Source organism: Boleophthalmus pectinirostris, unplaced genomic scaffold, assembly GCF_026225935.1.
Source record: "Boleophthalmus pectinirostris isolate CB_2022bp ecotype Guang Dong unplaced genomic scaffold, ASM2622593v1 HiC_scaffold_9, whole genome shotgun sequence".
Lineage (NCBI taxonomy): Eukaryota > Metazoa > Chordata > Actinopteri > Gobiiformes > Gobiidae > Boleophthalmus > Boleophthalmus pectinirostris.
In genome coordinates, this window is record NW_026571541.1 from 20,546,701 (window position 1) to 20,772,458 (window position 225,758).

At 38.7% G+C, this 225,758-nt stretch overlaps 13 protein-coding genes and 2 long non-coding RNA genes across 26 annotated transcripts; 6 read left to right on the forward strand and 9 right to left on the reverse strand.

Annotated features, from left to right (window-relative positions):
• The first annotated feature begins 2,770 nt into the window (after positions 1-2,770).
• prkd2 (protein kinase D2) lies at positions 2,771-9,129 on the forward strand. 2 transcript variants are annotated; one of them, XM_055147720.1, is made up of 18 exons: positions 2,796-2,930; positions 3,011-3,142; positions 3,271-3,470; positions 3,614-3,797; positions 3,875-3,943; positions 4,123-4,140; positions 4,553-4,712; positions 4,786-4,897; positions 5,308-5,385; positions 5,476-5,794; positions 5,885-5,937; positions 6,011-6,083; positions 6,155-6,261; positions 6,533-6,694; positions 6,911-7,009; positions 7,088-7,355; positions 7,437-7,522; positions 8,116-9,129. In XM_055147720.1, the coding sequence occupies exons 2-18, from the start codon at positions 3,103-3,105 to the stop codon at positions 8,338-8,340; spliced, it is 2,253 nt and encodes a 750-aa protein (XP_055003695.1). In that variant the 5' UTR covers positions 2,796-2,930; positions 3,011-3,102; the 3' UTR covers positions 8,341-9,129. The 2 variants fall into 2 exon arrangements, with proteins under 2 accessions (XP_055003696.1, XP_055003695.1); XM_055147721.1 differs by lacking the exon at positions 4,123-4,140 and having other exon boundaries at positions 2,771-2,930.
• Positions 9,130-14,706: 5,577 nt separating this feature from the next.
• Positions 14,707-19,180, forward strand: gpr184 (G protein-coupled receptor 184). 2 transcript variants are annotated; one of them, XM_020918049.2, is made up of 3 exons: positions 14,707-14,858; positions 15,024-15,141; positions 17,051-19,180. In XM_020918049.2, the coding sequence occupies exon 3, from the start codon at positions 17,077-17,079 to the stop codon at positions 18,106-18,108; it is 1,032 nt and encodes a 343-aa protein (XP_020773708.1). In that variant the 5' UTR covers positions 14,707-14,858; positions 15,024-15,141; positions 17,051-17,076; the 3' UTR covers positions 18,109-19,180. The 2 variants fall into 2 exon arrangements, with proteins under 2 accessions (XP_020773708.1, XP_020773709.1); XM_020918050.2 differs by lacking the exon at positions 14,707-14,858 and having other exon boundaries at positions 14,865-15,141.
• A 2,285-nt stretch (positions 19,181-21,465) lies between these two features.
• si:dkey-202l22.3 (7 transmembrane receptor domain-containing protein) lies at positions 21,466-28,056 on the reverse strand. Its single transcript, XM_020918023.2, has 5 exons — positions 27,954-28,056; positions 26,841-26,937; positions 24,104-24,573; positions 21,997-22,394; positions 21,466-21,705 (listed from the first exon to the last, which is right to left on the reverse strand). The coding sequence occupies exons 1-5, from the start codon at positions 28,054-28,056 to the stop codon at positions 21,478-21,480; spliced, it is 1,296 nt and encodes a 431-aa protein (XP_020773682.2). The 3' UTR covers positions 21,466-21,477.
• An 18,080-nt stretch (positions 28,057-46,136) lies between these two features.
• On the forward strand, positions 46,137-47,421 carry LOC129412585 (uncharacterized). The gene is made up of 3 exons (XM_055166580.1): positions 46,137-46,220; positions 46,937-46,979; positions 47,202-47,421. Exons 1-3 carry the CDS (start codon positions 46,149-46,151, stop codon positions 47,336-47,338), a joined length of 252 nt encoding a protein of 83 aa, XP_055022555.1. The 5' UTR covers positions 46,137-46,148; the 3' UTR covers positions 47,339-47,421.
• A 4,158-nt stretch (positions 47,422-51,579) lies between these two features.
• On the reverse strand, positions 51,580-111,881 carry LOC110154108 (cell adhesion molecule DSCAML1). Its single transcript, XM_055166976.1, is given in 37 exon segments — positions 51,580-51,611; positions 51,684-52,060; positions 52,062-52,152; positions 52,339-52,647; positions 52,732-52,926; positions 53,090-53,242; positions 53,357-53,478; positions 53,561-53,591; positions 53,720-53,875; positions 54,463-54,621; positions 54,693-54,821; positions 54,891-55,079; positions 55,730-55,828; positions 55,908-56,071; positions 56,158-56,275; positions 57,312-57,465; positions 59,770-59,909; positions 61,421-61,576; positions 61,644-61,799; positions 63,349-63,589; positions 63,666-63,736; positions 63,836-64,003; positions 64,108-64,236; positions 64,329-64,425; positions 64,745-64,950; positions 66,509-66,679; positions 66,784-66,912; positions 67,299-67,577; positions 68,873-69,002; positions 69,120-69,262; positions 70,896-71,195; positions 71,266-71,541; positions 72,298-72,576; positions 72,818-72,964; positions 100,580-100,726; positions 106,576-106,896; positions 111,824-111,881. Coding segments are annotated over 37 exon segments (6,207 nt in total). The 5' UTR covers positions 111,867-111,881.
• Positions 111,882-114,171: 2,290 nt separating this feature from the next.
• Positions 114,172-116,814, reverse strand: LOC129412583 (uncharacterized). Its single transcript, XR_008633758.1, has 3 exons — positions 116,728-116,814; positions 116,235-116,353; positions 114,172-114,303 (listed from the first exon to the last, which is right to left on the reverse strand). It is a non-coding gene; the product is annotated as an uncharacterized LOC129412583 (long non-coding RNA).
• A 4,042-nt stretch (positions 116,815-120,856) lies between these two features.
• On the reverse strand, positions 120,857-125,447 carry fxyd6 (FXYD domain containing ion transport regulator 6). The gene is made up of 8 exons (XM_020918088.2): positions 125,032-125,447; positions 122,731-122,784; positions 122,499-122,522; positions 122,233-122,268; positions 122,061-122,135; positions 121,949-121,985; positions 121,785-121,834; positions 120,857-121,161 (listed from the first exon to the last, which is right to left on the reverse strand). The coding sequence occupies exons 2-8, from the start codon at positions 122,777-122,779 to the stop codon at positions 121,127-121,129; spliced, it is 306 nt and encodes a 101-aa protein (XP_020773747.1). The 5' UTR covers positions 122,780-122,784; positions 125,032-125,447; the 3' UTR covers positions 120,857-121,126.
• A 136-nt stretch (positions 125,448-125,583) lies between these two features.
• On the reverse strand, positions 125,584-130,236 carry tmprss13a (transmembrane serine protease 13a). Its single transcript, XM_020918041.2, is given in 14 exon segments — positions 125,584-126,145; positions 126,225-126,377; positions 126,450-126,592; positions 126,697-126,795; positions 126,919-127,097; positions 127,188-127,350; positions 127,431-127,474; positions 127,563-127,661; positions 127,747-127,873; positions 128,001-128,180; positions 128,522-128,629; positions 128,701-128,705; positions 128,707-128,843; positions 130,045-130,236. Coding segments are annotated over 14 exon segments (1,470 nt in total). The 5' UTR covers positions 130,063-130,236; the 3' UTR covers positions 125,584-126,130.
• Positions 130,237-132,501: 2,265 nt separating this feature from the next.
• Positions 132,502-135,815, forward strand: il10ra (interleukin 10 receptor, alpha). 2 transcript variants are annotated; one of them, XM_055167006.1, is made up of 8 exons: positions 132,525-132,607; positions 132,721-132,798; positions 133,187-133,307; positions 133,403-133,575; positions 133,774-133,916; positions 134,076-134,241; positions 134,317-134,435; positions 134,550-135,815. In XM_055167006.1, exons 1-8 carry the CDS (start codon positions 132,592-132,594, stop codon positions 135,372-135,374), a joined length of 1,641 nt encoding a protein of 546 aa, XP_055022981.1. In that variant the 5' UTR covers positions 132,525-132,591; the 3' UTR covers positions 135,375-135,815. The 2 variants fall into 2 exon arrangements, with proteins under 2 accessions (XP_055022982.1, XP_055022981.1); XM_055167007.1 differs by having other exon boundaries at positions 132,502-132,798.
• A 131-nt stretch (positions 135,816-135,946) lies between these two features.
• LOC129412667 (uncharacterized) lies at positions 135,947-139,610 on the reverse strand. Its single transcript, XR_008633791.1, has 4 exons — positions 137,508-139,610; positions 136,941-137,075; positions 136,829-136,856; positions 135,947-136,741 (listed from the first exon to the last, which is right to left on the reverse strand). It is a non-coding gene; the product is annotated as an uncharacterized LOC129412667 (long non-coding RNA).
• An 18-nt stretch (positions 139,611-139,628) lies between these two features.
• Positions 139,629-147,965, forward strand: tmprss4a (transmembrane serine protease 4a). Of its 3 annotated transcripts, XM_020918054.2 has the most exons (13): positions 141,526-141,750; positions 143,319-143,376; positions 143,698-143,841; positions 143,959-144,111; positions 144,191-144,317; positions 144,405-144,524; positions 145,162-145,208; positions 145,912-146,074; positions 146,150-146,316; positions 146,606-146,701; positions 146,784-146,926; positions 147,007-147,159; positions 147,232-147,965. In XM_020918054.2, exons 1-13 carry the CDS (start codon positions 141,745-141,747, stop codon positions 147,241-147,243), a joined length of 1,389 nt encoding a protein of 462 aa, XP_020773713.2. In that variant the 5' UTR covers positions 141,526-141,744; the 3' UTR covers positions 147,244-147,965. The 3 variants fall into 3 exon arrangements, with proteins under 3 accessions (XP_020773714.2, XP_020773712.2, XP_020773713.2); XM_020918055.2 differs by lacking the exon at positions 141,526-141,750 and adding an exon at positions 139,629-139,744 and having other exon boundaries at positions 145,912-146,316; XM_020918053.2 differs by having other exon boundaries at positions 141,523-141,750; positions 145,912-146,316.
• On the reverse strand, positions 147,956-152,876 carry mre11a (MRE11 homolog A, double strand break repair nuclease). Of its 3 annotated transcripts, none has more exons than XM_020918036.2 (20): positions 152,814-152,876; positions 152,422-152,473; positions 152,212-152,344; positions 151,981-152,141; positions 151,761-151,848; positions 151,548-151,689; positions 151,366-151,480; positions 151,041-151,226; positions 150,799-150,970; positions 150,653-150,733; positions 150,455-150,584; positions 150,289-150,389; positions 150,037-150,207; positions 149,906-149,965; positions 149,643-149,817; positions 149,457-149,531; positions 148,557-148,612; positions 148,414-148,475; positions 148,228-148,321; positions 147,956-148,143 (listed from the first exon to the last, which is right to left on the reverse strand). In XM_020918036.2, exons 2-20 carry the CDS (start codon positions 152,439-152,441, stop codon positions 148,102-148,104), a joined length of 2,064 nt encoding a protein of 687 aa, XP_020773695.2. In that variant the 5' UTR covers positions 152,442-152,473; positions 152,814-152,876; the 3' UTR covers positions 147,956-148,101. The 3 variants fall into 3 exon arrangements, with proteins under 3 accessions (XP_020773695.2, XP_020773696.2, XP_055022980.1); XM_020918037.2 differs by having other exon boundaries at positions 152,709-152,833; XM_055167005.1 differs by lacking the exons at positions 152,422-152,473; positions 152,814-152,876 and having other exon boundaries at positions 151,981-152,158.
• A 199-nt stretch (positions 152,877-153,075) lies between these two features.
• cep57 (centrosomal protein 57) lies at positions 153,076-156,002 on the forward strand. The gene is made up of 11 exons (XM_055167008.1): positions 153,076-153,324; positions 153,510-153,690; positions 153,977-154,126; positions 154,218-154,336; positions 154,422-154,547; positions 154,638-154,715; positions 154,805-154,891; positions 154,984-155,061; positions 155,161-155,387; positions 155,463-155,607; positions 155,673-156,002. The coding sequence occupies exons 1-11, from the start codon at positions 153,277-153,279 to the stop codon at positions 155,853-155,855; spliced, it is 1,422 nt and encodes a 473-aa protein (XP_055022983.1). The 5' UTR covers positions 153,076-153,276; the 3' UTR covers positions 155,856-156,002.
• LOC129412666 (uncharacterized) lies at positions 155,958-158,322 on the reverse strand. Its single transcript, XM_055167009.1, has 3 exons — positions 158,014-158,322; positions 157,640-157,859; positions 155,958-157,559 (listed from the first exon to the last, which is right to left on the reverse strand). Exons 1-3 carry the CDS (start codon positions 158,312-158,314, stop codon positions 157,430-157,432), a joined length of 651 nt encoding a protein of 216 aa, XP_055022984.1. The 5' UTR covers positions 158,315-158,322; the 3' UTR covers positions 155,958-157,429.
• A 735-nt stretch (positions 158,323-159,057) lies between these two features.
• On the reverse strand, positions 159,058-191,964 carry dock10 (dedicator of cytokinesis 10). 5 transcript variants are annotated; one of them, XR_008633790.1, is made up of 56 exons: positions 191,756-191,964; positions 178,681-178,800; positions 178,479-178,568; positions 177,883-177,965; positions 176,555-176,627; positions 176,176-176,307; positions 175,851-175,985; positions 175,591-175,777; positions 175,360-175,445; positions 175,040-175,123; positions 174,792-174,947; positions 174,464-174,700; positions 174,262-174,384; positions 173,839-173,921; positions 173,629-173,751; positions 173,425-173,504; positions 173,163-173,350; positions 172,977-173,042; positions 172,799-172,891; positions 172,573-172,696; positions 172,232-172,353; positions 172,014-172,097; positions 171,844-171,936; positions 171,635-171,753; positions 171,447-171,516; positions 170,814-170,927; positions 170,649-170,720; positions 170,405-170,551; positions 170,165-170,248; positions 169,998-170,094; positions 169,844-169,876; positions 169,548-169,726; positions 169,207-169,323; positions 168,988-169,105; positions 168,756-168,877; positions 168,547-168,661; positions 168,400-168,466; positions 168,034-168,081; positions 166,702-166,812; positions 166,031-166,313; positions 165,174-165,311; positions 164,919-165,101; positions 164,324-164,434; positions 164,005-164,220; positions 163,874-163,931; positions 163,334-163,435; positions 162,634-162,740; positions 162,437-162,559; positions 162,242-162,355; positions 161,549-161,695; positions 161,260-161,470; positions 160,991-161,181; positions 160,817-160,917; positions 160,591-160,729; positions 160,121-160,279; positions 159,058-159,197 (listed from the first exon to the last, which is right to left on the reverse strand). XR_008633790.1 is itself a non-coding variant. In XM_055167004.1 (56 exons), exons 1-56 carry the CDS (start codon positions 191,861-191,863, stop codon positions 160,232-160,234), a joined length of 6,474 nt encoding a protein of 2,157 aa, XP_055022979.1. In that variant the 5' UTR covers positions 191,864-191,963; the 3' UTR covers positions 159,330-160,231. The 5 variants fall into 5 exon arrangements, 4 of the variants coding, with proteins under 4 accessions (XP_055022979.1, XP_055022978.1, XP_055022976.1 ...); XM_055167004.1 differs by lacking the exon at positions 159,058-159,197 and having other exon boundaries at positions 159,330-160,279; positions 166,031-166,143; positions 166,207-166,313; positions 168,756-168,859; positions 191,756-191,963; XM_055167003.1 differs by lacking the exon at positions 159,058-159,197 and having other exon boundaries at positions 159,330-160,279; positions 166,031-166,143; positions 166,207-166,313; positions 191,756-191,963.
• Between the last annotated feature and the right edge of the window lie 33,794 nt (positions 191,965-225,758).

Genomic DNA, 225,758 nt, shown 5'->3' on the forward strand with positions numbered 1-225,758 from the left:
TATCAAAAACTTTAGTGGGGCCAAATTAAAACAGGTCAAGGAACAGATGCAGCCCACAGGCCTCAAATTGCCCTGGTCTGATTTAAATGTACCTTTGTGGTATAGAAAACTGTTGACATTAACATTGTTATTTGTTTTACTTTGTTAGTTCTTTTTTATATTGTCATGTGATGTTATACTAGTTTTGACGTATAATAAGATAAAGTTTTTAATCTAGTCTTAGTATCTTGTTTGAATAAAATGTAAACAGTAATTAGTCATTTATATGTGGGTATTGTACTGCTAACAAAAACAAGAAATGGAGTTGACATTGGCCCCTACGTTTGGCATGTTTCTGACCCAATAGTGGATACTGAGTGCTGGGTTTATGATGAATGGAAAAGATGTGCTTGTGTGCTGCTCTCTTTGATGGTGGCGTGTACAGTTAGTACAGCGCCTCACTTGTAAGGCGGGTTGGACTGTGCAGGCTGGCAGCCGTACAGGATAGGCTCAGATGTGACGATGGCTGTTGGAAAAGCCAGGGAGAGAAAATAAGGGAAAGGGAAAAAGAGAGGCCTGTATTTTGCAACGAGGGTGTGACTGTTTGTAAGTGAGGGGGTGTGTTATTGTGCTGGTCCATGGTCTTTCCTCTAAGTCAGGGGATGTCCACAGACTCGTGGCCAATACCGTGGCTCATTCAGTACTTTAACACAGCTTTGACAAACTCACTGTACCTTAGGCCTGTATCACAATGGAAGGTGATGTTATTCAGGTTATCGAGGTAGAATGAGTAATAAAAACTGGTCTGAAGGACGTCTTTTGCCCTCGGGCCATAGTTTGGGCACCACATTTAATGTTTAGAGCTCGGAAAGGTTTAGTTTCTGAAAATGTTAAAAATAGATAAACAGTTTGTATTATTTGCTTGATTGTCAGTCCCATTGTGTCTGTATAGCCACCTCAAACCTGCAAAGTGATTGTTATTTTTAAGACAGTTTCCTGTTCTTCAGCTCTGTGTGTCTCAGTGTAGCAGTGGTGTCTTGTGTGGTGTGATCACTGAAGTGAACCAGACAGTATTAACTATTTAGCAGACCAGGGTTTCCCTATGGCAGCCTCATTTGCTTGGCTACTCCCTGAGTGACAAGTTAATCATTCTGATCTCTTGAAGTACTTAATGTGTACCTGTGTGTGTACATCTGTGTGTGTGTGTGTATGTACCTGTGTATGTACCTGTGTGTGTACCTGTGTGTGTACCTGTGTATGTACCTGTGTGTGTACCTGTGTGTGTAACTGTGTGTGTAACTGTGTGTGTACCTGTGTGTGTACCTGTGTGTACCTGGGTGTGTACCTGTGTGGGTGTGTGTGTGTGTACCTGTGTGTTAGGGCTGGGCGATATGGATCAAAAAATATATCTCGATATATTTTGCTATATCTTGATATACGATATATATCTCGATATATGTTCAAGAAAAAATAACCCCCTAAAATTGAAAACTGCAAAAACAAATCTGCCAAATTCCACAAGGTCCTTTTTTTTTTTATTGAAGTGTAAGAGGTCGGCAGTTCATATAGGAACATTTAAGATTACAAAAAACCCTAATTACATAAATAATAATTTAACTGTAAAATAAAAGAAATAATACATATTTCCTTCTTTTCATTCATAAATAAAACAACTCAACACAAGCTCATCTTTGTATTAACTCTGTTATCCAAACCAGAACCATAACCATGAGCTCATTTCGCAGAAGAAGCTCAGGATGTTCCTTATTTCAATAGATCCATGTTATTATCCAGCAGTAAGGAGCTCTGAGGTTTCCCACAATCCACTGCAGATCAAACCCAATGTTTCCAAACACTATTGTACAAGTGACACTGCAGCAGATTATTAATTAAAATCTTCTGCATAAATAAACTTTACATTGCTAAACTTTACAATATATAAAGCATAACGACTCTAGAGCCACATCAGCCCGTTTGCGATAATAATGTGTTTAATGCAGTTTTGCGCACGTGTGTTTACATTTTACAGAAACGAAACTTAAGCGCGTGGCTCATTTGCATAAACAGCGCACTTCTCATGCAGCTCAGCTCGTTTAGCTTCTTTCCGGCTAAAGGACGCGACTCGGTGGAATATGAGGATGTGCTGCTGATGGTTTTGTCTGTAAATGGTGGAAAAGGTTCGTGGTGCTTGAAGCTTTTCACTGGCACCAACTTTCGGCGTTCAGGGGAGTGAAGGAGACACGAGCGAACAAAATAAGGGAGGCGGGGCGCGTGGAGGCGACAAGAGAGATGGTAAACAAGCGAAGCGGCGAAATCAGAATTGAATATAAGCATTATATTGATATATACGATATGTCAGAATTCATATCGAGTTTAAAAACGATCTCGATATATTTAAAATATCGATATATCGCCCACCCCTACTGTGTGTGTACCTGTGTGTACCTGTGTGTGCGTACCTGTGTGTATGCGTGTGTTTTCATAAGGCTCATTGAAGAATAGGATAAAGTTTCCCCTTTGTCTACCATGGCACAATGTAAACTGTGTGTCTCAGATATCAGTTGTTGACTTGTTGCATCATGAGCATGTGAGGTCAGTGCAGTATTGTCAGAAAGTTAATTTTTTTTGTCAGTATTTGAATTAATTATAATAATATTTAACCTGTTTGGCTTTTATGTGGGCTTTATGTGCACAGCATAATAACATTCTTATAACATCTGAATCTCATATTTTTAGCTGTATTTCATACATTGTTATATGTGTGCATAAAGTATAATGCCTTTCATCTAAAATAGTTGTTTGTTTTTGCCAGTTCCCAGAGTGTGGCTTCTATGGCATTTATGACAAGATTCTTCTCTTCAAACATGACACAACCACCAACAACATTTTGCAGCTGGTTAAAAGTGCAAGTGACATTCAAGAAGGGGACCTGGTGGAGGTGGTGCTCTCTGGTATGCAGACCACATTCTCCCATTTAAATTGACTATTTATTTAAACACAGGATACTGATGTATCATAATCTGTCTTACAGCGGCAGCCACATTTGAAGATTTTCAGATCCGGCCCCATGCACTAAATGTCCACTCGTACCGGGCGCCTGCTTTCTGTGATCACTGTGGAGAGATGTTGTTTGGTCTTGTAAGACAGGGGCTCAAGTGTGATGGTGAGATAAAATACTTGTATATTAAAAATATTTGAGCTACACATAATAAATACAATAGTATAGGGCTCAAACTTTCCTCAGTTACATGAATCTTGATACTATTCTTGGATTTGTGGCTCCACCTACAGGATGTGGACTAAACTACCACAAGCGCTGTGCATTCAGCATTCCTAATAATTGCAGTGGGGCTCGCAAACGGCGCCTGTCCACGACGTCCCTGAACAGCAGTCAGTCCCTGCGTCTGTCCATTACTGACTCTCTGCAGAGTGTGGGGACCACCTCCTCCTCCACAGAAGAGACCAGCCTCATCCGCTCACACACACAAATGGTACTTACTGGACAAAGGGAAACTTTAAAATCTATTTATGTTCTGAAATAAGATACATTAAACAAGTCTTTAAATATTGTTTGCATTAATTATTTTGTATTTTGTCTTTTTTTCATTGTTTTATTACTTTTCTCATTTATTAGCCACGCACAGCAAGTGATGCCCGGCGTTTATACATCGGTCGGCCTGTTCATTTGGACAAGATCTATATGACCAAAGTGAAGGTGCCACACACATTTGCCATCCACTCCTACACCCGGCCCACAGTCTGCCAGTACTGTAAAAGACTTCTCCGAGGTCTCTTTAGACAAGGCCTGCAGTGTAAAGGTAAGGAAGTAATGTTATATTCATTCATTATTTCATAGAGTCACATGTTGAATGATAAACGTTATTCTTTTATACAGACTGCAAGTTTAACTGCCATAAACGCTGTGCTTACAAAGTTCCCCATGACTGCCTTGGGGAGACCATTGGTAAGAAAAAGACCAGTCAGCCCTCTGTTATAGCCTAGTACTCTGTATGTTAGCCCAGTGCAAAAAGGCAAAGCATCTCATTTAGGAAATTGTTAGGTTATCATTTTCTTTTAGTTTATACAAGGTCACATTCACTGAGTTGTTGTTTTGTTTTTTGTTTTTTTTCCCATTTTTCTTAGACAGCAGAACTAACTCTGGTAAGTGCTGAGCATGTGATGTGGATGCATGTCTCTGCATAGTAAATACTGTTGAAAGTTGTGGAATTCTCTGTGTGGTATTTTGTATATAATGCTTTTTAGATACATAATTGTCTCATTAGCATGGTATAGCTAGATTCCAGGAAATTAATGTAGTCATTTTTTTTTTTAAACTGTGACTTGTTTACTATGCATTTTTAAGTAGAAAATGCAAAATTGTTTGAACTAACTCAACTAACATCTAATGTGTGATTTGAAATGATCTTATATGACATGTTTTTTCTCATAGTGTACTTCCCATACAGTCACATTAGTCATCTGCCTGGCTTTACAGTTAGCAGTAGACTGTTAACCACTGTTCTGGTACATTAATATGGGGTCAAACACTAATGCGCCCACTGTGTGTTTGCAGATGTCACGAGTCCTAGTGTGGATCCAGAGGTGCCGATGGACTACAGCAGTGAGTATGATGCTTCAGATAAGTCGTCTATGGATGACTCTGACGAGGCCTGCAGCATCCCAGGGTCCTTCTCTCCAGACAACAACCAGGGCGGGTCTAATGGAGACCAGAGGTGTAGTCCAAATTAGCTCATAATAAAAGGAACCTGGTGCATATTTGTACTAATGCATGTTTTTATCTTCAAGTGCAAACATCCCATTAATGAGGGTTGTACAGTCTATACGGCAGACAACCCGTCGTTCCAGTACTGCTATTAAGGAAGGATGGATGGTTCACTACAGCAACAAAGATACACTGGTATGACCCACTAATGCATTTATGTCTTTTTAATGGTTCAGATAGGTCGATTTGTTCTTTTCTTCCCCAACACAGTCCATTTTAGTGCAGATAGTGTTTATCTTGAGAGCTTGAATAAAGTCTGTCTCTCAGAAAGCATCTTTGTTTTTCTCTCTTGCGTAAATTGAAGCTAAAAGCCACTCTTCCTTTGTGTTCTGCACTTACTCCATCTAAGATGCTCAAACTCTTACCTTTATCCTTGTCTCTTCTCTCTTTTATTTTCCCATCATGCAGTTTGCCTTTCTACGTATTTTTCTGTATATCATCAAGGCTTCACTCCTTCCTTTGCCGCTCAGCTCAGAATGTTATTGCCCTGCTGTCAAACCCCTACACTCATGCCCTGCTGTACCTTTGTTACTCCACTCCATCAGAGAAAAAGGCACTATTGGCGTCTCGACTGCAAGTGCATCATCTTATTCCAGAACAACACCTCCAATAAGTACTACAAGGTATGCAGTTATACAAAATGTTAATGGTCAAGTTCCGGGCACTGTTATTGAATCCCCTGATCATGTGGTTTCTTTCACTTGGACATGTAGGAGATCCCCCTTTCTGAAATCCTTGAGGTGCGTCCGGCTGGTAACTTCAACCTGGTTCCATCTGGCACAAACCCTCACTGCTTTGAACTCATCACTGGCACTATGTGCTACTTTGTGGGAGAAGACCCCAACACTGCCCCCTCTTTGCCCTCCAGTGACCCCCAGTCTGCTCCCCAAACACCCCCCTCACCCAGCCAAGTGGCCCCCAACAGCGGCATAGGCCGTGAAGTGGCAAAGGCATGGGAGAGTGCCATTCGCCAGGCACTGATGCCTGTGATCTTTCAGGATGCTCCACCTGCTGAGGGGAACACACCACACAGTAAGGACACTTTGAACTGTGTAGCGTTTATTTAATTTGAAGAACAGTATGTTCACATGGCTGACCTGTATGCTGCCTCTGTGTTTACAGGACAAGCTTCTGTTAGCATTTCTGTCTCAAACAGTCAAATTCAAGAGAATGTGGTACGCATTATGCATTATGATACAGTATCTATCTTAGAGTCATCATATTAGTGATGTATGTTTTTCTCCAAAGGATATTGGCACAGTGTACCAGATATTTGCTGATGAAGTACTTGGATCTGGACAGTTTGGAGTGGTGTATGGAGGTACGTAATGAAAATATGAAGTATAACATTACATTTTTGTTTTGCAATTCTTATGTATTTTGTGTTTTTAGGAAAACACAGAAAAACAGGAAGAGATGTAGCTGTCAAAGTCATTGACAAGCTGCGTTTTCCCACCAAACAAGAGAGCCAGCTTAGAAATGAGGTGGCCATACTGCAGGTGAAGAGCAGATTACTTTTTTCCTTTCAAATTTATGATTTAGTTACATGCTTTTCATGTAATTGTGAGGAACAATCATCACCATAACTTCTGTAATTTATATAAGTGTATGAGCACTTCTGGATTTTTATAATGACCATTAGATACAGACAGAAGCAGTCAGTAACACAGTAGAGAAGTTGTTGCTCTTTCTTGTACTTCGTAACAATGGCCAGCAGGGGGAGATAGTTTCTTTAGTGTGCAGCAGCAACTAATCTTTTCTCTTCTGTAGAGTTTGCGGCATCTTGGCATTGTGAACCTGGAGTGCATGTTTGAAACCCCAGAGAAGGTCTTTGTGGTGATGGAGAAGCTGCATGGTGACATGTTAGAAATGATCCTCTCCAGTGAGAAGGGCCGATTGCCAGAGAGACTCACCAAGTTCCTCATTACTCAGGTATTTACTGATTAAATGGGAGTGTCAAACTAATTAAAAGACAGCCACTCTAGGTATCTACTTTCATTAAATCTTATTTAGTTGCCACTTAAATTCAAGCTAATTGGTACAAATCAGTGTACACTATATGCTGGGCCCAAACTGAGTTGTTGATGTTGTTTAAGACTCTTAAACAACTAGTAAACTATATACTGTTGTGGTTTCCTGCCTGTGCAGATTCTTGCAGCTCTGAGACACCTGCACTTTAAGAACATTGTTCACTGTGATCTGAAGCCTGAGAATGTGCTTCTGGCATCTGCAGATCCCTTTCCCCAGGTAACCACTTTAAGCACCCGCATGGTTCATTGAGCTTCTTCTTAAAGAATGCTCTCACTCAACTGCCATTATGTCTAGGTGAAATTATGCGACTTTGGATTCGCCCGAATCATAGGCGAGAAGTCGTTCCGTCGATCTGTTGTTGGGACACCTGCCTACCTAGCTCCAGAGGTGCTCTTAAACCAGGGCTACAACCGCTCCCTGGACATGTGGTCAGTGGGGGTCATTATGTATGTTAGCTTGAGCGGAACGTTTCCTTTTAATGAGGATGAAGACATCAATGATCAGATTCACAATGCAGCCTTCATGTACCCCCCTAACCCATGGAAACAGATCTCCAGTGATGGTAAAATAACATTAGAAGGCATGGCGCATAAGGTAAATGTTCAAAACGGGTAAATCAATTTTTTATGAAAATGTTTTTCAGCTATTGATCTAATCAACAATCTACTGCAAGTCAAAATGAGGAAGCGCTACAGTGTCGACAAGAGTCTCAGCCACGTATACCTACAGGTACACACACTGTCTAGCAGTAAAATTTTGTAGGCTCATATACCAAACAAATTAAAATAGATTTACATTTTCACACCTTCTGAAATCATTATATTTCCACTGTGTAAACACAGACTAGAGTCAAAGACACATATTGTGCTTCGTTGATTAGTTATAAATTATGGCTGCTTATTTTGCTATTAAAGTTTTATCTGATGTTCAGTCAATTTAAATGCCCTGCAAATGTTGTTAAAACAACTAGAGTAAAGACAGACCTTTTTATTAAGGGTCTTTCATAAATAAATGTATTCCTTCCAGGCTTTACTATGAATTTAAAATTACTGTTTTGTTGTTGTCCAGGTAGAGCATCAACCTGGCTTTAATTATGTTGTGAATAATTAATGACACTTTCTGCGCTTGGGTTTAAGTGCCATTTAAAATGTCCGGTCAGCGGCTCTAAACAGTGGGACGTCGCTCAGTCTGGGTCACTTGAGCTCTAATAGCACAAACAAGCTAACTTGATTACTTGAAGATGTTTTATGAACATAAAAAGCTTGATCTAATTCTAATGCTTTTAGATTTGAAACTGATCCACCCGCATGTGCTTTTCTCAGGACTATCAAACATGGTTGGACTTGAGAGAGCTGGAGACCAAACTGGGCGAGCGTTACATCACCCATGAGAGTGATGACAGCCGCTGGCAGGCTTATGCTCGTGACCATACACTAGCCTACCCCTCTCACCTGGTGCCCCCTCCCCCAGCTCCTGCCTCTGATGATGAGGGCACTATTGAGGACGCAGATGTGCAGTGTCTGACCGAGAGGGTCAGCATCCTCTGACACACTCCACTAGAAGGAAAAACTGTTTCAAATGGAGTGCAGCTGTTTGAACACTCACAGCAGACATTGGCTCTGTGTCAGCACTCAATTCAGCAATAAGTTACATTTCTCCACAGCCTGAAGTCATCAAAACCTCTCTGTAGAGATTCACTTGTTGGTCCTCTTTCATCTCAACATGTAGGCATACTGAATACTGCTCTCCTTATTTCAGATCCTGTGTATTCGCCAGTAAACCTTCGCCTTTCCATTTAATATTATATGATTCCCCTGAAAATGCCACTCATCCAGACATAAAATCATTTGGCAAATCAATTTAGTTCACCAAGGTTTCTAAACTTGCTGTCCTTATTCCTTAATATAATTAACATTGATCTACGGATGACAAAATCCTCTGTTAATAATCATAATTTCTGAAACACAAGTTGTGAAAGTATCTTGTGGTTTTACTTTCTAGAGCACAGCTAAAAGTTACAAGTGAAATGCTTTTTCCTGTAACTCACAGACATACTGTAAATCCCACAAGTCCCACAAGTTGGCACCAGCTGTAGTGTAGACATCATACAGAGCAGGTAATGAACAGCAGTTCTTGGCTAGATTGAGTTGTTTGACTGTTGATTATTTGATATGTTAGAATGTTGCATGCTCCTGTGAGTGATGTAGGTTTATCATAGAATGTAAACACAGTGTAGTCATAGGCATGTCTATCTCAAAGTATATTTTACCTGTAGAATGTACAACATGTCTTAGAATACTTCATAACAGAAAAAATAAACTTTGAATGACTCCAAAGTGTGTTTGGTTGTGATTTGCCTCTAACTGATACAGATTTAATTTAAGTATCTTGTTAAAATACATACTGTTTGTACAGTGTGGAATTTGGAGATGATAGTTTTTCAACTGAGTAACCAGTCCCTTTTTTAACCACTGAAGTGTGTAATTACAAACTCAAAACTGTCAGTTTGCAGCTGCGACTTGCTTTGAGTAATCTGTCTAAAGAATAAAATCCCCATTCACTGGTCCCATCAATAACTGACTTTTAAACATAAAGGCTTTGTGTTTGTATGAAGGAAAGCTACATGATAGACACATACAAATATGTATGTACATTTTCTTAAACTCCAGCACAGTTTTTGAACATACCACATACATTTTTGTGAAAACCTTCTTAACTTTAATCCCAACCTTGTAAATGGCTCACTCCAGTTCTATTTGTTTCTTTTTCACACATATGTACATGAAAAATAACTTAATCTGTATAGCACACTTTGAGATCAAATCCAGCTAAGATGTGTATGTTTAAGTGCAACTGGCAAAATGGAGGTAAGGCTGGTGAAGTGTCCAGACCTAAAATAGTTGTTTATCAACAGTTTCTAACGTTCTGCAAATGAGCCATCTCCTTAGATATTAAAGCCAGGGGTCAATCCCAGGACCCCTTTTGTTTAATCTCTGCATGCTTTCTCCTATAACTGTGCAGATGACACTCAGGCAGGTGGCAGGTGAATATGGACCAGTGAATTCACTCTGCCATTGCATCCAACAGATCAGTATGTGGATATAAAACAACTTTCTTTAGCTAAACTCAGACAAAACTGATGTAATCAAAAATGATCTAAATGATGGAGCTGTGAATTAATGACAGAACAGTGAGGCTGAGGCTATAACCAGGAATTATTCAAATTCAGGATGTGTGTGTGTGTGTATATATATCTATATATATATATATGTCCTATATATATCTATATCTATATCTATATACAGTGTTGGGGAGTAACGGATTACATGTACCGCCGTTACGTAATCAGAGTACAAATTATGAGTAACTGTATTCCGTTACAGTTACTGTTTCAATGAGTGGTAATTGGATTACAGTTACTTTGCTGAAATAAGTGGATTACAAAGCGGTATTTTCCTGTTTTCACATTTTGTGCTACATCCCATTTATTTATTTTTTTATTTCGGTAATTTCACTCATTGCCTGAAGCCCAAACAGAACGCGCGCAATAAGAGCGACGTAAACGTCATGTTAAAGTTGGAGGTGTCAGTCACACAGTGGAAGCAGCAGTGCATTGGTAAAAACGCATTTGTGTCTTGGAAATTCTTCTCCCGATGTGAGATATATATATAAAAAAACAAATATAAAATCGCCTACAACTTAAATGTGAAACCGGAGCTACTGGCACTGGTGAAAACAACCTGCATAGACTCATAATATCTACACTACTGTCCTATAGTGACCTGCCACATGAGGGGACACACACACACAAACACACACAAACACAAACACACACAAACACACACAAACACCTTCATCATCGTCATCAACCTGAGAACCCGCGGACCACGTCTCCTTCCGTAGTTACAGCGCGGACACCGCCGTCTCGTGCGCCGCGTGTGGACCGTGTTTTCTCGCGTAAATCGCACTTCCTCCTGTGCGCCTCTAAATCAGAGCTAACACCAGGACTAAATCAGGACTAACCCAGGACTAAACCAGGACTAAAGCAGGACTGAACCAGGTTTAAACTAGGACTAAACCACGACTAAACCAGAACTAAAGACCTGGTCTAGACCAGGTCTAAAAATCAGGACTAAACCAGGACTAAACCAGGTCTAAACAACATGACACCTAACAGTAGGTTGACATAATTTAAGGTGATCTCATATAATTTCTCTATCAATAATATTTTTTAATCTGGTGAAGGAAAGGCTGATCTTGTTACTGTCTTTTAACAGACAAAACCTCTTATATTAAGATATCGTGGTCTTTGTTTCTCTACAGCAAACAGTTTCTTATTCATGGAGACTTGGGCTCAGACAAATTGAAGACAACAAACACGAATTTTGAGGATGTGGTTGCTACATTCATGTCGTTTAAAAAAACATGACAATATCAAGTAATCCAAAGTAATCAGATTACGTTACTCACTTTAAGTAATTTAATGGATTACGTTACAAATTACATTTTGGGGTGTGTAATCTGTAATCTGTAGGGGATTACATTATAATATAAATATAAGTAGGACCTAATAATGACATTCAGTGCCACACCTAAAATAATTTAATTTACCAAATTTTACCTTCACACCACGTGAAGCTCAGTGAGAGGCTCTCTGTACAGAGGGCCTGCCTATGAGTCTACCACGCCACTGATGTGAATAGATGTACATTGAGCAATGAGTGCTCTTTACTCTGCTCCCTCTGTACCGAGAGCTCACTTGTTCCACCCACAAAACATCTATCGTTGGTCTGTATAACTCCTCTGTTGCCCTTCTGCCTTCTCAAGTGTAGCCAGGTTTGCCACTATCCTATCACCTAATCAGCAAAATGGAAGTACTGTTTTTTTTTATTATGCGGCAAATCAAGCACAAATTTAATAAAAGAGTAAAACGCATGGACATTTTAAGAAGCTGCTGATCAGGACTAAATATATTTGAATAATAGCAGACACAATGCATTATTTTAGAAAAGGAGTTGATCATATCAGAGAGAGAAAGTTCATTCATGTTGGGCTAAATAGTCTGTTCATTTAAGATAAGATAAGATAATCCTTTATTGTCTCCCATGGGAGAAATTTGTCTTGGGACAGGGGGTAACATGCTTTATCAAAAAACAGGACAACACAACACAAAGCACATAAACAAACACCATAAAACAAAGTAAATATGAGACCAAGTATGACCACGAGTGATTCACCAACAGGACCCTTAAATTATCCTTAACAGGCAAGCCCTTGCATTCTTCTGTTCTATTAATTATTGCACATTCCCTAAGCCTATGTGCAGTTTTGATTGCACATTCCCTAAGCCTGTGTGCAGTTTTAGTTATAATTATTGCACATTCCCTAAGCCTATGTGCAGTTTTAATTGCACATTCCCTTAGCCTATGTGCAGATTTAATTATTGCACATTCCTTAAGCCTATGTGTAGTTTTAATTGCACATTCCCTAAGCCTTTTATAATTATTTTTTAACTGCACTATCTGAGTTTAGCAGATTAACAGCTAGTGGCACAAAAGAATGTTTGAATCTGTTCAGTTTACAGTTTGGGACTCTGTACCTTCTGCCTGATGGCATCAACTCAAACTGACTGTGAAGAACATGGGTTGGGTCATTGATCACCTTCCTGTCAAGCTTCCTAACAGTCTCCTCAAAAATTAGCTAAAGTGAGCTTGGGGCCACACCCATTATTTTACCTGCTCTTTTAGTCAAGGTAAAAATCTGTGCTTTAAGTTTGACGGAGAGGTTACCAAACCATGTTGACATGCCATTTGTCCAAATGTGTTAAATTAACCATCACAATATATGTAATTTAATTAAGTCTAGAGGGGGAAAAAAGTTAAACATGTTAAAATTTGATTTAAAATAGGTAACTTGTGTGTATCTCAAAATACGCCAAATTGTAATTGTTTTGGAACAGTGATAAAAGCACTAAGACTGATTGTATAGCTATTTATTCAAACTCACCCATGTCAGACAATAGACTTATTTCTTTCAGCCAATTGCAACAGTGTCTTCTGTTTGTCCTCTACAAACATGTTGACAATGAAAGTAGACCAAGGACACTTCTGATGCATTTTCAAATGGTCTTTGCACAGTCAGAGCTGGTCTTTATAGCCTGTGGGACCTCCCAGAGATCCTCTCCTCCACAGTCATTGAGCTCAAAAGGTTTAGTTTGATAATCAAGCCAAGCAATACTAGCAACCCACCCAGCCATAGTGATTCAATTCCCCCCAAAGGATGACAGCATGCTGTACTGCATCTATACTTTCAGTTTGAATAGGCTAAACTTACTTAGATTGGTTGAGTAAGGACCAACAAGATATAACATGAAAAGGCTGGAGGTAGAGGTAGGAGTATACTGGAAATGGGGCATAATCATTGGAAAGTAAGAAGCTTAAAGGCACATTGTTTTGTAACTCATTATACATTCTTTGTCTAATTTTCACATGCTCTGTTTTCTTTTCTTCCAAATACTAGTATACAGAGAACTCAAGTCTGTTATCAGATCACAATTTATCTAAGCTGCTGGTAAGTAATGTCTGTTGAGATCTGTGGTAAAATATATACTTAAACTTATACTTCCTATATTACACAAAATTGATTCTTGAGAGCTTTAAGTCATGTTAGAATGTTGTTACCTACCTGTTGTATTATTTTATTTCATTCGTTTGAGTAACCCTTTACTATTAGTCCATCTGTGTGTGTGTGTGTGTGTGCGCGTGTGTGTGTGTGCGTGTGTGTGTGTGGGTGTGGGTGTGGGTGTGTGTGTGTGTGAATGAAACAAAAGACAACTCCAGGTATGTTTGTGAAATAATCAGTTTGTAACATAAATCAGAAAATAGTGTATATGGGCCATTTAAACACAGAAACACTGAAAGGCTTATGAGAGTTTATGTCAAGAGTTGTATGACGTCCAGCAGATCTGTAGTAGGCCTACTAGCCACAGATGACTTCCACATGGCTGCAAGTGCATTAAAAGGGTATGTCTGCAGGAGAGCTTGCCTTCGCACTTAGGCAGATTGTGTTTGCAAAGGAAATAACCCAGAGTAAACACATTTTCTAAATGACTCTAAATTGCAGAGCTGTGCCATGTTTAGACAGAAATCCACAGTTTATTTCTTCAGAACTTCTGAAATGGGATGTGATAATTGCATACAACAAGACCTGTGTTGTTTGCGCTCCCAAAATCACATTCAGCACTATGGTGTAGCTTTACGATTACTAAAAATATACTCAGCGAGACCAAAGTATGCTTGGGCTTTTGTTCAAGGTTTGTTCTAGTTCAAGGACATCTGCTAATTAATTTATAACATTAGGCAAGTGTGGAAATATGTTTGCAACAGTGATTTGAAAGGCTATAATGTAAATATGTAAGTAAATAAGTGGCAAATGTGTGTAGCAAAATATTGTTCCTTGTATAAACCTGCCGAATCTCTGAAATAAAATTGAAACTAAAGGTTAAAATTTCAAACTATATCTAACACAGGCTATAAGAAGAATTATGACATTGGTTGCATTACAGTAATAAGGACATATTGATTCAGTTTTATTCCGATCAAGACAGCTATGGTTTACTGAAATCAATATATTTTGAATTATACCAAAGAGCTCTTTAGTATATTAAACATGGAACATCAGAAGACCATATACTTGGCAGAGATGACTGGACTATTTTTAAGGTAATCCACAGACCAAACAAACATCGGTTATACAAACAGTTAAAATTATCTTTAACCTACAGCTGTGCACATTTATAACTGAATAACTGATGATTGAGATATGTAGGTGGTACGTAGTCTGCAATCTCACTTCCTATTTCATTCGTATTAAAGAGGAAGAAGTCTGGCCCCCTCTCATTTGGGAGTCTGTAACCACAAAGTTGTCATTTCCTGATTTATGTTTTTGCAGTGACTTCAGACCAGCCCACAAATGTATCACTTGTGTTCCATTACAGTGTTCACATTCACCCCTCCCAGCAGTCTACTTCTCCGTGTACGTAAGAACAGAACTCTCCTCCCAACATGTGAGTAGTCTTTGCTTTTTCGGTCTGCTCGCTCGTCCTGACATAGCACACTTAACTGACCTCCTTCAACTTACATTTTTCCTGTTCTTCAGTGGAGAGACACAGGTCCAGACTGATCTAATATGCTGTAATACCTATATGACATTTTGAATTGTTTGTGTGCAGTTGTGAAGTCTCTGGAGTTGACCTAACAGAAAGACAAATGTGAAACAGACATAGAATGTGGATGAGTCGTCCAGCAAGATTCAACTAACCTTCACCAAACTAGGACACAGTAAAAGAGGTAAGGATTTTTAATATCTTTTTTTTTTTTTTTTTTTTTTTTTCCAGCAGTAGTACCACTATAGGGTAATTGCGTAATATAGCTATTGCACTGTAGCGGACAGCAAAGCCTCTTGTCAACAAGATTTAGTTGCAGAGATTTACAGGAATGCAGCCTGGACTCTAACAACCCAGGTGTCCAGGAGAGAGACTATAAACAACATCTTTCACCATAAAATATTTTCTATCTGCTTCCTTAAGAGGTATGCAGTATCTGGTTGATTAAATGTAATGAATCATTTTCAAACAGACCATAGAGTCATGTGTATTTGTAATAAGGTGGGGGGTTGTATAATGTAGGTCTTATTCCAAAAAGAAAAATACATTAACAGCAAGGCCTTGGTGGCAACCTTCCTATATCTGATAACTGTATAATTAGTACATATTGTGTATGGCCATTTATTAAATTATATTTATTGTGGGTATCCTGGCATAACCTTTTCTGATATTTTTGAGGTACTTAAAAACAGTTTTAAAAGTGAATATGAAAACAAGGTACAAACTTGTCTGTAACTATATATACTCTCATAGCCATTATGAGTATTATTATTTTCCAAAGATGGCCCGCTCTAAATGATGTCTCCATTATTGGGTTAAGATGGAATGGCTGATCGCAGTCTTGGCGGTAATGCCATTAGATGTTTCCGTAGATCATAAACACAGTGGGACTGGGGCCAACAGAAACTGAAATAACTGCATAAAGTTCATAATGATGAAATAGAGGGACTTCCTAATCTGCTTCTCACACATTTGCGAGTTCTTATGTTGTTCTATCTTTAGTGGCTTTCACTCTCAGCAAAGGAAGAGTGATAAAAGAGATTTAAGAAAATACACCCACAACCTCTTGTTGAAATCAGAACCAATACCTCAAATTAACATCTTTACCGGACAGTAGTATTATTGGGGTTTTGTGTCTTCAATGGAAAATTGCTCTTAAGTTTAATTAAGCAAAAATGACTGCCAATTGCCAATGATTTGTGTGTTGACTGTGCTTAGATTGTTTTTAATTCATATCAAGGTTATGCAGTGCAACTAGAATACTGTGCAAAGAGTTTTTTTTTCCTTATAAGTAAAGTATAGTGATAAATCAAATGATGATTCAACCAGACTATTCAAATCATAATCCATAGTTTAAAACTGAGCTGGGGCCGGGCCATGTAATTTTTCTGTTGAAGGGTCCTGCTTGTTTCCACGGAGATGTAATAGCTCTGCCTTAAATGTTTTTCAGTGTGTTTAGCAATGAAAACACTTGTAATTGAATAAATGTAAAATAGATAAGTTTAATGCCAAACTACAGAACATTCCCGGAAAAGCAACGGTATCTCCTTGGTAATGGACCCTCACCAGTGAAGTTACATAGACATAATAGCTTCAAACAGTGACATACAACACATAATCTGGTTTTACTTGTGGATTTTCAGTTTGGCCATTTCATTCAAAACCTGTGAATCAGACATAGGTACCCTTCATATACTCCTTCTGCCCCTTAGCTTCGTGTCACAAACCTTGTGTCCCCCATACTCACCGCAGCAGCAGTATAAGCAGCCACCTCAGCTTCTCTACCTCTTTAACATCCACTAAAGGGGAAGAGAATCTATTTTCTGATTAATGGCAACCAAAGGGAAATTCTGGCAGCCTTAATTCTGTTATAGCTCTGAGTGGGTGCAATGAGTTAGCTGCAGAAACTATGACTAAGCCTGTTTGTCTTCTAGGGGGAAAAAACACAAATCAAAACTATTATCAGTCACAAAGGCTACAGAGTTAACTCAACCTTGAATATAACGTGAAACAGAAAATGTCCATTCTAAAAACAGCTATGAGGAAATTTTGGCTTGCTGTTTTGACTCATTCAGTCTTTTTTTGTCTTGCAGGTGAATTTACAACCTTTCAAGAAACGATGAACGTAACAATGCAAACCACCACAGCAAACTCGTCTAAAGACGTCTGTGTTCAAATCGGCGAGAGCCTTATCAGTGACGTTTTGATGTCCGTATACATTTTGGCTTTTATATTTGGTTTGGCTTTTAATTTATTAACTTTGGGCCCTATCATCCAACAAGTACGCCGACAGAACGTGCTTGGGATCTTCTTGTTAAGCCTGTCTTTCTCTGATTTGCTTTTTATCTTCACCATGCCCCTTTGGATCAACTACTATAAACAAGACCACCAATGGAAGCTGGGTGTGCTCTCGTGTAGTATCGTGGGGTTCTTCTACTATTCCAACATGTACATTAGTATCTTTTTGCTCTGCTGCATCTCTGTGGATCGCTGCCTCGTGGTCACATACCCCCTTCACTCCAAAACCCATCGGACTTCCATTTACGCCTGGCTTCAGTGTTTGGGAGTATATGCCATAGTGGTGTTACTGCATGCTCTGGTGCTGTACAATGATGACTTAAAGGACGCACACGATGACGTCAACGGCAATGACAGGTGCTACGAAACATTCCCGCTAACCGATAAAATTGTTTTGTTCAACTTGATCAGAGTAGGACTTGGATTTGTACTCCCACTGCTGATCTTGGCATTTAGCTACTGGAAAATACTAGCCACAGTGGGGCAGAGTCCTGGTTTAAGCGCCCAAGCAAAAAGGAAAGTAAGATTGCTGTCGTTTGGTGTGATAGGTATCTTCTCCTTTTGCTTTGCACCCTACCACATCCTCCTCCTCGTGCGTTCTCTAGTTTTCTATACTAGCACAAACACAGATTTCAATAGTAGTTACTGCCAGTTCGAGCAGAAAATGCACTTTTTCTTTTCATGCACACTGGCTCTGTCTAGTCTCAACTGTGTGGTGGACCCAGTGCTGTATGTGCTGGTCAGTAATGGGGTTCAGAACGATGTGAAGTCCTGCTGTAGCAGACAAACAAGGTCACAGACTGAGGACTGTGTGTTGACAGCACAAAGAGACATAAAAAATAATCTAATATAAAACTGAAAATAGATTTGGTTTACATGTCCTTCATGTGTGGGAGAGCTTCTTGAGAAAGTTATTACTATCTGCATGTTATATCCTCACTGACAGATTGCAGTGGCATTTAATTATCGGTCACAAACAACAAAGATTTCCTTTCTAATTTGCAATTTTTCTCCAAATGCTACCCTCTCTCTCTCTCTCTTTGTCTGAGCGTGGGACAGGTTCCAAGCTGTATTTATAAACAACATTATATGTTGAAATCATAGCCTGATAAGAGTTGCTCTGTCAGACACTTATTTGTATATTCAAAGTGTTGCTATGAATTATGTATGACAAACCTCAATCTAGAAGTTAATGAAGGAGATGCAGGACTGTTTGCGGAACACAAAGCCTTTATGCAGAGACAATCAGCCTCCTGAGAGACACAACATGGCTGCCAGTGGCTCCATCAGATTGTGCTTGGAGCTGAAGAGATGTTTGAATAACATGCATCTGTATAATTGGATTGCAGTCCCAGGTTTGGTGGTCCCAAGTGTTGTTCAATGGCAGTACTTGCACTTGTGGATGGACACAGCGATAGTTGAAGAGCTCTTGTGTTTTTCCTTCCAATCTGGACTACAATATTCTGTCTGTGATTGTGTGACCCTGTTGCATTTAAGAGCTACATAAAAGCATGCGCTTCAGAAGCACTTCACATCTCAGTGACTGTGAAACAAATAAACTACTGTTAAGTATGTTTAACCCTAGTAGTATAAATAAACTGAAATATTGTAAACTAATTATTGGTTTGATTTACATAAGATCACTGTGTTTGTGTGTAATGTATCTTATTCAAATGTATTCTTTCATGCCATTACTGATAAGCGTTTTCTTCCTCACTCAGATACAGGCACCCCGGGTGTTAAAGAGGCTTCTTGTTATAGAGTTATTTTTTTTAAAATGGTCCATTCTCCATCTGTGGTGTAGGCATCAATAATATTGGTTTCTTCTATCAGTGCCTCTGTCATTTAAAACCATTCAAAATAAACAGGAAAAGAACTGTACAGAATGTAGTAGTCTATCTTCAAATAAATATTTATTAAATGTATCTATGTCTGTATTTTTTAATTATTTAATTATTAGAATTTCCATAAGAAGAGTATAAGACTGTTGACTTGTGTTAAATGCTGTAGACTATTACACTGTGTCATGAAGGTTAAATCAATGGTTTAATCCCCTATGCCTGCTGCAGCCTGATAGCACTTTTCGCAAGGTTGTCAATACTGCATTAGCACAAGGCTGGCTACTATACAATATAAACTCAAATTTTCATTGCACTGTTTTGCCTTGATGTCTTTAAAATGATAAAAAATGTCTCAAAGGTTCAATTTCCAGTCTATATTCTACCACTTGCGAATGATAAAGCGTTGCCAAAGTAAATACATGCCATTTGAAAAAGTCTTTAGGGCCCCAGATCACAAATGGACATGGTTATTATGTGCTAATTTATGTTTTTGCTGATTAAGAGAAGAAAGAGCCAAAACATACATAAAGAGTCATTACAATGGGTGAATATTAGAGCTCAACTAAAATCTAATTTACATAAAGAATCTACATTAAAAGATGGCTTAGTGGCACCCTCTGGAACATCAGTAGTGGAAGGGGCATAGGCAGATAGACCCAACTTGACAACTACAGAGAACATCTCAAGATACACAAGCAAAAGTACTTACATTTGTATTTGAAAATCTTTAGAAAATTTTCTTCTGACCAAGCTTTTAATTGGCCAACATGAATGCTGCTAGACCCACTCACAAGATCAATATTGCCTTATTGATTATGTGGTTCACCTTATACACTCACAACTCCCTCATCTCCCCCTCTATTAGGGACGGGAAATATGGCAATAAACAATTGAATGGTGATCCATCGCTGTGACAATATGCTATTTTGAAGAGATTGTCATACCACCCCACAGTCAGCCTCATTCTGAGTGATAGAACGAGGCATGTGCTTATCTATTTAAACAACAAAATTGATAAACAACATCTCTGAAATAAAGCATTTATTTTTTTTATTAGGTCAAAATATAAGAACAATCAACAATCAACGTACAACTGTTTAAACTAATTCTGTGAACATGCATAACGTAATAGCTGTTTTGTTTTTTGCAGCTTGTCTCATAAACGTTTTACCATAAATTCTCTTTCAGACCCTCACTGTTGTTTAGTGTCAGTTTTTATTGGGTTAAGCGCTGCTTCATTTAAGGTCACAGTGGTCTATAGTCCCCTGTGGTTCTTAGCACAGTGCCACAGGCTGTGTAAAGTATAGGGCATACTTTTATGTTTAGACAACCCCATTTGGTGACATGTTTGTGTTTCCTATTATTTCCTATAGACAGATTTTTTATTTTTTAGGTCCTCTTTTAAAAAATACATCACGTCAAACACTAAAATTTATTGAACCAAATACCTTCTCAAGGCTCAATCAGACAAAAAAAAAAATGAATGAGCATGTGCAATACAGAGAAAACCTTATTAAGTGGTGTTTTCCACTCTGCCAGACTCATGGTCATCTGCAGGTTTAAAGGAGCACCTGTGTGCTTGCTGATAAATGCTACTGAATGTTACAGTGCTTTCAGAAGCATACGCAGTGTGTAAACATTTGAATCAGAATGAGGAACATTAACAATGTTATTTAAATCCTTGAACCCTGTTTATTCTGAACAAAAGCAAGACACATGCATCAAAGATGAAGCAGAATTATTTGTGCATTGACATTCAGGCCTTGTCCCTGAGGGACTCTCTAAATTTGTACTGAGTTAAAGCCAAGAGTGTGAAAGTGATCTCACTGTGACCGGATTTCCCATTAATGAATATCAATAGTAATATCACTTGTAAATAAATGAGTGTTTCATAACGCAGACGAGTAATACGCAGACATCACATCAGAGTGAGACACAAAGCAGGTAAAACTGACATTTAGGTACAAAGATGGCCATTTGTAACAGTGTTCTTCTGTGGTGTAGTGAGGACGGTTCAAGGTCCGGTCAGCTCTCTGATGTGAGATGTTTCTGTTTTAGTGTGACATGCTCCTAAATGTGCCTGAGCCTCCACCAGTGCCCTGGGCCCCACCCTGAGAGTCCCAACAACCTTTAAGCTGTCCAATCTGCTCTCAGAGTCTGAAAGCCTGCTGGAGCTGAAAAAAAAGAAACTCTGCTCTGTGACGATGGATATCAGCACAGGTGCCATAGTGCAGCCTGCTTTGTGTTTGTTTACTTCTGCTGCCTTAAACACCATGATTTTTGAAGAAGACACAAAAAAGGCATAAATATGGAGATGTGATGTTCAAAAAACAGACAATCATTTTGTCTCAGCCTTTGATAGTGCCTACAGCTTGAGGAGTTCAGGTCCGAGAGGATCCCCGCTCCGTGATCCGGGCCTGTTTGTGGCCACATGGGCACAGGTATCCCCTCAGGTGCATGCGCACCTTACTGTGCAGAGAGGCGTAGATAAAGGGGTTATAACAGGCAGAGCTCATGGCCACTAAATGGCAGCACACCTGGAGGATGTTTATGTAGCGCTTTCCTATGATCTGAAAGTCTGGGTCCAGGTCCAGTAAGAGGTTCAGCACCTACAGAGAGAAGCAGAGAATGTTAAGTACAAAAGATATGGCGAGGTGCTATGTGATGGTGCCACATAAGTTATGTATACAAGTGTTTACAAGTTACAATACAAGTTCAGTGTTAACTTTATAGCAATGTCACCATGTCTTTGGACATCACTGTGACAATCATGCTTTCATTTACCTTAGTTCAAAAGCAGCTAGAGGTCACAGTGGAGAGTGTAATGGTTATACTTAATAACTTAATGAAGAGCTCCTGTACATTATCCAATCCCAAACCCTCTGATACCCAAATCTGACCTGCAGAGGCAGCCAGCACAGAGCAAAGGCCAGCACTGAGGCCACCAGCAGAGAGAAGGTCTTCTTCCTCCTCTGGCTCCACATCTGCTGGCTGTGTGCGGGCTCGCCGGGCACCGCGTAACGCTTCAGGCTAACGGTGATGGCACAGTAGGACACACTCACAGACAGCAGTGGAATCATGTAAGAGGCAATGAGGATGAAGCAGGAATAGAGGAGTCGTAGATTGCCACTTTTTGGCCAGAATTCTTCACACACCACTAGATCGATCCCATCAGGCCTCCAATCCAGATAGCGAGTGAAGAAAGATGGAGGTGCAGCCAAAATAAGAGATAAAAGCCAAATGCCCAGTGTGACTGCTCCACAGCCACATGCAGAGATCCTCTTACGCACTGGGTGAGCTAGAGGGCAACAACAAAGAAAGTCAGATATACGTATATTCAGGAGATTGGGATTATTTTCAGTTTATTTTGATGTGAACCATGTTTAACCAGTCTATGGCATCAAGTAATGCTGTCTTTTATGGTATACACAATTAAAATGGAAAATACTCTTTATTCTATATTATGATGAGTAAAACCTAATTGATTACTTTCTTATTTTCTTTAGCGTTAAGAGACTAAATTTAAGTTGAAAGAGGTTTCTCAAAGGTGGAGCTGGATGTTTACTCCAGCTGAAGAAAGTACAAGATTTCTAAAACACATGTTATATACATGTGAGATCAAAGTTATAATTGGTCCCACTTGGGGATGAAGCATCTTTAAACAGCCATAACAAAAAAGGTTTCAACTCATTTATTATAAAATTATCATACAAAATGGTCCTTCTACCATCTTAATTCAAGTGTGTTTTGTGTATGTTGAACTTTTTTTTAACATGCTTTGGCATAGATTTTACACCAGATACCCCACCCACCTTTTAGGGTTAGACTTGGAGAAAAATGTACACATATTAAAAATAATCTACATCTACCATTTGTAATTGGTATTTTGGGTGGCCCTGCATCTGAATAAACATATGACGAATAGTCATGTTATTTTTTTCTTGAGGATGAACAGATGTGGACCAAGTGAATAAGTGACAGCTGTTAGGTTATTAAGGTAAATAGATTAGTGGTATCAATAATTCAATAATTAAGTTGAACAAAGTAGCCCCAAGCAACATCTTTGTTGTTTCAATAAGAGATAAAATTTTTTTCTTGATTAATGTCAATTCCATTTTACATTCAATCAAAGCTATATTATACTAACTCTCTCTGATTCATAGCTGAGATGTTGAGGAGTTGAGCCTAGCAAGTGAGATGTTAGAACGGATTAACTGTGACCTCTGACAGAAATGTCTATGGAGTGATCACCTGAGTCTGGCCACCAGTCAGTCTAGATTCTCTAGAACATATGTGGACTTGCCTTGCATTAACGACTCCTCCTATGGATGCACTGATACAATGTTTTCACTTATGATATTGATACTTGAGATACTGGATTTGAGTATCAATATCCATACCGATATCAACTTTACTTCAAACTACTCAAAAAGATGTTCTTAAAAAGGCAATTATTATATACCCTTTATTGTAACTTTGCAACGGTAAACCACTAAAAATAAAACTAAAAGCACCAATCAGTCACCAATCATAATTCATCCTGAATGTAACCTATTTTGGTGTAACCTCTGAACTTTGACCCAGGCTGCATCTGATGCTAATGATCCCAGATTGTGAAAATTAAACTGATGTTTTCTGTCTTCATCTAATTACAAGTATATTATACTCTGTGAAACAGGCAGCACAGTGCAGTGCTGGTGTTGGTTAGCGCTGTGTGACAGTTAATTCTGCTTTGGCCTCTGAAAGTTGTCAAAAAACTCATAGTAGTGAATAAACACTGAGAGCACATTATGTAAGTGAATTTGGTTTAAAATGAACAGTTTAAAATGAAGTAGTTCTGTTTTCCATCGAGAGCTTACTCAAGATATATTTGCTGAGTTGAAATTGGCTAAAAATGTGTTTGTGTCCCCACTGAATATCTCTGCTGAGGTTTGACAAGCTGTTTTTTTCAGACAGAACAGTTTTTTTTTTTTTTTTGATAATTAAGACACACTTTTCCTTCCTTACCTACAACAACATAGCGATCCACAGCAATAGCAGTGAGTGACAGCACTGATGCAAAGACTGTGGCGCACTGTAGCAGGGGCACCAGGTGACACAGAGCTCTTCCAAAGGCCCAGCCGTGACTGTCGAAGGCGTACGAAGCAGTGAGAGGGACACAACTCAGACACATCAGCAGATCCCCCGCCGCCAAGTTACCAATGAAAAAGTTTGTGGCATTGTGTAGCTTCTTGTCAGTCAGAATACATGCTAATAAAAAGGAATTACCCACTCCAGCCACTACCACCACCAGGCAGTAGAGGGGAAGGAACAGTGGCTTGAAGTGTAGAAGAAGCTCCATGCCAATAAACATGTCCAAGGGGTCGCTGTGGTTAAGGCCATGACTGTTGGTGTTTTCTGGTTTAAGATGTCCAGGGCTAGCGTTTCCATTAACGCCGTAGTCTTCTTCCATCACTATATCCATGTCTTTGGAGAACCTAAGACAAATAAAAGCACAGTCTATGAATCCCAATAGAGGCCATGCTCATATCATCTCTGCCAGTATCCAGGCCTTTTTAATCAAATATCAGTCAATGCAGTCCTTTGGGGACTCTTTAAACCAGGCGTGTCTGGAGTTCTTTAGCTGGATTTGAGAGATTTAAAAAGCTGGGCGGCTACTGACAATGTTCCTCAGATAAATCTTAAGTAGATGATTTCAGTGCTGTAATCAATGTAAAGAATTTTTTTATTCCAGTAATGGCAGTTATTTCAACATGTTCGTCAGAATAGCATAAATCTAAATATTACTCCTGGTATGCTTTTGAGACATAACTGTAATACTGATCTGTAAATGTAGATTACAAGGACTGGGCACTATATAGCCTACCACTGCAAAATAGGATTAAGCCTAATGCGTTGGCAGATGTCTCCAGGTGCTTCAATAAACTCCTTTTATAGCTCGTGTAAGCATGACAAGTGCAATTGAATAAGACTTTGGCACAGCCCTGTATGTCTATATGTCTGTGACGTAACATGCAGCGCAGAACATTATGTGGCTCTATCCAATTAGCTTCTAAATACTGTAATTGGCAGCAGTTCTACCGTAATAAATGGCATAATGAGGAGGTCTATAAAAGTATGGTGTAAAAAGAGGGGACAGGCCAATACAATAAACAGTGTGTGGCTATTAGTTCTCATTAATTGTGTCAGGTGAATTGCTGGGTGTTAAGAGTGTACCAAGCCTCTTAAGATGGCAGATTTGATTACAAGATAATTTAAGATTTGTTGAAGCATGGCGTGAAAGTGCTTGTGGGACATTGACATTCTAAACATGCACAATGCCCATTTACCATGCACATTATTGTAGTCTATATAAAGAAACAGCTTTCCAGTGTGTTCAGTTCATAATGTTCCATATTAACACAGAAGCTTTAAGGCTGAATTTAGAAAGATGGCAGTGTCGTTTTATTCAAGGAAGTTGGATTTTCAGAAGCATTGTTTGGATAGTTCAAAGGTTTTGAATGTTTTTTGAAAGAATCTGTAGCTACAATAAAATAATAGTTAGGGCTGGACGACCTGACCAAAAAAAAAAAAAAAAAAAAATCACAAATAAAAATGGTTTCAGTATTACTTTCAAGACTTTTAATCAGATCAGTTTAACACACACCCACACACACACACACACACACACACACACACACACACACACACACACACACACACACACACACACACACACACACACACACACACACACACACACACACACACACACACACACACACACACACACACACACACACACACACACACACACACACACACACACACACACACACACACACACACACACACACACAAAACAACAACCTCAGAATTCTTCTCCAAACCACATGCTACAAAGGGGACTGGCTGTGGACTCCTCAATTAAGAAGACCCAAGGTGATCAATAATGATTAGAAATTACTGAATCTTTATTAAAATGTGATTATTTGTACAGGCCTATAAAAGTATTTAAAAAAGTACTTTGGTTCGTGAAAATTAATTTGAGGCCTATAAGTAAATGCATCAACTATAACCAACTACACAAACTATAGATAAATCATATAGATTAGTTGTTTAGTGAGATGGAGCAGATTGCTCTACCGTCATGTAGTCTTTCTTTGCCCTTTTGCTATTGGCTTCTAATCCACAACACTGCCTTCCAAATCTCACTGCTGTAAGGCACTGTGGTGGAAATCCAAAAATGTTTCAGTTAATGTCATTTTTTTTCTTTCTCTCTGTGACATTTCTCCACAATGAATTTTATTAAGCTCCAAGTTTTTATTTGCAGTTATGTTTAGCTCAGTGCAGGACAAATATCAGACTGAAAACCACATTGACCTCTTGACCTTTATTTTGATGATACTCCTCTGTCTCAGATGTAGACAAGTAAAACATGGCGGCACATGGATTTTTTTTCTCTGTGTTTTGATGATGGGTGCATTACTTTTATCCAACAGAAATCAAACAAGCTCTATAAGACTATCAAGCTACCTTCAGGAGCTGATCCAACACAGTTTACAACAGTAGATAAGTGTAAGTGATTTTTGTTTTGTTGTTGCTGCAGGATCCAAGAATAAATCTCTAACAAGGCACTTTAACAAGAGGACCTGCAGCGTTTAGTGTCCAACTTTAAGCCTGATTATTTGAACACTTCTAGGTTTTGATAGTTGCATTTGAAATGGTAATTCTAAAGCTACCAAAGCTAAAGTTTATACCATACTTGTTTGTTTGATTTTGAACAGCATATGGTAAAACCTGGCCTTTGCCCGGGATAACCTGTGGTCTCTGGTCTTCTTCTGACAAACTCAGCTGGCACACTATCAAACAGCAGTAAAACAGGGCTGGATCAGTCAATGTAAAATGGTAGCCTTAAATTTTGTGGTAACTGAGCTTTAGTTAATAGCTTAGGTGTACTTTAGATACTGCTGCTTTGTATCAAAATGTTTATATATTTTCAAACTTGTACTCTCTTAATGAGATTTGCATGTGTGCAATATTGGCCTCCTACTCGTTTTTACTTTTACCTACATTGTCAGTTCCTCAGACTTGTGAGAGTTGTGCTTTGTTTTGTTTCCCTTTTTCATTTTTATGGTTGTGTCTTTGCTGGAAGCTAGAAATTAGACAGCTGATGTGGTCTGGAAATGATCCACAAGTCAGTTTGAAATCATTACAAAAAATTATATGAGAAAAGTATGTGACTAGGTTCCATCAGAAAGACTTAGAAACAGAACATCTCCCTCATTCAATGAGTAGTAATTTGGTAAAATACCTTTTTAGGTAACTAGTCCTCATAGTCTTACCATGTAAATAGCCATATGCTAATTATATCAAATATAAACCAGACATGATGATAGCTATTATATTTTTGCTCTTTGTTATTATAATATATTATGATGTGTGACCTACTGTGTCCTAATAATTTCCTTTGTGGATTAATAAATTTTGTCTAAATCAGGACCTGCTACTCATATGGCAGAGATGTTACCAGCTTTTAACTGATAAAAAAACATTCTTTAGGAACAAACTTTACCACAGAGAATATTTCCATATCGACGCACCATTGAAAACTTCTTTTGAAACCTAAAATCATTCCTAGACACTGCTCACTGATCATGTACCTCCAGTCCCCAATTTGGCTGGGAAACACTGTTAAAGGCTATCATGTGGGCGGACATTTCTAGCCTATAAAAAGCCAACAAGATATTCAGAGCAACACATCTTGCTCTAGGCACTACGTCAGTCCAGCATCTTTAATTCCTGATTCATTCCCTAATCGAAAGCAAAAATATGTCGTCTGATTCCATTTGGTCTCACACTGTCCACCTTATCTGACAGCTTGGAAGGAAACTCATCCTCTGCCTAGTAACGCCGTTGCCATGGCCTTTGTGGAAGCCATCCAGACCCTGGGTGGCTAATTTGTGAGGCGTGATGAACATGGAGAACCCTCAAAATACAAAACACATAATATGGCCCCTAATTGTTATTTAGTGTACTTTACATTTGCATTCACGTGTCTGCTGTGAGTGCTTTATTTCTTTCTCCTTGTAATTGCTTTTTCGAATCACAGACATCAAAAGATAATTCAAACCATTATGGGACAAAGCACAAGTCAGAGATAATAGCTTTTAGTCTAATAACTGTGAAAACAGAAATGCATAATGTAAGGCCAATGAGCAGTTGATCCTGTAGATTTAAAGATTGTAAATTGGTTATAATTATTTAGTATTATACTGTCTAGATGCTGAACTGCTAAAAGAGAGAGGTACTATATTGTTGACTAAGAATTCTTGAAGAGTGCTCCCCCATCTCCATGTTTTAATCATCTGTTTAATATTTGTCATTATATAGTAAATTTGCTTCATACAAAAGTTCAAGTGAAAAGTTTTCTTCTATGTTCAACTACAAGATGAAAACGGGACAAAGAAAAGATGAAGGTTTAAGATCTGGGTGCTTGTCATTTGTCCTTCACTGCCACATGATCAGCATTACCAGTTTCCAGTGCTGAGGTGGAGAATAGATTTTATTTTGATCCCTTTTTTGACCAGCACCAGATAAATCTTTCCACAAGTCAGATTTTTAAACAAACAATTGACACTGTGAGACTTGAGCACAGATTTGTAACCAGACGTAAGAGACAAATAGATTCCCTGTATTCAAAAGGGGGTACTGGTAAGTTTCCTGGTGCCCTTGCTTCCTCAAGCTAATGATGTGCAGCTGCTGGACATTATTATGTCTGCTGACCCGGCTGTTATAGAGGTCAAACAGCAGCACCTCCGCCTGGACTGTTTAAATGACCCAAACACATAGTGACAAAGGGCTCAGACATGACCAGAGTTCTGTTAGCACAATCAAAGGGGCAGCCGCCAATACAGCGTCCTCACACACACTAACAGGAAAAGTAAAGGTCAAGGGTCATGCTGAAATCTTTATACCTGCTGGAGAATATTTAATAAATGATTATCTGTGTTAATGAGTGGGATAGTGTTAACCTCTGCCAAAGCATTTTTCCTATCTCACAATCATTTAGAATCCTAAAGTGCCCAGACCAAGGCTTCGACTGCACAAATATATAGAATCTGAATACCTGCATCCAATGATGAGAAACATATTAAACTATCTTTTGAGTTTATTGAGTTGCAGTAATCCAGCCTTCAAACAAGTACATCTACACTGGTGTCATAAAAGGATCTTGCCTGGCAAATCCAGACTGATATCTCTGTGCATTTTTATACAAACTGAGGTCAGTCTGGTCCCCACACCATCCATCACATCTTGAGCCAGAACCACATGCATTTTTTCAGTAACGCATGTGAAACGAAGGAGCTCATTAGTCACCTATCATTTTGAAATAAAATGCCATTTCTGTCACCTCAGTTTATCAGAGTTTTGGTCCTCACTCTTTGATTCTACAGAAATCTGCAATGTTTTTTGGTCCCTTGTGATATTTTTTTCTTTCTTTTTTTCATATAAGCTGCCATATGTGTTTTTGATACAGATGGTATATCCCTGATTGGCTAATTCACCTGTCAATCATGCCCATGTGAAAACTTTCAAAGATTCTCAGACGACCAAACTCACATCTACATAACGAATTGAAGATGTGTGTATTTTGGATCCCAGGAAAAACAAAACAAAACAAAACAAAACTTTATGAACTTTATGAATGAGCTGTGTAATTAAGCACATTTTTAAATTTACAGAGGGAAGATTTGCTAGTATTTAACAAAATAAACAGTTAAGGAATTTTTGTGATCAGGGGAGGGGATATGTCATAAATGGAATTAAAGAATCCAAAAAGCTAAATAAAACACATTATTGGATGTGCCTTTATCTATATCTAGTTCAGGGGTAAATGTTTTTTCATTAATTTTAAAAGGCTCTGCTGATTCTTTTAGTTTACATAAATGGCCTTTATTTATGCAGTGCAATGCAGTGCAAATGTTGAACCTGAAAGACTTAACCTATGTGCTTTGCAAAATAGTCTTATGAGTAATGACCAGTGGGGAACCTACTGCAGGGACTCCAGCTTTTATCCAATCACCCACATTGTTCTCAGTTTAGCCCTACAGGACACCCACACCTCCATGACATGACATCATCGCAGACAGCTGATTCGCTGTCATGCATTGTCAAGAATGATAACCACATGGGAATTGCAGTTGGGCAGAGTGGCAGAAAGGACTAAGTGAGTGGGGGAAACATGTCCCTGACTCATAGTTCTAAATTAGATACAAGACCTTTAATTCAGCTAATCATATATTCCAGACTTTTGACAAACAGCGGCCTATATTCCTGCCAAAATTAGTAATTAAGTTTAAAGGTCCCATATTACTCTATTTTCTGATCGGTGCTATAATGTTACAAATCACAAACATACCTGGAGTTGTGCTTTGTTTCCTTCACAAATGATTAACACACAAACCCTGCAGAGTCCTCTCTCACACTCTGTTCCACCTTGTGACGTCATGCAATAGTACAGGAAGTGCTCCACTGTGTTTTTAAACTCCATGCTTCACTAGAATCATTGAGATTATTTCAGCTCTTCCACTGAACAGGTAAATGGTAAAGGTAGCTGTTGACTTGAAGGTGGAACAGAGCATTTTCATCTTTGGAGATGTAGACAGACTAATAAACCAGGATTACTCAAACATATGTGAATGAAACAAATCACAACTTCAGGTCTCTTTTTCAATAATGTTACAACATTCTAACATGACTTAAAGCTCACAAGAATCAATTTTGTGCAATATAAAGCTTTTAAGACATTGCATTGTTACGAAAGTATCTTGTTCACAGCTGTTTACAACTTTGAAACAGTATCATCTTCCCTCCATCTAGTTCTGTGTTTGGCTCTTTTGTGCCTCAGGCTCTCACTCCTGTTCTATTTTCATGGATATTTCAGCCGAGATATAACCCATCATGAAATACGAGAGTGTGGCCGATGAAAATGCCGGTAGCTATTGGACAACAGAGGGAATTCTTTGGTCCCATGTCTGTATCCCATTATGTCTCCCTGTTTGAAAGTCCCAGTGTTTGGGGGTTTGTGCTGTCCCCTGACTCTTGGGCTTGTCTGGATAGGATCAATAAAGCAGCAGACATTCAGTTTTGATGCTATTACAGTGACATTTTGTGATGAAAGTGTGCACCTCAGGAGCAGGAGCTGGTAAGCGCACTTGTCATTCACACAGAGTGCTGCATTTCATTCACTGCTGACAGGAGGAGCACAGATGTTGCATTGACAGGTTTTGTTATGGATTTTTCGATTCCTCTTCTTTTTCTTCTTCTTCTTCTCTTTTTTTGTTTTTTTAACATGTACCTCCAGTGATTTGCATAATAATTGTCTATGAATTTTATACCAGACATCCTGATGCAACTCCATTTTGTGTCCTTTTTTTGACAGCCCAGTCTAGCCCTTCATTGTGTCACTACAACAAAAGGTATAAGTATCATTTTTATATCATGAAAAAATCAAATTCCAAAATAGAAGTTATTGTAATGTTTTATAGAAATAGTTCTATACTGAAATTAGAATATATATTGAATAATTTTACACCTCTTGATCCTTGATTCCACTGAAAGAAATATGACATGACATGCATATATTTTGCACCACTTTTACACAAAAACAAATCCTTTTTTTTATCCATGCTTGGGACTGGCTCACAAAAGAAAACATGAATTCATATATTTAAATGAGCTTAGCCAATGTTCTTTAATAGCACCACTTTTTATATAAACCATCAAAACACCAGAGCTATAGTATGTGAAAAATCTATAGCACAAAATAGCATGAGCCAAGAAAATTACCCATGATTACACAGCCACATGCAAGACAACAGCGTATATTTTACACTGCATGATAGTGGACCGCTGCTGTTTTCACCTTAAAATGTCCCATCACAAAGAAATGATTGGCGGTGGAAGAAAGGCTACTGATTGGCATCCGGTGTAATTTGGCCTGAACAGATGATTAACTTACAAGTCTCTTTTTTCACACGACATTATACCGGATGGCTCTTGAATACAGGGCAAAGCATAAAAAAATGTTTAATTAAGCCCTCCATCAATCAGAGAGCTTAATTCCAATGTGATGACTAATGTGAGTGTGTGTGTGTGTGTGTGTGCGCGTGCGTGGGTGTGTGTGTGTGTGTGGGCATGTTGTGCAGTCTTACCTGTTTGAACCTGCTCTTGTCCTTCCTGGTAAGTCCTATATACTTGTATCCCTTGTAGTATCGCTTGCAATATGTTGTGTTCTTTTCTATTTACTTTCTCATCTTCTCTGACTTTCTAAATAGCCGCTTCTGCCTTCGACTCCCAGTGATGATGTGGAGTGAGCCGGAGCGTGTGCGTGTGTTTTTTTTCCTGAGAGAGAATGAAGGGAGGAGAGAGAGAGAGAGCGAGAGAAAGGGATGCAAGTAAGAGTGTAACCTCTCTCTCCTGCAAATGCTTAAAATTGCCCCCTCCCACCTTAACCGCAATGTGTATCTATAGCAACGTCTGTGATGCCGTCTTTTCTCTTTTGCTCGGGTGTCTTATTTGCCCCATCAAGAAAGGGCAGCTTTTTGACATCTTTAAAATTGTATGATCCCTTGTAGAAGATGAGAAGAGATCACAACTGATTGAGATGAATAAACAATTTTGGGTGTTCACTGAAAATAACAGTTTTTACTCCACTCAAAAAAGCACTTTGAACCTGCTGGATTGGAAAAGGACAGCTCCAAAGACAGCTTAATGAATTAACAACTGCTGTTTTTGGTTGTGTCCGGGCACACTCTGGAAAATGCCCACTCTGGTTGGGCACAGTCTGCTGCCAATTTGTCTTTTGTATTGCCCTTTGTAGTAACCTCTAGCACTAACCCCACAGTACATCGACCACAGCTTCACAAAAAGTTGTTTTCAAGCTCCTTTCTTTCCTTTTTTCTTTTTCAAGTCGTTTCTGGTCGCTGTAGAAACACTTGTATTCCATCAGCATATCACAGTCACTGATTCAATACTAGACGGGTGGACACAGAGGAAGTGAGCAAACAAAAGCAAAAAGAAAAGAGATTTTCTAATGCATTTTTACACCCGCTGGCCTATTGTGTTGAGACATTTTTCTGAGTGATATATGGATTTCTTAATACGTGGTCTTGAATAACAATACCGCTTTGCTCTGCTGCCAGCCGCCTTTTGATGACACTATTAGCATGCGTGTTTTGACATTATTGGTGTGGCACAGCTATCTGGGTAATTGACTAGAGCTGTTTCCTCTGTTAATGAGGTGTGAGGGGGGAGAGAGGAAATGTGTGTACTGTGATTAATTTGTGTGAAGATTCAAAGTGTCCAGAGGTTGCCTGAGAAAATTTAACTATGACCTGAGCTATACTAAGATCTTTAAGTGTGTATGAACGTATCAGGCTAAATTGATGTCAGGAATAAAAGGGTCATTCAACAAGGTAACTTACAAAGCACTTTATTTTATCTATAACTGTTAAAGAAGATGTATTAGGCTTTTTGAGTATGCTATTTAGTATTAAAGGGCCCATATTACACTATTTTCTGATCAAGTTTATAATGTTTCTTCATGTTTCATCACACGTTTAACACACATACCCTGCATGTTTAGAACGAGTTCTTCTCTCAAACTGAACACACGCTCTTCCACCTTGTGATGTCATGACTTACAGGAAGTGCTCCACTGTGTTTTTAAACTCCATTAACATTGAATAATTTGGATAATTTAAGAGCTGGAATTGCCAATCTCTACTGAGCACTGTAAATGTGGAACAAGGCGGAACGTAGAATTTTGTACTTTGGAGATGTAGACAGACCAACAATAAAGGGTTACTCAAACATCTGTGAATGAAAAGGTATGTTTTTAAAAATATATATATATTATAACATGGTTTAAAGCTTTCAAGCGGTCAATTTTGAGTAATATAGGACCTCTAAAGAAGACATATTAGGCTTTTAAAATAGGCTTTTGGTATTAAATAATAAAATACATAGATCATTATTTAACATTTTGTGGGTGCTGTGGGAGGAGATAGGGGATTTTCTGAACACTTGTGTGCAGGACAACACCAGATTAGTCAAACACACATGAATCAATCAAAATACAACTTAGAGTGAAGTAATGACGAAGGACCGCCATTATAACATGGAAGAAAGCTCATAAAAGTCCATTTTGCATAAGAAGTCCCCTTTAAAGGAGATGGCAAAGACAAGTCAGATCTGATGTGTGTGCCCGTTTTTACGATGAGCTCTGTCACCCCTCTGATGTTCCCACAGCACCACCAGAAGCGCCGAGTGAAAAGGCACAGTGAATCATAGACTGAATGCACTTTCCTCAGAGGAACTACAATCCCCTTGAGCTGCCCTTTAACCCATAGTGTTGTCTGATGCTGTCGAAGTGGCTGAGTGGAGGAGTAGCCGTGATTTTGTATTAGAGCAAAAGATAATGGTGTTTTCCAAACCTAAAACATAGTCCAGATGTAAAATGATACGATGGCGTTATCTTAAAGGTGCACTGTGTAACTTTTCTGGTAGACAGTCTACTGCCTCCTTGACTCCATGTTGTTTTTTTCTGAAATGTTCACAGTATGGCATTTAATTTAACTATCTCCATGGAGACAGGCAGGTCACATTGTCAGGCCAAGTTTCCTGTCAGAACTGTGGACAAGTGGACCTTCTCACAGAAATAATGTACTAGTTTTGAGAAATAAAAACACCTGTAATTGAATAGGTATATAGGTACAGGTATATGTATTTTGTTTAATGCCATATTGTGCAGATCCCAAGTAAAGCAATAACATCACTATGGAGAAAAGCAGATGGCGAACCCTCCACCAGAAAAGTTACACAGTGCAACTTTAAAGGTCTTATATTATGACCTTAGAAATTACTCTTGTGACTTTTAAGTCATGTTATAATGTTGTTGCCTCATCAAAAACATACCGGGAGTGAAAGGGAGAGTGTTTTGTTTCATTCACACTTTGCATTATTTGTCTACATCTCAAAAGTTCAAAATGCTCTGTTCCACCTTGTGATGTCATGAAGTGGTAGTTTTCAAGTTAACAGCTACCTTTTAACTTTTGTTCAGTAGAGATGGCCATTCCAGGTCTGAAATCATCCAAATGATTTTAGTTTAGTTTAGTTAGTAGAGTTTAAAAAACAGTGGAACACTTCCTGTATTACTACATGACATCACAACTTGGAACAGAGTGTTTTCCGTTTGAGGGAAGAACTCAGCCTAAATATGTAGGATTTGTGTGTTATAAAATGTGTGATTGAAACAAAACGCAACTCCAGGCATGTTATTGGTGAGGAAACAACATTAAAACATAGATTAAAAAATTGCGTAATATGGACTCTTTAATGAGGGATATTCAGTAGGTTTCTCTGCAACTGTGATTGTTTGGATTGAATTAAACCTCTGTGATATCAGTCAGAATACAATTTTAGTAGCTCTGACTTAACTGATGCCTCTTGGGTCTATTGTAAATGTCATTCTATGCTTTATACATCTCACCATTTTAACAGCCAAGTAGGATCTGAACTAAACTATGACCCATCCTTCAGTACATTTTATCCAATTAGTCTAAAACATTGTCATTGCAGTGTCACGACCTTCTCAGACTCAGAATGATTTTCTCCATCTCATTATCTCATCCACAGTCACCAGTCTAACAACATTCAGTTCTTCTGCCCTTCAAGCTGTCCAGTTAAATTTACAACTCTGTATGGCTTTGACATAGGTCCCAGTATCATAAATAAAACCACTTATTCTTAGTAAAATGCTGACAGTCAAAGCATTTCCCTCCTGAGATGAAAGCATAATGTTTTTTATTGTTAATATTATATGTATATTATATATTATACAGTATTTGTGCTGCAGTGGAAGAATACTACATCTGCTGACAGGAAAGCCTCTATAGTAATATTGTTGAGTTGCCTCATTTCCCTTTTTTGTTTTAAAGAAACTATGGGACCATGTTTTCTCAGTCAGTGTTGTTGTCACTGGCCATGATCTCTGTCGTAAAGCTTCAGTACCTTAGAGTCAGAACAGACAAAATCAGATACTACTAAATATGGATCTTTATAAACTTCTGCAATGTTGCTGTTATGAAAACAAAAAAGAAGAACAGAAAATTGTAGGCTTTTATTTTGCACTAAAGACTGTCATTATGTTGCACAGAGATATACTGTGCATTTAGGTGACTGACAAAAACAAGATAATATAAAGAATGTCTCATTCTTGAGTTCAGTTCTCTGCTTTTGACCAGAAGTAGGCATCTGATGATGAAGATATGAGCTGAGCCAGTCACAACAACATGGCTCGTGGAGTCTCAGTCCATTTGGCCCCTGCATTCACACTTGTTCAGTCCTGACACTGTCCAGAATTAATTCCAGGTTTAGTCACAGTTTATTCACAGTTTTGATGTGATGTGCATACCCAGTGTGTTTTCTGTAAATTTTCTGTTAATTTAGTAGAATTGTACAATTACTAATGTGATTTTCACTGGTAAATTGTCTGAGTGCTCCACTCTCTAATCTTCAAAGATAAAGTTGAACAAATCAGCAAACAAGATTGGACATGCCTAAATACACTGTAATATTATTTTTGACTGTCAGAGTAGCGCTGCCTTAACAAATTGTGATGGGCATGAGCCCATAGAGTGATAAAGACCATGAAACAGAATGCTGGTTTAGAGGTGGCTGGTACAATGATCAGTCTCTGTGATGATGGTGTCCTCGTTCTCTTGACACTTGACTCCCCGGGTAATCAGGAAGCACAGACAGTGCTGAACAGACAAAACCACTACACAATACCACAATACAGATGAAAGATTCACATGCGCACATTTCACACAAAAAGTGCATTTGCCTAAATAATGATTTACCATTAAAAATCACTTACATAACCACAAAGTTACTTGACTTTTGATGTTTGTTTTTCGACCATGCCCTCTGCCTCTGACACCTGGCAATACCAAATGCCTGTTTGCTTGTTATTATGTTCTCTCATAATGTATAGTATTGGCTCATTGCAGTGCACAGATCCAGGGCTGCAGCCAGCTGGCCACTGGGGAGTGATTACATGGCAGACTAAATGTGTAGTAAACTGTCGTCCTTTCTAATGCTTCATGGAGATATATGTTATGTGTATTGCTGTGGTGCGCTACTAAAATGTTATTGTCAATCTTTAATGTGATGAGGGAAAAACACATACTGGAAATTGAGAGAGCAAAAATCTGTTTTTCATCCATGAAAAAGTAGTAATTAAGATTTTGAAACAAAGTATTATATCTTGATCAAAAATGAATGATCAAAAGTCCTCAATTTGTTGCACAATGTGCGACAAAAACCTATCTACTGGGGCTGAAGTGAGTGCTGAAGTATGTTGCCCATCAATCAATCAATTCAACTCTACCATGAGACCATCCTAAGAGAGTACTGGGAGACCTCACACACCGTCTGCCAATTCCATGTGTGGAGCTCCTCGAGGAGTTAGAGCACCTGCACTACCCATGTGGGCTCCAGGTGCCTAAAATCATTTGTGGACCATTCAGTGTTCTATATGTGCTCATTTCATGAACATCAAAGCTGCCAATACTCTCAGTGCTATTTAACTGACCACAGGTTTAAATGACTTGATGCTTTAGGTATTGACTTGATGCTAAAACTATTCTTTGACATGTTTTGAGCAGACTGTTAGCAGAAACAAGCTAAGCTTAGAGTCTCCAGCCAAGAGTTTCACAACTAATCTGACTGATGGGCCTGCAGTTTTATTATTTTTGCCTGTCATTTTGAAGTGCCATTAAGGCATTTTCATTTTACTTGGATCTCCCTCAGTGAATTGGTGATTTGAAAGGCAATTGGAAGTTTGAGAAAGTAGAACAATTATATTTTATAATGAAAATATAAAAAAGTAAATGTTTGACATGATGGGCCCTAAAATGTAATATTCTTAGCAGCCCCAAATGCGTATGACATCAAGTAATTTCAGTATGGTAGTAGAAGGATTAATGCAATACCTGGTACTGTTTCCTGTTGTATAACTGTCTGTTGGCTCCCGCTCTGGAGACTAAAAATGTTTAAGAAGTGTGTCACCAGCAGCTCGATGTGACACTTTTCCTCCATATTCACATTTGTCAGGGGTGCCAGTCCTGAGATATGACCTCTGTAAAATAAGCACTGTGCAATATCTATGTCATTTCCAACCAATTTTAGGTGTCACAATGATACATTGCACACCAATACTGCCTGATGCATTGTATTGACTGCATTCGAAGCAAAATCATTATTGGTCATAGAACAGTATTAGGAGGCAGCAAAGTCAGTCATCCATTAAAAATATAAAAAGAGTTTAATAGCCTGTAGTTCAAATGTCTCTATAAGTCTTGTTCCCATTTGTACAGGCACACGGAGATAAAGGAGAGAACAGAACAGAAGTTGTGTGTCTCCTCATCACTGCTTCTATTTTTCATTTTTGTTCTGCTTTATAATCATGTCTTGATTGCTGGCCTGATGCTAGCCAAAGACCATAGTTGTGTGAGCTCTTACTAATATAGCATAAACTTTCACAAATGAAAAGAGTGATAAAATGAATAAATAACTTAATGTATGTAACAGGGGTAAAAAGTACATCTTAGATTTCAGCCATTCACTGGTGTAAGACTTTACCATAATATTGCAAAAGAGCCTAGAATACACAATGGATTCTTGGGAGTTTTAATCCATGTAATAATGTTGTTGCCTCATCAACCACAGAGATGTATTTTGTTACATACACAAGTAACCCTTTATTATTATTCCGTCTCCACAAAAATGCTCTGTTCCATCTTATGTAGAGGTAGTTTTTAAGTTTGCAGTTTTGTTTAGTAGAGATTGGCAATTCCAGTACTCTAATGATGCAAATGATTCTAGTGAAGGTGTATGGAGTTTTAAACCACAGTAGAGCACTTCTTGTATGACCACATGACATCACAAAGTGTAACCGATTGTTTTCCATTTGAGAGAAGAACTCACAGAGTTTGTGTTTTAAATGTGAGATTGAAACAAAACCCAACTCCTGGCATGTTTTTGATGAGGAAACAGATCAGAATATAGCATAATACGGGCCTTTAAGTGTATTAAGTGTAGAAAACCATAATTACACAATATATATTAAAAGAGCTAAACATGGCGCCTTCCTCCCTGCTATTTTTGAAAGTAAACTTCATTTCATTTATCACATTGTAAATCAGTTGTGTTTGCATTTGTAGATTGAAATTCTGGTATGTGTCTTCATGTGGCTCTTTTGCACTAAATGCATTATGAGTAGCATTGTTTTCTCCATCTGTCTGACGCACACTGTTGGCTCATTGTTTATGTAGTCATTAAAATCACATTCACACACTCAATAGATACGTGTTGGCAAGTTGGCACTGGAGTTGTTTTGCATTTTGATTTCAAAAGTCAATTTGGTTTGCAGTTTGGTTTTGTCATTTGACAATTCTTCAAGTAAGGTTGGTGAAGGCAAGAGGCAACTGATGCTGTAGATGTTTACTTTGAATCTCTGCCACAATCTTCATTCCCAGTGGTATTTAAATGTAGGTCAGGACTACAGGTTTAATGACCTGTGAGGTTAATGCACGAGACACCTTTTGGTCTCTTGTTCTAAAGTGGTACATGAACTTGGCCAAGGAGGCACTCTTTGTTGCATTGATACTAAAAGGTTTTTGTATTGGTGCAAGTATCATACAACTTTACATGTAGCTCTACATTTAACATTCAGACCCAGTTCCAGTGCCGTGACAAGTCTCAATGAAACCTGGATTTCTCTGCTTTACTTAATGGCTATAGTGATCAATGATGTAACACATTACGGATTATGTCTGTGATCTTTGAACATATGCTTCAGTTTGGTGTTTTTATCACAAACACTTAAACACTTGTGATGGCTTTTGTCCATGTTTTTCTTCATAGTAGTTGCAAAGATTTTTTGATTGAATCCATAAGCCATCTTTTCATGTGCTGCTCTAATGTACTCTCCACTGGGAGAGCTCGATGCACAGTATGGAGAAGGAGAGGGCGATGTCAGTATTCAGCAAAAACAGGGAATCGTTGGCTCTCACTGCATCTCCAACAGCACCAAATGGAAATAAACAGCAGTAGACATATGGCTTATAAAATCAATGCCAGAAGATTATTTTCTTCTTTCTTTATTGATCTAGTTATTCTTCAGGGGTATGACACAGTATGTCCATATTAAGGACTATCTGTTCCATGGTTATCTGTTTCCAATGTAGGTTTTTCATTATGAGGCACAGTTTGACAAATAGGCCTTCATCAGAACAGTGACACTGATGTCAAACTTTGAGCTTGGATTTAATGAGATATTTTCAATAAACGTCTGTTAATCCTGTTGCTATATACAAAATTCATATAGATATGGATAAATTCCCTTGTGCATTTTCTTTTTGCTTCTTCATAACATCTCACTTATAATTAAATATTGCTAACAATATCTTAGCGTTTGTCACACTGTGAGGTCACATAGACATGATTTCAAGTGGAACTCCTCAGAGCAACAGTTCTATGGATAAACATGACAGTTTCAGGCTCATCGCCTGGTTTGACTGAAAAATTATTTCCTTCTCTCTTATAAAGTGCTGATCTGCAGTTAGACCTTGGGTAGATGGACCATGGACATGGCATTAGTTGCTATTGTAAATGTAAGTTCCTATTTCGTGCCATTGCAGATTTTGCTGTTTGTGTAACAACGTTTGTGGCTACATCCAGCTTACTCATCAACAGTTTCAACAGAAAAGATGATTCAGTGCAGACGCTGTCCTTCCTGTCATCAGATATTCTATTTTCTGATTCAGCGGCTTGTTCAGGTGTGCTGTTTATAGTTTGCAGGGTGCGACACATCTTCTGGACCATACCGACCTGGAATAAGAGTAAGATTTAATTTCATCCAGTTGAGGAAAAGGGTTCTTTCAATTTTATCATTTGTGAAGAGGACATCATTGGAAGGAGTCATTTTGGAACAACAAAGCTGCAACAAAATCCCTTTCTTTTTGTTTAGAGAGCCCAGGGTGGTGTCTATGTGTTTTCTGTCGTCTATTTCAATTTCAGCCAACTTTCTCCTTAAGGGCCCTAGGAGTGGTAACTGTTTCTTTTGAAACTGAGCAGACCCCTTGTAAATCCTCCAATAGACTTGTTCTGCCAGTGCCACAGTTTTTCTGCAGGCGGGCCCTTTGTCCACACTTAGGTCAATCTTTGATTCTAGCTGTGCCATAGATAACAGTGTTACATGTGTTGCAGCAATCATACATTACAATTTGATACATAGTCAATAAGCTAAGTCTTCTACACTTCGATCTTTAGCTAGCCTAGCAGCAAAGATAGGGTAACCAGATTTTCAAAATCAAAAAATGAGACACCCCAGTTTGGGGTAGTTGGTAATAATAAAATTGTGGAATGAGTGCGTAATTAAGGAAAATTGTTCTGCACTTGGTCCATTCATAACGAACACGTGAGTCAGTATAGTCACATTTTCTTCATGTTTTGGTCATTTTTAAGCAACTTCTCTGTATTTTACCTGAACAAGTGAAAATGTATGCCTCTCTTTACTATTGGCGGGGATCAAATTGGTAAAAAATAGGGACACCTGAGACATTTTTGTATAAAACTGGGACAAATCAATGGTTTTGGATAAATCTGCTGGGACGGGACACAGGGCTCAAAACTGGGACTGTCCCAGGTAAATAGAAATGTCTGGTCACCCTAAGCAAATAATTATTTCACAGTTGCTTTGTTCAGTACATTTTACAGTGCTGCTCTCTATTTCTGCAGATGCCAACTATTATTTTTTTGCTGTGTTTTTGCAAAAGCTAACAAGATGTTTTTCTTTCTCCTGGAGATTTCCACAAAAATAACAACCACTGAGGATGCTTGACACAGTAGTTTTGTTTATGTACAAATTCACACACAGGAACACGAAACATGTCTATGATAGTACTACTACCACACAATCTCCACCACGCCATTAGCTAGCTTATCTATGTGGTATCTAATGCTTCAGTTTGCATATAATATAAGAATGTTTGATTTAGAAATTATAAACCAACATGAGATGATAAAGAAGGCGTTTTAGGACATATAAACAGCACTTACAAAGTCTAGAGGAGTTAGTTTACAGACGTACTTATCCCCTCCTGCCTCATTCATTATCAAGTCTGTCGATTTCAAGACATTTTTCACATAAACAGATGGAGATGAGATGGAACGGCTCCTGGCATCTGGGCCCAATAACCAGAGGCGATGTAGAAATTCTTAGGGGAGATCTGAAAGTTTGACAGAATTATGGTTCTCTAAAACCCAAGTGCTAATATCAAGCATGGCTGTCGGGTCCAAAGGTGACGTCCTGAAGGCCTCCAAACCAAGGCTGCACACAAAATCAGTTTGAGCACTGCAATTTGGAAGAACAATGTCTATTTAGACTAAGACAAAATTTATTGATCCACAATGGGATTATTTAGGCATTCTATTAAACCTCATAATCTTGTTTTGAGTTACCGAAATAAGATAACAGTTTCTGCACAAGAACGTAGTTTCTTGCATATATTTTGAAGTATTTTTGTGTTTAAAATTGCCAATATTACATTATATTCTGATCTATGTTATAATGTTGTTTCTCCATCAAAAACATACCTGGAGTTGTGTTATGTTTCATTCACACATGTTTAACACAAAAACATAATATATTTAGGCTGAGTTCTTCTCTCAAACAGAAAACACTCTGTTCCACCTTGTGATGTCACATACAGGAAGTGCTTAACATACAGGCCTGCACTGCTCACTGAGGTTAGCAGTTGCTGGCATAGGTCGCATAACATTTTTTTCATAAACAAACCGTTTAGGATGTTACAAATGTTTATAACTTTAAAAAACACAACATTACATTCAAATTTGGTGATGTGTCCCTTTACGTCATTTGCATATTAATGCTCAATAAAAGAAATATTGGTTGGTTAAAATGTATTACAATATGAATTTACTGCAATGTTTTCAAAGGCAGTAACTATGGCTTAGATAGTTTATAACAGTATCCTTTTCAAAGCCATACACCTGTACAAAAAGGTGCAAGAATGCATTTGTTTCATTCACAGAAGATCATACCCTGCGTTTCATTTTGCTCAAGCACTTCTGAAGTTTGATTGACATGATTTTCTCTGATGCCGTGTATCACAGCAGAGGAAAATGAGCAAATCTGAAATTCAATGAGACTTCAAATCAGTGGCTACCGATCAAAAAGAAGTGGATTATTGTAACAGTGTCCTAACAAAGCACTGTAGACAAAGACATATCACAATAAAGAATCAAGGGCTGACTTATTGTGGAAAGGAGCAGGTGTACTGCCTTGTTCTGATCTCTATCTGTGTCATACGCTTTACTGAAGACTCTTCTCTGCTCATCGCTTTGTCCATAACATGATGCTGTAATATGCTAGAAATAACACACTAACATAAAGGTGTCTCTGATCTGAGGACTGGAAAATGATGGGTTATCCCCACAAGAGATCAGCCTCTAGTGACACTTGTTTTTACAGCTGAACATTAGAGAGCACCTCTGCTTTCTCCATACACAGTCTGCTCCTGCTTTAATGTTGAAATATGGCACAAATACTACCACACAATAACCTAACTGGTAAAGCTGAATTACATGAAACAGTGCTAAATATTAGTGCACATTTCAAACTGAGCAATAATTAAGTGTACAATATTTAGGTATAGATCCTCCTGATGCTTTTACATACATAGCATAATGTAAGTAAAAAGAAATGTGTTTCTTTAAGACTTTCTCTTGTTACTACTAACTATTTGTTAGAAATTCTTGTTAACTAATTTGTTATTTTTAATATTTTAATGTTTACTTAATGCCTTGTTACTTTCTATCTCAGTCGAAATTGAACATGCAAATAACTCCTACTTGGTCCTTGGAACCAAAAGAATCCCGAGAACACATTACCAACACTGCTCATGTGCATTTTGATTTTATAATCAGACACCCTCACATTCGTCCAAAGTTTGAGTGAGGTCAACCATACACATGCAGGCGGGCTAGATTTGATCAAATAGTTCACAAACACCGATCTCAATACAGACTGCCGTTACTGCTGCCATGCAATGCTAATGGTGCGTTGATTGTGGCCTACAGTGGATTATGTTTGCTTTGTGTGTGAGGAGTGAGTGGCTTCAGACGCTGCCAGTGACGCACAGCCCGATAATCTGTTTTATTCACTCATCTGATTACTTTAGATGCATATTGAGGAGTAAAAAAAACTTTTTACTCTTTGTGCCATGCATAAAAATCATGAAAATTATGAAAACTGTGTAAAAGGGTACATGCATTGTTATTGGGTGAACATGCAGAAATCAAGTGAAAAGAGCTAACAAGAATTATGCAGTGAGAATTTTAATTTCCATTATTTAGTGCACTTTTGTGACATTCACTTAGTACATTCCTTTATTTTCATGTTAAATCCTCCTGTCCCTCAGGTCAAGCCCTTCTCTCCCTGTTGCATACTGACTTTGTGTCCTTATGCAAGACACTTCACCACCTTGTCACCATATTCCACATAATTTTGATGGAACAATATACTTGCACTTTTAGGCTGCTCTATCCATCTCATATTAGTCATTAGAATTATCAGTCCTACTAGTCATTATTAAAAGTAAATGATTACAGTACAGTACAAGTCATTACAAGTAAATGATATGAAAATGGTGAATGGTAAAATGGTAAAATGTCTCTTATTAAATAAAGAAATGGATTAGTGTGATGGAGTTATTAATATGGCATATTCTTTTTCATTTGCATGCTTGATTAGGCTGCTGTGTGTCTGCCGCTGGATCTTAAAGCCCACTGGGGGGATAAGCGTTGTGTTGAGGAAAGGATTACTGCTCCTCTATTTCTGTCCTGTAAAGCTCTTTAAAGGCCTTGCCCTCATGTGTCTGGCTCTGTATCAAGGCGCTGTATGAGGAGCCCTGTGCACACTGATGGTTTGTCTAAAGCTTCTTGGTGTCAGCATCACCTGGGAGAAGAGGAAAGGAACATTTTTAAGAATAATTATTACAGGACAAGGGAGGAATAGTTGCCAACATGCTGGTGTCCATGCTAACTGCCATGTACATGATGGTCAAATTTGTGGAATCGGTAAGAGATCTTAGATAGTTGTGTGGTGTTAAAATGTAGCATGGAGTAAAATAGGGTTTCATAGAACTATTGTAATCAATATTTCATGACAGTGTAAAAATATTAATATGTTCATGTAAATGATCATTTAAATTTAAAAAAATCAACCTGCTTGATGTGTCATTTTAGTTCTAGTCACACATGCTGTTAAACTTCTAGCCTAATAGAATGATAATGATGATGAAATGGCAGCTATTGTTCTATGATCTTAATTAAAAATGAATAGTGAAACCTTGCATCCAATGTATGTTGATTAATAACATCCACAAACATCTCTGTCAGACCTGTTATTAGACCATGTTGATTTTAGATATTATCTACACAGAGCAGTCATTCATCTGTGAGAGTCTGTAAATCATTAATCTGTGCTATAGGTTTGATTATTTGTTCCAAACTAAATCCCACAGGCACAAATATTAGTTGTTCTAGACAACAAGGCTTGGGTAAATGAGGGTTGTAAGAGGATCTTCAACAAGAAAACCAAATTCAATCAACAGAGTGAATCATGACACACTGTAGTGTGCACAACTAGAGCAAGCAAAATAGTTTTTTTGTGAAATACCTTTATAATCAAGGGCATTAATGTGGGAGAATATATTTTGATATTTTCAGAACAGCTAATAGTGGCCTCTCCATCTCTGTCAGAAATCTTCATGTACATCCATGTGTGCTCTATTATTTAGTGATGTAAATCAATCATTGTCTGGAGTTGAAATAGCTTCATAACAGACCTCCTCTTTGTGTTTATTTTTACCTTCAGATTAGCTTGCAGTTTGAGAGAAAACCTGAGCCGCTGCCTTACATGGTCTCCCAGCCTTTGCCTTGGCAGATTCACTCAGTGTCCCACAGCCGCAAGAACAGCAGAGTAGATGAGGTAAGTGCTATGGACACAGTATGGACAGCTCCCAAAGCAACCTGTTGATTCAGTACAATTCGGAATTCATGAAAGCACACCCTTAAGTCACACAGGAAATTAAGAGTATCTGCCAAATTCTGGCTGGTGCTACATGGTTCTGACATGTGATCCAGAATACTTATTCAAAACTTTACCAAGATCTGAAAATACAGAAAGATTTCATTCTGGACTAGTGAGGCAGGATGGCACTAAAACACTGCACGTTCTATACAGAGCAGTGTAATTTTAAACAGTATCCAAAATGGGAGCCAACAGGTAAATTTAATCTTGTCCTTTCCTTCCTTTTCTACAACATAGGGTTATAGCCTAAACTACAGAAAATCACCAAGAGTACAGGTTATGCTGCTGAGGGACAAACTGTCAAATCAACAAAGTGAGCGTGCGAAGGTTTGCCTTTTGCTCGCTGCGCGCTCTGCTTGAGCTGTAATCCCAATCAAGAGATTTGTTTCTGAGGACGGTCAGTGCCCTAAACGCAACATAGTGCGCATATTGCAACAAAAGCACCAAAGGGGTTACAATTGTTGATTACGCGCTAGGACCTCACCACATTGGAGCATGCATGGCACATGCATATCAACATTAAATATCCATATTGAGGAATCTCTCTCTTGTGCTATTTCTCTCGCCCTTTTCCTCTCTCTAATAAGATGACCTTTATTTTGTTTTATTTGAAGTTTGATGGCTACAGGAGGAACAGCATAGGCGTTTACAGAAAAAGTAAGTTCAATAGATTACTGATGAAGCAGGCTATTTTTCTGCTGTCTCACATCAAATTTCCAAACGTGTGTTAAATGTGGATAAGAGACACTAGGCAGAAAGACAGCCAGCCTGATGTGTACACAATGTGTGTCTGTTTGAACTTGATTATTGCTGCAGACTATGTCTCCATGGCTATTGCCTCTACCTCTCTGGCTATCCCCTGTGTCCTGTCGTGCTCAGACTCCAATGCCAGCAATGGGACATGCACGAGCCCGGCGGCACCCCCCTTGAGCCCCGTGGAAGCCGAAAAAGCAGCGGCCACCATCCAGACGCACTTCAGGAAGTTTCAACAAAAGAAGCACAAGAATGAGAAGTAGAGGCTTGGGGCTATGTGCCAGACAAAGATACTTATCCATCTGAATCTCAGTATTAACATAGACAATGACTTATAGACCTATTTATGTAGCTTCTTAAATGCTGCTTGTAACCTTATGTGTTTCAATGAATGCTGAATGTGAGAGAAGAATAAGCAGTGCCTGAGTGATTTTTTTTTTTTCTGATGAAAATCGTACTTGTGTTCATAAAAAAGTGAATGAAAATACAAGCTGATTTTAACGCTATGTGCACACTCTTTTAATAAAACTGGACAGAATGCTATATACGTCTCTGTCTCCCTCTAGTGGTGTGAATTGATTTAATATCCAAATGGATGAGAGTGCAGTAAAATGTAAAATCTATGGTTTGTTTGGTGTCAAATTTAACAGGAGAAATTAAATAGTAGCCTAGTATCTTGAAGTAAACTCCTCAGGATTTATGTGCAGAAAAAATAATAGAAACTTAACCTTAAAGTTAATTATGAGGCAAGAGAATCAGTGATACAAGAAAATTGTATATGGTTAAGGTGAAATAATCAAATAAGATATCATACATAGATCTACTCTACTTAGTGTGCACGTGGAGGCTACTTCCAACTTTTCTATTATTACTGACACTTACATATGAATGTCATATGTAAAATTAATTAAATGTAATTACATGTTTACCAATTTCCTAGCTCTTCTCTGTCAGAGGTGGGTGTCCATACTAATGTGTATAATTTAAGTTTTATTTCAGTTTATATTTTGCATTATCACTTCACAATGTTCAGGCTGGACGAGCTGGTGGCTGCTGCAGGTGAGGTCAGGTCAGGGTTAAGTGCACTATATGAGTGCACTGGGCCCTGGACAACAATAGAGTGGCCACTTGTGGACAACAAGAACTGTCTGTCTGAGGTTCTGAGAGAGCAAAGTGAAATCATCAAAGACCAAAGAGCCAGACCTATGTTGAAAATAACCACAGCGCCATCACGTTCATAAAAAGATATCTTTATTGCACAAGGTGTTGAGTACTCTTTTTAAGTTTTTTGTTTTCATAAAAAAGAAACTGTTGAGTTAAACACAAGCAACTGCAAATTTGAAGCAACAATTCCCTCATAAAAGTTTAAGGAACAACCTTTGCATTTTAAAATATTTTATGAAGTCCCCCTTTTGATAGTTCAAATTGCCTTTTCTATGTATAACCAGCAAAATCTCCAGAACATGCAATGCAGCAGTCCTCCATAAAAATGTGATAATAAGCCAAAAATATAAGCTTCCTGTGACAAAGTAAAATGAAGTAGAAAGGGTAACAACGTAATCAAACATCCTGTAAAAGAAGAATCTTAGTTACATATGCATGGACCACTCAAATTGTTTTTTAAAAAGCTGAAAAAGCAAGATAAAGCAGTGTAACTATATTTCTATAATTCTTCATTAAGATCTGCTTTGTAACAATATCTTTAGTTGAAAGTTTACATTGTGCCCTGGTTTCTAGTGATGTCCAAAATAGTACTTGTTCTATACAAAACACTTTCTTATATGTACACAAGACCTCTTGTATGGAGCTGATGTGGGCAAGGATAAAGTGAGACAAGGGGATCTGAGCTGGACTTGAAATGTTAGCAAGGGTTTTGATGTTGGTTTTAAACACAGCAAATTTTTAAGATTTTTCAGATTAATATATATAAAAAAAAAAGAAACATGTTCCAATTTTATATTTCTGTGGTGATGGTATAGTTACAAAATGATGTGTTTATTTGATGTACAGAGAATATTAATTTGACCCAGCATAAAACCTGTTTTTCAGAGTAAAAACTACAGCTGTGTTGTGCAGAGGTAAGCTGAATGTAAAAGCATGTATTTCTCTGATCCATACAATATCCAGTTAGGTAAGAATATTCCATTATATTAAAAGGAATGTTTTGCATACATACAATAGAAATGTGAAAGGCATCTTTATTTTGTAAAAATAAAAACAAATCTGTTTCTCCCTATATTTAATTTTAATAAATTGAACTGCCATGAAGAGTAAATGCTCTGAGTTGTGTCTTGCCTGCAGTCATGGGGAGGGAGTTGCTATGACAGAACCTTTGCTGTAATGGCATTGAGCTTGTGAACACACCTTTGGAAGGTACAATACAACATATTACAATAGGCTCACTTACTGTGTAGGCTGTTCATTCATATTCAAAATGTTTATATTAAACATCACACTTTCTGCAATGAGCCATAGACCACAGCTAACCAGCGACACAATCTCACTACACTTCATCTTTACTGTGCTTGTCCTCGATAAGCCACGGCCTGCTACACAAGCGCCACCACCAAACATTTACAAAATCACAAGATCCTTGTAGAATTCTCCAAACTCATGTCTTGTCTTTGCTTTTTCCTTATATTTCTGTCCATGGTAGTAGTACCCGTTTAAGCCATGAGCTTCCCTCTGCTTCACCCCCTTCCTTCTTGCAGTTTTTATCCTAAGCGATTGTCTTGTGATCTTTTATATATATTTTCAATTAGATCGGCTTTAATATTTCTTTTTTTCAATATTCATATAGTTGCTATATATTTAAATAGAAATATATATGTACATACTTTTGAAAACAAACATATAGAACACATCTTTTTATTTTTTCTATTGCGAGAGCCCTGATGTTATGGTGTAGCATTGCAAAACATTTAGAGCAACTCAATTTTTGGAAACGATCTTTGTCATGGGATTAGCTTTGGGAGAATAAGAAATGTGGGTTAAATGTCCTCATAACTGTAACAGATACAGCACCATGTATAAAGCTTAAAACGACTCAGCTGAAGAGACTGTGTTGGAGCTTTGGGGACTACTTCCATTTAGAATAATGTTGTCTCAATATTCTTCACTCAACCACTCCAGGTCATTGCCATAAAATGATCTGATACAAATAGGATTTTTTGTATATCATAAGCATTTGTATGTGTCTATGCATATTAAACCTAACCTCTCAATCTGTTTTCTTCTTAAATGACTAGCTTGCTATCAGTAGGTCACAGTGACTCTGTATGGATATGGTGGCTAATAGTAACAATTAAAAAAAGGCAGAAAAAGAAAGAACAGGAAGAATAAAAATGATTAGGAAAAATATATATAATGTGGCACCATTATGTAACATCCAAGCTTTCTCGTGTCCTGTTCTTCCTACAACAGCAAACTGCTCTCTGTCCTATACCAGTTACAAAATAAATATAGTCAAATTATAGTCATAATGTTACATAGCTAGTATCGTCATGGGCTCTATACCCTTTCACCGGTATATAGGAGAAAAAAAGCCAAGGGTCACTTTTGACACCGAAGTGTGCTCAAAAGGCCAGCATACATACTGATTTTATAAAAGGTCCATAGTTGGTGTGTGCCTGCCACATGTATACATATATATATTTACACATATACACCCACACGCACACTCCACACACTCACACATTCACACAGGCTTGTGATTTCTGTTTGATCCATTCGATTTCTTCTGTACTGCACATAAGATTATAATTCCATCAGAAAATTAACGGAAAAGTGATTGAAAATTCATCTTTAATGAATTGAATCTTCTCCGCTTTAAGTCTATATATATATATATATATATATATATGTATATATATAAAAGCATCATTTAAGACCCCTACACTGTAATCTGTCCCTTTTGAAGAAAATTCCCTATATCATAAAACTGGGAGACAGCAGTCCTCATACTGTGAACACGTAGGTGAGTCTATGACTCATTAAGTTACTTCAAAATGACAGTACACCATAGTAGGTGGTAATGCATACAGTAAAAGCATCCTGCGATGGCACAATGCTGGGAGATGAACTTCTTCAAAAAATGTTGCATTTCAAAACCTAAAAGGTTCAACAGGTTTGTGTGAAATCTACTGTCTGGAAAGCAGAAAAGTGCTTGTGTAAAATGTACATGTCTTTATCAACAAATCAAAACGTGAAGTAAATAGATAATTAATGTTTTGGCAAGTGACTTCCAGGGCGAAGAAATAAGAGCAAGATGACTTATTAGAATGCAATCAGACAGTAAGAAAGGCAAACCCCTGTGCTGTGGAGACCCAGCAGTGAGCCCCTTCATACAGTAGTGTCGATGGGAACCAGGCAGCCACACAGTTTGGCACAGCTCAGGCACGGACAAGTGGGCTGTGCATGCATTTATCCCTCACACCACCTCCACAGTGGCTCTAGGCAAGTGCTGGCTCCACCAGCAGTTTGTCAAAGTTACAGTGATGCCAGTCTACACGAGTGTGTAGGATTTGGAGTACGCTCCTGAGCCCCCGTCCCGTCCATCGCGTTCATCACGTCTGTCTCGTTCATCACGTCTGTCCCGTCCATCTCGACCATCCCTCTGTTTCTGCAGTCTGCCCAAACCTGAAGAACTGCTCTCCAGGAGAGAGTCTCTGGATCCTCCCATCTTTGAGGAAGGTCCCCCCATGGCCCCTGCTGCCCCTCCGCCAGAGGCAGAGGCAGAGGCAGCTGCAGCAGTACTCTGGGCTGATGCTGCTGAAGAGCTAGGCATAGTGAGAGTCCTCTGAGGAAGTGTGGAGCTACTGGAGCTGGCAGACAAGCCTCCACTTGCCCCTGCACCCCCTGTGGCCCCAGAGGAAACCCCAGAGGAGGTTAGGCCAGAATGGCCCATGGTCAGGGACTGTTTTGAGTCCATAGTCATATGACGGCCCTGGAGGTACCGCTGGGCCAACCCACGAATAGAGGCTTCGTGGTGGGACCACTGGACAGGGGTCATGATGCTCCGACTGCTTTCTGAAGAAAGGATCTGACTTCATGTAGAGGGGTAAATTGCAGTAGTCACCTGTTACACAACAAATTAGATACAAGTTATAATCCCTATCATTTGTTTGTGTAGGTGCACTTCTTTTCTGATGGATGGTCTGCAATGAGCTTGTAACTTTATAAAAAGTTATTTTTTATTAAAAAAAAAAAAAAAACAGTGTACCTTTCAGTAACTAAGAATACAGGTTATGACAGGTGAACTTACTTTTTGCACGGTGTGGTATGGGCACAGCTACATTCTTGCCACGGTCGTAGTCCTGGGGTTTTGGGGGTGAGGCAGTGAAACGGCAAATACCAGGTTCTGATGGTGTGCTCATGGATGTCATACTGTCTGCATTGTCATTGGTTCCTGTTGTCATTTGGTCAGATGAGCTGTCAGAAATGAAACACTCCGTGATCTCAAATTTGGCATGCTGTAGGTGCTCTTCCAGCTTGGCATGTTCATAAGCTCGAGCCAGCTCTTCATAGGTGGAAGAGGCACTCTCTGTAGACACCATGCTGTTTCGACCCTTATCTGCCAATGACAGGAAAGACAAAGTAAACTCAATGAAATATCCAGCTTGCTGTTGGCTGGAAGTGTCTGTGTGCATGAGCCAACCTGTGTCCTGTGAGAGACTGGCGCTGTAGCTGTCACTCTCGGTCACAGTGATGCCATGCTGAGAGCCAACTGTGCGCCAGTCTGAGGTGAGAGTACGGGCTGGTGTCGAAGCCTGGCACTTGGTCAGAGTCCACTGACTCGAGTAACGATTTCTAATGCTGTGGGCTGACTTGACACTCTTTCGTGACACTGGATCTGTTGAAAAATGGAATATGTGTATATTATTAAATAAGACTAGTTAACCATTTAATCTGTAAACTAGATCGTACTAAAAATCCAATTACTGAACTAATGAATTTGCATGATTGTTCATGATTCTAAAATGAAAGGTCTAAAACAGCACTGAAAAAAGACTCACTAGTTCCAGGACGGATATCTGACATATCGATCAGGGGGCCAGTGTTCTGTATGAGAGCCTGGTGGTGCACTGACACACCTGCGCAGAAACTCTGAGGGTTCCCAGTCTGGTTGAACTCAGTGTCCGTCACAGGAATAGTGGCTTTGTCCTCACCTACCACAAAGTAGACAGTCATTTAATATGAGCCATGATTTTGTTTAATGAAGGAGCATGACAAAACAGACATATAAACACATATCATAGTGTCTCTTTCTCTCTTCCTCTCACCAATTTGCTTGATGCCCTCTTTGTCCTCGATCAGCAGCTGCACCCTGGGGATGTCAATATGTAGGCGTGGGCCTTGAGGAGGCCCCTTCACTGGTGTGTCAAAGCTGCGGTTGTTTTTACTGCTTCACACAAAAGACGCACACACAACAGTGTTTAAGAATGATGCATATGAACCAATGCACAAAGGTTGCTGAAGACACTTACCTGATCAGCATCTCTGCCAAGCTTTTGGCATCTGAGAGGACAAAACAGATTAATAGATCAACCATAAAGAATAAAAAAAATAAATATATATATATATATATATATATATATATATATATATATATATATATATATATGTATATTTGTAGCTTTTCTCACCTCTCAGTCTCTTAAGTCTCTTCTCTTTGCGTTTCTTTCTAATGATGAAGAGAAGAGCGACGCCCAGAGTTACTAAAATCACTGGACATCCAATGGAAAACAGCTTTTTGACGTCATCATTCTTTTCCAGGGGTGACTTTATTGGTGGGATTGTACCTGGGAATGTTAAAATATAAATTAACATAAAGCTGAGTGGTTCAGTCATGCTGATCAAAGAAATATGCCTTTATATAATATGAAATTTCCTGAAATGCATGGCATGTTTGGTTCACTAAAATAAATTTTCTCTTGATTTACAAAAGGCATATTATGCTGTTTTCTAACATTTTTGTCATAATAATCCCTGGCGATTATTATTTTACCATTTGTTAATGTTAAATTTCAATATTGATCTAAATGACTTAATAACAGAAACAAATCTACTGACTTCCATTTCAAAAAAAGTGGGACTCATTCTTGCCTACTATCAGCACAACAAATGTATGCTGAAAACTGCTGTGGAGATGCAATAGAATCATACATGAGCAAATTAAGTATAGAGTTATGGGCGCAGATAGGTGAAAATGTGAATTTTCAGAACAGTAACAGCTCAAATAAAAGGATAATTGTAAATCTAGTCAGTGTAAATGCTTTGTGCTACTCAAGTGCAATGTTAGACTCCACATACATGAATCATTCAAAACACATCTTTCTTAGACTTATGATGAGGGAAAATCATTATAACAATGCATGCTAAAACATACTTCCATCATAGTCCAAAGTGGCAAACTGTGAGCTTTGGTTGCCACAGCCGGCACTGTTGCAGGCTTTCATCTTCAATTCATACCAGGTGGCCTCACGCAACTCAGCCAGAAACACATCTGTGGTGGCATTGGTTCGGACGCTCTGCCAGGACCACGTACCTGCAAAGGACAAGACAACTGAGCGACTCTGATTTGTGTAAAATTTTGAGATCTATTATTGTGCTTGATACCTTTTGGTCGAAACTCTAGTGTCACTACACTGATGGGGCAGCCCCCACTAGCCCACCCCTGGAGGTTAAGGCGAGCATGACTAGAGTTTATGTGGGTAAAAACTGGTTGGTCTTTGTTGAATTGAGGTTCTGTAGAAATAAAAGTAATAATATATAATGTCACAAAAAATAAATAATCCAAGTAATTTAGTCTGTTACCTCTGCCATGAGTCTTTGCCTCTATAATCTCGCTGATGCGCCCAGCCCCTACACTGTTTTTGGCAGCGAGTTTGACTTTGTACCAGGTTCCACAGCGTAGATTGTCTAATTTGAAAGAACGCTCAGTTGAACTGATAAATACATCCTTCCATTCTTCTGTGTTGTCTACTGAGTACTGCAGCACAAAGCCTGCACAATGAGAAATACAGAAATTAACATGATATAACAAATGGCCAGTAGATGGCAGTGCTAGAGTGTGGTTTGAGCCTTGGCCCAATTAGAGAATGGTTGGGCTTCACTGGGTCTAGTATGGCTCCATTACTTACCTACAAACCTAAAGTCTGAGATGGTGCTGAGTGCGCATCTATGCAAATAGGGCTTTGCAATGTGGTGACTGTATCAGCCGCTTGAATAAACCATCTCTCCTCTGCTGAGACACTCACACACTGAATCCTCTTTCTCTGTCCACATGCTTTTCTCTATTGATGTATTTAACTTTTGTAGGAATTATTTGAGTGGAGAATAAAAACAATGCATAGTATAAAATTTGAGATGCGTATTCAGCTGAGCCCCCTTTTATGATCTACATTTAACATGTTTATTGTGTTCTTTTCTGCTCAAGAATGAGCAGATAATGTACTTGAAGTGTTATTGAATTCCTCCAAATTAAATTTAAAATGATGCAGATTATGAACAATATTTTCTTTGGAATATGTTTCATTTAAAATTACTGATGGTAAATCTCAATTAGAGTATATATGATTGATATTGTCTTATATAATATGAAAAGAGCACACCCATTACTATTAAACTATGACCATGTGTAAACACATGTATACCTCTGATAGAGCTCCCTCCATTGTCTCCTGGTATCCAGGCCAGTGTGATGGAGGAGGTGGAAGTTGTGGATACCGTTAGACGGGGTTGGTCTGGGGGAACTAAAGAATACGCAAATTATTACTTGTACTAAAGGCCTATACTGCCAATCTACATGTGAATCTGATATATGGGACTTACCTTGCACCACAAGGTTGACTAGGATAGTGTCAAATCCCAGAGTGTTGGTAGCAGTGCAGGTGTAATAGCCAGAATCCTCAGCTTTGACTGAGCGCAGCACTAAGGTGCCATTAGCTAAGATGAATCTCTGTCCATCCAGGGCGAGTGGGATGGCTGTGTCCTCACTAACACATACAGTAAAGACATTCAGTTATAGCCTGATAACTATTTTATGTGACTGCATTAGCCTTATCTGTCAAATATGTTTTACCTGTCTTTGGTCCATTTTATTGTAGGTGAGGGCTCTCCCACTGAGCTGCAGGGCAATCGCACCTCTTTCATCCAAGGAGTGGTCACTGTACCTCCAAAAGACAGGATTTTAGCTGGAGCTGTTGGAAAATAACAAATAATGGTTTTAATAGAAAAAATGAATGAGGTCAAATACAGTAAAATTATGTAGTAATTGAAGTAATTGGCACCAACTCACAGATTGAAAAAGGTTCACTAAGGAGTCTCAGTCATTTAATCTTTTGTGAATAAAACTGTTTTCAAATCCAATAAATGGCCGAGATTTGACAGAGTTTGAATCAATACAACAATGTGATGGTTGATTTGTAATGCATGTATTGATTTATTTTCCATTTAGAATTCTGTCAGTAAATAGGATTTACAAGAAGGGAAAAGCACAACATATTTCCTGTGATTCACAGTTAGTGGAACAGATATGTGAGTGTGAATTTGACACTGTCCATCAGAGAACAGAATAAAAAATAAGACTGCACAAATATGTGTAGAGATGACTTAAAAAATACCCGCTTGCTCACTATGTGAGTCCCCCACCCGCTCTCAGCAACATGCTTTTCAGGCTGGGAATCTTAATGCCAGCGCTCTAGTGCACTTATGTTAAGGTTGAATGAAGTATTGAGAGGGCAAGCCTGGAGGACACTTCCTTTTACAGCTGCTGATCAGCTGACGCATTCACCCATACAAACATATGAGAACTGCATCAGTGGTAAAGAGGAAAAAGGATGATAACATGGGAAAGTAGATTGTCCATTGCTGTCATTTAATTCTATTGATTTAACTGCCCTCTTTATCACTAAACTGCCTGCCTCTCTATTGCCTTGTGTATTATTCAAGTCTGGGGAAGTCATTTATTTTCTTTCTTCTTCTGCAATGTGCTGTCCCCCCGATGTTTCACTGGTTGACACCAGTCTATATGTTGTGCCCTCTGAACTCCCATATCAATAAGGTCTTGAGACTTGAGGTCAAAATATAGCCATGCTCACAGAGATACACAAGTAAACACAATGACACCTCTAATGAAAGTGATTTCACAGCAATCTGTATTAAATTTTATGTCAGTCTAGATACAAAATCCATGCATGAAGGAAGTCGCACAAAAGCAGCTGCTTGTATCCTCACATTTAGCAGCTGGCTCCACTGTGACCTTATCACTGAAGTTGCCTCGTCCGGCTGTGTTGACTGCTGCAGCCCAAATCAGGTACTGCTGGCGATGGTTCAGGTGTGTAATACGGTATACCAGTTGCTCTGGGTTGACCTCATATTCACTGGGAAGCTGTAAAAAAACAGCGTAATGTTAGTTAAATTATAGTGAAATCAGTGGAATAACTACACACAAATGACAATGTAATCCCTTATGCCATGTATATATCATGAGTTTGAGTTTAAAAAAATTTAGGCTTTTTATTTGATATAGCATATGTATTACATATAGAATACTACTCTTTTAGTAGTAGCAACTGCTATATATGTTACTACTCAATCCTATTGTGCCATCCAAAATTGCTTCCAAATTATGCAATATAAAATCATTTGAAGGACAGTGTGCACAGCCTTATTGTTAAAATGAAGTGAAGCTGCAAAAGTGATACAGAGTAAAGTGTTAAGAGTGTTGAAGGGATCAAGAGGCTGGAAGGTGCATTTCTTCTTCTATTTTCCCCAGGGACAACAAAACAAGAAGCAAGACACTGGTGCACAATGGAACCACTGAGTCACTCACAGATATCATGAACAGTCATGCACTCAGTGGGATCTGATCTACACATCACTGATGGCAAAGAAGAATAGAGGGGGAGGACAGATACAGATGCATGCAATTTCTGACGCGTACTGAAGAAAGCGGTCATGATCTTATTGTAGAGACACAAACAGCAACATACAGCACATGGCCAGAAGGGGAGAGTGTAATTGCAGCGTGTTTAACCCAGCCATGTGTCAACAGCCAAAACACATCAGCATCACTGTTCCTCAAGCTCAAAGATTTTAAAGGTCTAACAACTAATTCTTATTTTTAATTTCTTCTGTGCGAATCATGTTAAATAATTTTTCCACCTGTCTACAGGAACTACTAAATATCTCACAAGCACACTGTCAGAGCAAAGTATATTTCTGACAAATAAAATATCACCTCTATTATAAGTGTCAAACTTTGTTATTTGAGAGGTCAGCAAAGGTGAGGGACTGGATAGCAGAGCTAGCTCCTGTGATTCTGTTTTATTCTTATTTATACTTATATTTATAAGTCTAAGTCTGAGTCTAATTCTGTCCTGTGCTCTTGTATTCAGCTGTAGATTCTATCCCGTGCAAATAGATTCCCCTATCCATGTTGTTTTTCACATTTATAAGTGGGCCGTCAAACAGGAATCCACTGGGTTTTTTATTACTTCCTCCTCTCTGTTCATCATTCATTGCACTTGTGTATATTTTTCTCTCTCGTCTACTCTGCACTGCATCATCCTTGCTTTCTCATTCCAGCATCCCTCACCATCTCACTTCTTCAGCTGCCTATTCCCCTCCACATTCCTTGTCATGTGTGGGCCTATCCACCAATACCACCCTCCGCTTCGAATCTTCACTGTGCATATCCACGCCCCAAATCTGTTAATGCCGCTTTTCCTTCCTTCTCAGAGTATTTTTTCCTCCATTGCAGGCAGAGGTTGGTTGCAGAAAGGATAGTGGATGGATAGATGAATGGGTGGGTGACTACATGTTGGTGTGACAGAAAGTGATGTGTGCATGTGTGCATGTGTGTGTGTGTATTGCTTTAACGGATATTAAAATATTCCTCCTGTGTGGAGATAGCGGTGATCCAGGGAACGATAGAGCAAGATAATGAAAAGAGGAACAAAAGTACTCCCTGCGCGGTGTGCCCGACCCCCCCATCCCTCCTTCCTTCTCTCCAGTCGCACTCATTTACATAGTAATCATCCCCAACTCTGCATGGGGGCTTTAGCGAGGAAAGAGAGAGAAGGAGAGATAGATGGGCTGATAGATAGGTAAAGTGTCAATGATGGCGACTAAGGAGGAGAGTGCTGGTATATTTTTAGAGGTACACTAAAATGGTGCATTTGTGTCATCTAGTTTTTATGCAGTTATGCTAGTACTACACATTTCCTGTTTTTGAAAACATTCTGTCATAAAACATGAGTTGGTAAATGCATTCATAACTCTATGTATGGACTCATACATTCAGTGTGTGAGTGTACATCAGTGTTCATGTGAGCATGCATTGCAGTTGGTTTGTTTTCTCCCCTCGTTGATGAATAGATGAGGTTGTCCTGGCAACGTGATGAGACGCAGATATGCAAATGAGGCTGGAGGGTGAGCTTGCACACACACTGCGGTATGAGGAGAGCTCATTTTACACACATGTCTCGCAGAGACTGCAGCACTAGACCACACACTTCACAACCACACCAATGCAGAGCTTGTGCCAAATCACATTTACCTACAACATTTTACACACTTTACAATAATGTTTGCTGCAGAGGAAGACATTAACACTACATTTCAGGAGCCATCTTTGAACGGCCCTCCTTCCACTTAACCAATAACTCCTTACACCCCTCTCAAATCTCACCGGTTGGCCCAACCCGGGGCTGGAGCAGTAGATGGTGTACTTGCGGATGATTCCATTAGGCTTGTGAGGGGGTATCCAGGATACTACAACACTACTGGCAGATGAGGGCACAGCTTTTATACCAGCTGGAGGTCCAGGGTCTGAATAAAAAAAAATATATATAATGAGAAAAAATTTGTGTAAATTTGCAGTAATCAGTACTTTAGGTATTATCTAATCTTCAGAACCCTTTATGTGTGTGTCAGTCATAAAACAGAAAGCACCGTTCTAACAGGGCATAATATCCAAATGTGAGGTGGTAGTTTGCACTATTTAAGTACACACACTCCCATATGTTTAAGATTGAGGACAAAGTGAAGGGTGAGATAGGGAGTGTTGAACATATGTGACAAAAATGCCCCTGGACAGAATGTCAACCTGCATTAGGAAAAAGAGGCACCAAGCTCCACACAAACACTAACAGGAGGATTTCAACACAACAGTGGATAAAAATAATGCCTTACCCTACATCAAGACAACTTTAAGTTTTTTGTTTTTTTTAACAGTAAAAATGTATCATGACACCATTTACATTATTTACAGTTTGTTTATTGCATTTCTTGAGGTAAAAACAATTGTAGAGTTTGTAAGCTTTGACGTGAATTTGTGTATTTTCTTATATATATATATTTGTTTATATAGACAAATAAGCTGTGTTCTGCTCATATGAATAAGTACACATGCTCTCCTGCTTTTGGAAGCACCCTGGGTTAAACTCTTCATTGTTTGTTAATGCATTACAGCCAGTACAGCCATTCAGTAGTTTCCCAATTTTATATTTTATTCTCCAATGGAAGAACGACCCCAAACATAATCAGCTGACTGGCTTTTATACAATACCCATTTTAGTTTTTTTTTTTTTTTTTTAAGAATTGCTTTCTGGTCTGTGTACATTTTTATTCATTATATTCACTACATCTGGCTTCTGGAAACCTCCAATTTCAGATTTCAGAACTGCGCCTGCTGCAGGTCCCCTGACCGTAACGGAATAAAGGGCTTTTCTCTAATGACACTTAGAATTTCTGGCCCTCCAGCCTTTTCTCTCTCTTTCTTATATCTTTGCCATCTCCAGACACTTGCCTCCTCTGCTGCCTGGCCCCAGGGAAGCAGAGGAGAGGCGGATACGGATGTAATCCTCCTCCCGTCAGTGTAAGCACAAAATTAATTCTTTCTGAGGCACAAAGAGTTAATCCCTCTCCTTGTGTGGGGTGCCAGGCTAAATGTGTATGTAAACAATGGTTCAAAAATGTACCTCCATTCACAGATATGTGGAACACACTTAACCCTTACCTTGTTACATGCACACACACCCAGCCCCACATTCTGCCTTCTTAATTCCCATTAGTGCTGGTAATGGCACATCATTGAACAAAGAGGTTTTAATCAGCTACCTCAGCCAAATACCCCTTAAAGCCCCTGTTTTTTGTTTCCCACAATGCAACAAGACAAAGAGCAAAAGTCTTACAGGTTCAAAACATATGCTAATGCAAACTGTAGCATTTATGCCTTTATAGTTGCTATTTGGTTCTTCATACTCAAAAAGAACAGCCAGATTTAAAAAAAAAAATCCTTTAAGGGTAGAGCTGTGTTTTAGTGTATATGAAAGACTCACAGTCTTCTCGGGTTTGTATGTAAAGCACATTGCTCCGGACGCCATCACCAGCCTGAGTATAAGCCAGGACCTGGATGCTGTAATTGGTGAACTTCTCCAGACGTTTAAGCTCCACTTGCTCTTTGATGGTGGTAATATTTTGCATTTCACCCCATTCTGACGGAAAAAAGAAGCAGTTAGCACAAAGAACAGTGGTGTGAGACACATTTTAAAGTTTGATAACTTAACCAACCTCCATCTGGAAAAACAGCCCAGAAAACAACACGATACCCCTTTAGGACCCCATGCAGGGTCAGTCTGGGGGGCTCAGCCCAAGTGATGACAGCCTCGTCAGAGGTGACGGAGATGGCGCGTACATTTTGAGGGGGCTGGCTGGGAACTGTGGAGTGAAGTTTTTTATTTTAATAGTTAGTAACAACACATACTTTTACATAAAACGTGTAAACCATGTAAACCAGTTATATATAATATATATAACCCCCTTTGAAAGACTGGACCTAATTTCCATATCAAACATGAGCTAACTAAACAGGCTAGTCAGAAAAAGCGCTGTGGCCAGCCTGATCTATATAGGGTCATCTCTAAAGCACCAAATCTGTGCAGTGACAATCCCTTCTCTGTCCCAGCCGACCCAGGTGTCTCCTCTATAGCCACTGCTGACCATTCGTCTTTTAAGGCCTGAATAACACACAGTGTTGAGGTTGAACAGAAGTCAACTTGTGAGAAGTAGCGGGGCAGGAAGAGAGGAAGAGAGTGAACTGAAAGAGAGAGTAATGAAAGCGCTGGATCAGGCCAAGTCCACCAGGGATTTTCTCTGCAGCTGGTGATGGCGGAGAAGGTGGGTGGAAGGGAGGGGAGACAGGAGAGGATTAGAAATGCAACAAGGTTTTGCATGAATAGAGCTTTCGGCTTATAGCCTAAGTAATTAGACAAAACAGACCTTAGTAACACCTAAAAGACAAGGGCTTTAAAGGAGCATACAGCCTCCAACAATCCACAAATTAGGGCAGGATTATTACAATGTGGGAAATATACAAAGAGTACAAGTACATCACAATGTAAAACTCCCAAGTACACATAAAATATAGTCACTTGCATCCAAATTAGTGATTACATGCTGCAACTGGCTAAGTATAAAAATAAAATCCATCACGTCTATATGAATGTTGAATGCCATGCTTTGTGTATGATAAATGGAGAATATTTGAGATCTGATTATATATATCAGCTTTGGACCAGGACTAGAGAAAGGAGGAGAGAGATGGGCAAGGGAAGAAGGGAGGACGACAGGAAGAGAGTTAAAAGCATGGGGAGCAAGGGAAGGGCAGAAAAAGATGAAAAGAGAGAGTAGAGAGACAATGCACTCAGCTGTGGATAATTACAGCAGGAAGCTAGCAGACACAGAGACAAGCTAATTATAATTATTTTTAGTATGCTTGTTGTTATCACTATTATCATAATGGCCATCAATATCACTGTCGCCACGGTTACAGCCACAAGGAAGAACTGAAGGGCTCGGTCTGCTCTGGTCCAATGAGACTAAACCAACTGTTAACAGGGTGGACATTATCTGCAGTATAGTTAACATGTGACTTATTTAGGAGTCATCTTATTTCATATTAACACTGAACATTAAAATATGAAAGAAAAATGCTAAGAGTGTTCCTCATAGACAGTTTTATGCTCATTCTAAGGAGTATTACTTTGCATTGAACAGTATTTCATTAAAACAAAGAAGTAAATCCACATAAATGGCACAATATCTTGTACCTGCAAATGCTGACATTAATTTTGTCAGTAAACACAAGTTCTTGATTTTGTCTATCTTAACACTTGCTAAGAGTGAAATGGCCAAAAAGTCATAGGCTACACATCTGCACATTTAGTAGATTTAGTATTGCAATAAAACCTATACACAATGTTCTCACCATCTTCGAGTGTTGTTGCGTTGATCTCGGTGCTGGAGGGCCCCGTGCCAGCTCTGTTGAAAGCCTGGACCACCACACCATACTGGGCAAACTTCTTCAGGTTATCCAGAGTGTAGACCTCACTGTCCCCTGTAGCTTTCATCTCCACAATGCTGTACTGACCATTACTGCCTGGGCCGTTCTCTCTGTAACCAATCTGGTAACCCCGGATCACCCCATTCTGAAGCTCCTTTCTGGGAGCCTGACGTACATCAAAACATTATATAAATATAAAGAACTTTGTGAAAATTGAAGTAAATAATAGAATTCAGTTTAACCTTCCAGGTGACTCTGATACTTTGAGAAGTCACTGGTTGCAACATCACATCCATCGGGGGACCATCAGGTTCTATAAAGAAAATAAGCACCCAAGTTTTAGGTACATTTTTTTGCATAAACACGACATTCTTATAATTGATTAGGTCATTATGATCGTTCAGTTACTTACGTGCTTCCTCTGTGCTAATGGTGAGCTCTTTACTAGCCTCGCTTTTGCCTATAGTGTTGTATGAATACATGCGAATACTATAGACAGAGGCAGGGTGGAGATCCACAATGTTGGCTTGATTATTTGTGGGAGAGATATTTCGTGTCGCATGCTTTAGCTCCCAAGAATCTAGCAGACACACACACACACACACAAAAAGTTTAATCAAAAAGATAAAGATTAGCGAACACTGACACATCCTCTTCACATTTCCAACAAAAATAAATATTCACCTGTTTTATTTTTATACTCAATGTCATAGGAAGTAATAGGACTGTTTCCATCAAATCTCTGAGTCCAGCGAAGGTTCATGCTTCGATCCTTGACTTCTCTCACCTCTAACTCAGGAGGGTCTGGTGGTTCTGAGATTTCAAAGAAAGAAGGACAAAAGGGGAGTTTCAAGAACACAAACACCATTTGGCAAAAAGACAGATACACATCACAGACAAGTTACCTTGCACTGTTAGCTGAATGAGCCCTCGTCCTTCTCCGTAAGAATTGATGGCATGACAAGAGAAGAAGACAGAGTCCTCACGCTCTGCTGGCTTTAGCTGAGAGAAGAAAAGACCTAGTATTATGTGCGCAGGTGAATAGGAGAAATGGATATAAAAGATATTCACAGTTTTTATGTGGAAGTCAAAAGAGATGTTCAATAGCACCCAGAGGCAATCTCAACATTTTATTAGATGTGAAAAAAATTTATACAGCATGTTTGCATTACATCTGGACTCATATCTACCAGCACCTAAGGCTCAAACATTGCTCAAAAAAAAAGCAAAATAGAAAATCGAAGTCTATCTGTTTGTTAGGACTCAAATAGATACTGCTGTCTGATTTCATTAGGTGAATACTCCTGTACATGTTTCTTACCTTGAGAGTCGACAGCACCTCGTCAGTCTTCTCATTGGGGCTGGTTGTAATAGAATATCGGGGGTTGCGGTCCGGGTCAATCACGGTGTCACCCCTCTCCCAGCGAATAATGATAGGCCACTCCCCCCTGGCAGTGCAGTTTAGCTCCTTTACATGGCCCTTTTTGGCCATAGTAGTATTGGGGTGACTGGTGATCATTGCCGGTACTGCAACGAGAAGTAAAGGGGAGTACATATTAAATAGGAGAAGCTAACTTTTAAAAGGCAGTGAGGAGAAGCAGCTGGCAGTTAAAAGGGAGAGTTTGTAGTGGCCAAGTTTCGATGTAGTGGAGTAATGAAGAGCTATGGTCAATGAGAGAAAGTCAATAGACCTCCTCTCACATTCTCCAATAGTTAACAGTGAGGTTTAGGTGAATGAAGAGGCACAACGATAGACCCTCACCTTTCGTGTACACTCTATAGACATAATCACTTACATACTCAATCTTCTGCACACACACGCCTACATTTGCACACAAGCACACACACACACAATATTGATCCGAGGAGGTTCTGCTGTTTTGTTTTCATCACTTATTCATTCCACCCTCCCTCGTTCCAACCTCTCCACTATCTCCGCTGAGCAAAACAGACAGAATTGAGGGAAGCAGAAAAGAGGAACAGTTCAATCAATAACACTAACACCAGAAGGAGAGGAGCGAGACAGAGCCAGAAAGTAGGTGGTAGCTTGTTAAATCTTCACATAGTATAACGTATTCAGAAACATACATTGTACATGGCGGTTCAGCTTGTTTAAGATAAGGTTGTGAAATAGTAAAATGCTAAATTGACACGCCTATTCTGGCTGTAATCCGACCATAAAATCTGACTGACTGTGTATGTAAATGATGCTGGAAACACATGTTCTCAGTGCATTACAGGGAGGGCTGCAGTGAGAAAGGGCTAAGTGAGGACATTGATTACAGATAATAATTAAGCTCCAAGTGTTTCAATGTCAGGAGATAAATCCCAAGAGTCAAAAGATCAATTGTTCTGTTGTTGGGTTTCAGTCTATTACACAGAAAGTTCAGATTTATATCCTCACGGCCTATCGTGTAAACTGAACAAGCCCAAATAACTACAGCAAATGCATAAATACCTCAGAACACTTGATAAACATAAAGTTAGTGTGAGTCCTGTATTACACAAAACTGTCTCTTGTGAGGTTTAAGTCATGTTTGAGTAATTTATTGTTCTCCTCTGTACATCTCCAAAGCTCAAAATGCTCAGTTCTACCTTGTCATGTCATTTCATGTCATGCACTAGTTTTCAAGTTAACAGCTAAATTTTACATTTTGTAAAGCTAAAAGCTTGGCAGCTCCAGAGCGGAAATTATCCAAATTATTCTAGTGAATGTGTATGGAGTTTAAAGACACAGTGGAGCATTTCCTGTATTGCCACATGACATCACAAGGTGGAACAAAGGGTTTTTAGTTTCACAAAAGAACACAGCTTAAATATGAAGGGTTTATGTGTTTGACACAACTCCAAGCATACCTTTGATGAGGAAACAAAATTACAACAGATCAGTATAACAATATAATATGTAATACGTATAGTATAATAATATAATAATATAATGTGAGCCCTTTAATTTTCCTTTTTCCTTTTGTGGCATCCAAATGACCTGTCTCCTATTGTGCAGTAATGTATCTTTATTGTGTATTAAATGAAATAATTTTGTAAAGTTGAATTGGTATACATCACATGTGTCAATAAAACTCACTTTTGACAGTGAGGACCATGCTTTTGCTGATGTCTGAGCCCACACCGTTGGATGCCTGGCAGAGGTAGAATCCCCGGTCTTCTTCAAGCACATGTCTGATAAGCAGGGAGCCATTACTCATTAGCTGGATACGCCCCGTCAGAGGCACGGGGTGGTACTGTTGTGGGTTCCCTATGCCAGCTGAGAACAAAAAAAAAAAGAAAGAGACAATGGTGAAAAGATAATATTACAGAAATTATAACTTCGATAAGAGAAATAATATGAAATCTATGTACCTAGTGCCCCTTTGGCATGTTTCCACATAACCTTTGGAGGAGGGTATCCATCCACAGAACAATTTAAGATCCCTGCTTTCCCATAGATTCCATCCTGGTTGTTTGGCTGCACCACAAATCGAGGGGGCACTAGAAATATGTCAAAAGTGTGAACTTGATTTTCTATTGAATACTATTTCAATATTGTAAAACATTAGATTTTTCATTAAGTCAATTCACTCCAGCTGCATATTTTAAATCTCAAGGTAACATGACTATTACAACTACTACAGCCTTTGAAAAGGATGAGACAGATGCATAATACCTTCAGTAACTCGAAGGAAGAGCTTTTTCAACATTCAAAATGATGTTGAGGGCACATTCAATTACAGTCAATACATGGCCTTACTGATCAAAAGCAAAGGTTTAATTTGAAAGAAATCTGTGTGTCCATGCAAACTTTTGTGCAAAGAAAAATACGCTCTCCATGAGGTGCTTTTATAGCAAACCCTCTTTATAACTGTGTCCTTTCTTACCTGTGACTGTAAGCTGCCTTTCTGTGCTCACAGTAGCAGCATCGTTACTGGCTATGCAGGTGTAGTTGCCATTGTGTTTAAGTGACACTTTGGATATCTGGAGAGAACTCATGAACTCCTTGGTGTCAATGGTGATGCCAGAAGAGGGAACAATTTCCTGTCCATCCTTTCTCCAAGTGATCCGTATGGGCATATCTCCAGACGCTACCACACAGGCAATGTACATCAGTTTACCAATGGAGGTTGGAGGAAAGTCAAACGGCTGGATCAGAGGTGGAACTGTGAAGTGGAGACAAACAAAGTGTAAAGAGAGGAATTAGAACAAGCAAAAACATAATTTCCTCTGACAGAGACAACTTTCTCAAATATAACATTCATTCATTCAGGGTCATTTCAATTTGCTTCAAACAAGAAAATAAGGCCAGCAAAAGCAAAAGATTGCATTTACAATCTCTAATTGAAAATACCTTAAAATAACTGAAATAATGACAAATAAGACAAGTTAAAAACCCAGATACAGATAATGAGGCATGTAGGATATCACAGACAGAAGGTGATCACACATCCACATATGATATTTTAAAGAAAAAAAAAAAAGAAAAGGCATGTGGAGAATGGAAAGAGAAGTGGAGACATTTGAAAACATACAGATAGTCAAAGGACATCAGGTGTGAGAGTAAGTGAAAATAGCAGAGTGGTGCTATAAAGCCGCAGGGAAAGAAAAACAGCAAGAGTCATCTTTGTCTGACTGAATGGTAAACCAGCCTTGTATCTGTTGGTCTGCCTGGAGGTGATCTGTTTTAAGTCTTCCACCAAAGTCTGGACCCCTACAGCCTGGCCTAGCCCACTACCCACTTGGCAGCCTCCTCTGCCCCCTGCCAACCCCTCCACTCCATCCTACTATGCCCTGCGAAAGCCAGCCCATAATAGCTGCTCTAATTAGAGCCCCATCCGCAGGGGGAAGAAGAGTTGCCATGGAGACCGGTGGAGGTGATGGCGCCGGGTTGCAGTGGGGTATGAGTGAGGGTGATGTTAGGGGGGTTAAAACTGAGACATCTGGGGCACTTAATTTGGGTCTTGTTTAAATTATTCCAATAAAATCAGAGACAACATTCACACAAATACAATGGTTTAGCACATACACGTCATGTAAACATGCTCAAGTGTGCATAAAAATCTCCCAAAATAATAAAATAAAGCCAAATGTAAAAATTATATACAGTACAAGGCGATACACACTCAGTGCAGTATATGCTGAGTATAATACACACACACATTTTATACAACAGCACTTGTGCTCTATGTAATTGCTGAGTGGTTGAAAGAGCACACTGGGCTGCTCCGCCCCTTAATCAGGGGTTATTAGAGGCAATGCATACAGCTCTCTCTCTCTCTCTCTCTCTCTCTCTATTTTACCTCCTTTCTTTCTCACTTAGCAGATAGCAATCGCCATTTTATGCATTTCTGTATAAGTAATATAAGCAGACATGGGGCTGGATGATATGGCAAATAAATTACCCCTTGTATTAATCAATTAGAAGTTTTGATTCAATGTTAGCTGTGGTAAGACATACCTTTAACTGTGACATACACGGTCTGTGTGATGAAGAGCTGAGGCTGGATAAGTACACTGCATACATAAGCCCCTTCATCCATTCCTTTTTGAACATCACTTAATTTGAGAGTCCCATTTTCAAACACCACCTAGACAGATTTTTTGCAACAACCATCATAATAAGTTCAATAAAGCCATTCAGTGTAGTCATTTCAATAACTACAAGATTCCTCCATTACATATACAGCACCAGACTGTAGGCCTACCTGGCGATGGTTGTCAGGCAGAAGAAGTCCCTCTTTATACCAGTTGATTGAGTAATAGGGATAGCCAATCACTCTACAGTTTATAAAAGTGTTTCTTCCTGCTACAGCTGTAATATTCTTCATAGGCCGAATCCTTGGAGGTCCTGGTAAAGAAAAGAGACACAAAATAGACACAGTAGGAGAAGAGAGGAATGGCCAAAGAAAGGAGAAAAGAAGAATAACATTAGTGATTATTGTTAAACACACTGTTGGAAATGTAACAAATATTAGGGAGGGGGTTTAGGAGGAAGTGGAGGAAGTAAAGAAAAACATAAAGCAAAAAACAAATTTAAAATTACTTGCAAACATGCGTTGTTATCAATTATCTCTTTATATGCATGAGTATTGCTATTTCACTTTTAACATTTTTAAAGTTGTGAGTCCAAACAAGATGTGTAACTGCAAAAGTCAAATAATATGGAGGAGGAGGTTGCTCTTGCAGCACTGAGGGATGGGTTAATGCAGAAAAAGCATTTCCCACACAAGTGATTAACCTTAATAAGGAAGAAGGCCATCGTATAAACTAAAGATGGGTTTTGCTGTGCTGAAAAACACCTGGAGATCACTTGTAACGTTTTCCTTGACCTTTCCCTACTGTATGCCAATCTCTTTTTACCTTTACTTCGCACACTCTTCTTTCTTTTCTCAGAGTGAACCAAGCTTTGAAGTCACAGCTCTGACAAGTCAAAGATGTATTATTCAGTGCACCCGTAAGACAGACCCCCCCGCCCCCAACTCCAGCGTAGTATGAATGAATACCTGCGCATTTTCACAACACAAGGCAGGCATCACAACTCAAAGAGAGGATCAGCATACGATGGTGTGAAACGGTTTTATCTTGTGCAGCGATGAGTGTCACAGAACCTGCCCATTTGTGTGCCAGTTTGTTACATGTAAGGCCAAAGCTCTCAGGCAATAGTGCTCAGTCTCACTCCAGCAATCATTTTGGCAAGTCTGCTCAGAGCGGACTCACATGTCAAAGCTACACATCTCGCCAAAGTGCAGAGAAAGAGAGAGAGTTTGAATGTGAGCAAGAGAGAAGCAATAAACAGAGAGAGGGAGATTCGGTCATGTCCATGGGTGTCACTCTTCATCCTTGTCATCCTCGCTGACACTGACATCACCAGTCCTGTCACCAGGGCTCACCATCAGCCTCCAGACACACAATGGCACTCCTCCACTGTGGACCTTTGCACACTGGTTCAATTCTCATTCATCATTCAATCTGTTCTGGCCTACTGCCCCTTCTCTGGATATTTTCCCTTGTTGGTTTTTACATTACCTATAGAACAAGCTTGGCAAGTTTAATGGATTTGGAGTAATTTGTTTTGTAAATAAAATCAATCAATCAACTAGTGGCAGAGACAACAAAACTACGACAATAATTAATAAAAAAAACACAACAAAAATCCATAGTCAATTTAGTTAAAGTCAACTTAATCCTTTGAGGATTATAAAATGCTAACTGGAAAAACCTAAAGTAAAAACAAATGCAATATCTATAATGAATTGTTTTTGAAAATCTGCAATACATACTACATGAATCTCAGATAAATAGAAAGCATTAAAATCCTCAAAAAGTCGATTACAGAGAGTAAAAGAAAAAGAGAAAAAAATAAAAGGCATGAGAAATAAAAGCGCAGAGATGTAGTAAGGTATGGGACAGGATTTGGGTGAGGGTAGGGGTCCGGCTCTATCAAGCCTGTATATTACTGATATTGAAAAGTAGACAGGCACCTCTTACGTTTATGCGCGCTTGGTACTCGGCACTACCAGCCGAGTTTCGTGCGGCGCACCGATACACTCCTCCATCGCGGATCTGCGGGTTACTGACGTTCACGTGGCTCACAGTGCTGCCATCAGACAGAGTGTACTGGCTGGCCCGCACCCTCAGCATGTCCCGGGCCACTGGTTCATCGTCCAGAGTCCAGGTAATAGTTGGAGGAGGGGCTCCTTTGGCAGTGCACATTAAGGAGAAAGGTTCACCTGGGACCACCACCCGCTCACTGAAGGAGGCCACAATACGTGGGGTACCATCTAGAGGTAAAAAATGAAAGTTTATATATTATACAGTTATGGCATGCATATTCTATGTTTGTCTCCTCACCTTCCAGCAGGATAATGGAAAAGTCCTGGGCGGTTTGGCCCTTGCGAGTAGCAAAACACTGATACGCGCCTGAATGTCTTTTCTGAGCAGCAGAAATAAAGAGGGTCTCATTGTGAGCCCCCTGAATAGAAAAGTGCTGATCAGGCAGGACAGGTTCTGTGTTTCTGTACCACGAGACAGTGTAGTGAGGTGAACCCTGGACCGCACAAGAGAGGATCACTGTGCTGCTAATTCCTGTCTTCAGGTTCTTGGGGGACAAGGTGACCCGCAGTGGCTCTATAGACATAAAAAAAAGTGAAAACAGTGTACAGTGGATAAAACAGTGTGGTATGTGCAGAAGAAAACCCAGACAAGAAAGACTGAAAGGGTAGCAAATGTCAGTAAGCAATAAAGCAGCTGGTGTTAAGTGCTGGAGGCTGCTGAATGTCTGTGTGTTGTGTGTGTCTATAGTGAGCATGAGTCTGTCAGTAGCAGAATGAATAAGAGCATGTGTGTAAGTGAGAAATTCACTTCCCCTGTCTGTCAGAGGATGTTTGTAGATCCTGCTGTGTGCCACTGGACAGTCCCTCTCTGTCCTGTCATCCTTAACCTACTCCAGGTAAAACGTCTCCTCTATCAGCTCTGACTATTATGAATTACTCTGTCCCTGTTTTTGTTCATGCTCTCTGCAAACACAGTGGCTCAGTTGTATGACCAGTGTTCTGCAGTGTCACTGTAGAATCACCTTGGCACTATTTGACACAGGCTGTCCTTGGAGATCAAGCTCATGTTCACCAGAAATGACAGTGAGTTTGTGTCAGGAGAAGTCACAGTCAGCAGAGCAAAAGAAGTGTGTACATTCTTCCTGTCTAGGGTTGTGAGGTGTTACATTATATCTCTATGCCATTATTATCACAACATGTATTTAGCCTTTTTTTTTATTGAGTTTATACATATTTGTACATTACACTAGAAATTGATTTTGTCTGCTCTCTGACAACCTTCTTATAATCTCCATCACATTGTCTCTGGTCATCGTTAGGAACTACTTACCTATAACATTGAGATGACCTGTCACCTCTTTGGAGCCAAAACTGTTGGTGACCTCACAGATGTAGTTGCCACTGTCTTCCAGCCTCAAGTCTGAAATGGTGAGGCCTGTGATGCGCCGTGTCCAGCGGGAATCTGCCGGTAATGGCCGCCCATCCTTTAGCCATCGTATGGTGGGGTTTGGATATCCGGATGCGATGCAGGGAAGCTCGACACTGTGCCCAATTTGCACCTCTCCAGATTGGAAGCTGTCAAGCACGGTTGGGGTGGACTCCGTAGGGTCTGGAACGGTATAGGGTATGTTATATTGTGATAATAGTAAAGTTGAGCTAAATGCTTTATTCATGGACTTCAGATTCCTGTTGTATGCAATATTTGAGGACTTATTCCCATTTAAAAAATATTCTTCATCATTCTAAAACCCAGACATTTATATTTAGTTAAATGTTGGTCCTACATTTGGTCTATTCAGTGGTACATGTAGAACTATTTGGTATAGACTTTAACATGAGGTGTGACCTACCCATAACAGAGAGTCTGGCTCCATTGCTCTGACGAGTCTCTCCACTGTACTTGTGCTTTGTGATGCAGCGGTAGGTGGACAGAGCATCTTCCTTTTGCACTTCTGAGATATACAGAGCGCCATATGAGGTCAGGAAGAAACGGTTACCTGAGGATAGACGAGAATAGGAGGGGAAAGAGCATGTTAGTTACTATATTTGGTTAACAAAAAGGCTGTATTTGCATGATGTGTTGTTCCCAGAGTTATGTGCAAACGCAGTAACACAATGATTTCAACCCTTTGTGAGATTTGAAATGTGCTTGTGCGTGTTGTGAAGATTTATCATAGGCTGAGTTTATACTTTTACCTAAACATTCATAGCTATTGTTTTAGTTTTATTGAATATGTATTCTCTGAGGACACACACTCAGATGATACTAAAAAGGCTCTTTTTGCTATGATGTCCTTTGGTAAACAGTATATTGCGTGTGAAAACTGCTGTCAAGTGAGGCATACTAGATGTACGCCCTCAAGAGTATACCAAGCACTATATCATCTTTATAAGGCTCACCTGAGGAATCGTGATAGTTACACTGATTTTCCAGAGTGCACAAATAAGGAGCTGAACATACAGTATATCTTTAGAAAAGTCCAAGCCTTGCACTTAACTGAATACATGGAAGCTTTTAATATACTTTCCACCATCCGTCCAGACACTTACACACAATGGAAGAAGACAGAGGAGGAGAAAGAGAGTTACTGTAGGAGTTAATAATTGATGTATCTGTGTGTGTTATGATAACAGCAGATTAGTGTCATTTTCCATTCACATCAGTGGTGCTGTGGCTGCCTCTGATTTCTCCCTGTGCCAGTAAAAGGGGCAGACAAGAGCTTAATAGAGGGGTAAAGGACCCGGAGAGTGTATTTCTGTGTTTGATTCTTTCTGCTTTTCTGAATCTTTTTGTTATCTCCGACCCCAAAGGGTTATCTGACACACTGCACAATGGGTTTGCTGTTGACATTTGCAGCCTGTTTGGTTATGTGAATGCTATTGCTTCCTATTTGCTGTACATGGTGTTTCAATGACTTTTTACAATGTTGTCACCTGGTTCACAGGGCTAAGCAATACATAGGTCAGTAACAGTGCAGGTGGGTTGTGTATTCTTAAATAAAATATGACATTGTTGACTTCTCTCAAACTATTACGCATGCAACTTTGCAATACATATGATACTTTTACAGTTGATTTATGCAGTCTATTACAGATACTGACACACATGATTTTGCCTACATACCAACTGCCCATTGCTTGTCTTTGGCCATAACAGACAAATCTGTCTTATTGTTATGCAGAAATACTATGCAAATATTAGCACCACACCCCAGCAGTTTCACTCTCATTCACTCAGCTCTGACATTTTCTCTTGTTTGGGTGTGTATGGGTGACACAGCAAAACTCTAACCTGACTAAATATAGACAATTTTATGATTTTCCTGTAATTCTTATTCATTGCCATGGCCATTCTAAAAAGCCAGTAAACATCACATCAAAATACAATCATAAAACAGCCTTCTTCAATGTCCACAGTGGGATAAAATACACCTGAACTTTATAACAAATGTCATTAACATTTACTGTAGCATATAAAAATCTCCAAACATTTTCACATCATATACAAATAAGGGTGCACATGTTAAAGTTCATACGCAGATGTTGTTATGCGAGTCAGACTGTTGTGTTGAGTGCTAGGCGACGCAGGCTGTAATTTTCAAGCCTGCCCTTTGTTCCAACCTGGGTATTAAGCCTTACAGGATAATATGCACTTGGTGAGTAGAACCCTGTATAACACAGTAGTACACCCTGTCACAACATGCCTGCGGAGAGAACGACAGACCAGGGGGGGCACAGGGGGGTGCAGGCGGGGTGGAGGAAATTCAGCGGATGGTTAAGAATGGAGAGAAAACTGACACTGCAGTTACTGTGAACAAAAACAGGGAATTTTCTTTCTTACTAAATTAAACTGTAGATGTCACTTGAATCATTCCAAGTAAGTAGAGCACAAATCAAACCAACTAAATAGGAGGTGATTAAGTTTTTGATGATTTTATTTAAACTATTTTAATAGGTTCGACAATACAGAACAATAAAAGCACTCACTTTAATGTGTCTAAACTGATATTTACATTTTTGGGTAATGCTTTCTAGTGAGGCGCCTGTACACAGAAGCAGCAGTGAGGGTGCAGTGGCGAAGGAGAGGGGAGTGACCCTACAGGGAGTGGGCCGGCAGATGGAAATTGATGGAGGGAGAGCTGGGCAGATAAAGAGGAACGTGCCATTGGGAGCTGCAGAGTGAGAGGGATGAGGGGCCTGCAGGCCTGAAAAGCACACATGGGCAAAAACAATTCGTCTACATCCCTCCGTCTTGCTTTCCTTCCTCTCTCTTCCCCCCTCGCAAGCATCTCCTTGTGGGAGAGGAGATCAATTCTCGTCTAGTCTGCCTACGCCTCCAGGAGTTTGTTGTTGTTGTTGAGTGTGTGTATGTGCTCTACTGTCCGGTATCTTCCTTACTGTGGGAGGCTGCAAACATATTTTGAAGGTCTGCTCCACACCTCAGGGAGGCGCAAAATAGCCCTACTTCCTCCTGATTTCCTGACCCCTTCTTCCACTTGTTTTGCTCTTTTCTTTTGGAGCTGCATGACATCTCTTCAAGATGCCCGGCGTTTCTACCTACAGTCTCCCCTCTGCCCTCTACTTCTTTCTATCTGTCTTTTCTCTGCCTTCTCCACGGCACGGCTCTTCTATCTCTTTCAGGGGGGTCTGTAAGTAATGGAATCAGTTCAGCTGATCTGCCTGAGGCACAGAGTCAAGCCTAGTGCAAAGCCAAGCTGCTGTTGAATGTGTGCGTATGCCAGAGATCCCACAGACGGACACATACATGCAAATAACAAGCCCGCGACAGGCTAAGGGGAAGAGACACAATGAAAAGCGGATTAAGGAGCCCTGGAGCATCACTCGTCTCCCCCCAAAGGCCCCTCCTGAGAGAGGGCTCCCCATGTTTCAGAGACATACAGGGAAGGGGTGAAGGGGTGAAGGGGAGGGGCAAAGATGGAAATGAAGCCAAATGCAGGAAAATTCACTGCATATATCTTCACATAGAAGCATGTACAGATCCCACTTCTCTCACATTACCATCAAATCAAGACAGCAAGAGGAACAACACGATGAACAATAATAAAAATGGAGACTTTATACTTATACTTATTCTTGTATAGTCAAAAACAGGAAAAGACAGACAAAGAAACAGTAAAAACCTACTCATATTTTGGGAAACAACGTAACCGTAGGGGTTTGTTCTTGCTGCCATGCAAATGAAGGCGGCGCTGCAGCAATGCTAACTAACAGCAATTCACACTGTTGGACTCATCACTTATTAATGCTCTACGGCTCCCCCTCCCTCCCATCTCTCTCTCATTTCCCTCTCTCTCACCCTCACCATGATCGCTCGTTTTTGTTCGCTCTCTCGCTCGCTGTTGCTAGGGTCCGTGCACTCACGTGATAACAGCTGGGTAGGGGGCGCTGCGGCGGCATACGGCGACATGTGCGAGCAGGTGCGCGTTTCATGTGATTTTGGCACGCATGGCCATGTGTGTGCCTGCGTCAGAGTACCCTTCATTAGAGGTAAAACAGAATCAGCCATTTAAATGAAGGCGATGGAGATGTGAGGAGGGAGCAGCAGACTGCCGACGTAATTGATTTGCATAAGGCCGGGGCGAAACGGGGGCTCTAAAACATTGCAGATTGGTTCAAAAATATAGATTTTACTGTTTTTTAGGAATGTATATTTGACTGTGTTTTAGCTTGTAGTAAATGCCAAAAAAGTCGCTTTAATGCATGTTATTCACACATTTAGCATCACACATTGTGTCTCACGGTATACTGTCTCAGCATGCTTCCTCCCACTGTCTCACAATCCACGTTTGGTGAGCAGACAGTGGAGGACACCTACACTTTTACTTCAAATATTTCTGCACAATATTAAGACACTATCCACTTGTTTTGGTCTTTTATTTTTCATCACAGTGTAGATACACAATTGACAATTGAAAACAACTTCATTGATGTTTAAGTTAAAAGACTAACGGAGAGCCTCAGTTATTGCCATGAAGTGAGAGAGAGAAAAACACAAGACTTGCAGCAACATAATTATCCACCTACTTTTGTGTCGCTTTACATGTACATATAATATACTGTTATTCTCAAGGATTTGCTTAAAGAGGACATATTATGTACTCAAAGTAACTCCTATCTCTAGCCACAGCTCTGTACTTACTTATGATTATACAAACAATTCAGGCTCCAGGTCCATATGTGTAAGGTTCAAAAATGTGTCGCATTGCCCCTTTTCAAAAAAAACCCCAAAAGAAAACACGTCATTTAATATTTGCTGCTAGTTACAGTGAAAGAATCAATTCTGCGGTTTTGATGACGAAGTCAATAGACCTGTTTCTATTATTAAGCTATTTTAGATCAATATTACAGTTTACAATGAACAAAATGTAAATAATACCTGGACAGGGGCCTGATGTTCAAAGTTATACACATTTTAAGATGAATAACTGAACATTCACACTACAGATGAAATTTTAAGCACCAAGGACAGCTACTGAGTTCCCCTCTATTAATCCTGTGTACAACTGACCACCAGGTAAGAAGCCATGTAAAATTCAGCTCTACATTGCAAAATAAATAAGAGGTTACAAAAGGATCTGGTCCCTCCCCCCAAATTTGTTTAGTAATTACCATGTGCCCATTATGCTTTTCAAGGAGGACTTAGGAAATCCTATTAAAGCTATATCATTTCAACCGCTCCATATCTACCCATGCTCCTTGCGTCAAATATGTAGACACGGCTACGCGCGCATAGAGACACTTCATAAAACACCGCCGTGAGTCCATTCAAGCTCAACATGTAATTAACAGCGTCACTCCAGCTCTACGCATGCATGCGTGTGAGTGTGCGCGTGTGAGAGGGTGGGCAAAGGTGAAGGATAATAAAGATTGGATTCTAATAAAATGTCCTCATCCCCCCTAAATCCCCCCTTGCCCTCTTCGTCTACCTGCCATATTAACACCCCCATTACAAGGGCAGATGAATGAAAATGAACAGGCCTCGGGTGTGATTCCCTGAGTGTCAAATCGATACTACTCCCACCTCCACTGGCCCCTGTGCTTTCTCTCCCCTACTCCTCTCTGATGCTATCAATCCCAGGTCCTCCTCTGTTGCGGCTGACGAATTGGCATGTGTTTGACAAAGGGAAATCTACACCTTAGCCACAATAGACTTCTCTCCCCATCTGTGCACCACTCTCTAGTATGAATTGAATGACACTTGCTCCTATCTCCTCTCTATTATCATTCAAAGTAGTCTACAATAGTTAAGTGCTAGCCAGAAAAAAGACAGACGAGGAAAGAGCCACAAGGACGGCATATTACTGGCACTTCCTCTGACTCAATCGTAGACAAAAGGACTGGTGAGAAGTAATGTCAAAATAACACTAGAAGGTTAATAATGGTGACAAGGGTGAATTACAAAGGGTCTGCCTGTTTCCCTCTGAGTGAATAGAGACACATAACTAGAGGCTGTATAGTTGAAAAGGTAACATAAAAATGAATGCATTGAAGTTCACTGTAAATATTCTTAGGATTACTTCTTATTCCGTCTCCCATTTTGACCTCCTCACCTTTTATATTTTAGTGGTGACTGCTGTTTAGAGCTGTGCAAATAATCACATTATAATTGATCAGATTGTTTATAAATTACCCCCCCCCCAAAAAAAAAAAAAAATAAATAAATAAATAAATAAAAATCAAAGGGTATACAGTTAATCTTATAGCCAGATAAAGCATGTAGTTTGGGGCAGAGCTCAGACATGGGAGGAAAACATTTGATAATTGAATTTGCATGTCTAGTTTTGTTTAGGATTAGGATTATTAGGACTGAATAAACATAAACACTGACATACATAAATAGTTAACAGGGTGCATTATGGGCTGTCAATCATTGTATATAGTAAATACATATTCAAAATTAGACTAGGCCCTTCTCACCCATGGACTAACCTGTACATGTCATACTTTCTATATGTAATCACCCACGCTTTAAAGATTTTTTACAGAAGAGACTTTCACTCTCTTCTGTAAACTACTTAGACGACCTCAGACTGAAATACTGAAGCACCATTAACTGCTTTGCTTATTAAAAAGGTTTTCTTTCCAATCAGATGTCACATTTCTGAATAGATTTTTCTCTCCTGGTTTCCTTGGTTTCTCCATGACTCCTTCTGCTGTGCGTCTCTTCTTCTTCTTCTTTCTATATCTGTTGTTGGAAGGTGACACCCCAAACACCCACACACTCCTCACCCTCTGAACAGCTCATGAGACAAGAGAGACAGAGGAAGAAAAACAAATAAAATGGAATGGAAAAAGCACTCATCCAAACCTAAATGTGAAAGAAGGGTAAATCTGATAATCTGTTGGTTTTCATCATCAGCCGACCCCCATCTCATCTCCCCTCTCTCTCTATTATGGCAACTACCACACACCAGAGCAACCTTAATTTGAATAGCCATAAATATTCAAGCAGCAAGATGGAGGCTAGGATGAATATCTGGAATAAAAAATGAGGTAAAGTGGATTGAAAAAAAGCTCATTTATCATTTTCACTACTTTTTAAGATTGTCTTGTGTTTTTTTTACGCATTTTAACAAACCATAAATTGACATGCTGAAATGACCGGGCGTCCATTTGGCACTGATACAAATACACTGCTGTCTTGTCAACACAGGGTGCATTGTTTCGCTTTTTCCTTTAATTATTTAGCCTCATAGATAATACATTGATACATGCCTTCCAGACATGAGAAGGCTAACAATACATATCTAATGCATTATAAACACGCACTGTACAACAGGCACCTGCATGGGCTAAATTTCATGGCTGTTTTGTGTCATACATTATGGAAAGGACAAGGTAAATTGGGGAAAATACTGAGAATGAAAACATGATATTGTGATTTAACAAATAACTATATAACATAATGTACAATATAACATTAAAAAGAATATGGGAATAGCAAAGATAGACAGATCATGTACATTTAAAGGTCCTATATTACACAAAACTGACCCTTGCGAGCTCTTATAATGTTGTTACCTCATCAAAAACATACCTTGAGCTGTTTTGTTTCATTCACACATGTCTGAATAATCCTGTGGTATTTGTTTGTCTACATCTCCTAAGCTCAAAATACTCTGTTTCACCTTGTGATGTAATGAAGCAGTAGTTTTTAAGTTAACAGCTACTTTTACCTTTGTTCAGCAAAGATAGCCAATTCCAGGCCTGAAATTATCCAAACAATTCTAGTGAAGGTGTGTGGAGTTTACAAACACAATGGAACACTTCCTACATTACAACATGACATCTCAAGGTGGAACAGACTGTTTTCTGTTTGAGAGCGGAGCACAGTCTAAACATGCAGGGTTTGTGTGTCAAACATGTACAAATGAAACAAAACACAACTCCAGGTATGTTTTTGAAGAGGAAACTTTATAACATAGATCAGAAAACATGGGCCCTTTAAATAGAAACATGTGCAGTGGAAATATTAATAAAAAATATAATATGCATGTTTTAGTTAATTTGTGTCCACCCTCTCCATTACCCAGGCTTGGAACTGGCACAAAAGATAAGATTATACACAGAAAAGTCAAGACAAAAAAATAAAAAATAAAATAAAAACATCTGCACTATTTGCTATGTGGTAATAAAGGCTTTTCATTTTATGACCTTTTCATTATATGAACATAACAACATATATGTATACATCCAAGTAGCACTCCTGTCCGCTAAAAATTCAACTTCTGCTAATAAGATTATATAATTTGCAACCCCTGTTGAATGTGGGAGCAGAGTTCCCAGCATGTCTTTTGAGCTTGTTGTGTATATACAAAACCAAGTATGCGAGAATAGCAGCCGAGGCCAGAGCAGCCACATACAAGATAAGCTCTCACACAAATCAATAAAGTCTTGGCCCCTGTGAAGCGACGCTGCGCTCAGTCGGAATACTCCCGTGCCACGGCGTGTAAGCAGGAGCGCGGTGACACACAGAATGGGAGGGGGTCGGGGGTCACCGGGGAGTGCGGCCTGCGTGCGGATGGCTGCACCTCTCGTGGCAGGCGGACGTGAGCAGTGAGGGAGGGGGACCAGGGCCTATACGCGTCCTCTTCCCAGCTTCCCTCGTTTGCCTGTGCCACAGTGACGATGCGCCCTGTCTGCTGTTGCTGGGCATCTTGGCGACAGAGACCCAAAAGTGGATGAATAGGAGGAGCCAAACACGAGTGAAATGATGGGAAGCCAAGGAGATGCAGGGACAGATGTTGGAGATAGGAGTGGAGTAGTGGTGACATGCTAAAAGCGGGTCCCATACGATCTCCTCAGGCCTGAGGGGCCACGAGTGCCAGAGGTACAAGCTTAGGGATAGAGAGGGGCAGAGCCTTCTCTAAAGCCCTGCCTAACTGTCTGTATGTCTCTTCTGCCTCACTGCCCACTACACTCTGTCCCACTTTAGCCCAATGTCACTGGCAGAGCAAGGGGGAGGGACGGCAAAAACAGGAAACCAAGGAGAATAAGGAAGATGGAGGAAGAGAATAGACAGATTGAGGACTAAAGTATGGAGAGAAGATCCCAGGGAGAAAGACAATGATGATAATGATGATGCAGATTTACTGAAGGTATAGCAGCATTCCAACATTCTCTCCATATCCCACAATCCCCTGCCTGGGAATTCTTTTGTGTTCCAGTGACACAAACACATCACGTTCAGCATGTGTAGTTTTCCACAAGCAGCCAAGCGCACGTCTCCATTGCAGATACATGTATGTGCCAGTGAGCCGGTGCACACGGAGAGGGCCCAGTCAGCCGTGCTCTGTGCCCCTGTCAGCTGATCCCCTGTCCCATGGCACAATGAAGGGTGATTCTTGGAGATAAGCATGCTTAACGGCACAACAGTGCAACAATCAGGCTATTGCAGCTAAGCGGTTCAATAAACATCATGTTCCTTTCACATAGCTGCTTTGATTCACATAAATCTACAGGCCAACTATTTACTTTTTACAGAGAGATGCAGCGCACAATACACATGGTATTGCCATACAGTTTGGTAAAATGAAAGTAAAATAAACTAATACCCACAACTCAACTAACTTGTTCATGGCTTTCACAAAACCTCTGGCACATTGCTAGTGCCCACAGGTATGCATCTTTTGGGCCAATGCACAGTTATTTCAAAAGTGAAACAGTGTGGACCATCCTTCTACAGCCAGCCTGCTCCAGTGTAACAGTGGCTCCCTTTCTTTCAGGATTGCAATTTTAAAATGCTTTATCTTTAGATTTGTTACAAAGTGCTGCTTTTACAATATACATTATGGGGGAAGAACTAAATATTTTATATTACAAGAAAACAGTTGGGTAATATCTGGATTATGCAAACATATGATGTCACCTTTCTCACTGCGAGTTATTTCTGTGCCTTAATAACAGTTGTGCAACAGTTATTTCGAACTTATCTCAGACGGCTCTGCAAACAGGTCAGCTGAGGACATAAAATCAGATGAGACTCTAAAGAGAGGTTAAAAACATTTGATTTTAGATGGTAACATTTTAAGAAGTGGTGGAGTTCATCCACAACTATCAGATTCACTACAAGTATTGTACATGGCAAACAGATTTCTAATTACTGCTTTTAATCTGCAACTAAAGGATACAGTACATAATGTTCCCAACTTGATAAGTGCAGTAATATAAAGTGCATAATAGAGACAATATAGAGACTGTCACAGTATAGGAGCATGTTTCCTCTCTTCCAGAACCCCTGGTAAAAAAAAAAAAAAAAAAAAAATTACAGCCTGAGTCCATATAGCTGGAACTTGGCAAGGTCATTGAGTTGTGCTTGTTTGTTTGACCGGCTCAGCTCCAATGGGGTATATTTGGACAGGAGAACAGCTAAGACACGGGCCATTTTCAGTTCATGATGCGGCATGCAGAGTAAGGGCCCATGTTAGTGGGCTGCCAGGCTGTCTGTAGAGGAGAAGCCTGCTCCCACTGCTACTGCTGCTGCTTGGTTTTAATGGGGCCGGCAACTGAAGCTGAACCTCAAATCATCATAATGAGAGAGAATGAGATATCCACATACGCAACAAGGAGGATAGGGAAAACAGAGGAAGGGTGAGGAGACAGGAATTGATAAGCAGAAGGAAAAGGAGACTAGGAAACGATGCAAAGATTCTTCTGCATCTCTGATTTGCATGGGTGAGATTCATCAGAGCGACAAAGCGTAGGGAGGATGAGATAGAAGGAGGCAACAGTCGCCAGCGTACAGGCAAAACACATACAGGGTACAAGTATTCCTTTCTTTCTATAGGCCATTTGTTCTGATTAGGCTCCGCAGGCCTGTCCTTTTAGCTGTGTTCCTGCTCTCTCCTGGTTTGTATTTGTTTATGTTAGAGCCCAGCGATATGGAGTGTAAAGTACAAGAACAAAGCAATGCACTGAATATGTGTGATGACTATAAATAAGACAGAAGAAAGGTCAGAAATAGTGCACAGATACTGATGTTCAACTTGTTAATCACAAGTGGTCACAGCTTGCATTTAGAATGTGGAAAAACTGATTTGGTTAATATAATATCTTTCAATTAAATCAATAAACAAACAAAGGGACAAATTTAGTGTTGTATTTTTCTCAGAACAACAATGTCTTATCATCCAAAATGAGTAACAAATGGTTGTGGGTAGGTTTTAAAGTAAATTTGTAAATGTGCATTGGGATAATCACAACAGGTTCAACTTCAAGATTCTTGAAATCCTAGTTTATAGTTGTAGACGAAAAGGCAAAAATAATATGAGAGAATGAAGGATAGCGAGGATAGGAGGAGGGGACAGAGAAGAACTATGACAGAGTGGAGAGAAAGACAGAGAGGGAGGGAGGGAGAAGAGAGAGAGAAAGAGAGAGAGAGGTTGTGTGCTGTGTGTCAGGACTCTGTGTGTCTGTGTCCCCAGGCGGAGGCAAACATTAGCTGCATTAAGTGAGCTGACAGGTCCCTCCCCATTACCACTACTGGTGGCCCAGGGAGGAAGAGAGATGGAAGAGGCTGGTCTTACCAACTGTTTGTGCAATTCAAAGACAAGAAGAGCATTCCTTGCCAAGGCACACACATTTTCATATAAACACTGACCAGCAACACATAGTCTTAAATAGCCTATTTAAGCCTCATTTCAGTGGCAATGACAAAACAACAATTGCCACTGAAAACACAGGACCTTTGACCAGTGCAGTGCTCAAACTCTTTATATGAGCTACCTGGTAACATATTCATATCACCACCCAAAATAAGTTCAAATTTACAGCATTTCTTTTCACTTTATAAACATAATTACAAAATGTATTTATCTGGGATACAAATGTCTGTACTTTTTATGATTAAAGTATTAAGATACTAGCCAGGCTAGTGCCACCTAGCGCCTCCGCTCAATTTCATTTCTATCCAGTGACTAGGTCAGGATTCGGAACACACTAGAGGGTTTGCAAGAACCAGGGATGTTTTAGACCACACACAAGCCAATCAGTGAAGAGCTGTGAAGCCATGACTGGGTCCCTTTTGTGGTACAGCACAACAGTAAACAAAGCAGTCAAGATGGATGTAGCCATACATTCTGTGTTGGCAATGATTCCCAAGATTGAGGATTTAAAGCCGTAATAAAGAGAATGTTTGGTGAATTTTATCAAGGGGAAAAACGTTATTGCCCTTTTTCCTACAGGATTTGGGAAAAGCTTAATATACCAGTTAGCCCTGTTAGCGGCACATTACATACATCACGACCAAATAGCAGTGATTGGTTAAATAAAAAAAGTATCATAATACCATTGAGCCAATGAATCCTAATGCTGCGAGGTCAGACGGTTTCCACAAAGTGAAACCGGCTGATGATTCAGTGAATTAGATTCACTGTTCTTCTATTCCATTTTAACTCACTAGTCTGTCAGAAAAATCACAGCTGATGCACTGAGGACAAACTGGGAACCACACATGGGTACACAAAAATAAAAGATCTCAAGATATCATTGATACTGAAATAAGCACAGATATACATGTCCACACCTATAAACCACACGAAAACTAAATCCAGGATAAACTGTGTGTCAAAACAGAAGGGACATTTGGGAGTATGATTTCTTACTGCCATTGACACAAGCTCTGTTCGCAGACCACCTGTTGTTTGAACACAGTAAATGACCTTTGAACCGGTAAAACTGATAATCTTTTATGTATTTCACAAACCCTCTAAAGCAATCACTATGACACATTTACACCACGCTAACACTGACTTTGCTGTGGATTCTTGCCTCCACATCACACACCAAAAGTATTCCCACGACGTGCTGGGAAACACACACCATACATCATAATAACTGACAGCCCACTACGGCCTCTCGTAAAAGTGGGTGTAAATACAGTCTATGTTTCTATGGGGATTCATGTATCATAGGCTCACTGCTTAAATATTGATTGTTGTCTTGTCTGGGGTTCAGGGTTAAAGACCAGATGTAGTCTCGACCCTTCAATTATTCATTAACACCATGCACCGGGCCTACTACCTCCACACTCACACATGTTTTCACAAATTAGTCCTTAAGGGTCTATTTCAAATTTTACTGCATCACAACAGCCCTATAGTACACAGACGGAGAGGACTGCAGTCAGAGCCAAGGAGAGAAAGTCATGTTTAAAAGGTATTGTAAAATGTTCAAATATAATATAAAATGTTATTCCTGACCTGTAGACAAAAGTGAAAAAGAACTACCATCTAGATAGATAGCCCTTTGACAACAAACTGTTAAATACAGAGGTAGCAAAAGTTACAATGTGTGGCTCTAATAGTATGCACTCTTTTAGCCCTTTAAACGGCCTTAAATCTCCAGCATAGGCCAATATTTGTTTTGGTCTATATTAACACATTATTAAGAAAAGATAACTGCACAAAACATGACTACACAGTTCTCTTAAAGATTTGTGGTAAAAAGGGCAGTGGGTGAGTTTGTTTTAAATTTAAATCACACAATTTGGGGAAAATAATCTAAATCAGTCCCACATTATTTGCCCTGTATTCTAAACATCAGCCATGAAAAAACCCATATCAGTGGATCTCTATCCTGAACCACTGTCATTTGAAAAAAAGCATCACACAAAGCAATGCATTTTGTAAATCTGTGTGTTTTTACTTATAGACATAGTTCCCACACACATCTTTATGAAATACAGTTATGAACTCCTGCCTTACTGTCCAAACTCATAAAGCAGTCAAAGCTAAAAACATGTGTAGAAACTACATGGCCATTACTGCATGCACCACACCAGGCTCGCAGCTGCAGTAACAGGTTACAGACAGTTGCAACAGATATTCAACAAATAACAACAAATATTCATATTTGGGATTACAGACAACCACTCTAGAATAAGTAATTGGCCTTAATATTAATATAATAATATATAAGTATGAACAAAATTGTATTCTTAATGAACAAAGGTGAACTGTAATTTTTCTGGTGGAGGGCCTGTCAAATGCTTTTCTCCTTGCTTTGTTTATTGCTTTGTCTGAAATGTTTCACAGTATGGTATTAAACCTTTTAAGACCAATCCAGGTCAAGTTACAGGTCAGATCTGTGGAGTGGAAACCGTAAGAATGCCTGTTTTTCTAGGTATTTTTGAGCTATAAAACTATAAAATTAAATAAATGTAATGCAGAGCTGTTTAATGTCATACAGTGGAATATTCTAAGCAGACTAATGACATATCCATAGAAACAAGCAGGTGACAGACCTCCAACCAAAATGTATCATAGGGCCCCTTTTTAAGAATGATTCAGGCTTAATAACTTCTTAATGAAGGTACTAGGGTTAGGAGTTAGGATATTAAGTAAGTAGTTACTAAGACTGAATCACTCTTAATAAACTATTTGTTCAGTGTGAATGAAGTCTTTGTTCGTGCTTTATTGCCTTAATAAAGCACAAACAAAGACTGTGTAGTTTTTTAAAGTGTTACCTTATTCCGTTCAGCAGCATTTTGTACTGTACACTATTTTCCAAGTCTAGTGTTACCTCATATTACCCAGCCATTCATATGCTTGCTTTGTTACTTTACTTCACTCACCACCAGCCCCACACACACAAACAAACACACAACTGCGTATAGATAAGCGGTGCGAAGGTCAAGCGCACACTCTGTAAGACTAGGCCCAGTAATGATGTTAAAGTGAGTGAAGACAGTGGTGAGGAAGATGAGAGGAAGGGTTGCCCAAGCAAAAGAGTAAAAACTGTCCTTAGACCTTGTGTGTGGGAGAGATGAAGACGCAAAGCCGTGAAAGACCCAGGCAGAGGCAGGAGAGGCTGTTGACCCCTGGCTATGGCGCTTGTCGACTTGTGTAAGGGGAGGGCAGGGTGGGAAGTGGGGCAGGGGGCTGTTTGTTAGCGAAGATGTTTTTATCAAATGCAATGCCTCTGTAGTCTCTGTGTGCATGTGTGTGTGTGTGTGTATGTGTGTGTATGTAATCTCCTTGGGCAAATCCCTCTTTAGCCAAAGCAGGGAAGAATAGACAAGAAAAGGAAAAGCCATCTTTATCCAAATCCAATTGCAGCTGGAAGGAAGAGTGAAGCGAGCGGGTGAGGTGATGGAGAGAGGAGACATTGTAATTTGTCTGAGGGATTACAAGGAGCGCTGGCACTACATGACGGGTGACTGTGAGTGCGTGTGCCATGGTCCTAACCTGGTGCTTTGAGGGGGCATATAAAGATTAGTGCCCTTTTAATTCAGCTAAATATTAGACATAAAACAAGCCACTTCCATCTTCTCAGCATGTTCATAGGTTTTCATTCCTCCTTTTTTTAAAACTGGATTATTAGATATACACAGGTCTGTTGTTAAATAATTGCCTACATTTACAAAATGTGGATTAATGCCTAATCTTTGGGAATGTATAATATATTCAGAAAGTCAGACATTGTATATAATCTTTTTAATTGAATAGGCAATCAGCAAAAACTTTTATCATGTGTCTCTTCTGTAGTGAAAACAGGGTTAACTGTGTTGTATTTGTCTAATATGGGAAAAAGAAACAACATCAACTTTCTGTTTTATAGAATTAGAAACCCAGTCTTATGTATTATTGTGGCATCAGTCAGACAGAATGAGGCATAATAAACAGAAGTGGAAAAGGGCTGAAGGCCAGTGTTTGGGTCCAATGCTATTACATGATGTGGCTGAACTCACAGCAGAACACATATGTCTGCCTCAAGCAGGTTAAGAGTTAAGGACAGCAGAGTCAGACATGTCAGAGCTAAACAACATCAACGTCTCACTGGGTCTTAGTGAGTGACACTGATACGAGCCAGGCCAACCCTCTTTCACACACACACATGCACGCACACACACAGGTACCCATCAGCCCAGTGACCAAGCAGCTGCTTCAGTGACAAACGCCATACACTGCACTTCAGACATACAGCCATGCATCCCTTTGAAACACATGGGCCACTGTGATATCCAGTCGCCAGGGCCAAAACTGACACACTCAAGGAGCTTTATATTATGTCAGCTCACATTTAAAGGAGCCACCCTTCGGCACATGGCAGCGCATCCTGCTCAGAGAAGTGGATGGGATGCTACAAAGATCAAGCCTCGGAGACACATACAATTTATTATTTTTCTCCAGTGTGCCACAAAGCAGGAAAACCTTCTCATAATCAAAACCAATGGAATAACTGAAATAAAACTGTTTGTTTTACTTGATAGATGAAAGAATAACTTTACTATATTGAGTGTGTTGATATTCTGAATCTCAAAGGAACTTCCAGGTTAAATTCATGTATATAAATTTGTAATAATTTCTAAACTTTCTACATGATAAGAAAGAAAACAGAACAAAAACAAAGATGTATTACAAAGTATCAGTGTCAGGGTTGGCTTAGACATCCAGGAAACTATCCGCTCACTCATAATTATGGAGTTTATCATTCATTAGTGGAAACAAAACATGGAAAAACACAACTAATAGAAAATGCAAGGCCTACAGCTATGTTTCTAGATTGTCTTCATTGTTAATCAGGGAATAGACGATATTAACACAATTGATCAATTACAGATTAGATCAATAGTTAGATTACAGCCTAAGCATCCATTATCCTGGTGTACCATGAACCTTATATCTTTTGGTCAACCAGTGTTTCTTTAGACAAAAAGAATGAGGTCACTAAATTTACATCCCTCTAAAATATAATTTCCTCTTTAATCCTTTTTTCATCTTCAGACATCCAGACTAAGCCAAAACTGTTGATATTTTTATGCAGTAGTGTTTTTCAAGTGACAATACAGTAGGTAACAAGAAACTCATGAATGCACAATGCTAGTGTGTCTTGAAGTTAGACCAACATTCATATAGTTGCCATGGTAAGCTCCAACTGTCACCTGCTTTTGTCCTTGCCTCCAAGTACAACGCACATTTCAGATTAGGCACAACATATACCTTAAATAATGCACATTGCTCTGGATTTGTGCGCAGCTCATGTGTGAAAGTGGGTGAGCAGGAATGGCACAATTTTATGGACACGCCTATATAAGTGTGTGTGTTTGTGTGTGTGTATGTGTGTGTGGTGAGGCCGTTAGGGAATAAGCACTCAATAACAGCTGACACCGAGCTGCCCTCTGCTCCTGCTCACACAAAGGACTATGATTATATTACTGTTTGACTGGCTGTCCCTCCCTCCCCCCAACACCACGCTGCCATACCCTATACTGCCAGGCCCTGTGCACTCAATGGCACAAGATAATTACCACTATTGTATACCACACACATGCAAAGGGTGCCACATGCTTTGCCAGCTCCCCCATCTGCTGCCCCATGCTCCCACGGCCCCCTCTCTCTTTACTTCATCACTCTTCATCATGTTTTTGTATTCTTTTGACATCTACTGGTTGGCACGGACATGTTAAAACAGTGTCAAATGTCAGAACACAAATGTAATTGTTTGATTTCAACAATGAGGTGATAGTAGTTGTACAACAAAAATACGTTGCCAATAGTGACATTTATTTATGTACCTAGTGGTATAATGTCAACAAGAAATACATTAAATTTTTAAACTAACAAAATATTCGTGAAACTTCAGTAAAAAGTTATAATTTAAGGTTTAGGTATACTTTATTACGACAGTGGGGAATTTTATCCTTTTCTCCCAGGTTTGGTCAGTGGTTTGGTCAGGAGTACCTATCAAACATAAGATTGAAATTGATTTTAGAATCTTCTCGTTGTGAAGTAGCCTGATTCATCATTCGGTTTCATTTCATAAAAACCTTGCAGCATTAGGATTCATTTGCTCAACGGTAGACGGGTACTTTTTTCATTTAACCAGTCACTGCTATTTGGTTGTGACGTATGTAATGCACCGCTAACGGGGCTAACTGGTATATTAAGCTTTTCCCAAATCCTGTAGGAAGAAGGGCAATCACGTGTTTCCCCTTGATAAAATTCACCAATCATTCTCTTTGTTCCAACTTTAAATCCTTGATCTCGGGAATCGTTGCCAACACAGAATATACGGCCCTTCGCTGACTGGCTGGTGCACAAACTTGCACTTCCGGGGTTGTTACGAACCATCTAGTGTATTCCGATTCCTGACTTAGTCACTAGAGAGAAATGAAACTGAGCGAAGGCACTAGGTGGCACCAGCCTGGCTAGTTGTGAAGAGCTTGTTCTGGAAATGCTATTTTGATTGTGTCATTAAACTCTGAAACTCACAATGGAAAAATATATATATATAAATTTATGACTGTGATTGACATAATTAATGGTAAAGAAAGATTTTGTCTCAAACTGTATCTCAAAATTATTCACAATCGTCTAATATTCAAAATCCAAATAATTTCGTCAGTTCATTGCAATTAAATTATCAGATTTTTTGAAGGGTTCTAATTGGATGAATTTTACCCCTGAGAACTAGAGTAGCCTACTACAGAAGTGCGTGTATGTGTGTGTGTGCGTGTGTTTACGTGTGTGTGTGTGTGTGTGTGTGTATGTGTAGCTCTAATGTGCCCTTTTCTTATTCTTCTCATGCAGTTAAACTTTAATGCCTTTTCCCACTCAAGTACTCAGGGAAACTCCTCACAAATGGCTTTATATGTGCATGTGTGCCTGTGAATGCGTATGTGTGCGTGTGTGTGTGTGTAACAGTGTTGTCATCGGGGCAGGTTTAAGTGTATGAGGGGAGGGCGGGGTTACTACACCATGTCCCTGTGGTGTTTACACGGTACTACCAGACCACCAACACATGTAACCATTATTACTACTATTACCCCTGCACTGTTGTCCATCCTGCTAAGGGAAAATGTCAAAACATAACACACAGCTTACTCTCTAAATTGTGTTATCCCAAAAATCTACAGTACCACAGTATTATATTTTCGATACTATTCTATATGTAAAACAATATAAATGTATGAGTATGGACAAAGTAATATAGAAAGTTACTCGAGTCAAATAAATAATAAAATAACTGGTTTTACACAAAGAAGTAATGATTAAAAAAATTATAAAAGTAATTTATGAAGAAAATAATTCATCTTTATAATTCTAGATTATGAATGCTATAGTTAAGGTACTGAACAAAAATCATTAATGTATGTGTAAACCAGATATTGTGTAGTTACTGATAAAAGGAAATTGAACTTTATAGTAGTTTTCAGGCACAGCGGAAATATACTTAACGGTAAGGCCACATTCCTTCACCATTATTAGGTCCAAATCTAACAAAGAACATACACTTTCTACTCTGTGAGGGGACCACCGTGAGACTGTGTAATTGCTTAATAGCCTGAGAGCTCCGATGTCTACCCAGGGGCCTTTGCACTGGAGATCGATCAGAAGCCTTGTGCCAGTGACATTTTGGAGGTGACACACAATCATACACAAGTGCACAGGCAGTAGTGGTGAGTGAGACGGACAGTGGCAGTTAAAGAAAAGAGTGAGAGAGGAAAGAGGAGTGCCTCCCTTAGCGCCTGCCATGTGGCTTTAGCCATCTGTTGGCAGAGTCTAAATTAATTAGCTCTACTCATTACTACTTTGCAAGAGGCCTGCAGTGAAAAACCAGACACCAGCTCCTGTTTCTTACAAACTGTGCCTTTCTCAAGACACACCTTCTTAGTTCAAGGAATTGTATGCAGTCAACATGGACTTGGGTTACACTGACAAGCAAACTATCTGAAAAATCTCTAAATCTTGATAGATGCTCTGTTATATCTAGTACTACCATGTGACGATAATCAAGACACTAAATCACAAAAATGAAGTCTGTGCAATACCCATTAATATATATTGATCTCACAATGGTCAGAGCAGATAGTGAAATGTCTATATAGATCACTCCTTCTACAGCCTTGCACCTCAGCCTTCTTCTCCCACTTCCCCTGTGGTCCTCAGGAGTGCTCAGTGCCACTGTACAGACGACAGATGGGTCTCAAGATCCTCCACCGAGCGACAGAGAGAGGCCAGAGAGAGAACAGAGGAACATTGCATTCATTATTTACATCACTTGGTATTGGAATATTAATGCTAAAAGCAATCGGGCAACCCTTCATTAAATTAGCTGGAGCTGTAGTGAGAGAGAGTGTGAGAGAGAGAAAGAGAGAAAGAGAGAGAGGCAGAGACACTGGAGCACACTCTGTCAAATGGGCCCTAAAATTAGTGAAGCAAAAACACCTCCATTAAGAAAGCTTGCATCTCCCTGTCCCTCCCCTCCTCCACTCCAGCTCCTCTGTCTCTCCTGCTCTTTTAAATACCTCGTTCCTCTCTTATACACAGAAAAATCACTGCTTTGCCCACAAGTGCCAGCGCCAAACCTCTTGGAGAAATGTGCATTTCTGTGCTGTCCCTCTTAAGTGCCTGTTCAAAATTTAAACATGCTTATGGTGGCGGAACGTCTCTTTGGTCGCTGTGTGCAGCTCCCTAGAGAACACTCCTCTGTCTTTCACTATTTCTGTCACTCCCTTCTCTCCATCTTTTGTGCATTTAGGTCAACTAAACTTGACTTAAATGTTTTTAAATCATGATTTTTTGCCTTGTATCTGTAAGTGATGCATGTTATAATAGATAGAAATGTGCAAACATGAAAAGGCACATCCGCATGAATAACACACTGCTCTGCATGCATTCATGAATGCTCAAACTCATGCATGGGCACACAGACAGTCGGAGTGGTACAGTGGTGCTCTCCTGCACAGCAACACATTGCGTATATGCAGAGCCACTCTTCCTATTAGTGGAGCGCTGCTACGCACTGTTGACTTCTGGAGAGAAAAACATACATTCATGTCCATGCTTATAAAATAATCTCGCAATTACCAACTCATCTACCTTCACGAGCACATTACTCTTTTAAAGTTAGAGTTATGATTTAGGGCAAAATCTCAAACTAACTTTATCATACACAGCAGCCTACAGAGTAAATGGTAACACATAGACACATAATAACACACAAATTTCAGCCACAAATAATATTTTTAACAAAGGTCTGAAATGGGTTAAATGGTGCATATGCATGTAATTTATATGATTATTAATTAACCAATAACCAACAATTCAAAAATAGTCCAGTTAATCAGTAATCTGTACTTCTGAGTTTCTTATCATCAGCACCAGTAAAAAATATGTAAAATTCTCTAAATTACAGGTTGCAGCTCATTTTAATAAAACCTGCTTGAAATTGTTAATGACAACTAAGATATCCAGATTCTACTGTAACAGCTCATCAATTATCATAAAACATCAAGATTTTTAGAAGTTTTCTCAAATTAATCCCCTTTTATCTTATGGCATATTCATCCAGTCTTATAGTCTCATATAATGCTTAGCCTTAACTTAGTAGCTCAAAACTGCAAGTCTTTTTTTTTTGTTTTGTTTTCAATAAGAATACACAAGGCATACATGTGAGTGAACTCAAAGGAGTTAAGATTTCAGAGCAGCACCAATAAACTCTAAAAAGATCTGTTGCATCTGTGCATTTTTCAAAATACTGTAGTAATACGCATCACCTATAACAACATAAAACAAAATGTGGTTTGTTTTCTGGATATAGACAAAAGTGCATCTAAAGGTGTTAAGAGTCCCATTGTACCTGAGTTAGAAAAGCACGTGTGACTGCAACCATCACAGTATAATGTATTTTAGAGTATGGCTGCATCTGACATGCATTGTATTTTCAACTTGGCAGCTGGGATACAGTCAACAAGGATGAATGAGCTGTAGAGCGAGCACTCAACTGTCAATCTGTGCTCGTACACAAGAGCTTTGTCCATGAGAGTGGGTGGGAGAGCCCTGCTCCATGGAGAATGTATCAAGGCTACAATGACTTTCAACTGAAATGTATATGAGATTCAAATTACATTCCCTTTTTCCTCTATACTGAGTCTTCCGGCTCTCCTCTCACCCTTCCTTTGTCTTCTGGGAGCCTTAGTCAGCTAAGCTCAGATGTAGAAAGATTTTCCTCTCTCTCTCTCTGTCTCTCTTCCTCCACACACACAGGGACACACACACAAAAAGCACAAGTGCATTCTTAGTCATAGCAAAGTTGGATGGAGATTCCAATAAATTAAGTAAAGGAAAGCATGTGTTTAGAGTACACTAAATACAACAAAATATTGATCGATCCCAAAAGAATGATTCGGGCTATGACTAGATAATACAATAGTTTTAAATAAAATACCCAGCTCAAAGTGACATGATGTCTGTCTTATTGTGGCATACTTTAAGATGGCAGCTTTGTGGCTCATCCTCCTCCAGTGAACATACTGTAAATAAAATGTAAACTGCAATAAAAACAGACACATACTTTCCAGTATTGACTGTAGTTGTGTGCTACATCTAACACAAGCATTAGAACAAGTGAGGTAAGACACTGAGTCATTAGGTAGGCCAAGGTTGAAGATGAGAATTTCTTTGAAAACCCTAGACTTTTAAATATAAATCTCTAGTGAGACAGGGTGAGAGAAACAGGCAACTTGTGTTACCCAGGACATTTGTAAAACTACAGCATTGCACACAAACAGACACAAATAGAAGAACTGCACTTTCCAAATGCCAAAAGCATAGGTACAGAGAGTAAGAGCTCACTGGAAATAGCAGAAATGGAGAGAAAATAATGATGCAAAACAAAAGGTGGTCCGGTGAGATGGATAAGGATATAAAAGAAATTTAGTAGAACGTGAATCTCCCCCTCATCTGTCATGTCTCTTCAAAACAGTTAAACATAATTCAAAACCTCTGAGTAGTTAAACCTGATACTGCATAATTCATATGTAAAAGGTTTAAGGTAAATATCACATTCCTCACAAAACACTCTTTTTCTTGGTCTTGAAACATTCAGTATTATTCAAAATGTCAATTTTACTTTTTCACAACTAAGACAGTAAAAAACACAACTCAAACACATATGTATCTTTCACTGGAAAAGCAAAGGACAGATACAGCAGATATGTCATGCACTAAAATGGTATTTTCCATGTTTTAGTGTCCAAAGGTAGAAAAATATTTTTTTTGTGCTGTATGTGAAAATGTCTCAAATACTGACAACTGTATAAATGCACTATACAGAAGAAGAACCATATAACAAAGATCAAGTATAAATCACTTATTGTTAACAACTGTGTTACTGTTTAGGTTTAGGCCTAATCTATCCCTACCTATGCATTTGCATGTATGGCTTTTGCTGCTCTTTCCTCCATTTTGTTTCCTCTTCTCTCTCCCTGCCTGTACCCCTGCACCACCCTTTTCCCCTCTCACTCCGTCCTACTCGAGCATGCACATCTTCAGGTCATGGGTCATTAAGTCAGCTCCAGAGGGGATATGTTGGAACAGGATATTTCTCATATTGCCCTGCCTCCATCACACGACTATAAAACACAAACATATGCATATCACATTCACACAATGTTCTCATTCATTAATACAGGAACACACTAAAGCATCATAGCCTTGAGTCAACCTCTGATTATGCAATGCTTTGTATAATGTAATTTATATTATTGAGGACACTGTAATTGCAGAATATTTGATTGTATTTAAAATGTAATATATTATAAATGATATATATCTCTCTAAAATCAACCCAAACTTATACTTACAATTCTAAGCAAATCAATCAGTTTTTCAAACTAACAGGATATTACCGTGCTTTACTCATACATTTATTTATATTTATTGTGTCTTGGGACTGATCAAAAGAGTTTACAGATGAAATCCTATGACTGGTTTATGCTATGAATTTAAAATATATGACAAAAATGTATTAACTAGTACAAACAAGTGCATAACCAAAAACAAATTATGATGGCAATGTCTGGTGTATGGTTACTGGCACAACAAAAAAACAAAACAAAAACAATATCTTCATATTATCAGTAACCATAAAGTGTTGACATTTATGCCTTCCAGTTTTGTCAAACGTGCATGTTTCTTTAGAATAACTGTGAGCCCTATTTGTGGCTGCCATAACTAGTGTCATGTCTGTCTTTCTAATTAGCTCTCAAATCTAGGGGCAGCGCATCACTATTGGAGCATGTGAGGAAAATCATAATGGCTGATGTGTAAAATGCTGACACTTTCACATTGACAAAATGTCTGACAGCCATGGAAATTGGACTTTTATTATACAAAAAATGTTTTCCTTTTTAACTAAACTAAAATGAAACATTCGGATTGCACAGTGTGGCGGATGCAGCTGATGCACTAAACAAATTCTCTTGTATGCACTCTCACACACCTTTGCCGTGTGCTGTTAATGAATAACTAACTAGCAGCGAGGAAAGGGAGCCATCTTCTCTGAGTAAGGCCAAATGAATTCGCCAAAGCACTATGCAAATGTTCCCTGGGCTAACGAGACTGCCTGCATGATTGGAGTGCCATTGAAATTCTCCTCGTGCACCACTCTTTCTCCCTCCCTCTCGCCCTCCTTCAATCTCCACATCTCATCTGCCATTTCCATCTTTGCTCACGTATTTATATTATCTATCTATCCTTCTCACTATCGCACCATCTTTACATCTCTGTATTCAAACAAGATTACTTGAAAGCTGCATCTGTGTGTTCACATTGCTGCCTATCGTTCCAGCCCCCTGGTCTGGGGGACAGCAGTGAATGCCCCACTGTCTTCGTCCCCCTTGTTTTTTTCTAACTAACACACGCACACTCTGGTCTCAAACAGAGCCTGTTCAGAGCCGCCCTGCACCTGTTTTCTCTGTAAAACATCCAAACATGAGTGCTGAATAAATAAGCCGACCTAACACGCATCACTGCCAGGTTCGCACAAAAAAGACACACAGGGAAATACAGACCACAGCCTATAAACACAAATCAATAAGTAAACACTACCCATTTCCCCTTCACACCCGGTGCACAACCTCAGCCCTATAACTCTGTAGAGTAACTCTACCACCAAAATCATGACTATAGGACACAAAGATTTGTTAATAGTCTTTTACTAGCAATAAATAAATAAATAAAACAAGACTCAAAGATAATGGAGGAGAAAGGATGAGGGCATAAAGTGCTTATGGGATGCATCTTTAATGGCAGGACCAGCCAGTGTAAAGCTCCTGGCCCCTTCCCGGTCCCTTGGGTGCTGGGGACAGCAAAAAAACAAGGCGTCTACACCTATTGGTGTGTCCATGTCTCCTCATCGGCGTATACCTACCATCAGCTTCCATTCTATGGCACTTTTCCATCTGCATAATTCAGCATGTCATACTTTTTGTGCCACTTTTGCTGCTTGTCTTTTCTGCCTATTTTGCTATTTTTTGTTCCGATCTGTTGTTAACTTTTAAGCTTGGTGGAGTGGAAGCAAAAGATGATGCTTTGTCACTTTGGATTGAGGAAAGTGCTTCCAGAAAAAGGGAAACGATGAAGAAGAGCAGATGTACAGAGGAGTGGAGACAAGAGTGGCCACAAAATGGAGACTGGCGACACTACACATCACACAGACACAAAGCCACTGTGTGTGCTAGAGAAAGGGGATTAAACACCCTCAATCAATGGATGCAAAAACCCAGATGTCACAACATGAGCTCGCTCCCAGTGTCCTCCCTTTCAACCAAATCAACAAATCAATGGCTCCATCAAAGAATACATCAATAAGCCAATTTTTCTTTTAACATATTTGATTCTGATTAGTCCATCCAATGGCATCTTATTTTGTAAATAAAAATCTGTGAATGACAACTGACCTAGCCATGGGGATTTCACATTTACACTTTCCTTACACAACTTGAGATAAAGCTGTATAAAGATCTGAAGTAGTAGTAGTAAGAATCCATGACATCACCATAGAAATCACATAGTAAGTGAAAGTGAAAATACATTTATAGTCTGTCATGTTAACTGTTAAGTGTGCATTGAAATGCTGGAGTGTCCTCTGTGTGTGCATGTGCACGTGCGTGGCAGATCTGAGCCATGGAGATGCGCTAATAAAAATCAGGCACCAATGCATCCTCACACCTTCCTCATTCTGCACGCCAGTTTGCACCCGTTACCATGGTGACCAGATAAAACTCACACTGTTTTAAGCTCCAATTGGAGAAGGAGATGGAGACTAACTAAGTGACACATATACACAAGGAGGAGAAGTCTTCATACATATCTGTCAACAGAGCAGACTCTCTCTGTGCCCTAACTGACAAGCAAACAAATGCTAATTTTCTAACCACAAGCAACACTGACAAACCATCAATTAGAAGGCAAGACATGTCTAAAGAGATATGGGAGATATGACAACGGAGTAACACCCAAGATAGCCAGTCAACACAACCAGCCCCTTATGTTTGACTGTGTGCTTATCTGCCTGTCTCCCCTCAGCCCCACCACACCTCGCTCCATAAAACAGGCCTCAATGCAAACACATTTGGCTGTCAAATAGTGACACAACACCCCGGCAGGGTCGCCTCACAGAGAGGCCAGCTGTCAGTGAACACCATCCTGCCTCTTCATCAAAGCCCATTCAAACTAAGCTTTATTGACCAACATGGCGGTCTATATGGCATGTGTCATCCTGTCAGGCCAATACCTTGGCATAAACTGTTCCTAATAAATGGCAAAACACAGGCAAATCTTGAGTGCTGGGAAAAGAGACAAAGATGTACATGCTGCCAGGAGCTGTCCAGTGATTGACGGATGGCTTGATAGACGCATTGATGGATGATAGGTGTGTGGCAAAGTTTAATAGTGGGAAGCACACAGGCACTTGGCCTGCATGTCTGCAAGTGTCCTGAATGCTGACAAAGGCCTTTAGTAGAAAGACAGTCGAGTGATGTGAATGAGACTCCAGTCTCAGCACACGCACACAATTGTTTTGTGAAATGTAAATTAATAGTAAATTCTTCATATATACTTCATAACAGTTACATTCTGCATTGTTTTAGTCCATGCCCCCTTGCCTGTGTGTATTAACAGTATTTGCATGTTTTAATGAATAGGCCCATCAGTTGATCAATAGCCTACTCCCACTGAGCTCTTACCACACAGTCATGATACAGTGGCTTTTACAAACACACACACTGCATTTGCAGAGCTATCAGTCAAACAGACTGGCCCTGGTTTCACCACTTTCACACTGAGGGATCTGTGACAAGAGAGAGGGGAATCCAACAGCAAGCTTTATCGATCCAGACTGGAAACCCCCCTCAGGCCACACACACATAAATACACACACTACAGCTGCGCTGGATCAATGTGTGCTCCGCTGTGAAGGACAGGGCCATACAAAGAGGTACACCACTGATACACAGCATACACACAACTGAGTGAGATAAAAGAGGTGCTTGGTATCAGAGAGCCAGATAAGGGGCAGCAGGCGCACAGTGTATCATCTGACCTGAACAGTCTAATCTGACACCCTGCAATTTGCCATTGCTCTATAGATCAAGTGTTAACACTGACAGCACAATGTTGCTTACACATATTCACACAAAGTATACATGCCAATTCAAGGACTCACCGTTGCTTAAGGAAATATTTCAATAACTGTGATACAAAAGACAGAAAAGTCTAGTATAGCACAGAGCTGTGACTTAGGCAGCAGTGATGACCAGCTAACGTGGTGCCCTCTCATCAAATTAGACACACACCTACATCTTTCCCTCTCTCCCACACACACAAGTGATTTATCCCTCCAGCTATTAACCACAATGGTGTCAGTCAGTGAAGTGCAAATGATGTGGCAAGCAAAAGCCATTTCATCAAACTTATTTCTAAAATATTACACAATGTTTCACAGCCAAAATATAGACACTGACATAGAGGGACAAATTTCAATAACAAGTGTTCGACAGAGTTGCACAGTACAAAAAGGAAACATTCAATATATGAACTGTAATATCACTCATTTCAATTCAAAAGCAAGTTGTATTGCAGAAAAGGTTCCCATACCAAACCCAATACCACAGTTTTCCATTAGCTATTGCCTATACTCATATTAGATGTTTCTCTATCACTACAATCTACCAAAATTGGTCAAATATGCACTATGAAAAAGATAATTGTCACAGTCCCACCATTGGATTTCAGTAAATAAAAACTTGGATAATACACTGATTTTCAGCGGCAGGCTTGTATCTTTTCAGCTGTACAGTTTCTTACCTGGGACAATAGAGACGGTGTCCTTCTCCCAGGAAACAACACTGACATACTCCTGGACAGCTGAGGGGATGAGGCACTTGAACACGGCGACATTTCCTCGCATGGAGCGCTGGTCAGCCACACGGACTGTGTAGGGCTCCCTGAACACTGCACAAATCAGACTTATTGTTAATATCTATTACAAACAAACACTTCAAGTTGCACTATGTAACTTTTCTGGTTCATCACATTCTTGTCTCCATGAATGATGTTCTTGATTTGCCTGCGTTATTCCACAGTATGGCATTACAGTGAGTGGGGTCACTTCTTCACAGATTAAACCTGTTATTTGACATAATAGTGTCACCTGCTTGCCTCCATGGGAAGAGTTAAGTTTACTGCCATACTGTGGAACATGAATAATGATACCTTACACATGTAATGCACTTTACAGTCTTGTCAGAGCTCATATTTATTCACTCCACTCTTAATGGATTTAAGCTAGTATTGTAGTCACACCTGCCCTAGGTCAGACTGATGGAAGCATAGCTGCCCAGTCTGCACATCAGCTCCTTCAACCACCATCAGTCACACACAGACACCAGATTCATACTAGGCAATGTGACTTAGGTGTCTTGCCTAAGAACACAACATCATAACTTCCAGGTCTGAGCAAGAAATTGATTGCCTGGCAAATCCTGAATGATATCTTTGTATTTTTATACAGATGGGTATCAGTTTGATCCCCATACCCCTGTGATGACCAAAGTCCAACCAAACATGATTGTGCAATCAGATTCGTTTTTTTCAGTGATGCATATAATTTACAGACAAATGACTCCCCTCAAATCTCTTTGATTTGGTAGAAATCTGCAATGTTTTTCAATCCCCAGTGATATTTTCTTTTTTCCCTGTAAACAGCCATATTTGTTTTGGTAGGAACAGACCTTTGGATCAGTTAATCCACCTCTCAACCAGACTCACATTTTCATTAAGTATTGAAGAAGTGTGTATTCTGGATTCTAGCCAAGGAAATCGAACCTCAAACCTTTGGGTTGGGAGATGACTACTCTAACCACAGAGTGTGCCCCAAAGCAATAGCATCTCCAAGGAATTAAGCAGTTGTGGGCCTCCTATCAGAGAAGTTACATAGTGCACCTTTAGTAGATAAAGTAAAATACATGTTACGCTTACATAGATAGCAGCCAAAGAAAGGAATTGGTGAATGGAAATAGAGAATTTAAACAAAATCACCAACCAATATCAGTTCTGTGGAAACCAACTATGTTGCTGTTCATGTCTGATTTCTACTGACAGATTGTTAAACAATTTTACCAAGGCAATACCAGAAGGAGCATGGTCACCATTTTAATTATAGTTGCACAATATCTCAGTTTAGACAAAGCAGTAAAAATGTATTATAAAATAATAAAAATATGACACAGTTACACATGTTTAAAAGAACTGACCGTGTCTCAGTGCCACTACATGAAAATAAACATGAATGTTAAAAAGCCACCAGCCTGGGATTAAAGTCAGTTATTGTAAGAAGGGTTGACTTGAGGGTTGGCTGAGAGGGATACACTGTGAGAGGCCATTGGCCTTTTAAAGAACAAGGCTGCAGATGCTATGAGACAGGAAGGAGTTGAGGGCCGCTCTTGGCCAACAGACCTGTCACAAACAGGCGCAAGGCATCAAAAACATACTCCCTGCTAATGGCATGTAGTGCACTACACTCTGAATGAGTGCCAGTATCCTCAAATAATAGTAATGAATTTTACGTTCTAATGATGGAAACAGTGGCCTGTAGCTAAGCAAATTATCTCTACAGTTAATCTCATCATACTTGCATTAGTCAGAAAAGTGATATGCACATGCATTTTTATGAATTCACTGTTTAAACACATTTTGTAACAGAAGAGTTGGGTGAGTGATTTACAAATACATTTAAATATCTGTAAGAAGCAACTAAAAAGGCATAGTGTGAAATGGGTGTAATTTTACACAGACCAGTTTAGTGATGCTACTTAATAAAACACATATTAAGAATATTTCTTAACAATGTGCAAATGATATACAGTTTACATGCAATGCACATATATAGCCACTGCCTCCGTTGTATTGGCGTCTCTATCTTCTCCAACTCTTCCATGATATAATTAACACTTGGCCATAAGGCCAGCACCCTTGGTCATTAATAATGCTTTATTCCATACACCTCTGCCACTGTAATCCAATTTAACCAAACCTATTGTCCAGTACAAATGATGAAAACTTAAACCAAAAAATCAACAATGGTTGGCCAAGTTCTTGTCTGATTGTTCTGGACTCACAATAGTAAAAGAGAACTTTTCATATGTCTAACACCTGATATCAGACATTGTGTAGTGTATGTAAATTTGGCCCATGGGTCCTGAAAAACAAAAATAAAATCTGTATAGATTGATTTGGGGTTTATAAAGCTACTTTGAAAAATTGAACCAATTAACAGCAGCAGTAATATGTTCTCCAGAGACACTCAATAACATTGGCTAGCTGACACGCCCTGGAATGAGAAGTGTACAGAGTTCAATTTCTTACACACAAACCAGTCTTAAAAGGCAAATAATTCCAATGAAGTCTTCATTTTTAAATAATTTTCACTTAAAGAGTCGCATTGTACCTGCAGATCAATAACTCTCATTGATTGAGGAGGCTCCTCTCTTGTGACCAAGTCAATTCTTTCAATCATTTATTTACACTCTGACTGACCCCACTGACACTTGTCAATAGCAGGGAAAATCCCCAAAGCCCAATAAAAGTTTCATACAGTGTTTAAAATCAGCTTGACAGCTTGTAAGTGTTTGGTGCTACGACGTCAGTCACAACAAACATGCAAATTTAATCACGGTTCAAAGGCATATAAGGTCACTGCAGGTTCACTAACTCAACTTGAATAACTATGTATTGATATTTTTTATTACTCATTTATTTGATTAGAGACAATGCAGTTGGACATATAAGACATATATGACATATAAGTGCAATGTATGCAAATGATGTTCTTTTAACTTGGTCATCTCCTCTTGTTGAGCTGTTCAGTCAAGACTATATTTATATATGCATTAATATTTACGTATTTTTCAAATCTCAGAAATAAATAAATGTAGCATATAGAGAATGAATGTACAGAGTACACACCGATGTTACAGTGAAAAAAACCCAGACACTAAAACCTTATTGTCCATAATGTATTGATCAACAATATTTAACAATACTATTGTCAACTGGCACATATTTTGTCATATATTGTACTATATAGACTAAAGAACATTTTTAAATATTGTCAAATTTACATTCCCTTAAAAACATATTTTCCCTGTAAAATTTTTAACAAGATGCAAATGGTTGTGCAACTGATTTGTGTGTAAATTGCACTCCCCCATCGCATGTGCAGCAGAATCATTAGGATGTTACTGATGCCTGACTATATGCAGACTGGTTGCCTAGGAACGAGCTAAAACACGGGTCTGGTGCACTGGGCGCACTGGGAGGCAAGTCCTGTATCACTGTCACTTCAATAATTAACGACAGGGAAACCAAATACTGCATTTACTTATTCATAATATAAGCCACAAAAACACAGAGGACATAAAACATTTTCAACATTATAATTATTTATCTGATAGTAAAATAAAGTATAAATGTTGTCGATTGAGAAACCCAAATACTCTTTATTAAAACTGATATCATGAGTCAGCGTAAATCAGAAATATCAGGGAGAAGTTTTGGAGGTGAGCAGATGTCATGTTGTGTATTGGGTTTTACAGTTGCAGTATAGCAGTCAGACGATTCCTGTTGCTTTTTCTGTTTTTCTGGCTAGCTCTCTCACCTCACAGCAAGTAGGTCTTGGGTTAAATTCATGGGCATGATGTTACCTTTGGAGCTTGCTCCATGTGCCTGGGTAGATTTCTTCTGGGTACAAATTATTTATATAAAGTAATTAAAAGTGAAACCCTAACCTGACTAGTAAGAATGCCAAACACTGTAAAACCAGCCCACATAGAGCCAGCCAGACAGGTGCTGCTGCTATTACTGGAGCATAATCAGCATGCATGGAAAAGGGTGAGAACGAGGGGGGAGGATTGAGAGATGTAAAAATGTGAAGGAAAGGGAGAAACAGACGAAAGGCACCAGGGATGGGGGGAGGGGCTCAGTTTTGGGGGGAGCCACACTGTGTGCTGTCAGCTGTCATCATTCTCCCGCACCACCTGAGACAGGGCATGCCACACCCTAGCGCTCACGCCTTTGTCGCCCATGGCAACCACTCTGCGGGGGTAATGAGGTGCACCACACGTGAATCAGACATGCTTATGGAGCTGTGGAGTTGTGGTTGCCTCAGCATTTAATTGATTAATTGTTGTAATTATTTGGGAGAGAAGGTCATCCCAGCATTGAAGCTGCCTATAAGGTCACTGTGATGCTGGAGGGACCGTCCTCCTCTGAAAACCACACTGGCCAGATGAGTGTGATTGTTTTGTTGGTGTAAAGAAAAAAAGAAAGAATAATACAAGATGATGTTACAATCTGATGGGGACAGTCACATTTTTGACCTGACAGCTATGACCAACTAGTTAAAAACAAACAAATAAAAAAAAATATCTCCATATCTTTCCATGCCTGTAGCTGACTCTCCAAAATATTTCCTGCCCAACATTCTGACAAAGAGCTGGCAACTAAACACAAAGAGCAAGCCTGACTAAAATGGATGTGTGTTTGCGTGTCTGTGTGTGATTCAGTGTGTGAGCGGTTAGGGGACTTTCCAGTCCATGGACAGATGGAGAGACTGGGAGACAGGAGGCTTGCTGGCATGAGCTGTGCACAGGCTGGTGTGCATAGTGTGCTTGTTTGTGTGTAGATATATAGGTCTCTGTGTCTATACCACTCTAAGGATACAGTCATTTACATGTGAACAAACAAATGTGTGCCAATGAGGGATATTCTAGTGTTGAAGACACCTGAATAGACAATGATGTCAGTTTCCAGTTTTGACCTTGGCAGGTCACTCAAACTGTCCTACTGTGAGTGTCAATTAGACCCTCCACTGGAAGGAGATCTTTTACTAAGCTCTAGGTGTGATATGTTGCTACTAGGAGTAATTATTAATTAATTTCTGGAAGTCAACAACCAATATAATAAAGGGAATAAAGTAGAATAACACTGATAACATGAAATTATAAGATTTGAACAATTGCACTGATCACAAAATATATTGCTATAACACAATATATTCATAAAAAATTAATAAATTGTATTTGTAGACTAAATTCTTCCCATGATGGAATCAATCGCCATGTTTTGTTGCAATAATTAGGACTAGCCAATAAATTTTAAAAAGTATTAAAAGTAATAAAAAATAGACTGATCACCATAGGGCTGTATATATCGCAGATACAGTATATCACTATCACATAAAAAACATAAATAAAAAAAATAAAAACATAATTAGTTGTAGCATGACAGTTAGAAAACACAGGCCCCATAATGTGATTATAAGAGAATCGCTCGGGTCCTGAACAAGATGTAATAGTAATATAGGGATATGTTAATTTTTGACACTTACTGCCATTAAAGTATTTAACATATCTTAATAAAACATTGCCTGCAAACTGGTAACAGTTCCTGGCTCTGATGCACACCTTGGTGGCATGAACTTCATATGTGAATAATTATAATAATTATAATAATGCTATACCCGTCTCCCAGCATATCCAGCATTTATATATACAGGTGCCTTGCCCAAAGGTACACCAGAAAATCGCCCCTTTAGGCTTTTATAGCAGGAACTGTGTTGATTTGGGAAATTTTCTTTTTTGTCTTATTCTGTTAGATGTTTAGATATTTTTGTTTAATTTTGTTTATGATTTCTCACAAGCAGAAGCAATTCAGTCTAACTAACATAACAGATGTACATTTTTAAACATAATAGCTGCATAAAGAGAAATAGTCAAAAGTCAAAGACAAGTTGATTAGCTCACCTGCTTTGATGTGAATGCTGGGGCTGCGAATCTTGCCTGCCTGGTTCTCGGCAGTGCAGAAGTATTCATTGTCATGGATAATGCTGTTATAGGCAGAGGGGGAGAAGGGGTAGAGCTGGAGGGTGCCGTTGGCATGCACATGGCGGATATGGGGTACGTCGTAAATGTCGTCTCCGGCAGCCAGGTACCAACGCAGGACGGCATGGGGGGCGCCGCCCGCAGGGCAGGGCAGGGACACCCCCACCGAGCTGGAGAAGGTCACCCGCTGCAGGGAGGCGTTCACAAAGTACAGTCGCGTAGAAATAACATCCTCACTCTTGACTGTTGATAAAAAAAGAAAAGAAAGCAGGATTAATTTAGGTATGTGAAAGATATGAGGGTGATACCCAAATGTCAATTACATAAGGAGTGAGATTATTGGGTAATGAGTTCTACACATCATAAGCAACAACTTGTTTTACAGTACTCCTGCACTGCACTACATAAACAACTTTGCCTCAGTCTTCCAAACGGCTGCTATCCATCTTATTGTGTGTGCATTAACCTAATCTGTCTAATCTAATATGTGTCCAGGGAGCCCTTTGCTCTGTGCACCCACTGTAGGAGGGAGGGTCATGTGATTTGATAAAAAACACACCCTCATGTTGTGTTCATATGTATGCTTTTTAAAAGAGTCCATAAAATAGACCTTTTGCTCATTATAGCTTGTATTTCAAAATAGACTTAAATAGCCCACTGCTTTAAAACATACACTACATTGAGTGTCACTGATGGATACTTTGTCATAATAGCAACTCTGGTTCCTTTTAGAGCAGCACATTAGGGAACAGTGGGCTTGTGCATGTGTTCACTGGGGTTAAGAAGGCATGGGGGGATGTAGAGGAGTATTAAGAAGTGCTGAGCTCAGCTTGGCTGAGGGCCAAGGGAAGACACTATGCCCTGAGCTAGAGAAAAATCTTTTCAGACAATGGTACTTAATTAATCCCTTTTCCTGGATTATGTCAACAAAGCCTGAGTTAGTCCCATCTCTTTAATGCTCATGTACTTGGGAAGAGGGGTTGTCAGATAGCAAATTCATTAAGGTATAGGCAGCATTATACCACTTTGCCTCCAATTAAATAAAAAAAGATATTTGATATAATTTCTGTATCATATTGGCTATATTAACCATAATGTATTGTCCTTATTAAAATTATTGATATGTAGGGTGTCCAGATAAAGGCAAGCACACAACAGGTTATGTAACACTCCAATGTTCACTAATTGCATTTAATCTATGTTTAAATGCAAATGAATGAATGAATCTGGGACAAACTCATCCTACAACAATCAGTCGCACTTGTCTTTTACAAACAGTCAAAGTAATGGGAGTTTGTTTGCTAGTTAAACCCATATAATCTCCTTTCACATTTAACACATACATTGTTTATCCACTCTGTAATCATAGGGCTTTGTGGGGCAGATTTCGGACTTCATTGCTCCTCATGCTTGTGGTGAATGTGGAGCTATGACCAAGGGTCAAAGGGTTGACTGGAGAAAGTGCTCAGTGAGTGCTATAAGGTCATTATATACTGATAAAGTGCTATGGTGGTTCTGTCATAGTGCTATTCGGCAAGAAAAACTGGAGCTAATCTTGGTGTACAAAACATATATATTCAGGTCAAGCTCAATCCATTCCATTATTTAAATTTGTGTCAGTTATGTCACTTGCGAGTCTGAAGAATTTGCTCTTTCAGCACCATGGAGAGCGCCTCAACATGCTCCGATAAGTGTGGGGCACTAACTAGAAAAGCACTGCAATTCAATGGTTTAAAGACAGCAGTGGTGTTCCTCTGTCAATGCAGCTTTTGCCCAAAACACAATCTCCAGACTTCTGGATTTCTTACATCCCAAAGCTCAACCCTGACCCTCCTAAAATGCAGATGGAGACAACATACTGTACCCAGTCATGAAATGGACAGTAATCCTTTTACAAGTGGTGATAGGATAATCTGATTGTGAGTGAAATTTTAAAGTAATTTCTTTCTCTGTTTAGCTTGTAAGTCAAATGTTTGTTGGCTATTGTTAGCTGAAGTGAATATGAAAATTAAGTATGAATAAGTATGCTAGAGAAGGATATTGCCTATGGTGAACCACTATGCATAATGCAGTTTTTCTGTCTCAGCTACATTCATTCAGAGACTCAGATTCTCAACCTCACGTGCATAGAAACACAGAGCCAAAAGCTCTCGTCGTCTCTTTATTGCATCAGTTCACTTCCTCTATACACACAAAACTCGTATAACTTTCAAACTGAACCTTTAAACAGATATTTTTGTGTCTACATGTACAACTACAGCCAACACGCATTTCTAGCAGCCAACCAAGAACAGCAGATGATGCCTGGTAATAAATACACCATGTTTAATTACAGACAAATAGTGTGCATTATTAACTATCTGAAGGTAAGGTTTGCGGATAAGGGCTAATTTGAGTAAACAACACACACACAGAAAGAGACAGCTGCATATTCACATAGCTCTGTGCACAGGTGTCATTAATAAAGTTCCCCCATTAAAGTGATAGTTGTGGTTTTGGATCTACAGAATGTATTTCAATATGTTTTAAAATGTTTAGTTTCAAGCATAGACAAGACCTTTTCCACTATGCGTAATGAATATAAAAGCATGCAAATGTTTTGCGTAAAACCTGTGGCGGCTGAAAGCTTTCTGGGCTTCAAACCGACAAACCTCTTAATACTTCGGCCACTGAGTCACGCAGGGAGTTTTGCTTTCAAAGTTTCGCAGGAAACAAAACACTCTTAAGCAACGTAACAGTTGAATCTTAAAACAAAGCTGGACACTCTAGTGATAAAGCAGTAAAAATGACAACATCGGCCCTACTTAACGCGACTTGAGTAGCCACACTGAAGATGACAAAAGGCGGACAAACTTAAAAATCAAACTTGAAAACATTAAAAATACACACAAGTTTCGCATATCATATCTCCACTTACTATGTCGGCTAAGCACAACTCATATTGTAGATATTTCTTGAAAGTGACCAAAAACATGCATCCAGGAAGCATTTTTACTCAGTTAATGTTGAAAACATGAATCCGTGTGTTTCTTTATCAGTATGATAAACAAAATGAGAGCAACTACTTTATCTGGAAACAGAGGGTTGGGTGCAAATCATTTCAGATCAAGTCACAGTGCTGTCATTCCGATGTAAATAAGGCAGCAAGAGCACACTAGCACACCATGATCACTCCGGTGAAAAGGCCCGATGACTGAAACTGGATCAAACCAGAATTAAATTAATTGATGAAATAATTAAGACATGGTCCCACTCCACACAAATGACAAGCGCACGAGGGCTTAATTTATGTTTTATTCGTCATATTATTGGTTTGAAAACATAAGCGCGAGAGGAGGTGTGCGGCGTTGTCATTTTAACGGTTATAAAATGTAAGATTCTCCAGGCCTGTGTGTGGCCTGTGAGGCCTAAAAGATTTCATTCAGTCCTATGCAGGGTTACGTTTGCCCTCCATAAAAATGACAAGCAGACTCCCAAAGCATTAATGTCTGTGCCCCCCTCTTTCACGCGCTCATTGGGGCAGGTGTGCTCCCGCCTCCCATGAAGCCAGAGCGCAGCAACACACGCTCCCTAATCACCCAATAGCCTATAACGATTACGACTGAAAAAAATTTGTATACATTTTTGTAAAGGTCTGCAAAAGTTCAAGCGTAACAGAATCTTCCCACAAAATATTAGCCCAAGACAATATAACATTGGAAGACTCAGTCGAGTCAGAAATTGCGCAGCAACATAACATGCATGTGTCAAATAAAGTTTTTTTTTTTTTTTTTTTTTTTTACTGGTATGTTAATTAGTCACCAGTGGCCTATAAGAATGGCGATCACAAATCAGCAAGAGGAGGTTGCATTTGAAAACCGACTAAAAATATTAACTTTGTTTTCCACTGCATCTCGCCCATCCTCTCTTCATCTCACTGACTCGAACCCTCCTCTTGTTCATCCTCATAGCACAAACTGGGATAAATGTTTTTATTATTCGGTTATTATTATTTACGCGTCAAGTCAAATGTATTTCGCAAACAAAATGTGTATAATAATTCAGTTGCAAAGAACAAAACAACTGCAGACTGGCAGAGGGCACTGCCAAGGCCAAGCGCAACGATCAGGGCGTCACTGTCACATTTATACCACAGAAGTGAGAGAAAAATGTATCTTACAATACTTAATATTGATCAGACTTTGGGTGTAAAGACAATAATCCACTCTTAATATTAATAATGCTCAATAGACAGTAAAACAAGCAGAGAATATTCCAAGGCAAAAAGAGCACTTCTCCTTCTTCCGCAGTATTTAGAGCGAAGCCAATCAGTGCAATCTGGTGCCACAGAAAATGGTGGATGAATAATTAGACCGAGCAAGATAACAACTGAGTATATGCGCCACACACTTACTCTTACAACATTTAATCAGGGAAATCAGATGTAATATACGACCACGTCTTTAAATATCCAATTGGGACGTATTATCTCTAAATTAAAAGCCTTGCAGTGCTCAGTGTCCCAGACATCAATCCACGCGCCTTCCATCAATCTTTGCTTAACACATGCCTGTCCTTCTCATGTGTGCTTATATTTTAATTTGTGTTTAATGCAATATAGTGCATACCTTTAAGGATCTTTGCCAAATATAGAAAAGCAATCTGACACACATCACTGGAAAGGTGTTGATACAAGTGCCTCCTGACGTGTTAAAGTTTGCTGAAACTTATGAGTTTTTCTAGATAAACAATCGAGTTATGGTCAAAGTCAGTGCACGGGGTCGCCAGTCTTTCCGTGCGCGCCTGCAGATCCTTATCAGCCTCTCCTATTCAGCAGCCTCCATATTCACGACGTCTCCACATTCATTATGCAAAACACAAATACGATCGACTTTCCCATTTGAACCAAACCTTTTTCTCTTCTCTTCAAACAAGCGCGACTTTCACTACAGTCATACAGATCAAGTGATATTGATTTTTGATAAGAACCGACGTTCGTGATCGTTTTAGGCTAAAACACATCATTGGCAGAGCCCTGGAAGCCATATAAATAATTGTGAGAATCCATACATTTATGAATGCGTACGGCAAAATATAGTTGAAATGACAGAAAAGTTAAGGTGTAACTGAGTTACAATAACTTCAGCATCAAACAATGTCTTAATAAGATGACTGGGAAAGTTCCACCTACCTTTTTGTAAAGAATACAGCAGAAGTAAAGTTACAAGCCACATGCCATTAAAAGCAGTTATATTTCATAGGAATGTTGTGCAGTCCCCAAAAAGAGTGCACAGAGCAGGGGAGGGGGTCGGTCCAGGCGAGGCAGGACTGTGCTGGACTGGATGTGCTGATGCTCCCCGGCTGTTTCTCCAGCCCTGGTCCCGCAATCTCCAGCGCCGCGAAACGAGCCGCGGAAAAAAGTACCGCCTCTGCCTCTCTTCTCTCCTCCCCTTACCGGGACAAGCTGCCGTCGCCCCACCCCCGTTCTCCCAGTGTTACGGCGCGGTGGAGAGGTGAGCCACAGACGTTCAGGCAAAGACGAAGATACGGACCTCTCCTAGATGTACTTCTGTAACACTGACTGTAAACGCTGTGTCCCGAAAAGTTCCATTACTAACCACTAAGAAAGGAAAACGTACGAGCGCATTTTACTTGCAAATCAAACCTCAGTATTCTAATGCTCTTTTCTCAAAAGTGAAGCTCAACCAAATTCATTCTGGAGTATAATCTAAATAGACTGTGTAGAAGGAAACTACCATTTGACCTTCTGTACATTTTGCGCAGCACACCTTAAAGGTGCACCATGTAACTTTTCGCCATGGAGATGTGCAGTGTGGTATAGTACTCGCATGTCATTGAGACAATGTGGTGACAGCGCCAGGCCAGCGTACAGGTTGGATCTGCAGAGAGGTGACCACACAGAGAGATGAGTGCATGGCTTTAGTAATAACAAATGTAATTCATTAAATAAGTTAAATTAGTTTAATCCCATACTGTGGAACATTTCAGGCAAAGTTATTCAATCTCTGAAAAGCAGAAAAGCAAGTTATGTACCACCCAGTAGAAAAGTTTGACTGTGCACTTTTAATGACCCCATATCATATCAACAATCAAGTTTTTCTTCCTTAATCTGTAGATTCTCATTGCAAACCTTTACGTTTGTGTGTGATGCCCCAGCTAACTAAAATTCATACTTTAAGCATTGTGGTGTGGCAGGTATGGCAGCACCCTGTATTTGAGCTCCACGTGTAACATGTTGGACAGCAGACACCCACTATCACACAAATACACACACACTCACAATTCTTTATACAGTTTGAAAGATATATAGATGCGGAAGCTCTAATGTGGCATCTTTGTTTAGATGTCTTTAATTCATACTGTCCCCACACTCTGTACATCTTGACATTCATTTTCACACTTGACACAGTAAGGCTCTTCTCAGCACCACAGCCTTTTACAGTAACACATGAAGTGAGTGTCATGGTTTGAGCTGGTTACAGAGCTGATGTGAGTGGGCCTGACAGCACAAAGCAGGTTGTACTGTCTGTGAGCTAGTGACAGTCATGGTCCCTGACACACAGAGAGGGCCAGTACTGGGCTTCCACCATCCCAGTCCTAGAGTCCACTAGACTAGAGCTCACATCAAAAAGTCAAGCCATGTGACTTCTTCCAGCATTTGCCCCATCAGTGGTTACCTGGAGATAGAGGAGAAGATATCAGGAGGAGGAGTGTGAGTTTGTTGACTGAGGAGGAAAATGAGTGAATAAGGAAACCGCAAAATACAGAGGGAGGGGAGGGAGGGAGGGACCAGCAGCAGACAGAAAGTGAGGTAAGATAAGTTAATGTGGATGTTAATGTTAATGTGTGGACAATCAGAGCTCCCCTTAGGCTTGACTACATGCCAGGATCATATTAGAGATAATGTATCCCGTATTACACACTGCCACGACCAGTTTAAGCAACAGTATAGTCTGAATTGTGAAGAGAAAACATCTGAAAGTCAAGTTTATGTAAAATCAGAAACAAAATAACTTGTATTATAATACTATGGTTCCATATCATTAAGGTTGGCAGGGACATATTCAAAGCAACTAAGGTCTGCATGTTATAATCACAAGCGTATTAGAGTCCTGTCATGCGTATTTCGTCACATCATAAGAGAGCATGTGTTTAGTACATTTCCTCCTCTAAGGTGTGACTGGCTGCATACATGTGAATATTACATGAGCATGCACATACATAGACATTGAGCATCAGGGGGTGTTAATTTATTCAAATGAGCTGAACGGGGTATGAAGGGATGGGGCAGGAGGCAGAGGAGGTGCATGTAGGGAGGGACTCTTTTTAGTGGATGTTCAACGCTCCATTTTTACCTCTCATTTGTTTTTTTCCTGTTTGTAAATGAGCCTATTTGCATGGTTGAGAAGGCGCACCGCAGCAAGGTTGTGGAATAGACTGAAAACGAAAGCCATTGCAAAAAACAAGTGGAATTTTTATGTTATCTCAAATAAGAAGGATGCCCGCAGACAAAAACATACCATGCCAGTGCTATATCGCCATTTCCAAGATGGCTGCCACAGGAGGTGTCCTCTGTGGGACCAACCCAAAGACCCGATGTTCTTTTTTAACAGGGCGTGAGACTCAAATTCCTCTGTAAATGTCACAAGCCTGTCCAATATATAAAAAAGATGGTCAAATGTGATGGCTCTGTGCATGATTTGTGTTCATTATGCATGTTTTAATTTGAATAGAAGAAAATGGCAGAGGAGGGTACAGAGATAATGATCAGCGATATCTAGTGACACCCAGTGGTCACAATTAAAGATGTTATCATTAAAAGAGCACAATGCACCATTTGAGGGCTGCGGACACAGTTAGCACCTGTGGATCAGAGCAGTCAGCATTACCATATTCACACAATTTATAGACACACGAACACAGTAGAACACAGCAGTAGTTCATGTTACTGATAATGTTACTGAAGAAGAAGGGTCTTCATAATCACTTTTCTTATGCTTAAATACAATAGGTTGTGTTCAAGTGACATCACAATATTCTAAAATGCTCATGGGTAAAAAAGAGGGCTAGTCAGAATTTTATGGTGGTTTCTCCTGTTTAATGGCAAGTTTGCAGATTTGTTGGCCTAATTTAGGGGTAATATCTCTGTTTTTACCAGGCCTATCACTATAAATAAACTAAAGAGAAGTTCTATATTCACAATGGCTTCAGAAAGTAGTACCATTATTCAGCAGATTTTTGTCAGTTCGAAGCTATAAGATTAATACAGCAACTTTGTGGAGCCCATCCCCAATGTTGGAACTCATCTTTAATTGTAATGAATTAGAGTGACAACAGTCACATATATGGGGCTGAATAAGGTAATCACTTTCTGAAGCTAGTGTTAAGACATATTTTCACTGTTTGTGTCTGTGTAATCCCCATGTAATCTTTTGAGATGTACACTTTTGTTTACTTATGCTGAAAGCCAGTTTTTGTTTCATGTAGGTGGGCCTTGTAAGTGCAGATATATTAACCATAAAATAGGACAAGTTTTCAGCTCAATTTAAAATATTTTAGTCATCTATCAATGAGTTGCATCCACAACTTTCTATAACTTGATGTCAGAATAAAAAAAAAAAAAAAAAACTCTCTAATTTTTGACAGAGAAAGTGTTCACAAATTTGCCCTGTTAATCTTGGGTCTTAAAGTCTGAGAACAGCTGTGTTATGTATAATGCAACAAAGCATAGTTAACTTTTACACAAAGAAAGCATAAACTGTCAGGTTCTCGCTTTATGTGAATAGGCTTAATTATACAGCTATCAATATTAAACCAGGTTCAAACATCTGCATTACTGCCGTAGACTTTTGACCTGCCCTTGACGTCAGTATTAAACTATGGGCACTTGAGAATGTTGTGATGTCATCTGAATCCAACCGTCTAACTTTGTTGTTAGTAGCCTGGTTCATCATCACTTTTTCAAACTTTTATTGTCCCTGTCTCAAGCCCTTTGATGGATGTTTGACTGCTTGCTTGTGGATTGGGTTGTATTATGTGACCTCTGAAGTCCTAGACCTCGTTTAGTCCAGGTCCAGACCAGGGGTCTTATTTATGAAACCTGCGTCTGTACAAAACTATTACATATGTAACTTATAACAGAAAGTTTGTGATGAGTAACACATGTAGTGGAAATGAGGGGTCTACACTTTGTGTGTTGGTGCTTTCAAAGATAAGACAGAAGGCGATACATGTGCTGCCTGTGCCAGTTGGAGCAAGTTTGCGAATGTTGGTATTTTGTCCATGAAAGACATTTTTATGACAATTTCCGGTTAAGTTTTATAAATGAGCCCCCAGGTTTATTTCCACGTTTAAAACCAGTTAAGTGTGAGGGATCCTTTACTCTGGTCTACAAACTTTAAAGAACCGTTGTGATGGAAGACCTCTGATAAGATGTCAGGGGCTCACAAATGACTTTGAGACTTAAAATGCTTATGGGAACAGTTCTGCCCTGGCCCCTCACACCTGCCCCATGTGTTTGTGTACTACTCTGATGTTATCTGCTCAAGTGAACAGTGGAATACTTTGCTTCTCATGCTTACCTCAACAGTAACCTCTATGGAAATCGGCTGATGTGGACACTGAGGGGCCCGACCGGTAGAACTGCCTGCTTCAACTGCTGTGCGACGGTTTCAGTATTTCTCGCACAAATGTCTTGATCCTGAATGATAGAGAAAGCAAGAGGAGTGAGGGTGGGGGGTCCTTGGGAATGAGGCAGTCGACAGCTCCTGTCTCTGACTGTAACGACTTATTTATACAGGGATAATTAATCAGGCGCTGTTTTCTGGCGGTATGATTAATGCGCTTTGTCATTCTGCAGCGATGGTGCAAATACAGTGTGATGCCACGCTCAGATTTAGCTGTGTGGCTCTCACGTGATGGAGAAAGAGATCCCTAGTAAGGAGCAAAATGTAAATGTATCAAAACTATACTTTGGTTTAACATGAAAACGTCAACATATAGCCTAGAATATCATGAATAAGTAAGAAATGCACTGCTGTTTAATCAGCTAATGTAATATTCACACATTCTCACCAGTCGGGAAGTTGTATCTCCCATATGCGTCTAGCGATTGAAAACTACAGCGGAACAGGGGCCCCACATGTGGCCTATTTACCCAAGCGAACACGTGTGGGCCTCCCTTGTTCCAGCCTCTAGAGGTCTTATAGGGCTTATATTGCCATCTTGTGGAAAACGGATGTTAGTACAATTTAATTCGGGGCTGGCTCTCTGAGGTTCTTTGTGCTGAAAAAGGACTCCATAATATTTGCCGCTTGGTTAATTACATTAGGCTAATTTGAAGCCATATTTTTATTTAGCACGCTTTAGTTTGGATTCGTTTGAAGGTGCAAGAAATGTAGACGAGACAATGAACTGGACAGCACTCATACATGTTATTTTATTAATACAAAATCATCGTTTTACAAATGGTATTCGACAACATGGGATGCATCAGGTTTGGTGGGTTTGTTGCAGAAACATTTCAGTCTTCTTCGACAGGTTTTGGCTGTATGGTGACAGTAAAAAGGAAAGTTGGGTCATAAAAGATACTTTCTTATGTATTGTTGTAATAATTATAAATGACCAGTAGAGGTCATTATAAATCCATGTTTGGATCTAAATGTCACTTACTTTAGACTTGCCACAGTTGAGGAGCTTGTTTCCTTAACAAGAACATATATATGTTTATTTGTTAATACAAATAATAATACGTTAATACAAAATATTAACAAGTAAGAGAAACACAGTAGCAATAGCTACATTTAATAGTATTTTTGCTAAAATTCACAGTACTTGGTTACCTGCCAGTAAAATGATGGAAAGAAAGACTACAACTCCAGCAAACACCAGACCTCCAACTCGCAGAGTATGATAGTCTACAATAACGCACAGTATTAATACCAATATTGCACATGCTGACGTCCTTTATATGTATGTACTTGGTGTGTCTTAATGACAAAACACAACCATTCCATGAGACTGAATGAATACATCTCCAAAAACATTGACTTTATCCTAAAAGAGTCTCTTACCATACACAAAGTCTGCATCAGGGTCAATATCTGCACCTGTGAAGGCAAATATACAGTTCAAGACTTCAATAAAACCAGGGCCAAGAAGACTATAAATTTAATTTTTTATACAGTCTATGGGAAGGATAAAGAATTATGACTAATTGTGTTCTATTCATGGTAGTTTGCTGTTATAATTTTATGAACATTGTACACATGTTATAGGTCCAGCTGTTGCACACTTGACTGACCTTGAGGAGAGGACATGTTGCTCTGTTCACTGTGTTTTGGCTGTAAAACAGAAGAACAAAACCTAGTATGCAACGTCAAGAAACAAGAGTTGAGATAAATGTATATAATGTTATGTCAATGTTACTTTAAGTTGTTAATTTATATATTTTTATACTTAGCCCCAAAAAACAGATTATGAGTGCATTTGGATGCACTCATTAGGTGGCTTTTAAAGTTGTCACATTAAAAATTTAATTTGGGTCTTAAACAAAGATCAAGATCTGAAGCAGCTCAGGGTAATAGTAAAAGTCTGGGCAGTAACACTATATGCTACGTTGAGCACAAGACTTATTTTTCTCATCCTGTGACTGAGATTATGAAGTTGTATTTCTCTTTCATCTTATAATAGACCAGTATATTAAAGTATAAAACTCTATATGACTTGACATATAACTGACTGACTCTGAAATGATTTGTTTTGACATTATTAGTCCCACTGTCCACCATTCATCTTTTTTTTTTTTTTTTTCCTTTTTTTTGTGAAAACATTTTAACAGAAAAAATCTGTATGAGGTTAATTAAACATGCCATTAAAAAGTACTTTTGGGAAAATTACTTTTTAGGATTCCAATATCTTGTGAGCATAGACCATAATAGACTACAGTTACTCATTGATCATAAAACTCCAGCACTTATTAACCTTGGACCTTGAATACTCCAGAGGTTAAGTATAAGACATGGCATTTCTTTTTTTTTTTTCCTTTAAAGTGCAAGCACAAAGACTTTAATCAAGTGTTTAATCAAGAAAAGCAAATATAGAAATGGGAATTCCTTATGCTGTATGCATGGGCTTGTTGTAAGTCATATTCACATACAACTCCTCCACTATAGGAATAAATAACACAATTAAGATATTCTCTAACACTTTGATTATCTGACATGGACTGCTAATTAAAAGTGGATTTGTCCCTAGATCAGTGCAACATGCTAGAAAGGTGTTACTTTTTATTTTCCTTCAGCAGCTAAGTAATGCACTTTTTGATCAAATATTGTACTGTACATTATAGTAATACAAAAATGTATAAGCAATTTTCTGTATTTTAACACAGAAAGAAACAAATGTAACAAATTACAAGTGACCTCTAACTCCCTTTACACCATTCCATAAAAAAAAAAAAAATTTTAAAGATTGAAATTTGAGCCACAGTCAAAGCAGATATAACAACACAAATGGCTGAAAACGTAATAGTTTCAACTCACCTGGACTCCTAAAAGCTCCTGTTTCTTATAAGTGTGACTTTGCAATATGGTGAGTGTGAGTGTGCCCTGGGATCCACCCTCCCTCTCAGCCACGCTTCAGTGTCTTCAATCACTGTTGTTCTCTGTTCCTTGTTACACATTTACAGTGTCATGAAATTCCTTATAAGAGCTGACATTTTCACCTCTGGAGCAACTCTTTTGACCTTGGTCTATGTTCTCTGTCTGGATGGAAGGTCCTTTTCAAATACAGAGAGTCCATTTGTTGGTGGAGATATACTTTTGAAAGCTTGTAAGTAAAATTATGGAATGATCTGGAAGTAATGGTACAGGCCCAGATGCACAGTAAATGTCTGCTTCTCTAGTTCCAAGGAAATGCCCACCATATTTTCACATTTAGACTTTATTTATGTCAAAAGCAAAATCTCTGATACATTTTCACAAATCAAAGCAAATCTGCTGAAATCAAAAGATTTACAGTTACTCTGAAAATATTTCATACATTTTTACTTGGCTTTAATCAATCTATTTTTAATGGAACATAATGTTGACTGATGTTTTGCTTCTTAAATACATAAAAATAGTGGATAAGAGTGATGACAGATTTTGGCTCTGTTTGGAATGCTAATTACAATGTTTTCTGGACAAGCTAATCCAGAGATGGAGCAATGCTGCTGTGTGGTGAGAGGAAGGCAGTGAGACAGCTCTTTATTATAGTATTACTGAGGAGACAACTGCAAATCATCCCAGTGCTCCATCAGAGCAGTGGCAATACAGATGGTCTCATATGAGGTTGTATATGGGCCCAGAAACATCAAACAACATGTACTGTTTATTTAGAACCTTTGTGCCCCTGTTCTCTTGTGGAACCCAATTTATTCTCAATTTTGTCCCACTTGTTTTTGAATAATTATATGACTATGTGTTGACTGCAATTATGTTGTGTTAATTAAACTATTGTAATTAGCATGAAAACTACACAACTTGGAACTGAATGTCAAAAACAGCATTATCATGCAAATGTCCATAGAGAGGCATATAGCCAAAACAATATAAGAAAAGTACAGACAAGAGCCTTGGACCAACTCGCTAAACCAGGGATTTTCAACCTTTTTTTACTGAAGGCCACTGTTTATCAAAACAGTAAATTCAGATGACTGCATGTTGACATAACTTTCACAGAGCCACTGTACTTTTAATACACATTATTGTAGATCTGTTTCTTCTCCATGCAATATTTGTTATTGAAGTTTAGATAGCAGAAGTATTTAAAATCGCATTTGGCACATGGGTCAATTTTGTCAGCCCTGCCATAAGCTATTAAGTAAATACATTTACCATACAAATGAATTCAAATGAATGCTAAGTTAAAGATGCACAATGCAAACTTTCTAGGTGGAGGTCTGTCTCTTGCTTGTCTCCATGGAAATTGTATTGCTGTTTCACTGCATATGGCATTAAACTTTTTTTAATCTTGCAATTAGTTTAATAATATGATATGAAACATTTTAGGTAAACAAGGAGACAAGCTGACCCACATATGAGTCGTGACTCACAAGTACAGTATGCCATTTGAGATCCTTCTTACTGAAAACGTAACAGGAAGAGAGGTGATTGTTTTACTCTATATAATGTCTATATGCTTCTATATATCTCTCTACATAAATCTTTAATGCATATTTAATGTAACAAGTAATTCAAGTCAGTAACATGACAACATTGGCTTTTAAAGACAGATTAGACCCAAGTGTTATACAAGGCACAGACAAGGAGCACTAAGACACTGAACAGAACATAAACTAATGTTCCAGATTATAAATCAGCCCCCATGCTATATAATATCTCACAAACACAGTAATCATGTATATTGTGAGTGTGAATAGTGTCTTAATGAGTGTGGCAGGTGATCCTGAGGCTGGCCTGGTCCGAAGAGGTTAGTTCCCTTCTTCTGCTTTGGCCGCTGCTGCAGCTGGACAAACAACAACAGCATCATCATCATTAATCATTCAGCAGATAAATAATATGCAGCCTTAGTAATGTCTGGCTCTCAGTGGGCTTCAGGTAAGGACCATTGTCATGCAATTCACTTTTTCAAAATATGTTATGCTTTGAATAGGTATCAGCCCTCAGACCTCAGATCACTGAGTAGTGATGTGAAGTGGATTCAAACTACCAAATTCAGAAGTCATGATCATGGCTGTTTTTGCATTAATACAGCTGCAGCATGAAGACTGAACCCGAATGAGAACATGGAAACAAATGACACTACTTAATTAATACCCCTTAATTCAATAGTAACTAAACTAAACCTAAACAATTTGTTCATTATTCATTTATTGTTTGTTCAAGTTTTGTTAAAGGTGGCGTTCTAAGTTGATTCGCTTTTTTTGACCAGTAGATTGCAAATGTGAAACCTGTTCCCCCTTCCTTGGCCATGGACCAGACTCGTCTGTGGTACACTATCAGACAACAGCTACCGTAGATAGCATCTTGTGGTGAGAACACAACTGGGCCAGGTCAGGCCAGTCTAATTACAGATGGTAGCTTTAAGGCTAGTAAAAGTGTAGGTATTAGAAAAGCAACTTTTCTTACACTTAGAGGCAATCATGGTTTCCTCTTGTGCCTCCTCATCCCCAGATGTCCTAAATGAACAAGAACATGAAGGCCTATGAAAAATATGATCTAATGTATTTTAATGAAATTCTGAAGCTCGTCACAGTTCATTTAAATGAAGATGTTTACTACTTGAAATATACCTTGTTTTTTTGTTAGCTCCACAGCGGCACCGTCGACCTGAAAGCATGAGAGGGCATTAGTATCATACTAACTCAGGAGCATTAACATACAAGTAAAGAAAATTCATCTCACTGAGAATGAGAAGTATTCCCAATGTGAACAACACCACAGCCAGCGACAGCCCACCGATCCTCAGGGTGTAATAGTCTAGAGAACAACATTAAATCCGTACAAAAACAATAAATAATACACGCTTCTCATCTGCTGTAACTTTATGGCACAGACATTCTTATGGAACAGTTACCATAGCTAAATGGGTCTTTATCTCTTTTCTCTTCATCTGAAAATGACAACAAAAAGTCAATCAGAATTTATAACATACAATAAATTGGCATTGGGGTGAACAACACACTTATGTTTGATACTAGAGGTTCATAAAATGCATGTGATATAATTTCAGGAGGATCAGTAACAATAATAGACTAAAATTATTTTGTTTTTGAACAATACAGTGCATCACTGACACCAAACTGATAACTAATTGGATTGCAGCAGAATGTCAACACTCACCAGGGACACTGGAGTCTGAAGTGGCTGTGAAGGAAAAATGATAGATTTTTTCATAATTTAATTTTAGTGTCAAGTTTACATCATGTAAATATCATGTATGGTATTAGGAGAACTGCTGAATATGTGGCGACATGAATTTTGTGATGGGTTGTTCACAACACTGCCTCCTTGTGGATTGATGAAGTACATGTTCATGTGTTGGGACATGTTTTGTGCGTAGTGGGGTACTCACCAAATACAGACACCAATAGGGAAGACAGAAACAGCATACTCATTTCCATGGCAACTGTTAAAAAGACAGTAAATAAAAATAGATAAAACCTTTGGAAATGTTTGCTTATTTTTATATAATATCATAAAGCTGTTTGGCAGCACAGACAGCCTTGGAATCTAGCAGTGAATCCACAGGGAGCAGTCTTCATCTTGCATAACGATGTGTGTTCACCGCCTGCATGCATGTTCCCCTTTTCTTGACAAAGATTACTCCCTCCCAACGGACATCACACAACCTTGGCCCATTTTCATGTAGGCAGATTGAGCACAGCATAAACCAACTGAGTTTCTAAATAAAGATATGATATTAGAAATGCACACATTTTGCAGGTACCACTGCACAGCTTACACTTTTCTTATTATCTTAACCATGTAGCAGACTTTAAATTCTTGCTTATTTGTAATCTGATTGAGTTTAAAAAATTATGACTTTTACCATAATGTTTACTCATTTATTTGACAACACAGTTCACAGTTCAATAGATTTTAAATAGGTGAACTGATTACGATTGCAGGACACAATGCTTAAGGAAAAAACAAACTAAGGTGATGATAAGAGATGGAGGTGCCCTGAAATAACTTTTCTAGATCTAGGTCCACAATAATAAGCAGTCATCTAGGCCTAGGTATTTCAGCTCCCTACATTATGGTACTAAATACAATCTGTTTGCCAGTGCCTCCGTCCATTTGGAGGTTTTTGCAGAGATGGACCACATGAGTGCCTTAATCTGATTTGCTGCTCATCTGCCTCCATCAGTTTGAGTGATACAGAACATAAAGCTCATAATGAATCATAATGGGGAATCATCTCAAACCAGACAAATCTGATTTCACCAGAAACATCTTGTATGTTAAAAAATATTACTATTAAGATCAATTATATGATTGCAATTGCAAATTTAGGTTATTATGGAAGTACCACACTGCACTGGTTTTATTTATTTTTTCTTTTGTTTGCTTGTTTTTGTTTTACATTTGAAATTATTCACAATAAATAAGAAAGTAATTGCAGGTTCTCTGTGACACACTTACAGACCAAAATGGAAGACACAACATTGTCATTTTATAGGAAACCTTCAACTCGGCACATGTTATTTCTATCACTTTTTGGTATAAATCTTGTCATTTACGACAAATGCAGTGCTTATTTACTATGTAATTGCATATCTAATAATTTATCTCAACTAATCTGGACCGAGTTGGAGTAACTATTAAAATCAGTCAGTGCTCCAGAACAACGGATGCAGACCTACTCATCCATCTGTTAGTGTGCCTTTATTTGGAATAAAGACCGTTGTGAAAGGTCTCACTGTACTAGTATGCTTCACTATTCACAATCAGCCCAGTACCTGAGAAGATCTAGTTCACATACCACATGTCCATTTCCTTTCTAAATAAGAGAATGCAAAAGTGATTCAAGAGACCAGTGGTGATGGTAGCAAAATAGCAGGAAGGATGTTTCTACAAACAAGGAAACAATAAAAATAAACAAATAAACAAAGCATCTGAGAAAGAGAAAAAACATATAGACTTCGGTTAGTTTATCCATATTGACAAAATTGTTGACATAAAAAAAGAACAAACTTTATCTAAGCCAGAAACATAACAAACATTACAACGAAAGTAAGCTATGTCACGTAGCAAATTGAGCAGTATAAAAGTATCGTGGTTAATATTTACATGACATCAACCTCTATGGGCTAAAGGACGCTTAGTATCCACGTATTTCCATAGTAACGCACGGCCGACCAATGGCAGCTCGTGGAGGAGAGCTGGAAGCACAGCCACGAACCACAGGGGTGTGGCGCTCCCGGAAAGTCGGTCAGGATTAGCAGGAGGAAATACAGCGCTTTTCCATTTAAACAGCTCACATTGACACAAGTAAACACATCAGATAACAGTCTAATATATAATTCTATAATATATCTCGTGGAAAAACATATCTCGTCAAAAACAGTCCATTCCACGAGCACCATACATGTCACGCACGCTGTTATTGTTGTCTAAAATGTCAGTTGATGGCACCAATTGATTTTCCCATAGTGTCTAGACTGGACTACAACCTGTAGATTACTTTATCACCAGTGGTGACACAGTCCTAAATACTACTCCAAGTTTGGAAAAACAACCAACGTTACAACACGTAAACCTGGACTGAACAGATGAATATTCATCTAACTGTCGGCCTACTACATTCTATAAACTATTTAGCTACACGTTTAGAGATCTGAAGATTTGTTGTACGATTTAATAGACTTACCTCTTGTTTTGTTTTAGATGTAGACTACAAAAGATGTTCAAAAACTACCAAAAACTATTAGCGTTTTTTCTTCCAAACGGTTGTTGTAATATTTAATAATGTGTCAACATATGCACATTGTCCAGGTTCTAAAAGCAGCAGATCAAACGAATAAACTCCCCGGAGTTGAATGTTCAGTGGCTAAACCGCTCTGACGCGCGCGTACGCAACAACACCGACGTTCATAGTTGGCTGCTCCTGTTTACGCGCCCGTAGTCTTGCCCTGACTGTCTGTGATGTGATGACCCTGTAGAATAGCTTTTCTACTAAACTAGCCATTTCTGGTGTGCAGCGCCACAGCTCTTTATCACTCCAGCGTTTTCATGGGGCCACCTGTAATAATCCACGCTCTATTCACAATGTAGTGTTTTTTTCTCTCAGACTTTAAATATTAGGACTGTTGTCTGTAGATTTAAAACATAATATATTATTAAGTTCATTTCAGTTCATTACCAGTTTAATATTATTTTATGTGGTCATGACAACCACTGACTATAGCCAAAATGTGCTGACTTTTGTGTTTATGTGATCAGTTTATTGAAATACACTTAATAAAAGTGCAGATAAATAGAAAAAAAACATAAAATTACAAGACTTTCAAGAAACCATTCACAGTATGAAACATGAGGTTTAGGTGCATATATTCCCTAAAATTAGGAACAATTAACTGACTGACCTAAGGGTCACACCTCTTTATTTCACTCTGAAGTAAAATGTCCCTTTTAATGTAAAATAAAGTAGTGACGTTGGATTTGCTTGTTAACAATAGAATAGTTCCTGCCACATTTAAAGCCTGCTTTAAATTATACATTCAGAATTTAGAGTTAGGCAGAAAAAGCTCTATAATATACAATCACATGTAAAAATGTCAGTGCTTTGATGAATGTGTACTAAAAGGTACACAATCAAAGTAACACAATTAGATAAATGATAACAACTGTATGATGATATAATCTGACTTGATTTGATCTGAAACAAGAAAATTCCAAGAAGAAGTACAGTATACGCAGTTCCCATATAGTATATTGAGCTTTTAGAGCAGATGGGGCAACTCCATGGGTCATGACTTCTGTTGCTGTAATTCAAAACAAGGCAAATTAGAAAAATCACATCTCATATGTTATGTTTTAATGACATGAGTATTTGTCTCTTACCATCATCTTGCTGTAGATCCATGGAAGAGCACTGGTCACTTTTGTATAGACACCAGGTCTATTCGCTTCACCACAACCTGATCCCCAACTTGTAATTCCAGCCAAGGTCCAAAGCCCATTATTTTTGCAGACCAAAGGTCCACCACTGTCGCCCTGGGGGGGTGGACATTTCTTACAGTCTCATCACTCTATATGGTACAGCCTAAGTTAATTTGAGCTGCTTACCTGACAGGAGTCTTTGCCCCCACCCAGATGCCCAGCACACAGCATGTTCTTAGTGACACTTCCGCCATAGGAGGAAGGGGTGTTGCACACTTCAGTGTCAATGATCTTCACACTCACATCCCTTAACTTATTTGAGACAGAACCTGTTGAGATACACACATTTTGTTATAAAACATTTATGTACTAGCTACTCCTGTATATTTGTTATACTTTTTCAAACAGGCATAAAACAGGCAAACAGACATACTTGATCCTGCATCAGTAGTGCCAAACCCTGAGGTAATGCAATCAGTTCCATGGGCCCACTGTTGATCATAGGTGGGCAGACATGCCGGGTGAACTGTGTCTGCAAGATTTAGACACACAACTCACATGAACACTTTTATAATGATATAGCCAATATTCGGCATGAAGTAAATCTGGTAAATCCTTATATAAATATAATGTTAGTAAGGCAGCTGAGACTGACCACTGAATTCCACAGGAGTTGCGAGTTTGAGCAGAGCAATGTCCTGATCATTGGTGTTGCTGTCATAGTTCTCACTGAGAATAATCACTGCCACTTGATGTGGTTGTGGAAGTTTATCCAGAGTCACCACTCCAGCGTAGACTGCCCAGTTGGTAGCAATTTGACTGAACTCGTCAGTACTGCAATAATCCACAAATTAGACAAATGTTCATGTAATCAATCATAATATTATAATATAATATAAATATAAAGTATAAATGTCTCTTTACCTTGGGAAACAATGTGCAGCGGTCAACACAAAAATCTCAGAAATCAGAACTCCTCCACAAACATGTGAGCCTTTATAATGCAGCGTGACCTGCCAGGGCCACTCGCCTGATTCAGACACTTGCCCGCCTATGATCCGTGAGACTGAAGACTGCCGACCGCAGTCTAAAAACAGTCACCAAAACCCAAGAATTATTTATTAATAATAAGTATTTGGAAACTTAGCATGAGTAGGAGTCTTTTACCTTGACACTGCAGGGAGACAGCCAGTTGGTCAGGACATGAGGAACTAGTGACAGAAATGGCACAATCGGAAATGAGTACAACAAGATTCACAGTTTTGTCATAAACAGGAACATAATAATAAAAACACATACGTGACACTGGCCAGTCCCTGGATATACCCACTGGAGTCCTGTTTGGCCATTGTAAGTGCCTTTGAAGTGTATCCTGATAGTGCTGTGGTCTCATAAGAGCTGAAATAAAAACACACATTTTAATATAGGCTTTGCCAATTGTAAAATAAACAACACATGCCCAAATGCTAAAATAGGCATTTACCTTACAAAGCCAAGCTGGGCACATGTCTGATCAGAATACAATTTCTTCCAGTTACTGGCGCACACAGGCAAGAAACGGCCATCCTCTGCTGTTCTGACCTCAAGTGTGTTGCCAGAACCAAATCTCACTGAAACAATGTTAAAATAAAAACAGAGTAAGATGTGCTGAGCAAAGTATAACTTAAGTATAAGAAATGTTTAATTAAAATTGTCATAATGGTTCTTAATACCTAACCACATATTTTTTTTACTCACCACATACTGATTCATCAGTGCCAAAAACACAGTCCTTTATGCCATCACAGTGGATAGTAGTGTTGGGGCAAGTGTCATGCTTTTGTTGATAGACAGAATCATCATCATATTGATCAGAATGCCCAGAGTCATTGTCTTCTGTATGGTAGTATATTGATCCTATCCTAGTTCCATACCGTACTGCAATTGGCAAAAAGTTTAAGTTGAGACAAAAATGTAAGGCGCCATGACTACTGAGAAGCAAACCTGTGATGTCTAAAATATGAAGTTTATTTTGTCAACATGACCAGTTAGAGAAGAAGTTAGAGACATCTAGTGGTAGTGTGGTAGTATAACTGCTGCAATTTAAGACTTCAAATCAAGACTTCAAAAACAGAATCAGAATCCAACAGCAACTGCAATAATGTTTAGTGAAAGTGTCAAGTGTACAGGAACCAATGGCAACATCAACACGGCACAAAACAAGCTCTACACTTTAAATAATGGTTTGCGTATCATCTGTATGTTTATTCTAATTGTACCTCCAAGCCATATGGCTAGTGCCAGGAGACCAAGCACCAGAAGGACTCCCCCTGTTCCACCGTAACACTGTGCATTGTTCCTGCAACAACGGCTTCTTCTTTTGGGAGCTAAGCAGAAAAAAACAAGTTTAAACTATAATTGCACTTTATGGGTGTCTTTCATAAGAATAAGTACTTACGTAATGGTTGTGACTTGAGGCACAACCACGACAGATGGATACTGTGGTATGTAGCGAGGCTGAGAGGGGGGGGTCAGGCCATACACTTTGAGGGGGGGCTGGGGATACAGTGATGCAGAGTAGTAAGGAGGAGGGGGCTCATTCTGAAAGACACAAGATACAGGACAAATTCATGAAAAAATTAATATCACTTTCTTGTTCTTGCACTTTCTCTTGGAAAGAGGACACCAAGTAACACCACAGCAATTCATGTACAATACATGATTTACCAGTGGCTGGTTTTAGCTGACATTTCTGATAGTTTTTATTCCAATAATTCTGCCCGGAACAAACATGCAGACTTTTTGTCCCATTTTTACTGGAAGGTCAAGGAAGCAAAACTTCCTTATTTATAAATGACAGCAAACATTGTTAAGGGATTAAATTAGATTAGATGGTATGTTAAAACTTGATTGATCACATTGTACACTACTGAGCTAATACCTATCATTTGTAAAATTGCAGCTGAAAAGTTATGCACCCAAACTGGTTTGTGTCAACAAGCAAAAAAAGTTTTGAAAGAAATTTCCTTATAGCACTAGACCTTTTGTTCTCAGGTTTATTTTGTATTTATTAATGACCTCTGTATACTACATTAGACAACATTAGAAAGGTGTATATTATCTATTGTGAATAGTTCATTTATATTAACCTATTATTTTTGGACAGAGCTTTGGGTAATATAATTTTGGTGATAACAATAACTGACATATGACACTTTTGACCCTTCTTCAAATAAGAAAAAAAAAGTGAAGAGAAAATCCATTGTCCAAAACAAAAGGAATTTATCTGTTGGGATGGTATAGAAAAGTCTAAAGCTTTTTCACACTATCTAGATCTCCTTTCAGAATAAGCCCATAGGCAACCTCCACCCTCTGCTCTGCATTTAACATAGGTATAGTTCATATAGATCGTATTTCCCTGTAGAATGCATTTGGATTACTTTTCACAGTCTGCCTGTCAGCCACGATAATGGAAATCTACTGTAAAATTAAGAGGTTATATGACATTCGAAAGGTCAATTGGTATTGTCATATAAAATTACAATTAAAGTGGAAAAAAAAATCAAAAAGTTTCTTAATTTTTAGCTAAATATCTATTTTTTCACTGATAAAAAATGCAACTTAACATATCAACCAATATATACTTGGATGTCTGTTTAGTTAATGCTATGTATACTCTTGACTTGACAAAAATAGGTCAGTAAACATAATGGATTTTACAGCAACATAATTGATTATAGGAAGAAAAGGAAAGTAAAAGGTGATTTTGAAGGAAAAAAAATGTATCTCCGAGAAATCTTACCGGGTCATGCTTTGCCATTGGACTGGACAGCACTGGAACACAGGAGAGTGGAGTGTGGAGCAGTAGGTTTGCAGTCCAGTTTATTTAGGCCTGATCAGAAGCTGGGTCATACTGGCACCATATTTGGCACCTCACCACTCTTCTATCTCTTGCCCTCTCTGCTCACTAAGTCACCCAAGTCAAGCATCAACAGGTGAATCTTACCCCCTCCCCCTTTACCAATAAATACCTCCCCCTCCATCCCCCTTCTCTTCTCCATTCTTCATTCTTCTCCTCACAGTGACGGGTGTGTCTTGTGCACTAGTTTCCACTCTGTCTGACCGGTTCCACAACAGCCAATAAACGCTGCAGGTTAGTCGCATCTCACCACAAGGATTCAGATAACACCAGCTGGGCTCCTTGGGGCCTGGCCTAGACAAATATAGCCGACCAGAAAGAGAAACAAAAAAAATTATATTGTTCTCAAGGCGTGTATCTAAAACATTAAAACAAACAACATTAATCCCATAACCCAGTTGCAATAAAAGAAGCATCTCAAGCATATGACAGGAGTGGTTTAGATATAATTACTAAGATATTTCTTTTTGAGTTTCTAGGTTAATTGGGTTAATTATATGTTCAAGAAATTAGATCATGTCCTTAAAAAAAGTAATGCAAATGAAATACATACAATTTGATGCAAAAATCTAAGCAATTAATATGGAACAAAACTGTAAATAAATTTGCACCATGTATGATGTATAGACGTATGCACATAAATATGATGCAAATGCCTCACCTTGATTGTTGCCTAACGTTTTTAGCTCCTTACCAGCAATATTATTAGATACCTGAAATGGAAATACAAACTTTGTATTTGTCCTGAAGAAAGTGAATTAAGAGCTAAAAGAAGTTAATTGATTAATCGCAGCTAAGTGATTGTACTGTATTCTTAGTAACCAAATAATTTTTATTTGGATAATGCACAGACAGAGGTTTTATGACTCAGACAGAGCAGAATTACACCAAAATAACACTGCAAATGTGGAAAATGTTAACAAACTATTTATTTTATTTTATTTTATTTTATAATTTTTGTTTTTGGTCTGTACGTAGGCCTGTTGGTAGTTTTTCAGATTGTAGAATGTGATGATGTGATACCCTCAGATGGGGGCAAGGGCCAGATTTCCCTTTTGATTTTATTGTACTTTACCATGAAATATCCAAAAGATTAAGTCTGAACCTGAACCTGGAATTTTCAATTATAGACTAAACCCAATAATTCACTGTATTACAACATAATTCAGCATTTTGACAATATTAACTTTAACTGCCCCCATCTATATTATTTAATATTAGAATTTTATTTTAAGTCTTAAACCAAATCATATCTTTTTTCTGAATTAAATTTAGTACAAATCTCATATACATGGTTCTTTCACAATCTAACAATTAACAGTTAAGCAAAAGAATAACTATAAATAAAGCACTAAATACAACATAAAAAGTAATCAGATGGAAATTGTTTATGGACTTTTAAAAATTATGTGGCAGTTAATTGGAAATGTTAGAATATTATTTGCTATTATCTTTCAATTTCCAGAACATTTGAGTGTATAAATGCTAACTGACGCTGAGATACACAACCAATGGAAAGTTCTACACTCTCACACTCACGCTCTCACTTCCTGTATCTATTTGATCTTTAAGTCTCCGCTAGAGGGCAATGCTGTGCATATGGTTTTCATTTTTAGAAAGAAAGGTTTTCTCTGAGGACTTTCCTTCAAATGACCCAGATTACCACAGGTTAATCAGCTGTTTGTCTGAAAGACAGAAACCAAAAGCGACAGAAATGAAGTGAATTGGCCTATTTAGGGGGAACCAAAACTTTGGAGGGTCATGCATAAAATGTGACTAGACAGAAGATCTAAAACCACATGTGGGACAAAGTGTGCACTGTTGAAAGTACTGGGAGAACACATACTCATGACATGATGACAAGAAAGAAGATAACAGATAACACATGGACATAAATGGGAAATGACAAACAGTGTTTTTCACAGAAGCTCTTTCAATCTGACTTCACTCACATGAAAGGTCAGGCTAATAAAATGACCAGTATTAGTGTACTGGGTAGCACTCTAATATATATATATATATATATATATATATATATATATATATATATATATATATATATATATATATATATATATATATATATATATATATATATATATATATATATATATATATATATTAATTAGATTAGATGTACCTTATCTTTACTACTAACCAGTGAATTTTGAACTTGGAAGTTCTCTGCATTTTAGTGCAAGAGAAATGCTTTGAATGTCATGTTCCTTTTTAAATAAAAGCTACATTCCAATAGCAAGTTTTCATACGTCATGAACTTTGTGTGTGGTGACGATGGGGGGAAAACACAAAAGAGGAAGAGAGAGCTATAAGACTGAGCAACACTTAACTACACGTCACTGACAGGAAACACACCAAGGTATGGGGGAGGAGAGCAGAAGAGACAGAAAGTAATGCTGATGGGTGTAGTTTATGATATCAAAAAACAGTAAGACATGAAAGTATCTTCTTTGTGGATTAATGATACTTAGAACCATAGTCTACAAGCAGATGTAGGACTTTCTTTATGGAATAATGTTCTAACACAGTCTATCACTACAGAAAGGGGGAAAAAAATGGATAGCAACAAGACGCCCATCCAGATCTTCTTCATAGTGGTCTTTGTGAGCTGTGTTGCAGGTAGACATTTTTTTATTTGGTTGATTTTAGTACTTTTAAGGTACTTTAAACTTCTTTTTTAATGCAGTTATGTGTATTTGATATGATGTGTGCAGTAGTGGTGTATTACCCAGATTAAAATATTGTATACCGCTAATATACATGCTTGTCAACTTGTCAGTGTAAGGCCAACAGGGATTGTTGTGGCCTTTTGATGGAACTTTTTAATTATTAAAACCTGGCCTTAAATCAAGAGCATTTTCTCAACATCAGCTACTTTTCCTGACTTCCTATTTTCATGGAAAGCCTTACTGTATTGTTTCCAGTGTATGGGATGGGATACAAGATTTAAACTAAGCATTTTTTCCATAAACTAAAATATCATTCAAACAACACAATTTGTCAACAGGTCAAAGATTGCCTTCACCAGTGAACCTCCAAGTGAATATTTTGGATGGAGAGGTGATTGCACACTGGGATAAACCTACAGGCGCCCCTTCAGATGTGCGGTACAATGTTCAGTTTGGAAGGTAAGCTTGACAACACATAAAAAACAGTCATTAACAAATATAAACTAAACTATATTTGAAACCACGTAGTAATTTTCACTGATGTTGTTCTTTAGGCACGCAGGAGAATGGACAAAGGTCAACAAGTGTACAAACATAACTGAGATGTTCTGTGACCTAAGTCACCGGATAGAAGAATACACAGGGATCTACAAAGTTCGAGTGCAGCTGGAGGCCGGCGGCGCCCAGTCTGAATGGACACACAAAAAGAAAATCAATCCTACTTCAAGTAAGATTAATTTGACATTTTTATATATTTTATGAGAGTTCTAAGTATTATTAAGTATTAATAAGTATATATATATATATATATATGTATATATATATATATATATATATATATATATATATATATATATATATATATATATACACACACACACACACATATATATATTTATTTATTTATTTTTATTTTTTTTTACAGCTGAACTGCAGCCCCCCTCTTTCACTATGTGGGCTACTTCGAGCACTCTTACCATACATATTCACCAGAAGCCTATTTTAAGAAAACTTTTCCTTTATGGAATAACCTATACAATCTATCTGGTGGAGACGGAGCAAAATAAGGTAAAACAAAAAACTCACAAAACACAAGACTGCTGAATTATTATTATTATTATTTTTATTATTATTATTATTATTATTATTATTATTATTTATTTATTTTTATTATTATTATTATTTTTTTTTACAAATTTAACATTATGTCTTATCTCTTCAATACAGAATACAACTGCATATCTCAAAGACGATATCTGGGACCACCAGAGGAAAAAAGAGTTCAGCTCTTTACGGTGGGGCAAAGAATACTGTATCACTATCAAAGTAGAGGGAAATGGTGGACTGGCCAGCAGCCTGTCACATCCACAATGTGTTACATTACCAGACCAAGGTAAAACATGTTGTCTCCTCTCTCCTCATGTGAAACATTTGTGGGTGTATACTAACAGTCATTGTTATTTTACAGAATGGATTATAACTGCAATTGTTGCACTTACTATTATGGGCGCTCTGATCATAGTTGCATTTATCTCCTCATTGATTCTGTGTTATGTGAAACAGCCAGTGAAGACACCTACTGCTCTTGTGAGTACAAAGCAAAACTTGTATTGTTTAAAATTACAAAACAGAGAATCAATCACTTGTAACTGCTGAAAGCCTCTGATGCTTTATTTACAGTATGCTCTACCTCTTTTTCAGAAATCCCCTGCTTGCGGGTGGCGTCCACTGTCCATTGGAGAGTGCACTATGGAAGTTGTTACAGACAAGGGTTGGTTCCTGTCCAGTGCGGGAACAGAAGTGAAACATGGCTTCAAAAATCTGCCTAAAACTTATATCAGCGACCAGAAAAATGGTGAAGAGGACAGGAGGTCGAGCACAGACAGTGGAGTCAGCATCAAGTCCACCTCTGACAATACCACACAAGAAGACAGTGGGTGTGGCAGCATAGGGCTACAAGATACTATTTGCAATTACCCTCAAGATGAAGGAAGTGATACTCTCAGTAAGGCAGAAGACAGTGGGATGGGACTAAACTGCCACTCAGATGCCTCTTCACTAAATCTAGAAGATCAAGACAGTGGATGTCTGAACAAATCTGGAGAATATCATAAACAACACCTGTTAACTGTAAACATTCATGACTGTGACAATGAAGACATCTTTAAGGAAACACTTCCACAAACACAACTCATCAGTGTGGTGTCAGGGTACAGGAAAAACACTTCAATTTGTACCTGTTCTGGGGCCAATCTGTGTATATGGTGCCATAATCAAGACAGTTACAGAGGACAATATAAAGGATTACATAAACATAACATGGTGGAGTCATATGGACATTCCACTCCTAAAGCTCAAACGGACATAGTGGACAAAAAAAGAACAAATATGACTTTAGTACAAATGGAGGAGACTTTCCCCATGTTGACCTCTCTATCATCCTTCCCTCTATTGCAAAAGGGACGGGACTTTAACATGAATGATGTGTCAGTCTCTTTGTGTGATGTAGAGTTCAACCACCACTGATGTCACATGGAGATCTCAGGCCTGATTATCAGTATTCACTGTCTCTATGAGTACAGGCTGATTTTCCAGTGTTAATCATAAAGACTGAGTTAGTTTGTGGGGAGAGGAAGGAAGCTGAGTTTTTTTTAATACCAAAGAGGTGCGGTTGACTTCACTTTACCTTGCTGCACCTTGTATCTCTGACTTTATTCACAACTGACAGTTAACACCGGAAGTGAAACTGTTGTGGAGCAATATGCAGGGAAACTGTGTTGGGCTTACGTGCTTTAGGACATTTTAACATTTCATTCTGCCTCTCATCTGCCACCCACACAAACTGAGAACATATCATACTTTATTATGCCGTATTACTTCCTACTTGTCTGTGACTGGTTCTGTTATAAGTGATTATTTATATTTTATTTATGCCATGAACAATAAAATTATAAACATTTTGGAAAAGTTTTCATGCAAACACAAATAAGGAATTTGTTGCTGTTAGCAGGTGACAGATAAAATATCAGTATGCACACGGGAACCCCATATGCAAATACTGAACAAGAAACACAGTGTTGGTTTCATACAAAAAAGCACTTCCACTGCACAACTTCCTCATAAAAAAAACATCTCTTAATAAAAATAACTGACTTCTTATGTCAGAATTTATGCAACACTGATTACAATTTTCATAACATTAGTGCAGGAGTTTTGAGAACAGTCCGTTAAAAAGGAAAGTGATATAATGAAGCTAAACTTAGTAGATACCATGATGTGGGGGATTCCACTTTACAGATGCAAAATTATATTATTTAAGCATGATTAAAGCACAACATACACCTTATACTTTAATAGTCATATTGGTTACACAACTATTGCTGCTAGTAATACTGCTTTTGTTCTTAACACCATACAGTATCTACTGTAACTAAGGGAAATTGTAAAAATGTCACTAATTTTGTTTCTGCAACTGCTGTTTCCTGTTTGATGTGTATACCTATATTTTATGATAGGAAGTCAACAAAAATATACATGATACATAATATATCATCGTAGTATATTTATAAAATTTTTGTGTTCAAATACATATATCCAACATCCAATAATGTTACAATATTTGTTACAATATTTACAAATTGCCATCTATTTTGGGGCCATGCTTTCATGAAAATTGTATCCAAAAAGAGAATTACAATCTAATTTTGTCATTTACAATAAACAGCAGCAATGAAAAGAAACAAAGTTGTGCAAAACAAGAAATGTGTTAAGTGGGAAGGTGACAGACCAGTCTTTTCAGTTTCTATATCATGTTCACCACAGCCAGTTGCTTCTATTGTTTGATATAGCTACTGATTGAGAAAGGGGACGGAGACTTCTTTACTCCCATTTTGCTGTAAGACATCAGATTTGTGAATTAGCTTTGTTTTGCATAATAATAATAATCATAACATGACAGAATAAGTTATAGCCATACTTACGTGAGCACTCTGTCTTTTAGTGGTGGTTCTGAGAGAGAAAAGCACATTTGAATATAAAAACTGATGTAGTGAGTTCATGTTTTATTTTCTGATTACTTGGAAAAACACTTACTCTTTTTCTTGCAGCAGTTCTTACAGTTTTTGCATTTGTATTTGCAGCAGAATTGGACAATCCCAATGGTAAAAAGGATGAAGAGGATCCCAAAGCCCACTGCAACTCCAACTGCTGTGGAGTTCACTCGGCTTCCTACAAACATAAAAGGATTATTGAACTAATCCTACTTCCATAAAGAAGCATTCCCAGTAGTAAAAGGTTCGTAATATTGTTTCTGAGATTGCAAAACCCTTAATATAATAATGTATAATATATTCTACATTTTCCACATAGCTCATAATAACTAATACTACAGGTTAATCAAATGAGAGAAAAAATCAAGGTCTAACATATTTCTAGTTTCCAAAGCTGACCAACAAAAACAATACCAGTTCTAAACAGTTGTCTGTTTTAATTTAATGCAATTCTAATTAAAATGGTCATATTATAAAGGTGGATATACTATATTGTTGTGCATTTCTTGTGTAAAATAACAGAAAGATACCCAATAGCAAGAATGCCTAGCATATTATTCAGAGCTAACCTTTTCTGTGAGGACAATCTGTTCAAGTAGATGAAACTCACCATTATTCCCCATGATGATCACTGTTAGGACCCTCCCTTTACTTCTTTCGTTTTTTTTTTTTTTTTAAAGTCCTTCTAAAATTTGTCTAAAATGTAAAGAAACAAATGTGAACGCTCTCTTCTCTCTGTTGTTTGCTGTTGTGTGGCTCTCTCATGTCCCCATACCACTCATACTTTAGAACCGGTCCTTCATCTTTTACTCAACCTGTGCCTCTGCTCTGCCTTGAGCTCCATTAGCAAATGTTAAGATCTGTGATTTTCAGTCAACCATTATATATTGATAAGGGATAAGGCAACCTATTTTGATTGGTTCTCCCACAAAAGAACCGTAATAGCTCCAGATTTTCCAGAGATTCTTGGTCTCTTGTGCTCTCTGAAATTTCCCATAACCCTGAGATCTCATTGACCAGAGGATTAGGAGGACTCCTACTGGACAAGACACTTAATACACCTGTCACTATACCACAGTTTGAGTAAACATCATTGAGTGATACCACAACATTTCACATTCTGTGTGTGAGATAACCAAAATACCAGACTTTTTCTTTTAATAATTATGAACTAATATTAAAAATAATCAATCACAGTTGTAAGCAATATATAATACTGTATTCAATGTATCAGTTATGGAATTCACTTACATGTCATGTTTATAAATAAATTACTTTCACTAATTGGAATTGTTTGTAATTACTCATTAGACAAGTTTTCTTCTCATGCTGTGATTCACACTTCAACACAAGTCAGACCACAGAATGTGGTGAGCCACAAGAAATTTGAAGTGCCTGTAACAACAACTAGTTTAAAACACAATAACTCTATATAAGGTTTTACAAATCACTACAGGGGCTAACTATCCACATTTAAACCTCAAATTTTAAAACAACAAAACAAACAAGGTAGGGAGTGGGAGTGTTCTAACAGCCATCAAAGGCTCTAAATGAACATGTTAAGATCTTAGCAGCCCCAAAGCACCTCCAACCAAAAATGTCTGGTGCTACCCCTGGAGCTAAGTACAAAAAAAAGCATTAATTTGCAGACCCCAATCAGAGAGACGAACAAGATAATAAGCTGGTTTTGATCACGTGACTTTTATGTTCATAGACACACTGATAAATGTAGTGAATGATTAAACTTTCCTGTTTTATTCAAAAATCAATTGTGAAGAAAAAGACAGACATATTCCTGAACTTTAAACACAACTGTTACAATACATATAACTGACTAGTACTGACTCAAATACATTCAGGAACAGTGGGCGGTAGGCAACGATTATACAGAAAATTAAGCCCTGTGTTTGTGCATGTCAGGCACATGAGGAAGTGTCACTGATCCTGATATGGACACTGAACAGCTATCTGCGATATGTGATACACACGTCTGAATGTGGTGAACACCGGCAGTTACGGCAAATTAAGCTTTTGGTAGGAGCATATAGTCACACCTCCATGAAACCCTAATCTTGAAGTCAGGCAGAGTGGGTGGCGGCGTAAAGACAATAGAACTCAATTCCATGAAGATAAGAAGAAAAAGTTTAAGGAAGCCTAACAGTCCAAATCTTCAGAACACTGAAAAAATACAAATGTCTTAAATATTTTGACCAAAACCTTATGCTAGATTCTTCAGCAGTTTGACAAAAAACTGATCATGATCATAAAACGTCTAAGGTCATGATAGAGCCTCCTCAACAGTACACCACACAGTTAAGTGTTAAGACAACCCTGAATATAATCTGAATATGAATGACTATATAAATTGACTAACCTAAAAAGGCACACATATCAATCAAAGTATAACAAAATATGTGTTCAAAAACAGTCAGTAATAAGAATGTAACCAATAATGACATTCTAATCTACTTTTACACACTACTATTCCACAATGTCATCCACAATCGAGCCATTTGTAATATCAAACACATACAACTGTTGCTTAAGGAAAAGGCATATCTAAAGCAGAGTGGTCAAACATTGACTGCTAGGAGTTCTAGTAAATCCCAGGCTTCCTTGTTAGCTGCACTCAAACAGAATATCACATTTCACTGGCGATGCCTGGAAGTGTGCAGACAGGGGCGTGAAGGACTCGTCAGGTTAAATATGGGCCATTGGCACTGAGCACTGTTTCTGAATTGTAGTCTGAAGTCACCAGGAGTGACACGCCACAGATAAACTACCAATGTGTCAAAGGCAACAAGAGAGAAAACAAGAGGTTACACAGCTGAAGACCACCTACCTACAGTAAGTTGGATTATTTTGTATAAACATGTAATTAATAAAGAATGTGTGAGACAGTCATAACATAATATAGTTATTTAAAACATAGATGTTCAAGTAGTATAAAAATGAGTACTTCATCTCATATCTTTTTAATCATACAAATGTACCTCATTGTACAATTTTAATAAACATTTACCTCTGGATAGCTTTACTTTTCTATTAGACAGGCAAAACTTTAATTAATGATATTTCCTTAATAAAAGATGATCATAAAATATTATCAAACTGGTAAAGCTATTGATCTAAGACTCATGCTGTACAATGTGATCTGATAAACAGCAGTGTGTCAAAGTTAGTGTCATAAACATTATGCAATAAACCCATCAATAAATGTTCAAAATTTGTATACATATTTATAAATTGGAACAGTTTTTTTTTTTTTTTATGTAACATCTTCTATCTAATGTGGAAGAAGAGAACAAATGTTTGTAAAAATTACCGCCTTTGTTGTACTTGCCATCAATGTGTAACTAAGATTTGTTAATACATAACGTGAGAATTGTGGCCTGCAGTGAATTAGGGTATCTCAAGACCTAAGATTGTTCTTCATCCTGTTTAAAAACAAGCGGTTGGAAACATATTTACTGATATTCTCTGTAGGATTGTTTATTAGTATTTGGATTAGGAAGACAAATGTGACAATACATCACTATAAAACAGATTATAGTAGTAGACTTGGTCAGCGACTTTTATTGTTCTATTCACTGTTCTAAAACTTTTTAGGCATATGTTTTAGAATCTGTACAGCTGAAAGCTTAATGAGTATTAAAATACGATAACGATTATTTTAATACTCAAATCGTCACAACTATGAATCATTGAATCTACTTAATCATGATTTGGTTAATAGTTCATAATGCAACTTGTGTAATGTGATAGCGTGTGAGAGTGTAGAGACACGTTTCCCTAATAGGATAATTATTTAATTGTATTCAAAAAGTCTGTTTTGTTTACTGCAAATATTCATATCTCTTACCACCAACAGCTCAGGGGACAGTAATACATTGTCTATGGTCAGTCTCCCCTGACATGAATGGTCAGTTAATTTTAAGGAACGCCAACTTTTGACTTCTGTGACCAATGACAAAGTAATTCATCTCCTGGGGAAGTTAACGACTGCTGCTACTGGTCACAGTTATAAGGTGATACATTTATGAATAATGTACCATTACTACTACTACTACTACTACTACTACTACTACTACTACTACTACTACTACTACTACTACTACTACTACTGCTACTACTACAACTCTGTTCCACATATCAAATTTAAGACCTTTTGGGAATGTGACTAAACAACTTGAGACCACTTCAGTCATGGGATGATGTAAAATGGTGGTTTCTGGCTAACCATCTGACTATTTCCAACTAAATATTCGTTAGCTCTAAACACACCTAAGCCTTTGGGGAATATGATATGAAGTGAAAAGGTTGTAAAAGCTCTTGCCGTGTTAGATCAGTGTTTTTGCATATTCTTTCTGTCTGGCTGCATGTTCTGAAAATATTTGATAGTCAATAAGATCCACAGCAAACTAGAGACCAGCCAAAACAATGCCCTATGCTACGTTAAAGAAAATGGAATCAAATTTTTGAGGTGAGTTGGAGGGGGTGGGGCTAATGCTACAGGTAACCAAGGAGGAGGGTGTGAGAGTGTCAGGTTTCATGGAGTACTTTTGTTTTGTTAGTAAAATCAGCTTCCAATGTGCCAAACCCTACAGGAAAAACGACACAGCAGTTTTTGAAAGGCCATTTTGAAGAAGGCCATACTTTCAATTTGGGGACTGATTTTCAGCTCTAAATAGAAGAAAAGAAGATCTGTGGAATCTTTAGTCAAAGGCGGAGGAGGAGTGACAAGCAAGGAGAAACAGCAAAGATTCCAACCAAGTGCAGGGCTCTGCTTGCTGTGCTAAGTGGTTTATGAGGTGCTGCTAATTTTTTTTGAAAAAGACAACTGCATCATGTGGGTGAGTGAAAAGTAAAAGGGAACAACTCTAACCACACTAGAAATACTGGGGAAGTTATCAGACTGTCTAGTATAATATATGGTCACCGGTATGCTCAAAGACTTCCTGATAGGTGTCTTTGTTCACGTGTACTCCTTTGTATGTTGTGCTTTGCTTTCACAGTTTTGTGTGAGTTAGGGGGAAATGGGGGAAGGAAAGTTAAACTGGTTTTGACAAATATTGGAAACTGTAGCGGAAAGACAAGATCTTAAGCTCTATAAGTAATGTCTAAGTAACACTATGGAGCATGCATGGACATGTTCTTTACAAACTGGATTTTAGCCAGTGTTTTCTTAAGGCATTAAAAATAGCCTTTATATAGTGTACTATCTGTAGATAGACTCTCAGAAACAGAAGCCAAAAAGAGCAGGTGATAACAAGAGTGAACCATATTTGAACAAAGGGCTTATCTTCATAGTTGACCTAGAAATTCTAACTTGTTGAGCAGGATGCCCTCAACATGAACATAATAGACAGAAATTAAGACAACATGCTGGAGATGACTCATTAAACTTTTTACTTTGTTTACTTTTAATCTAGTCATGTCTATTCTTCAGTCTGTGTTATAAATAAAGATGAATACCTCAACCTAATACAGAATACTAATTACAGTGTATTAAAGCTCAAACAATTTGTTAGGGTGTAATTAAGTAGTGTGTAATGATCAACTTTAAATAGGTCAGAATGCGTCACAAAATGCAAAACACAAATCTCATGACTCACAGTGCATCAATGCTGTATAACAGTGTTTAGGTAAAGTGCCAAACATGTATGTTTAGACTACAGTGTTTTATATTAACAATAAAGACAATCTGCTATTTGTTTCTATTTCTGTACATCTGCTATCTGGCAATGCGAGTTTACACCTCAAAACACTATTTACTATATCAAGTTACAAGTAGATGTCCAAATGTGTGCTTCTCAAATACTTGATTTAAATTGTCTGATCTTCCAATGTACCTTAAATGTCATGTAACCTCTACTTAAAGGATTACTGCAAGTTTGTGACCACAAAGCATTTCCACTGTTCACAATATGGTTAAATACAGACCTAGACTAACCTGAAAACACATCTTTATTAAGTGCTCTGCTTGTAATACAGAACAAGCTTCAAGGAGATATTGAAATTTTAAAATATTTTTTCATTCTGTAGTACAGAATGTACAGAATTACTTATATCTCAAACTCAGTCAAAAGAACAACACAACTCAACTGTGACTTTTGGGTTAAATAGTAGAATTAAATTAATTAATTCTGGATATAGAATGAGTATAACATAATGAGCAGTGACTGAATAATTGTGCGATCCTGGAGCATGACTTATTGGATGGCATTAAGGGCGGACACCTCTTGTTCAGGTAAACACAGTCAAGTTTCTTGAACATGACGAAGTGCTGAGGACTTTCTCAATAATACATCAGTGTATCGAAGGAATTACTTTAATTTAACTATTTACTCATAATGACGCATAGTGATGATGAATAACATAATTGCTTACTTTAACCTTGTCTTTGCTGGCCTCTCATCAGACAACTGCCCATTTGCCTGAGGAGAGCACACGACCATTGAATCCCAACAGACAGCCAGGTAATTATATTCAGATTCAAACTAATTTAATCTACTGTAATGACTCTCGTGTTTTATTAATTAGGAATATTCACCTTGTCTTCTAAGTAAAATTTGATGTTTTGTATTTTATTATCATAGCAGCATTAAAAACGTCATCTAGATGTCATTTGTGGAGTTTAAAACATAGTAAAATCTGGAAATGACCATAGACTTACATTTTATTTGTAAGGTATATATTTTTTTCACTTATTATACACTTGTTGGCAGCCATTGTGTCAGATGGATCTCGCACAGTGTCAAACAAAAGCTGAATTAATCTATTCTATGTATTTGTTATAGTGGTTCCAAAGCCAGGGCGTCACAGAAGACCCATGACGGCTGTAAATCCCCAAACAGTGAAGACTTCTAAGAGAAAGAAAGTATGGCTCACCATCCTGGCCGTGGTGGTGTGTGTTGCTATACTGGTAACAGCAGGATACTTCAGTAAGCCAATAATACCTTAAGACAAGAAATATTTCAGAGCAATTTTAGAAGGCCTATCTGCACCAATTGTGGTAATTATTCTTTCTAAAACTTATACTTTCTCTTGTCTTCCCTCAGCAAAAGTTCTCATAGACAGCAAGTACTTTTTTTGCAAGCGCTCATTTAAGTTCATCCCGATTGATCAAGCCTGTGATGGGAAGAGTGACTGTGCAGGAGGGGAAGATGAAGTTCCCTGTGTGTCAACATTTACCGTCAACAGCACATTTCCAGGTGAAGCCTGGCTCCTCTGCACTTAGTCACCAGTGTAATGAAAACTCCTACTCTATTGTTGTGCCTGTATTGTGTTCAGTGAGGCTGCTGACAGCCAACAGTGTCCTGCAGGTGTATAGTCCTGGCACAGGGTGGAGAAGTGTTTGTAGCGATGGTTGGACTGCGGAGCACACACAAACTGCATGTAAACAACTGGGATACACAAAGTGAGTGATTGAGAGCTAATAAAGGTGTCTGAGTGATGGCAATTCCTAACAGCCTAGCATTATGATTATTTTATGTTTGCTGTGAAGGGAACCAAGTAGTAGTACTGTGCCAGTGACGTCGCTCCCAGTACAATTTAGAGTGGGGCCATTCACAGCAGTCAGATCTGGAACTGGAAATACCCAAGTTCATCAGGCTACAAATACCAGGTGAGAGAAACAACTATTAATATGATCCACAATGACTAATATATTTACATGACATGTTGAGTTCTGTGCATCTGGGGAGTTACAATAGTAGCTCTACATTGGGCACTGGGGCCTGGACAGACTTTGCCTCTACTTGCTCGATGACTCCTAATCATTTTGTAATCAAAATTATAAAAAATTCGTAAGATTTGTTCTTCAAGAAGAACATTTTCAGTTAAGAAGAAATTGTATTAATGCCAAAAATGTTTGTAAGAACATTAATTGTGTTTTAATGCACTAATAAATATAGTTTTTGAGATTTCAGTCACTATCAATTTATTGAGGTTTGGTATTGATCTGCCCATCACTAGTTTTATAATGATGAAAAACTGATGATGAATGATGAAAAAACTGTTGACATTAACAATTTAAATACAATAAAGTTTCAAACCAAATATGTTTGAAATAGGTTCCCAGGCTGTGAGTTTCTGTTTCAGTTCTTGTTTCCACATTTCCCCAAGAAGCAACCATTTATAATATGTACAAGTACAATCAACTTGACTATTAAGCGACTAGTGAAAAAACATGTCATCTATTTGATAAAATTGTCTATGTATTGAAATATTTTATAAATACATGTCCTTATGTCTTCTTTCAGAAACGGAGTGTGCCAAACAGGCTCTGTAGTGGCTCTGTCATGTTCAGGTAAGCCTTGACATCTGAAGTCAGTGAGAAAGAGATGACATTCATACAACAGTCTCACACTGACAGGCCCACGCATGTCCATAGATGTTTTCAGGCCAAGAATCTCAAGCAAAACTGAACCTACTGCTTTTATGAAACTTAAAAAGTTAGCATTTATTTAGGTTTAAATATCTTATTAATACACCACTGATTTTGGGCCTTATAGCAGTTTGACGTAAACTATGGCTATAAATAGGCTATTGTAAATGGTTAAATTTTGTCAGTATGGATGATTGGAAAGTAAGCCTTTTTATCTTGAATATTTCGACTTACTTAAATGGCCTATATTACCACATTTTCTTATCTATGTTATATGTTGTTTTAAAACATACCCAGAGTTGTATTTTGTTCCTTTCACACGTTTAACACACAAACGCCTGCATATTTAGGCATAGTTCTTCTCTCAACCTAGAAACATTTGGATAATTTCAGCCCTGGAATTTCCAATTTTTACTGAACAAAGGGTTAAGAAGCTGTTAACTTGGAATCTACCTCTTCAGAATATCACAAACTGGAACAGAATATTTTGAGCTTTGGAGATGTTAACAGATAAGATAAAAGGTTACTCAAACGTGTGAATGAAACAAAACATATGACATGGTTTAAAGCTCAGAAGAGTCACTTTCGTGTAATGTGGGAGCTTTAAACACGTGGTGTGTTTCAGATTGTGGGCGGGTGGACTCTAGAGAGCGGATTGTGGGAGGCACGGACACGGTGATTGAACATTGGCCATGGCAGGTGAGCCTGGTACAGGGCGGGCAGCACACGTGTGGAGGCGCACTAGTGGCACCACAGTGGGTTGTCACTGCAGCCCATTGTTTTGCTGGGTCAGTAAAATATAAAATAAGTTCAGCCTTTGCATACTCTCTGCATAGATTGACATGGCGGCCTTTTGTTTGCAGGAGTAAAAATGAGCTAAGTCGCTGGAAAGTGGTGTCAGGCAACACCTACCTGGGCTCTCTGGGGGGTTCCTCTGTGGAGAGGATCATAATCAATGGACAATACGATGAAGCTCGTAATGATTACGACATAGCCATGATGAGACTCTACAGCCCCATAACAGTAGGAGGTAAAATTTAAACAAAACGGTAAAATAAGTATCGGTGCATAGGTTAAGTGGAACTATTTAGAACCCTGGGTAAAAAAAATGCAGCCCACACAGCCCTCTTGTGGTGGTTTTGGTAACAATGACTACAGTAGCTCTACCGAGTAGCCTACCTTCTACCTAAATAATGTAAATATTTGGGGAAAAGACCGTTAAAGCACATTAATTACACGAATGAATGGCCCTTTTAAATATGTTATTTAGGTGAAACATTTGTAATGGTTATAGTGTATCAATTTTGTTCTCTTTTCAGAGTTTCGCAGGCCTGTTTGTCTACCACCAAAAGCTTTTGACCTTAGTGATGGAGCCATGATGTCTGTAACAGGTTGGGGTTACCTAGAGGAAGATGGTAGGCTGCATTTATCATTTGACTTCCTTTTTTATTTTGTAAATAAAACTGTCAAGCCAATCTTTACATTCTTTGCTTTCAGGTAAGGTTTCCTCTAGACTTCAGCAGGCTTCCATTCCACTGATTGATCGGACCAAATGCTCCAGTCCTTATGTTTATGGTAGTGCCATAACAGAGCGAATGTTGTGTGCGGGGTACCTGGAAGGGGGCGTGGATGCTTGCCAGGTACGGAACTATTTTATTATTCATCATGAGCTTTGTAATATTGAAAAATTACCTTTAATTAATTTCCTTGTTCTTCCTAGGGGGACAGTGGGGGGCCGCTGGTGCACACCAGCTCCTCTCAATACTACCTGGTAGGAGTGGTGAGCTGGGGAGTGGGCTGTGCCAGGAGGGGAAAACCAGGTGTATACTGTGATGTGGAAGAGATGATGAATTGGATCAATACAGTCATTGAGGTAAAAATGTAAATGCTGTTGAGGTACTGTTGAGATGTCTGAAAACTAACAATTTTTTCCTGTCTTTTCCAGAAAAATCCTTGAACCTTGCCCTGGTCCAATGTGAACCCATTGCAGCATTTCATTCATTCAGCAAAAAAAAACCTATTTATCACTTGCTTACAGACTATGCATATCCTGTCATACACATTTTATTTGCCATACCAACATAAATTCTCAGGGGAGATGTGTTGTTTTTGAGGCTCATCAGATGAAATTTTGAGGGATTTAGTGCCATAACATTCTACCACATTCACGTATGATCACAAACATTTCTCCACTCATGTCCAAGCAAAGCATCATTTTTGCTAAAATAACTGATGCCAATTGTGCTGTTAGGTTTCTGTGTACCTTAAAGCACAATTGACTTACATGAGCACTTTACATGAGCCATGAATTACTTGATTGTACTGCTTGTGAAGCTTTCTTAATATGCACTGAGGTTTACAGATTAAAAATATTTGCCATGTTGCAGAGTGCAATGAAAGACTTGTGTAAGAACAGGAATTCTGTGCACTGAACCTTGTAAGAGATTAGGAATATAAGTAATAATTGTTGTGTATATTTGTAAATTATTATGAATAACTTAAAGGAAATGTATTGTTTATTACAAAATGGTTGAACAAACTTTTAAGGTTTACATGTTAAATGCACTTGTAAATATTTTTTCTTAAAAAAATTTAAATACTGTACATTTGTTGTGATGGTGTTTGTTTATGTTATTTGGTTTCTGGCTTTTCTCAGAATTAAACATTAATTTATCAGAAGCACTTTATTTCTTTTAAAAATAATGTTACATAAAACATTCATTTATTAGAAGTAAATGTGGTGAACATGAGTATTTAAACACTAACCTCCAAAAGTGCCAAACTAACAACATGCATGTTATAAAAGTACTTATGTTTATCTTTTTCCACGGCGGCTTGATCCTTTGAAGGGATTATCCTGCATCAAAGAATTTACAACACATTTGTCAAGAACATAAAAATAATAATTAATAATAATAATTAATTATTAGCTGTAACTTACGTCATCATCGTCACTGTTATCAAAGAAAACCCCTTTAGAGGATTGGCTTTGGCTTTGAGACTGGCTGCTATACTTTCCAAAAGATGACGAGGCTCTGGAGAAGATATAGGTCAACATTTATTAAAATAACATTGGAGTTTTGATTAATCCAGTAAACGTAACTAAAAAAAAGGTAATAAAACTTACTTTGAAGTAGGACGTAAGTTTTTTTTGACAGGGATATCTTCATCTGAATCATCAATGCTTATCTAGAGCATGATCAAGGGTATAGCATTAAAAAGGGAATAAAAACCTTGTAGAGTTTGTGTACATGTATTTTTGTGTATTACATCTTCTGTTGCAAAAGAGTCAGGCCGTGATGATCTCTGAGATGTAGCTTGAAATGCTGTTGGGAGACATGACACACACATACTTTAAACAATACCTATATACTTAATTCAACTTATTAGCAGTAGTATAACCAGTGTTGGGAGTAACGCATTATAAAAGTAACGAATTACTGTACTGCATTGCTTTTTGCTGTAACGCAGTAATGTAAGGCATTACAGGGAATTTTTTTTTATATTTTACTCAGTACAAATGTCAGTAACACGCATTACAATGCTTTTTTAACCTGGATTGAAATGGTGGGTTTCAATTCATACAAATTCGCAAAAATTACCGCGATATCAGCAGCGGTAAAATGCCGGAGACAAAAGGACCTTCGCAGAACACCGCGCTCCACGAGGCGAACTGCAGCTGATGCCTTGCAGACATCCTGTTCCACGGACTCTGGGTTCTCTCAGAGGTGGTCTTAGATTCCAAGTTCTAGTACAAGATTAGTCCTGGTTTGGTCCCGGTTTAGTCTTAGTTTAGTCCTGGTTCAGTCCTGGTTCAGTCCTGGTTCAGTTCTGGTTCAGTTCTGGTTTAGTCCTCGGTTCAGTACTGGTTTAGACCTAGTTTAGTCCTGGTTCAGTTTTGGTTTAGTCCTGGTTTAGACCTGGTTTAGTCTGGGTTCAGTCCATATACGTTGCAAAAGTTCAGCATCTTCACAGTTATTTTGGCGAGAGTAACTTAAAAGTAATGCAATAGTAATGCAATTCCTTACATTTTAAATACATTATATATATATATATTGTAATGTAACAAATTACTTTGAAATGACAGTAACAAGTAATAAATAACACATTACAGTTTTAAAGTAACTTGCCCAACAGTGAGTATAACGTAGCTTATAACAAGCTTAGTACCTTGCATTATACTGCTTTGAGTCGATTTTTGACCACGGCCACGGCTTGCTGGTTTGGGTTCTGAAACTGTTGCACCTGAAAAGAAATTCCTTTGATTATATTTAGTGCAAACATTTTAAAAAAACTGCAGTATTTCAACTATGCATATTATACATAGTCCTCTTTTTAAATACACTCAGTGCATACCTCTCCCTCTTCCCCGTCCACCTCTTCCCCTGCCTGCTCCGCGCCCTCTGCCTCTAGTGGGCTGTGGGAATGAGCTTGAACCTTCATCAGAGTCCATGGCAAAATCACCATCAGACATGCGATCACTGGGGTCATCTCCACGCTCCAGACGGTGGGCTTTAGCTCTGCTCATGGCCTGTTGGGGAGAAGATTAAAAAAACAAAGCATAAATATAAAGCAAGATCATTTCCTCTACTCATAAAACAATACAAAGACAAACTCACTTCTTTAATATCATTCTCTTCTTCTGTAGTGTTCTTTTTGGAGTCTCTGAATACCTTAATCTGTGAATAAGGGGCAATGCTGTTAAACAGATATAAAGTAGAGCATGTCTTATATCCAGTCTACACATTACTTCTGCGTCAATGTCTTGTTCTGTAGTGACTCCTCTGGCCAGTAGGTGTCGTTGCGTCTTCTCAAGCTGATATGAAATCAGCTCTTCTATGGCATCTTTTTCATCTTTGTCTACAAATTCCTGTATTGCTTTTCCCATGCCCTGCTCAGTAAGCAGAGACAACTGTACTGTCTATAAAATATGAATAGTTAAAAACACAGGGACTTTAAAAAACATATATACAAAAATATATTATGAATGTCGGACAATTACCTGCTCTGCTGCTTCAAAATATTTTTTAACCAAATCTTCCACCCTGAGACCTTCAACCGCTGTATTCTTCACCAATCTATTGTAGTCAACATTTATTTCATCTAAATAAAAACAACACTGTATGATACTGCACTGCACTTATTGCATCATTTTGTTTGAGACACACCTTTAATGTCCTCTTTCTGCTCTCGCCGCCTTAAAAAGTGAATGACATCCTTTGGATTAGCAACACGATCAACAAACTTCTGACTGAAGCGAGAAGTATTGAATGCCTCAAATCCTCCACTGTAGTCCACCTTTTAAGAAGAACAGCAAATTAACAGAATGCAGTAGACTTGTATTTCAAAAGGACAATAAATCTCACTCGAAGTCGAATCAAAGGTTTCTCCGGAGTCATGGGACACCCTAACCTTTCTCTTTCAGCCTCCTCCAGCATTTCATTGACCTGGAACAGGAAAACAATGAAATATCCATATTTACCAATGAAGCTAAAGATGATAAAAGCTCTACTTTTGCATAGCAGAATTCCTCCACTTTCTTTGTGACATGGGGTGTATCTGGGGTGAACCTGTCCTGGTAGTCAGCTAAAACCACATCTTGAATGAAGAATTGGCGCACCGTTTTAAGGGGTAGTTTAAGCAAGTTCATTTTGCGACCGTTGACACGAAGCAACCCTATGTGTCTGAAACGCAATAGGTCAATGGTCACTTTTTTTTTTTTTTTTTATTTAATTATGTATTGATAAATGATACTTTTTAGTAGCTTCTCCTGGAGACAGGGAGGTAGCTACAGAGCTGCCAGGCTGTGTCACATAAAAAAGCTGCTGCTCATTTCTGGTTGGGGTGATGAGACACTCATGCTCATGGCCCCACACAACTAGATCGATGAAGTCATCAAGAAACTGCTCAGGAATGTAGTTTGTAGGCCCATGTTTACTCCTTCAAAAAATAGAAAGAAACCAAAAAAAAAAGTTGTTATTATTGTAATATATAATATTATAAATATTTATTTTTAATATTTAATTTCTGAAGTTTACACCTCATCCCTCTTTTATGTGATGCATGTGAACACACAAACCTGTTTTGGTGCAAAGTAAAGAGGTTAAACCACTCATCTTGGTCTTCTTTAGGACGAAGCATTGTTACTTGATTATTTACAAACATTCTGTAGAGCCGTTCATCTGGTATGGATCCTGTAAATACACAAATACAGAATGTAATAATAATAGGCTTTACACATAAAAACACACAAAATCTTACCCAGGCCATACAGGGCTAGTTTTGTCCTCCCTTTCTGCATGAGAATGGGGCTAATTTCTATTTTTTCCACTGACTGAGAATGACCAAAGTGATTTACCAGACCCGAAGCACTTAATAAATCTAAAGCACACAACCCTTCAGCCTTGAGAAAAAACAACAACATATCAATAAAACAGATATAGATGTGTGGTCCACGAATGAACAGTCACTTACCCCTGTTGGGTCATCATGATTACCATGAATGCTAAACACAGGAATGGAGATGTTCAGATTTTCATCCTGATAATTTACCCATGGAAATCTTTAAAAAAAAATATATAAAAATAAATAAATACATACACACACATATATATATATATATATATATATACTATGTTTAGACATATGAAATGATGCTTGCATGGAAATGTACAAACATTATTGTGAAACTGACTTGGTTGTATTGAAGTTTACAGTCTGATCACTGAGAATGTTGAATTGAATCGGAGTATCTCCCATACAGTACTGTCTTAGCATAGTTATGCAGGTATGAAGGCAGCGCCGAGATGGCTTGTTCTCATGGAACAAATCTCCACCCAGTAGAATAAAGTCCACCTTAAAACAAATAAAGCCTGGCAAAATGAACTGTCAACAATTACCAATCTGACATATAGTGAACAAATACCTGATACTTCTTGGCATACTCTAAGATCTCCTTCAATGTGTTGTAAGAGTCATTTCCACGTGTAGCATCCTTCTCAAGATACCCCAGATGTACATCTGTTGAAATGAGAATCTTAAATGTATCCTCGTCATCCCTGCAAAAAGTTTGACATATATAACATTAGAAAATATTCAAAACTAACACACAACAGTTTGCCAGAGAAAAACTTACATTGTATTCTCTGAGGACATGATGAAGTATCAAAGATAATCTGTTGGTGTTACTGGCAAAAATAATAATAATAATAATAATGGTATTTGAGTAAGTAACATAAAAGTGAGTTATATTATATCACAATAGCTTTATATACACTGGAATTCCTCGTAACGAGTTGACATGGACAAAATGGTAACTGGCAAGTTTATAACCACAACTATCCGCTAACTACAATTTTGCAACTCATAAGGAAAACCAAGGATCTATAATACGAATGAGTAATGAAGTCAAGTTAGCAATACCTTCAGTTTAGCTATAGCTACGTATGGTCGAAGGCTTCGTTTAACGCGCTATGACTAAAAAATTTAAAACATTTTCTGGTAAAAGCTAATGTACGTGTAACTTACTTTCACATATATAAAGCTGCAGCCACATCCAGAATCGAAAGCACCAACAAAAATCCCGGCAACTCTTGCAAAATCTAATATTGGGAGTTGTAGTTCATTGAAAACTGATTTGCACGTAACAGTGGCATTGTCTGTTTAGATAAAAACTACATTTCCGGTACACTGAAATGTTAGTTCGATTTATCCGCCATTTAAACCCGACACATTTTTTTAGGAAGGCGCAAGTGCGATTAACAACCTGTGGACTAGAGTGTGACTTAAAACAAACTAACCCAAGTGCAACCTTAGAAGGAGAGGTTTAGCTACTTGTTAGTTTTGTTGAGTGCTGTAGAATTGATCTATGTTGCAAAGTAGTCGCGTTGTACAAAAAAGCAGCAACTAAAAATGCAAAGATTTGATAATTGAACTTTCTTTAACCAAATTATTTTTTGAGTATTTCATACGCTAAATCTAAAGCAGTGCTATGGATCCTTCAGCAGCAACAGCTTCAGCTGATGCTTTGCGAGAAAGGGTAAGTTTCCCCTGAATAAATAATTGTTTGTGCTTGGAGACTAACGAAGATGACCCAGCAATGTTATCAGAAACTTGCCACAATTTTCATTGTTTACAATTATTTAAAAATTGCGCAGTTTAATGGATCCTCAACAGTGTTTATCATGTCTTTTCCTTATTTCTGATCTTACTGTGTGCCTGCAGGATCTACGCCTACAACCACAAATTGCACCCAGTGGTTTAGTGTGTGATAATCTGTCACTGCCTTCTTACAAGGAATATCCGGCTCAGCGTCCATTCATCACCACACTGGTCCAGTCTCCCACAGCACAGACATATAGGGCTTCATCACCCTGTAAAGCATTTCCAGAGACCAACAGTGCAGGTAAATACTGGTTAGCCCATTTGTGAACACCAGATATACACATTTGTAGACTTGATGTTTCACATTAACTATTGTTGTTCAGCTCCATGGTTACAGCTAGTGTAACATGATGCCCGAGTCCCACTAACTCTATTTATTCATTCACAGTCCATCTTCTCAAATTTCCCCATAAGTATTTAGATACATTGGAATTTGTTTTTAAGTTACTCTAAAACACTTTTTGCATGGTATATATTTTTTACCTCTGCTCTTGTTCTTCTCACCATCTCTTGTAACATGTTTGAAGCAATTCTATCTGCCCTACGCAATCTCCAAGAGAAGATCCGAAAGTTGGAAAAGGAGAAAGGATACATCTCTTTGCACGAAACAGGGAAACATGTGATTAACACCTCTACACAAGGTGACATAGATGTCAACAAGGCAAACTGCAACCAGGGTGAATAGGTGTTCTTTTAATTGCATTTCACATATTTATATGCAGAGTATCCTTGTTGTTTTTAATTAATATATTGCCAAATTTTATTAAGTGTTAATCAACCATCTGGCATCTGCTGAGTCTCGTTGTGTAAAACTGGAAAAACAACTTGATCAAACAAGAAAGATGTTGCGCTCTGCCACAACAGACAAATCAAACATATTCAATCAGGTCAGTTCTTTGCTTTTGTTATGCTGGAATTGACTATTTATTGCATAAGTGAAGCATGTTTTGTACTGATTTACTTGTTTTAAAGGCGAAGGAGACATCCAGGTCAGCTGATCAGCCTACTGAGAGCCCCTCTGTCCTTACTCGTTTAGAGAAACTTGACCATTTAGAGCAGGAATACCTAAGGCTGACACACACACAAAATAAGGCTGAGGTATTAAAGGACAGCTTAAAAAATGTGTTTCATTATTATTTATGTTATTTTAATCCCATTTGTAATTTTCCTTTCTTGTTGTCGTTTTAGAGAAAGATCCATGAGCTAGAACTAAAATTGCAAGAGGAGGAGCATCAGAGAAAGCTGGTTGAAAACAAGGCCAGTCTGGTAAACATACTTTCCTTCCTGTCTGGCATATATATAGTATAATTAAGTATATAAAAAAAAAACAACAACAAACATTTAATTCACATCAGCTGCAGGTAGGTTTGGAGACAAACAGAATTTTGTTGCGGTCTGTGTCTTCTCATCGAAAGTTCAGAGACAAACAATCAAAAGTGAAGGTGAGATTGGACTGGTTTAATTTTTCTTTTTTCAGAACACTTCCTTTCAGCTAGCTTGCTTTATTGACATTTCATTGTATTATCCTCTGTAGAAAACTTCACTGCAGCAGTCTCCTACAGAGCCACATTATAAGTTCAGACTCAGAGATGTACCATTTGTTGCTGGAACGGTAAGGTCTAGTTAATTTTTTTCTTTGTTAACTATTTTAACATTATCTTGTTGTACATAGTCTTACTGTAACCCTACTCCTTCTCTTTCCTATATCCAGTCAGTGAGCAATAGCCACTCCGTCCGCGCAAATGTCCAATCGGTTTTATCTCTCCTGAAGTGTCACCAGCCTCATCTCTGCAACTGTCGTGTCCTATCAAACAAACCTTATGGCTTAGGCACAAGTAACCAAAGCTTTTCCAGTTCCTCCTCTTCATCCCTGTCAAATGAGGATGAACTATCTGAACTGCTGCATACATTACAGGAGGAGCTTCGACTCATGAGCTTGTAAGTGTACTAACATGTATATAGTATATGTCATGACATTTGAAAATGTATAAGTTTTGCTTGTTTATGCTTTAGAGAGCAGGATGAACTACTGAGGAAAGTGGAGAGGAGTGTTTCTGAGCAAGAAAAAAGAGACCTTCAGTGGGAACAGGAGAAACTACTTCTCAAAATGGAGAGCAAAGGAGAACAAATCAATAAGCTTTACAAGCATAAATCCCAAGTATGTGAGTTATGTTAAAATTTATTATTAATTTGCTTTCATTAAGCATAACCATGTTCTTTTAGGTAAATCATTTGTTGAAAGAATCGAATGATGGTCGAGTAAAAAAGCATGTGGAAGCAACCATAAAGTTTTCTAGCAAAGGTAATTCGAATGAAGCAGTCAAACTCAGACCAGGAGAGAGGAGCAGGAGAAACCTGCGGCTGCTGAAGGACATGAGAGCTCTACAAATGTCTCTGCAGACATGAACATGCCTCATATACACTACACTATTGTGACTTTATGTATTGGTGCTGCCTATTATTTAATTAACTTAAACTGTCATTGCATTGCTTTATTTTTGCCAGATACATTTTATTGAAATTTTTCTACAAACAAGTAAATATTTACATAAATTTTATGTGTAGCTCTGTGTTATTCTACCACTAGAGGTCGTAAATGTACATGTAAAGTGCCCTCATAGGGAAATTTGTCCTCCACATTTACCCATCCTTCAATGCTGCTGAGGCAACCTGTCTGGAGCACCATCTCCATATCTTGAGGCTTGGTCAGGACTGCATTATCTGAAATTTTACCTATGGTGCATGCTTTATTTTGATGCGGGAGACCAGAAAGGAAATGCACTAGTTTTTTAGAGAATTAAGCAACAGTAATACTTTCATTCTTTCTTTCACTATTCAAATAATAGAATACTTTAGCTACATGAATGGTGTAAGTCTCCTCATATTCACACAGCAATATAATGAAATTACTTTATATAGTGCTATTTAAATCATCATCAACTTCGATGATTGTGTGTTGTGTGAGTGTTGCAATGGCACAGTTAAGTGTGTGCAAGCCTGCACATGCAGCTGATCATGAGCCTGTACAGCACTGAAGGGCAGGTGGACACATCCATATTTACAAACATGTATCTCACATGCAGCTCACTGCTCCATCGTGGGATGCGCCACAGCTTCTGCAGACCATCATAAGCCAAATCAGCCTATGCATACTGCTCTTTCTGTGAAATAATGTCATTTTCTTTGCATTGCATTTAATATCAGAGTCTGATCCATTTTGGGATTACACACTATTCACATTCTAAAGGAGGTGTAAATGGAATTGCTCTATTTTACACACATATTTGGGCATACTAGAACACCACGACTGTGCAAATATGTTGGGTCACATTTTTAAATATTCTTAAAATAACTATGATTTAGATAGCGAACTGACAGAACAAGACAATAAAACAGATATACATGATTAACCAAATGGAATTTGCTTACAGTGATGATTGATTCACATCTGTTCACCAAAATTAAGACAAACTACATCAATTGAATTAATAAAGGTAGATAAAGATTTGTAAAAATACTATTTAGTGATTATATACGGCACATGCACCTGTCTATACATTTTGGAAAGTGAATAGAAAAATAATTTCTTTTACAAAACACAACATCTTGAGCAATCAAATGCACATCTAGTGCTTATTGCAGTTGATGTGCCTCTTATCCAGTCTATCTTATACGGAAAACATAATGGCAGTGAGGTTACACAAGACTTGGGTGCGTAAAGGGGCCATCAGATGTGTGTGTCCAGGTTTAGAGTGAGTCTGGATATGTGATCCTCCATGAGTCTCAGCGCTGCTGACCTAGCCTCTAAAGCTCCAGATGAAAACAACACCTGTAACCAGAGTCCTCTGTTTGTGTGGTCAGGTGTGATAAAATAGCTCCCCTGGCTCCCTCCACAGGGGCCAAAAACACTGACCTAAAGGAGAGCCAAGTGTGCACCTTTTGTTGTCCTTGGCTATGACCCAAGATTGCCATAATCTTCATCATGAGTCTGTTTGAGTGATGGATTCTGATTCATTTTTACTGCACTCCCCTTGGTGCTTTGGCAAAACTGGTCGGTTGGTGTAAATATCATCTACAGGCAAGAGGAAACTGACTGTCTTTACTTTTGCCCTGAAAAGTAAAAAAAAAAGAAAACCCAGTTAATGTAGGGCCAGGCTTTCTACAATTCACTAGAGTAGTGGGACACATACCTGTTCTTATGGACATAATCCTGCAAAGAGTGCCTGTTGTTGGTTTTTCCCACTTCCAGTCTGGTTGGACTTCCAAATATACTGCCTCCATGGATCTCCTCTTGAAGTCTCTCCCATCCCGAGTCAGTTCTCCTCATCCGATCCACTCTACCTTCTCTCATAGACACTGAAGGTAAGGCAGAGCCCATAGAATACCTCCGCACAGTCATCACGCTGTTCTCTGAAAAGAAAAAAGTTGTTATGATATATGCAGAGACCTATGGCTTTACCCTACACCAAACAGGACAGGTCCTACAAAAAGCTATTATTGTCTTTGAAACAGTAGGCATGTTTAAAATTAACAAAGGAGCCATTACCACAACTATGACACTCACCTTTGTACGGTCCCTCCAAAACCGGTGCAGACGCATTCCTCCTTAGATTGAGACAAGGGTTCTCCTCCACCACAGCCGTGGACGCCAGGCTCGCATGGGCAACTTTAGCCCAATGTGACCGCTGGCTGAAGTCCCCTCGTAGTTCCCGGTTCTCGTTCTCCAACTTCTTGATCTCTTCGCGCATTTCCATAACGACGTGCGCCAGGCTGCGGGTGCTCTCCATGACGGCGCTGCTCCGCTGCCAGTACCACGGTTTTCCAAACACCGGCGGGATGTCCCGGTGCGGCTGCGGATTTAACATCTTTCCCCCTTTTGTCTGTCGCGCGTCTTTCTCGGTACTGTGCCCTTTTCAATCTCAGTCCAGATCTTGTTCTGGGCAGATTATGTCGCCTTTCACCACTTATACAGCTGAAAAGGCTACGGTGATCACCCGGCGCTACACGAGGCATGGTTTATTTATCAGCCTCGGTGTAAAGTTTCAGGAAAACTACGCGGGGGTCGGAAATGAAATGTGCACGGCAGCATGGGAGGGAGCTGTATTAAAGCTGCACAGGTGGATTTTAAAAGCCAAGTTCATTGGACTGCCATTGATAACAAAGATGGCTAAAAAATTTAGTCACCTTAGGTATGCTATAAGTGTTCACTAGACCAGGCACATGATCCATCACATCAAAACCAGAGCTGTTCTATCTATATATAGGCGACCTATGAACCTTATACAATGGAGTCTGTTTAGGCTCTTTGCTGAAGGCAGCAGAATCTTGTTTAAGTGTGGGCCTTTGCTGATTAGCCACAGTCTGCACTTTGGGGTAAAATGCAGCGGTATGGCCATTATAAAGTCAGGTTTTATGGCCTAGTTATGCTTCAGAAGTACAGGCAAGTGAAAAGGACAAGCCATAGACATTAGGCGCCATCTAAATGTGGAGTAGGCCTATATGCAGCTGGAGTGATTGTTTTGTCCAGGTTCCTTTGAAACCCACAGGGACCACAGGAGGTCTCTCACAGACTGTGCAGTTTGGGGTCACTGAACATGTCCTCAGCCTTAGTCTAAGAATGTCATTAATTAATGAAGACGCACTCTGCTTAGGCAGTAATTACACAACTATCGGAAAAATCTGACACTTGATACATTTCACTTTCATTTCACTTGGCTCAGTTCTTTCACTGAATCTTCTATTGTCACACTGTGAAAAAAAAAAAAAAAAAAAAATCACTTACCTGAAGACGTTTCAAATATTGAATGTACTGTCTAATGTTAAAACTAGCCACTGTATAAATCAAAAGCCCTTTGTAATAAGTTATGTATAGTCATCAGCTTTGGACTATAACAATTTTTATTTAAACGTTATACACAAAACATCCGTTTTGTTCTTTTTTCAATTCAGCTAAACAAATATTTATATAGATTATTTTATATAAAAAGACGGACTTAAATATTATTATTTCTTATTTACAATTCAAAACAGCACATGTAATAATAACAATTTCAGTGATAAAAATGTTACAAAACATTTCCCAGTTGAAAACTGTTAAGCAGAAAGTTTGTGAATGTTAGCAAAGGTTCAAAGTAGCAATGTGGAGCTGCTCTACATTCAGTCAGGAACTAGAGGTGCGTTCAACTATCCAATTTTAATTGTGAAATATGGCCTGTGTTATAAATATATTACAATTCATACAGTATTTGTCATCTTTCATAACCTCTTACAGAGATTGAAAACTGACTTAAAAGTGTATTCAGTTAACACATTCAATTGCTGAACACACCTCAAGCTCAATAAGGACACTGATCTAAAGGGAGTGGGATTTGAAGAGAAGGCGCATGTAATTTCTGTGTCTGTGTGTGTTTTATACAAAATACTGTAAGTAAAAGCATTGCAGAGCTGTGTGAGTGTGTGTGTGAGTGTGTGTGTGTGTGTGTGTGTGTGTGTGTGTGTGTATGTAGACTAATAAATCAGCTGGTAAGATAAAGGAACTCATAATTCACAAATGACCAATTCCAAAACAATAGTAGCCAATTTCAAAACAATAGTAGCAAACAGTCTGACTTCTAGTAGACAGTCAAGTATAATCACAAGACTACAAACTACCACAACCACAGCCTACTCACTTCTTTCTTTGAGTGGTCTCACAATTTCAGAAAATTACAAGCTCTTATCCCATACTGGCACCATGAAGGGTTAAGCGGTCCTTTAATGATGGCCCACTGAGGTTGGCCCATTCAAAATGCGCTGTGACGTTCTGTTCCTGGTTGTCTTGTTTGAGGAATCTAGACAAAAGTTTTAGAAGGTTATGTAAACACGAAAAAGTACCTTAAAAATTAATAATAAAAACTAAAAGTGCGGCACAGGTTGAGTCCAAAAGAAAAAGGTGGAGTGAAATGACGTACCAATCTTGGACAGATTGGATAGAGGCTAGAACAGTTTTTTTGGAACTGAAATTGAAGATGATATATGAAAGCAAAAGCAATAATACAAAAATGCAGTGAATGTTTTGAGATGATGTGTAAAGAATTGGGAGGCAATAAATAAATGCAAGCCTTAGGTGCAGCTTAAAAGTTGTGTTTTTTCATAGTGAGACCTGCTCATTCATGATGCCTGACAGCTCTGTGAGCATGTCCCGGTAGTGAGTCCTCATTTCCTCCTGATACTCCAACTGGTCCTCTTTGATCAGACGCTCATTCACATCCAATGCTTGACCACACGCTTCTGCAAACTGCCTGCAAACACCCAATAAAACACAAGTAGAATGCATACAAACCATTAATGCACATAGTGTTTTTCTGTGGTATGAGCAAGGTCAGTACCTAAAAATCTCCTTGAGTAGTTTGACCTGGTTGTCTGGATATTTCTTGGCATTCTTTTCTTCTAAAAATGCTCTGGCATAAGCCATAGGTCCAGCATTGACCTAAATACAGGACAAGAATGAGATTAGATTTGACCAGAGGACTGAATTCCTAAAAGGCACTGTCTGTACACACCTTAGCGCTGACACTGCCCTGCAGCTTCAGCTGGAGTCTGATCATATCCACTTCCTCCATGTTGCAGAGCTGGTTGAGTTCAGAGACCTTCCGGGACATCTCATCTATAGCCACTTCTATTGGGTTCATTTCTGTGCTTTGCTGTTCCACTACCTCAATGCGCTTTTTTAAATAGGGGAAGTAGGAGCTTGCTAAATACAAGAGGAACAAAACATTGCTTACAGATTCCATGCATACATTTATAATTACCAAGTTACAGACTAACTCACTAGTTAATATGGTGCGCCTCTTGCATTGCTCTTCCACATCACCATGTTTCTTTCCAGACAGAGTAAAGGGGGTCTCAAACACAAAGCGGTTGATGTTGTGATGCCTTTCAAAATCTGTTCTTTTTTCCTGCTGCTCTTTTTCATCAAAGTATGGTACCACGTAGGTCACTTGGATATAGGCAAATTTCGGATCCAGGTCTTTAGGATTCACCTGTTTTCAACAACCAAACAGATCCCAGGTTTACCTGTTATTCTTAAATGTATGGTAACTTGACTAGATAAAACTTACTTTATTTGAGTCCTGGATCATCTTAACATTGTCTGCTCCAAATTTGTCAGAGTAGAGTTTGAGTAATCTTTGTGAGATCTCAGACAGTCCTGTTAGCTTTGGTTCTTTGTAGATGAACTCCTTGCTCTCCTCTTCCTCAAAGAAACCCTATGAGTGGAAAACAAGTAATTAGCACAGACTGACTTACTTAATCATGTGTAAGTGTGGGCATGCACTGCAAGATTATAATGCATATGGTGTTGTTTTGACAGAGACACAAACACTGAAGGCATGTCAGGCTAGTTTTGGACACTGCCTAAGAGTTACAGGAGACTTTAAAGGTAAAATACTTCAAGGTAAATGAGGCTTAATAGAGACTGGCCTTTAAACACATTTATTATTTCCAAGCGGACCATTTTTGCTGTAAAAATATAGTACAACACAGCAAACTTGAGGAAGCTATAAGTAAAAGTGTTAATGGAAGCAGGAAAAGAGGAGAGGTAAGAATGGTTAGCCAAATGTTAGATCAAAGACACACTACTAGACTTACCACAATCTTGATAAAGATTTTTTTTTTATAAAAGAAAAAAAGCACAAAGAGATATTGAAGACAAAAAATGTATTCATACTAATACGCCTTTTACAGAAAGGTCTTTTTTTTGGCTGTTTTTCAACTAAATGTTTTGATATAACATAATTTATTTGGTGTCTTACCTGGCCATAGAAAGCGACTCGGTAATATCGTCCGAACAGTCTTTTCTCTGAATTGACCACCTCTGTCACCTTTAGATAGGAACGATGGATGTCATAGTAAAGCTCTGAAAGCCTCTGTAATTTAAAAATACAGTATAATACATAGTTAAGTATTATTTATTAATCTGTCACAAATAAAATTATGCAAATGCATGCCTTAAAATCCCTGCGCTTTTCAAAGACAGCGATGACAGGTTTGTTGATGTCTGCTATGAGTTCATGTCGTTCTGACTTCCACAGATAGTCCACGCAGAGCTCCAGCTGTTCTACTAAAGTGTCCTGCAAAGAGTTTAAAAGTTGAAATCCTCCTTCACACAAGCAGTTGTATTTTTGTCCTTACTGAAAGGGCATACCTCGGTATAAGGTGTGTCCTGTGTGCCTGTGTCCTCTTTCATAGCCCCTTCCTCCTTCACATTTGGACTAATGCACATAAAGGCCGCCCAACCCATAGAGAAGGATGCTGTTTTTGTCCATACAGCACAAGGTGAAAAAGAGGTCATTTAGTGCAAGTCACATATTTCCTTTTTATTTTATGACATGAAGGTAGATTTGATAACGAATAAGATATAAACACACACTAATATCTGTGTGGCGGATAGTGAAATACATTACAGAAAGAGGACAATTAACTTGGTCAGTGTAAAATAAAAAGTAAATTTATTTCCATTCAGTAGTTCAATTATCTTACTGGATAATTTTGATTAATTTTCTAATTTAGATTTTTTTATAGAGTGAAAAAAAAGGATTTATATGTAGTATCATGCTAATTGAACTACTGGATTAAATAGACTTCTGTTCTCTATTTGTTATTATTTATGTCCAGTCCAATTGAATACAACATGCAACTGAATGTAATATTGAGGTATAATTCAGTGCAAAAGTTAAAACACAGATACATTAATGTGCCAGTCAGGATAACTGGGTCCTCAAATGTCCCTCTCAAACTGAAACAGCTCCACATCACCAGTTATGACACAATGTAATGCCAGTTTTGTTTCCTTATAGCCCAGCCCCAAGCCCCACCACCAGTTGGCCCCAGGCGCACACACTCACTGTCTGGGTCTCGGGAGGTAGTTAGTAAGGAGCTACAGTTAAAGACAGGGTTTTCTTCTGTGGACACAGTGGAAATCCTGGTCTTGTCTGCTCTCCAGTAGCCTGTTTGGTAGGAGGGTAGGAGGAGGAGTGGATTGTGACTTTTTATGTTTTGACTTCAAATCAGCTGACAGGTTGTGCAACAGTATAAGCTGATAGCATGCAAGGCGAGTAACAGCCATTTTGATATCGTGGATGAACATAAAAGGCAGGTGAAATATGGAGGCAAGTGCTTTGATAGTTGTTGGATAAACTGACATGCACGTATAGGAACAAGCAGTGGAAGCAGTGTTCAAGCCAACAAGTGAGTTGCTTCAATATACTGAAATGTTCAAAAGAGAATCCATGAAAATGCAGAGACAAAGCAATATGATAAGAAGCATAGATTTTATTTTAGTTTGAAACTGGAATGCCCAAAAATAAAATATAAAAAGCATAATGCACTTTCACAGCATTTAAATATGTAGCTAGAAATGCATTTTAATTGTTGTATGAACTGACCTCTTCTCTTCAGTGATTCTGCAATAAGTGCTGATATATGGATGTAACACATAGCAGCCTGAGAGTAAAACAAACCACAATTTTAGCAACAATTTTAGGATCTAAATTAAATACTTAATTTACAAGGTTACCTCAGAGAGATCCCCATTGCGAACATGGACCTTTGCCATACTTTCTAACCAAGTACGCCGGAGCTCAGGTGTACTAGCATAAGAGTTGGCCAAGCTGTACTGCAGGTCAATCAGCATTTCTGGGTCTTTCTCATGCTCCTTCATCTGGGCTGTGGCCATCAGAACTGTCCGGATTCTTTTAGTTAAGTCTTTCACCTCCGCTGGGAATGGGGTGTTCTATTCAAAGAAAGAAAATAATAAATGAATACCAGATGAAAAAAAAATTACAAAGAGATACAAATGTGATCTATACTGTAGTATATAGTTGTACTGCCATTACCTTCAGATGCACATCACCATTGGCAAAATTATTAATAATGGCAAGAGACTGCTGAAAACGCGAACCACCAATGCCAGCATCAGCTATTAACTGACTCACTGCCTTGATGACCTTATAGAAAGAAAAAAAACAAAACAACAAACATTCAGATTTGCAAAACAATGTCTAAATCTGAAGACTAAAACTTTTTGAGCTTTTGGTCATGTTAGATATATGTTATATATACGATTCTTGTCAATAACATTGTTGGAGTAGACTTTTGTTTCATTCATGTTGTTCTGTGTATTTAGACTGTGTCAGTCTCGCTAAGATTGTTATTTGGAAAGTCAATACACCATCACCAATCACATAATCCTCAAATTTCTTTCACAAAAAAGACAACATTGTCTGATGCTAAGAGGTTCCATTTGTGGCCCTACAGATGCTTATCTCCTCAGTGAGCCAGCAAAGGGCTGGTCTCTAACCTTTTAGTATGCTGTGAATTCAGGACTGGCTTGCTTCTATGTTTTGACTACATATGCATTCTTTTAACTTGTGCAACATGAATTAGAAAATTCCTTCATAATGCATAATAAAGGATGGAGGAGTCCCAGACCTGAAGGTGTGAGCGGACTATAGACTTTCCTTTGGTAAACTCAAAGTTCTTCCTCATGACAAAATACAAGAGGGCCGCCGCCTCCATCTGAGTGCAGCTAGAGCGATGATTACAGCACTTGAGGATCTCATAGCAGAGACAGCCACACAAGTCTGCCTTACCCTGGAAAAATGCACTGGGAAACTACACAAAATAACAAAAATAAGAACATGTTATTATACACAGATAAATGCTTTTATAGGTTACGTGACTGACCTTTTGAACAAAAAGTCTGAGAGCAGCAAAGACATGTCGCAGTGTGGCAGTAGACTGATTGATCTGAAAGTAGAGCATGTAGGTGTCCAGCACCTTCTTCATCAGTACATTCTGCCCATCATCCAGCAACAATTGTTTCTGTGGGAAAAACAACAACAAGCACACATAAAGAGGGATTATCAGACTACGTCACTGTACACTCTACTGTCCATGTCTCCTGCAGAAAGAGCCGCTATGCTATCTTATATCATGTGAGTGTCTTGTAGAATTTCAGCAGATTTCAGGTTCTCCTAGGGGCAAGGATAGTTATATCAATATATAAGTATGAGTGGAAGTTCAAACCATTTCTTCTCATCATTTACTCACTCACCTGCATTTAATGCATATGGTTTATTAAGTTGTATCCCACTCTCTAATGTTAATTTAGCATCATAAGTTATTTTATCACAAGGTGATAAACTGTTTTAGTGCTGACAACAGCGCTAGCTAGTGTTGCAAATTCATGTTAACTGCACAGATAGCAGTGCTTTCTGCTGTCAGGCTGCATGCGCATCCGATGTGCTGATAAACAAATAATCATGGGTCTATTAAAATAACTGTCTATATAGCAAGTACAATACAGACTTGCATATGAGAGAATCTCACCTGTAACACTCATTGACCACCAGGTGGCAGCTCTATAGATTTATCTGTATTGGGAGGTTTAACATAGACACTCTATTCTGGACCACTTCTCCATTTTATTTATGCAAATATTTAGTGAAGCTTTAGACACATTGTAATTTATCAATTAAAAACATAAAACATGTTTTAAAAGATAAAATGTCTTATCCAGACAGGCTGTGTGACAGACAGACCTTGTGATGGTGAACAAAAAGCTCCAGTACATCCAGCACAGTCAGGGACACCTCTGTGGACAGGTTTGCCTCTACATCTGTGGGACTGGAATCTCCTTCTGGGATGCCCCCATCTACACACAAAATATAATTTAGAACTATTTGTCTTAATAATACATTTAATGAAAATGTGTTACCTGTCTCCATCATCTGTAGCAGCTTAGGGTTAGTGAGTGCATTTTTGCCCCTGATGATGGGCATGGTTTGGGAGCGAGCATGTCTGTGGCCATCTCCAGATGACATCCTAGACAACAAGCAACATCAGTGACTTCTGAGAAGTTACACCATTTTAATTAACTTGATTACAAAGTAAAAACCTCAATTACAAACAAATGATTCAGAACTCCATGTTAGCAATACTGTTGCTTAACTATATGGGAGTACAGACACAAGAGCTGGTAAACAATACACCGATTGGAGGGACATGCATGGAATACATAGATACAAATCAGAGTGTAACACAAACACAGTGCCCACTTATATGATGAACATAGGACTGTAGTGTAACATATAAATAGAACAATTGTGAACAGTATATTTGATTCCTTATAATCAATAATGTGTTTAACTATGAATATTAGCAACAGATATTAAGACAGAGGTGTTGTCATCTTAAGGTGGAGGGTGGTTACCATTGTGGAAGGAGACTGGAGGGTTGGGAGGGCTGAGAGGAATGGTTAGAGGCCTTCAGGGTGCCATTGGCTTGGGTTGACTGGGCCAGCTTTACTGCCGCTGCTAGTTTCCTGTTTATGACCCAATCACACCAGAGCTAACATTGGTTAATCAAGACCATCACTCATTAATGTTACCCTGTGTCAGATAATGCCTTATTATGAGCATACTACATACAACCTCAGCTAATAGTTTAGTTTTACATAAAGCACTGGGTTTGCAATCATATATGTATAAGTATATTAGCAATCACATAAAAATATCATTTTATTAGTGCAATGCTACAAGACTCTTAATTTGAGTTTTGTGGTTAAAACAGTAGCTGGAAAATAGACTATAGAAAGTTATACAGCCAATGGTTATAGTTTGATATTTGAAAGAATATATGATATGTGAATGGAAATGGTGTTGATGATATGCAATGTAAAACAGGACATGGAGGGTAAACACAGCAGAGCCTACGTATAATGCTTTTTATTTGCATGTTAGTGTAAAATGCTCAATGTAGCATGCTTTTGTATTTGCCAATGGAAAATATATGATAGACACCAGAAAGTGAAGTCCACAGAGAAAGGGATACTAACATTAATATGCAACACTTGACCCAGCATCAAGAAACCATGCAGTCAATGTTGATGTAGACTAGAATCAGGAACAATGAGCCAGGAAGTACGGGGAAAGGGAAGAGACATGCAAGGATGATTACAACAGCATGGTTAACCATGGAGTGTATTTCTCATTTCTATAGTAGATTAATTTTAGTATAATATGCAAAGTAGTTTGGTGGTTATAGATTTATGATGCTTGGAAATTTGCAGAGTAATTCATCACTTGTAGTGCCCACACTGACTCAGACAGTGTTCAAAGAGCTAACAGACAGAGAGGCAGACTGTGAGGCTGTGATCCCCTGGGTCTGCTATTACAAACGAATGTTAAGTATCTGGCTGCTGTAGACAGGCTTAGCACCAGCAATGGGATCCAACAATTTCTATGATACGTCATAGCAGGAGTCCCAAAGTCCAGAAGTACACATACGCTGTATTACAGTGTATACATTTCACATTTTCAGATGGTATTCCTCATCCTCTGCCGACCCCCACCACAACAAATTGTTCTCTTGATGTGCACCTTGATCTGTGCATTTGCAAATGTATGAACAGATGTGTGTGTGTGTTGTCATAATTATGCATTCAACTGGAATACTGGTCATGAATGTCTGCATGTTGAGATAATAAGATATTCCCACAGTTGTATAATATAAAGGCCCATTTGACTAAAGACATACAACTCACCTGGCAATATGGCGCTTTCCAAGAAACCTGAAATGCTGAAGACACAACCTATAGAAAAAAATAGACAGATATTCAATCATTGAGAGTGGAAATGAAGTACATGTTCTGTATCCTGGATTTAACTGTACAGTGTGACGCTGCTCCAGACAGGAAACACAGATAGTTAAATCTGCAGTGCTGAGTGGAGAGAGCACTCTCTTTGGAATTATGGTCTGCTTTTCTCCTCTCCAAGTCATTTCTTTCATCTGCTACAGTTTGGCCAACATCCATTTGATTCATTTTAGTCTGATTTTCAGTAATAATATAGTAAATCTATAACAGTGCAGTTACACAAGGCTGTGCTAACAGTCAATGCAAAGAACTTACTCTAGGATGTTAAAAAAGTCAGAGATCTCTTGGTGGATGGCTCTATGCCAGTATGACACCAAAACATCTGAAATGAACATTCAAATATAAGTCCAAGTGAGAAAGACAGATGAAAAATGCTGATTTTTCTACACGTCCATAACATACCTTCTGAAATGGTTTTCATAATGTGTAAAAAGCACATGAGGAGGCTGCGGGTCTCTGCCTGATCCAGTTTGTCACAACGCGAACCATAGCCAATCAAGGACTGTGGTCTAGCAAACTAATCAAACAGAAATGAGACGTAGTTGATTAGGAACATTTCTCTATTTTTGTGGGCTATGATGATTTGATAATCTTATGTCAAGATTTTTCACCTTTTCACATCCGTCCATCCTTTCGCTGTTCCTGTCGCTGTTGCTAGGGTTTGAGTCCACACTTATCAGAGAGCCCCTAGAGTCGGTCTGGTTACCCGTGGCAACTGCCAAGGAGGAGAAAGCTGATGGAGGGGGAGGGGTATCTTCATAAATGTCTCATTCACATCTTTTTTTTTTTTCCCATCCATAGCCCAAGCAACAAGATACACATCTGTGCTTCACACTTGTTCACCTGTGATGGAGTTCAGTACTTCTTTGGAGAAGGAGGCATCCACCGAGTTGCCATGGCGAGTAACAGGAATAACTGCTCCAGCCACGCCACCGCTCACACTCAGGTCGTCCCGAGAGCCCTTGGAGAGATGTAGCACATTTATTAGGCAAGATGGCTTAAATTTGTGTTTTTGCACACACACCTTTATGTTTCCCAAGTCATCCAATGCAAAGAGCTTACTTGATCACTGGAGGTGAAGTAGATTGGAATAATGTCCCTGAGGAAAAATCGTGGCATGTTGTCCAGGATGAGACCATACAGAGGAAGGTAGAGGGAAGCTATTCTTGCCTGTTTCTCCTGCAAGTTTGACCAAACAAATAGATTTCACATGGTTTAATTCGATATGTTAACCAGCTTTTTATTGCCAATGCTAGTTTATTGTTCTTGAACAGGAAACAGCCACATATATTAAATTTGGAAAAAAGAACTGTGACAAATGTGTAGCATATATTGCAAATCCAGCTTTCTGATCAGTGTGATATACTATATGCAGCTCCATCTAACACTGATTTTGAAGATACCTTGGTAGCATAGCGTGCATCTAGCGAGTGCTTGGCCATGAGACTCTTGAGGGTTGCTAATGCCAGGTGTCGGAGGTCCTGTTCGTCCTGGAGTGCCAGCCCCAGTTCCCGTAGCAACAGGCCAGTCAGGAAGTGCTTCCTGCAGAACTCTCCTGTCAGGTTGTATTCAGGAATCGAAGCTGAGGACACCAATAGGTCAGGAATCAGGTCAATTTATCAATACTCACACTTATTAGCGTAAAGTCAATGCACATGCAAAGTAGCTGTACAATGTTACAAGGCATGGACATATTTACCATGAATACTTTGTGGCTCTGGGGATGCGTGGTCTGATATGAAAAAGAAAAGCAATAAATGGCAGACAGAAAAAAGTGAGGTGTTAAACGACTGACGGATGGGAGCACAGTTGGATGCACAAAAAAGAACACAATAACATTTAACTGCACTAACCTGAGATGCGTGCAGAAGGTAAAGGCAGGCTGAGAGGGATATAGTGTTCATGGTTACACACCTCTCTCAGGAACTCAAACTTTAGCTCACATAAGGCCTAGCAGAAATGACAAAGATTATAAACAAATGCACTAGTACTTAGTAACAGTATAGAGTCTATTAACCACCTTGCTGTCAGTTGCAGTAATCATGTTGATATAGTTACTGATGAGTTTGAAAGTAAAGCCTCTGTCCATCATTGTAAAACAGCGCTGTAGAAACAAACCACAATTTGTGATTTTATGTAAAAATGTAATTTCAATGTAATTTGAAATATCAGTGATCCTTCACAAAGTTGTTTGTTTTAGTTGGCATACAAAGATAAACTACTTATATCTCTTAATTAACTGAGTGGATAGCTCTCTTACCTTGACAAAAGCAGCAACAGCTCCATTAGCAATGCGTGTTTCCTCTGGCAAGTCCTTGTTTTTCCAAAAAATGTGTTCAGACACAGTTTCCACCAGGGACTCCACGCGGCTCAAGTAAGATGAGGGAAAACGCTGGGGCCTTGGAAGCTGAATGGGCAAAAATTAACAACAGGAAATTTAAAGTAGTCCTTTCTGGCTCCATAGTTTCAGTATGATTTAACAAAACAAACTAAAAGCATCTTACCTTTACTTTGTTACCATCTATCAAATGTTGTGCCATGGACTTGACTATGAGCTCAAAGAAGAACCAAGAAAACTGAAAGAGAAAATGTGCCATTAACTACCACACACGCACACACGCACGCGCACACACACACACACACAAACAACAAAATTAATAAAGATGTACCTTGAGTATGTTTTTGACTGCTGCCTGGTCATTGCTCTTCAGGTCAAAGGTCATTCCTTTGGCTAACTCCTCATGGACTGTTCTGAATCCATGAGCCTCTGTCTTGAACACATACTGTATGAAAAGATAACAGATTGTTTATTCTTAGCAATGCTATCTTTCAGATAAGCTACTAAATACAAAATACAAAGTGGTGAGTTGATCAACTTAAATGTAGACACATTCACTTTTGTATTGGTTTACAAGCACAGAAACACATGCTTTCTGTCTGCACGCACACATTATGGTAATTTGAGTACCTCTAGTAGTGAACATTATGCCAATATGTTACTATGGCAACCTTGCTTCTATTAGCTAAGCTGGCCTTCTCCTTTTACCTCCCACCATCCATCTTGAAGCACTGCAGTTTTTATCCATGGTCACAAATATGGAAAAACCTGATTTTCTAACTACATTGCTGTTGCTTTATAGCACATGTTTCTGATTAAGCATGCTAAATGTCCTAGTTTTCTGAATCAGCCCTCTTTGTCTTTTTCTTAAGCTTCTGGGCAAGCAGTTTTTGGAATGAACAAAGATCCCTGGAACAAACATACCTCACTGTCCCATCTGTTTTGAAACATCTGAAATAATTACCTTTATATAAGAGTGCAGGAAATGATCCAGGTTTTCTTCATGGCATTTTGAAACAATATGGACCAGCACTCTGCAAGAAGAGGCAAACAAAACTATACCTGTATATTTGTGTAATGCACTTTGTGTTTGTATTTTTCTGTGGGTTTTTTTATCTTAAACTGTGGGTAAAACTCAGTACCATGACCAACCTTGTGGTGGCAGTAGTGACCTCATCATTATCATTTTGAGTCAGAACCTTGAAGAGCTGGTTGAAGAACACAGGCAGAAATCGAATAATGACTGGGATTCTTTCTATACTGAGTAGACCCTAAGAAAAATAAACAGTGTTTGAATTACAGTTACAGTATTTGTGTATTTCATGTTAGATACTGAATACATGCTTTAGATCATTTCAGACCTTCAGGCAGTTAAGGAAGTTTGAGGTAGGAGGTGAAGAGAGGTCCAGCTCTCTTTTCTGGCACTGCTGAAAGAATCTGTTCAAGTGGGGGTCCTGGCAAAGACACATACAATTTAAAACATGGTGTTTTAAAAACCCATAGACATGCTGATGCTAAAGTGTTATCTCACCTGAGTATATACAGTTGAGATCACATTGGTGGACACTCTAAAAATGGCTTTTCCCCCATCCACCCATTTCACATCTGCACAGCTCTATAAAGTGACACCAACAGAATATATTACATTGCAATTTCTCTAATATGCACATCCGTTAAATTAAAAACTTTCTATTATTAATCATCATTTAAATATTAATAAAAGTCTTAAAATAACCACACTGAGCTCACCTTGGTGTTACAGGCTTCTTTAATTCCCAGGTAACCCGGTGGAAGGTTTGAGGAGACCGAGATGTTGAACTCCTGAGTTGCAAGACGGCCCTCTTTAAGGAGCGGCAGCCAAGCATATCCCACTAAAAAGCAAATATACAGGACAGTCAAATGTAGTTTAGAGACAAAAAATGCATAGAGTTATAGTTATAGTTATTTTATATTAATATTTTAAAATCTAAGAAACCATAACATGTAGTCTCTGGGCTTGTCAGACATTCAAAACATGTATATTTAATTAAAAGAAAAAAAGAAAAAAGTTTTTAAAAGTCATACATTATTTCCTATATTGTCTAACACACCTGACGTCTCCAGAGCTTCTTTCCTTTTTGCATTTGTCTTTGCATTAATGTCACATGTGACATGGTAAAAGGAAAAGAGAAGATGGTGCTTTTCATGAAGATGTGTGGGAAGCTCCAACTTTACCTGAGGACAGAATGTGAAAGTTATAATGAATAGTGCAGGTGGCTGGAAATGCTAATTTTACAGGATAGTCTAAACACTGTTATGTCCATGCATTTTACAAACCTCATCATAAAAGTCAGGGTTCTGAGAGTGATGCAAAACAGTAGAACAGGCTGATGTGGTAAAAAGTGGCCCTCCTGGCTTGCCATATATGCACTAAACAATAATGCAAAAAGGTTTGAAAGTTGAAAAGCATTGAAAAAACAATAACATTATTTTAAGGAGCCACTTAGTTTATTACCTTTACTGGCTTGGCACTTTCTTCGTCTGAGCTGCGGAACTCTACATAGACTGCAAGATTACGAGCCTGCGAACAAAAGGCTCTTTGTAACACTTCTGCATCTTTCCACATACAAAGCAGCAAGAAATAACAACTGCAGCACAATAGACAAACCAAAACATGGGCAAGATCATAATTAATCCTTACCTTTGCAAAACTCTTTTGGCTGTCATACTTAAGGTGTTTAGGGTAGACGTAGATGTGATTCTTGTAAACACGGTGTGGCTGGGTGAACTTAGTTGTGTCTTGGACAAACTCCTCAACCTCTACTGTAGGCTGATGTTTGCTCAGTTCTTCAAATGGCTTTACTGGGACATAGGAGGAGGTCAAGCAATCTGGAAATATATAAAATGTAAATTATGGCTCTTCACAATATAGAATACCGTAGGTAAGATTTGAGAAAACATACTTGGATGCTCCATTGGCACATAATCCATTCCAATATCCAGAGTCCCTGGAATAGTTTGTAATTTGCTTGTCTTCTCAGCCCTATACACACAATTTATTTATCACGGATGGACATTGTTACAACACTTAAATTATACAGCAAAAAGCCAATATTTTAAACTACCAATTTACCAGTGTTTAATATGGGGGGCTTTATGATCCTTACCTTCTGTATTCATTGACTAGCTTTATCAGGTCATCCGTGGATATTTTGTTGCTCTCCTGTCTGAAAAGAGGTGAGAAACGAGAATCTCGATCCAGGGCCCCATGGTTGTCCTTAAACACTGACCTGTAAAAAACAAAGAATATTAAAGCTACTATATTTATAAATTGTTATTCCAATATATTTAACATTCACTCTTTCATAAGCACAAACCTCACAGCCCATGCAAAAGGCATGCGGTACTTTCCCAGTTTGCTACAGAAGTGCTTGTTAGATTTAATAATCTTCTGTACTGTCTGCAAGTGAAAGAACATAATGTAAAGATAAATAGACGGAGGAAGAAGGTGAATTTAATACAGTGTTACATGAGAACTCCTAATTTACTACAGCCCTACATGTACTGACAAGGTATTCAATTTAGTATCCCTGGCAGCAAGTTAGATGTCTGGCAACTCACTTAACTGTTTAAACAAACACTTCCTGCAAGTATCATGTTTAGTTCAATTACTGTGGCACTCAGAGTCTAAACATATTTTAACAGTATTTGTATAGAATGATCAATGCACAGTAAGTTTCTGTATTTGTAATGCAATAGTGTAAAAGTAATTCATTATGTAAAACAACTGCCTTTCAGACCTTGCTAGAGTCCGTGTTCTTGATGTATGGTTCTGTCCCAGATGCAATGTTTCCCATTAACACTTTTTCCACTCTGGCCACCATTACTATGTCCGTGTGGGGGTTGGTCACAGAAAAGATTGCCTGTAAGTAAACAGTGCAACTGTCAGTCAGTCATAGAAGAATAAGGCAACTAGACAGATATGCAACAGTTAAAATTTACCTTTTTGGGGAAGCAGAGCCAGTGCTCCAAATCCAGACTGAGGTAGCAGTCCCCTGATTTTTTTTCTGAAGAAGGCAGGCCATTCTCCTGTCCTCCTAGCCCCACTGCTTGACCATTACAGCAGCCCCCAAGCATCTGACGCACAGCCTCATGGTTCAAGTCCACATGGAAATCTGCCGAGATTTTTTTGCCCTCTCTTATATCCATTAGGGCTAATGATACAAAGAAAGGCTCAACCTGGAAAGACAAGCATATGTGTACTTACAAACAATCACAATTAAAACAGAAAACAAGTTTGTGTTTTTTTTTTGTTTTGTTTTGTTTTTACATTGGTTACTGGCTCAGTGTCCACTTCATTGAGGGAGCCTTGCAGCATGAGGTTAAGGCTTTGACAGGTGATCATAAACCTTCTGCCCAACTTCTCTTCAAAGGGACGCACAGTTGGCTCAGAAGATGAATGTTCAGATCGAGGGCTCCTTAAAACCTGTGCAGCCAAAATACATTGTATTTTACTCTTTCTTATTTTAGTTTTCTCTTTTATATATTCTAAAAACATGCAGAAGACTTGATACATACAGGGGTGTCAGGATCAAGAGAAAAAAGGTTCAGTCTCTCCTCCCTTCTGGCACAGCGAATTCCCTCATCTGTTTCTGCAATATACTGTACAAGAGGATCAGCACAACGATTAATAAAAGATTCCTGGCATCATTTCCCATGTATTTGGTCAGTTATAATTTGCTGAGGTAACTGGATATGCAACCAAAAAAAGGAAGTCTGCATGTTTTGTAGTCTCAAAATATCATAGTCAAGTACATAGATGTATCATGTTGGTCATTAAACAATGTACATTATGAAGCTTGGTATAGTGTTACAGAAAGTCATCAAATGTAAAAAACCTTTGCCAACTCAGGATTGATCCCATTCTCTGTTGTGTCTTCATTTTCCTGCAAACAGCTGTCACCCAACGACAGATCGAACACATCTGGGGACAAAATAAACACAACACAGTTTTATTTATCATAGTTTTGTTTAATGACTGTGACCAGATGCTGCAAGTGTGTTCAATAGATTCAGCTCATTCTTGTTCTAACCGGTTTTCATGGTAGTATCTTTTACATTGGACTGACCTTGGCGGTGTTCAGTGAGGTCCAAGCTCTTGCGGTCCGGCACAGGTGCATCGTGTGGACTGATTTGTAAAATACGAGACAAGGTGCTGATCCACTCCTCCATGTCCTGCTCACTTTCCGCGGCCAGCACAAAGTAAGTCACCTCATTCATTTTCAGCTCAAAGGCATGCTTTCTCAGCCTGTTGTTCTGCAGGAAATAAAATGAAAATTGTTTCAAATGATATTTAAACATGGCCTTATGTGAGATCTTAAACATATACCTGTACTACACCAGTGCAGGAGTCAAGGAAGATGCACCCTTTAGGCTCTTTTGAGATCTTTTCATCTTTATAGAAGTTCATGATGTAGGAATTGTCTGTCAGCTGAGTCAACTGGAAATATCTCCTTTTGAAAGACTGTAAATAAGGCAAGCACTGCTTAAGTAATCATTTTCATTTTGTTGTGTTGTGTTACATTTTATAAAATATATATTGTTTCTAAGACCCATTGTTCTGATAATGGCTGAATGCTTTCTGTCAAAATATTAACCTTGGGCTAACACAGGTGTAAACCAGAAGAAAATGTAAACCGGAGCATTGTCCTCACCCGCACAGTGATACTGTTGTTGACAGTACTGTTAAAGTTGCCCTTGTACAGCCAGCCTGACCGAAACACTCCATTGCATCCTGTGCCTGATCCAGCCCCACCCCCTTTGGAGGAGGATAGAGAAGTGGTGTCCTGTAAACACAAATACATTAAGATGCTACAACAGAAAGCTGGCGATCGATAAGAGAAGGGAAAGTTTATAGGTTTATTACATTGTCTAAATGATGTCCATGGCTTAAATGGTACTAGCTAACCACTTTTGTAGAGTATTTCTAACAACTTAAGCTGCCATAAACTAATTTTAACAAGAGAAGCAGGATGTTTCCAGCTTGGGATATATTCATACTAAAAGCATTCTGTCAAGAAACTGCTTACTGACCTCATCCTTGTCCACATCCTCATAGTCAATCTCAAAAGAATGGGATGGCAGCTTCTCCGCTTTGAATAATTTTCTAAGTAAAAAGAGAAAAAGTACTTAAAATACAAAACACTAAAACACTATGTACAAAACATCAACTTCATCAGTTATATTAGAAATGTTAAAGTGGCTGACTCTTCACCAGTCTTTATCTTTACATTAGCGAGAGAGGGGCAGCTGTTTAAAGTTTCTTAAGGCCGCTACAATCTACAAGAGAATTTGCCCGATTTAGGCTGCGATTCGCTTCTCCACAACTTCATGAGCAATTTTCTGACCTCTCATAAAGCTGTACATTTAAACTGCAGCATCTTATCTATATTATCCATAGAAATTGTCCTCCGCAAATAATGACACCCAGTCCACAAAACAGCATTGTTAGTACAGTATGAAGCATTTTTCAAAAGTAAAGCAGTGAAGCTGCAGGTTAGAGATAGTAACTCTACTTTCCATGCACTTTATTGCCAGCCTTCTGTGCATACAAATCATGTATCTGAAGTATTACATCACATTTCTCACAGTGAGTCATTTTACTTTAGACAGGAAATAGCTGGCAACAGGTGCACTCACAACTTTTAGGCCTTTTAGCCAAATCCAGGTGCAGTCTTTGTACTGAGAGATTTAAAATCTCATAAAATGACACATTTACATGCTGTACTACCAGCTGATTAATGTGCACTGTCCCATATTTAATAAATAAACATAAACATTCTCCTCACATCTGTGGTGTGCACTTTTTGTTGCATGTTTAAAAAAAGGTTTGAGATTGAAAAATTCTGCAATGTGTGGTGGCCTTTAGGCCTTTCCTTAAAGTGTTTGTAATACTTGTGAAAAGAGTTTTTATTTTAAACATACTTAATTAGTTTTAGTTTTTGTGCCTCTGGGTTTATATGTTAGTAAAACTGAGCTCACTATCTACATCCTGCTTTAAGACCAAACTAACGATTAGGTCATGTGAACAGACCCAAAACTACAGTGGCATGAGACTGACATTCCTGTGGTGAGAGGGGCTGCCCGGGTCAGCCTCTGTGGGACTGGGAACACTGACTGACTGACAGGATCATTTAAATAAATCATCGGACTTGAATAGATGTCACTAAAGTGTATATTTATAAAGGAGAGAGTAGAAGCTTGTCCCTAGTTGTACAAATAAACAAAACATCTTTTCTAATGTCTATCTTGTTCTTGTTTATGACATCAAGATTAGGGCTAGATCCTTGTTTATACTGAACTTGTATAGTATATTTTATCTTTTAAACAACATTGAACGATTACATTGAGGAGTGCAGTACCTGGGCAAGAGGCGGTAGTCTCCAGCGTAGTCTTCATGCATAAACTGGACTACATTCAGGTCGGAGTTATAAAACATACAGGCCTGGTAAAAGATCAGAAACAATAGAAAGTGGGTCTAAGAGAATCTGAAACATTGTGAGAAGGAGTAGATCAGACAGTTGGCACGTTTGAGACGTGTAGTGTATGTACATTTGCAAAATAAACATACCCATGATCTGCCTGAGTTTCAGATATCATGTTTAAACGTGGTTAATTCCTTTAGACTTCCTGGTGGACTGGCCCTGTTTACTATAAGCTGTTATTTTTCTACAAGTTTAATGGTCCTACCATCACAGCCTCTAAATTAAATATTCTGGGGGGACAAACTGATGTTCCAAACCTAAATTTAAGATTTTGAACCAATGGTGCATTGTTTGCATGAATACTAAATACTAAACATGCAGAAAACTGTATTTTACGGTCATACTACTAAAAAAGTAATACAACGTAACTGTCATAGCCTCTCCAAAAAGTACTTTTAAAGTTTATGCATAGTGTAGCAGTACTTGAGTATATAAACAGATGTTGCAGACCACAGCAGCTCACTCAGCCTCACCTGTCTGACCAGCAGACACTCAGCTTCTCCCTCTGCCCCCTCTGGGACTGTCGATTGGAGAGTCCGCCTCTCCTGAGGCACAGTAGACACCTGTGAAGACAGAAAATGTCATCTTTGAAATCCTTTAGCAAACACTTTGTATTATTACAATCATCAACAGAAATGAGTTCTAAATATACTTAGCACAAAATACAAATCTGACCTTGAAGTCATGATCTGGAAAAAGGAGCAGGTCTCTGAGAGGATCCTCCTTCAGCTCATCCCCCAGCTCTGAAATGACCGCCTCATAGTCTAGAGGGTCAATCAGCTTAGGCTTTTCCTGCTGTGAAAATACATGTGACATACACTTCAATTTCAGTCACTTAAAAAAAATACAGGTGTCAACAGTGAGTCATAATGAAACTAAACTCAAACTGCAGCTAATGACGCTGTGACATTTTTAGCCACAGTAATAAAGGAAGTAAAGCACTATTGTTATAAAAGCATGAGGTTCTTCTGGCACATAATACAACTTTTCAAATTATTGAGGAACAACAATTAGAAATGCCAACATAGCTACAACATGGCATAAAAGAAGAATAAACAAAACATTCATGCCTTAAACGGAAACCAAATCAAATAGTGGGATAAGGTTACCAGTGCTTTATGTGATTTATGTGATTTAGGGTTTGTGACCTGATTTTGAGAGTGAAAAGCAATATATACTAGTATATGAGTTCTGTCACAAGAGACAAGAGCAAACAAGTACTCGACCACAGCCTAAACAAGTGCAGTTTAGGCTGTGGTCTGAAGCAGAGGAAGTCAGTCACACGTGGTCCCTCACACTCACAATCCAATCTATGTCCACAGCCTGTCCAATGCACTCGACATATCAGGAGCTATATTTTCTTTTGTGTATGAATATGTAGTTGTAATGTGCAAACTGAGATGATGTAAAAACATAGTAATGATAAAATTCTATTAAAAAATGAAACAACAACAAAACTGAGCTTGTTATTTTCATGGTTTGGTGACACTGAACACTGAATGTTGTACTATGACTCATATGGCATAACTGAAAGTTTTGGGGAATTTGTCTTTCATCAATTTTCTCTAACAGCCTAATTTCACTTCAAGCATTCACAAAGTGGACAAAACAAGAATCAATAATACTACAATCAATTACAATATCAATAATACTACAATTGATTACAATATTGACAAAAAAACCCAAACAAAAATAATGTACAAACATACTATACTTATCCGAGTGAAATCCGAGCGCACACGTTTGGTCTTTGTTTTTCTCCTGAAAGTAATTTTGCTTCTGAAACTCATTGTCTCAAATCAATAGTATAATTTAAAACACAAGATAAGGTAAGGTATCATGCCAGTACTGTTGTCATGTGCTCTATCAAGAGGCAGCAAGAGAATGAGTTGGTTTAGGGCGGTGTGTGAGTGCATGTGGATGTAGAGGAAGTAGATCTCTGACGTCCGACGTATATTTTACCACAACATGTGAGAAAATCCCCGAATAGTCAGCCAACCACAGACTATGGTTATGCATCACATAATTTCTTCCACCTAGACAGAAGCTTCACATATTACTGAATGTGACAGTGACATCTTAATGCACAGACTATTTGTTAAGACAGAATTATCCAAGTGTGACGTGCATACAGACACGCAAATTCACTTCCTCCATAAAACCTCATAGCAGAAGAGAAGTTATAATATAAAGGAAGTTTTGATGTTGTGTGTTGCCAGTGTCACCAAAATGAAGAATGTGCAGAAAACATTTGCTTAAATGTTAAAAAAAAAAATCAGTACAAATGACATAGTATAAAGTTCAAGACTCTGCAAAGGAGAGCATCAGTATGACCTGTTTTGAACTGCAGAGCTCACACCCAGTGTTTTACATGTGAACACTGCAGTATTCTGTGGTGGCTCAGCCCTGCCCCTCATCCTCCCTGTTGCACAGCACCTGCCTCTGTTGGCTCATGTCTCTACCCCCTCTCAGTGCCTCTCTCATCTATTCAAACACACCACTCTTCATTGCATGATTTGCCTTTGATTTCCTCTTTGTATTTACTGCCCCCTTTTGAACCAGTTTTATGATGTTGCTGATGTTGGTAAACTGCTGCAATGGTCACAGTGACCCTTAACACTACACTAGCTATAAATGAAGCAGTGCGTGGAGTTGTGAGGAAAACTGTTCAACACTGATGTGAAGACCTGGAAACAGAGAGGGGGGCAGAAGGGGGCAGAAGAGAGGTCCAGGGAGAGACAGTGGGCTGCAAAAAGCACAAGACATCTGCTGTGCATCATTACAGCAACACAAGGACAGGGAAAGATCGGCAAAACTAATGTGATTTGAATTTCACAGAGGAGCCAGCTGTGACGAAAAATGACTGTGTAATCAAATGTGAGGAGATAGTTCAAGAGCAAGCAGTAAAAACAATATTGCTTTAAGTCAGTAAAATTATGAAAAAAATAGAAAGTGTGCAAGAAAAGGCCATTGAGGATATGAGTTAATATTCTTTGCATATTGCAATTTTTTAGCTTATTTTTGCTTTTATCCCACTAAAATGGTAACAATGACTACACTTTTCTTGAGTTTGACAAAGACAACTAGTTACCACAGTAATGTAAAGATATACTTTGTGGTGATCATAAACTTGACCAGAGTGTGTGTGAAGAAACAGGTCACATTTAATTTATTCAAACTAATTCATTCACTAAGTCGATGTTGGGGCTTCTTATTCATACTTTAGTTTGAATGGCTATTTTTAACATCACTGGGGTATGTAGGCAGAAGAAGCTCATTTTCCCACAGAAACTGGATTCCTCATGACTGACCCCACTTTACTCCCCCCCTCCATTTCCGCCACAATGAGGAAACCAACCAGACCTCAGTCATTGATCAACACATATCAACCTCTGCAGCAGAAAGTTAGACAATAGACACATTCCACATCAGACTCCATTTGTTTGAAAGTGCATGCCATGCTTATAGTAAGAGTGGTGCAGAGTTGTGCAGGTTACCATGACGATGATTGTCAGTGGTGAGGTGGTAGTCGCGCTGTACGCCTCTAGAGTAGGTGTGGCTGCGTCCAATGACATCTGGTCTTGTCGCACGCACATGTGTCCACAGTCTGGCCCTCCCACTGAGCGCAACAGCAGCACCGCACTGGCAGAACAACCCATACTCCACAGCTCCTAACCAGCTACACCGTGTCTAAAGGGTGCTCTACTGTAGCTCACATAAGCTCTAGTCATTTGGTTAAGTCTAGCCCTTGGTTTCCATCTTGTGCTTCTCTGCTGCACTGCTACAGTCAGTGGCGGAGCTCTACCAGCCAGCAGCCTGTCCCTCTCTCTTTCCTTTCACACACAGTGACTGCAGATGTGAGCGGTTCAGCCCAGCTCACCAACAAATCACAGTCTGCAGTGGCTGTCAGCTGACCAGAACCAGCTGCAGCACACACTCACACACTACAGGAGTTTTGCTGATTTTCATTTTGCACCATTTTCTCTCAATCACTCACACATGCACTTAAACAAAGTGTGTGCAATAGTATGGGGCTTTAAGAACAAAATAGCACTAAAAAGCACTCATAAAAAGAATGTTACCGATCCAATAAGGAAATCAGAAGAGAGTATAAACTGCTATCAAGGCTCACAACAGTTCCTTGACTTGACTCAAATCCAGTGATAAACTGTTGAGTTTCACATTTATCATTGGATGAAGTATTACATGCAGCAATCAAACTGCAATCATGAAATTGTGACAGAAAAGTACTTGTCAACATCCAGCATCTTATGGTACATTTGAAAAGACAAAAAAAGATGAATAAAATTTAGTCTGAACAGCAAACTCCTAATAAAGTACTTATGTAAATGTAAGTATTATTGCATTGACTGAAAAAACTGGATCATGTTCCAGATTGGAAGTTGCCAGAGCAGCTTTGTTTCTCCTGGAAGTATTATGTGAGTCTATTGAATGGAAAAGGGGGAGAGGGTTGGTGCACAGATGTATGCAGGGTTATGGGGTAGAGCTTCCATGTGAAATTCCCCCGACTTCGGTTCAACGCTCGGAGAGGCAAAAGGACGCTGGCTACAATGATATGTTCCATTACATCACTGCTGATCTGCAGCTTGGGCCTATCCATCACTTTTACAACTGCACTTTCATCATCTCATCTGCCATTGCTCATGTTCAATTACAATTCAGATTAAAATGCCTTGTAATATAATATTGTAGGATAAGGGGACACATAAAACAACACAAAGAAAAGGCTTTAAGATTGGGGGTGCTTTGCTGAAGACAATGTTTATTTTTTGTTGAATTACCATGTATGTGATGTATAGAAAATATGAGATGGCAATTCTAAATTCAGCATGCATAAGTTTGGCAACCGTATGTTATCATTGTGGTGAAATTCTACACTCTACTCCATGAACATGAATACTGACTAAGAAGAGCCTTGCCTGATGTGTGCCTTTACAAACATGTTAATTGAACATTATCTATCAATTTAGTTTGTATTTTTGTAATGAATTTAGGTCACGTTTTTACTTAATAGTAATTTGTTACTGCTTTTTATATGAAACTTGCCCATGTGCAAAACTTTGAAAGAAGTTGAATCAGCCTCATTGTATGTACAAGTTAGTCACACAACATGCAGAGGCCAGCAAACTGCAAACACTGTGTTGCCTTTAGAAAGGACGTAACCATAGTGATGATGTCAGGTCATCATTAAGGTCGTTAGTGTCCATGTCAGTGTCCCCCACAGTCCCACCCACCACCTCTGCAAGTGCTCATCATTATAATACTTTACACAGCTAAATATAAACAGCATGCATTATGGGTCCACAGTGAAAGCATCTGCACATAAGACAGCCACAAAGCCTCTCCCACACAGTTTGCAAACATTAACATGCCCTGTAAAGTACAGGATAAGTGAGTACAAAATATAAGAAGTAAGCACAGCCTACCACCAACTTGTTTTAAAGGGCCCTCAGTGAGAGCCAATGGCATTTGATAACAACATGGCTGATCATTTGAGTCTAAAACACACAAAGAGGACCACAGAGATGAGCTTTGTTGAAATGCCAGAAACACCACAATAGTCCGGTCATACAAATAAGCCCACACAAACATGCCCAGCAGATGCCAGTTGTCCCCATGTTCTGCAGCTCATATTGCTTTCATTCACTCTGGATCTAAACAAGATATAATCACTACAAAGGCGATTGGTTTATTCTCACTCAAACTATTTATGCAATGAAATCAGAGACAAAAATGTGCATAAACACTTCAAGCGACACACATTTACAATGTAAGTAAGCATAAACAAGCTCTGCCAAAGCACTGACCCTATTGTTGAAATGTAATGCCATCTATTGATATTCTTGTGCAGTAATAATTCCTTTTTTAAACTCCTGGTTGCCTCTTTTGAGAACATACTGGACACAAAAGCCATCCACATTAATTATTTCATTATCAAACTATAATTTATTAATGTTCTGAGATAAATACTTTAAGCAATAACATTTTTCATTTGTGGGGGAGGGAATGCATTCTCTTATTTCCTAAACTGTGACACCCATTCCACTGGATGCACAAATGTTTGCCTGAAACCCTCAAACAAAAGATTTACTAACATAACTGCAAACTTTGTAACATATGTGTTCTCTTACTTTTTGTTCCAGCTCGATGATAAGGGAACACACCACCAAAAGACTTCCTTTTTACTTAAATACTTTTTAGTTGACAACCTCTATATTAACCAATATAAAACCAGAATGTATCATTTAACGCATGCTTTTCATGTATGCATATGCTTTGTTCTCACTGAGACCCTAGTTAGGTTGTGTGCCTGAATCTAGTGGGAATGACATCACTGGGGTGTACAGGGCAATGCGCCGCCATCATTTGTAGAGCTAATGTCTTCCAGCTGTACAGCCTCTGTCCATGTAACTCTTGTATTTGAGGTAAACTTTCACAGTGAACATTGCTGAGGGCGACAGTGTGGCGGTAGTTGGGTATAAATGATTCTGCAGAAGATTGGGTTAAGAGGACAATGTTGCTCAAAACATTTGAAGAGAAAAACATACAAGGCGTTTTACTGGCTATGGACACCTCGGCCAACTAGGCCAAGGAGGAAACCACAGTCCATTTAACCTGTTACTGTGCCTTGTAAGCAGTTTGCTCCTCTGTAGTTAGGTTCCCTGTAGTGCTGCAGGCTGACTCATGACAGAGGTGTTTGATGTGGTACGCTTTTCCATTAAAATTACTTGGGAAAATACAAGGCTGTTCCCATGGTGACCACGACAGGAAGCATGCTGTCACTCATTGGCTCTAGGTTCCCGGAGAACAACGGTCTGACCTTAAGAGGCGATCAGTTCTATAATCATCAGTAAATTTATGCCAACCATTTAATTCTCATAATTCTATTGTTTTTAAATCAGCAAGCATGCATTAGCTATATGCATTAGCATATAGCATACAAAGACTACACTGACCCCTGGTAACTTGATTATTTTGCTTCCCACATTAGCATTTGTTATGTAATGTTGTTTATTATTAATTATTTTTATTATTTAAAGTTATTATTTAAAATATTACTTATTTACAATTATTTACAATAGCATTCTGTGTGTAACCACTGTACACAGTAAAACCTCAATCTGCAAAAGCAGGACTGCAGCACCTAGGATGGTGCATAAACAGGAAGACAAATATTAAATTTTTAACGTTTTACCTGAAGTAAACAATGAGCTATAAAAGTCACATCAAGCAAGATTTAAAACCTTTTTCAACCATACCTGGAGCTTCAAAAGGGTTTATAAAATGCTGACCTCTAAATTACTGAATCCAGATGCAAAATCCATCAACTGTCTGGAAATGTCTAAGATAAAGGATTATTGCATGCATGCCATAGTTAGTTAGTCGGCTCAACTTAATACAAACAATGTGAGTTGGGAATGTTGAATTTGAGCGCTGCATGGGCCAAGGGGCAAAGCATACAGTGCCAATGCCATCTAGTGCCAAAGAATCAACATAGCAAGCTCTCTGCTCTAACCTGCAGGGTGCGCTCTATGCCACGCTACATTCTTGACTGTCCTGGTTTCTGGTTTATTTAGACAAGGAAGTTATTAAAATGTCTTTAACTAAGATCCCAGGTCCTGGGGCAGCAGAGGTGGGGGAGGGACCTCAGACAGGGACAGATGAGAGGAGAGCAGGGGAAGTTAAGAGCAGCTGCCAGAAACAGGGGGAAAATTTCCATTCCCCTTGAACTCACCTCGTATTAAAATGCATATAGACCCAGCACCACAACAATGAAGGAAGAACACTATAAATATCAGGTTCAAAGCTATGTAATTGCTAATAAATGTTCAGAGATTATAAAATATATTAAAATAAAATTGATTAAATATGATATATTAAATATAATAAAATAATAATTAAATACAATAAAATATAGCATTATAGACACACACACACACACACATACTTTTTACTAATTTATTCACTTTTTTGCGTCTGGGGAAAAATAATCTTAGGTAGTCATATCTTAAAAAAACAAAGCAAAACAAAACAAAAACAAATGAATCATGTTTTAAAAATAAAGCTCAATAATGTTTTAACTAGAGACTGATAAATAAAAATAATACATCAGCCCCAAAACATTTTTTCTTGCTGTTGCAAACACACAGCCTCTCTCAGCTCAGCCCATGCCTCATTAATTCACTTTCCCACGTGGCATCTCTCCACCTCCATGGCCCCATAGCCTTCTTCAGCCCCTCTGTCTTGTGCTCTAGCTGCCATTCATAAACTACTGATCTCTTGTCTTTAATTTGCTATATAAAAATCTACCATGATACTGTTTTTTTGCCGTCTCAAAGCTATAACGGTTGCCTGTATTTTACAAGCTTTTCCAGTATTAATGTATTTACCGTGGCTTATCATTTCTCAAACAGACACAGTAATTCTTCATGGTGCACTGCCAGACAGATGGGACAATTCTTATTGTGGTTCTTTTATTCAGGATTGGAAAAATACAAATACTATGTCTCAGTCCACAAATATGACAACAATTATATGGTTAACATATGCTAACACAATAGATTAGCTTTGTGGTTATCCCTGAATTAAGATTCCAGTTTCAGCATCAGCACATCATCCCAAAAAATCTACTACAGCAAAGTATCTAAAAACATTCACATTAAACTTTCACAGCAAAAGTTATACTTCTGCACTACCTCTATCTTATAAATGCTACAAGTGTACTGTAGTGCAGAAATTAGGTCTTGAATCAGCAATCAGCAATATGACATAATCTTAATTTTATTTTTGGTGGATATTTTTTTATTTGTCATTTCTTGCCTTTTTTTCTTGCTCAACATCCTTTTCCATGGAGGGCTGCACAAGAGTGGAAAACATGTACTGTGATATCGATATTACTGCAATACTTTAATATACTTTGTGACACTATAATGTCAGTCTATGTGAATGCCAATGCCATGTTACAAGAAAAATAAAAATTTAATATAGACAAAACCGAGATTAAATCAAGGCTAATTTAATAAATAAAGCTACATATTTAGTTTGCTATATCAGTACTTCTGCGGTGTATTGTTCAGCCCTATTTCCAAGTAGCCAATCAGGAATCTCTTTCAAACTTTCCTTGATTTTGATGAAACCCAATAACAGGTCTGTCTGAGCATTTTATCTCTGTGCTGCTTCTTATTAAATCCTATCTTCAACTATTCTAGCTGAAAAATGTGTCCTTACTTTGAACCTTATTTCACCCAGACCAAGTCTAAGTTAATATTGACTTTTATACGCTCAGGCCAGAAACACATACCACTATTCTTGAACATTTGTTATTATCATGTAAAATTATCAGCAAATCGTAACACTGACAACAGCAGTACAGAAAAAACTGTATTTGAATAGCTACATCCTAATTAATCATGCAGTAATACGCCTACATGACACCAACACAAAGCCTACATGTGACCTCAGCGTGACCTCTAGTATCTGGCAGACGCCCACTCAGCAGCTCTTTCTCCCTCTGGTCCCCACGGCGCAGGACCCAGCTGTTTTAAGGACTTTTCCTCATGTGTTTTCATATGCATAATCCTCTATCCAAATTACCTAAGCCCCCTTTGTGATTGTGTCTGCCTCACTCATTGACCCCCTTTCTTCCATTTCTTTCACAGATCTCTTTTACAGGGCTTTGGCTGATGTTGAAGGTGCAGTAAATTGTCCAGAGAACAAGTCAGTTATAATAGTACAGAGAGGAGTTGGCCAAATGGATTTGAAATGCAGGGGATTTCAAAACCACTCAATGAGATCCTAACCAAAACACGCAGAGGACAATGTAGAAGCTCTGATTTGTGTTGTAAATCCACCATCAAGGCCCAGCTTTGTCTTTTTTGTTGAGCATGTCATAATTAAACATCTGTCAATCAGACACTAGTGTCCAGTTTCCATGTTTGAGGTGAAAAGGATTGGGACTTAGCAGAATTTTTATTTTGTGCATGTTGATATGGTTTATAGGGGAATAGAAGACTGGACTTAATAATACTTTGGTAAAATTCTTGAGATCTGAAAAAAGTCAATTATAGCTGCATACTTAAACAGATAACATGACCGTGTCTTCATATAGCACAAATAACACATGCTCCAGTGAGTGCAAAAAATAAGATAATAGAAAGAAAGAAATTCTTTCCATCTTCTCATTTGTTTGAATCAGATTTTTTCTTCATTCATATAACCTACATTAATATCACTTTTTCCTGTGCTTCAGTGTGCATGGAGCAGCTCTTGATCAAACATTAATACAGGCTGCATGTTTCAGCTCCTGTTTTATGTTGTACCGACAAACCTAAAAAGACTGACATGTTAAAAGGGGGTTTAGTGGGTCAGTAGGACTGATCAAAGCCAACAGGAAACCATTAGACAGGCAGTGCAGAGGTAGACAAAAGGCCAAAACGTGCTTATGTTAAGATCCTGTGGTGGCCTGGTGGACAATTGTTGACACATTTTCTCTACTTTGTTTCCCAATTATGTAGCTCCCTGCAGCACAGTCTGATAACTGCCTTCAAAGGCATAATGAGGGAAAGTCCACATCATTTACAAGTGTCACACAGTAGTGTGCAGTTTGAGCTGGCAAGGGCATGAGGGCATAAGGGTCGCTCTATAATGGCACTAGCATATTCAGGCCTCCTACTCTGGAATTCACAGAAAGGCAGAGACACAACACAGCAATTCACTCAGCAAAGAGTTAGAGAACTATTCTTAGACCACTATGTGAAGTAGAGTGGACCTCCTCCTCCTTATCCATCCCAAGGGTACGTGAAAAAAGTGTATGGTGTCAGGCTAGAGAGGGGAGATGGACAGAGCTTTAAGAGAATCAGAGCAAATGGATAAAAGTGAAGCTCCAGTGAGGCAGAGCCAGTCAGCTAAGTCTGAAAGCAGCAGTTCACTGACTGTGAAGCTTTTGCAAAGAGCCTATTGTAAACCTAGGCTGGCACAATGCACCCTGCCCCAGGGACCTCTCTCTCCTCCTCTCATGTGACCTCTCTCAAACATGGACATACAGGCACAGACTTTCTCTGCACAGAGATGGCCCACACAGACCAAACCAGCTATTTGTCCATGGATTCAACAACCTCTAGTCTGACACTTCAAGTCAAAAGTAACAAATTCATTCAGCACACACTGCACAAATGCATGTCTACCATGATTACAGAACACTTTCTAATTACAGTGGTCTGATTCAGTCAGTGACAATGGCTCCAGTAAGGGCCTACATTTGTTTTCATTTAATTCCTTGTACAGTGAATGTGTCATTGAAAAGACAGACCGCAAAGTCTTCACAGTGCCCTGGTACTATCTGTGGTTTAGTCAAAACAAATGGCTATTCATCTGCAGTAGCCTCTTTAATCTCACTTGCGAAGTATTCTAAACAACTCATCAGCAGTTTAAGAATCAAATATCAACTCATCTTAATATCAGAAATGTCATTTAGCCTAGATTAAGGGACATGGGTGATGACATCAATGTGAAGACTTGACTTCTAGACTATACTGTATGAAAGAGTAAATCAAAACTTATTTTGGTCATAGTGCAGCTCTAAAAGAAAGTCACCATCTATATATATTAAACCAAATGCCTCTCTGGATAGTTCTCTAAAATATAGCCCATATTTTATAGGGATATAAAGATCATGACCCCATAACTCAGCCAATATGATACAGTTATAATATGGCTCTTTATTATTTTATGTCTGTCTTCATTGTTTGAGTACCAAGTACAGTATGGCCTACTTATGAGAATGTTCATGTTTACCTCTTTTCCATTTGCAGAGACCCTAATACAGTTTGCACCCTGTTTATCATGGGAAGTCAAGTTCAAGTCTAAACATTAAAACAAGAGGAAATGTGTCAGAATCAGGAACATATTTAAGTGAAATCAAAACTCAGAGAAAGGGAAAAAGCCTTTTTGAATGATAAACAAGATCTGAGATATGCCAAAGGAGAGAGGAGGACTTCCTGTAAAAATTCCATCCTAATTGACCTTTTCTGTTGTCGTGGCAACGGAGCCATGACTGTGGAGTAATTACAGAAGACTAATCCGGTTACTGTCCGCTACCACAACATTCACATCTTTAGTATGTTTAATTTGTTACATCCATTTGTGTTTTCATCAAATAAATGTGTGTATTTCAGACACAGAAGTCCACAATTTAAGATGTTAATATAATCATAAGCTGGGTCAAACGGTTCTGTTAGTTGACTCCAGGCAGTAGAGATAGTGTGTCATGAGGACAGCAGTGAGTGGCAATGACAGCACCCTACAGCACGTATCACATAGGGAAATCTCCTCAACATGCCCCCCACCAATAAATGACTGTGCATGACTTACTGGCACACACTTGGCTCCAGACATGCAGACATGCCTGGCAGTGATTTTTCACAGTCTGCACAGTTTGAAGATTAGTAGTAGCTTTGTGGAGTAGGAGTGGGGGTTTGCATTATTTGAGATTTTGTCATAAATTAGGTGCAAACTGCAACAAAGGAAGGAAACACTTAAATGTGATTGCTCCATTGTGCACGTCTAATTTGAAAGTTGCGCTGCACATATCCTTTTGTCTTCTCTGATGACTAATTAAAGGAAACATGAAATATGTGCATGGCCTATGATAACCACATTGGTTAGAAAAGTACCATACCGATCACAGTCATTGCACAGGTTTAGAAAAGAAACAGTCATAACGACATATTATGCGTTTGTCTGGTATTTAGTCTAACCTAAAAACAACTCAATTTAATACTTCAAATCTTTCAGAACATGTTGATTAGCCTTGTAATATAGTTATTCAAAATGAACCACAAAATGTAGCACCAATAGACATAACAATGATATTGACAGAAACTTTAATAAACATTATATTTATGAATGATATTAGATCAATTTAAAACCCGAGTGACAGTTTCCCTCAATCAATGAAGCGTTTTGCTCTGTGTCCCACTGACACACTAACACAGTGCAGTGTGGAGGGTGTGAGGCAGTGGAGTGACCTTTCACTTGCCCATCCACATAATACAGTATGCAAGCATACACAACAGTAGGCAAAGGATTTGCCTTCTGGCAAATTAAACAAACAGACAAACAAACAAACAAACAAAAACACAATGAAACATAATAACCTATGTTTACTGGTGAATATCTGCATCTGTACATGATAAGATATGACACCTTTTTCCCTCCTATAATCTCCACATCTCAAATGTAGTTGAACATAAAAGCAAAGCTTGGTCTATCATACTCCGATACTGCCTCCATTTTAACTGTTTTGATCACCATTGGGCAGATGTGTCATGGCACACTACACATTTTCACAATTTAATTTAGAAACCAACCCATAAAAGAAATGTCAGTTGATTTAGTACACTATATATGTTTGCTCGGCAATACACCAGAGAAAATTGTAGTAATTCCTGTGCCTACGAAGCATTGTCTATTTAAACGTATCGAGCTGCAGCCAGTGCAGTGCATCAATGGACAGAGCAGACCGTAGCTGCACCAGCGCTCATCCATCCACCGCTATGAAAGATGCAACATGAATGTCAATGTCAACTCCGTTTACTACAGTTACTATGCAGTCCATATTTTATGCTCCATATACACCCATATCAGATTCACACGGGATTCCCTCGGAACCAGAGGGCCTACAGGTGTTTTTCACTGCCACCATGTTTTACTGTTCAGTGGGTCTACTCACCGTCACTGCGGAGAGTCGGACCGCGTTGCACGCCGTCTGCCGTATCTCCGCGGCGCTCCCCGGCTTCAGCAGGTTCTTGGTGAATCTCCGGGTGGATTCAGCTGCCATCTCGTCATCTGAGCGGTCACTGAGGCTGATTCTGACAGGTAATCACTGCAGCGGTCTGACCTGGTCCTCTCCCCGAACATATGAGCCCACCTAGCTGTGTTTACACACACGTACTACACACGCACACGCCTCTGTCACGCACACAGACAGAAGGTTGCAGAGGATGCCCCGGCGCTTTGAGCGTCACAGAAATCATCGCGCAGCTTCCGCCTAAAGCGCTCACAATAAAAGTTCAAATCAAAATCACAGTGAAAGTACGCACGGACAAAAACGGACGCATTTATTTTGAAAGGTTCCAATTAGGCCTACCCTCTGTGACTGATATGAATTGATAGCTTACGTTTGTCATATTGAGGGTGGGTGGGTAGAATGTTTTTCTTTAGAAAATTAAATGATGTAAGAAGAGATCATTTGTTTGATACAAATTGTTACAGCATATTGCTACAGTATGAGGAGATGAGCATGCGTAGGGGAGCGCTGAAATGCCACCAGTTTATCATCAATCCAGTCCCGGGCTCAGAGAAACGTGGAGTACACTTACAGTAGGTCACCCAGTTACCAATGTGGATGTTAGTAGTGACACCTAGTGGTACACAACGGTACAAAACATTTTTGCTCCAATTGAACCTATTTTGATTTAGCTCTAGTTATTTAAAGTGTGAGCTAAAATGTAGGTTCTGTTATGTAAATTTGATAAAACAGGCGAATTATATCCTGAATTAAAATGACCTTAATTATTTTATTATTTCAATTAATAATAACAGCATATCTTTGGATCTTGGTCAGTGAACAAACAACTCTTGTCTAGCAATCAGGCCTGGCTGTAATATCTTCAGATTTATCATGAAGCGTTTGATATTTTGTGTTTAATATTTAGTATTCTAGCGCCATCTGCTGTACACAATCAGCATCACAAGTGACGCTGAAGTTCACCTTTATTGGGGAAATAAATTGGCTGCAACGTGCAATCATACTGTAACTGGTAAGCGTGAGATCATTGGTTAGGAAAGCTCAACTTAGACACGATCTTAAATAATCTAAATATTACATTGCATTACATTACATTTCTTAAAAGTAATAGCTTCATACATCAGTTGATGTTTTTAAAATCATTAGTCCACATTAAGCCTTAAAGGTCCTATATTACGCGTTATGAGACCCTTTTGCGTCCGACATGTTAGACTGTTGTTACCTCATCGAAAACATTCCTCGTTTTGTTTTGTTTAATTTCATGTCATGTTTGAGTAACTCGTTTTATTATTGTGTCTGCATTTCCAAAGCTCAAAATGCTCTGTTCTACCTTGTGATGTGGCGTATTGACACGGCTACCTATCCAACACCTACCTTTTACGTTTAATTCAACAGAGATGGGCAATTCCAGGACTGAAATCATTCAAATGATTCTAGTGAAGATGTATGGAGTTTAAAAACACATTAGAGCACTTCCTGTATTACCACATGACATCACAAGGTGGAGATTTCAATTTGAGAGAAGAACACAGCCTAAATATGCAGGATTATATGTTAAACATCTGCAAACAAAATACTCCACAAAACCCCAGATATGTTTTTGATGAGAAAATGACATTATAACATAGATTGCAGATTGCATAATATACAAGTTTTTTGTTGTTTTTTTTAAGTTTTTTTCTTTCAAGTTTGTCAAAGGTCACAGATTATTCAAATAAGGCTCATACTCAAAAAACAGGTTAGGTAGAAGAAGTCAAAGGCATTGAGATTTTGTCTGTCATACTCTCTTCTTATTTGAAAGTATGCTCTCACTGCAAAGGTTCACATCAGGGAGAAACACATGATCCTGTTTCTCTGACCAATGTCTAATTCTCATTTCCTCCTTCATAGTCTTCTCAAAGGAGTGAGGGCCCATCTGCAGAGTCCCACAGTGACTGTTGGACTGCACTTTAGAGTTGAGAGGTAGGTGTTTTACTGAAAGATTGCAAGAATTTGTGAAATTTGAGATCTTTCCAGAGAGTCAGTGCCGATAGCAGATATATGACCACAGAGAGGTTTAAGTGCAAGGAGGGAAGCAGTGATATTAAAAATTAGGTGGAGACAAAAAGTGAATGAAATCTTGATGTATTTTATTGTCAGTGGCGGATATGAGTCCAAGTGTCTCTAGTGGTGGAAAACAAATTAACATTTTGAGTACATCTGCATGTGTTTTCAAACAGTCATGAAGCTAGTGGAGTATTATAACTTTTTAATATAGTTCAGTCATGTTATTATCCACATTATGGTTGGCCAAGACAAGGGCAGATCTACAAATGTCTTAAATCAAAAGTTATCTGCAAAAAAAATAAAAAAATAAATAAGGTGTCTAAAATTGTCATAATTCTAGATGCAACAATATCTGATCTCTTCAACAGAAATCTAAACTTATTCCTTTTTTTAGGTTCATTTAAACCTGCATTCAGCTATTGCTACACTCAAGTTTCGGTGCTTATCAAAATATTGTTTATTCATTATATTTTGACTCAGCACATCTTCTCAGTGTCTTTGGCTGTTGCTGTCACTCTGCTCTTAGTGCCCCTCTTTGCATTGTATCATGATGTGCCATGTGTGTGTATTAGAGAAGACTGTCTAGTGCCTGAGGTGAAACGAGGAAGATAAAAGGCAGTGATGAGGTCTAGATCTTCAACATCCTGACAGCTGTAAATTAAATTAAAGAACTTCTGACAAATCAAACACATTTCTCTCTCTTTCTCTCACTCTTCCTCTGCATCTCTCCCTCTTCACCCTAGAGCCCTCAGCAGGCAAAGCGAGCATAGAACTTGAAACAAAATAGACTTGATCTTTCAGGACACAGGAAAGCTTTGAAACCACATCAGCTGCTGGGCTTGTCTCACATTTGTTTGTTTTGGGGACTTTTTTCTAAATACTTTAACAAACTTCTTCCATATTGTGACCGATAAAGATAGAGCTCCAGTACTTCAAACTAACTGTAGATGAAACAGACACATTTTTAAGCTTCTGAGGCAGACTAGCAGCCCATCAAAAGTACTCTACTCACAGTTCATACGCATCAAATAGGAATTCTGTTGATCTTTCATTTTCTCCCACTTTGACATCAATGAAAAAGTATAATTTTAGACTCATATATTGTTGTGTGTATACACACTGTTGGGAATTAACTGAATACATGTACCAACAATGCATATTCTGAATACTAATTCCTGTATTACAGTGATATTCAGAATACAGTTACTTTTCTAAAATCAAAAGAATACTTAATGGTATTTGATATTTTGTACACCCGGTGAGAAAAATAGACAACTCTGCTCTTTTGGTGAGGCATGTGTGATTTTTCCATCCCCAGTTAGTGACAGGAAATTCTTTAAAAACAGGTATAAAGCTGTTAACACTAATACTATTAGTACCACGCAGTAAGTGTAGTAAATGTAGTTCTGTATATTCAGAATACAGTACTCTGATTGGATCATGTATCGGAATATGTTACAAAACACATTTTAATGCAGGTATACAGTATTCTGTAACTAAAAACATTTTCAAAGTATTCCTCTCTTCACTGTGTATGCATGGGCATGTGTGAGAGAGGGTGTTTATCTCAGTGTGAGGACTGAAATGTGTATATAGTCATTTTTGCTTTGTGGGGACCAAAAATTTACCTCAAGAGGTAATTCATTCAATGTTATTATTGTTTGACCTGTTTAAAGATAAGATTTAAGATAAAGCAAATGTATGGAGTGAGAAGTGTGAGAAGCATTTAAGAACCATTGTTTTAGAATAGAATATAAAGCAGTGACATTGCACAGTTTTAGATACACAAAAGAAAAGAGTCAAGCAACTGTGTTTTTATTATAAGGGCCCCAAACAAAATCATCCTAGTTTGTAAAAGTTCACTCCACTATATTCTTTACCACGTTTTGGATTGCAAGTTTCCTTTCAGCCAGTAGAGGGTAGTATTGGACAGCGTTGGAGTCCCTGTGTGTTGTGGATTTAAAGCTTGTGGGTTTCAACAGCTGGTCAAACAGACTGAGCAGGGGATCCGGCTTAAGCATGTGCTAGAATATAAAAGATAGAAAAGGGCTGGTGCGTAGAGGCCGTCTTTTTTGTCTGACTCCTCGGCCCTGCTGCTCAAACCAACAGAATTAATAGGCTGCCTTGCCAAGAAAAACACTCTAATCAGTGGGTTTCCTCTCATTAAAAGTTAATTAGTTTGACACGAGTTTCCTGCAGAAGAAAGTATTGGCCACTTAGAACTCATTAGAGGCAAAGGAAAACATCACACCGAGGAAAGGCTGGAGGAGAGGAGAGAGGAATGGCCGTGCAAACAGACACATTTAAATACACACATATCATGGTTAGCTTTAGTTAGCCTGCTCATGTCTGTACTACTTTACAAGGTGATGCTGAAGTGCACAATGCATAATGACATGCTTTTCAATGCCAAACACAAACCTCATTGAAAAGAACACCAGTCAAAATTAGCTTGAAACTTACATTCCTATTGGTATGGTTTGGATTTTGACTTATATTATCAACTATTGTCACATTGTTCTTGCTAGAATTTTTAAAACCAGTAAAATTCTACTGTATTGTAATGTTTAGAGCCTTACAATTTGTTCCCAAGTTAAGATCATGGCATTTGTATAATGCACAGTCAATTTAAGTATCTGTACTTGTTATTACCTTACTACAGTCATCACTACTAGTACTACTGAATTACAAGTCACTGAATATTTGTGGCATACCCAAACCCATATAATTCTGTTGTTTAAATGTGATATGTGTGAATTTCTGTTTTCTAGAAGAATGACAATTGACTCACCAACCAAGAAGTTTAAATGAACATGATTTAAGTGTCTACCCAAAGGAAACCACATCACATTCTTCTTAATTTAACCTTAATTTATCTTGGTAGGTTGATTGAGAACTGATTCTCATTTGCAACTACTGTAAAGAGTAAGTAAGTAACAACTAGAACACAGTGGACTTTATATGTAGCCGTATGCATAGCCAGCTGAATAGTTTCCTCCTTCACCTCTCTCCCTGCTGCTTTCCAGTCCCACTCATCTGTCCAGTCTGCTCACACTTCCTCTTCTTAATGAATCATGAAGTTTGACTTTTTACTCCTTAATAAGCAGTGTTTTGCAGCGAGCGCCTGGAAAGCACAGAGTTTGTTTTCCTTTAATTAGTCGGGCAGGTTCCCCCCCGAACACGCCAAGGAGAGAGAAAGATTGAGAGTGTAGGCCCAGGCATCTGACGAGGAAACGCTGAGAGGCAAAGCGGGCGCTGCCAGGTGGCCACAAGACGAATGGGTGCGGGCACAGACTGAGACGGAGGAGGAAGCACAGAGGCATGGTGCTGTGGACTGAGACACAATGATAGGAAATGTCCTGGATGAAAACACAGCAGCAGCCACTGGTGAGAGATGTCTGGGAAGGAGGCAGACACGCACATAGCCAAAAGTGAAAGACAAGAGGGGCTCCACAGTCTATAGGCTCAATAGGTACAGGATAGAAGTCAGACAGGGAGAGTAAGAGCAAGAAAGTACCACATAAGACATATAATATTTCAAATGTAAGCCTTCCGAATAAGCCCACTCACAACATCAGATCTGAATCATCTAAACTGTAAAGAGATAAATTTTTTTATTAGTTGACTAATTTTATTAAAATTTTAGGGATTTATAAGGGACAGCAATAGCAACAGTAAGGTATGTACTAAGTTATTTGGAAGTGAATCATGAGTTTAATTTGCATTTTTTCCCCCCACTTTTCTGCACAAATAGTTGTGAATGAACTTCCATGTAGTTGTTGTCTTGTGAGTGCAGTTTTTGTCAGATACTTGGTCAGATATTACTTGACTAAACAATTGGTGGGACATGTTTAGTCAACCGAATATATCTTTAGTTGACTACAGCCCTACTCCATATGCGCAGGATAAAAGAGTCAGAGTCAGACCAGCACAATTAGAGCTAAACATTAGTACCACATAAAAGAAGACAACTAAATGTAAATATATGTAAATAGTGTACAGATGTGTGTGATTGATAGTGGGACTAATTTTACTAAATGGATTTGTTGGATGAATGATTATATAAAACTGGCATAAACAATAAATAACAAACAAATAATTGAACAAACACAATTATATTAAAGTTAAGAAAGTAACTCCTGAAGAAGTCTACTTTCAACCTCAAATAGTGTATTGGAGACATCTAAACTGCTTGTGGAGTTGGAAAAATAATTTGTCCAATGGGAAATGCAATTAACTTAACTACACATTGGAAATCACCTTTGACCAAAATGCAGTAATAATTACAAACTCAAGTCAGTTTTCCAGGTGAAATCAATTGATGCTTGTTTATTTTGGCATTTAATGAGGACCTTTGGACAACATTTTTTGTAAACATTGTGAAACTTATCCAGGCAATTACATCAGGGTTATTTGTGTTTTTGTAGCTGCTTAAGTACAACTTAATACATTGTTGAAGGTGTTAAGTGTAGTAAGTACAGCTTAATAGTAGTTGGCTTGTCTGACACCACTTGAGTCAGTGCTATTTAAGCATTCCTCATTCTGTGACTCATTTGTGCATGCGCAAAATTACCTTTGTCTGGTACTGGTTAAACAACAGCTATTTCAGCCATTTCATGTTATATTTCTTAAATTAACTATTGAGTTTGTTGGTAGTTTCAGAACTATTAGGGTACAGTGTGTTTGCTTGTGGCATTGTGTGGTCTTTCTGTCTGCACCATGCCTTGAGATCTCAGATATTAGAGCCTCATCGGAGTGAACCTTTGCAGAGTCAATATCACTGTCTTCACCTCAGAGTCTGACCTTTCCAGGCTGTCCCTTCTTTAAAAGACCCCTAACACTCGCACCTACCTCAGTGTGATCAATCTTCTCCGCCATCGCCACGACAGCAAAGTACAAAGCCAATCACACGGACGGGGAACAGGGAGGGACGCCACACTCAACCTCTGATGAAATGTCACTGAGAAAGGCTATGTCAAGAGACCTTGGGCCTGTCAGGCACCTACTACCTGTGTGCTTCTGTGTGTGGGGACAGCGAGAGGGCTTCAAAATACTGGCGATAAGGAGCACACAGCTGTTACTTATATACTTACTTATGTTCCAAAAAAACTAGGGGTTATGAGATTAAATTCAGATACATGTCTCACCATGTTTTTTTCTTCTTCTGTTTTCATTTCTTCTTTTTTGTTCTTGTGATATTGTACAAAAAACATTACCATTATGTTTTTTTTTTCTTTTTTTATCTAAATTAATTTTAAAAATAGCATCTGCTCTCTCATGGGGAAATGGATATGAACAATTCCTATAGAGGGTAGTGATTGTTAAGATGAAATCTAACCACACATGATAGGAGAGACTATATTAGAGGACTCTTAATGTATGTATTTAACCATTGCACAAAATTGTTTCTTGCACATCTTCCGGGATTTGCTTCTCCAGTGTTTTGAATCAAGCTTTATTATATAGTGTATGTACTTTTATTTTACTCAATACTCATAGCTATAAGTGGCCAAATGATTTGTTGGAATAATCAGGCATTTGTGCCTTTTTCACTGTGTTTTGTGTTTCTTTCAGAGAGATGCCAGAGCCTCACATTGTACATTGTTCTGCGTTCTTGTGCCAAGCCCCACCTGGATGACTTCTCTGCGCTTCACCTTCAGTGTCGGAATCAAAGATGATGGTTTTGGAAACACTGGTGCAAGAAAGAGGTGAGTGAGGTGCTTTTCAGCCACAGCGATAACATCTCCATGGAGACAAGCAGGTGGTGGACTCTACAGCAGGAAAGTTACATAGTGCACTTAAAAAATAATTTAGCTTAACATTTATACATTCAGTATATTAACACATTGACTTTTCTGATTAAATACTACAGTTTATTGATAATATCCCATGCTGCATTTACATAACTGAAGTGGGTTGGTGCAATCCTTATTTACTGGTTGTGAAATGCAACCAATTTTGATCCTCAAACAATAAAAATGTACAATGAGTATCTTATAATAGAGATAATGATCATACTTTAATGTAGAATAATTTATAATTGAATAATAACACATTTTCTGACACTTGTAATATGTGAGGTTAAAAATATTATGCCTGTTTATTTCCATAATAAAAGTGAGTTAGTGGAGATACATATGCACACAGATAAACGTGGTACTTGAATATTCCAGTGTTACTTTCAGTAGCTATTAAAAGTGTTGAAACACAAACCCACACAGGTCACATCAGAGGCCTCCTCCTTCACTCGCTTCTCCAGAAAAAATGCTGAAATAATTAAACTTCTGCACATTGCTGTGTTATCTACTATTATGCAGTTAATGAGAAGACAAACATGGAGAGAGTAAAAGGTTATGTTTTGATTTATTTAAATTCATTATTTGCAATAAAGGGTTATAATTATGGAGCCAAGATAATAAATGGGCCTGTGACATGAAGAGGCTGGAAATATATGGGATATATAGATACATAGGATTCAGCATCAATTACTTTATGGCCTATAGGAACATCAGTATGACAAGTACTGAACTCACAAATGGATTAAAATAGTGCAGAGGATTTTGAATCAATATAGGCTTAGAGCTGCTCCACTTGAAACATCAGAAACATTTGCATTGTTTGATTTTGGGTTAGACACAAGAGCCATTGCCTTAAGCATGTGCTGTTTAAATATATATTTATTTGTTTGGGGCATAGTGGGGTTGTATTTGTGCACATTGATATTCTGCATTTGGGGAATGGATTGTATTAACCACAAAAGAGGTTACTGTCTGTGGCTTGTGTGTTCGGGGCTAAAGGCGTGTCTGCAGTTGAACAATATCAGCGGCATAACCCTGGTTTTAACCTCACATATGAGCACTATTGATTCATTCACTTTGAAGAGGTCCTTGGAATTGTTTCGATGAGGAACTATTGTGGCAGCCTTATGGGGCATCCGAGGCACCGGTCCAAATGAGAATGTCTCGGAGCTGGAGACAGATAGACTGACAAAATCACAAAGGCTGTGGAAAAAAGACAGACCGAGACAAAAATGAAAAAAGGGAGAGGAAGAGTAAAGGAGCTATAAAAAACAGAGAAGTCCTTGTTTCAGAAACAATGACTTTATGGCAGTAGAAAGAGCAGCCAGAGCTGTTGCAATCTCCATGTCTCTGACAGAACTCAAGGCATATCAGGCTTATTGCATTACCTGAAAAAGGGATAGGCTAGAAATAATCAAAAATGCATCAGAAATAATGCACTTTTCAGACTCTATCCATCATTGTTTCGGCACCCTCGATCCTTTACGAGAAGTGAGTGAGCTCAGGGAGGAGGGCGAGGGCTCGCTCGCTCCAACAGCCAAAGAGGAGGATGGGTAATTAAATTGTGTGTCGGCCTCTAAGAACTTAAATGAATGAAATAGATGAATGCTATTGCATTATGCCACAATCGTGACCTGCAGAAAACTAATGGTGGAATAATAGTTTGAGGTAGTGGCTCTGCTCTCTGATGCAGACAGCCACTTGAGTGAATATGCAGTGTCCTCCACCTTGACTGTGTAATGCTCCGCCTGTCTCTATGTGTTTCAATTCCTTTAGAGCGCTGTCTTCTTCTCGCTGTCATGTCCCCATCATCCGGACCAGCCAAACCTACTGTCCAAAGCGGCTCAACTCATGTACTTTTTGTTTCTGAAGCAGGGAGCCAAAGCAGCAGTCTCTTTCTCTTTGCACCATGCCTTCCAGAGAGGGGCCTTTGCTTTGTACTTTGTTGAATATAAAAAGCTGGGAAAATTGTCCTGAAATCTTGAGCAAAAAGCAGTGTAAATAAAAGATCAAACCAGACCTATGAGCAGATCCAGCAGCCTGCTACTCAGTACAATAACTCACCAAAAGTCGCTGCAGATTAACGTGATATGTTGAGCTAGAGAAGTGTTACTGCTGCCCAGACTACTGTACAGCGTACCTCAGGACATACAGGTCTGACCATTTCATTCAAAGAACTGTGCCTTCTGTAGGTTTTTGAAGTTCCACCATATATCAGTTCATTTGAAGATAGACGGACAGGCCTTAGAAGTTTTATCCATTTAAAATTTGAAAACTCTTACTTTGGATCTTAAAGTGCAGTTTAACCTTGAACCTTTCCATGGAGGTCTTCATATGCAATCCATGTAAAACTAACAAACTTCAGTATTAGTAGAAAAATAAGGATGTTCTCCAGACGTCCCTCTTGTGTGGTTTGTGGCCAGAAGATGGCAGCACCCAGCTACAATTTGGCCTCCTCTCCGTGCCCTCTCCTCCTATCTTCTCCTGAATGTGTTGTGTCCAATGATGGATAGAGATGTTTGGCTAGTGCACTGCTCTCTCTTACATTGTGTAGGTCACTGAGCTGATTGGAGAGCCGATTCTTGCTGTTTGCTCTTTACAACAGCACACGCTAAACCAGTTAAACTTTGCCTCATGTCCATTCCAGCTTGGAAACCTCAACAGCTGATCATCAGAATCATTTTCGACACCTCCTGGCAGTGAATACTTAAAATATGTCACAAATAGCTGTCTGGGGAAATTAATGAGAATATGCCAATTTGCAGAAACCTGTAAATGATGGCACCAACTTCACAATGGCCTTGAAGTAAAAGTTGTCCTATTGTTAGCTATAGACAAGCGTGGGTTTATTTTTGTTTGTATATGCTTGAGGGGCGTGTAGCCCTGCTCCTGTTGGGCCTGTTATTTGATTTCCTCTTTTACAAAGGCCACAGTCAGGGCCCATGCAAAAAGACTGCATGCCATATCAAAACAAACTTGACTGATGAAAACTGTATATATATGCGCCTGTTTAAATATGTGTATGTCTTTAGGGCTGCGCTGTTAGTGATCTTCCTCGAATGCGTCTGACAGAAACAGAGATGCTCAGAAAAAGCACAAAGCATCTTGAGACTCCTCCAAGCCCCTAATGATGTTTAATGATACCTATCCAGTGATGGAGCACACACACACCCCTCCAGGAGTCGCAGCACCTTGCCGACTGTGGAATTACAGGCAGGCGATAATCAGGTCAGCCCGCAGGTCCTCGGGGATCGGAGGTGTTCATAAACATTCCTACTGTTCTTTTGTGTTACTTCCTGCGGTAAAACAGGGAGTGAGCGAGTGTACCAGCCCGCCTTTGGGTGCTCCATCCCTGTCTCAACGTGAAGACGCACACCATCTCTGGGAAATAAAGAGGCACTAAGGATTCATGTAGACATATCATCAGAATATTAACTGTCCGATTAGCATATAGAACCCTCCGAGTTATCTACGTGTGATTTGACATTTGGCATTGAAATCAGTAACTTGAAATATCTAACAGCATTATACATTTTGTTTAAAAGCTGAACAAAATTCTGTGTGTATGAGTGTGTGTGTTACATTACTTGAGGTTGGTACTCAAAGCCAGCTACCTCCCCCTCCATTTATAAAACCTTCTACAAACAAAGACCAAAAGAATACAAAAGCGTGGGTTCATTGCATGTTTTTTTTCCTTCTTCTTCTAAAGATGTCAGCCTCAGCGTTTCAAAGATTTGACTCTTGCTCTGCAGTCAAACAAAAACCTTTTGGTAAATTGATTAGGCACTCCAAACTTTTTGGCTTTTTGATGTAACTCAATGTGAAAAGTTCAATATTTCTACACACTTGCACTGGAACGATCACTTTTGATCTGTGTGTTTTCCCATCGGTGACCTGAGGCCTTGTGTTAGAGCAGGTGCAGAAGGGGATTTTGACTTTTTTTGTTACTTTTTTCCAACCTGGTCTTTTGCTGTTTGTGGGAACAGTTACAACAGTGCATTTGGCAACATTTGAGGAACCCAAAAATCCAATACTTTTTCTTTTCCATTGTCACTTGCTTCAATAGAAAACCTTTCAAGGCGCTTATGTCCAGTGGCAAGTGTCTATTTATAAATCCTTTATTGACAGCACTCTGTGTAAAGACTCCCATGTCACAGTCAGTTTGCTGATGGCTACTTTAGCCGGCACAGCTCTTATGTAATGTTGATGTTATGGCAATATGAAACTGTAATCCTAGTATTGGCAGGAGTAACAATAAAACAGAATGTGCCAAGCAATCTAAAGCAATCACTGGTGCGACCAAATCAAAATGTTCAAATTACTTTGGCTTTGATCTGGTTTGTCTCATTCTTTCCATTTTTGAAGCTGGATGTTGCCCCATGCTTTGCCCCGGTGAATACGGTTTCTGCCAATTGTTTGGATCTAGAGTATTGTAGACTTTGAGAGCAGATGTCTCGTGTGTCCAGGCCACCTTTATTGTCAACATGTCTCCATCATAACTCTGTTGAACGTAAACAGCATGGCCACAGCACAAAGAACACTGTCAGAGCAGGATCAGTCGGAATCAAATGGAAATGTAAAAAAATAAATCAAAAGTGACATGCTTAAAAGTTTTGACGCTGGTTTACCATTGTGGCCATTTATCAAGTTTAGGGTTAAGCCCTTCAAATTAAAAATGCCTTTGTTTTGTGTGGGCTCTAGATGAGACAAAACTTTTCTTTTCTCTTCCATTTTCAGCAGCAGAGAATAATTTATGTTTTAAGTAATCCACAAAGCAAATGACCCAAACAGTCAGCTACACTTTTGATTATTAGGTTTTCTTTCTAAAATGTGACATTATACTCTGGCATTATTGGTCCACTGAGAACATAAAACATATTATATTCTGTGGGATATGACCCATTAAAATGTGTGATCTAACTTAACAACTGATTCACTTGTTTCTTTCATCTGAATCTGAGAAAATTACTTATTTATTCTGGAACTTTTTTTTTTTTATAAACCAGTTTTCCTAAAACATGATTTAAGGCTCAAGCTAAAAGAAAATAATACATGTTTAATTGTCCTGCAACTGATGTTTAGTTCCTTGCCTACCATTTGGAAACCATAGGCTTATTGTCAGTACAGCTGGGTAAAGCTCTACTGTACTCATGTGACCTCAGTGGTATAAGCAAGAGTACAATGCAATGTTAAATGCTAAGTCCTGGCATAACTGTGGTTTAATTTCTTATAGAATGAAAAACATGGAAAAGAAATTGAAATGAGTGAGATTATGAAGTAAATCGGATCCGTTGTACTGTCTGCGAGGGGCTGAGGCCGCGGTTGTGGTGTTAACATGATGCTTTAAGTGTGATAGCTCTGTAATAGCATGTCATTAAACTGTTATGGTTACACAGCTCAGTGGAACAGCACTGTGGCTGTGTAACCTTGAGCACGGCAAGACTCTCTCGGCTTCATCTCAGGAAGCCACTCTAACGGCACTGCACTGATTTGTGTATTCAGCATTACAGTTTAAATAAGCACCTAGCCCGTGTGCCACTTTTTGGAGCATTTGATCAAAATCCAATATATCTAAGCTAAGTAGAGTTATGGCCAGCTACCCAAAGAAAATATACCAACGGCGCGTGGTGGAGCAGTTGTAAGGCACGAGAGAGGACGTGCTGGCTGTTCTGAAGGGGGATTTCTGAATTGTTCTTTCCCTAACGCAATGTTTACAGTCGTGACTATAACTGGTTTTATTACTCAACCTCAAATGACCATTGAAAACATGAAGATACGCACACATTGTTAGGTGAAACAAGAATGTACAACAAAAGTCTTGCATTGTGATTTGAGGAGTGTTTACAGTGCACGACCTTACAGCCCTTCTTCTCGTCTCCGTCCAAATGTGGTTACACCTTTTTCTTGTGTTGCCAGCGCCTGTCTCCTTGCAGCTGGATAACAAACACACCAGAAAAAAGCATGTAAATTAAAAATCTCTGCCCTGACCAATGTTATTACAATCTTTAACATGCCAGTAAACAGTGATGAAGGCAGGCAGTAGGAATCTCCATTTTCCTCTTTCATTTTCTTTATGGAAAATCTGTTCTTCATAATATGGCACAAACAGAGCTGGAGCAGAAAAGCGGGGTAATGCCAAGAAGAAGCACAGGCACAAATTGGGGTGAATTTCAGAAATTTCCCAAACTTGATTCCTACCATATTTCTACTCAGTGAGTGTGGCAGAATTCCAGTGATGAGCCCTGGCTGGATAAACAAGTTAATCTGAAATTACCAAGAATTTGGAATGCGATGAAAAACCTACAGGCTGTATGAAATGTGCAGTACTATGGCTAATACTTTAACTTATTCAAATCCCATCCTATGTACCATAAATCATTAATCATAAATATAAAAACTCAAAAACACAAACAAAAGAGCAGACCTCCACCAAGACAACACAGATCTCAACACTGAACACTATTCAACTTGAATGAGGCATACTATAACAACAAAATCCACCTCCAATTTGTATGCATCAAGCCTTACTCTTTTTATTCATTTGACCTACATTTTTTACCCCAGATGACCTTCCATATATGTAACCTTTTTTCAGGCTGTGACCAGCACAGTGAGTTCAATGCTGTGTGACCCCTGGTGGCTGCATTAAGTATAGACTTCTTACAAAATGTTATTTGGTTCTAGTCACTGTATGGCAATGTCATTCTCCAGTGGCATAGCTATTGCTTTGGTCAGCGGATGGTTTTCTCTAAAAGAGAGATAAGGAGAATAGGATGAATGACAAGCTTTGTGATGGCAGGAGGCAGCAGTAACTCGCAATAGAGCCCAGCATTTAGCCTGACCCTCACTGATCTGCGCTGTCTGAAGTAGTCAAAGCCAAAGAAAGGTGATTCACTTTCAAAAAATACATCAGTTGTCAAAAGGGGCTGTCAGACGCTAACATAGAAAGGCACTTCAATTAGATGGTACCAAAGTAAGGCTCTTGCCCCAGATCTGACGGTTCTGTGGATGTTGGCATTTTTCTCTATAAAGACCTGAGAGGAAGAAGGGATGAAGTAAGCAAAACTGAAGAGGTGGGGAGCTACCTACAAAATACCACTATTAACATTGTCTTCTGTACCACAATGTAATAACCCAGCATCAAGGCATTATTGAGTATCTTAAATAAAGTCCATAATTGTATTGTTTCATTGTTAAATGGAGACAGTGTATTTACTGAGACTGATGGTAGTAATGGCATATGTGATGACATAGTGTACATTTAATGGAGAAGGGATAAAAGAATAAATGGTAAAATTAATAGTATTATATAATATGGAATTGGTAAAACTGAGTTTGAGGGTTTAATCACTACTATAAATGATTTGGTTCAGCATAGACGGATCATCTGGGAGTATAATATCATCATATTCAAAATCTGAAACCAAAAAAACTCTAATATAATTGCATATAAATATTGCTTAAATACACAAACATGTATTACTTAAACTTCTTTTACTGAAGCGTTAAATGTCATTCTTCATTTTTGACCATTCTTTTATTTTAACCTTCCTGCTCCTCTTCATTGGCACTGCTCTGTTTTTCCTCCTTGGTAATCTGTCTCTCCTCCCATGTGCTCCCTGGTGCTGTCCCCTGGGTTCAATGTTGAGAGAACAACAGCAGAATTTGTTTTGCTGCCTCTCATCAGATTAGTGTTGATTTTTCTGCTGCGTGCCGCACTTCAGCAGAGTGGATGGACTTCTTTAACTGTTTATCAGGAGCACATTTACACTGGGCTCCATGGTTTGTTAGCTGCCATTTACTATGAAATAAAAATCGATGGATGCCCAAATGTGATTTTATGGTCTGCTGTTATTGAGACCAATGATGATTTCCTGCTGAACTGGATATGGGATGTCAGTCCCACTGGTCTGTGGTTTTAAAGGGCTCTTATAGTGTTATGTAGCAGTATGTTTCATATCTGGTCTAGTAATGAATACTGGACATGCTTGTCAATAAAATACTAAAACTCTTTCAGGGGCTCAATGTTTGAGATTCTTGTAACTGTAGTGGTTATTTTGACTATGCAAATGTAAGTAAAAGTGTTTTAGACACCATTACTTACACATGTAAGTTTTATTCTTTTGTGATTTTGTACTTGTACTTGGGCTGCTCCCTCTCCTCCAACCCACCCATCTCATTCATATTATACTTAACCACATTACCACTAGGTCTCTATTTATGCATTCTACTACTATCTCCACTATTAAAAATAATGATACAATAATAATAATAATAATAATAATAATAATACATTTTAATAAAAAAAAAAAAAAAAGACATTCTTAAAGCACTCATAGTTCCCATTTTTCAGATTTGCCTTGTTGTACTGTGCTGTACTCACAATTCTAATAGCAATAGTCTGTCATTACCAAACTACACAGGTAGTGGACCGTCACAATAACAGCAGTGTTTAAGCTGAAGCCTCCTCTTGAGTGCCAGACAATGACACAGTGTCCTGTCAGACCAGTAATGACCAAGATTTACACTCTATTATTAGAGCTGGGCCCCTGTGCATGGCCCGGGGAAACCCCTCCATCCACAGTAACAGGGTGGGCCCAGTGTGTTTACAAATCATACATGTAGAAATACACATATAACAGCCAATACAAAATACCTAAACAGAAAACATTTCAGCTTTGATGTTTCTAACTGGACATTGGTCAGTCTTTACATTGCCGCTGGATGCTTCAGACCCTTGTTATGTGCAGTGAATCATGGATAATAACATAAGGGAACATCTAAGGAAAATTTATTTAAAGTTTCAACAGTGCCATGTATGTGTTTTTGGTAATTGTCAATTTGTTTTTTCCTTACGAACTTCAAAAGACACCAAGTAGGCCTTGCACAACTAAACTATACAGCACAGTATCTTACTCATTACTACAATGGTGCATGGCCAAACATTCTTGTCAAAGCCTGATCTCATCAGATGTCAGAAGCTAAGGCCAGACACTCACATTGCCTAATATGAAAGTGGTGTGTGCGTAAGTGTTGGTAGTGGTAAGAGAGGCTGATGGCACAAATTCGCAGCCCCGCTTTCGTCGATCTGTTTCAGGGCCAGCTGCGGCTACAATAGTAGTTTACCACCACAGATTATGGAGTGAATATAAATTACTTTATTATTATAATGGTAATAATTTTCACCATAAATAACTTTGGTTGGAAATTTACTACAAAACATTTCAAACATACAATTTTGTTTTGGCTTTTGCTGTTGTTTTTTGTGCAATTTCAGAACATTTTATTTCTAGGCACCTTTCAAAGCCCTCAAGGTCACCTTACTTACAAGTGTCATGTGTTTGAGTGTTTGAGGGGAAACAACTAAACAGCTAAATTTGTTCTTTGTTTAGGGATGGATTAAATACAAATGTTACTTGAGGAATAACATTTTACACATATAAACATCTAAAATAAATATACAACTCAGTGACACACTGTCAACTTGACCTCCATTACCCAAACTTGAGTTATTTGCAGAATTTTATCATTACCTGGTTTGCTTTGGGGAACAAGTTGGTAACAAAGTCTGTGTGCTTAAGTTGAAGAGCAGAGGTGAGCTGAGGAGAGGACCAGGGTGCCCTATCGCAACAGGCAGTTCAGGGCTGCCAGCAATGTCACCATGTCATCGCTATGGGAAGACTGGCCCCATGGACCCTTTTGGACTAATAGGCAATTGTCAAGGCAATGATAAGATAAATGCTGTGTTTGATGGAAACATAGAGAGAAAGCTCTAAAAGGCACCAAGCAAGAGGCCCAAACCATTACCCGAAGAGAGACAATAGAAACTGAGAAGGAGAGGGGATGGACTTTATCTTCTACTATTTTGGGCCGGTTTGCCTGTTAGCATTTAGTCTTGATTTCGGCCTTGTCCTATGTGACCTGCACGCTAACTGTGTGTGATATGTTCCTATATCACACACAGTTAGTTGGGGGGTGTGCTTATCTAATGCTGAGGATTGAATTTGGTTAGCCCCAGTGGGATTGGGTTAGGAGATGTCAGAAAGATAGATGGGCATCATGCTACGACACCCCTGCACCCCTGCACGCTTGCATTGTTTTGCATGTGAGTGTTGCTGTTTATCATATGTGTGTGCATGTGTAGGTTCAACTAGATCTAAGATAGGATGATGACACAAAATTCTACCTGTGCATTCTTATGACAAAATATAAATTATTTGCTTCAAAAGTGTTATAAATAAGATAGACGCAAAAGATACCAAAGTAGAAACTGTTGACAGAACAAACCTGCATGGGACTTTTGCTGGTTAATGAAATAAGTAGAAAGTCATTGTGTTTGCCAGTGGTCAGGAGCACACTTCAGAGTGTACAATGTGAATATGACATGAGGCACACATTCTTTGTCTCTCTGTGTGTAGAAATGTGTTGTGGTGCCTTTGTAAAGTGCTGTAGCCACACCTCGGGCCTTTGGCCTCTGATTAGCCTCTCTTGTCAGTGCTGTGGTCATGTATTGATTTGTACAACAGCACAGTCTGACTTCTCTTTCTCATTTTTCTTTTCTTCCACTCAGTCACATCTTCAAAATGAGCCACAGAGATACCTAATCCAAGCCAATTTAACATGCCATGTTAATATGACTATATCATGCTGGAGATATCCTTTTTTCTATTTTTGTCACACAGATGCACTGACCATACCAATCAGACACTGGCTATACGGCTGCGTACAGTCTGTGTGATCTTTTCCCCAGAGAGTCTGATGCCCTCCAGTTATAGCTGGCCATACCTGCCCATAGCTGTCTTTATATGGCCTCAGGCAACTGCTTAGCAATTCCATGCTGAATACAATGGGCTTGCACTCACACACTCACACGCCATACGTCTCAAGCAGACAACTCTCACAGCTCCTGTCCTGTAATACATTTTCAAGCCTTGGAAAGCTCCTTGTGATTCACTTCAAACAGGTGCTAACAAAAAAGACAGACTAGTCCTTTATCTCGCCTTACCTGCTCTGCCAGTCTCGGCTACGGAATAAAACCAAATAGTCTTTATTAGGGCAGACATGAACCACAAAGATGGAGGCCTGAAGATCACAGCAGCCCTATACCTTTAATACCAATAGTGAGCACAGAATAATAAGCCCTTTTAACATTTACTTGTTGCCAATATATGGAATGTTGATCAAAGTATATATACTGGCCTATACCAGTGTTGCTTTGTAAATACAGAAAAAAGTGTGGAGTTACATTATACAAGCAAATGTCAGAGAAAAATACATGTTCTACAGTTTCACATTAAGAATAAATGTACACATTAAAGCAAGCTTAAACTATGCACTCAAGATTACAAATGAGAGCATTACTTTTGTAATAGGCATCAGTCATAAAGAGCATATAGAGAGTTAAATAAAGTAACAAACTCGGCCTCTTTGTATGAAGCCGCTGTGATGTAGTGTCAGTATAAAGCGCTCACTTCCTGCTGTCTGCTCCATTATGGCATTGGCAGAAACCTAATATGCCCAGGCACTACAGCTCCTGCCCTCCTATGTTACACCAGCCTTCCCACTCCCCAGCACCTACCCTATGCTGTCCTCAAACTACCCCTTCTCTACAACCACCATTGCCTGATTTTACTAATATAAATGATATTACTTTCTGTATATAGTCCAGAGGTGCATCTGGGCAGAAAGTGTCTAACTCTCTTAATCTAAAATTAAACACATAAATATAAAAATGGCAAGTATCATTCAATCAATTTGCATTTATAACATGTTTTACAAAACTGGAACGCAAAGCGCTTGCATAGTAAAATCAGTCCCACTCATCTAGCCACTGAAACCTCAAACCTCCACATATAAAAATGTCATGTTATATGCATTTTGTTATGATCATTAGTATGTTAGCATTTGCACAGGTATTTAGTAATATCATGTGCACATATGTGTTGTTCAGTTTCAGTTAAGCTATCTAAAACACATCTCTTAAATGTACTGAAAATATTAAGTCAAAACTTTTTTTTAGTACATAAAGGCACAGAGTCATTCTGAACCACTAGATTCAGAGTTTATCCATGATTGTAACAAGCACAAATGGGTTGAGACTTGTGGCTTTATATTTATTTACAAATGTAGGCTCTTTGTGTGCGATTACCTGAGACGCTCTTTTTTACCTTGACCTTGTACATGGAGGGTATTTTCCAGTCAGCAGATCGCTTTATCTCTGAGAGCAACAATCAATAAGGATAATTAATGATGCCCACCGCAATGATAGCCTCAGCAGTCATTACCAGGCATTAATCCATGCAGTCAGAGGAGGGTCAAGGCCGGCCGCATCGCTCACCTAGGGGCGTGGTGGTGCAAATTAAAATAATCTACACAGCGGCCACACTGTCAGGCCTTCTCTGATGCATCCAGCTCAGGCGGACCGTAATTAAAGATGGCCCATTGCTAGGCAGAGGGGCACCAGGGTGACAATCCACTGCGATGTCTCTTTAATATACAACACTTAGCCCGAAGGATGACACTAACAGCAATCTGCAGGAACTCATCTCACCTGCAAGCGTGGGAGGGTGGCAAGTTTTTTTTTTTTCTTCTTTTTTCCTCTTCCAGATATGCTGGGACATAAATCAAACGCACAACATGCAATTTTCTAATAACGTAGCGCCCTCCGAAATGTGATTTAGAAGTAAATATAATTTGGTCTGGGTGTGAGACATATCAAGTGGATGTATTATGATTGTAGTAATGCTCTGCTTAGAATGAAATATCACAAGGACGAGCTTTAACAGGTGATTATGGGATAGCTCTGAACATTGCACAGTGTTATTATGTTGTAATATAAGATATAACACTAAATACAGTGATGAATTATGCAAAACAAATATCTGTACCAGATATTGTTACCAAATGGTACAACAATATCAAATCACTTTAAATCTTCTGCTTAATGTTCAACTTACTAAGCAAAACTGCATTCTGAACAAAAGAGATTTCCTTATTGAGACTATGGTCACAGCTGTGATACAAGATGTGACTTTTGTTTGGGCAAAAAATGAGCAAGTGTAAGGATTTGTGTTTGTTTGACAAAGTTTAATAACTAAAGAAAACTGGGCCATACCAGTTCCAAAACTTGTGTGATGTGGTCCCATCTATTGGTCAGTTTTTTTTAAAGGAAGATGCTGCAGATGCTGTAGACGAAGAAGCTTCTTGTTATATTCAGTGCATTACAGTTCAGGTTACACAGCTGCTCTCCATACATGATATTGTGATTATAGATAGAGTTCAGGCGGTCATGCCCAGTCAGTTAGGTGTGTTGAACCATGTAACAGCTTGTTCTGCTTTATCATTCCAGGATTTCTCTATGTCTGATTGGCCACAGACCTCAGATAAGCACAGCCCACCTTGTTTGTCAAGGACATTTACCTGTATACCTGAAAGTTTGAAGCAGAAATTCAGCTTGATTCCATAATTCATGGGTGACATTTTCATTGTAGTTAAACCTTAAGGTAAAAATTGGAAATGTGAGATTTCATTTCCTGTAATGTTTAAATTACTTTTTGCTTGGCCGGCGTCCAAAAGCCGTCAAAGCGCCGAGGGGCAGAGAAGAGATGTTTAAGCAGAGGTTGCACTCACTGGCAGCGGAGAAGTGGAGAGAATCTATAATAATGAAAAATGCATTTATCCTCAGCTGCCATGAATCCTTTTCTCCCTATGAAACACACTGAAGTGAAAACGCATGTGCATTAGTGGGACCGAATATGTCACATTCAACACACACAAGGGGACGTGAAAAATAACCACCACTGGAATCAAAAAACCTCAAATATGCTAACGCGTGTCTCGCCTGAGCCACACTTATCCTGAACGATGAACAAAGTCAAACCGATGAACATGAAGAAGGGCTGCTTGATGATGATTGACAGGTCTGGCTCCATCTCCCTCCCACACAGCATTACACTGTCTTCATGGATCCACCACCAGCTCCCTCACCTTCAGCTCCATTTGGTTAAAGTGAAGAGGCGTACAGGCACAGCTTAAGACACTCTGGTGATTTCCGCACAAGTTAACTTCTCTCTTTTTCCCGTTTAAAATTTTCATCTGATTACACTTATTACTGGTCAGGAAACACAAGGACCTAGAGGGTAAGCTGTGAACTCCCATCGCAGCCACTCAAAAATATTCTAGAGCAGAAGCAGGAGCGCACTCTAGCAACAAAACACACTTATACGCTGAATAATTACTGCCTTAAGTAAATGATGTGCTCCCACTATACTGAGGCCATAATGTCCTCTATAAGCCTTTTTCTTGATTAAATCCAACCATGCAGGTGATCCATGTTTTATATGACTCTGAAAATCTGGCGGCATACTTCAAGAATGGCTGTTAAACATCTTCGAGCAGGGTCGACGCGGCTGTCACCCTGGCATTTATTTGTGAGCGCACTTTCACATCACATCAAAGGTGATTTAGACCTGCAAATGAAACACAACAAGACACATAAATCTGCCTTCAACTGTATTTTTTATTATCCAAGTTCTTAATGGCACTGTAAACACCAACATGAGGTAGAAAGATACTTAATTTTATGCTTCTACAAATATTATTGGAAACGCAACTTTTATGGATGGGAACTTTTCAGTTTTCTCAAAAAAAAAGTGAGGATTTACAAATACTATATGCCTGTAAATAATCCTCACTCATCTAAAGTACAGTATGAGTATACATATATGTCTTGACTACTTATTTATTTATTTGTAAAATTCAGCAACAGTAGAAGAGATAGCAGGTTATTGTTGTTTATTGGCTATGAGTGTGTGTACTTTTGCATGAACCACTGTTACTCAAAAACACCAAGTACATAATTAGTGCACCCATCCAATCACCCTGGCTTCATCTAACTATCAGCCTCTGAGCCACTTTATAATTTCCTGTTTGAATTGGAAGGCATTACTGGGTCTCCCTCTGCCATATTGGACATTTTCCTTTATCTTCGCCGTAGAGCCAGAGTGCTTGACCAAAACCCCATACATTATGATTACAAGCTAAAGTCGTGATATATTAAACATGAAACTTCAAACTAGCAGACACCAAAGACAAAACTGTTGTATGCACATCATGGTGAAATGCCAGGGGCACTTTTTTCTGAGGTCGCCGTGGTTACACCCCCTGTTTGGTCCCCGTCCGTGTGTCTCATATTTGTGGGGTGCGTGTGCCCTTGTCTGCCTGCGTCTACACGCTGTCATGCACCGCGTTACACAGCCTTTTAACTTTTTATGGTTTTCTCTTCATTAATTGAAAACATGACGGGGGTGCTCTCAGGCCTGATGGATAGAGCAGGAGAATTGAGAAAGTCATTAGCTTTACTGGAATCACAGCCTGTCAAGCAGTCAATACACAGCGCTCCACGTGTCTGCAAGCAAAGATGGAACAATTATCCCCTTTATGAGGAAGCCAGGGCGTGCGCGCGTCTGTGTGAATGTGTGTGCGTATGCTAACAAGCCAGAGCAGGGCAGCAATAACCCTCAGCTAAATCACTCATTCATTACTGTCAAGTACCCCTGACTCATAGGTTATTAAAAAGAGCCATAATAGGAGGAGGGAGATAGAAAAACTTAATTAGTAAACAATTGTGATTAGTAACCTTTGTAATTATTTTTTGGCATGACTTGAAATGATGCATTAAATATCTGTTCAAATAAAAGTACAACACACAGATTTGCACAATAGGACTGCATAATACAAATTGTCATTATGTAAATACATGGTTTTATTTGCTGTTCATATTATGCTCCCAAACAGCACTGCATATTGATAGTTACTGACTTACTGACTTACAACTGTATAGGCAATCTTGGCCCTATAGATCTTTTTTTCCCAGACTTCCTCTCAGTTTTACACTTTTAATGAGTATTAATGCATGGTAAACACATGCAAACACAGCATGACCACAGTGCTCGGAATAACATCCACATTCCCATCCCCTCGTGGAGGTCATGGCCCCTCTCCGTACAGTGCTCAGCAGCAGGAGGTCATGAGTTCATGACCCAGGGGTGGCGTTAGTAATAGCAGGACACTGCAGGCTGTCTGTGAGGGGATAGCCACCACTGTAATCAATACTACAGGTACAAGAGCTGCACACATACTATGTGCACTGGAGCTCTCTGAGGGAAAAGGCATTATCAGTGCCTAAACAGCATGGCGAACATCAGACAGGAGTCGATCACTGTAAATAATGTCCTGGACTCACTAGGAAAGTCAATACACATTATATGTTTGAAATTATCCTGGGTTTGTGTATTTCTCCTAATGATAAAAGTGGAAAAGTCTAAAAAATATAGACAGGCTTAGTGTTTTTAGCTCTTCTCTGTTATTGCTTTATAAGCGCGAGAGCACTTTACATAAGATTTATTACATCCAAGTAGAAATATTATCTTGTGCGGGTGCCATTCATCACACTGGCTGTGAGACGCTGTGAATGATACAACCAAATTATGTAGATCAGCTGTGTCTGTGGGGAGAATTTAACCGGTAACCTTGGTAACCCCAGGTGCCACAGGCCTGTCCCAAACATTTAGCATTTTGCTGGTTCAAATATGCCTCAAATCTGTCATAAAATTAATCATTTCAGTTTGTTATTGATTTGTACTATTTCTAGATTAGTGGTGTTTAGGACTAAAATTATTGACAAAAAAAAGTGTGAGAAACAGCTACATTTACTCCATACAAGACTTTAAATTTCAAGCTTTGGGCTAGTTGTTTGCTGTCATTTATTTCTGTGTATGACTGCATTTTCACAGTAATTGCAGTGTAACTGTTTTTTGACTTGTTTATTCTTATTAAACTTAATTTTAACCAACCTTCAACCCTCTTCTACCTGTCATAAACTAAAAAAATTAGATGTTATTCTTATCTATTGCTCAGTGCTTCTACAAATGTTGTGCATAGAAACATTGCCGCTAAGGGCCTAGGTAGGTGTATCATAATTACCAATCATCCGTGTGCTTGTACTGCAAACAGCCATCTTTTCCCCTCTCCCGTTTACTTACGCACAGAGCTTACTCAATTATGATGCAAAAGGGTGTTTTTGAAAAGCCTGGCTCATTTCTAATTAAGCCACACACTCATACCTATTTGTAGCTCATGTCCTGACATAATGCAAATGCTATGTAAATTAACTGCACTGATCTCCTGCTAGCTCCGCACTCAGAGCTCCTTGGAGACCGTTGGGGCATTTAGTCATACTTTAAGTTACTCATTGAATGAAACATAGGCTGAGGCAATATCCTAAAGCTTTAGTTAAACCAACACACAAGACGGGAGGTAAATCTTGCTTTCTAACTCCTCCTACCTTTTTAGCGAGGCCCCTGCTGTGAGTGTTTAGACAGGCAAGGGCGTTTACTAAAGACACAAGCACGGTTGGTTAGGCAGGTGTCAACTCCTCACTCTCCTATTGGCTTTGACTAATAGTAGCTACAACCCCAGTGTTACGGCATGCTCCATATAGCATCTGGCTCATGTCCATCGGTTTTAGAATGATGAAAAATTAGGACCATGGCTCTGGCGATTAACAATTTAAAATGAAATATTATCTTTTGAATGGGGAAAAGTCCTCACAACATTGCATAACAGGAGGCTCAAATCCATAAATAATTAAAGATTAAATATTGTTTTTGTTATTGTATTTACTGTATAAATCTTTTATTCAGAATTATTTTGTATAATGTGTGTGGATTTTTCTGTTGCAATGTGCCTTACTCTGACTATACAGTTTCAAGTAAATGTCAGGTTTGTACTGAAATATATTATTTATTATTGAGCAGCAGTACACTGCATTTTCTAAGAGAAGTTTACGTAAAATAAAGTTTCTCCAGATTCAGCCCATACAAAAGGGTAAAACTCAATACAATAATGGTATTCATTAGTTATAGTTATTGTGTCCTAGTCTAGACTTTCTCTTGACTGGTCCATGCCATCATTTATTCCTTTGTACGTGTGTCTGCTTTTTGTTCTCCCTCTCTGCATCGCTCTGTCTACCCACAGCCCATTAATTGTGCCCGAACAGTGCCACATGCCTCAATGAAAATAAATTGCTTTTAATTTGGGCTTCCCTTTTTGCCACGGCCGGCATCACTTAATTTCATTAGCTGTGAACCTGTGGAGCGCTGTTTCAAAAGCCTCATCTCATGGACGCACTTGAAAATGAAAAGAAGACCCTCTCTTTTTTTCTTTCCTCGCTCCCTTTTCCTCTCCGCGCTCCTCAATTAACAGAATCGTTTCCTTTCAACTAAAATGAATGTTATTGAAACCAATTAGCATGGACTGGAAAATCTCTCGTTAATGAGGGGAGTGTGGGTGAGTAAACACCAATGAAAAGATGAAATTAGAGAAGAGGCTCTTCTTGTTGGCCTGGAATAATGACATGCTTAGTCGCCTAATTGTCTGGTGAAAAGCACCGCTGCGATAGTAACAGATTGCGGTGTTCATTAGGCAGCAATGGGCCACCTGCTGCTGGGGCGGCGAGCCCGCACTCCCCGTACACGTGTTTATCCCAGGGGGCACTTTTTTTGGACACAACGCTCACTATGAAAAGCAAATGAGCTTGCCAATATGCTGCAATGTTGTGTCCTTATTGCCAAAGCACAGAAGCATGATATGTCAAATCAAATGAAATAAATGAAACCCAATAGTGTGAAGCTGGAGGGTTCCCTGTGTTTTTGATGATGTTGAGAAGGGAAATGACCTATAAAAATACACGGCTTAGCAAAACTATGTCATTTCATTATAAATCCTGCAGATAAGTGTTCTATTCATCATTGGTGTTATCATATTTCATCACAGGGCTTTTTATTGGAGCTTTTGAGGCCCAGTTTGTACAGAGTGTGAGGGTTGAAGAGGATAATGGGCCTCTAATTGCAGCGTGTATCGGGTTGGGGAGGGGGCTGGCATTTGTTCCCCTCCATGAAATATTTAATGGCTCGCCGGGAGAAACAAACTCTACACACACTGTAATTCATAACCCGGAGATAGTCTTAGACTTACGGTTCCTCCACAAATCTATCCCTCCTCCTTGTCTTTCTTCAGCCTCTGCTCCCATTATTCCTGACTACACAAAAAGAAAGTAGCCTTCCAAAGTGTAATGTTAATTAATTCATAATTAATTCCTGCATTAGGACCAAATGAGAAGCACATATTCTTGGGCGCAGTGGGGTCTGTGAGGGCTCCAAGGCAAAGGAAAAATCAGTGCAGTCTCACAAAATACAGCCCGGTGCAGCTTTAATTCTTCTGACATATTTAGGTGATGGTGTGTACCCCTATAACGACATTGTTAGCTTGCCACGCACTCTGGCCCTCCCTGATAGACATGCACTTGCATACTAATAAGACCCATTGTTGCACCGTCTACAGCTGCTGCTGGCCATAATTATCTCATAGCTAACTTAAAGGGTGTCAATTAAAACACAGTTCTTTTTTCTGTTCTTCCATCCAGGGCTAGAATCCCCCTCCTGCTCTACTCAGCTTCTCAGTGAGAGGTCAAAGTTCAAGCGATGGATGGAGATGGGGTGAGGACCTTCAGGATATTTCTGTAAAACATCACATTCATAAGTATTCTGTGTTAGATGTTATCATATGATAAAATAAGGTTTTTCTAGTATACACATCACACATCTGCACTGGTCATGAATTTTAAAGAGGAGTTCATCCCAGTGGAGCACTTTTTAGGGCCAGGGTTTAGGTCATGCTCTGGAAAAGGCTAAGCGTGCCCTAGCTGTACGCCCCACCCCATTCACATCACATGCACCCACCACCTGGCCTAACCCCTGCCTCCCTGTGGGCATTCGAGACCTTTGAGCGCTGCATTTTAGCTTTGCAGTCTAAATAACACCATTGCAAACATGTTGTTTGTGCTAACAGGTATGACCATAAACAACATACAAATAACCTGTGTATTCATGACCTGCTTTGTAATGCACATAAATAAGACGATACTGAATACCATGTTTCACTGGTCTAATTCAGTGAGGATTATGTGTGTTTTTGTTTACGTATACGTATTATTGCTAAATATTCACAATGATCCTCAATCATTTATTAATTTTGTGTGCAGTGCACCTATGTAGTTTTGTGATGTAAATAACAGGACGCACTGGTGGTGGCATTTAGACACCTCTACTAACCTTTTGAATGGAAATAGATTACATTGTGAATTGTATGTATTTTTAAAGGTCTTTAGGGAATTGCAGATAGGAACCAACCAGCAAATTTACCTTTTTCCCTTGAGATTGCTTCTGCTTAATTGATTTACTTTGTGCTCAGTGACATGGCCATTCACAGAGCCATCTGATCAGCCTTTGTTGGCTCCTCCATCTTTATGCTAATCCACATTATGAGTTTTGACACTACTGGATTATTTGACTCTCAATTTATGATGTGTTTTGTCTCACTGACTGGGTTGGGCAACATCAGTGGCAGAACTCAAGACAGACTTTGACTGGTGGTTCACGTGGGGGCCAAACTGTTGCCGATAGGTATTGACAAACAAATGAATAAGGACTTATCGATGATCAAATTGATTTCAGGACAAATCAGAAGTAATGGATGCCAATAGGTAGCTTGGTCCTTTAATAACAGATTAGAGCCACTGAAGACGGTCTATTTACCTTGACTCAAGTAAAAAAAAAAAAAGAAAGAAAAGAAAAATTGTACCTAATTAAGCCCCTTATTGTATAATTATATAGACTTCTGGTGTACTGGGAAATTCCCTTTTTAGTGTTTTCTTTATGTGCACATGACTCCATGACGTGATGGGTGATAAATGCTAAAATAAACAGGATTCTAAACTAAAGTGGACTTTCAGAATATCCTGATCATTTTTAAACTTTCTCTTCCTCCTTCATTGGATTTGATCCGGCTTTTTATTTCTGGTTTTATAATCTGACATTTCTTGTTTTGCTTCATATTTCCTGCGCAGAGTGTATACAGAGTCAAGAGGAGGAAGCCACTCAAGTTTGTAGTAGATTTGATTAGGCGGAAACATGGCCCGATGCACTCTCCTTTGACCTCACTAGAAACTATTGTTGTCATATGTATTATTCTTGGTGCTATTTCAATTTAACTAATGTACTGATCCTAGCATATTGTTCATGAATATTAGTATTATGTTTTCTGTTAACAATGGCTAAATAAAAGGTAGCAGGTACATTTTTGACTGCTCTTGTGGATATGTATTGACCCAGCAAATGCTGTCTTCTCCCTGGTTTGTATGTAATATAAATCAAATCTATGAGGAAATTATGCGGAGTAGGGTGATATATTGTCTAATGTTTATAAAACAATATAAAATGAGTTGTTTTGAAGATTAATGTTGCTTCTATATTGTTGCTGTTTTATTGTATTCCGCTTTTTTTCAGACTTATTGAGCAGATGCAGCTCCTATTAGTCTCCTGTTAGTCTGTTCTTAAATGTGTTTTATAAATAAACTTCATTTTGACCATGTAAGTAAAAAAGTAAGTAACATTTATTTATAGAGCTACTTTCTCAGCGATCAGCTTACAAGGCTCTTTACAAATGAAACACTCAGAAAAAACAGCTATATTTATAAATAAATAAATACAAACACAGGACAATTAAAACAGGTCAGCAAAGAAAGGCAAGCCTATACAGGTGAGTCTTTAAATTAGTTTTAAATGATGCAACAAATTTTGCTGTTCTAACATCAAGGGGGAGTGCATTTCATAATTTATGTGCAACAAATCTGAATGCTTGGTCACTCCTTGTTTTGATTGTAGTCCATGATGATCATCTGTGTAATAAAAGTGCATTCAAGCTGCAACAAGTCTGATAAAAAAAAAAAAAAAAAAGCAACATTATTTATTTATTTATTTATTTATTTATTTGTTTATTTATTTATTTATTTATTTATTTATATGCCATGGACAATGCAGTCATACACAGGCACAGGCAGAGCATACAGCTGATGCGACACATATAGAGTGTATGGATTGTGTATTTTTCAACTCCTGTCCCTGGTCTGGACTGTACTGCATTTTTTTAGTTTATTTCCCAGTCAATCCGCTGTAAAAATGTAACTATAAAATACAGTTACTCAATTTCAGGTTGTAACTGTAAATGCCAAGACATTTACTAGTTTGAACACAATTTTATCATATTTTAGATGCATTGCAAATAATAATAATATTATTGAAGCATTGATGTCAATTTATTGCTTTCTCCAATCTGGCTCAGAATTCTATTTCTTTTTTATTTCACTGATTATTACCTTGGTAGTAATAACACCACAAGGCAGGTGATATGTGTTATGTCTTTTTTGTGTTTGTCTTGTATATAAAAGTTTGTGTCTCTCTCTAATTATATGTGTATTTATATTCTAATAGTACACTAGTATTTGAATATTCAACAGCACATGTAGCCTCAATATATTTATCTGAAAACTTTTTGCATTTAGAAGCCAATATGTTATCTACTACAAATACATGTTGACTTTGTTTAAAATACAAATTGTGTTTCAAGAAATAGCATTATGATTTATGCATGCTAACTACATTATAGAACTTAGAAATGTAATTAACAGTAACTTCCTGTGTGTAATTGGTATGCAGCAGATCTTGCCGAGGACCAAACGTGGGATATTAAACGCGTATTAGGAGCATTACTATTTTATGTTAGGAACACAGCTTAAGGAGTGACATTTATTATTTAGTGTTTCTTTTGCTTTCACTGTGGATTCCTGCGTGGAGTACAATACCAAGAGCTGCTCCTGAATGTTCTTAATGGAACAGTTTAAAGTGACTGGTAATCAGACAAATGCATTTCAAGGTGTATTTTAAGGAAGCAGGACATAATCTAATACATTTGCCCTTTTTTCTTTTATTGTTTTTTTCTTTCTTTTTCTCTTTTTTTTTAGGTTGTGGAAGTCTATGAGATGTACAATGCATGCCAACTTGTATTCAAGATAAGAGCCATTTAATTGTGTATAGACTCTTTAAATTAACTTTAAAAGGGTCTTAATGAGCCTTTCCTATTCATTACTCTGTCTGTTACTTTCAATTTCCTGTACTAAATGATGACAATAGAAGCTATTTTCAAATCATTTGGTGGATAAACATCGTTATTTCTCAGAAGTTCTTTTTCCGATTGCCTTTTCTTCTGTAAACTGGTTATTTAGTGGAGTGTGGAGCTGAAGCAGAGGCGGCTTTAGGTTGTGCATTGTTGTGCAGCGATGCAGTGTGTTCTATTAAGGTCATCAAGACAGATTGACCACACATTGGAAGAACAAACAAGAAAAACAAGAAGGAAAAAAAATTAAACATGGGTGACAGAAGGACGCCAGCTTTCAGGTCATGGGGGTTTGGCAAGGAACTGTGCAGATAAACCCTTGTTCCATTGTTTAAGACCATATCCTCCTACTAATATTACAATACAAATCTATAATGTGGCTTTATGCTGTGCAGAAAATATCTGACCACCTGTTCCAAAGATTGTCCAAGTTAAAAGGTTAGGTGGAAGCTATGTAATATACAATGAATATAATGTACAAAGTTTTCTTATGGGGACATTAGACGCAAGACAATTTTGTTCAGTATATGAAAAAAAAAAAATTTCTGTTTTTTTTTTTTTTTTTTTTCAAATTTTAGAGAGCAAAGAATTCCAAATTATGATCTTAATGTACTTGTCAGGTTGAAAGTAGAAGTTCATAGCACACATGGCACACACACTATCGCACTTCCTGAAGTCTTTTGTCACTTGCTGCAGTAAATGTTCTGTGCGGGCCAGAGGTAGGACAGTGGCCTTATGGGAAAATGGGAAATGTACTATCATCAGGCTAACAGGGCACCACAGTCCACTAATCAGATCAGGAAGCTGTGTGTGCGTGTCTCTGCAACAGATAACAAGTGTGTGCGTGTGTGTATGTGTGTGTGTGTGTGTAACATGTGAGCTGTGTCCCACAGCACTAATGGCTGCTGTGTTTCAGGCCCTGCTCTGGACACTTGTGCAGAAAGCGGCTGAGTGAGGGGCTTTTCCGGGCCGTGGCGAGCTGTCGTCTGAGCATGAGTCAGCTGGACATAGATGAGGGTAAATATTTAGCTCCACATAGGAAACATGGATTTCCCCTCCCTCCCTCAGAACAATAATTCCCTCCTTCTCAGAATAGCTGTAATTATCACACTTCCCTGCATTCATTTGAGGACTTCATTGTGCAGACCTGTGGACTGTGGGCCCAGCGCAGAGAATGAGAAACATTCTGCTGTTATCTGTCCTGGAAACTAACCAAATACCCAGAACATTCACAATTGCATTGTCTCTAAATTGAACTTTTTTTTTTTTTTTTTTTGAGTGGTAAAGTCAGTACGCTCGTGTTTATAGTTTATTATTCAGGATCTCCCCTCTCTTAAAAGAAGTATTAATTTAATTATCTTGTGTTGATCAATTCCATAGAATACACAAATGTGTATAACATATTTAGTTGGAAATGTCTGGGTGATTTTCTGTGGGCACCCGGGTTTCCATCATAATCCCAAAATATGCAGAGTCTGCAAAATCCTCCGGCCAAGATCTGGACAGAGGTCCCCTGTACAGCTGCTGCCAACTGCTCCTAACAGGTTGCTCCCGCACTGAAGGATGGGTCAAATGCAAAAAATGAATTTCCTTTATGTAAGAAATTAAATAAAATGGCCAAACCAAAACTATTAGAACTAACAAGCAAAATTTCCCTAAAATAAAGACAACCCAACTGAATCCAAAAAACATGGACCAGCCAATAACTCTTATTTTCAACTGCTCTGATGTGACTGAACCAATGAGCACAAGACGTCTGGGGCAGCAATGACAGCAGTATGTGTGAGGGGACCAGTGTATGAGGAGCTGTCACTCACTCTTTCCCTCTATCTCCATATCCCACACACTCACACACAGACGGATGCATTACCCTCTAAAAGATACTCTCTTCTGACAAGCTGATAAATCAACATTATAGAGCTATACTGTCTGGAGCACATGCATAGGCACTTCACCCAGAGAGAAAAATATCATCTTATTTACGATAACCTGACATCTCTGCGTGGCAAAAACGCTATTAGATTCTTGATGACAAATAAAGAGCTTGAGGAGGGAGAGAGGTTGAGAATGACAGAGGTGTTTGGGAAGGGGGTTTTCTAAGGAAGCTGCATTTTTAGTATGCATGTTGATCCTGTTAGGTGGAAATGCAATAACTGATACGTAGGTCCGCTGCACTGGAAAAAAGACCAGCCCTAGTCTCTGTGACTACCTTCTATTTATCATCCACACATAGACTGTCGCTGAGTAGAATATATTGCTTTAAAAAGTGGCGGTGGTAATAGCATTGATCTAATTTCCATACATTTTCATCGGGAATTTGATATTTTCTTCATCGGTGAACAACATAAACTATTTAAAAGAGGATGCTGGTGTGGCAAACTTTCCCTCCCATCCTTAAATTTGTTTTTGGATATTCCCTTGTGATGGATACCACCAGAGTCAGCGTAGGAGGGTTTCACATATTGGGTGGCTAGTGTAATGCATGCACACACACCAAAGTATTTTTTGCCATTATAAAAAAAAAAAAAAAAAAAAAAAAAAAAGGCTGTTTTCTCCAAGAATTACACATCTACCTTTCCAGTCCACCTATTTTATGACAAAATATTTAGTAAATGACTTTTGGAGTTCAATGCATTTTTCTCCTCTTACTCTGAAAAATTTACGTGTGCAGAACTCATACTTCAAAGTTTGTTTTTAAAGCAGGAGTTTTGTTCTTGACATCTGCATAAATTATCACATTGAATGCAAACTTTTGGAGGGCATCCTGGCTCCGTTTGACATTTAATCTGACAGTCAGTCAGAGCTAAACTGTGAACTCAGTCCAAAAGTTCTCTTCCTATGCAGGCCTTTTGCCCCCTGTTATTTTATTATTTTGAAATGCTGCATTTTGTCTTGAATATGATAAAGCATACAGACACTGTTGGCAATATTTTAGAAATCAAAATGCTTGTACCTTTTAAAGGTTAACCCAATTTGCCAAAATGTAACTAAGCTGTGCTGAATTTATTCTC

Bases quoted from the DNA above. Each gene is read 5' to 3' on its own strand.
- prkd2 (XM_055147720.1), top strand. From the start codon at position 3,103: ATGTTGTTTGGTCTTGTAAGACAGGGGCTCAAGTGTGATG. The intron at 3,471-3,613 runs GTACTTACTGGA...CTCATTTATTAG, and splicing joins TCCGCTCACACACACAAATG to CCACGCACAGCAAGTGATGC. The intron at 6,084-6,154 runs GTACGTAATGAA...TTGTGTTTTTAG, and splicing joins GTTTGGAGTGGTGTATGGAG to GAAAACACAGAAAAACAGGA.
- gpr184 (XM_020918049.2), top strand. From the start codon at position 17,077: ATGAACGTAACAATGCAAACCACCACAGCAAACTCGTCTAAAGACGTC.
- si:dkey-202l22.3 (XM_020918023.2), bottom strand. From the start codon at position 28,056: ATGTTCATCACGCCTCACAAATTAGCCACCCAGGGTCTGGATGGCTTC. The intron at 22,395-24,103 runs GTAAGGAAGGAA...GTTGCCCTCTAG, and splicing joins GGATCGCTATGTTGTTGTAG to CTCACCCAGTGCGTAAGAGG. The intron at 21,706-21,996 runs GTCAGATTTGGG...TTCTCTCTGTAG, and splicing joins TGTGCTGGCTGCCTCTGCAG to GTGCTGAACCTCTTACTGGA.
- LOC129412585 (XM_055166580.1), top strand. From the start codon at position 46,149: ATGGTCTCCCAGCCTTTGCCTTGGCAGATTCACTCAGTGTCCCACAGC. The intron at 46,221-46,936 runs GTAAGTGCTATG...TTTTATTTGAAG, and splicing joins AGAACAGCAGAGTAGATGAG to TTTGATGGCTACAGGAGGAA. The intron at 46,980-47,201 runs GTAAGTTCAATA...TGTCGTGCTCAG, and splicing joins CATAGGCGTTTACAGAAAAA to ACTCCAATGCCAGCAATGGG.
- fxyd6 (XM_020918088.2), bottom strand. From the start codon at position 122,779: ATGGAAATGAGTATGCTGTTTCTGTCTTCCCTATTGGTGTCTGTATTT. The intron at 122,523-122,730 runs GTGAGTACCCCA...TTTCCTTCACAG, and splicing joins CCTATTGGTGTCTGTATTTG to CCACTTCAGACTCCAGTGTC. The intron at 121,986-122,060 runs GTGAGATGAATT...TCATGCTTTCAG, and splicing joins GGGAATACTTCTCATTCTCA to GTCGACGGTGCCGCTGTGGA.
- il10ra (XM_055167006.1), top strand. The intron at 133,576-133,773 runs GTAAGATTAATT...TTTTTTTTACAG, and splicing joins GAAAATCAATCCTACTTCAA to CTGAACTGCAGCCCCCCTCT. The intron at 133,917-134,075 runs GTAAAACAAAAA...TCTTCAATACAG, and splicing joins TGGAGACGGAGCAAAATAAG to AATACAACTGCATATCTCAA.
- tmprss4a (XM_020918053.2), top strand. The intron at 145,209-145,911 runs GTAAGCCTTGAC...GGTGTGTTTCAG, and splicing joins AGTGGCTCTGTCATGTTCAG to ATTGTGGGCGGGTGGACTCT. The intron at 146,927-147,006 runs GTACGGAACTAT...TGTTCTTCCTAG, and splicing joins GGGGCGTGGATGCTTGCCAG to GGGGACAGTGGGGGGCCGCT.
- mre11a (XM_020918036.2), bottom strand. From the start codon at position 152,441: ATGTCCTCAGAGAATACAAT. The intron at 152,345-152,421 runs GTAAGTTTTTCT...AACTTTTTGCAG, and splicing joins ATGTCCTCAGAGAATACAAT to GGATGACGAGGATACATTTA. The intron at 148,613-149,456 runs GTACTAAGCTTG...GTCTCCCAACAG, and splicing joins TCAAAGCAGTATAATGCAAG to CATTTCAAGCTACATCTCAG.
- cep57 (XM_055167008.1), top strand. From the start codon at position 153,277: ATGGATCCTTCAGCAGCAACAGCTTCAGCTGATGCTTTGCGAGAAAGG. The intron at 154,337-154,421 runs GTCAGTTCTTTG...CTTGTTTTAAAG, and splicing joins AATCAAACATATTCAATCAG to GCGAAGGAGACATCCAGGTC. The intron at 155,062-155,160 runs GTAAGGTCTAGT...TCCTATATCCAG, and splicing joins TACCATTTGTTGCTGGAACG to TCAGTGAGCAATAGCCACTC.
- LOC129412666 (XM_055167009.1), bottom strand. From the start codon at position 158,314: ATGTTAAATCCGCAGCCGCACCGGGACATCCCGCCGGTGTTTGGAAAA. The intron at 157,860-158,013 runs GTGAGTGTCATA...TTTTCTTTTCAG, and splicing joins TTTGGAGGGACCGTACAAAG to AGAACAGCGTGATGACTGTG. The intron at 157,560-157,639 runs GTATGTGTCCCA...TTTACTTTTCAG, and splicing joins GATTATGTCCATAAGAACAG to GGCAAAAGTAAAGACAGTCA.
- dock10 (XM_055167001.1), bottom strand. From the start codon at position 191,863: ATGGCAGCTGAATCCACCCGGAGATTCACCAAGAACCTGCTGAAGCCG. The intron at 166,813-168,033 runs GTGAGTTGTATG...GGTCATAAACAG, and splicing joins GGAAAGCGCCATATTGCCAG to GAAACTAGCAGCGGCAGTAA. The intron at 164,435-164,918 runs GTCTGGGACTCC...TCTTTCTATAAG, and splicing joins TAGTCCGCTCACACCTTCAG to GTCATCAAGGCAGTGAGTCA.